Raw genomic sequence first — 288,358 nt, forward strand, 5'->3', positions numbered from 1 at the left:
ACATTCCCACCAACAGTGAAGGAGTGTCCCTTTCTCGCCACATCCACGCCATCATCGGTTGCTTTTGTTCTTTTGAATGTGGGCCAGTCTCTGAGGTGTGAGATGGTATCTCATTGTGGTTTTGATCTGCATCTCCCTGATGATTAATGATGTAGAGCATTTTCTCATGAGGTGCACACTCTTAACTCATAACCCAGCCTTTCTCACCTAATTCTGTGGAAAAAGTACTGGCCGCCTCAACCACAATCTGACAATAATCTACTGGCGTACTCCAATTCCAACAAAAGACCAGTACACAAGAAGCTATACAAGCCCAATATAAAAGAGCATCTCTTCCAACGCTTCACTAGATGCCTGTCATAAGCCACAGAATATTGCTTGAGAGGAAGGACAGATTCTAGAAAGGGAGAACGGTGACCACCATCAACTGACCTTATTCAGAATCATCCCCTGTGATAAGAGGGAACAGTGCTAGTGAAATCCAAGGTTTTACCTCTAGACAACCACAACAGCATGAAGAAACAGCGCAAATCTCTACTATGAGGAAAGGACGAAGAAAAGAGTCCCGAATCCTCAACAGGAGTTACTCACAAATATGTTCTCTCTGATAAAGAATTCCGACATGAAATGCTGAGGATGTTCAAGGAACTACTCAAAGAATCAATGGAGGAGACATCCAGAAAATTAAAGGAAGAAATGAAAGAAACAGTGGAACAGATAGTTGAGAAAATACAGGAAGAAATGAGAGCAGAAATAAAAAAAGCTACACAAAGAAGTGTTAAAAATAAAGGATTCGGTAAACCAAATTAAAAACTCAGTAGGTGCTTTTAGCAATAGGATGAATACAGCTGAAGACAGGATCAGTGAGCTTGAATATGAGCAACAGAAATCACATAGGGAAAAACAAGCCATGGGAAAAGACCTCAAAATAGCACTAAGGAGACTCAGAGACTTAGGGGATGATGCATAGAGGAACAACAATAGAATCATCAGAGTACCAGAAGGACAGGGAGGCAACCCCAATGAAAAATCAACAGCCTAAGAAATCATTGCTGAAAAGTTCCCAGAGTTAAAGAATGCAGACATCCAGATCCAAGGATCTTGTTGCTCTTTTAAGAGACCCTAATAAAAAACACTCCAGGGCATACCATAGAACGATGGATGCCGTGGATACACAATACTGCAAGCAGCAAGGTCAAAGAAGGAAATCACATACAAAGGAGCACCCCTTATATTTACAACAGACCTATCAGAGAAAACCCTCCAAGCCCGAAGACAATGGTGGGATATAGTGAAAAAAAAAAACTCAATGAAATGAACGCTTAAATAAGAATACTTTATTCAGCTAAATTCTCACTCAAACTCAATGGAACAATATACCACTTTATAGATAAACAACAGCTCAGGAACTTTATAGACTCAAAACCAAACCTAAAAGAAGGATTAAAGGGGCTCCTGTAAGATAAGAAAGAAAACACTTATAAGCGTAACCAACCCCTAAAAAAAGATGGCACAAAACCGCATGACAATAATCTCTCTCAATGTCAATGGTCTAAATGCACCAATCAAGAGATACAGAGTGACAAAATGGATCCAGAAACTGAAACCAGATTCTACTGTCTACAAGAAACTCATCTGAACAGTCAGAGCAAATACAGACTCAAATTAAAGATGGAAAAAGAATTCTGCAAGCAAACAACACCCTCAAAAAAGTTGGGGTTGCCATACTAGTATCCGACAACATAGATTGCAGGTTGAAAAAGATTAGAAGGGCCAGCGAAGGCCATTTTCTATTTATCAAGGGATACATAGAACAGGAAAAAATCATACTCATAAATACATATGCACCTAATAAGGGACCAGCTAAATACTTAAACAACTACTAACAGATTTTAAGGAGGACAACACAGTAGTAGTCGGAGACTTCAACATCACCTTATCACGTCCGGATAGATCAACAAGAACAAAACTCAGCAAGGAAACATTGGCTTTGAAGGAAGAAATAGAAGAGAGAGGATTAATAGACCTATACAGAACTTTACATCCCAAAAAGAAAGAATGCACATTCTTTTCAAGTGTATACGAAACATTTTCCAAAATAGACCAGGTGCTAGGCCACAAAACATACCTCAATAGAATCAGGAAGACAGAAGTAATATCAACAATCTTTTCAGACAATGATTTGCTGAAGATAGAAGCGAATCACACAAAGACATCAAAAAAAATCAAACATCTGTAAATTAAACAATTCAATGTTGAACAATGAAACAATGAGTGGATCAGGAAGGAAGTCTAAGATGAAATCAAAAGATACCTGGTAACAGATGAGAGTGAAGACATTAGATACCAGAACCTATGGGATGCAGCTAAAACCGCACTAGAGGAAAATTTATAGCGTTGCGAGCATTCCTAAGGAAAGAAGAAAGGGCCTACATAGATAACCTAACCACACAGCTCAAGATCTTAGAAAAAGACCAACAAAAGGAACCCAAAATTGGCTTAAGGAAATAATAAAACTTAGAGAAGAAATCAATGATATGGAAACTCAAAAAAATAATTTGAAAGATCAATAAAACCAAGATCTGGAACTTTGAGAAAATAAACAAGTTTGATAAACCACTAGTAAGACTCACAAAGAAAGAAAGAGAGAGAACCCTAATAAAACTAATCAGAAATGAAACAGGGGACATCACAACAGAAACCAATGAAATTCAAAAGATCATCAGAGACTATTTTGAGAGTCTGTATGCCATGAAACAAGAGAACTAGAAGAAATGAATGAATTCCTGGATTCCTATAATCTCCCAAGATTGAACCAAGAAGACTTGGGATACCAGAGTATACCCATTCATATCAAGGAAATTGAAACTGTAATCAAAACTCTTCCAAAAAACAAAAGCCCAGGCCCAGATGGATTTACCAGCGAATTCTTGCAAACATTTAAAGAAGACCTGTTGCCAGTTCTCCTCAAGCTTTTCCAGGAAATTGAAAAAACAGAAACTCTCTAAAACAGCTTCTATTTCTCCCTAATACTAAAAGCAAACAAAGACACCACCTACAAAGAAAACTATAGGCAAATATCCCTGATGAATATGGATGTGAAGATCCTCAACACAATATTAGCAAATAGAATCCAACAACTCATCAAAAAGATCATACAGCATGATCAAGTGCCATTCATCCTGGGGATGCAAGGATAATTTAACATTCAGAAATCAATCAACATAATTGGTCATATCAACAAAAGTAAAGATAAAAACCATATGATCATATCAATGGATGCAGAGAAAGTTTTTGACAAGATTCAGCATCCACTTGTCATGAAAACTCTCACCAAAATGGGTCTTGAAGGTACTTTCCTCAAGATAGTCAAAGCCATCTACGACAAACCCCAGGCAGGCATTATCCTCAATGGGGCAAAAATTAAGGGTCTTTCCTCTAAGATCAGAGACAAGACAAGGATGCACACTCTCACCACTTCTGTTCAATATATTACTGTAAGTACTTGCAATAGCAATTAGGTAAGGATAAGACATTAAGGGCATCCAGATAAGAAAGGAAGAAATCAAGCTCTCACTATTCGCAGATGATATGATACTATATCTCAAGAATCCTAATTCTCTACCAAGAAACTCCTAGAAACAATAGACTTGTACAGTAAAGTCGCAGGCTCTAAAATTAATGCCCGAAAATCCATGGCTTTTCTAAACGCAAATAATGAGACAGAGGAAAGTGACATGAAAAAAATAATCCCATTCACAATCGTGCCGCATAAAATCAAATACCTCAGAATCAGCCTAACTAAAGAGGTAAAGGACCTCTACAATGAAAACTACAAAATGCTACTCCATAGAATAAAATAGGACACGAGGAAATGGAAACATATCCCCTGCTCATGGATAGGAAGAATTAACATTGTCAAAATGGCAATACTCCCCAAAGCATTATACAGATTCAATGCAGTCCTTATAAGGATACCCATGAAATTCTTCAAAGAATGATCAAGCACTTCAGAAATTCATATGGAACAACAAACGCCACAAATATCTAAAGCAATTCTTGGGGAAAAGACGTGGGGAGGAATTACCTTCCCCAACCTCAAACTCTACTAAAAAGTGGTAATAATTAAAACAGCATGGTACTGGAACAAAGGCAGGGCCGCAGACCAATGGAATAGGATGGGATATTTGTACATCCAACCCCAAATATATGAACTTCTAATCTTTGATAAGGGAGCAAGATATGTGAAGTTGAAAAGGAATGCTTCTTCAACAAATTGTGCTGACATAACTGGAAAACCACATGCAAAAAAAATGAGCTTAGACCTCGACCTAACACCGTGCACAAAAGTCAGATCAAAATGGATTAAAGATCTCAACATCAGGCCAAAATCCATAAGGTACATTGAAGACAAGGTCGTCAAAACCCTTCACGATATTGAGGGTAATGGTATCTTCAAAGAGGACACTCCACTGAACAACCAAGTGGAAACAGAGATAAACAAATGGGACTGTCTTAAATTAAGAAGCTTCTGCACCTCAAAATATACAGTAACCAGAATACGAAGATAATCTACAGAAAAGAAAAGGATATTTACCCAATACCCATCTGATCGACAGCACAGCGGTAGGGCATTTGCCTTGCATGCAGCCAGCCCGGCCAAGGCAGGTTCAATTCCTTCACCCCTCTCGGAGAGCCCGGCAAGCTACTGAGAGTAACTCGCACACACGGAAAAGCCTGTCAAGCTCCCCGCGACGTATTCAATATGACAAACACAGTAACATATATATTCAATATGCCAAACACAGTAACAACAAGTCTCACAATGGAGAGGTTACTGAGCCCGCTTGAGCAAATCGATGAACAACGGGAGGACAGTGTTGTTGTTGACCCATCTTATGAGGGGTTGATATCAAGGATATAAAAAGCACTGGTTGAACTCCACAAGAAGAAAACATCCAACCGCATAAAAAAAATGGGTGACGAAATGAACAGAAACTTTCTCAGAGAAGAAATCCGAATGGCATAAAGGTACATGAGAAAATGCTCTACATTATTAATCATCAGGGAGATGCAGATCAAAAAAAATGAAATATCATCCCACACCACAGAGACTGACCCACAACCAAAAGAACAAAAGCAACCAGTGTTGGCTTGGATGTAGCGAGAAAGGGACTCTCCTTCACTGCTGGTGGGAATGCCTTTTGGATAACAGTATGAACGATTCTCAAAAAATTAGAAGTTGAGCTCCTATTTGATACAACAATATCACTACTGGGAATATATCCCTGAGAAGCAAAAAAGTATAGTCAAAATGACATCTGCACTTGTTTGTTCATTGTTGCACTGTTCACATTAGTCAAAATCTGGAAAAAGTCCGAGTGCCTGAGAATAGATGACTGGTTAAAGAAAATTTGGTGCATCTGCACAATGGAGTACTATGCAGCTGTTAGAGAAGATGAAGTCAAGAAATTTCATACAAGTGGTACTACCTGGAAAGTATCTTGAAATGAGTCAGAAAGAGAGGAACAGACATAGAAAGATTGCATTCATCTGGGGAATATAAAGTAACAAAATAGGAGACTAACACCCAAGAATGGCTGAGATAAGTACCAGGAGGTTCACCCCATGGCTTGGAGCTCAGCTGCACATACTAGGGGTAAAGGCAGCTCAGGTAGAGAAGGGAGCACCTGGGAGGGTGTTTGGAGGATCCTCCCAGGATGGGACATGAATGCGAAAGTAGACTATAGACCAAACATGACTGCCACTCAATGCCTCTTTTGCAAACCACAGCACTCAATAGGAGAGAACAAAAGGGAATGCCCTGTCACAGAGGTTGGGTGGGATGGGGGAGTTGGGGCAGTGGGAGGGCTCTGGGAATCATTGGTGGTGGAGAATGGGCACTGGTGATGAGATGGGTACCCAGTCATTGTATAACTGAAACCCGAGCACAGATTCTTGTAAGTCTACAACTGTATCTCATGGTATTTCACTAATAAAATTTAAAATAAATAAATAAATAAACATATCATTGCTGTCACACTTTTGCATTATCTTCTATTATATTTGAGGTGCTGTGTTATCACAGAAATTATTTTGCTAAATTGAGGAGTGTACAGTGGCTAAAGGATCACATATTGAATTTAGTAGACTTCCTGAATATCCATGGTGATATTCTAATTGCTGTTAGTCAAGCCTTTGTTAATACAAAGTTCAAAAACACTAAGTTTTTGACATTAAGGAAACTAGGACACATGCTTATAAAATGATGAATGCTCAGTAAGAAGAAAAAATGCATTTCATCCTTATTGTGCAGAATTCAGAAAATGATCAGAGCAGACTTTTTCTTAACATGAGCGTGGTGTGGTGATCTCAAGTTCAACAGTCCTAAATACAGTCATAAAGGTGGCCAAGTAGGTACATTATGCCTGATATTGAAATGTAGTAAGTTCTGGTAGGACAAGTAGCTGAAGGGAGCACCTTGATTTTTAAACTCGGAGTAGAAATTTTACTTTGAAAGCCATAGAGAGATAAATAAATAAATAAATAAATATGTAAGTAAATAGTTGCCCCCGCGCCTGGCTGTTCTTGCTGGGGTCCCTTGGAGGGGAGTGGGTTGAGTTTCCCTCCCCACCCCAACCAGGGCTCCTGCAGCCGAAGACCTCCAGAACCAGCCACCACCATGCTGAGACCACTCTCTGCACACATGAAGGTACCGGCAGAGGAACAAAGGCATGCGGGTCCCGAGGCTGAGATCTCCAAGCCTACTCGGATTGGGGCTGAGCATCCTCCATCCAGATCCTCCAAATTCCAGTAGGCGGGGCTCACACACACCAACTGGCCCCCTGGCGCCGTGTAATCCCATAAACAGCCAAGACCCAGAGACTATAAAACCCAGCTCCTGGGAGCACGCGGCCGCATTTGCACTGTGCATTTGCATTTGAGGCCGCGCAGAATCTTGTTATCTTATTCCTACTTTGGACAAACTGGCAGGATACCGAATGTAACCTGCCCACAAGGCAGAGTCTGGCAAACTTCCCGTGGCATACCCAATGTGACAAATACCAGTAACAATGATGGGTCTCATTCTCCTAACTCTGAAAGTGCCTTGAATATGGCACTTTTTTAAAAATCTCAGGGCTATGACGAAGGAGACGTTACTGGTGCCTGCTCGAGGCAATCGACGAATAACAGGATGGTCATGTCATGGCTTTGTTTTCATAATTCACAATGATTCTGCTTTATGAACATCTCATTTGAGGAGTCAAATATTTAAGCAGAATACATGTGTGTGTTTTGGCATATCGAATACACAGCGGATAGCTTGCCAGGCTATATGCCAAAACCAGTAACGAATACTGGTCTCATTCACCTGACCCTGAAGGCTTCACCGACATGGCAGCACTGAGAAGGATGAGAAAGGAGAGGCCGACAAAATCTCAAGGCCGACGTAGGCTGCCACAACGAAGGAAGACAAAAATGATCGTCTGTACTTTCACTGTATGTACGCTAGCATCAGATGCATCCATCAAGGACCTGATGGTACAAGCGCGAATGATCAAGTACGACATCATTGGTCTGACCGAGACAAGAAGGCACGAATCTCACCATGCCGTTTTCGACACTGAAGAAGAATTGTTCCTCGGAACATGTGATAAAAGAGGTGTTGGAGTCATCGGTGTCCTTGTCAACACAAACTTGGCCAAGAGCATTGATTCATTCGAATGCCTAACAACCCGAATCGGACGTTTACATTTGAATGGATGTGGCTCACTGCCTGCAGTTTCTATCTTCGTTGTCTACGCACCAACATCTCATTATGATGAAAGAGAAATCGAGAAGTTCTACATGGAGCTAGAGAAGTTCTATAAAGAAGACCACACCTTCTACAAGATCATTGTGGGTGATTTTAATGCCAAGATAGGACCGAGAAGATAAGCTGAAGAACTTCACATCGGGACCCATGGCCTAGAATGGAACGAACAGGGTGAGAGACTGTCAGAGTTCATCATGTCGACCAAGACCATCCATGGTAACTCACAGTTCCAGAAGGCAGAATCTAAACGATGGACATGGGAGTCTCCTGGTGGACGATTCCACAACGAAATAGACCACATCATATTCAATTGACGGTTTTGCCTGACTGATGTCGCTGTTGTCCCAAAATTTCGAACAGGATCGGACCAACGTCTTCTTTGTGCAAAATTCTACTTCACAGAGCGGGGAGAAAGGGCTGCAAAGTTCAAAAAGAGAACTCCCAGAATGACCACCAACTGGGAACTCTTTGGTACTATTGCGGCAACATGGGAAGATGCCATTGTTGACAACATTGACGAGGAATACGATCGATTGGTTCAGCACCTCCATGAATGTGCGAGGAACGCCGAGAGAGATAGCCACAAAAAATTGTCTATCTTCGAAAACTCTTGAGCTAATTCACCAGCGTGGTTTGGCGCATGCCTCAGGCAACCACAAGCTAACATCCGAGCTCGCAAAACAGTGCAGAGATGCGATCAAGGAAGACCTCAAAGAGAGAAGAGCAGAAGTACTGGTAGATGCGGCAGAAGCCGGGAAAAGTATTCGTAACGCCCACCTGTCCTTCGCCAACTATAAGACCAAGATGACTGCCCTCCAATGTCCTGATGGATCCATCACATCCTCCAGAACGGCAATGGAGAAGATTATCCATGACTTCTACTCAAACCTCTTCGATAGCCATGTCCACTTGCCGACATACCAAATTCCACAGGATGGATATGTCGTTCACAACGTTCTCCCTTCCGAAATCCAACACGCCATTTTGTCGGTAAAGAAACAAACAGCACCCGGCCCAGACAAGGTCAGACCTGAACACCTGAAGAACCTGCCATCAGTACTCATCAATACACTGGCTCGGCTCTTCACTCGCTACCTGTCTGAATGCAAGGTTCCGTCCCAATGGAAAACCAGCATGACCGTACTACTGTTCAAGAAGGGAGACATCCATGACATTGGCAACTATCACCCGATCTGCCTATTGTCTGTCATCTACAAGTTGTTCACTCGAGTCATACTAAATAGGATTGGCAGAACACTAGATGAAGGACAACCATGCGAGCAAGCAGGGTTCCGCAAATGATTCAGCACCATTGACCATATCACACAATAACCAAGCTCATTGAGGTTTCTTGGGAGTTCAAGATGCCGCTCTGTTTAATGTTCATTGATTTAAAGAAGGCCTTTGATTCTGTTGAGACGGAAGCAGTCATTGAAGCCCTAGTCAATCAGGGCATTCAAGCCCAATACATCAGGATCCTCCGTGAGCTGTATTGCGGATTCACTACCAGGATCTCACCATTCTACAAAGAAATGATCGGTGATGTCAAGAGAGGGGTGCGGCAGGGTGATACCATTTCACCGAAACTCTTCAGTGCCACCCTCGAGAACATCATGCGACGACTGGAATGGGAGTGAAAATAGATGGTCGGCAACTACACCACCTCCGCTTTGCTGATGACATTGTTTTAATAACACCAAACATCAGTCAAGCGGCACAAATGCTGGCCGACTTTGACCGTGAGTGTGGAAAGGTAGGACTACAGCTGAATCTTACGAAGACAATGTTTATGAGAAACAGCCTTGTTCCTGACGCCCCATTCACTCTCAATGGAACGACCATCTCCGAATGCAACAGCTATGTGTACCTAGGTCGAGAGGTCAACCTGACAAATGACCTGGCACCCAAGCTGCGCAGGAGGAAGAGAGCGACTTGGAACGCCTTCAAGAACGTCGAAGAAATAGCTAAGAGGACGAAGAACCTCCGGCTCCGGGCACATCTCTTTGATTCCACTGTTCTTCCTGCATTAACATATGCCTCAGAGACCTGGGCCCTACACAAACAAGATGAGAATGCTATTCAGGTCTCCCAAAGAAGAATAGAAAGAGCTATGCTTGAAATATCACGTTTCACTCAAATGAGAGAAAGAATCCGGAGTTCTGACATCCGTCGACGATCAAGAATCTGGGACGCTGTCTCATTTGCCAAGGTGTCGAAAATCAGATGGGCTGGTCACGTAATGAGATTTAAAGACGACCGCTGGACTAGAGCTGTTACTGACTGGATTCCATGGGATGTCAAAAGACCGCGTGGCCGCCCACCTTCCAGATGGTCAGACTTCTTCGTGAAGATCATGAACGATCGGTTTGAGGCCCTTCATGTTCCTGGAGCGAACAGATGCCATTGGGCTACACTAGCACGCAACAGGGACAAATGGAGACGGTACTGGCACCCGCTCGAGCAAATCGACGACTAACGGGAAGTTAAGTGATTAAGTGATTAAGATATGTGTGTGGTCTATCAATTCAGAATAGTAAATTTGGGATTTATGAATTTGGGATTTTTATTAAAAAAAAAAGGAGGCAAATCAGACAATGCAATGACCACAGGGAATGTCTATGAGCCCCTTTTTATTGTTGGGGAACAGGACCTTGCTGTTGTGATACTCAGAGCAAAGCTCTGATTGCATCCATTCAGTAAGCAGAGACAGGCCAGAGAAGGTTTTCATGTACACATGGGGTTGTTGTGAGTCTAGAGAGACTGCTTCAGAGGGTCAGAGAGTACAGCCGTGAATGCACTGAGGTGCTTGTTAAAAGGAACTTCTCTAATCCTCTCCAGAAGCAGCTCTTCTGGGAGAAATTCTCAGTGGCCTCTAAGAAATAAAGGTCAAAGTTTCTATCATAGGATTCTTAAAAAACAAACAATAAAAAAAATCTCAGCAAAAAAAAAGCATCAAATCAAGTTGAAAATATATTTTTATAAAACATTTCTGGATTCTTTTCAATATTTGTCCACACTTTCTTGATTCAAAATCTGGGAATACTGACTTAGGGGTAAAAAACAGATTCTCTAGGAGGAATCATGTTTGTAGAGTCTATAGCTTATATAATTTGGGGCAGGCAATAACTATAAATATGGTCAAAAAGTAATATAATATTTAAATTAGAAATTATAGAAAATTAATTTGTTAATCTGCTGTCCATGTGGAAAAGCTGACAAAAATTTTACAAAACCCCCCAAGCCATGAGCTTTATGATAACCTACATTATATAACTATATAGAATCATTTGTATTTTATCTGCATATGGTTGATATTTTCATACAATGATGTTTTTGTACTATTTTCCATAGCAAAATTAAAAAAGTAGATTACCTGTTTCTCTCCAGGGCTATTTTTTCCTTACTTGACACCTGGAAAAAGTCATAATTAGGTTCATAGCTCATTAATGAAAAAAAAAATGATAATAAGTAGGGAGGGGTAGATAAAGAATGAAAGTATTAAAATGCATACCTTGCCTGCAACTGACCAATGTTTAATCCCTAATAAGACATGGCCATTTAAGCATCTCTATGTATAGCACTGGAGACCCACAAGTACCTAAGGGGTGATCCAGACAATCTCTGATACTATAGGACTCAGAAATAACAGGATCTTTGCGTTGAATCACCAGCCTAATTGGCTGAGAATCACTGTCAGTGGCCCCCTGGAGCTGTCTGAGCATTACTTGTGAGCCCCCACCAAAATCTTTGGAAGTGAATATTATGTTTGAGGTCATTATAAGTAGTTTCCAGATTCTTTAATACGAGAGAATTATGATATTGGTGAAATTTTATTTTTCTGATTACATTCAGCATTAAAAATACAATACTTTATAGTTATATAAAAACTTAACCTATTTGTATATAGGATGCATACTGGATTGGTATATTATAGCTTTTCAGACTAACTTTGCCAATGTCTATAATTCAAGTGAAATCAGCATGAACTGAATAAGTGCGCACAAAAATTTGATTATACAGTCAATTTGACTACTGAACCCAGATAGAGGAACAGGTGAGATGTATAAACTAGATAAAAAGAAAATAAGTCTACAAGCACCAATAGATAATGAAACTAGAAACACACTATAGTAAAGAGGGCATGTCTGGAATAAGCATTAAATACTGACAAATGATTGGAGACAGAGAATACACTTCTGGTTTCTGGAAGCAGACACTCATTTATTTATCAAGACGTGTAGAAAAAGGCAATGGCAAACAATGTTAAAAGTATTAGTATTAGATGAAATTTAAATCCATTTTGATCAGTGATCTGTGAAATCTTGTGAGTAATAAATAAAGTAATCACAGAAAGAATGACAAACTAGGCAAAAAATGCCTCACCAAACCCTACAAAATCCCATTAAAATACCCTTTAACTAGAGGCATAAAGACCAACACCACTGATTCTGAAGTAAAGAATAATGGAGGAAGAATCAATGTAAAATGCAGATAAAGATCTTGGCCAATTATATAATGGATATGTTTCTGCTGGAAGATTATGGAAAGGGGAACAACAGTTCACATCATGCTGTTACCTCAACCCCTTGGCAATATTAAAGCTTACTTTTTTATTTCTTAATTAATTTTTGTTTGTTTCTGATACATCTGCTTCTCCTTCCTAGAGTTTACAAAGAGCTCACATTTAGTTAGCCCAATATAATCCAATTGGCAATAAACACAGGGATAAAATGATAGAGTTTCATATAGGAAGTGATCTATGTAAAAAAATAAAATAATACAAATACAATGAGTCATTGCAGCTACCTGAAGAAGCAATGTTCAAGGAATGTTAGAGAAGATGGAGTTGAGGAAGCTAACTGTCTTGTTTTGTGGCTAGAAGAGAAGGGACTCCCAAGAAGTGCACAGTAGATCCAAGGGCCAATTTTAATGATATTTGTTCAAACTGTGTGGGTCCAGTAATAAAGTACTTCTCAGTTATACAGAGAACCACAGAGCTTGCATTCTACAGTGCTGGGTGTCCATCAAAGCCATACTGGCAATGTTAGGTATTCAACTTGATAATTATCTATACAAGTCACTTGCTTCAGTTTTGTTATCTGTATCCTCTATATTCTAGTAAACCAAATCGGAGTTGGAATCTGAGTAAGAAGAAACTGATTCTTCCAAATTTATAGACTAGATGAGAATATCCTGATTGGGGAAATGATCAATTCAAGATTTTTGCAGCAAATAAGGGCAGAGATATGTAAGACTATAGAGGAGATTATCAACCCCGGAATTGAGTTAAATTCCTTGCTACCATTCATGTACTCCATTGGGTATTTTACTTTTAATATTCTTGGCTTATGGAAACCAAGATAGCCCTTATTACCTTAACTAAATTCCTGGTAAAGAGAATTGATTTCTTTTAATTACTATGCTAAAGTCTGATCAATCCTATAGTCAAACAGTCATTTTACTATTTTAAAACATATTGATCAGACTAACTTATTTCAGTAAAATAAAATTATAAAAGTTCTAAGAGATTAAGTGGGCAAGTATTCTATATATTACTTGATTTGTATGTTTCAATGAGATCCATCAATTCGTCAACTATTAAAATGATTGATAGAGAGAGGAACCACATGCAACACAGAATAATTTTTTTTGCTTTCTATTTGTAGAAAGTGCATTTTACAAAAGCATATACAAGGCATACCAATTTTAAAAGAGGCAATAGAAATAAAAGTTAAGTTTCAAAATTTTCTTTCCATATCTCAATTGATCCTTTTGTATACATTTTAAGGAAGCCTTGTCTTTCTTTGAAGACCACTGATCTATTGCACTCAGTTTGAGCACAGAGAAACTGAGCTTGGAGATGAGAAATGAGAAAGAAAGATTGATGATCCAATATAAGTGAGCTAAAATGCTGTAAAATAAACTCAGTTACAAGGTTTGCAGACTTTTAAACTCTCCCTGCTATTTGTTAAAATTATAATTTTTCATATGCTTTCATTTATTCTTTGCATTTCCTTTTTCTTATTCTCTGGAGATTCATGCTTTGCTTCAAATATCCTCTCAACAGCGAACAATCCAGTATCAGCAAACTTCTGTTACCAAATTCCAGTAAAGAGTAAATACCCTAAAGTCCATAGGCTCAACCTGAACTCAATCCGCTTCCCTCAAGGATTCCCAGAAGAGACACAGGCTCCCAGCCTACTTAGAAATGCAGCACTGCACTTCTCAATAGCATTTTATGACACATTTCTCAAATCAAATTTAAAAGCATAACTGAGTGGAATTAAATTAATGCTGTCTGGTAATGTCAGCAGAAGCACACTGCAACAGGCTGGCTTAAATCCTAAACCTTCTCTAGCTTTATGATACATATTCAGTCCATATTCGGTCTCTAATATTATTGAGAGAATCATGTACACCATGCTTCTGTGTGCGTGCGTGTGTGCATATGTGTGTGTGTGTGTGTGTGTGTGTGTGTGTGTGTGTGTTTGGGAAGGAGTGTGCTGGAGGTTATGGTGTATGGCTGAGCAATCTTTAAAGCATAAAAATAGTTACACTTAATGACACATGCCCCATGACCTTGGTATTTTTGAGTTAGCACTTGCATTTGCTTTCATGTTCTACAGAGCATGTTTATCTTCATTGTATCATTCGATCATCATAATCACCCAGTGGGGAAAGCACTTTTGGTTTCTAGTCTCCATTCTTTCTATTTATTGTTTTACTTGAACCCAAGTGCCCTGACTCCAAATTCAGTATTCTTTCCACTTCTTAAGTTTAATAATAGTGACAATACTTCCTGTCCGTTCAAGGTTCCCTTGACCTCTCTGTGGCTGAATCAAATATTCCATTTACAATTCTCATCTTAATTGACTCAACAGCGACATTTTACATAGTTATCAATTCCCCGTTGTTCAAACATGCTTTCTTCACTGAGTTTCACAATGCACACTCTTTGTTTTATTCCAAAATAACGGAGAACTTACTTTTCTTGGGACCTCTTTATTTTATCATTACTAAACAATAGACTTCTCAGAGATTTTTTTTTTATTTGAACTCATCCACTGGGAAATCATCTCCAGCCAATCCTCTAAAAAACTTTTCAACTGATTTTGTTACTTACATCCACACAAGATGTCTATCCTGAGCTTCAGGTTTATACCGCCAGTACACCACCAGTAATCTCCATGTGGACAGGTTTTTGTTTGTTTGTTTGTTTCTTAATTTTTTTACTTTTTTAGGTCACACCTGGATATACTCAGAGATTACACCTGGTTCTGTGTTCAGGAATTACTTCTGGCAGACCTCGGGGGATTGTACTATGGCTCTGGCCTGAACTATGTAGAAGTTTAACAGGCACATTATTATTATTATTATTATTATTATTATTATTTTGATTTTTTGGGGTCACGCCCGGCAATACACACCTGGTGATGCACATCTGGCTCTTCACTCAGAAATTACTCCTGGAAGTGCTGGGGAACGATATGGGATGCTGGGAATCAAACCCGGGTGGGTTGTGTGGAAGGAAAATGTCCTGCCCACTGTACTGTCGCTCTAGCCCCTTAACACGGACATTAGATATCAATAGCATCCCAAATTTGACCACATGAATCAGACCAGCTACCCACACCCTCACTCCTATTTATGAATTTAAAATCTGTCACTTCTCCTATTTAAGTCAAATCCTGTGCTCTCCCTGTGCGGTCTCTCTCTCTCTCTCTCTCTCTCTCTCTCTCTCTCTCTCTCTCTCTCTCTCTCTCCACGTAATCCATAGCTCATCTCTTCACAAGCCTGTAACACTGTCATCAAATAGCCCTAGAGCATGATCACGCCTCACCTATTCACTATGCCAACTTATCCTCAAGATTCTGTCATCTTTTGACACAGGAACAAAAAATGCCTTTCAAAGGGTGTATACTTTAATATAACTCCTTTTAAGTATGCCTCATTCAAAATAAGAGCCAAAGCCTTCTTTCTGACTTATAGGGTCTAATTGTGCTTTCGTCATGAGGATACTACCAAGTAGTGCTCAAAAAGCCCAGAGCCCTCCTGGTGATTGGTCAACTGTATTGTTTAAAGCAAGGAACCAATGAACCAGTGTTTGAACCCTGTGGTGCTGAATGCTAGAGATTTCCAGGGCTTTACCCAACTATACTCAGGGGACCATATGGTCCTGGGGGTTTAGCAGGTCAGGCATATGATAGACATGTGTTCTAACCACTATACACTCTCCAGGACCCATCACTATGCTTTTTCTTCAACTCTAACATATTAAACCCTCTCTAGTTCAATCTACTTCAGTAACCCAGATGACTCTGGGATGTGAGAACATACTAGGAACACTCATCTTAGAACTTTGAATGTGCTGTTTTGGTTTCTATTTTGTTTTGTTTTCATACATGGAGGATGCAGTAATTTTTGGTTGTCATTGTTGTTGCAATAGTGTTGTTACAGTATAGATCCCTTGCTTGCACTACGCTCTTTTTTAAATTCATTTTTTCATGGGGTTGGATAAATAGTACAGTGGGTAAGACATTGGCATTGCATGTTATTGACCTGGATTTGATCCCTGATACCACATAGAGTTCCCCCAAGCACTGTCAGGAGTGATCCTTGATTGCTGAGCCAGGATTTAACCTTGAGCACAGCTGCATGTGGCCTCGAAACTAACAAACACAAAACAAATTAAGTTTTCATAACCCCATTTTTAGCTGAATAGGCAAAAGCTAAACCCCTATCACCTGCTTCCCCTACCCATTTTTGACCATAGTGTCTCTAGAAAGTACACTAAGTGGATTTTTGATTGTGTGGATAAATATTTCACTCATATCATGAATTATATTTTGAAAGTTTTTTCACATACAGCATCATATATTGAAACAATCTGAGGAAGTAAATAGGTAGGCATTTTCCTTTTTAAAAATGTGAAGTTACTGACACTCAGTAAATCAAATAATTTGACCAAATTTACTCAAGTACTAGAAGCCATGATTAAGTTCTCAGTTCCCCCTTTCTTACACTGCTCCTCTTCCAATGGCTAATGATGTGTCAGTGGGTTTGGGGGCATAGATGACACTGAAGAGTAGGGTTATTCTGAGGGGAGGAGTTAGGCCATCTTCCTAATAGTGCTTTAGGGGCCATATGAGGTGTCATGAATTAAATTGGAGTTGGCCACATGCACCTCACTTCCCGTACTTTCTACCAAGCCCTAGGTATTTTATTTATATATTTATTTATTAACTTATGTTTTGTGGTTATAACTGGCAGTGTTCGGGGGCATCCACTCCTGATTTGATACTGGGGGATCATGCAGTGCCAGGATTTGAACACAGGCCTTCTGCATGCAAAGCATATGCTCTGCTTTAGTCCATGAGTCTTCTTTCTTGCATACTACAAGTAAGGTTTAGAATATAAATGATGGCCTTTGATTGATTCGACCTACTTTCTGGTTCTATCAATTCCTACACTGATTCAGTTATTGACGCTTCTATCTTATCTTCCCTTAAAGGATTATGTTTGCATCATCTTTCATTGTGGATCATGATGTATCCATGAAAAAACACATGTGAAAATTATAGTATCTAGAGCAATAGCACAGTGGGTAGGGCATTTGCCTTGCACACAGCCGACCTGGGTTCAATCCCCGGCATCCCATATGGTCCCCCAAGCACTGCCAGGAGTGATTCCTGATTGGAAAGCCAGGAATGACCCCTGAGCATCTCTGGGTGTAACCCAAAAAGAAAAAAAAAAGAAAAAAAAGGAAAAAGAAAATTATAGCATCAAGGAAATATTCAAGAACTGGTAATTATTGGCAAACAGCTGCTTATAATAGGGGATACATGAATTTAGAAATGAATAGACTGACATAAAGATATGATGAACATTTGACATTGGAAAATATACACGACTGAAGAGATCCATGGATATGGAAGCTTGGTGTTCCAATGCAGATTCTTTAAACAATAGCATGTATCAAGCAAAACTTACAACTTTTTGAACATGCAGCAGAGTTTAGGGGTTACTCTTGTTAGAACTCACAGAACCTTGATGCCAGATATTCTGCATGCAAAAGTGTAGTTTATGTTAAGTGATTTATCCAGTCTAAAACACAAAACTTAAAGCTAAGATGCAGAGATGAGAGACTGTGAATGCTGTGGAAATCCAAAATATCAGTGTTACTCATGAGTATCATGCAAAACATTCAGAGTTTGACATGACTTAAGCTTGCAGGTCCTGACAGCTCTACCAATATTGAATATATATAGTGCTAGTAATTACATATTATATATCATTTCTACATGAGTATGGCACAAGCAAATTTTTTTATGACGGTAACCATTTAGATAAATGAAAACTATTGTGTCTAAAAGAGGCCAGAAGACATGAAAAAAAGTGAACATGATAGGAGTTATAGGAAGGTTATTGGTTATATAATAATACATAACAAGACATCCAACAAATTAGCATCTTGAATATACAAACATCTATTATTTTTGTTGGGTAGTTGACATGACAGATGACTTTCAATAAATATTTATATTTGAGCAAGTCACAAATATTATGCCAATACTTGGAAAAGTGACTGTCTGTATTCATTTAAATAATAATATGCCAGACAGTTTAGAAATATTTACATATGTTTTCTAAATTTATCATCAAAACAAGTCTATGATTATATGTCACTCTTGTCTTAATACATTTATTAGTAAATTAAATGGCTATTTATAAACTTTCTACAATATGTCTGATTCTGTGAATGGAGAAGAAACTCGTGGATAAAATCTTGCCTTCATAGTATTTGTATCAAAATAAAGGAAAGATAGACAACAAAAACCTATGAACAAGTAGGTGGGCAATTGTTGTGTATTATTTGTTGGATTTCAGTAGCTTAATCAAGCAGCAAGGGAGAAAGAAACGCAAGCAAAGACACATTAAGCAATGCCCAGTACTGCACAGCCAATTTTGGGTGAAGCAAATATTCCATTTTTAGTTTGATCTCAAGATGTGCTAGTAATTACATATTATATCTTAAAATCAAGAATGTCCAGGCATTTTTAGATTTAACTTCTTTAGCTGTGAAGATGCTTCCAACACTGAGTCAGAAAAAGTCTTAGCTCAAATAGGGGAATGATTCACATACCAGAACGTCCTCAGCTTCCAGCCTGAGAATGTCAGAGACTGGCTTCCCTCTAGGAATAAGACAACTGCAAATTTAACTTTGCATCCAAATACTCCAACATTCAATAAAGAAAGCATCCATCTTCCTGACAGATAAATCTTTTCCAGAAACTGGTGTAGACCTGCCTTCACTCTCTGGACCATGATGACAGATTAAACACATTTCTGGTCAGGTAATGTGTATGCTGAGTATTTTGAATTAAACCTGGTTTACAATGAATTATCCTTCTCTTGTTAGGTGAGAGAGCATAACAATTTGAATAAAATCTGCCAGATGCAAAAGTGGGGAAGAGGCACCTGCCAACATTTGTTATGAATTTGTGTCTAGCCTTTTGTACAGTCTAGTAATCAATAGTAAATACATGGAAGAACATCCATCAGTAGATATAAATCTGATTTGGAGTAAGAAAAAAATAAAGAAAAAATAGGAAGGTACAGGGATAGAGAAGATGGTAGGAAAGAGGGGTTGGAGGGGAAGTAGGAGAATTAGGATCTTTTTATACACAAAGACAAAACAATACCAATGTTCTGTGAGAAGAGCGAAAGCACAGTTCCTCATCATTTCTTCCTGTTTGTGAGAGCTGTGTGACTTGGGTCAATCACATAGCCTCTCTGTGACTTGGGCCATGGACAATTACTCCAATCTCCAATGTTCATAAGTCACATTTCATTAACAGTACATTGAGAAACGTGCCTGTGTTCTGTAAAAAAAAAAAAAGAAACATGTGACACCCCAAATAGAAGTGGGTTAATTTTCCACTCCCCAACAGAGAGTGAATTGGAAACATTGTGTCTCCAACAGAAGACAACTGACTTAGTCAAGCAGATGATTCCAAGGGGGTTGCCCAGACACATGCAATAGTGCACCTGCCCCTGCAAATGCAACCACAATTGTTTCTCATCAAAAAAATATTACTGTTTACTGTTCTCTGAGCAATTATTGTTTGCCAAACACTAGATAAATAATTTATGAACATTGTTTCATTCAATTTCACAAAAACCCTGACTTAGTATTACTATAGAATAAATAACTTTCTATTTGAATTATCTGGGATGAATTTTTGAAATTTCCAGTTCATTTTGCATATGTGTTCTCTCTCTTCACCATTAAGAGGATGCCATTTCAGTGAATGACGATGGTCTTCAAGTTGTTTCTCCTCAATTTAAATACAGTACTTCAGTCATTTTCCTTGCACCAATGAACCATTCCATATTACTTTGAGCTGATCAGATCAAAATTGTTCAGGAAAATTTAGCACCAGCCAGTTCTTACATGCTGAGTTGGCTCTGGTTATTTCTTAAATGTTCTGCCTTTGCTCATACACTTCCAACACGAGTACTCAATGCCTATCAATCACTTGTAATATGACCCTCTCAGCAATTCCTCCCCAGAAACCTTGACTGAGGAATTTCATTGGCATTAGCAAGTGAGTACTTCACCATGGATTCTTCTTCAAAGCACTTCAACTCAGATGATGTGCATACCTTATATGAGACAGAAAAACAGGACTAGAAAGACAGTGATCTGGCAAGTTTCCATGAAAGGTGGTGGGCTTGTGTAGGGTAGATAGTGACAGGCCAAAAGCACTAGGTCTGAAGGTATTAAAAAAAAAAAGAAATAGAGACTTCCCATGACTTTGCCAATACCATACTGTGTGTCCTTGGCAATTCTTTCTAAACCTCCCAGCAGTCATCTTTTAAAAGTGGGGGACACATCTTAGATAATTTTGGAAAGTACCTGGCAGAGATGCTTGTGGCAGACATTAAGAATCAATCATGGTACTTTTTCCCGCTGAGGTATAAAGAGCCCTAGTGTTCTTCTCAGCACCCACGCTAGGCAACCTAAACAATCAGAGTTGGCAAATAGTTTAGAATATATCTATCATTTACTGATGAAATCATCCCAAGCATTTATTTTGCACTCAATGTTTTTAGAGAAAGGTAAGTACTGTCCAAAGAATCACAAAGTTAGGTTCAGAAGACACCACTTAAATTTTGATTTTGGTTTTGATAAGTATCATTTCTGTGACCTTACGTGAATCAAGTTATCTTTTCTGCCCCTTTTTCGTCATAGCTTTTCTTTAAGCCTAAAAAAACGGAAATAAAATATTAATACTGGAGGGGTCAAGTGGTCAAATGAGTGAACTTAAAGGCGATACGTGAGTACATACTTCAAATCTTTTAACATATTCTGGCACTTTTAGATATTGAATCCCCTATTAAAATAAACATTTTAAATGTGAAATCTAGTGAGGAAAATTTAAAGGGTGATAAAAGGCAAAGGAAAGTGAAGAAGGAGGGGAGGGTGATTCCTCTTTGGATATATCTTTATGTTTTACCTGTCACTGTTAACGTCTCGATCCTGACTTTATTGTCAGCAGCACACCCTAATCCAATGAACTCAACCAAATTAGACTTTGGATCTACCTCTAAGCTTTATAGATCTGACTCACAAAGCAATTTCTGAATGACCTTTAGGAATGACCAGTTTGTATCTGCATCTTTTCTTCTTTTTCTGCATTTTCTTTCTCTTTTGTATTTCACATCTCCACTTGCAAAAAAGTTGGTATTCCATCAATATCTTCACTAAAAGTGGTAGTTTGTCTTTGTTCATCTAAACACAGCCTTAATGGCGGCCACTCATGCTGCTGCAGATGATTTACTCATACCAAAAAATCTAGTGTGGCATTTCAGTTCCCATACCTACACACAAACATAAAGAAACAACGCAAATTCCCACAACCTGGGGACGAAGATGAAAAGAGTTCAGAAGTCTCAGTAGGTGCTACTCACCAAAAGGACCTCTCTGAGAAAGAATTCAGATATGAAGTCAAGAAGATGTTCAGTGAACTCAATGAAACAGTAAGACAGATATCCAGTAACATGACGGAAACAATTGAAAAATTACATGAAGAAATGAGAGCAGAAATGTAACGAATAAAAGATTCTGTAGATGAAATAAAAAAAGATCAGTCTGTGGCTTCAACAGTAGAATGAACACAACCGAGGAAAGAATCAGTGAGCTGGAAGATCAGCTGCACCAACCCAACAGACAACAACAGACAATGGCAAGAGACCTCAAAATAGCTCTAGAGTGAATCAGAGTCCTAGGAGATGATTCCAAGAGGAACAACATTAGAATCATTGGAGTAACAGAAGCTCAGGGAAAAAAATCCCAATGAAAAAGGTACGGTTAAACAAATCATTGCTGAAAAATTCCCAGAGCTGGACAATGCAGCCATTCAGATTCAAGGAGCCTGAAGGGTGCCAGCTAAAGGAATCCCTAACAAAAACACTCCAAGACATACCTTAGTTAGAATGATCGATGCCGCGGAGAGAGACACAATATGATAGCAGCAAGGTCAAAGAGGGAAATCACAGACAAAGGAGCACCCCTTAGATTCACAGCAGACCTATCAGAGGAAACCCTCCAAGCCCGAAGGCAGTGGTGGGATATAGTGAAAAAACTCACTGAAATGAATGCTTCACCAAGAATACTCTATCTGGCTAAACTGTCACTCAAACTCGAAGGAACGTTACACTATTTTCTAGATAAACAACAGCTTAGGTATTTCATAGACTCAAAACCAAACCTAAAAGAAGGGCTAAAGGAGCTACAGTAAGACAAAACAAACCCTACAAGCACAACAGATTCTTACAGAAAGATGACACATAACCCCATAACAATAATCTCTCTCAGCTTCAATGGTCTGAATTCACCAACTAAGAGACACAAAGTGGCAAAATGGATTCAGAGACACAAACGAAAATTCAGCTGCCTGCAAAAAACTCATATCAACAGTCAGAGGAAACACAGACTCAAAGTTAAAGAATAGAAAACAATGCTGCAAGCAACAGCTCCCTCAAAAAAGCTAGGGTGATCATACTAGTATCTGACAACATTATTTTCAGGTTGAAAAAGATTAGAAGGGACAGCAAAGGCCATTTTCTATGCATCAAGGGATACCTACAACAGGAAGAAACCACACTCTTAAATGTATATGCACCTAATGAGGGAACAGTTAAATACTTAAAACAACTGCTAAACAGATTTTAAAGAGGACATTGTTAGCAACACAATAGTAGCTGGAAATGTCAACATTGCCTTATCACCTCTGGATAGATCAACAAAAACAAAACTTAGCAAGAAAACATTGGCTTTGAAGGAAAAAATAGAAGAGAGAGGGCTTATAGACCTAAACAGGGCTTTACACCCCAAAAAGAAGAATACGCATTCTTCTCCAGTGCACATGGAATGTTTTCCAAATTAGACCATGTCCTAGGGCACAAAACATACCTCAATAGAATCAGGAATCTAGAAATAGTATCAACAATTTTTTCAGACCATGATGCACTGAGAATAGAAGTGAATCACACACAGACACAGAGAACCAAATCAAACAACTGGAAGTTAAACAACTCAATGTTGAACAATGAGTGGGTCAGGAAGGAAGTCAAGAAAGAAATCAAAAGGTACCTGGAAACAAATGAAAATGAAGATATGAGCTACCAGTACCTATGGGATGCATATAAAGCCAAGTTAAGGGGAAAATTTATAGCTCTGCAAGATTTCTCAGGAAGGAAGAAAGGGTCCACATAAACAATTTGACTTCACAGCTCAAGAGATCAGAAAAGGAAAACAAAAGGAGCCCAAATCAGGCAGATGGAAAAAGATCATAAAACTTACAGCATAAATCAATGACATGGAAACCAAAAAAAAAAAATCCAAAAGATCAATGAAACCAAGAACTGGTTGTTTGAGAAAACAAACAAGATTGATAAACCACTAGAAAGGCTCACAAAGAAAGAGAGAGAGAGAATCGTAAAAATCCAAATCAGAAATGAGAAGAAGAGTATCACAAAAGAAACCAAGAAATTTAAAAGATCATTAGAGACTAATTTGAAAGTCTGTATGCCACAAAATAAGAGAATCTAGAAGAGATGGATAAATTCCTGGAATTTCTATAATCTCCCAAGGCTGAATCAAGAAGATTTAGAGTGCCTGAATAGACGTATTAACATCAAGGAAATTGAAACTGTAATCAAAAGTCTTCCCCAAAACAAAAGCTCAGGTCAAGATGAATTCACTAGCTAATTTTTCCTAACATTTAAAGAGGATTTATTGCCAGTTCTTATCAAGCTTTTCCAGAAAATTGAAGAAACCGAAGCTCTCTCAAACAGTTTCTATGAAGCCCATATCTCTCTAATACCAAAAGGAAACAAAGACAACACAAGGAAAGAAAACTACAGAAATCCCTGATGAACACAGATGCAAAGATTCTCAACAAAATACTAGCAAATAGAATTCAAGAACTCATCAAAAAGATCATACACCATGACGAAATGGAATTCATCCTGGGGATGCAAGGACGGTCTAACATCGATCAACATAATCCATCATCTCAACAAAAGAAAAGATAAAAACCGTGTTATCATATCACTAGATGCAAAGAAAGCATTTGACAAGATCAGTGGTTGTGGAGAATGGCCACTAGTGGAGGGATGGATACTCGATCATTGTATAACTGAAACCCAACCACAAAAATTTGCAAGTCTACATCTGTACCTCATGGTAAAGGTAAGGTAAAGGTAAAGGCCCTCCCGTTGATCATCGATTTGCTCGAGTGGGCCCAGTAACGTCTCCATTGGAGACTTTGTTGTTACTGTTTTTGGCATATCGAATACTCTCCGTAGCTTGCCGTGCTCTCCGAGAGGAGCGGAGGAATCGAACTCGGGTCGGCCATGTTGGCCGCTTGTAAGGCGAATGCCCTACCCGCTGTGCTATCGCTCCAGCCCTGTATGGTGTTTCACTAATAAAAATTTAAAAAAAATTAAAATAAAAAAAAACTCAGCCTTAATTGTGCATGTTGGGAGGAGGGTCCTTTGAGCTTCAGAGTTGTTTTAAATTGCATTCCATGTACATCACTACCACCCACACAAGGTGTGTCCGGTTTTTTTGTAATATAAACTTCAGAAACAAAAGATAGTTGTCTATTAGAATAATTACAGCAGGGTTTTTAAATATCAGGAAACAAATATTAGTCAGTTTGTCATTATCAGATTTTTTTATAATTTAAAGTTTTCCTTCAGAGATCCTGAAAACAGGCAAAGCATAGACCTCACTGGAGTACAGTTAGAAAGATCTTAGTTCAGAAATCTCCCTGTGTTCATGGGCCGAAGCTCCATGCTCAGGATAAAGCAGAGAATTCACTTTATGAACAGCAAATTGATGTTCTTCCTCCTCCTTTATTCTATAGGATATTTTCTAGTCTTGGATAATTGACTATGTTGGAGAAATCTTATTCTGCATGCAAGTATTATCAGTTTTTTAAATTCTGTGAATCATTTTTAGGATATATCTTCAACTGAACAGAAAGTGGTATTATATCCGGGAGTAATATACAGGGTAAAAGACTGGTTTCCTCTTTAAAGACAATCTTGACTAAGTTTCAAGATACACTAAACTCATATTAATGAACTTCAATATTTTCCTGTCACTACTTCTACTAGAGCATCATTTATTCCAGTGTAACCAATAGCATAATAATTGCTCTATAAATCATAAATGCTTTTGAAACAGCTAGATATTATTTAACAATTTTGGATAACCAAATGTAAACATGGATGAGTTTAGCAGTAGGGACTAGAAAGAGCTAAATTATCTTGTAAATAGGATAAATGTGATTTGGAAATTCCTGAACCCATTAGGGAGAAATGGGTTTTGGAGATGTGAACAAATGGAATAACGGTTGGGATATTGTGAGACTATTTTTCAGGAGAAAATATAAATAAGACTCAGTTGAGCAACAAAAGAGATTTTTATAACAATATATATAATACTTCGTTTTATTTTATCTTACTGACATAAAATTTTCTTCCCAGTATTTTTTATAAAAATTTTTCATAGGTAAAATGGACATATGTTGCATGTGTGTTTTTTATGACTAAATGGATGTGTAACTAAGACAAAAGTTTAAGTTGACACAATTCAGAGGGTTCTCCAGGTACAAGGTACCACTAGTACAATGCAATGATGAGTACCATAAGGGAAGCCATGAGTACAAACAAGATATATAGATCCTTGCTTTAACTTGAAAAAATATCTTAAAAGTATTTTTGAAATTTTTTGCTTTTAAAGGGCACAAAATTTGGGACTAATACAGTTTATCTATATCTCAAAAATCAGGAAGCTCAGTGAACATTTGAATCTGACACTCCTAATAACACAGATCAAATGCCTTCTTCTCTATGGAGTCTTCTTCAAATATCATCTGAGAAAAATTAATTACTTCTCAAAGCTCTTGCAGAAGTTTGCATATACAGAAATTGTCATTATGAATATTGATGTTTGTGCTTGTCTTTTGCAGTAATCTGTTCCTCAATGCTATGCCGATTTGTTAATATTACTTCATAACTTATTCCCATGTTTTGTGCAATGAATTAAAGCTATTTATGGAAGTTTTCCTCTTTGCTTCCTAATAAAAAGTTCATAGCTCTGTTGACCCAAGACAAGTAAAATTAGTAAATATATTGTAAGACAACAAAGAATGGTATTGTGAAAATGCATGCAAAAATCTACAGTCTGAGAAAATATTAAAAAACACACAAAAAGTAGTGAACTCCAAGGACATATTTATAGAATTTACTGAGAGAAACTCAAGTTCTCCATAATTGCTCCGAATTCAAATACAAGCCTATTTCCCCTCTATTTATTTATTTAGTTAGTTAATATTTTTTGATGCTCAGGGGTTATATCTGATTCTGCACTTGGGAGTTAATACTGGTGGACTCAAAAGACAATATGGGATGCTGGACATCAGACCTGGGTTGACTGCACGCAAGGTAAACTTCTTGTCCACTGTAGTAGTAGTACTCCAACCCTATTTCTTTCCCCTTTTAAGACTTTTTTCCTCTTCTTGTTCCATCTTAGTAGAATTCCACAAAAATGTCAATGACTCCACACCCAGAAAGCTGGAGATATATGAGAAGACTCATTCCAGTGGTGATAAACTAACAATTCAGGGTCCCAAATTCATTACAGTGGGACAGTGTCTACTTGGGGACTCACTTTGGACCTTGAGGGTGGTTTTCCTCAATGACTCTTTTCAATAAATTATGGCCAGATCAAATTTACTCCAGGTCTTCTTTAGATACAATAGGTTTTATGGATTTGTGTGTGTGGAGTGGGGATGTGTGGGAGAGAAGAGAGAAGGGGAGGAACTCAAGACACATTATATATTAATACTTCCACGAAAAAAATGTTTATTTTTAAGTATCCAAATTAGTAGTTTTGGGGGAAAATACATTGATCCTTTAAATAAGTTTAAAACTCACTTTTCTTTTTTAAAATATGAGTTTAAATTGCTAAATTACTTCCCATTCCAATTCCCAACCCGTTGTGAATTTCCACATTGACCTCTGTAGTCATTGGACATTATGTTACCATTTTCCTTATCAGAAATAGTTTCTGGAATATTCTGTGACCCACCCTGTTCTCATTTGGCCATGGGAAGATGTTCAAATTGATTGTTCAAAATCAATTTAAGGGCCCATTAGTCATCCAGAAGCTAATTGCTCTTATTATCTTATTATTCATCATAATCCCAATAACACAGAATAATGTAAAATTGAAAAGGTAAATTCAATTTGCTATGCAGTCATCAGAAAAGATTGTAGTGATTTCTAAACACTGCCCTTGGGAAGGAATTTTAGTGTTCTTTGCTCTAGTTTGGCAAATAGATACTATAGCCTTTCAGTGTTCAAAGCCCAACATTTGTTGCTGAGGTGTGGACTATGAACTGGGTAGCATAGTGAGGATGCAAGGAATCAACAGCATATGCTCCTTGATTTGATGGAGTTTTGGGTTGAATAAAAGGTAATATATTTTATTATTTTTCAAAACCATGCATTCATAAGTATAAAACAATTTACCAACTATTGTGCATGCTATGGACAGAATAGTCTATTTTTTTCCAAATTTAGGAAGACTTCATGAATACAGGGCTTTAGATCAAAACATCGAAATAATTTAAGTCATTTTAAATCTCACTGCTCCATTGTTTTCATCAAGAAAAGAAAGAGATATTCCTCTTAAAAGACCCTGTAAGTAAAGGCACAGAAGTTGAGGTAGGTTAGGAGAATAGTGGCATTCCTCTTTGGTTTGGGTTGAAAAGGAGTAGGTTAATGAAAAAATGGGGGGTAGTAGGAACAATTTTTAGTAGGAGATGAGATAAAAATAGAATACTGCAATAGAGTTGATATGGGCCATAATGGCAAGATCAGAAACTTGAACATTATTCTGGCAGCAGGAAGAAAAGCACATAGAGTAAAATGGGCAAACATTAATGTTTTAATAATTTGTCTTTAGGGTAGAATTTTGGTGCTAATTAGGAAAGGTTATTTTAAGAGGAACCTACTGGAAGTACTGAAGTGGGATCATGCAAGGCTGAGACTCAAACTCAGAGCCTTACATATGCTGGGCATGTGTTCCACCAGTTGAACTATATTCTTAGTCTCAAATATTTGGACATGAAGAGTCTAGAAGCAAAAAGAGTAGCCACATTTTCAGAATTCATAAAAATATAGGTGAAATGAAGAAATAATTTTGACTGCTCAAATCTATGCTGCTGTGGATATTTTTATATTACTCTTCACTTGAATATCATAGAGTACTGAAAATTAGCAAGTTAAATCAAAATAAAGCAAGTAGCAAGAGATAATCTACAATTGACTGTCATTTTTAAAAAAAAACTCAAAAGTAAATAAACTAAACGACAAGTTTGGGAATAAGTATACAAGTAGTAAAATTTCCAAATTCTTTTAATTTAAAAAAGTATCCCCAAGGCTGAAATCACATCTGGGTAGGAGACAGAAAAAAATATCCTAATAGGATACATTCAGACACTCGAATGATATTGCAGATGCTATCTGGGTCTTAAGAAGGATAGAAACAGTGTTCATTTTTATTACCATATTTCACAATTTACATGAAAATTTCATTCCTCTATATGATGTAAATATTACATTAATAACAAATCTGCTTTCCTAAAAATGTTAATTTTAGGAAATGAATTTTTCCTAAGCAATAAACAAGTGATGGAGCAAACTATATTTCTTTTTATTGACCCTTTCTTATTTTAATATTCCAGGTTATGCTAGAGAAGTGTTTTTCCCTTCTGTTTTTATTTTTTTTAATCAGTATAAATTGGAGCCACAAAGAAGTACCTTGCCTCTAGCTTTTTAAATCAAGTCAGTTTGGTAGAATTGCACAGAGAGTGCATGATGGGCTGAAAGTATTCCCATATATCTCACTTATACATTCAGTCCATTTCTTCACAATTTAAATCTTTGGATATCTAGTCGTTGGTTCTAGACCCTGGTTTTTCCACTGGCTCATAATTATCACATCAATGACATTAAGGGCTTACAAGTGCCTGACAAACATATAATTTTTTTTTTTTATAATATAGCCTACTGAGGGCTGGAGTGATAGCACAGCGGTAGGGCGTTTGCCTTGCATGTAGCCAACATGTTCGACCCGAGTTCGATTTCTCCGCCCCTCTCAGAAAGTCCGGCAAGCTACCGAGAGTATCTCGCCCACACAGCAAAGCCTGGCAAGCTACCCATGGCGTATTCGATATGCCAAACACAGTAACAACAAAGTCCCATGATGGAGACGTTACTGGGCTCGCTCGAGAAAATTGATGAACAATGGGAGGACAGTGACAGTGATGGTCCATTGAATTATTATAAAATATTTTTATTCACCATGTGTTTTTCATAACTGTTAATGATAAGGTTTTATGCAGAAAACAACCCAGCACCATGCCCCTCACAACATTGCTCACTTAACTTACTCATGGTTCCAGTATTCCCCTCCAATACCCCCTACTCTCCCCTTGTTCAAAGCTTCTTATTGAAGACAGGTTATCAATTTCTGTTGTCTTTGAGCATTTGTTGTATCTCAACCATCTTTCTTTATATGCCACATATGAAAGAGAACATTCCATGTGTTTTTTCTCCTGTTTTTCTGAGTAACTTCACTCAGCATGACACTCTTTGGATCCTCTGCTCCACATATTATTCCTTGAGTGCCACCAGAATGATCACAAAGTAAGCCTTGATCACTGTCAGATGTGGTCTCAAAAAAAAAATGACAACAGTACCAGAAAAGGGTTTAAGATGATAAAAGGACTTGCTTAGGTAAGGCATATGGCAAGAAGCTGTCAGGGCTTGGTTTTAGAGACCATGTTTGCAACTACTTTGATAAAAGTCTATGTCTTCCTGAGTCGCTGCCTACAAACGGCCTCTCTGGCTCTTGATCAAGCTGTTTAACGGCCATGATCCCAGAGATGGAGAAACAAATCTTGAAACCCAGCGGCTTTTGGCAGAAATGCGTCTGGACCACGCAGTAGGTTTCTATTGCCCGGGCCACCACAGGGGGAAAAGGGTGTTCTCCCTCCGCCTGCTTCCTCTAGGTGGCTCAGTGGCTGCCATATTCCAGAAGCCATTGGAAAGTTAGGTTTGGGCCTGCAGTGACGAGACAGGCGAGGCCTCATGAGATGGGGGTGGAGCCGGCCCTTTCCTCTCCACCCCAACAAGATCATGAGTTGCCTTGAACGGCCTCTCTGGCTCCTGATCAGCTGCTTAATGGCCATGATTCCAGAGACTCAGGAACAAATCTCAGAACCCAGCAGGTTTTGACAAGAAATCCCTCCAAATTTAATTGTTAAAATTTTGGAATTTCAAAATCATGCGGCCATTACTGCAGTCATGAGACATCATATGCTATTCATAACCAGCAATAGAAAACATTGTCTACTGTTGCCTCTTTGGCAGATCTGAGTGTTGGAGTAAAATCCCAAATAGTAATGGTGGGTCTGGTATCGAAATGTTGAATGTAATCAAAGTATAGAGAGAATAATTTGGAAATCATCTACCCCACGGGTAGGGGGAGGGCGTGGGATGGAGGTATACTGGAGATTTTGGTAGTGGATAATGGGCAAGGTATGGGTGTTTCATTGTATGACCGAGACTGAAACCCAAAAGCTTTGTAACTGCTCTCACGGTGATTCAATAAATAAAATGATAAAAAATGGGAAAAAAGTAAGCTGGAGTTCATGCACAATTCAATCAGTCTAATCAGTGGCTGAATAAATAGCAGTACTCCTACATTAAAAAATAGTATATAATAAATGTTTTACTATAGTGAAAAAAAAAGTCTGTGTCTTATTTGCTTTCTCACATCCCCTTCCCTTGTATGTTGGTCCTGTGGATTTTGTCATTTTCAGGAAAAACCATGCACTAGCCCACTGACAAGTCTAGATTTCCATGGACTAAGAAGAATATTCAGATAACATCAGCCATCACATATATTGTAACTAACTAACCCCAAAACTTCAAGCACATTCCTAACACACTTAAGTTTTATATATTTTGTGTTTATATGTAATAGTAAATTGTGAAAGGAGCAAAAATAAAGTGAGAGTCATGATGTGGTAAGCAAAAAAGAATAGAAGGAAAGTAATCCACATAAGAGTGATGACATGAACCCCATAACATGTCTTTGTTGGAACAATATATATCAACTGATGAGTCAAATTATAAAGATTTCTGGAAAGAGAGGTTGGAAGATTCTAAATTTTAAGAAATCTGAGTTCTGTGAATTAGAAAATCTGTGATAACTATTTACGCTGAAAATATGACTTCATAAAGAAAATACAGGTAGAATAATAACAGATATAGATCATTGACTCAGTAAAGTCACCCGAAAACAATGGGTAATATATGATCCCAATAATCAAACAAACGCCTGAACCCAAAGTCAGGATGGCCTAGGTTGGAATTGTCATACTTATTCAATGTTAACCCCTCTGTATAAGTTTGAAATGAAATAATGCAGATCAAAGTTTGCTAGTGCTATTTTAACATTGTCAGGTATATAATAGGTTAAAGAAAAGAAATAAAGTGCAGATAAAACATGTCCTATCTAGAGTTTATGAAGGCAGGGACAAAGAGATCTTAAAACAAAGAGCCTCACCAAGAATACAGTTACTATGACAAAACCAACTGAAAAGGCATTTCTCGGATACAAATAAAACTTGATTTTGTGTTGTGGAAAGAGTTTATTTGTTCAATGTATTCCATTTGACCAATCTAGCAGAAATACCTTTCACGACTTGGTAGAGGAAACACTTTAATGTTTATGTGAGTAGAATTTATTTCCATTCAATTCTACTTATTACCTTTGGTTCAATTATTTTTAGGCAAATAACAGTCACTTACTGTTAGTATTTTTCTTAGTAACTGAATCCACATATAACATATTCCACCAGGATCAGAACTTCTGGAGAAACTGGACAGTATAAGAAATATTGGTCAGAGATAGAAAGTACCACATTCTGATCCCTCATATTCAATATTCTTAGTTAACTTTGGTTTCTTCCACTCAGAATTGGGAGGCCAAACAATCATAGTCAGAATTATAAGTCTATAGGTTGTGATAATTCCTGCAATCAGTTATTGCAATGTTCTAAGGGCAAATAAGAGGAAGGAATTGGATACAGTGGAGGTTTCCTTAGAAGCAGTCGTTTTTAGATTGGGAATAGATGAAAGAAGATTGTAAAGACATTTGTACCATTGAGAACTTTGGGAATTAAGTCAACACTTACACTTTAATTTTAAACTCCTCAAGCTAGAAAGTCAACATATGTCCTGATAAAAGCAATTAATATCAGAATACCCACGGTCCTCCCATTGTTCATCAATTTGCTTGAGCGGGCCCAATAACATCTCCATCATGAGACTTGTTGTTACTGTGTTTTGGCATATCAAATATAATATGCCAGGCTCTGCCGTGTGGGTGAGATACTCTCGGTAGCTTGCCGGGCTCTCCAAGAGGGATGGAGGAATCAAACTCAGGTCGGCCGTGTTGGCCGCTAGTAAGGCAAATGCCCTACTGCTGTGCTATCGCTCCAACTCATCAGAAAACCCAGTATTCTGAATACCTCTACTATAATTTATTAGCCTTATAAGCAGTGTTTGGGGGATTAGGGCCACTCCTTGCAATATTCAGCTTACTATACTGGATAATTGAATGTTAAAGCCAAAGAATATTATGCTACTTAGGTCTAGTGGTGAAGAGGATGATCAGGACTAGTCCTTGTGGTGCTTGATGCTTGGGGAAGGTTCACATGGTTCTGGGAATCCAACTGGGATTCAATGCATGAATCCTAACTCTTTACTATATTCTTAACACTTTTGATTACTGTTTGAGGTAAAATTAATTTACAAAAGTGTGAATATTTATATGTTTAAGGGGTAGACTGTTACTATATGACCAATGAAGTGTTAATAACTCTCTACTACAGTCTATAAAACCCTTCTGTTCTAATCATACCTCTCCCTTAGGTTTCCTCAGGGTTTTTTAGTTTTTGTTCTTCAAAAATAAATTTTTATATGAAAATTGTTATACTCACTGGGTTTATTAAGTCCTTACCGAAGGACTTACTACAATATTTGTTGCTAGTTGAGTCTTCTGTGGCATTGTTTTTGTTTGTTGAGTCCAATCAGCTTCTATGTTGCTTTCCAAATAATTTGGTCTCATACTTGAATTTTATTATTGAGGAATTTGGAGTTGGCCATGAAGTCTAGAAACTTCAGGATTTATGATCTGGCCCAATGAATTTACATGGCACTGGCTGTGGGATATGTGCATAGCTACCAGGCTACTAGATGCATGGGAATGCCACCCATCCGACTCCTAGAAGATCAAAGATTTCTCAGCCTGGGTATGGGGGTACCTGAAATTTTTCTCTGTTTGCAATGGAGTTGAGCCATTGGTATTGCTGCAGCGGTGGGGTATGGGTGTATTTGCCAGGGCTTTTTCAGAGTGAGGTTTCAGCTTACCCCCTTCAGAGGGTGCCCCAGAGTTTTCTCCTAGGGCATTGGTGCATCCATAAATTTTAGCCTCTTAACTTGCATCTCTTCTGAGATTTATTCATGAATCATTAGATCAGAGCCAGTAGGCGAGTCAACATGGTGGTAGCAATAGGATGTGGGCATGGCCGCTTAGGTTACCTCAGTTCTATTTTCAGACTCTATGTATTTATTTTGATTAAACATTGATTATTCTAATACTTTTGTCCTTTTTATTTTCTGAAGTGTGTGTGTGTGTGTGTGTGTGTGTGTGTGTGTGTGTGTGTGTGTGTGATACCAGAGATCAAACCAACACAGGTGTGTTTAGGTTCTTTATTTATTACCTGACAGACCATTGATTCCCTGATGTGTGCAGGAAGAATGAAGAAATCCAAAGTTATTTTGTTTGATTCAGAGATTTTTGCAAAGACATGTTTCATAAGTACAGATGTGTAAGTGCTCTTGGAATATGCAGCTACTCTTTCCTTTAAGCCATAAGTCATTCCTTTAATTATTGATCAGATGTCCGTCAATGCCAGAAAGATGCTTTTGGTGGTCAGGTGTCTGTTTCATCCTTATGTAATTGGCTCCTGAATTTTTTAATATATTGGCAGCCATGATCCTCCTGGTGGGCTAAGGCGATAGCACAGCAGTAGGGCATTTGCCTTGCGCTCAGCCGGCCCATCTGAGCTGGGTTCAATTCCTCTGCCCCTATCAGAGAGCCCAGCAAGCTACTGAGAGTATTTTGCCTGCACAGCAAAGCCTGGCAAGCTACCCATGATATATTCAATATGCCAAACACAGTAACAACAAGTCTCACGATGGAGACGTTACTGGGCCCACTTGAGCAAATCGATGAACAACAGGAGGACAGTGACAGTGATTCTCCAAGTAACTTACAGGAAATGGAAGGTAAGGACAAGTAAAATGGCACCTACAGAAAAGCAAACATTATTTTTTCACTTTTTATTTACCTTGTAGTTTAGTAAAATCCTTAATTAGCAAATCATGTGTTCTTAGGTAATAGTGCAAGATCACTGTCACTGTCACTGTCCTCCCATTGTTCATCGATTTGCTAGAGTGAGCCCAGTAACATCTCCATTTTGAGAGCTGTTGTTACTGTGTTTGGCATATTGAATACATCACGGGTAGCTCGCCAGGCTTTGCTGTGCGTAGTTTGCCGGGCAAGGCAAATGCCCTACCGCTGTGCTATTGCTCCAGCCCAGTGCAAGATCAGGTCAATGAATTGTAATGTTTTGCAATAACACTGCTTATGGCTTCGCATTTTTATGAAGAGTTAATAAAATAATATATATTCAAACACAATATAAACATTTTGGCATATAAAAAAGAATCAGTAGTGTAAAAGATGATAGTTTTGGGGTTTTGAGTATAAGAAACAAAGACCAAATCTAAAGCAGATCGTTGCATGTAAATGATATATTTCAAGATCAGTGAGTAGCTGGTCCAAATGACAAATAGATTTAAGAACCACAGGAAGTGGATTTCACCAAATCTGGAGAATAAGTTTCTTTAGATCTTAGAGCAAGACTCTCTGCTTATTTCTTTAGAACATGTGATTATTCCAGTATCTTTACCTGCTCCCTCATTTTGTATCTTAGACTTCTTCTTTACTTGTATCGTTTTGACCTGCTAGTTTTTGTTTATTCAACTCTGTAGCTTGATTGTGACCTCTCATCATGGGTAATTTTAATTTTAAATATACTTTATGCTCATTCTTTCATTCACATATTCAACAATATTAAGTTGTATTCATCATGTTACCATTTTTGCCATCCTGTATATTAAGTGATGGGACATTCATATAATCATTCACCATGAAGACATTGGTCATGAGATAAGAGTGAGACAAAAAATAATCTATTCAATAAGAAATGATTCATGTAAAGGAGAAAAATAAAGCAGGAACTATGTTTGAGAAACTTTTGGGGTAGGGATGAGTATTTACAACTTCTATGAGTGATCAAAGTTTGTTTCACTAAAAAGTTGAATTTAGATCAAAGCCCATGAGGAGGTGAAGAAGCTCATCCTACATATATCTGAGAAAAGAACATTACAGGAGAATATCTAGGCCATAGCATTGGAATAGGAAGTAACAAAAATGAGGGCAAGTGATTAAAGTGAAAAGGGGAGGCAATAGCCCTGAGGGAATATGGCTATAGAGAGTAGGCAGATGGCCTGGAATAAGGCTACGGGGTCTTGAAAATTCTATAAAAACTGGGTTGCTTTAAGTTGAACCAAACAGTTTTATTTTTAATCACCCTGAGATACACAGTTACAAATCTGCTTATGATTGGATTTCAGTCATACAATATTCCTGTACCCATCCTTCCACAGTGTATACTTACCATCACCAATGTCCCCAACTTCTCTCCTGCTACTCTCCACCCCTAACCTGCCTCTATGGAAGGCACTTTTCTTCTCTGTCTCTGTCTCTCCCTGCCACACACTGCTAGGGTACAGACTGAAATCTCCCTTTAATGACAAAGAGACTCCAGAGAGTGCAAACAACAAGCAGGGTTTATTGTAAGACTGGCTAGTCAGGGTCCAACCACCTACACAGACACGCAGGTCCAGAAGGTTAGGTAAAGACCCCGAGCTTATTCAAAGGAGATCTTATATAGGCCCTCCTCGGCCGTTACAGAAGAGTCCGTGCATTTCGTAGCCAATAGATTTGTAATAACCCATAGTTTCCTGACCAATCCATTTTAAAGTACATCACTCATTAGCCTATAGCTTAAAGATCAGCATTTGCTTCAGTGCTTAGGAACGTCCTGGTTTTTTAGGGCAGTCCTGAGTCTTGTGACATGGCTCTTGTGAGAGACATCTGGTTATCTGGTCTGACCCCACCCCCCCACCCCACTTCTCGTAACTTGCAAATCGGGACACCTGTATCTGAATTCCTTGCTCAGGGCCAGAAAAACCAGTTATTTTGCAATGTGGGTTCCTGTTAATCTAAGCTAGATTAATTCTGGTGGTTCATTTTGGACCTGTCCCTCACAACACACACACTTTTGGGCATTATGGTTTGTAATACATATATTGAGAAGTTATCATGTTTGTTCCTTTACCCACTTTCAGCACGTAGTTATTATCCAGAGATATTATTTCCAACTATTATTGTCATAGTGATTCCTTCTCTATCCCAACTTTCTTCTTCCTCAGCACCTGAGGCAGACTTTTGACTGAAAACTTTTGAAAAGAGGAGTTATATTCTAACTGCGATCTTGAAAATATATACAAATAAAGGGTGAAAGATAATATAATAATTTAAATATGAGACACTGATGACTAAGGTGAGCATAGTGGCAGAAGACATGTAAGAGCTCTGCAGATTTAGAATTTGTTTTGATAAAAAAACAAAAACAAAAAACAAAAAAAAGCACTGTAGCACTGTCCTCCCATTGTTCATTGATTTGTTCAAGGGGGCACCAGTAATGTCTCACAAAAAATTGTGAGACTTGTTGTAGCTGCATTTTGCATATCAAATACATCAGGCTTTTGCTCTGCAGGCTAGATATTCTCCGTAGCTTGCAGGGCTTTCCTAGAGGGGTGGAGGAATCGATCAATTGCCCTACCCACTGTGCCATCACTCCAGCCCTATTAAAACAACAAACAAACAAACAAACAACAAAAAACAATCAACTCTTGTGATGAACCAAGTCTGAATTAAGAGAAAAAAATGAAGATTAATCAGTTCTTTTTTAAAAAATTATTTTAGACACTATGATTTACAGTACTTTTACTGGTGATAATTCATGCACAAAATGTTCTAACACCACATTCTCCATTTGTGCCCACATTTCTCCACCATTATCAGTGTATCACCCACATCATATACCCTTTTCATCTGCCTGCCCACTTGGAAGTGGTAAGCTTCCTACTGAAGAGCATTTTTCAGTTTCTATTGCCTTTGCTGGATTTTATAGTCTCTGAGTCTTGGCCGTTGATGGGATTACACGGCGCCAGGGGGCCAGGTGGTGGGTGTGACCCCCGCCTACTGGAATTTGGACGATATAAAATCCAGCTCCCAGACGAGAACAGTGCAGTCATCTGCCCCCGCGCCTGGCTGTTCTTCGCCGGAGCCCCCTTGGAGGGGAGCGGGTTGAGCTTTCCTCCCTGCCCCCACCAGGGTTCCGGCAGCCGAAGACTTCCAGGACCAGCCACCACCATGCTGAGATCACTCTCCGCACACACGAAGGTACTGGCAGAGGGACAAATCCACGCGGGTTCCGGGGCCGAGATCTCCCAGCCTACTCAGATTGGAGTCGAGCATCCTCCATCCAGATCCTCCAAATTCCAGTAGGCGGGGGTCACACCCACCACCTGGCCCCCTGGCGCTGTGTAATCCCATCAACGGCCAAGACTCAGAGACTATATAATCCAACTCCTGGAACCACGCGCGGCCGCATTCGTGGCTGGGCCACATCTTATCAGGACATCTTTTTATGACATCTTATTATCTCATTCCTACTTTGAACAAACTTGCAGGCTATCAAATGTAGCCTGCCCACAGGGCAGAGTCTGGCAAACTCCCCGTGGCGTACCAAATATGCCAAATACCAGTAAAAATGATTGGTCTCATTCTCCTAAAGAGCTTTGAATATAATCTCAGGGCTAGGATGAAAGAGACGTTACTGGGGCCTGCTCGAGGCAATCGACGAATAACAGGATGATTGCCTTTGTATATTTGTCATTTCCTTCTTTTATTTCTTTATATCCACATATGAGAGAGATATTCTGTGTCTGTTCCTCATTTTTTGATTAACTTAACTGTAAAAACTAAGCACGTGGAAGGTTGTGTGTTGACGGGCTCTCTGAATGGCTCTGTCTCACTGCCTGCTTTCCATGCTCTTGAGCCGCTGTATGTGACCTGGATCAGGATGGCTGTTGGTGAAGAGCAGAGGAAAGAGAGGAGAGTAAGGCTGGTTGATCTTATTAGCAGTCAGACTGACTCCTCCCAGTCAGGTAGCCAAATCAACATAAGAAAGCCCTTCAGCTCACCTAAAAGGTATTCTAAAGCCCTTCCAAATTGCCCAAGGGCAAAATACCTCCTAAGGTGTTTTTCTCTTTTCCTCAGTCCAATAACTATCAACATATCAATACTAGCTATTTTTGCATGGACACTGCAAGCGATAACAGAAACATTGAGACTTGTAGCCCAGCTCTCCTGGGAACATTTTGCCAGACTCAGACTACAGAGCTCAGGGCAGATTAATCATTCCTAACCCTAGCAGGGTCCAAATCTAGTTATTACTTTTTGGATCATGACAGCATTTGTCCATGACCAAGCTCTTAACTTATAGTTAAGCATTATGGCACTTTGGCCAGGCCCATCTCGATGCCAGGGGGATCCTTCTTTTGGGGGCTCTAGGAAGTGAGGGCAACTGAGGCTTAAGTTGAGAAAGCAGATGCCCGGAAATGAAATATCACTAAGAGTTACATTACAAATGCATGCCTTCTTGTGTTCATACAAAAAGGACATTGCTCTGAATAAACTATGCAAAGGACTTAGGGAGAAAAGAAAAACAATATTTACAAGTCAACAGAGCACAAAGAATCACGAATCACTACCATCCTGTTATTCGTGGATTGACAGGCCCCAGTAAAGTCTCCTTCATCCTAGCCCTGAGATTTTTAGGAAAGTGTTATATTCAAGGCTCTTTAGGAGAATGAGACCCATCATCGTTACTGGTATTTGGCATATTGGGTACGCCACGGGGAGTTTGCCAGACTCTGCCATGTGGGCAGGTTACATTCAGTAGCCTGCCAGTTTGTCCAAAGTAGGAATGAGATAATAAGATGTCATAATAAGATGTCGCATGGCCACGAATGTGGCTGCGCAGTTCCGGGAGCTGATTTTTAGAGTCTCTGAGTCTTGGCCATTGATGGGATTACACAGCGCCAGGGGGCCAGTTGGTGGGTGTGACCCCTCTCCTATTGGAATTCGGAGGATCTGGGTGGAGGATACTCAGCCCCTATCAGAGTAGGCTTGGAGATCTCAGCCCTGGGCGGGACCCGCTTGCCTTTGTTCCTCTGCTGGTACCTTTAGGTGTGCGGAGAGTGGTCTCACCATGATGGTGGCTGGTTCTGGAGGTCTTCGGCTGCCGGAGCCCTGGTCAGGGTGGGGAGGAAAGCTCAACCCACTCCCCTCCAAGGGGTCCCAGCGAGGACAGCCAGGCGCGGGGGCAGGAGACTGCACTGTTCTCTTCCGGGAGCTGGAAAGGACTTAGGGAGAAAAGAAAAACAATACTTACAAGTCAACAGAGCACAAAGAAAGAAGTCACAAATAAACACAGAGGAATGGGAGTACTGTGATGGGAGAACTCAATAAACCTAAACTACCTGAGGCAATGCAGGAAAAGACAAAACAGTGTTATCCTACACTTACTAACTGTGATACTTTCTAGCCATCCATATAGCAGCAAACTGCATTATTTGATTTTTTATAGCTGAGTAGTATTCCACAGTGGTAGGGTGTTTGCCTTGCACGCAGCCAACATGGCCGACCCGAGTTCGATTCCTCCGCCCCTCTCGGAGAGCCCGGCAAGCGAGAGTATCTCGCCCGCACGGCAGAGCCTGGCAAGCTCCCCGTGATGTATTCGATATGCCAAACAGAGTAACAACAAAGTCTTCAATGGAGACGTTACTGGGCCTGCTCGAGCAAATCGATGATCAACGGGAGGGCCTTTACCTTTTACCTTATGTGTATATATATATACACACTTATACACCTATATATTACAGATATTTTAACCGTTTTATGTATCTTTCCAGCCCACAGCGGTAGGGCGTTCGCCTTACAAGCAGCCAACATGGCCGACCCAATTTCGATTCCTCCGCCCCTCTCGGAGAGCCCGGCAAGCTACCAAGAGTATTCGATATGCCAAACACAGTAACAACAATGTCTCCAATGGAGACGTTGCTGGGCCCACTCGAGCAAATCGACGATCAACAGGAGGGCCTATGTATCTGTCATCTTGAACTTACTGCATTTTGAAATTCACAGTAAAGACACAAATAAACTACCTTAAATTGGAAAAAAAAATGTTTAATACACCTAACCTGCCAAATAGCTTAGCTTAGCCTAGCATACTTTAAATGTGCTAAGAATACCTACATCAACCTATAGTTGGGCATAATAATTTAAAATAGACTATTTTATAATAAAGTGTCAACTATATTATATAATATATTGAATATTCTATGGTGCTGTGAAAAACACTGTGCCATAATTTGGAGTATGATTTCTACTGAATGCCTATTACTTTCACACCATTGTAAAACTGAAAACTTGTAAGTAGAAACCATTGTGCTGCAGGAGACCATATGGACAGATTCCCAAAGTGGCAGTCTACTTCTACAAATAGAATTTTCTACTAAACTATCTCACACACCACTGGCTTGCATTTGAATTAGTCATACAATCAAAAGTCCCTATGGGTGCCTAGCCTGAGATTTGGGTGTATAAATGGTTCTCTGAAGAAACTCAAGGCTGCCTGAGACGGTCCTTATAGAAAGGGTTTGAACAGGGAGTTATTTTCAAAGAAAAGATAAGAACAACTCCCTTTGAATGGAATATGCTGTGTCCAGTTATGGCTATGCATGGTTACTAACTTACCAATCTTTTCTGGTTCATTTTATGGATTGGAATCTGAAAATTGCCATGGTTATGTAGAGTATACTCAGTTTTATATGGCTTAAATAAACTTAGAGTCCAAACCCTTTACCAGCCCCAAATTATTTTTCAATATTCATATTAAATAAGGATATAACTTTCCTTCAGTTTACTTCCAAAATCACAAAATTCCTAAGTGAAAATTTATATTTCTTCCATATGCACAGACAAAATGCATAAGACAATGAAATATTTTTGAGTATGGTTATATGTCATCCTTCTAGATTTCAGACCTAAAGTTTAGAAATTGTGTCCTTGGAGCAGTCATTTTACTGATCTGATCTCTTAGTTTGGACAGTATTTGTCTGAGAGAGCTAGTGTTTTAAATAAACAAGATTATGCATCTAAATACTCATTATAATACTTCGATCCAAATTAAGTTCTAAAAGGCAATAAAATCATTTATTATAGCACAGCGGGTAGGGCGTTCGCCTTACAAGCGGCCAACATGGCCAACCCGAGTTCGATTCCTCCGCCCCTCTCGGAGAGCCCGGCAAGCTACCGAGAGTATTCGATATGCCAGACACAGTAACAACAAAGTCTCCAATGGAGACGTTACTGGGCCTGCTCGAGCAAATCGACGATCAACGGGAGGACCTTTACCTTTACCTTTTTATTGTTAACATTAGTTACCATATCTTGGGTGGGTAGATAATATCATAGCCTATGATATTTTTAAAATAAAAGTCACTTTTCATTGAGGATTTCTTGTCCTTTGCCCACTTTTGGCAGATTCATTAAAAGGATGGAGATTCCATTTACTAACTATAGCCCCCTGGGTTTTCTGAATAGAAAGACTGAAGTGAAGAAAATGTTCAATAACATGAAGAACATAGTCCGACTAGTAGAAATGACTTCAGCTGCAAGATCATCAGTCCTGTAAATTATTTACACTATTGTTGATCTAGAAACCACTGCTACAATTTTAAAATTAATTTAGTCTAATTGGCCCCACTTAATAAGATAACTTGTCAGTTATCACCATTCCCATAATCTCCTGCATTTCCGTCTCTTTTTAGTCTAAATTATCCTCTTCGAAGCTTCTTTTTAATGTATTGCAAAAAAAAAAAAATCCTTGGAGGTATAATTAACTTTTTCATTCAGAATCCTAATTTCCTCTCCAGCTCTGTTGCTGCAGTATTTAAACTGTTTATTATGCAAACTTGCAGAACTTAAACTATGAATTATGTACAAATCTCTGGATGTAAGCTCTGTCCTAATTATAGAATTTTAGTGCCTTTCTAGTTCAAGGTAAACTAAATGTGGGTGAAATGGATGTTGCAATTTACAAATGGGCTTTTATCAAAGACTAGACTTTCTCTGTGCCAGATATTCTTAATCTATAATTTCTTAACTCTTTTGAATCTAGTTTATTTTTGTTATTGCAAATGATGGAAATTTTGTTGATTTTGTACAACTCAAAAAAGCACTATGCATACATTCATTCACTTATTCTTTCATTCATTAAGTATTTATTTAGGAACAACTAAATATTAATTTAGCTAGGCATAGACTAGAAACAGTAAATAGAAGGTTCTTGGTCAAAGCTCTTTTTTTTTTTTTTAGTGGTTAATACTCCCAGTGGTGCTTCCAGGCCTAATGGTGCTGGGGGGAAACTAAAGATCCTGCTTATGCAAAGGACTCATCCCACTCCTTAGAGCTCTCTCCAGCTCTTGATCACATCTCTTAAAGGGTTGATACTTTAGCAGAAGATAGACACTTTTTTAAACATAATACAACTTGACAAATGCTACCATGAACAGAAACTAAATTGGGAGCTCAGAGAAAGAGAATCTAAATACATTGGTGATTTTAGAGATCAGAAAATATCTTAGTAAGGTTGATGTTAGTTAAATGAGAATAAGCTTATGAGAATAGAAGTCAAGTAATAAATAATGAGAGAAAGCACTTGTTTCTATCTGCCTCTCTCTCTCTGCATGTGTGGTGAAGATAGAGTAGGATGGAAGTGGGCAGAAGGCAAGAATGTATAAGGGAAAAGGTCAAGGATTGAAAAAAAATCAGAATAGCTACTGTAGAGTGTGAGAAAGGCAAGATGGGGACATACAATAAGCCATTTAGAGACAAATGCTTATATTCCTTACTGTCTTACCTGTTGAAACTCTGATTTAGCCAAAGCTATCTTTCCAGAGGCATGCAAAGAAATCACTAAACTGCATGTAGAATCAAATATCAGTAATTTCTATTGTCTTATGAGATAACAAACTCGCACAAAGCTTTTCATGTCCTTAGATAATGCTGAATACTTTGTGTTGAGGCAATGACATGACTAGAACAATGTATTAAATCATATGATTGGTATCACCTCCAGTTATTACATTATTATGTGATTACTTATGTATTTTTTTTAAAAAAAAAAACTCTTGTGAGGACCATTTCTGGTGGTATAGTTGAGTACTAACATGGCAGTGTTTGTGCATCCATACATGTAGTGCTAGAGATTAGACATAGGCTTGGGGGATAAAGAAAAATAGTACAGAGGATAAGGCTCTTGCTTTCCACACAGAAAACAGGGATTCAATCCCTGACATACTATATGGACCCTTGAGCCCCCCAGAAGTGATTCATGAATGCTGATCTAAAAGTAACCTCTATGCACCTCCAAGTATGACTCGCTCTCAAAATCTCAAAACAAAAAATGAACATAGGGTTTTAGAGCCAGAGTGATAGTACAGTGAATTGGATGCAAGGTTTGCATGTTGCTAACCAAGTTTGTTCTTTGACATCTTTTATGGTTCTCTGAGTCTGCCAGGAACGATCCCTGAACACAGCCAGGTGTGGCTCCAAAACAAACAAAGTTTCTTACATATTGAACATATGCTCTACCTTGATCTGTAGATCATGATGATGCTGATCCATGTGTTATTTCATGATTTCCAAAAACATAGTCCAAATGACATTAGTGGCACAGGAATCTTTAATGTATAAAAGTATACAAAAATCTTTTATGTATACAAGTACATGTATAGTCACACAGAAACAATCTATGAATATTCTTGAAAGTCCATAAAAGTGAAGGTAGAAAATTGAAAAGGAGAACTCCAGAAAAAAGAAACTAACTTCACTGGAAATCAGATAGTCTGCTTTTAAATTTTATTATTATGTGATCTGTACCATATGGCTTTTGGAATAGTGTGTTCTCTGTATGGACACCTAGTTTGCATCATTGGGAATCACACAAATAATTGAAACTAAGCACACAGGCAACTTCTACGATCATTATTTTATCCTTAATTTTCAGCATGTGTAGTCCAACTATAAAGGTATGTTCTTTTATTCTTAAATTTAAATTAAATCCCAGGGAAACAGGTCAAATTTTACAGGACAAGCCAAGCACATGTGAACTCTGAGCTCAATTTCCAATGCCACTTATGCCTGCCACCCCCAATGCCACTTATGCCTGCCACCCCACCACTGCTCTTCCAAAAGTACTCTTAGTGATCTTCGAAGACTGGGTGGTCCCAAATCAATACCACCTCCACCCAGTTATGCACCCAGCTCCAGGCCCACACTTTCTGACCAGAGGTGGCTGAGGGCTCCCCCAGAGCATTATTTTCAAGGTGGAGGGGAGTGAAAACCTTGAAATATAACTTGATATTAAAGAAAACATTTCTTGGCAACTTGCCTAATAACATTGAAGGCAATTAAAAACTAAAGTATTTTTTTAAATCACATTTTATTGCGCCAGCTGTGGAGTTTATTTGTTTGCTCAAGTTTGCTCAGTTGGAGTTAATATCTCTTTTCTTTATATCCCTATTGCACTTTCTCAGTCCCTTTGTTATAATATATATAACAGTCTAGCTAATATTACAATTGCTGTGTACAAGTCTGTCTCTTCCATTGAATTAGAACCCCTGAAAGGCAGATCTGCTCTTCTAATCTCTTTCACTCCTACTGTGCCTAGCTTTGTGCCCAGCATGTCATAAGGACTCAGTGAATATCCATTGGTTTGAATGAATTCAGATTTTTGCACATGACTCAATTTAAATTTTGGAAATTATTTCAATAGCTTTTCTGATAAAAGTTTTTTTATAACAGTAGCAGAAATCATCTCACATTTTGTAAAAGCTTTGGTGCTTAACTTACTTTTTCTTAGTTGTCAGATCTACGAAAATCATAGAAGTAAAATTTAAAAATGAAATCAAAGGCAATGAGCATAATTAGATTAATTTGCTGCTGCAGCAGAGTAGTAACACTAATAAAATAATAGAATATATTACTAAACATAGAGGTAAGCTGGATATGAATCTCTTCTAGTTACCTATTATTAAATTAAACAGGATTATAATATCTTCAAATGGTTCTATATGATAGAATATGAGCTAGATATCATTATGTAAAAAACACATACCTATAATATTAACACATTATTTATTAACTTAATTTACTTAATTTTATTTTAGATACTGTAATTTACAATAATTGTAATGACAGTATTTCAAGAAAGACATAATTTATCAACTTTGTTTCATCTGTTGAATGATCATGAATGAGCAAGTCAATGTATTATACCTGTCCCCTGATCAATAAATATGAATGGTAAGCTCTATATCATATGGTTACATATTAATTGGGATTGTATACTATAATCAGATTTTTAAAGAAGCGAATTCCTACTTTCATGAATAATAATTAGATGCATTTTAAGCATTGTCCTACTCATTCTAAAATTATAGAGTACAATGTAGTCTACATTTTATTTTTTTATCTCTAAGATATGGCTACTGAGAGTGAATTCTTTAAGAAATTTGTCTAAATACAATTATTTAATATAATGTCTAATAAGTGATAAGTATTTTGGTGAAATTAACTCTGTGTTAAAAAATATTTATGCCTTGACATTGCAGGATCACAATGGATAAAAGGGATTAGATAAATAAGGGATTGGAAAGAGAGTACAGAATTTATAGCACTTTCCTTGTATGCAGATGACCATCAACTCCTGGAACTGCAGATGATCCCCACAAGTACCACTAGGAATGATCTTTGAGCATAGATCTAAGATTTATCCCTGAGAACTTACAGGTGCAATTAAAAAAAAATCGTGCAATATTGAAGGCTCTCTTGTTCTTTTTTTGAATACATAACTTTCTAGCTTTCTCTTCACTATATCATATTTTCATAAATAAAACTGTTTTTTGTAATTTTTAGTAAAAACAATAGAAATAATGACCATAATTTGTGTTAGGAATATCAGAAGTGATGACCATTTTAAAGAACATAAAAGAGAAAGGTTAATGGCAAAAAAAGAGGAATGTTAATGACATTTATGCATGTATTAAATATTTCTCTTAAAATAACAGTGATAGCAATTGGGATGTGGTTCAGTGGTAAAGCACATGCCTTACACTTGCGAGACCTAAATTTTTTTCACAACACTGAGAATTAAGTAAAAGATAAAATAGATTTGAATCAATGTCTCATGACTAGCAAAGGTGCAATTGCATGCATTCTATTTCCAGAAATGTTCTGATATTCACCAGGCCCAAATATCTCTGAACCAAGACTTAAAATTATTCTAGAAAAACTGGTGTACTAGTTGTGTAGCTTTGCTGAGCAAACTTAAACAAGATGATATAAAGATCTGGAGAGCATTGTCAATTCTCAGCTTTAGTCATAATCCTAATGGAATGGAAATTGAAGAAAATAGGTTTTCCTTTAACTCACAAGAAAGCCTAGAGATTAATAGAAAAACTCTGCTGAGAAAGACATGACCTGGGATGGAAAAATGGCCACTTTTCTAATAATTAATATTAAAAATAGAAATAGAAATGAGAAAAGAGAGAGGAAGAGTAAAGCAAGTAAAAAATCTGAAAATCATGCATTTTTTCTTATATGAAACAAATTTCATATATGAAATCACTGTCACTGTCACTGTCCTCCCGTTGTTCATCGATTTGCTTGAGCGAGCCCAGTACTGTCTCCATTGTGACAACTATTACTGTGTTTGGCATATCGAATACGTCATGAATAGCTTTGCCATGTGGGCAAGATACTCTTGGTAGCCTGCCGGGCTCTCAGAGAGGGGTGAAGGAATCGAACTCAGATCAGCCATGTTGGCTGCTTGCAAGGCGTTAATACATCCTAACACATCCTAACACATCCTACCCGTTGTGCTATGGCTCCAGCCCATAAATGAAATAAAAGCTCACATATAAAATAATTATTATGAATTTTGCAATTATGTGGCAGATAAAATATGGGAACACAAATAGAACCTTGTGAGAAGACAAATGCACAATATTACATGAAATATTATGAGAAGAAATATTATTAAAACAAATAGTGGGAAAATATACAGTATTTTCCTAGTATTAGAAGAAAATTTGGAAAATATTCTTTGACTACCTTGCTGATGTCTCATTAGGTACATGTATGAATAGCAGTGTGAATCCTTCCTAATATATAGATCTTTGATCAATAAGAAGTGATCTTGCTCTCTCATCACCTTTTCCAGCCTGAAGTCTATGTCTTCTGAAACTAGTATGGCCACACTGGTCTTTTTGAGGGAGTTGCTTGAAGACTTGCTTTCCAAGCTTTGACTTTGAATATCTGTTTGCTCTGACTGTTCAAATGTGTTTCTTGCAGTTAACAGAGTCTTGGGTTCAATTTCTAATTCATTCTGCCACTATATGCCTCTTATTTGGTCCATTAGCTCATTGACATTAAGTGAGATTACCATCATGGAGTTTTGTGCCATCTTTCTGTAGGAGTTTGGCGTGCTTGTTGGGCTTTTCTCGTCTTATAGTAGAACTATTAAGTTCTTGTAACAATGGCTTTGAAGTTCCCGAGTTATTTATCTGTGAGGTTGTATATTGTTCCTTCATATCTGACTTAGAGTATGACTGGGTGAAGTATTTTTGATGAGCATTTATTTCATTAAGTTATTTCACTGCAACCTAAAACTGTCTTTGGATTCGGATATCTTAAGAGCTCTCTTTTGAATATAATTTTCTTCTTTGTCTTTGCTGTTTACAGTATTTTTTAAATTTTTTTATTAGTGAATCACCGTGGGGTGTTTTCAGTATTTTATCTTTACCTATGGTTTTCATCATTCTGATTAGGATGAGGTGAAGTACTCTGATCACAGTATTTTTATTTGGATTTCTACTAGCCGGTACTCTTCAGCTCTGGGAACTCTCAGCAATGAGGGCTTTGATTGTTGCTTCTTCATCAGGATTTTATTCCTGACCCTCTGGGACCTCAATCATTCTTATGTTATTCCTCTTCAATGCATCTAGAGCAGTATTGTGATCTGTTGGTTTATTTTCATTCTTTTTCCCAGCAATTAGCTGAAGATTTTCTTCAGTTCATCATGGAGCTCACAGATTCTTTCCATAGCAGCGGTTCCTGTGCTGTTGAGGCCTTCTAGTGAGTTTTTCATTTCACCTATCAAGATGTTCATATCTGTCATTTCTGCTTGTATTTTCCTCATTTATACTCCCATATCTTGTGGTTTTTTTGGTAGTGTGTGCCACTATTTTTTGAGCTCTGTATATATCCTCAGCAATCCCTCCTAAAGTTCCTTGTCTGAGAGGTTATATAGCTCATTATTATTTGTTGAATCTTGCAGGTGAACCTCTTCATTCACTAAGCTTGGTGGATTTCTGTCTTGCTTTACCACTGTGACCTTTGAAATCTGGAGTTATTTCTTGCATGTTGTAGTGTGGTTGGATGTCTACAGTTAGGATATCTTTGTATGTTTACAGTGAGTTATGGAGAGATGAATAAATGTGTGGTCATAAAGCTCATTGTAGGTAAGGTACAATCCTGACCTGAGGGCTAAATGCTGATACTGAATAAAATGCCTGGCCCTCAGTGTTTGAGCTTACTCAGTTTCTTAGGCCAGAGGATGTGCGGAGTCAAACTAGGGTGGCTAAGAGGCCCTCTCCTTCCATATCCACTTTCAGGGCAGGGTGTAATCCTCTATTCTTCTAATGTAAGTCTGTTATAGGGGAAACTAACAGACTCCAATAATTAATTATGAAATGGAATTTAAAAATTCCATAACCATTATTAATAAATGTAGTTAAATAAAAATATAATGACAATATATAATAAGGAAATATGAAGGAATTAAAAATAATGTTTATTCTCACTAATATTAAAGAATGTCATATATCTAAGCAAATTCCACAAAGCAGAATAGGTTTTTTAAACATATTTGAGAATACATTAAAATTATTTTTCTTTTTTTTTGGTGATATATACTCTTGTGCTTCTAATTGAAGACAAATGATAAAAATCAGTTGGCATGTGGCTGAATATCAAATAAATATTCAAAAAAATATATTGCCTATACTAGCAACAAAAAACGTAAAATAGTGGTTAACAACCATCCTTGTGCAAACTGATTCCAGTTTGAAGAAATTTTCTGTAACTTGTTAAAAATGTATTGCATTTTAACTGGTAGTGGTTTCCCACATAACAGTAGATAGGATATTGCAAATGTGTATATGTGAACAGATTAAAAGCCACTGACTTAAAAGACAAATAGAGGGTGCTAGGGAGATAGTACAGTAGGTAGGACACTTGCCTTAAATCTTATTGAAAAATTTAAACAGAAACCTGCCAAAGAAAGCAATATCTTGAATGGGAAGATTTAATAACATAAAAATTAAACTTGTCAGTGATGAAAAAAAATGAGCATGATTCCAATTATATTAATTGTAATGAATATTATGTAATCTAAAATTTTGATTTATATCTTTACATATTACATTATTGAGGAAAGAAGAAAATTCACTAACATCCTCATTAAAATTATATGAGGACCTCAATAAAGCCCTAGAAAAGTGCCAAAAATACAAGTGTGAATGTTGACTTGTCTTGCTTGCATATAAGCAAGTTACTAAAGTACCCTATTCAATTCAATAAGAACAAGTGGAATGAGTACAACATTAATAAGTCTCTGAGGAGGCTGATAATAGTTGAACTATTCTGCCACATTAATTTTGCTGTTCTTCCAATATGGTATTTTTATCTAATCCATTTTTTAAGTGTCTTTACATTTGCTGTTTTCTCTGCTTTAAATTTTCTATTGCTTGGTATACACAGATTGCTCAATAGCAAAATTCAGGTTTCAAATTTTATTACAGAAGAAATCTTTGAGCCCTTTGTTTTAAAGGTATCCTTCTCCTGCTATAATAACTTGCTTTACTTTATTGCCATTAAACATTGATTGAATAATTAATTGATTAATTGATATTTTTCTTTCTTCATGAGAATAGCACTTTAGGAAAATAGTGTACTGTTTGTTTTCTTCCATGCTATAGCTTCAGGACCTGGGAAATTACATGTGGCAGAAAGTATATATTCAGAATTAAAAAGGAGGTCACAATATTTAGATGAGAATTTAAAATGTAGCAAAAGAAACATTTCAGTGTGGGGGGAAAGGATGATTAAACTAAATAGAGCTGGCACAACTGGCTCCCCATCTGGAAGAAAATTAAGTTGGAGCCTGTCTCACATCATAGAAAAATAAATTCCAGATGGTTTAGAAGCTTAAATACAAAAATAAATGATTAAATAAATAAAACAAAAGTATCACAAGACATTCTGAGAACTGAAGTAAACTTAACCAAGAAAAGAAGAAGAGTTAATAAAAGGAAAGCATTTACTTTATAAAAATAAATATAGGTATTCCAAATTATGTAATATATAATTTGAATATTTAAAATTATATGTAATACATATTACATAGTAGGTAGGTAGCCAAGCAATGTGTTAGAGAAATATAAAAAGAATCACCAACCCAGTGACAGAAAAGAAATATAAAAACATTTCAAACTTAAAGAGAAACTAAAGGAAACAGCTAAAAACCATAAACTCGAATAAAAAGGAGTAAATGAAAACTGTGAATGTGGATTGCTACATGACTATTTTATTTAGAGAAAATTAGCAATATTTGTTAAGTTTTAATATATTGTTCTGTAAATATGTTACCTTAAAACTAAATATAATATTTTAGCTCCCTGTAACATATTCAATATACCAAACACGGTAACAACAAGTCTCACAATGGAGACGTTACTGGACCCACTCGAGCAAATCAATGAACAATGGGAGGACAGTGACAGTGACAGTGCTTCTTAACTTTTGTTAAAATATCAAAGAACCTCAGATCACTATTTCTCTTAACAGAAGACATAAACTTTCCAGGTTTATGGATTAGCTCAGTTCCATTTGGTAGAGACTCAGAAAGTAACCATTATTGAGAGTCCATTATGTTATAGTGAAAACTTCTAAGAATTCCTATTTATTTTTTCTTCTTTACAGGAACTTTGTAATGACATAATATTTCTATGTCTTAATGATGGTGTTTGCATGAATCCATACATCAGCTAAAGTTGCATAGAAGTATGTATTAAAATGTGCACTCACATAAATATGCATGTGAAGTTGGTTTCTGAAAACAGGATAAAGTCTGTGGGCTACACCACTGTTAGATTCTTGGTTTTTGTATTATGCTATAGTTATGTAAGATAGTTATCATCAAGAAAAAACACAACAAAACCCTACATTACACCACCATATATTACTATTATGCCTTCAGAGGCTCTTCAGTTACTTCACTTACTTCAACTTGTTATATTCTTGAGTATGTGTGTGTAGGGGGGCGGGGAGCTCTCTTCCAAGATTTATTTGTGAGTCTCTGAATCATGCCTTAATGAGTGTATATAGTGGCAGAGGCACTTTGTGGGCATGACTTCCAGGCTCCCAGAAGAACAGGGAGATTAGGGGAGGTTGCCCATTCCTGACTGTGAGAGCCTGGAGATTGTGGTCACAAGAACTGTATACCTGAGTTTTTCAGCAGATTCATTCTCGTGGATGAAGCTCGTCCTGAGCCTGTGGAAATAGGCTGGGAATAGGACAGTGATGGGGTTCTGGAGGATGGGTGGATGGGGGGACTCACCTGCACCTTTCTAGGGTGTCCCAATGAGACTCAGAACATAATATATATTTTAAAAAGAAGGAAAGGACCAGAAAGATAAGAAAGATAAGAAATGCAGGTGCTTGCTTCAAATGAGGCTAACCTGGGTTTGGTCCTCGGCACCACATATGGTCCCTACACAGCCATCGCCTAGAGTAATCCCCAAATGCAGAACAAGAAGTAAGTCCTCAGCACTGCCAAGTGTGTCCCACAAACAACGAACAAGGAAAATCTTTTACATGTGTGCAAACTGCCTGCTCATGTCTTTTTGAGCAAAGGAAACATATATATATATAGTAAACAATTTCCTTCGATTATTCTAATAAGTTAGAGTAGAAGAAGAAAGGTTAAATGACTTGCTATACACCTTTAGACTTGCCAGAACAATGACATATTTTCATATTACGCAAGTAATCATATTCTAAAAAAGTTAATTGACATAATAAAGTGAATGTTCTTTTGTTTCCATTGTTTAAAACTGTGATTACTAAGGTCCTATGGAGAATTGATGACTGTCTATATACTCTCAAGAGCATTTATACATTAATTAATAAAACAAATGTTTCTCTATACACTGTTGTAAACCAACTGCCAGGAGAAATCATCCTGTTACAGAGATCTAGTGTATATTTTGCCCACTTGAAGGATTTCAGTGTTAGTGAGGAGGTCAAGGTAAGAGAGCTAGGCAAACAATCAATATTAGAGGAGACATTTCAATTTCTCTCCCTCATGAAATACTTCAGAACAGAAATAATTTTACACAATTTTAAAGTTTATTTTGGAACACAATGGGCATTGCTCAAACCTTTCTCCTCTGGCACTGTGTTCAAGAGTCAGTGCGACCCAGGGATAATATGCTTTGCTGGGGATTGAACCTGGGCAGTTGTGTGCAAGCCAGTAGCCTTATCTACTATACTAGCTCTCTGACACAAGTTTCTCTTAATTTTTATTTTAGGTTTTACTCATCCTAGAAATAATATCTACTTATTGTTTCAAGAAAGTGGGAAGACAGAGCAGTAGGCAGAGTAAATCAAGAATATTTTGTGCTGTTTTTCCTCTCAGGCTTACATTGAATATAATAAAAGTACATTAAACTTTAAGAATAACATTTATCATGTTATATAATATAATCATACAACACATTTATTTTATGAAATGCTTTTGGCTACACTGAAGTCAAAGCATAAAAGAATTCACAGTTAACACAAACTATCTAAAAACTGTTTTTTCTAGTTGTTGAAAACATTTTAAATAGCATCTTCTATTTAAATATCATATATATGTTGGAGGACAGCTTCAGTGAGGCATAATTGATACACAAAAATGGAGTAATTTAAAGTATGCAAGTTCATGATTTTGAACAAAAGCAAGCATAAAACAATTACTATTACCGAAGTAATAATAGACATTAAATCAATAGAGTAATAAATATATCCATCACCTCCAAAACTTTAGAACTTATCTCTCCTATTTTTGTGGTAAGAATATTTACTTCACAAAATATAAGATTAATACCCACGAATAGCTGAGATCAGCACCAGGAGGATTACTCCATAGCTTAGTGGCCAGTCGGGCATTCTAGAGGAAAGGGCAGCTCAGATAAAGAAGGGAACACCAAATAAAGGGTGTTTGGAGGATCCTCCCAGGAGGGGAGATGCATGTCAAAAGTAGACTATGGACTGAACATGTTTGCCACTCAATGCCTCTTTTGCAGACCACAACACCCAAAAGGAGAGAGAGAACACAGGGGATTGCCCTGCCACAGAGGCAGGGGGGATGGGGGGATGGGGGTGGGGGGGATATTATCCATGGTGGTGGAAAATGGGCACTGGTGGAGGGATGGGTATCTGATCATTGTATAATCAAACCCAAGCACAAAAAATTGTAAATCTACAACTGTACCTCATGGTGTTTCACTAATAAAAAAATAAAAAACAAAAACAAACAAACAAACAAACAACAACAAAAAAGAATATTTACTTCAGCAGTCACAGATATAGTATATCAAATAAGACATTTATCTTTAACTTGGTTCACCTAACTTCAATTTCAGGCACCCTATATGGCCCCCTAGAAACTGCTAGGAGTGATCGCTGAGTACAGAGCCTGGGGTACCCCCTGGGTATACTAGATGTACCCCAAAAATAAAAGCAAAAATGTGCTTAATTAATGTCTTAAATTAAGATTTAAGTACACAAAATAGTATTGTTGCCTAAAGTAACTGTTTTGTAAAACAGATCTCCACAACTATTTCATCATGCATACATAGTTGAAATTTCATCCCCACTAAACATCTCCCCTAGATTTTCACACTGACCATTCTTCTCTATGTTTTTATGTGTTTGACCATTAAAAATGATTTCGTTTTATTTTGTCTTTATGAATGGGGCCATGCAGATTTGCCCTACTGTGATTGGTTTATTTTATTTCACATGGTTTTGACAAAACATTGCATTGCACAATTCCTCAGTTTCACCAATGCCTATTGCATGTCCCCCAGTACCAGGGAAGAAGTTGGTGTTACAGTCATAAAGCTGGTGGCCTACATCTTTTGTTGATCATTTCTCTGTGGAAAAATACACAATCTGTTCAGGAGTTTCATTATGAATAAGGTCGCTGTAAACATTTCACTACACAAAACTTTCTCTGAATATAAGATTATTATCTAAGGATATATTCCCAGAAGTAAAATTACTGGGTCAAAGGGAAAATAAAATATTTTGGACCTTTGATGCTTACTGTCAAACAAAATGAGATGAACACGTTTACAAGTCCATCTGAAAGGTTGCCAACTTTCAGGACGTAATCAATCATTGTGACCTTGATGCAAAATATATTCAATAAGAGTCTGGCAACAACAGAATTTTTTCTCCAATAGATACTTGCTCTATAGATGAGAATCCAGCAAGCTATCTTGTCAAACAAAGGAGGACATTTAATATTTATTTATTTGGAACTTACCTTATGTCAAAAATTTACATTTTCTCTTTCATTTATCATTCACATAAAGTCTCAACAAATCAATATGTGGCTGATAAACTTTTCTATGTATAAAAGGCTGCAGATAACATATTGCTTTTATTTGCATGATTTCATTTATGACTAACAAATCTTGTCAATCTATGAAAGTGTATTTGGTTTTTTTTTGTTGTTTTCCTTTCAGTTCTCATTGAATAAACTTGTGAACAATTTTTTAGAATCATTCTAAAATATAACTTTAAAATGTGATTTACATTTTAAAAAGGAGAGAAGTAAAGTAAAGCAATGAAATGTTTTTAGAGAATTCCGTGAAAGCATTTGAAGCTTTGGAAATTCATTTTCCCTCCTCCTCAACAATTTTCAACAAAAGCTCAATCTGTTACTTCTTCATGCTTCTGTCCCTTTAATTTTCAGGACCTTAACTTGCCTTCTCTTCTGATATACAAATGAAAGGGAAATACAGACAATGGAACTATGTGGATCTTAAATGCTTCCTTCTCTTATTCTCCTCCTACCTCCTCCTCACAACTACATATCTATCCCAGCAACACCATTCTTTCTGATGATGGAATTTCATTATTGAGTTAATACTGGCAGCTATTCAATAGGGACAAATGTGGAAAATAAAACAATTCTTTGATTTAAAAAGATGCATTCAAAGAACATAGATTTAAAAGACTAAGTGTAAGAAGAAAAAAGAAAATTGCATCTTAAGGATAAATAGCAGTCTACTTCTGTCCAGGACAGAAGCAGCCAATTGTAATAAAAATCATTCAATGAAATCATTAAAAATGCTTTCTCAAATGGTGAAAATAGTGACACTGGGTGTTGAGGCAATAAGGCTATTAAATAGAAGGAAATGAAAATCTGGTTAGTAGCCAGTTATTTGTGGCTATGGAGACAGAGGATATAGAATGATATAATTATTGATTTCTTCTTTGCATGAAATATACCCCTTTTCTGGATTTAAAGAATATCCATTAAAAAATCTTATTTGGCTTTACAAAAAAAAATCTGTGTGGTTAGCAAATAAGTTACTACCAAGTCTTTTGCAGATGACTGAATTCTGAGGTTTCCTTACCTAAAATGACTCAACTAGTATTAGAGTCTGAACTTATCTAGGTTTAGTAAATTGAAATTCCACCCCCCTTTCTTCTCAACCGGAAAATAAAAATTTAAAAAAAATTGAAAACAAAAACTGTGTACCGACCATAATCATGGACTATTTACCAGGATCTTTGCTGAATCTAGAGAAATGCTCTAGAAGTTTTGGAGAGAAAATGCAAGAGAAAAACGTTTCATTTTCAAAATTTTGAAATAAGGTAGATTTGACCAAACACAGACTGATAATTTAGGCACCCAACTTAAGCACAGTTCTAGATCAATGAGTCAACAGGAAGTTTATAAGTTCCCTACTAGACTGTCTTTTTTTCAGCTTATCTTCAGTTGAGGATTGGGCTAGGTAATGATTAAAGGAAATCACCCCTAGACCTGAGCAGAGTTTCCCCAGGGAAAACCTATGGTGGGTGTATAGTCACCAATACTCATTATCGTCAATTAATTGTCACCTTCTACATAAAAATTTTAAGAGTTGTGACTATGCTTATCTAACTTTACTTTCTCCTATATTAAGTTTAATAGAGCAGAGAAAGTTCATAGAAAAAATATGTCCAGACTTAAGCAAATATTTTTCTCATGTGTTTTTCTATATCCATGTGAAATAAGCTAATATAATTAGAAAACCTAGTAACTGGTTGAATCATTTAACCCTGATACATATATATGACTGTAACTGGGTGCCTTGGGAGGAGGAAAGGAGTAAATTTATATTTTTGTTTCTAATCAAATTCAAAATGGTGATAAATATTTGATGGTTATTAAACTTTGGTTTTAATCTAACTGTGACCAAGATCTCCTGTGGGGTTTCTTCAGAGAGGTTCTCTTCCCTCCATCTCCATGGTTCTTGGAGCACAGAGCAACATTGTCTTACCTCAGTACTTAGCACCAGTAAAGAAAATGATTCAGATAGACCAATTAGAAGAACCTCAATTCCTTGAAGCAAAAATTACAGAGTACCTCTACTGTGTTAAGTTCTTCATTAAATCTTATAGAACTTACATTTAATCAATATAGAACTTATACTATGTTTAAATTCTATACCGTTAGGTTCTTTACTGTTCTATACTGTGTTCTACATCACTTGTCTTTTGAATACATGGAAGTCAGACATTATTCTACTCTATTTACTGAGAAAGGTATGGGAATGGAGATGTAAAGAAAATATTTCCTTACATTTACTCAAGGTTAAACAATGAAAGTGTCTGAAAGAGAATTCTTTTTTTTTAATTTTTATTTTTTTTTACAGTTGTAGATTTACAATTTTTTGTGCTTGGGTTTCAATTATACAATGATCAGATACCCATCCCTCCACCAGTGCCCGTTTTTCACCACCATGGATAATATCCCTCCCACCCCCATCCCCCCATCCCCTCCTGCCTCTGTGGCAGGGCAATCCCCTGTGTTCTCTCTCTCCGTTTGGGTGTTGTGGTCTGTAAAAGAGGCATTGAGTGGCAAACATGTTCAGTCCATAGTCTACTTTCGACATGCATCTCCCCTCCTGGGAGGATCCTCCAAACATCCTCCATTTGGTGCTCCCCTCTCCATCCGAACTGCCCCCTCCCCCAGGATACCCGGCTGGCCTCTAAGTTATGGAGTAATCATCCTGGTGCTGATCTCAGCTATTCTTGGGTATTAATCTCATACTTTGTTACTTTATATCCCCCAGATGAATGCAATCTTTCTATGTCTATCCCTCTCTTTCTGACTCATTTCGCTTAGCATGATACTTTCCATATTGTACCACTTGTATGTAAATTTCATGACTTCATCTTTTCTAACAGCTACATAGTACTCCATTGTGTAGATGTACCAAAGTTTCTTTAACCAGTCATCTGTTCTTTGAAAGAGAATTCTTATTCTGTGTTATTTTCCTTTTTCAGCTCTTGAACTAGTGATTCCATTCAGTAAATAACAGTGTGGAGGAATTGGAATACTCATAGGGGGTCCCTACACAGTGTTTACATTTTTAATTAAAAACATAGAAGATACATATACACAATCAATATGCAATAATGAATATGTAATCCATCCTGGATTTTGTCTTTAATGATATAGTCATGTCATATTTTCAAGTAGCAATAGCACAGCAGGTAGGGTGTTTGCTTTACATGCAACCGACCTAAGTTCGATTCCTCCACCCTTCTTGGGGAGTCCAGAAAGCTACTGAGAGTATCCCACCCTCACAGCAAAGCCTGGCAAGCTCCCTGTGGCATATTCGATATGCCCAAAACAATAACAAGTCTCACAATGGAGACGTTACTGGTGCCTGCTTGAGCAAATCGATGAACAACGGGATGACAGTTGCTACATGCTATTTTTATTTTTAATGTAGAATGGTGCCTTTAAAGAGACTGGGGTGCACAAAAGTCACAACACAGTTCTATCTTCATATCATCTCTGTGGAGTTTTCTTTCTGTAGCAGTCCAAGTAGAAGTGTGGAGTGGGTTTGGGTTGGGTGAGCATCATTCACAAAGACTGGAATTGAAAGAATGTTCTGGACTAGATATATGATGACTACAAGGATCTTGCACTGACTGAGGAGAGGAGCTGTGGTGGCTGACTCATGCTGGCAATCTCCTTTCTCAAACTTCTGTTATCTCACTGGCCAGAAGAACACAGTGCAGGAACAGTATCTTCCCTGACTATCAGGGACATATGGGAGTTTCATAAATTTGCATGGAAAATGATGAGAAATGTCTCATATTCAGTTAGGCTTCTGCATGACAGTAGATGAACTTTTCTCTGATAAATAGTCAGGTGGCCTGAATGTATCACCAATAGTAACAAATGACATTTGTGTAATATTTTGATGTTGAAATGAAAGACTTTGGATTGTAATAAACCTTTGTCCAAATCCTAGCCTCATATGTCCAAATCCTAGCCTCATACTTTACCATCTGATTCACAGACTAGATTATATCTGCTTTATTAGAAGTGTCCATATTGTTTTACAAAGAGGTTGGACCAACTGATACTCTCAGAAGTACGGGATAAGGATTCCTTTTCCCCTACATCCCTGCCAATACTGGTTGTTTTTGTTCTCTGTGATGTATGCCAGTTCAGCTTATAATGAGTTGATTTCTCATTGTTGTTTTTATTTGTATTTCTCAGATGATAAGTGATGCAGAGCCTGTTTTCATGTACCTGTTGGCCATCTATATGTCTTATCTAAGGAAATTTCTATAAGAAGACATGAGGAAATGAAAACAAATAAACATATACCCTATTTGTGAATAGAAAAGATTAATATTGTCAAAATGACAGTATACCCAATGTTCTACACAGATTCATTACAGTTCCTATAAGAACACCTTTGACATTTTTAAAAAGGACATAGATAAAATATTGTTGAATTTTATTTGGAGTATTTCCTTATACTCTAATACCTCTAGTATCTCTTTCTAATACTGTAATACCCAATACCTCTTTCTAATACCTCTTTTCTCTCAAGTAGACAAACGAATTTGGTGGTGGGGATACATGGGAGTTTTCTCTTTGATTTTACACAACAAAGCAGTATAGTACTGGGATAAAGACAGACTCACAGAACAATGGAATAGAATGGAGAATCCAGGCCAGGGCTAGATCTTCAGGTATGTAGTCAGCTAATATTCAACAAAGAGAATATAAAGTAGATCAAGGAAATCTTCTTCAACAAATAGTATTGTAAAACCTGGTTGGAGGCTTTTACTGAAATCAACTCAGACTCCTTTCTTACACCATGCACAAATGTCAATTAAAAATGGATAACACACCATAACATCAAACCCGAATTTATAAATTTTATTGAGGAAAACATAGGCAGAACACTTTGTAACATTGAATTTTAGTGATATCTTCAGTAATGTGATGTCATTCGATAAGAAAATAGAAGCAAAGATAAACAAATTTGAATACATCAAACTGAGAAGGTTCTACACTGCAAAAGAAGTGATGACCAGAATAAAAAGACACCCCAAGACTGAGAAAAAATGTTTGCCCACCAATCATCTCATAAATAGTCAATAGCCAAAATATATTAAGCATTGGTAAAAGTTACCAATAAAAATGTCATCAATAACAGTGTAAGAGAAATGTTCCATTATCTGAGTCCCCTTTTGAAGTATACAGTTATAACTGAGTAGCTACCTGATCATCTGCAGTTTCCTATATACAAGTAGTACTACATGTAAAGTATCATGCTAAGTGAAATGAGTCAGAAAGAAAGGGACAGATGGTTCTGTCCCTAGATATAAATTAAATGCTTTAGACTTGAATTCTTTTTTGGGTAAGTAGAAACTTTTCAAGGAAAAGGAAAGAGAGGTAGAAGACTAGGAAGGACACATTTTGCTATTAGCTAATTATACTGTTGGAAAAAGGTTGACTTCTTTGAAGGAATTCTGAAAATCTGAGTGGAAATCATGATTTATGAAATATATTCACAAGAAAACTTGGATTGGAGCCTCTCTGTGTTAGCTTAGTTGATGTAACTCCTATATCACTTCAGAAACCATATCCCTAACTTACTCTGCCCTTTTACCCCCAGGTTTCATTTTGGCTAAGGTTTTTTTTTTTTTAATTTTTATTAGTGAAACACTATAGGGTACAGTTGTAGACTTACCACTATTTGTGTTTGGGTTTCAGATATACAATGATTGAGTACCAATCCCTCCACCAGTGCCCATTCCCCACCTCCAATGCTCCCAGCATCACTCAAACCCCACCCCACCCCCACCCCGTCCCACATGGCCCCTGTGGCAGGGCTTTCCCTTTTGTTCTCTCTCCTTTTGGATACTGTGGTTTGCAAATGAGGCATTGAGGGCAATCATGTTTGGTCTATAGTCTACATTCAGCATGCATCTCTAATCCTGGGAGGATGCTCCCAACACCCTTTACTTGGTGCTCCCCTCTCTATCTGAGCTGCTTTCTCCCCCAGCGTGTGCAGCTGGCCTCCAAGCCATGGAGTGAACCTTGTGGTACTTGTCTCAGCTATTCTTGGGTGTTAGTCTCCTAATTTGGTACTTTGGATTCCCCAGATGAATGCAATCTTTCCATATCTGTCCCTTTCTTTCTGAATCATTTCACTTAGCATGATACTTTTCCATGTAGTACTACTTGTATATAAATTTTATGACTTCATCTTTTCTAACAGCTGCATAGTACTCCATTGTGTAGATGTACCAAAGTTTCTTTAACCAGTCATCTGTTCTTGGGCACTTTTTTCCTGATTTTGGCTGTTGTGAATAGTGCAACAATTAACGAAGAAGTGCAGATGTCATTTCGACTGTACTTTTTTGCCTCTCCAGGATATACTACCAGGACGGTTATTGCTGGTCAAATGGAAGCTCGATTTCTAAGTTTTTAAGAATTGTTCATGCTGTTTTCCAAAAGAACTGAACTAGTCGGCATCCCCACCAGCAGTGAAGGAGAGTTTCTTTCTCGCCACATCTGTACCAACACCGGTTGCTTTTGTTCTTTTGGATGTGGGCCAGTCTTTGTGGTGTGAGATAATATCTATTGTTGTTTTGATCTGCATCTCCCTGATGATCAGTGATGTAGAGCATTCTCTCAAGTGCCTATTAGCTATTCAGATTTCTTCTTTGGGAAAGTTTCTGTTCATTTTATCACCCCATTTTTGATGGGGTTACATGTTTTCTTCTTGTAGAGTTTAACCAGTACTTTGTATATCCTTGAAATGAACCCTTTATCAGATGACTATTGGGTAAATATCCTTTCTCATTCTGTAGATTGTCTTTGTATTCTGGTCACTGTATCTTTTGAGGTGCAGAAGCTTCTTAATTTAAGATAGTCCCATTTGTTTATCTCTGTTTCCACTTGCTTGGTCAGTGGAGTGTCGTCTTTGAAGATACCTTTAGCCTCAATATCGTGTAGGGTTTTGCTGACTTGTCTTCAATATACCTTGTGGATTTTGGCATGATGTTGAGATCTTTAATCCATTTTGATCTGACTTTTGTGCACGGTGTTAGGTCGAGGTCTAAGCCCATTTTTTGCATGTGGTTGTCCAGTTATGCCATCACCATTTGTTGAAGAGACTTTTCTTGTCCCACTTCACATATCTTGCTCATTATTAAAGATTAGATGTTCATACATTTGGGGTTGTATGTAAGGATATTCCACCCCATTCCATTGGTCTGTGGCCCTGCCTTTGTTCCAGTACCATGCTGTATTAATTATTACGGCTTTGTAGTAGAGTTTGAGGTTGGGGAAAATAATGCCTCCCCATGTCTTTTTTCCAAGATTTGCTTTAGCTATTCGTGGCTGTTTTTTATTCCATATGAATTTCAGTACGGCAGAGCCTGGCAAGCTCCCCATGACATATTCGATATGCCAGACACAGTAATAACAAAGTCTCCAATGGAGACGTTACTGGGCCTGCTCGAGCAAATCGATGATCAACGGGAGGACCTTTACTTATTTTACCTTTACCTATGAATTTCAGAAGTGCTTGACCTATTTCTTTGAAGGATTTCATGGGTATCCTTATAGGGATCGCATTGAATCTGTATAATGCTTTAAGGAGTATAGCCATTTTGACAATGTTGATTCTTCCTATCCATGAGCAGGGGATATATTTCCATTTCCTCATGTCCTCTTTTATTTCATGGAGTAGCGTTTTGGAGTTTTCATTGTAGAGGTCCTTTACCTCTTTCCTTAGGCTGTTTCTGAGGTATACAATTTTCTGGGGCACAATTGTGAATGGGATTATTTATTTTTGTCACTTTCCTCTCTCATTATTTGCATATAGGAAGGCCATGGATTTTGGGGCATGATTTTATATCCTGTGACTTTACTGTACAAAACTATTGTTTCTAGGAGTTTCTTAGTAGAGGATTTAGGATTCTCGAGATAGATTATCATATCATATGCAAATAGTGAGAGCTTTATTTCTGCCTTTCCTATCTGGATACCTTTAATGTCTTTTTCTTGCCTAATCACTATTGCAAGTACTTACAGTACTATATTGAACAGAAGTGGTGATAGTGGGCATCTTGTCCCTGATCTTAGAGGAAAGGCCTTAGTTTTACCCCATTGAGGATAATGCTTGCCATGGGTTTGTCATAGATGGCTTTGACTATCTTGAGGAAAGTTCCTTCAAACCCATTTTGGTGAGAGTTTTCATCATAAATGGGTGCTGGATCTTGTCAAAAGCTTTTTCTGCGTCTATTGATATTATCATCTAGTTTTTGTCTTTACTTTTGCTTATATGATGGTTTATGTTGATTGATTTCCGAATGTTAAACCATCCTTGTATCCCCGGGATGAATTCCACTTGGTTGTGGTGTATGATCTTTTTGATGAGTTGTTGGATTCTATTTGCTAATATTTTGTTGAGGATCTTCACATTCATGTTCATCAGGATATTGGCCTATAATTTTCTTTCTTGATGGTGTCTTTGTGCTTTAGGTATTAGGGAGATATGTGCCTCATAGAAGTGTTTGGGAGAGTTCCTGTTTTTCAATTTCCTGGAAAATCTTGAGGAAAACTGGCAAGAAGTCTTCTTTGAATGTTTGTAAGAACTCACTAGTGAATCTGTCTGGGCCTGGGCTTTTGTTTTTGGGAAGACTTTTGATTACAGTTTCAATTTCCTTGATATGAATGCATCTATTCTCAAATCTTCCTGATTCAATATTGGGAGATTATAGGAATCCAGGAATTTATCCATTTCTTTTAGGTTCTCTTGTTTCGTGGCATACAGATTCTCAAAAGTAGTCTCTGATGATCTTTTGAATTTCATTGGTTTCTGTTGTGATGTCCCCTTTTTCATTTCTGATTTGGTTTATTAGGGTTCTCTCTCTTTCTTTGTGAGTCTTGCTAGTGGTTTATCAATCTTATTTATTTTCTCAAAGAAACAGCTCTTGGTTTCATTGACCTTTTGGATTGTTTTTTGGTTTCCATGTCATTAATTTCTGCTCTAAGTTTTATTATTTCTTTCCTTCGGCCAATTTTAGGTTCCTTTTGTGGTGTTTTTCTAAGATCTTGAGCTGTGTGGTTAAGTTATCTATGTAAGCCCTTTCTTCTTTCCTGAGGAATGCTTGCAATGCTATAAATTTTCCTCTTAGCACAGCTTTATCTGTGTCCTGTAGGTTCTGGTTACTCGTGGCTTCATTCTCATTTTATTCCAGGTATCCTTTTGGGATATAAAGCCCTGAATAGGTCTATAATCTCTCTCTCTTCTATTTCTTCCTTCAAAGCCAATGTTTCCTTGCTGAGTTTTGTTTTTGTTGATCTATCAAGAGGTGATAAGGTGATGTTGAAGTCTCCAACTACTATTGTGTTGCTAGCAATGTCTTCCTTAAAATTTGTTAGCAGTTGTTTTAAGTATTTGCTAGTCACTAATTAGGTGCATAAACATTTAAGAGTGTGATTTTTTCCTGTTGTACGTATCCCTTTATAAATAGTAAATGTCCCTTCTAATCTTTTTCAACCTTAAATTTATGTTGTCAAATACTAGTATGGCCATCCCAGCTTTTTTGAGGGTGCTGTTTGCTTGCAAGATTGTTTTCTATCCTTTAACTTTGATTTTGTGTTTGCTCTGATTGTTCAGATGAGTTTCTTTCAGACAGCAGAATGTTGGTTTCAGTTTCTGGATTTATTTTGCCACTCTGTGTCTCTTGATTGGTACATTTAGACCATTGAAATTGAGAGAGATTATTTTTTGGGGGGTTTGTGCCATCTTTCTGTAAGGGTTGGTTGTGTTTATAATGTTTTCCTTATTATCTTACAGGAGCCCTTTTATTCCTTCTTTTAGGTTTGGTTTTGATTTATGAAGTTCCTGAGCTGTTGTTTAATCTACAAAATGGTGTATAGTTCCATCAAGTTTGAGTGAGAGTTTAACTGGATAATGTATTCTTGGTGAGTGTTCATTTCATTGAGTTTTTTTCACTATATCCCACCATTGCCTTCGGGCTTGGAGGGTTTCCTCTGATAGGTCTGCTGTGAATCTAAGGGGTGCTCCTTTGTATGTGATTTCCTTCTTTGACCTTGCTGCTTGCAGTATTGTGTCTCTGTCCACAGCATTCATCATTCTGACTATTTTATGCATTGCATTATTTTTATTGGGGTCTCTTTTAGCTTTCATTCTGGCTCCTGGGAACTGGATGTCTGCATTCTTTAACTGTGGAAACTTTTCAGCAATAGTTTCTTCGACTGTGGCTTTTTCACTGGGGTTGCCTTCCTGTCCTTCTGGTACTCCAATGATTCTATATTGTTCATCTTGGCGTCATCCCCTAAGTCTTTGATTCTCCTTATAGCTATTTTGAGGTCTTTTCCCATTGCTTGTTTTTCCCTATATGATTTCTGTTGCTCATCTTCAAGCTCACTGATCCTGTCTTTGGCTGTATTTATCCTATTGCTAAGGGTACCTACTAAATTTTTAATTTCGTCTATTGAATCCTTTATTTGTGACACTTTTTTTTTCTTTTTGAGTCACACCCAGCCTTGCACAGGGGTTACTCCTGGTTTTGCACTCAGGAATTACTTCTGGCGGTGCTCAAGGGACCATATAGGACGCTGGGTATCGAACCTGGGTCAGCTGGGTGCAGGGCAAACACCCTATCACTCCAGCCCCTATTTGTGACACTTCTTTTTGTAGCTTTTTTAATTTCTGCTCTCATTTTTTCCTGTATTTTCTCGACTATTGTTTTACTGTTTCTTTCATTTCTTCCTTTAGTTTTCTGGGTATCTCCTCCATTGATGCTTTTAGTAGATCCTTGAAAATCCTCTTCATTTCATCTAAGAATTCTTTATCGGAGAGAGCATATTTGTGGATAACCCCGGTTAAGAGTTCGGGACTCTTTTCTTCCTCTTCTCCTTGTACTGGAGATTTGTGCTGTTTCTTCATGTTGTTTTGGTTGTCTAGTGGTAAAACCCTGGAATTTACTAGTACTGTTCCCTCTTATCGTGGGAAAGGATTCTGGATAAGGTTGGTCTATGGTGGTCACCCTTCTCCCTTTCTAGAGTCTGACCTTCCTCTCAGGCATTATTCTTTGGCTTATGACGGGGCATCTATTGATGTTTTGGAGGAGGTGGTCTTTAATATCAAGCTTGTACAGCTTCTTACGTACTGGTCTTTTGTTAGAATTGGAGTAGACCAGTCGATTATTGTTGTATTGTAGTTGAGGTGGCCAGAATTTTTTCCACAGAATTAGGTGATAAAGGCTGGGATGAAAGTCTAAGGTTTTTAAATAGCTTCTGAAATAACAAGAGAGCATTATATAGGCTGGCTTTATGTGTCCTGTATCTCTGTGAGGCATACACTTATTCATAACATATATTAAGTATTTTCTCTTATCAATCAGTTGATTATATATTTGATTATATTGTGCAACCTTTGAGTAACCAAGAAGGACAGAAATTATCCCTCTGTGTCTTGGAAGACCATGATTCTTTATGTATATTTAACTTATATATCAAAGCATTATAATGCATTATAAAATTATCTTAAAGTGTGCATTTTAAGTTTGCTCGAGCGGGCCCAATAACGTCTCCATTGGAGACTTTGTTGTTACTGTGTTTGGCATATCGAATACTCTCGGTAGCTTGCTGGGCTCTCCAAGAGGGGCGTAGGAATCAAACTCGGGTCGGACATGTTGGCCGCTTGTAAGGCGAACGCCCTACCACTGTTATCATCTGTGTCTACACTATATCAAGTACACCAAGAAAGTCCAATTTAGTTCCTCACCATACCACAAACCCTTTTCACTTTGCTTATGTATTCCCCACTTTTCTGTTTCTTATTTGGTACCCAGCATATTGCTTTTAGAATTCAAAAAATTTATTTTGTTTTTATCTGACTTATTTGTTTTTTGGTTTGTCTGTGTTAAGAAATTGAGTAAAATAACAGTATTTGTTCTCTTAGTCTGACCTATTTCATTAATAATATGAAACTCTTGATCTAGCCAGAGTTTGCCACTGTTGTAAATGACAGGTCTTTTTTTTTCTTTCTTTCCAATTTTTATATCAAGTATACCTTTATCCATTTATCTCTGAGTGGGTATTTAGTTTTTTACTAACGCATATGCATAAAGCTATAATAAAGCGGTACATACATTTTGATTAGTGTTTCTATATATTCAAACCAGATATGGAGAAAACTGGGTTATAAAGAATTTTATTTGATTTTTTTCTTTCCATAACGATTGCAATAATTTTCAAGTCTATTATGCTTTACCATTAACCAACAAGAGTTCTCTACTATCTAAATTCTCTGCAATATTTGTTGTTATTGTTGTCTATATTGTTTGGATTATAGATCTTCTCAAGGGTACTCAAATCATTGTTGCTTTGATTAAATTTTTTAAAAAATAAGAGTTGATGAGGGTCTGAGTGATAATATAGCAGGTAGAGCACTTGTCTTGCATACAGTTGACCCAGGTTTGATCCCTGATACTCCCTATGGTCCCCTGAGCACCGCCAGGGATAGTCCCTAAATTCAGAGCCAGGAATAACCCCTGAACATCACCAGATATGTCCCAAAATAAAGATTAAAAATAAGTGATGAATACATATTTCATGTGCATGTTAGCATGTTTATTTTTCAATGAACATTTACAGCTATCACTAAAAGCTTAAAAAATTAATGAGGTTAAAATATGATAGTTTTTGCTTAATGATGCATTCAAAGAAGGACAGGACTTTATTTTTCTACTTTTGTATTTCTTGGAATTTTTCTAAAACATTTTTAAAGATTAAAATTTCTTTATTTTAAAAAGAGAGTTCTTAAGAGCACTAAAGACTTTGGATAGCTATGATGCAGTAGATTGTCATTGTCAGATGCCTCCCAGGGTTATCTGTAACTACTGCACTGGATACTGTATGAAGTATCAACTATGAAAAAAAAAGTGACAGAGTAATCCAAATTGTATCGGTTTTAATGATCAAGGAAATTTAGGAAATTTTACCTCTTGTGGTCATAAGTAATGTTCTACAACTGTTTGCTAAATCTTAAAACTTTATATTGAGTTTCATCTGATTTGATAACTTACACTCTCCCACTGGTCTCAACACCATATCTTATCTCAGTCATAGAGCAGCTTTTGTGAGTAGGAAAGTCAAGCATTGTACACAATGCAAGAAGAGAGGACAGAACGAGGTGACATCAATTGCTCAGAACCAAATCATGGTCTAATATGAGTTGTTGAGCTTGGTTACTTAATTATCTCCCAGAATGGATGTACTCATAATGATAACACAAATAACAATAATACAGTCTTGATCTGTAATCATCCAAATATCAGAAGAGAAGAATAGCTGAATTTGATGCACTTTTTAGTAAGATGATGAGAGAGAGATGATTGTAGCTCAAAGAAAGATCCATTGACCAGTTTTTATTGACCAGTTTTGTCTAGCCAAGGGTCTGGGATTTATATCAATGTGTTTATTTCTTGATCCAATCAAAGTAAAAAATAGTCTCCAATGGAAATTTTGCCAAAACTATAAACCGTAATCACTATGTTTTGTTTATCTGTCTATTTTGCTTACTGAGTCCTACAAAATCTTATTGATAAGAAGGCAAAGATAGTGTTACACAAATTTTGATTATTTTCTTATATGTCTCTAGTCCCATGCAGCTTGAAAATTACTTGTTTTAGTTAACTTTTGCTTTCTCCTTAGTTTTGCAAAATTGTCTTCATATATTTGGAAAAATGCTTTTAAATGCAATATCACTGAATGTTCACAGTAATGATGTGAGGTAGACAAATTGGTTCTTATGTCCCCAGTTTACATATGTGCAAATTGAGAAAAGTCTAATATGATTCTTCAACTAAGTTTCAGTCCCAAGACTTTGGGCAGTTTTATTCACAAGACTTTCTCATTAATTTTCTCAAATGGGTCACAAATGCATGCCCACATTTTAAAAACAGGATATTTAACCATTCACAGTTTAATTCAGACAATATCAGAATAGAATCTTACACTAGGCAAAACAAATTGGGAGTTTCTTATGAAAGAAATAGAAATGGTCAAAGAATTTACCTTTCCCAAGGAGGACTAGGCAGTGTAATGGAAGATAATATAGGCAGCTACTCCAAAAGAAAAACATCATGAAAGAGTAGCAAATGCATATAGAAAGCATCAGGATGAAAGGGGAGAGAAAATGTATTTCCTATTAGAAGATTAGTAAAAAAAAATATAAAGCAAAAACATTGCCATTGCTTAAGGATAAGAAAAATGTTGGTGATAAAAGTGATAAATAATACAAACTAAAGGAAACAATGGACAAATTCATACAAATACTCAGTGTGTCTGCAGATTGACATATATAATACCCATTTGTAGACACAGTAGTTTCTCTTAGCTTTCCTAAAACTTTAGACCCTGCAAGCACTAGTAGTAATTTAATTCTCAATCTGTTGTTTTTACCACAAATGTGACCAGGTCCTAAAAAACATGACCTGACTTTACTTCAAGTTTCTTCTACCAAATTTCCAAATGTCTCCTTCCCTTTTTCTTAAAGGATATTTTCTGCCCTCAGCAGGGAGACAATGGTTCACATTTCCTTACAGCTAGTATCCACTTCCCATTTTAAACCATCTGTTCACATTAGGGAAGTAAAAACGAATCTGTACCTTACCTCTGTTTGTTCCTACTTATTCCTATTACCAAGATCCCACAGAGCAAATGGCCTTGTTATGTTGTAGCAATAGGCAATAAAAATACCTTGTGTTTGGCAGTTAAAGTACTTTCAACAACAAAAAAGCTGCTCGTAGTTTTAAAAATATTCATCATGTTTAACAATGACTCCTTTAAGAACTCAACCTGTAGATAATAACATTGGACAGGGAGGCGAGGAAAATTGGATTCTAGTGACAAGTCTAAAGTGTGATCTTTGCCAAGCCCTTTTCTGGGGGCATTGGGTATCCATGTGGAGGCCCTGGGCTTCAGCACTGTGTATAAATTGTACAAAGGAAGAAATGACAAGATCATCAATTAAAAAGGACAGATGACACTTCAGCTGTTCTTGGTAGGCCCAGAATAAGAGGCCAACAATTTCAAAAGAAAAATTACAGATGTGCCTTGACTCTTTTGGGGAAAAGTGCTAAGAATTTGGGGAACAAAGATTAAAGGATATCTTTAAGTACATTGTCATGATCAATGATAGTGAAAAAGAGTCATTTATGCAACAAATTATGTGCAAGATTCTTCCTTGTCTCTGTCTCTCTGTGTGTCTCCCTATCTCTGAGACTCTGTGTCTATTTTTTTTTTTTGCTTTTTTTGGGTCATACCCACCGATGCACAGGTGTTACTCCTGGCTCATGCACTCAGGAAGTACTCCTGGCGGTGCTCAGGGGACCATATGGGATGCTGGGAATCAAATCCTGTTCTGCCACATGCAAGGCAAATGCTCTACCACTGTGCTATTAATCCAACTCTCTTTTTATTTTAAATTTTATTTGCATAAAGTTATTCACAATAATTGATTCATTCAAAATTTCAACACCAATCTCATCACCACTACACCTTCTCACCACCATTATTTCAAAATTTCCCACCACCAACTCTCTCTTTCTCTGTCCTTTCTTATTTATCTATTATGAGGCAATTATAGCATGATTAATATTTCTAGCTGTTGAAGGCAGAGTCTTTACTAGAACCCCAAGATTTTACCATCATATGTTACACTTCCTTACGGCCCGGCATGAATGTTGTATTCTCTCTATGGAGCATTGTTAGTTTATTTTGGGGCACTCCCAAGAAGCGCTCCGGGAACTTGGAGCCAGTCTCTGTGATTCTTGGCCAACCAGGTCAGTGGATTCAACCTGAGAATCTGAGGATGTGATGTGCTCAGGCCTTGCTTAAGTGTAAATTTACAAGGTACTCTGAGGAAGCTTGTGTGCCTCTAGGGCTGAATCTCATGACCTTGTGGTGTCAGGGATCCAAGCGGGGTTTATCACATACAAAACAAGTACTGTAACCCATGTAATAACTCTCCCATCCCAGTGAAATGGTTTCTTTATCAAGTGAGTGGGACTTATAAATCCATTTATAAGGATATTATGTGGGTCTTACAGGGTTTTACAGAGCTAATATATATAGTACCTAATAAAAAGTTTATTAAAAGCTTCAGTGGAAAATTTTTGTTAAACATCTTTACCTTTCTACTTTTGGAGACAATCATTAGAGTTATTAAAAGCAGACTCAGATGGACTAGGCTTCAAATCATGATTGTGACATCTAGTTAACACCTTAATGCCAAAGGGAAACCACTTGTTTGTAATGTGTAGATGATTCTAGTGCAGCTAATGTGAGTGTAAAATAAGGCAATATTATAAAGCACTTTCTTGATGTTCATGGTAAATCTTCAATTAAATATCATTGTCATTAATTGCAAATGTCAATACATAATTGTCACTGATTATTCATTCATTATCTCATTCATACTCTATCAGTAATTCTTTTCTGCAAAATATAGACAGAGGACCAAATAAGTTCTAGACTCTGTGTTGTTTGCTAAAGTCATAATGACAAATATATTTTATTTCTCTAGTACGAACTTTTAGCTTAGAGACAAGATAGATGTCAATATAGATATAGATATAGATATGTGTAGATAGGAGAGAGTAATTTCTAAACCTGTATGAAATAATATATACAAGATGCTGTGGAATTTGAAAAAAAAACTTTTAATTTCACTGACAAATTATGTACAGAGATGTTTTTATCAAAGTGATTATATTCAAGTGATCCAAGAAATATGAATGGATAAGATAAGATCAAAGAAACAAAAAAAGTTTCGCAGCTTTTATGTATGTTTTAGGAAGGTGAATATTATAAAAATGACAAGACTAAAATTTAGTACCACATTAGAATCATCTGAGGAGTTCAAAAGCCATTTATGTTTGGGTATTTTTCATACCAATTAAAACAGAATTCCAGAAGGTGGGACCTGGATGTGGGTTTCTGGAGTTTCCCACGTTATTTTAGGATGTAGGCCAGTAGAAAACTGCTGGCATAAAGTATGGCAGCCTAATCAGTATGTGGATGTAAATCGTGCTGACATGAAATAAGCAGGGGTCAGGAAGGATGGACTTCAATAATAGGGCAATGAGAATGAACTTGGCTTGTATGCAAAGCCTAAGGATAGTAGATACACAGGCCAGGAAGATTGCTCCATAGCTGGAAGCATGCCTGAGCAAAGGGGAGAAGGCAACTGGAGTAGAGAAGGGATCACTAAGAAAATGATAGTTTGAGGAACTGGTAGGGATGGGAGATGTGTGCAGAAAGTAGATAAAGGACCAAACATGATAACCTCTCAGTGTCTGTTTTACAAACCATAATTCCCAAAAGTAGAGTATGGGGAATATTGTCTACCGTGGAGGCAGGGGGAGGGTGGGAAAGGGGGGTATATCCGGGATATTGGTGGTGGAGAATGTACACTGATGGAGGGATGGGTGTTTGATCATTGTGTGATTGTAACCCAAACATGAAAGCTTGTAACTATCTCACGGTGATTCAGTAAAATTCACTGTCACTGTTACTGTCCTCCCATTGTTCATCGATTTGCTCGAGTGGGCCCAGAAACATCTCCATTGTGACACTTGTTAGGGCTGGAGTGATAGCACAGCGGGTAGGGCGTTTGCCTTGCACGCGGCTGACCTGGCCTACCCAGGTTCGATTCCTCTGCCCCTCTTAGACAGGCCAGCAAGCTACCGAGAGTATCTTGCCTGCACAGCAAAGCCTGGTAAGCTACCCGTGATGTATTTGATATGCCAAACACAGTAACAAGTGTCAATAAAAAAAAATTTTAAAGCTTAAAATAATAAAAAAAAGAAGAGAAAAAAGAATGATCCATATTTGCATTTGAAAGCATCTCTACTTAAACAGTCAGCCCTGAATTTCAGGAGAAACAAATATGAAACACAAGTTTGTTTCATACAGTCTTCTAAAAGCATAGAATCTATCTATAGATTAGACTTGGAAAAGTCTAAATCCACTTTCTATTATGTGGATTTTAACATCATGAAGATTTCTGGGACTTTCTAAAGGCATCTAGAAAAAAGTTCTTGGAAGATGGCATTTAGAATTTGCACTTTCAGGAAGTTTTCCTAATAAGGTTGAGGACATCTGCCAAAGGACATGAGTAAAAGGATACTGACATGAAGTACATTCACAGTATACTGAGGCAAAAAATTCATGGCCACTGTGTGGTCAAGTCTACGGTAATAGGACGAGTTTTGGACTAAAGCCTGCAGGATCTCATAACCTTTCCCCCTTTGCCCCCCCCTTTTTTTTAGTCTCTGTGCATTTTATCTCCTTGCTCTTCAACAGTCTCAATGTGTATGATTCCCCCCTCCCTCATCTTCTATCAAAATCAACTCTCATGAAAATTTGTTTATTTTTTTTTCTTTTTTGGTCACACCCTGTGATGCTCAGGGGTTACTCCTGGATCTGAACTCAGGAAGTACACCTGGCGATACTTCAGGGACAATATGGGATGCTGGGAATCGAACACTGGTCGGCTGCCTGCAAGGCAAACGCTCTACCCTCTGTACTGTTGCTACAGCCCCCTGTCATAAAAATCTGAAATGTACCACATTTCTGAGACTAGAATATCAATGTCTGAATCTGGAGCAAACACTGATTGTGGAATGGAAGGTCTTGTCTGTTGTGGAGAGAGATGTTAAGACTCCACGAGTTGCGGGTGTGGGGACCCCCTCTGGCCGCGGGTGGGGGATGATCACTGGCCGCATAGCATCCCTGCACAAAAGGAGACCCGTCTCAGCACTGCCAGGCCAATCAAGGACAGAGCAGTTCATTAGGCAGTAGCAGAAGCAGTGAAGGCCCTACTGACATGGGCTTGCTTTGACGCTGTTCTTCTCCGGGGAGAGGAGAAAAAGGAATAAACTATCTTGGTTCTCCTGAAGAGATGCTGCTCAGAAAGGACCAGGCGGCCACCCAAAGTCTCTGGCGCCCAGCTTCTTTTAAGGAATCCGACTTCTATCAACAAGAAGAGAGCTGCGTTCGCGTGACTCAACAGTGACACCCAGTGACTCTCTGTGTCAATCCCAGGTGACTGTTCCCAGAGGATCTTTGTGGTAATACATTTCAGCATCTATTACCTAGCACGGAAACTGCGCAAGCAATCACATCAAATTCAGTCCCAACTAAACAAACATAATAATAAATCCCAGTTTGCATTAACATAATCATCTAACTGTTGAAGCATATTCTTCTCCCTTACTGGGCCATGTCTTATGTCAAACATAATATCACCATGCTGTTTTGTATCTGCCTGATTTGGAGTCACATGCAAAAGATTCTCATCTTTATATCATTTGTTCAGATATCCTGGTACCTTATTTCCTGTCATTTTGAAACACACACACAAACACACACATCAACACACACCTGAGATGCTAGATATTTAGAGTTAAATCATAAATTAAAGGTTTTAGGGTTGTAACAAACCCACATCATTTTAGAGTAGAAACATCTAGAGTAAAAAAACATATGGAGATTAGGGGGAGAGACAGAGATGTACAATTTGGAGTGTGACAAGGGGAAAGAGAACACAATAGCTGCAGAATTCAAACCATAGCTTGTGAATAAGAAAGGGAAAAAGTTAAGAAATAAAACTTTTTGGATTAGAGAGAACAGGAATATTTGCCCCTCTCACTGGATGTGGAGGAATAAAGAAATGAGATTTTACTGCTCTTATGCAGCCCCAGAGGGCAGAAAGGAAACTAATAAATAGGAGTCTTAAGTAAAGAAATTGCCTTCAGTTTAGCATACAGAAGCAGTCAATAACAATAGATTTTACTGGCTAATGACAGAATTTCAGGGAGCAGAGAATTTGATGTCATCAAAAACAGATATTTCTGTTATGATAATTCTGTCTGAAACACAGATAGGAGATGTGTTTTAGAAAGTTAAAAATTTGATGTTGTCCTGGATTTTATGGGGTTTTATTTGTGGAGGAGGGGTCCCATCTGCCTATGCTCAGGGCTTACTCCTGTGTCGAGAACCATATGAGGTGCCTGGGATCAGACCTGGGTCAGCCGAGTGTAAGCAAGTGTCTTACCTGCTATATAATCTCTCTGGCCTCTTGAAAGGATATTAAATGACCAGAATTAAAAATAGCATGGGACTGGGTGAAAAGAGTCAGAAAGAGAGGGACAGACATAGAATGACTGCACTCATTTGTGGAATATAAAATAACATGAGACTAACACCCAAGGACAGTAGAGACAAGGTAACAATTGCTCCATGGTATGGAAGCCTGCCTCATGTGCTGGGGGAAAAGGCAGCTGAGATAGAGAAGGGACCACTAAGTCAATAATGGTTGGAGGAATTATTCGGAATGGGAGTTGATGGGTCTCATTCTCCTGGTCCTGAAAGAGCCTCAAATGTGGCACTTTCTAAAATCTCAGGGCTAGGACAAAGGAGACGTCGAGGAAATCAATGAACAAAAGGATGACAGTGATACAGTGGGAGTTGTGTGCTGAATGTAGACTAAGGACCAAACATGGTGGCCTCTCAGTATCTATATAGCAAACCATGATGCCCCAAAGTATAGAGAGTGAGAAGGAAGGTGCCTGCCACAGAGGCAGGGCATGGGATGGGGTGAAGGTAGCGGGAAGGATACTGGGAACATTGGTGGAAAATTCGCACTGGTGGAGAGATGGGTGTTTGATCATTGTATGACTGAAACTCAAGCATGAATGCTTTGTAACTTTATCTCACCATGATCCAATAAAAAAAGAAAAATATCCTGCAAAAAAAGAAAAATATATATAATATAGCATGGAATGAAAAGCTATTGTGTTGGAAGTGTTCAATGAGCAATTGAAGAATATTCTCTTAGTTCAAAAAAATTCAGAATCAGTGGTATCAGGTGTAAAGTTATAAAGTGGTGGGAGTTGAGTATGAAGAGGAGAAGGGAGGATTAAAGTCCAGGAAGTGGGCCGGAGTGATAGTACAGTGAGTTGGCCATTGACTGACCTGGATTCGAACCCCAGCATCCCATATGGTCTACCAAGCACTCCTGAGTGCAGAGGCGGAGTCACCCCATGAGAATCTCTGTACATGGTCTAAAAGCTAATCAAAAAAGCTAAAAAAAGTAATAAAGTCACAGGAATTCCTGAAACATAGTCTGGACTCAAAACAGCTTGGCCCAAAAGGTGAGAGAAAGAGACAGAGACAGAGAAACAAAGTGACATTGACAGAGACAAAGACAGAGACAGAGACAGAGAGAAAGGAGCGAAGTGTCTGTCATAGAGATGGAGGGTGGGTGACGGGAAACTGGAGACACCAGTGGTGGCAAATGTATGCTGGTGAAGGAGCAGGTGTCAGGACATTATATGACTGAAATCCAATCACAAACAACACTGCCACTGTGTATTTCACTGCTATTCAATTAAAACAAATTTTTCAAAAAAAATTGATGTTGACATTTTTCTACATCAACAGATGTAGAAAAATAGTGGAACAAAATTATGGCTCTCTTTGAGGGAGGGATGCACATCCAATAGTGCTCAAAGTTTTTCCACAGCCTTGTGCTCAGGAGTTGGCTTCTTGTGGTGCTCAGGGGACCATGCAGTGCCAGGGATCAAACCCAGGCCTGCTGGATGCAAGCTATCTCTTTGGCCCACTGAAACAATTTTAATAAGCAAAAAGACAGTGACATGGGTGGTCAGGGTTCAGGTATATAACTGAAATTAGGGTAGAGGAGGCTGATTGAAATCCTTCAACTGTTACTTTCTTAAAGAAATTCTAACTAAATGTTTTCCTTTCTCATCAAAGTAGCTTTCTTCATTTCTAATTCTATGTAATGGGTAGATCCTTGCTCTCTTTACCTCTGTTCTTATGTCTGCTACCTTAAAATAGCAACAATGAATATCTTCCCTTATGTTGGCCTTATTTACTGTTTTCAAAACTGAGCTTTTCCTCATTGTTCTCTTCCAGGAAGATGACTGAACTGGACTGATTCCTATTGAAGTCAGCTATGACCAAGAAGAAGAACATCGTATTGTACAATTTACAGTACTAGGAAGTGATTACAGAAGATGAACTATGATTTCTTAATGTACTGAGTGATCTCCTGTCAAAAGAGACAGGATAGGGAAGTAGTGAATGGGCAAAGAGAAAAGCTCTGCAACTTGGCATTGCCTTTGAATGCTAGATTCCCTAATTCTCCATCATGTTGGCCATCTCTCTCAGTTTAATAATATTTATTATTCTTTACTGTGCATCATTCTATTCTGCCAGTGGATTATGAATAATAAAAAGAGAGAATGCAGAATGAAAACAGACAGAGGTTGTATGAAAAGGTTAGTATGGTGTTCTGATTCCATTGTAAATTGGTCTCCAATGAGAAAATAATAATAATAATAATAATAATGAAATCAATGATATGCTTAAGTCCTAAGTGTAGATAGTATTAATATCAAATATGTCTGAAACCATGAATGAGATCAACAACAGTTGAATTCTGTTGTAGGTGATTATGTAGTATCTCAAGGCTCAAAGTCAATTAAGTTGGAATTCAAGCCTACTCTTCCAATCAAGTATGAGATCAGAGTTGTATAACTCAATCCTATTCTTGGAGTTCCCAGTGAGATGGTTTTAATTCCTGGGAGTAGATTATACTTTAGGGGTATATCTGGATTTGGATCTCAGCTTAACTTCTGATTTCCTATGAGAATAGAGTCAAATTACTAGCCTGAGCATCAGTTTCCTCATTTGATAAATGGGAGATATGTACCAACCTGATGGATACATGTTGACATATAAAATACTTAAAATCAATGATTGCACAGTGTAGATGCTCTTTAACAATCATTATAAATTTTATGATTAACCTTCATAGCAAAGGGGTAGAAATAGTTGAGGAAGTCCACTCCTAAAATAAGCCTGAACATGTGTGGAAATGGAGGATATCCCAAATTTTAGATCGAGTTTCAATCTATTTCTTATTATCTATGATTTTAAAGAGGAAAAGTTTTGATATCAGTGTATGGACAAACTTGAGGAAGGCAAAGTCTTCCATTGACTACATTATCCTCTTCATATTCTCTCACTCTGTCATTTTTCTCTGGAACCAATTGTACTCTAGCGTTGCCTTACAATACCTGGACTTTCTCCACTGTGTACTCTTACTTTTTCTCTTAAGACTGTTTTTCATGTGGATCCTCTGTGGAAATCTGGTAAGTTGCTCTGCACAAACTGGGAAGAACTTTCTGGAGGAACCATTGACTGGTGAGGTAAAGGCTTTAACAACATGCTTCTGTTTTCCGAGTCTCCAATGATTCAGAGGCACATTCTACATAGTTCTTTACCAAGAGAACAGTGGTTACCCCAACAGTCCCATTCCACTAGCCCTCAAATTAATTGCATCTCTTTTCCCCAACTCCCAAGCTGTCCAGTCCTATGGTTTTCTCTTTTCCTTTCACTTTCTCAGCCTCTCCACTCACATCTTACTGGACCAAGCAATCAAAATTAGGAGCTATCTTTATAAATCCTATATCTCTGACATTACTTATGTGGGGCAAGGAATTATGCAAGTGACATCAGACTGAAAGCAGTAGGAAAAAAATCCAGTTTTGGCACAAAAGACTTCAGTGATCATCTAGTGGATTCTGACACTTTAAGGATAGGTATATAGAAGCTGAGTCAGGAACTTTTCCCATGTTAAATACTTAGGTTGCTTAGTCAAAGGAGATACTATAATGTGAAAGGAGAAAAACTGGGGGTTGCATAAGAGACACTAAAGAGATAGAAAGAAAAAGTTTTCTCGTGACAAGAGAGAAGGAAGAACAAGCCATTAAAACATCTTAGCACAGGGGGATGACATTATTGAATCTCCCCTGTCAGTAGAGCATAGCACAGTACCCAGTCTGATAAATATCAGGTTTTCTTGCTGACACTTGATAAATTTTCCAGCTAGCAGCAAAGTAACAAGCAGACAAGATTGGGGTGATGGTATTTTAGCTATTTTAACCCCCCAATGCAGGCCATGGTGAGGAGGGGATTAAGTGAGCATGTAATACAGAGTGAGGTAAAACTGACAGAATTTCTGTAACATTTTGGAGAGTTCATTATTTAGGTGTGCACCGATATTTAAATATTTTTCCTTTTGTATTATTTTGTCTATATATTAAAAATAGGGCTGCAAATAGGGTAACTCATTTGCTTTGCATGTAACTAACCCTGGTTCGATCTCTGGCACCACATACGGCTTCCTGAGCACCACCAGTCTTAGCACAGGACCAGGAGTAAGCTCTGAGCACATTCAGTTGTGGCCCAAAAACATTGAAATAAAACAAACAAAGTGATTGTGTTAGGGCAAAATGAAAGGGCTCAAAGTACTGAAACACAAGCCTAACATACCAGATCCTCAAGCTTGAGCCTTAGTACCACATGGTTCTCCAATAATTCCCTCAAAAATAGTTTTAGGTGTTTTCTTCCTAGTGTGTTTCTTCCAAGGCCCCTCTTTGAGTTTCTGAATATGCTTATGATTTTATTTACTCAATTATTTGAATAATTCCTAGTTCCATTGTTAGGGTGCGGATCGTGATCTCCCTTTAACGACAAAGAGACTCCAGAGACTGCAAACAGCAAGCAAGGTTTATTTTAAGACTGGCTAGCCAGGGTCAAGCCGCCTATACAGACACGCAGGTCAGTTAGGTGAGGCAACACCTCTAACTTCTTTAAAGGGGATCTTATATAGGCCTCCACTGGCCGTTACAGCAAAGCCCGCGCATTTCATAGCCAATAGATTTGTAACAATATATGCTTTCTTAACCAATCCAATTAAGGGTACATCACTTCTTAGCCTATAGTTTAAAGATCAACATTTTGCATCGGTGCTTAGGAACTGACAGGTTTTTAAGGCAGTCCTGGGTCTTGCAACATGGGTCTTGTGAGAGACATCCAGTTATCTGGTCTGACCCCCACCCTTCGAGTACCTGTATCTGAATTCCTTGCTCAGGGGTAGAAAAACCAGTTATTTTGCAGTGCAGGTTCCTATAAAGTGGATCTGAAAAAGCTTATCTAGACCTGTTCCTTGAAAAACAAGTTATTTTGCAATGCAGGTTCCTATTAAGCTAAGCTAAATTAATTCTGGTGGTAGTCCATTTTGGGCCTGTCCCTTACACCATGAACTATTTTGATCACATCAGTGCTGTTTCACACGTTTCCAATTCTCATCACTTCTAGAAAGACAAAAATGGAGAGAAAAAAAAAAAAGAAGAGACCTACTATATATCATGTATAAGTCACAGTGCTGTTTATTAGAACAAATCAGGTAAAAACAAGAGAGTCTTCATTTGAAAAGATTCAAGATTATTATGTGGAAAACTGTCTTCATACTTGACCCCTGTCTTCAGGCAGTGAATGTTTTACCTCGTTCAGGTAGACAGTTACCTGAATTGATTTTCATCCTGAGTTTTCTTCCAGGAAGAACATTGGTCAAGTGCTTCTCGGTGATAAAGTACTTTGCTTTGTTTTATGAAGAAAAAATAACTAGCATTGAAATTAAAACTCTGGTTAAAATAGTACAGAGTTTCCTTTTGCATCCTGTATTAGTTTTATATATTACCTCCACACAGCATTTGTGATATTTGTTGTAGTTCTGTCTGAATTTTAAATTATCTAACTAATGTTTTGTCATGACCTAATCCTGTGAACTTTCTATTTATTCCATACTTAAAACCTAGAGCACTTGTTTGGGGTTCTGTGTAATATTCTACTAATTCTCTAACCTAATCTGCATACTAAGGTAAAAGGTAAAGGCCCTCCCGTTGATCGTCGATTTACTCGAGCAGGCACAGTAACGTCTCCATTGGAGACTTTGTTGTTACTGTGTCTGGCATATCGAATACTCTCGGTAGCTTGCTGGGCTCTCCGAGAGGGGCGGAGGAATCGAACTCGGGTTGGCCATGTTTGCCACTTGTAAGGTGAACGCCCTACCGCTGTGCTATCACTCCAGCATATTATTAATATATTTCTTAATGGTTTATAAATATAAAATATTGATTATTAGTAGAGGAACGGTATATTATATTGGCCAATGTTTCTTTAAATAAGAGTCTCCGGATATTTTGAGATGGCTAAAATGCGTAGAGGAAACATTATCATATTCAAACCCCAGTTTCATTTTTTAACCTATTGTTAAATTAAGATCTGGGTGGTATTTTATTGAAGTAACAGAACAAAGAAATAAACAAAAGACTAGCCAATAACTTCACTCTTATGTTCTCCAAGCCTGAGAAGTACAAAGGGACTTGCCTTCAGTCTTATTCACTGTCACTGTCACTGTCTTCACCTTGTTCATCGATTTGCTGGAGCAGTCCCAGTAATGTCTCCATTTTGAGACTTGTTGTTACTGTGTTTAGCGTTTTAAATACGTCACGGGTAGCTTGCCAGGCTTTGCCGTGCAGGCGAGATACTCTCAGTAGCTTGCTGGGCTCACCAAGAGGGGCGGAATAATCGAACCCGGCTTGGCTGGGCTGGCTGCACGCAAGGCAAATGTCCTACCGGTGTGCTATCTCTCAGTCTTATTATTTACCAGTAAAAGTTAAGCTCACCTTTTTATCCTCTGATTTTTGGATACTTTTGATAATAATTTGCCACTGCTTGTAGCCAATTTGAAATTTACTGTGTCATTGGATAAATAATGAAAATACCTATTTTAACCTATTATTAGTATGTGTTTTTGCATCATCATATATTCTTTTTTGGTGATTAATATTTTAATTTGTATTTTAAGTTTTATTCTATACAGACACTCTATTAAAACAATATTATATATTTTTTAAAAAATTTTATTAGTGAAACACCATGAGGTACAGTTGTAGACTTAACAAATTTTTGTGCTTGGGTTTCAGTTATAATGATTGAGTACCGGTGCCCATTCCCCACCTCCAATGCTCCCAGCATCCCTCCCACCCCCCACCCCAAATATTCTTACTGGATGTAGTCTGAGAGATAGACAAGAAATAAATTCTACTCAGTTAACCTTTACCATGTAAAATGTTTCCTTATTTTTCCTTTATATATTTTAACAGTTCTCTCTCCTTTATTTTTCTAAGCTCTTACTCTGTATCTCTTGACAATTTTTTGAACCTCAAACTTGCTACTGCCAAGTGCCATCCTTGGATTAACTAAAATATTCCTATACCAGAATTGAATTGAGCAGCTTCTAATAGTGAGGCCATGTTACTTGCTAAGGAACCAGGGGACACTGAAGAACAAAGTCACTGAAAACTTAATCATGAAGAAAGTCTGTGAAATGATTGTGCAAACCATGAGAAAGGAAGCTGACATCCCATGGGAGCCAATATTTATGAATAACCCACTAGGTACTAAGCAGTAAGAGGGGTACTGATACTCAGATCTTTTTAGGAGGTAGGTGGTATCATAAGTCTTGTCTTACAGATAAGGAAAATAACCTCAGAAAAGTTAGATTGATATAGCAAATTTTGACAGGCTCCTGAGTGAATCCTTTTGGAAACTGTGTGAAAAATTAGTACCCTCACTCCTGATATTTTGAGATTACAGTTCTTTTATTTTACATCTTGAGTTGTTATCCTTCCAATGCGAAAATGTTTGGTTTCATGATGTCTTACATATGAAGTCATCCAGATCTCATGCTAGTTGTATGTTAGTTCTATCACACAGTCTTCGGGCTGGTCTAAACCACCAAGAGCACAGATTCACTCTCAGGAGAACAAACTGTGCTCTTGATGACCCACTGATTTGTTACTGATGTTCTATGGTCTATCACACACTGACCTGGTGGCTAGTGTCCTATGATTTATTGCCCTTTTCACTTTTGCTTCTTCTCTAGACTCACACCCATCTGTGAGAATTGCTGCTTTTTCTGCAATCCACCCGGGGCAGAGGAGGGGCATCAAAGAGGAAGTTATCTATTCAGTTCTTTCTTTTATCTCTTCCTCATCTCTGCCCAAAACTACTCTTCCTCTCTGAATCCCCCCCCCCCATTCAAATTTAAATGGGAGATTGAAAATAACCAATTGAATTAGCTCCACTACCTGGCATCCCTCTTTTCCCACCTGCATTTCCACTTTAACAGTGTGGCTAAATGGCTGACTTGGTTAGAATTTAAAATCTTCTGAACCCAAACCCAAACTTGGAGAAGGCAGATTCTGAGGAGGTTGGTTTCTTTGCAGCACAGAATTCACAGTGTGGGTGAAACTTCTGTCACTAAGGTCCAAAAAAAAAAAAAAAAAAAAAAAAAAAAAAAAAGAAAAGATGGCAATGGCAAGTTCTACAAGAAACTGCTGCACATTTTCTAGGGTCAAATTGTGCTAGAGTTCTCAAAACCAGTGAGAAGATAAAATTAGTACCCAAGGGGAATAGAAAAGTAAACTTAAAGTGTTTACTGCTCCTGGTCACCTAGCTAGGCAGGTCTATGATCAGGATCTGAAGCAAAATTGAAATTCAGTTCTCCAAGCACTGACTTGTCTGCTTAATCAAATTACACAGCCCCTGTTAACTACAGTCTTCATCATTACAGTCTGACAAATGATCACTCATTAACTCATGTCATTCCCCTCCCAATTTGTGTGTTGTTCACCTGTGCTTCCCTTGGAATATCCTGAGGATAAATAGAAGGATATCTGACCACCTGTTAAGGCGAGCTAATTAAGAGGATTCTTCAAAAGGTTTATTTTGGGTTTTTTGTTTCTTTTTTAAATTTAATTTTATTTTTTAAAGTTCACAATAATTTGCTTAGTTTAATATTCCAATACCAATCCCACCACCATTACACCATATTTCATGTTTCCACCCTGACCCACAAACCCTGTCCCCAAAGCAGGACCTAAATAATTTAATTTGTATTGCTCGTTATGAATAATCCACTAAAAATGATCCTAAAACATTTCCTAAAAGGGAAAAGTTGTGAAGATTGTTGTATTTCACCCTGGAGCCATTAAACTCTTGTATAAGAGATTGCTAACATGTCTTTAAAGGTTGAGCCTTGTATGCTTATATATATCTATCTATGACTATATATATATATATATGTGTGTGTGTGTATATATGAGATGGGTTGCCTTCTACTTTTCTACTTTACACCTCATCAAATATGGTATGCTATTTTGGTACATCAGTGGTCTAGATGTTGCACAGCCATGAATGCAGCCACATGCTCCAGAAATAGAGGTTAATTTAATTTTTCTTTTTTAGCTGGATGGTTACTTTGGGATCCAAAGGAATCCCTACAGCATATCATTTTGTGTTGCTCTCTTCTGAGAGATTTATTTGGGAGTCTCTAGGTCATGGCCATTAATGAACTTAAATGGCACCAGTGGCAGTTCCTGGACATAATTGCCAGACTACCAGAAACCCAGGGAGATGGGGGAAGGTTGCCCATTCCTTAGTCTGAGTGAGCCTGGAGATTTCAGTCACAAATCCTGCATAACTAGATTTTTCAGCAGTTTCACTCACGCACGAGCCTCATCTGAGCATGTGAAAAACAGTGGGAGCATGGCAGCGATTGAGTTCTGGAGGTATTCAGCTGCTGGGGCTCTGATGGAGCAGGGAGGGGGACTCAACCACCCACCTCTGGGTTGCCTGAGATAAGATAGTCTGGTGTAGGTTCCAGAGGTACCTTTGTGGCATTTCATTCTGTGTTGCTCTCTTCTGAGATATTTATTTGGGAGTCCTAAAAAGGTTTAGTTTAATAATTATCAATAAGAGGTGTTCTGGGAGGCAAGAAAACCTTCATGTCAGCATTACTACTCTAGAAGGGGTCGATCAACACAGACACTGCTATATGCTTTTCTAGCAATAAAAACTCTCCTTAAAGAGAATAAGAAGGAAGGAAGCTAACATGATTTGCTCATTTCTAGCAGGCAGAGGGCAGACTGCCATGAAAATCAGGCACACGATTGCAAATATAGCTATACTAAAGATCACTGGAAAAAAATAGAACATTTTGTTTTATTAGGTCCTCTATGCTAATTAAGTGCTCTGATAAGGAATACAACTCAAAAACTTAGAAAGGGGAGATCTGAGTAAATGGTCATGAAAGGATATATTTCTAGATTACCCTGTATTCTTCAGATTGAGAAAAGAAATGGTCTCCTTCTTGTCGAGAGTGAATTATCACTGATTATAGACCATACAAAAATATCATGAGAGACAGAGACAGCTACAATTAATGTTCCTTAAGATGTTTCTCATCTTCCCTCATAATTTTTCAGACAGAGATTACAGGAAGGCCCATATGGAATAAATAGTTTGTTGAACTGCAAAAGCAGGATCTAACTGAAAGGATGTGGAGGGATTATAGAAGTAAATCTTAATTCTGAAATACAAAACTGGGTTAAAGTTGAATCTGAGCTTATTGATATAAATACTTTCCCATGATTTTGAATTTAATATTATGAAAAAAGACTCTTAAACTCATCACACATCACCACAAGGATGGAACATTGGAGCTTAGACATGGTCACAGCTTATGGTAAGTAAAGAGGATGTGACTGTGCTACATATAAATAAGGATAAACTAACTGAAAATAGAAGAGTTACCAACTGAACACCAAGTAATCCCAATGAGGGCCCATGGATACTCTTCTTCAATAAAAATGTGTTAGCAACCTAAGGATAGTTAGTGCACATTGTGTTAAGAGCATTGAGAGCTCATTTTACTGTTTGTTCATATATTTTGGCTGACTGTACTCGGTTAAAATTCATTAGGTGATACTATCAAGGAATTAGGACTCACATTATCAATAGGTAATACAAACATGGTAGACATCAGTATTACCTAATGTAAACTAGTTTTACAGTAATTGAAGGAAAGGTGAAGTTAAAATGCAGAACTTTAACTGCCTTGCAATTGTAGAAATGGCTAATAAATCACAATGTCTTGTGCATTGATATCATCAGGAGGCTCACAAGTGTCTTTCTAATGATTATATAACAAAAAATAGCAACTTGGGGAGTTAGTCATGAGAATGCTACATCAATTGCTGAATCAAAATCATGTCTATGTACTAAATTTCCAGTCTGAGGTCAATAAAAGAAGGAAAGATACTATCTTCCTGATAAAAAAACCCAATAATATTCTGCAAATATATACAATAAATATTTCTTCATCTTTAAATCCAAAGTACTTGCAACCAATGTTATATTGAAACCAGTGAGCACTATCATCAAGATAAAATTGTGTGTTCTTATTTCCTAATTCTGAATTTAGTGATGTAATTTTGGTACTTTTAATTTGCCACAAGTGTGACTTTTTATACTGTGCAATTTGATAAATACTAGAAAGCATGTGTTTTTTGTTTTATTTTTCTCCCCTTACAAATTTGATTATTAAACATCTAACAGGAACTGTTACAATAAGTCATATAATAAAGTAATTTCATCTTGAAAAATAGGGTGTGTCTAGACTTTTATAGAGATTTTGGGTATAAATTATTAGTTGACATTAGTATCAAGGGATCTCAGAGATCTTCTGTTAAAATCAGAATAGACTGTAAATAGAGGTACAGTCAGATTACTTCATAATGGTTTCATTGGGTATGCAGACTCACCTATGGCATTGAAAAGGAAACATAAATACACAAGAATATTTTCTATAATGATGTTCATAGTAGCATTTTTCATAATAGTTGAATACTAAACACCATCCAAATCCGTTAACAGGTGTTTGGATATAAAGTGCATATTATTCATATGTAGTATTATTCAGAAATAAAAAATACTTTTGAGACAATGGTATGGATGAATCTCAAGAATGTTATGTTGAAAAAATGGAAATAAGACAGATACACAAAGATACATATCTTCATAGCTTCTAGTTTTATTCAAATGTTTTCAATCATTGGTGAATATAGATTATACTGAGAAAATTTAAACTGGGATGTACATGGGGTGGATCAAGGAAAATGAGCACGAAAAACTTTTTGAGGTGATGGCAATACTATGATCTGAGAGTTTTTATGCAGGGTACACATTTTCAAAAATTTACATAACTGTACACTAAATTTGTTGTGTATTTTGTTTAGATTTACCTCAAGTGATATTTTTAATGGCATAGTTAATATCTGTTCATTGAGTGCTTCCAAAGTGCCAGTCATTATTTCAAGTCTTTCTATAAGGCATGTCACTTCTTTCTCAGAACAGTATTAGTGCTACAGCTTTTAATTTTACAGTAGAAGCGGAGACACTAATAAATTAATCACAATGAAATAGCAAAAACACTGTAGAACTGGGAGTCATTTTCATGTAGTATTAAACCACTGCAAAGACTCTTATGGTTTATGTTGTAATTAAGCCCTCTCATGTTTTTTTTTTTTTTTTACAGCTTTAAATATTGACACCTGAGAAAGGTAAAGTTTGTGATCACTGCCTGCCATTTCTGAAAAGTTGCCATTACTTGGAATGGTAGCAAACAATGAAATATTCCTGTAAAGGGAAAGATATTACAAGTTTAAATGGTGACTGGAGGCACTGAATTGCATCCTTGAATTGTAGGCAGGGAGGCTGACTGTCAAGAAGCATCAAGGGGAGAAAGCAGCTCAGTGTGAGGCTGATCAGACTGCACCTAGAATACTGTAAACAGTTCTGGGCATCTCAACATGAGAGAGCTGTCAAGAAATTGGATGAGATTCAAAGAGCATCAGGGAGCCTGATTACAGGACTAGAGGGATTGATTTATGAGAAAAGATTAAAAGAACTAAATACTGTCTGCATCGATGGAGAATAACTAAGGAGGGACATGCTAACAACATAAATATTTGAAGGGCATACACACACAGAAGGTGAAAGATTGTTAATGTTGCCCCATGGAGGTATAAATAGAAATTAGAGTGTGCAACACAGAAATGAAAATATTGTCCCAATATTAGAAAATATGTCCTGACAATGAGGTCAATTAGACTTTGAAGGAGTTTCCCTGAGGACAAGTAGAAATACAGTTCAGGCCATTGACAATCAGTCCTGACACAGAATAACAATATTCTAAATACTCTTGGGTCTTGAAGCAGAAAATAAAGCGATTTTTATGTAGAAATGTCTTCCTACTTCTTTATGTAATTAGAGATAATAATGGTAAAGTGATTTGCAGTATGTCAAATACTTCTATATTTAATTCAGCAATTCTTTGTAAGAGATATTGCACTCTTATACAAGTCAGGAATGTTCAGTTTCAGAAAAGTTTTACAAATTGTTCAAATGTTAAGGTAACAATTCAACAGTCCATTCCAACACTTAGAATAAGGTTTCTATGAATTTACAAATATAAATGAGTAATCTGTTGGCCATTCTGAATATATGGCCACTTTATCTTTTGCCAGAGGAAAATTAGAACGTAGAAATATCTGACTTGTTCAACAGAATATCCGTTGGAAAAAAGAAAAAAATTATAGGCCACTGTTGGATTTATTTTTTATTGAATCACTGTGAGATACAGTTGCAAAGCTTTCATGTTTGAGTTTCAGTCATACAATGATCAAACACCAATCCCTCCACCAGTGCACATTTTCCACCACATATGTTCCCAGTACCCCCCTCCCCCCTTCATCCCAACGCTCCCTCTGTCTCTATGGCAGACAATTTTCCCCATACTCTCTCTACTTTGGGGCATTATGGTTTGCAATATAGATGCTGAGAGTCTATCACGTTTGTTCCTTTATCTACTTTTAGCACACCTGAATGATCCCTCCAACCACCATTGACTTAGTGATCCCTTCTTTATTCCAGTTGCCTTCTCCCCTGGCTCATGAGGCAGGCTCCCAACTATGGAGCAATATCCTGGCCCTTGTGTTTACTGTCCTTGGGTGTCACTGTTGGATTTAGAGTCAAAAAATATGTTTCGAAAGGAAGTATTAGCTCAAAAACTTATGAGGATTGAGCATTGCTTCATACACTCTTGCTTTGTGAAATTGTAAGTTCTCACAACTATGTCTACTTTAACCGATTAATTTATTTAAAATGTATTTACTTATCTATTACATAGCAGGTAGGGTGTTTGCCTTGCATGTGGCCAACCCGGGTTCGATTCCTCTGCCCCTCTCGTAGAGCCTGGCAAGCTACCAAGAGTATCCCGCTCACAAGGCAAAGCCTGGCAAGCTATTTGTGACATATCGATATGCCAAAAACAGTAACAACAAATCTCACAATGGAGACATTACTGGTGCCCATGTGAACAAATCGATGAACAATGGGAGGACAGTCCTACAGTGCTACATAAATATCAGATATAATATGTGCTTAGACCACTTCTTTGAGAAGATAATTGAGAACAAATCCAGGTAGGTCTCCCAAGAAACTTGTAATTTTGTTGAAATAAAAGCTAAAAGCTAATAGAGAAATGTAGAATTAAGGAAATGGTGGGTAATAAGGGACATAGTTATGAAAGACAAAATTTATTGATGAGATTGAAAAGTCAAAGATAAGAATAAAATATTTACAAACGATACATGATGAAATCTTGTTATAAAGGTACATATTACAGCATGAAAAAAATTTTAATTTAAAAAAATCTGAGCATGTAGGCTGAGGGGCAATGCATTTGCCTTGCTTAACAAAAATTAAGTTGAAGTCCTAAATTCTATTCCTGATTCTACAAAAGTAAAATAAATATTTAACTTATATCATGTCAAAGAAGTTGTGCAGATGAAAAATAATATTATCAAACATGTTTCACATCACATGTCATCAAGAAAATGTAAATTAAAATAATAATCAGATACCTATCTGCAGTAATAAGAGTAGCGAGTTTTGGAATCCTAACAATACCAACTGCTGGCAAGTGTGTGTAACAAAAAAAAATCTCTTTTATTGTTGATGAGAATGAAAAATTGTACAGACACTTTGGAAGATATTTCAAATATTTTTTACAAAACTAAACATACTCAACATATAACAGCAATTGTGCATATGCCTTGGAATTTGACCAAAATAATCCAAGGCCTATTTATTTACATCTTCATGCAGTTTTATTTATAATTGTCAAAACTTGGAAGCAGTTAAGATGTTTTTAGTAGGCAAATGGGAAAATAAATTTTGGACAATGGAACATTAGTCATATTACTAAGTGAAAGCAGTTGATCTAAAATCACTACATGATGAATAATTATAGACCTATAACTATATATAAATATACATATATATTTTGCTTGAAATGATAAAATTACAAAGCTAAAAAAACATTGCTAGGGTAGGCAGATGGGAGGAATATATGGGTTAAGTAGAGAAGGGTATTTGGTCAGTGAGAATATTCTATGGAACTCTTTTGATGGATGTATGCCACTATATGTTTGCTAAAATCATATAATGGAAAGTAGACTAACCACAGTCAACTTCAAAGTTAACTATGAACATTAGATGATTATAATATGTCAGTGTAGGCTTATCAATTGGAGTGAACATACTGCTCCTCTGTAGGATGTTGAGAATAGGGAAGAATCTGTGGAATGGAGATAGAAATATATGGAAATCTGTACCTTTCTTTAATTTTTTTTTCTGTTAAACTCCAGTTTCTTGAAAATAGTCTTACACATGCACACACACTCACACACACGGAGGAGGTGAATTAGTATGAGAATTATGATCAGTAGGTCAAAGTTTGGAGACACTTTAGAAAAGTGATACCTGAGCAGAAATTGAAACAAAGGTGTGGACAACATCAAATCTGGGAAAGAACACATGAGGCTGAGTGAAAGCAGAGCAATTACTGGTGGGGGAGGGGTTCATATGTCTGATAATTAGTAGTCAAAAGTTGCTAAGACTGAGTAGAATGAGGAAATAATATGGGTTGAGATAGAAAAATTCAGTTGAGGCTCGATTCTGAGTAATATTATTGGATTTGTAATCCTTTTTACTCTGGCTGAAGTTAGAAGATATTAGAGGGTTTTGAGCAGAGAGTTATAAGATCTACCTTACATTTTAAAGCCAGTCAAATAAGATAGAAAAAAAAACACTAGTTCACAGGCAACCATACTAATCCAGATGAGAGGCAATGATAGTTTGGGTTCATATAGCTGAAGTGGAGGTGGGGAGAGGTGATCTCATTTTGAAAGAATAATCAACAGAACGTGCCAATGAGTAGAGACATGAGATAAAGAGAGCCATAAGGTTAAATATATAGTATTGTCTCTCAATTTTATTCCTTTGTTTTCAATAACACAAATTCCTTAGGAACAATTATCAGTTACTTTCAGACATAAAAGGACTGCACTTGTTTGTGGAGTATAAGATTACATAACATGAGGCTGACACCCAAGGACAGTAGATACAAGGGCTAGGAAGATTGTTCCATAGCTGGAAGCCTGCCTCATGAGGGGAGAAGGCAGCTGGAATAGAGAAAGGATCACTAAGAAAATGATGGCTGGAGGAATCGTTTGGGATGGGAGATGTGTGCTGAAAGTAGATAATGGACCAAACATGATAACCTCTCAGTATCTGTATTGCAAACCATAATTTCCCAAAAGTAGAGAGAAAGTATAGGTAAGGTAAGGTAAGGCCCTCCCGTTGATCGTCGATTTGCTCGAGCGGGCCCAGTAACGTCTCCATTGGAGACTTTGTTGTTACTGTGTCTGGCATATCGAATACTCTCGGTAGCTTGCCGGGCTCTCCGAGAGGGGCGGAGGAATCGAACTCGGGTCGGCCATGTTGGCCGCTTGTAAGGCGAACGCCCTACCCGCTGTGCTATCGCTCCAGCACAGAGAGAAAGTATGGGTAATATTATCTGCCATGGAAGCAGTGGGAGGGTGGGAAAAGGGGGGTATATGGGGGAGATTGGTGGTGGGGAATGTGCACTGGTGGAGGGATGGGTGTTTGATCATTGTGTGATTGTAACCCAAACATGAAAGCTTGTAACTATCTCAGGGTAATTCAATAAAATTTAAAATAAAATAAAATAAAAAAACAAGTAGCAGTCACTTTAATTACAGTGCTAAGAAATGCTTGGAATATGGATAATTTGTGTATATGTATAAGTTTGTTGAAACCACTCATTTTATAACTTTTTAGTACTAAATAGCCTAAATAATTTCAAGCCTAAAGATCTTGCTTACATTACCTCATAAACGTGTCTGTTTCTTAATTTTATGTTTGTGAAGTCTATTAGTATTATTGGTTATATCAACAATTTTCAACTTTAGGTTATAAAGTCTTCAGAATGCTTGCTTATAGCACAGTTAATAAAAAAATCACTATATGGGATCAAGTCTGCATATAGTTGAATCTTTTGCTATATAGCTTTAACTAATATACTGGCCTCAACATTTACCTATAAAATGAGGTTTTTCTCAAAATAAGGTTTACAAATGGGGACAAGTGAACATAAACAAGTTACTGGTGATTAAGTATCTCCAGATTTATCCAAAATAATATCTAAACATAATTTTGATAACTAAGTCATAATTGGCTGCATATATAATATATCTCATAAATATTAAAACCATGTATTCATCTTATATTTATATTTGTATATTTAACTATATTAAATATTTATTTCAGAAAGTGATATACTTTCAGAAAGTTATTTTAGATATATTTCACTTGTATTTATATTTTCAGACACATTTCAGAAAGTGATTTCATGTTACACAGAATATTTTGCAAGACTATATATATATATACTAGTGCTTTAAGAAAGTCAATTATAGGACATGGGTCATTTAACTAGAATGTTTCTGTAAAAACAACAACAAAAATAAAATTAACACTTTAATTGAAATCTAACTATTCAAATTCTTCAGCTTTTGTATTTAAAGATTAAAATTTAACAAACATAAGGTTTAAAATATCTTCCAATTTTAAATATTGAAAGAGAAAAATATCTTTAATTTGATTTCATATTTCTATTGTTTTCTCTGAAACATTGCTAAGATAGAAGATCAGTGTGTAAATGAAGTCTGTATTGAAATCTCGCTTCTACCTGTGCAAATGAATTGCCACACATACTCATTCACACAGTCTCACACACACACACACACACACACACACACACACACATATACCATTTTAAAGTAGAGGTAAACTATACTGCAGATTAATCCAGATATAAAAAAGCAGACACATAATGATAAAGAATCAAAAGTAGGGTGTAACTTATAACAAAAAATATTCCATTTATTTAAGCATTTAAACCCAGTATTGATTTCCTTTTAACAAGTAAGATTGTTTAAATTTCATATACTAGAACAAAATATATATATATATATATGAGTAATAGGAGGATTTACTCAAAAAGGAGAAACAGTTAAAAATGTTCAAGGCCACTACCCATTGAAAATTAATTAGAAGTGAAGATAAAGCATTTCTATCATTATAATGGAAGTTAGTAGGAAATAGAATTCCAATTATGCAATTTTGATTCATAGATAACTATTTTTACCTTTCTGTTTTACTATCCAAAGACTGGGATCTCCTTCCACTACCTCCACTGCAAATTAACTTTGTTAAAGAAAGCAACTCAGTTGCTCAAAGCTTTTATTTTATCATCCATAAGAGACCTAAATCTCCCAGGTCATTGGAACTACTGTTTCTTTTTAAAAAAACAAACAAACAAAAAACCCACACACTTCTAACATCTATCACATAATGGAAACATAATTATTAAATTAAGTAATGAACAGATGAATGAGAGGTTTGGAATCATGTGGAGTAAAGAAAAGATTCCAAGTCATTACAGGATTTAAAAGAAATGAAATGCTTATCCTGATGTCCACAATTACCACATGAATGGCTTTAGGAAAGATAGTTAAGCTTTCAATTTCAGAGTCCAGTTTCTTTGTATGCAAAATTGGCATTACAGGGATATGCGAAAAGCCTTACCTTACCATCAAGAAAATATTAATGCAATCCTACTTAGTTAATGATGATCTCCGAAGTAGCATTTGAGTTTTGTTAATACTCCAACATGCCCTTCATTAATTTGCAGAGTTCAAGGACAAGTCTTGTAATTTTCAGCTTTCCAAGTTAGAAAAACTCACTAGACCATTTATCTCAGATAACAAAATCAAATTGAATTGAAACTAAGAAAACCAGGTTCTTTTTTTTTTTTTTTTTTTTTTTTTTTGCTTTTTGGGTCATACCCAGCGATGCAGGGGCCATGCTACTCTTCTCTGTATTTTTGTATTGTTCCAATTTTAGTAAACGTGCTGCCGAAACGATAGCACAGCTGGTAGGGCGTTTGCCTTGTTCCGGGCCAACCCAGGTTTGATTCCTCTGTCTCTCTCAGAGAGCCGGCAACTACCGAGAGTATCCCGCCTGCAGGGCAGAGCCTGGCAAGCTCCCCGGGGCATATTATATCCTATATGCCCAAAACAGTAGCAAGTCTCACAATAAAGACATTACATTGCTGGAGCAAATCCATGAACAACGGAAGGACAGTGCTACAATGCTACCCAGCAATGTACAGGGGTTTCTCCTGTCTCTGCACTCAGGAAATACTCCTGATGCTGTTCAAGGGACGAACTCACGCTGGCTGCATGCAAGGCAAACGTCCTACCCGATGCTCTATCACTCCAGCCCCTCCAATTTTCTTCTTGATGATTCCCTTTTTTTTAAAACTCATTCTATTGCAGATCAGATAAAAACAATCCAGAGTGGGGCAGAAAAACAAGACTCATCTGACTAAGCAGTACATATATTCAAATTCTTTAAAATATATTAAATAAAATATCTGCATATTAAAACATCTCCAGAGTTATTTGAGGGTTTGATTCAAATTCAATTTGTAACAGAAAGATTTTTAAGTTGCAGTTTATAAGTGAAGAAATTTGGTTTTACAGAATAAACATTTTAGTCCAAATTCTCCAAAAGATCAGCCTCAGAAAACATATGCTATATCCTCCTCTTGTGGGAACTGCATCTGTATTTTCCATGGTCTTTGTGAATTCCACCTATGGCATGGGTTGTGTTGAGCTCTGAATTTGTTTGGCAAGCCAGTAATGACACCTCACTAGGGTTCAGAGAGGACCCAAAATGGGCTGGCAATTCACAGAATATGTAAATAATGAGAAGTAGGTTTTTTTCTTTATTATAATTAGAAACAGAAAAATAGTTGCAAAGATAAGAAAATATGTTAATAGTCACAAAGGGAACTGACTCATCTGTTGTTGTTCTACCTGGAGAGAATAGAATCCATCAGCTCTTCAGGTCCAGCTGTGACCTACACATTGTCATGAATTCTTCATCAACACTGCTGCACTTTTTCTTTGGCCTCAAACATTTAGGTAAGACCATTTCTCCCAGAGATTTTGCATCCTGTCTCTCTCATTGGTCACCCTTCACTGATCCTACACTTAGTTTCCCTTCTGTGCCTTTATTGTTAATGTCCTAAAATATTTCACTGATTCTTTTAATAATCTTCTTGCTCTGAAACCCACAAAACACAAGTAACTGCAGGACGGAAATCATGCCATTATTTATTGTCGCTGATTGTAATCTCTAGAAATCTAATGTAATTATTATTAAATAAATAAGATCCTCACTTCTGAATTTTTAGACTAAATGGTGTGCTCCATTTTGTTTCTGTATTATTGCTTTTGTTGTATTATTTTATGATATGTCTATCCAAATGCCTGTCTTTGAAACTAAAATATCAACTTGGAATTTGATCTTTCTCTTATTCATCTTTTTATCTCTAGTGACTTTATTAGAGTAAAAGCTAGTTAAAATTTGAATGCAAGCATGAAGGGATTAAAATGGCATGCATGGCTTTATAGTCATTTTAACAGGGGAAAGGAGCACTATTTTGCAAAGTATACTTCATAGATTCTAATTTAAATAATATATAGAAAACTTGGGCTGAAGTGATAGCACAGCAGTAGTGTGTTTGCCTTGCACGCAGCCAGCCAGGCAGAGCCGAGTTCGATTCCTCCTCCCCTCTCAGAGAGCCCAGCAAGCTACGGAGAGTATCTTGCCCCAACAGCAGAGCCTGGCAGGCTACTCGTGATGTATTCAATGTGCCAAACACAGTAACAAGAAGTCTCAAAATGGAGATGTCACCGGGCGCGCTCAAGCAAATTGATGAACAATGGGAGGACAGTGCAGTGCTATAGAAAACTTGCAACACACACAATCCTCTTGGCTTCAATAAGATTGAAAATTAAAGGCTCTCCCTTAGAAAATTTTCAAAACAGAATTCAGAAAATCATCAAGCACATAGAACTTAAAGTTGTATTTATTGTTGGCTTTTGGATATGCATTTACCACAGAGACCTTTCCTACTCTTACGTTTCTATCGAATTCCTTTCTTGTGTCTCCCCTGTCTCCTTATGTGTAGATAAATTTCAAGTAATTAACAATCAAATTCATGACTCACTGGGCTCACTGGGCCAGACTGATATGTATTCTGAATCTTATTTCTATGTCTATAAGCAGAGCCCTTTTGTTTTTGGCTTTTTGGGTCACACCTGGCAATGCACAGGGGTTACTCCTGGCTCTGCACTCAGGAATTACCCCTGGCGGTGCTCAGGGGACCATATGAGATGCTGGGAATTGAACCAGGATTGGCCGCGTGCAAGGCAAACGCCCTACCCACTGTGCTATTGCTCCAGTCCCAAACAAAGCTCTTTTAGGGGCTATCATCAAGCGATTCCGTCGAACTAGATAGTAGAAACCTCAGAAGTTCAAAGTTCTGTCTTGTGGTAGCTGAATCATTTGTCACGTTCTTGAGAGTTGGATATAAACTTTTGATGGTGTACTTTATCTCCCTGATGGTTGGACGATTACAGAGGATGTTCAAAACAATTCAACTGAAGGACTGGGTATGTGACTTAGCATAGTCTTTGTATTTTCTGTAAATTCTAGAATCTTGTATTGGAGAACAGAGATATGAACTAGGTTTTGTAAATTTCTCAGTCTGAACAAAGCTGAAGAAATATCGTCACTTTTCAGCACTGACTCACAGTCCATAAAATGATGAGGATGGAAAAAAAATCACTGCACTGAGTAGCAACAAAATGAAATATTTCTGAATACCTTTCTCTGACAAGTTTGAAAAAGCAAAGGAAACAAAGGAATGGGGCTGCTGGCTGCAAAAGTATTGGATGATTGTATTGAGAGCAATTATTTTATGGAGATGGTGATAAAATTTAAATGGGGGCCATATGGGACATCCACATTTCTGTGAAATACTTTGGGACAAATTCGGGGTTTTAGAGATACTCTCAGAAGCTGGACAAAGGTGGCCAGGAAGACAAAGTCAGAACACAAATAAGGATAGAGGGGGGAGGGGTCCAAGAAGTCATTATTTGCAAAAGCTGAGATGATGATATTTTGGAATATCTGGGATGGCCTCTGAAATACCCAATTCCAGGACAAGGAGAAAAGTAAAAGAATAAATTTAGGAGTAAGAAATCAATGGGAGAGAAAAAGGAGGAAAAACAAAAGGAAGATTATAGATGGAGAGAAAATAATTTGAAAACATATAGTAGCAAAGAGAAGAGGCCATGACATTTTTTAATGCAGATTAAAACACACAGTTTTTAATTAATGATTTTTTTATTTTGTGGACATACCTGGGAATGCTTAGGATGTATTCTAATAAGTGCATGCTGACAACCATATTCAGAGAACAAACTAGTTTCACACTTGCAAGTCAGGCAATTTTTGCCACTGAACTGGTCTTAATCCCCAAGTTTAAAAATCTTATTTTGCCCAGAACATTTAAAAATTATTTATTTTTTAATCTAATCACAGTGTGATACACAGTTACAAAGTTTTTCATGATTAGGTTTCAGTCATATAATGCTCCATCTGTCCCTTTACCAGTGTATATTTCCCACCGCCAATGTCCCTAGTTTCCCTCCTGACCCTGCCTCTATGGCAGGCATTTTTCCTCTGTCTGTGTCTGTGTCTCTGTCTCTGTCTGTCTTTCTCTCTCTCCCTCCATCCCCCCTTTTTTCTTTTGGGCATATGGCTTGCAACCCAGACACTGAAAGGTTATCATGTACATCCCTTACAACCTTTTATAAGTATTTGAACAAATGATAAAGCTTCATTTGATACGTTGGGTATAGGACATTTTAGAGCTAAAGCACCATAGACATCTCATTTTTATTTGTGTATTAAACATATTTTGCACCATTTGATGGTACTCAAGGCTCACTCTTGGTTCTGTGCTCAGAAATAACTCTGAGTGCCGCTCAGAAGAACGCATGTGGTTTCAGGGATCAAACCAAGGCCTTCTGCATGCAAGAGAAGTGTCTTAATCCCTGCTTTATCTCACTTGGCCAAGCATAGTGCCTCAAATACACTCAAAGTGTAATTACCAATGATTCTACATTTTACAAGTGAGAAATGAAACTCAGTGAATTGGAAAGATCCAGGATCATATAGTGAGGGGGTGGCAGGTGGAATCCCAGTTCTCTCCATACTGTTTGGAGCTTCTTTCTCATGCCCTGCTGATTCTCAAGGCCTATCATCCTTTGAGGTATTATTAAATAACCTACGAATCTGGCTACTACCTGAACCTCTACCTTGTTAAGTCTTCAGGGATTAGCATGTTGAGATTGGATTTTTAAAGGAAGCCAATGGGGAAAAATTGCATTTAATTCACCTGGCTAAGACACAGTTATTCTATAATGTAAGAAAGCCTGGAGAATGAATATAGTATGATACTCTCCCTGACTACTAAGTCCCTCAGCTACACCATTCATTAAAAGCATTCTAATTTCTGCAAGACAAGTTGGTAGCAGTTCTTCTGAGCAGCACTCGGAGTTATTTCTGAGCACAGAACCAAGAGTGAGCCTTGAGTACCATCAAATGGTGCAAAATATGTTTAATACACAAATAAAAATGAGATGTCTATGTTGCTTTAGCTCTAAAATGTCATATACCCAACTTGTTATCTATCATTATCGACCTTTCTTTTGATAGACTCAGTGATAAGTGAGAAGTAGTAGAAGGAGAATGAAGTATTGCACTAACCAAACCCCTCTCCCAATTACACCTTTTATTCCACACTCACTTTTTTGTATAAAAATTCAACATATTGTCTTCTAAATTTGGTTTTGATCACTTAAATCACTTAACTTCCCGTTAGTCGTCGATTTGCTCGAGCGGGCGCCAGTAACGTCTCCATTTGTCCCTGTCACGTGCTACTGTAGCCCAATGGCATCTGTTCGCTCTGGGAACATGAAGAGCCTCAAACCGATCATTCATTTGGTTTTGATATTTGATCATAAATCTAATAAATTGATCATAAATTTAAATAAATATTCTCTAAGATCAGACAATAAAAGACAATTATATGTTCAATTTGCAGCCAAGTTATAGCTATTTTATAGGAACTGGATGCTTGGCAAGGTGCATTTGAGATGTAAGTTTATGATAATCAAGAAACTAATATCCACATGTTCAATAACTTCATGTGATGTCTTGCTTGTCTTCTGATACTTTTAGCACCTCTTTTGCTGTACACAAATTTGGCCACATATATAAGCCTAGAACCAGTTATTTTAGAAAGGTTCAGGAATAAGAGCTGTCATTTGGAAAACAAAAACATAATGTTGGTTTTACTGGGATCTGGTTCAAATAGGTCTTGCTTTTTTAAAAGGACTTCTGTTTAATATTGGTGATAGATTTCCACCCTCTCTTTAAGTTTAATTAATTCAGCTACATTAGTTTTCTTTTAGGTGCCTGAACCCCTGCTAATGTAGCATGGTTCTAATATTATATTCAGAGACTTTTTTTTTGCTTTTTGGGTCACACCTGGAGATGCACAGGGGTTACTCCTGGTTCTGCATTCAGGAATCACCCCTGGTGGTGCTCTGGGGACCATATGGGATGCTGGGAATCAAATCCTGGTCGGCTGCATGCAAGGCAAACTCCCTACCCTCTGTGCTATTGCTCCAGCCCCATTCAGAGACTTTGGATTCAAGTTTTGCATTGCTACTTGCTATTCTAGGGACAGAAAAGAAATTTTTACCTCTAAGCTCTTCTAAACTTGGTTGAGTTAATAAATTAACATCAGAGAGAATGTCAGGAGAAAAATAATAATGTTTGCTATATACAGAATAAGTGTCTATATGGCTGTACATTAGAGAGTAAATATTTATTCTCCAGCTGATGAGAGGGACAGGGATAGGAACATGAGGTGAGAAGAGAAAATTCACTGGGCAGGTAGAGGGAAACGTATTTCATCACATGCTTTGTAACTGGGTATCTGCACACTGGTGGATTTCTACAATTAGAAGGTGCTATCTGTCTATTACCATAAATTTGAGTAATTTTTATTCCTTCAGAGATTTAGCTAATGGTGACAGTTCTTCCTAAAACCTCCAGAGCTTTGATGACCTTAGGTAACATGTGTTGGGGGGAAAAAACTATTATGACTATCTTTGTGTGACTATATGAACATTTTGTGGAGGCTTGTCCTTCATTTTTTGATCATGGGCGTATAATCTCACCTTACCTAAACCCAAATTTTCCATTTTGATACACAGCATTGCTTATATTTTCCTTAGAGAAACCCAAAATAAATACTGCATATAAAGCACCTGGTATTCTAAATATAGTTTAAAAGGATAATTACTTATTTCGGTACTATTTCAGTACTATCCTGAGATTCAAATTGGATATTTGTTTATTCTTTTATTCATCTTGTTCCTAATTACCATATTCCACCTTTTCTTTGTTACACCTGTCTGTTTCATCCACGTACATCTCTTGGATACAAGACCCACAAAGTTTTTGGAAATAATTTTATTTATTCTGCATATTCCTTTGGATTTTCCTTTAACTTAGTTTCAGTAGGACAAGTCTGTGTCTGCTGACTGCACTGAATATGCTTAATTTTCCAATCTTACAACCTTCCAATCTGGTCTAAGAAGTGCTTGCTTCCTATTCTTAGTTTTGAGGTTGGATATGTACCACACAAACCATATGTTATTATCTGAGAATATAGAAGTTGGTTGTCTCATGAAATATACATTTTAAATATAATTTATAAATGTATTACTTTACATCTATCAACTATTTTCTGATTTATTTATAGATTTCTGCTTATTTGTTTAATATGGTGTCAGGGATAAAACAATATATTTTTTTAAATATAGCTATTAATTCAAAATCCTTAACAATTATTTTTTTAGAGATTATTTTACAATGATAACAGAAAACAGATATACAAATTACGTCAACCTTAGAAATAAACAACAGGAAAACTACAAGAGGTTGGAAGACCACGATTGAAGTTCTCACAGATGAAGTTTCAAATGAGGACTAGTTTCTTGCTTCATAGATAGAAATCTATTCACTGTAACTTTATAAGGTAGATGGTAGAGAGGAATATGTCTGGGGTCTTTTAAATGCCTATCAAAGGTTTCACCTTCAAATTACTATACCATTAAGTATTTGACTCAACATATGGATGATATGTAGTAAATAACACATAAATATTCAGTTTATGGCAATGTGGAAATAGTTAATCTCAGGATTGAAAGTCAAAGCATTATGTTTTGAAAACACTGCTTTCAAATATAATCTTAATAATATGCTCAAGGGAAAGTGATAAGAGGAAATTCCTTCTGTCTCATACCAAAGGAATTTGAGAAACGATATAATATAAAATATAATAATTAAACTGACTATAGTGTTTGAGAAATATATGAGAATTATATGAGATTATACTCTTTGAGAACTATATGAGAATGGAAAATATTAAACTCCAGAAAAAGTTAATATATATGTGCTATTTGAGTGTCAGGCATAAGAAGAGGAATCCAGAAAGTTCTTATTCAGAAACCCACAGTTTAATGAAGAAGCTAAAAAAATTAACTGAAATCAGATTTAATGTACAAGCATCACAGCAATATGGGGGACATTTAAGATTTAAAAGATGCCAAATGCCAATTCAGAAAGTCAAGGATCATCCAAGAAAGCCCTTAAAGTAGAAGATAGTCCCCAAACAAGAAATAATTTTAAGAATACAAGAAACTAATGCAAGCTTAAAATAAAATAACTAATATTTTGACAAATGTACTGTTGTTATCAGAGTTTTATTCAAATCATATAAAATCAACTTTTTAAGATAATGTTTTGTGATTTCAGGATAATTAAACCTGTGATGTGAGACAAAATTAAAAATGTTGTAGAGAGGGGGAAACAGGGTATTAAGAGAAAACTTATTTTGGAGGGTGCTCTAATCTTTTATTTTTTGATCATCTTTTTTAAATTAAATCACCATGAGATACACAGTTACAAAGTTTTTCATAATTGGGTTTTGGTCCTACAATGTTCCAACACTCATCCCTCCACCAGTGTACATATCCCACCACGAATGTCCTCAGTTTTTTCTCTTCCACAAAATATAAAACTCTCTCTCTAATTTTGCAAATTATGTCTTGGTGTTCCAATGAGTAATACTTGGAAGAATGCAGAGATGCCGGATGCTATTAAATGAATGAATCTGGTTTTCTCTTACTTTTGAAAGAACTAGCCATTTACAGTTCCCAGAGTAGATTCTTTTTTTTTTAAACTGTTTAAGACACCATCTTTATTTTATTTTTTTAAAATTTTTATTAGTGAAACACCATGAGGTACAGTTGTAGATTTACAAATTTTTGTGCTTGGGTTTCAGTTATACAAGAGTAGATTCTTAATTATCAAGTTGATACAGTAACCTTTATGTCCTTGATTATCACTTGATAATATATTTCAAGTATTAATCCAATACATTGAAGACTACCTGGATGCAAGAATGTAATCTGTCAGATGATAATATATTTCAAGTATTAATCCAATACATTGAAGACGACCTGGATGCAAGAATGTAATCTGTCAGAACCTATTATAAGAAAATGAATCCTTAAAAAATAATACAAACAGAGAACATCAAACTTAAAAGCTTCTGCACAATGATGGGGTTAGAGCGATAGCGCAGCGGGTAGGGCTTTTGCCTTGCACACAGCTGACCCGGGTTCAATTCCCAGTATCCCATATGGTCCCCTGAGCACCGCCAGGAGTAATTCCTGAGTGCAGAGTAAGGAGTAACCCCTGTGCATCATCGGGTGTTACCCAAAAGCAAAAAAAGAAAATAAATAATAGCACTTCTGCACAATGAAAGAAACTAGCATCAGAAATAAAAGATAATATCTCCCTACTGAATAGAATATTTACACATCATATCTCTAACAAGTGTCTAATGTCCAAAATATACAAAGAACTCATAAAACTCAATGATAACAACAACCTAATTAAAAATAGGTAGAAGATATGAATAGACACTTCTCTAAAGAAGACATAATGATGGCTAATAGGCACATGAAAATATATTCCTCATTTCTTGTTTTAAGGAAAATGCAAAGCAAAGAAACAATGAGTTATCATTTTACACATGTAAGCACAGACATTATCCAAAAGATAAATAATAACAGGTGTGGGAGAGAAGTGGAATGCAGGGAATATTGATATGCATTAGTTGGGAAGGCAAATCTGTGCATTCATTACTAAAAGCAGTAAGTAGATTGTTGAAAAAAAATCAAAGTGGAAGTTCCAATTACATATACATGTTTGTATGCAGTTATCCAACTTTTGGATATTTACCTGAAGAGTACAAAAGTACAAATATGAGGAGATATAAATGCACCCCTAAATTTATTGCAACATTGTTTTCAATAGCCAAGAAATATAAGCTATCTAAATGCCTACTGAACAACAGAGAGAATTTGCGATATATACATTGGAACAATATTAAAACACAAAATTCTTCCTTTGCAACAGTATGGATGAACCTAGATAATGTTATGCTTAGTTTAGTTAGCCAAAAGGACAAAGACAAACATGATTTTACTTATCTGTAGTATAGGAATATATATATATATATATATATATATAAAACAAAATGGGTGCATGGATTAAACAAAACAAAAACAAACATTTCTTATTTTTTACAAGATCACTTCACTTCACTTGACTTTCAGTTAATTGTAGATTTGCTCGAGCGGGCGCCAGTAACGTCTCCATTTGTCCCTGTCACCTGCTAGTGTAGCCCAATGGCATCTGTTCGCTCTAGGAATATGAAGAGCCTCAAGCCGATCGTTCATGATCTTGATGAAGAAGTCTGACCATCTGGTAGGTGGGCGGCCACACGGTCTTTTGACATCCCGTGGAATCCAGTCGGTAACAGCTCTAGTCCAGCGGTCGTCTTTAAATCTCATTACGTGACCAGCCCATCTGATTTTTGACACCTTGGCAAACGAGACAGTGTCCCTGATTCTTGATCATCGATGGATGTCTGAACTCCGGATTCTTTCTCTCATTTGGGTGAAATGCGATATTCCAAGCATAGCTCTTTCAATTCCTCTTTGGGAGACCCGAATAGCATTCTCATCCTGTTTACGTAGGGCCCAGGCATGAGGCATATGTTAATGCAGGAAGAACAGGGAAATCAAAGAGATGTGCCCGGAGCCAGAGGTTCTTCATCCTCTTAGCTATTTCTTCGACGCTCTTGAAGGCATTCCAAGACGCTCTCTTCCTCCTGCGCAGCTCAGGTGACAGGTCATTTGTCATGTTGACTTCTCGAACTAGGTACACATAGCTGTTGCATTCGGAGATGGTCGTTCCGTTGAGAGCGAATGGTGTGTCAGGAACTTGGCTGTTTCTCATAAACATTGTCTTCGTAAGATTCAGCTGTAGTCCTACCTTTCCACACTCACGGTCGAAGTCGGCCAGCATTTGTACCTCTTGGCTGATGTTTGGTGTTATTAAAACGATGTCATCAGCAAAGCGGAGGTGGTGTAGTTGCCGACCATCTATCTTCACTCCCATTCCTTCCCATTCCAGTCGTCGCATGATGTTCTCGAGGGTGGCACTGAAGAGTTTCGGTGAAATGGTATCACCCTGCCGAACCCCTCTCTTGACATCAATGATTACTTCTTTGTAGAATGGTGAGATCCTGGTAGTGAATCCTTAATACAGCTCTCGGAGGATCTTGATGTATTGAGCTTGAATGCCCTGATTGGCTAGAGCTTCAATGACCGCTTCTGTCTCAACAGAATCAAAGGCCTTCTTTAAATCAATGAATGTTAGACAGAGTGACATCTTGAACTCCCGAGAAACCTCAATGAGCTTGGTTATCGTGTGGATATGGTCGATGGTGCTGAATCCTTTGCGGAACCCGGCTTGCCCGCATGGTTGTCCTTCATCTAGTGTTCTGCCAATCCTATTTAGGATGACTAGAGTTAACAACTTGTAGATGACAGACACTAGGCAGATCGGGCGATAATTGCCAATGTCATGGATGTCTCTCTTCTTGAACAGTAGTACAGTCCTGCTGGTTTTCCATTGGGACGGAACCTTGCATTCAGACAGGTGGAGTGTGAAGAGCTGAGCCAGTATATTGATGAGTACTGACGGCAGGTTCTTCAGGTGTTCAGGTCTGACCTTGTCTGGGCCAGGTGCTCTTCGTTTCTTTACTGACGAAATGGTGTGTCGGATTTCGGAAGGGAGAACATTGGGAACGACATATATTCGTTATGCCAAAACTAATATTCGTGCATTTGATATGCCAAAACCAGTAATTACAATGGGTCTCATTTTTTACAAGAAATATTTTTTACAAGAAGAGAATGGATTCAGTTAAGTAAGAACAAATGGAGTAATTATAGGGTGAAGAATAGAATTAGACTTTTTTTTTTGCTTTTTGGTTCACACCCAGCATGCTCAGTGGTTACTCCTGGATCTGCACTCAGGAATTACTCCTGGAAATGCTTGGAGGACCACTGGGATGCTGGCGATTGAACCCTAATCAGCTGTGTGCAAGGCAAATGCCCTACCAGCTGTACTATTGCTCCAGCCCAGAATTAGATATTTGAGAGTTTATTTAATGTGCAATATGCACATGATGATGATCGATGATGCACACCTGAAACAATGACTGGCTACTTAAATAACTGGCTACTTAAAAAATGTTTTAAGGCATACTGAAACTTCCATTCTTACTACTATCCTTGAACTGTTCTTCCACCTTGACTAATAAATGAGATGATAGAGATCAGAACCTGTTGATCTTGTCATTCTTTCTTCTTCTTCTTCTTCTTCTTCTTCTTCTTCTTCTTCTTCTTCTTCTTCTTCTTCTTCTTCTTCTTCTTCTTCTTCTTCTTCTTCTTCTTCTTCCTTTTTAGGGCACACCCAGCGATGCACAAAGGTTACTCCTGCTGGCTCTTCACTCAGGAATTACTCCTGGAGGTGCTTGGGGGATCATATGGGGTGCTGGGAATTGAACTCCAGTAGGCCATATTCAAGGTAAATATCCTGCCTGCTGTGCTATCATTCCAGCCCCTGATCTTGTCTTTCTGGAATTATCAGTAAGGTCTGACATAGGAAGTCACTCCTCTGATTTTTTAATATTGATTCATATTTTACTTACTTCACAGTATTTTCTGTAAAACTCATCTATGATAATATCTGATTCATGATCACGATCACGATCATCCTGTTGTTCATCAATTTCCTCGAGCAGGCACCAGTAACGTCTCCTTTCTAGGCCTGAGATTTTAAAAGAGCCATTTCAATGCTCTTTCAGGATTAGGAGAAGGAGACCCATCATTGTTACTGGTATTTGCCATATTGAGTACAACACGGGAAGTTTGCTAGACTCTGCCGTGTGGGCAGGATACTTTTGGTAGCCTGCCAGGTTCTCCAAAGGAAAAATAAGACAATTAGATGTTGCGTGGCTGCAAATGTGGCCACGCGCTTCCGGGAGCCTTGTTTTATAGTCTCTGCGTCTTGACGGTTGATGGGACCAACCTGGCACTGTCGGCAGTTGGTGGGTGTGACGCCTAGCTACTGGAAGATGGAGGGTCTAGGTGGAGAAGGCCCAGTCCCAATCTGAGTAGGCTTGGAGACCTCAGCCCCGGGATCTGCATGCCTGGGTTCCTCTGCCAGTTCTTTCATGCATGAGGCTCATCCGGACGTGTGGACAGTGGCCCCAGCATGGCCGTGGCTGGTTCAGGAGGTCCTCAGCTGCTGGGGCTCTGCTCGGGGCCGGATGGCGGGGGAAGAGAAACTCAGAGTCTCCTGCCCCTGCGACTGGCTGTCTTCACCAAGGCCCGTTGGAGGAGGGAGGATTGAGTTTCTCTCCCCCTCCCCGTCCTGAGCAGAGCGCCAGCAGCTGAGGACCTCCAGAGGCAGCCACGACCATGCTGGGACCACTCTCTCAATATCTGATTACATCTTAATATTTCATTGCTTTGAGTAGCTCCAGTTTAACCATTAAGGAGTTGGATCATATTAGCTTTGATGAAACTGACTAGTGATTAAGAACATGGATTTTGAGAATGGTGGCTCAGGTCATACTTGGCTAAGCTCAGGGCTTGTTCCTGGTTCTGCTCTCAAGGAACCTGACTCTGGGGAACCGCATGTAGAGCTGGGGATAGAACCAGATTCGGACAAGTGCATGATACTCCTTCCTTCTTGACACACTTTCCTTAATGCTCTTTCAAGACATTCTACTCTCTCAGTTGTTTCCATGTCACTGATGACTTACTATTCATCGATCCTTTCTGAGAATACTGGGTTAGTTACACTTTATTTTTAATTCTTTTTGTTTATTTTGTGGCCACACCTGGCAAAACTCAGGGGTTCCTCTGAGTACTGCACTCAGGAATTACTCCTGGTGTTGCTTGGGGGATCAAACTCAGGTGTGCCATGTGTAAGCCAAGAGCCTTACCTGCAGTGCTTTCTTTCTAATCTTGCACTTTATTTTCCTGACCGTGTAATTCAATGCTCTTCCAGTTTTAGTATTATTAATCTTCCTATTTTCTACTGAGACCCTTGGTAACTTTAACTCCACAGCTTTGAATATCACCTAGATTTTATGACTTTCAACATTTCTCATTTAATCCTAAACATTAGATTTATGTACACCAAAACTTATTGGACATTTTCCCTTGCCTATTTAAGAGCCATTAGGAACATAAAAATTTTAAAATCGAACTCTTGTTCTATTTCTTCTCTACATCTAAAACATCTTACAGGTTTTTCTATTTCAGTTAACGATAACTCTAACTTCAATTTCTTAGACAAAAAAAAAAATCCTAGAGCCATTTTGAGCCTTTCTTTCGGAGAGCCCGGCAAGCTACCGAGAGTATTTGATATGCCAGACACAGTAACAACAAAGTCTCCAATGGAGACGTTACTGGGCCCGCTCGAGCAAATCGACGATCAACGGGAGGGCCTTTACCTTTACCTTTACCTTTCAAACAACAAGTCCAGTTTTCTAGCTAATTCTGTTATATTTGTTTTCTTTTGTTTTTGAACCACATGCTGCTGTATGCAGGGGTTGTTCTCCGTGTTGCTTGGGGAACACGTGGCATCAGGAATTGAATCTGGGCCTCTTGCATTTAAGCCTATACTCAGTCTATTGAGCTCTTTCTAAAATCTTCTAGTTGTATTGATTGTATAGTTGAAGGATTTCTAGATTTTTAACATTTTTCAGCACCACCACTGCTGCTATTATGATCTAAGTTACCATTATCAGTCACTGGAATATAGAGCCTCTGAATTTTTCTCACTCCCTCTTTTTATTTTATTTTTGTGGTGTGGTGACACACACCTTGTTGGGTCCAGGTCTTGCTTCTGACTCTGTACTCAGATATTGCTCTGGCATGCTCAGGGGACCACCAAGGGTGCTGGGGATTTAGTCCTATGTCTGCCAGGTGCAAAGAAGGAACTCAACCTGCTGTACTATCTCGCTGACCCTCTTTCCCCTCTTTATAACCTTACCACCCTTCTCTAAAGCCAATTCTAAATTTAGAATTCAAATTAACCATACTAAAATCTAATTTAGAAAATGACTTTCTTCTGCTCAAGTCCTCCTAATAATTGAATCCTTTTCACTAAGAGTGTAGTGTCCTACCTACGTAAACACTTAAAACCTGATAGTCAAGCTTCTCAACTCATTTTTATCCATGATAGTGTTTTTCTTAATTTTCATTAAAGATCCAGGGGCATATGCATCTTAACACCTTGGGTATGTTCTCTTTGCCCGGAGTACTATTCCTCTAGATTTTATACATTTGATATCTTGATTGTATTTGCCTGAATTTTGCCTTTACCTCTTCATGGTAAATAGTTTTACCACCATACTTTTGAATATAGAGAAGAAAAATAATGCTTTTATGCCTTTTTTTACTGAAAAAATATACCTATACAATAGAAAAGGAAGAAAGAAATTTGTGTTCAAGAGAGAACATGGGTTCTTCAGAGTGAATATATGAAGAGAATAGCTTTGGGAGGGTTACATATAATTTCTCCAAATTGTCTTGTCCTGGGAATCTCTACATACACAAAAGTTCTTTTTAATCTAAGTGCTTTGATTTATTCCTTATTCTCTGAACTTCCACCTTTTCTATTACATGTTTTCCACTGTACTTGCTGTTTTCTAGTGTTTTATATTCTTTAGTTTATTCTTTTTATTTTGTGACTTAGTAATAACATGTAAATTCTAAGTTTAATTTTTGTTTATTGTATTTTATTGATTAAAACTGAGCTTACAACAGATACTGATAGTACCTCAATAAATACTTGTTTAATTGAACAAATAATTGACCCTAAAGCTAGAGGTGGAGAGTATGCTAGAACCATAAATTAGCTAAAGATGCTTCTAAGGTATCTCTGAACCTTCAATAAATAAAATGGCTTACCTGGAATGGAAACATAGGCCTTCTAAAATACAGTATAAAGTATCATTTTGTGGAAAAAATTTCTTTATAAATTAATGAGTCTGGTGGTCTTTTTACCATAGCCCATTGGCAGTCATACTTTTATTTCACAGAATTCTGAGAAGTGGGGGAGACGGAATCTATTATTTCCAAAATGAATTTGACTATAAATTTCTACTGGGCAGGCAGTCTAAAGTATCTTGTTAGTTGTTTTATATAATTCTTTCTTTACTCTGCCATACATTTCCTTACCTTTGGTTATTTATAAGTTTTCACAATCTTCCTGATGCCCATTAAAGAATCTCTGGAAAGATCTCTGAGTAAAATGTGAAAACTATATTCCTAGTTACCTGGACCAGATTATTGATAATAACTATTATAATTTATTGGATAAATCAGGGATGGTTTACATGTAGATAACTTGTTGATTAAAAAAGGAGTTGGTTTATTAGGGACTTAACTCATATTTACCAAGAATATCTGATTTCCTAAAATATCATTTCATCACATTATACTACTTTCTTTTCTAATTCTTAGTGTAAGCTACATAAAACTTATTATTTTTACCATGTTTAAGTACCCAATAGTCTTTATATTATAAAGTTGAATATAACAGATACAGCACCATACTCACAAGGTTTACAGTCCAGTGAAAGTGAAACATTAATGAAATAATTACACATGCATATAACTAATTTGCAAACAGTGGTAGTGTATACATAACCATTAAAGCTTTTTATAAAAATATATAACTGGCTGAAAATAGAGTTAAATAGTGAAAAATATAAATATTATCTGAGAGATATGAGGAAATGTAAACAATTTCAGGGAGGGTATAGTGAAAACATATAAACATTATCCAGGAGGCTTGGAGATATATAAATCTTTTTTGATGGGTGATGGGAGGAGAAAGCTTGAATCATTGAGAAAATGAAATGAGTAATTTTGTAGAAGAGAACAAACATAACTACCTTTAAAAAAAATCATCTAATTGTTCAGTTTAAAAAAAAATGTTGTAGGGCCAGAGAGATAATACAGGGGATAAAAATGCTTTCTTTCTTTCTTTCTTCCTTTCTTTCTTCCTTTCTTTCTTTCTTTCTTTCTTTCTTTCTTTCTTTCTTCCTTCCTTCCTTCCTTCCTTCCTTCCTTCCTTTCTTTCTTTCTTTCTTTCTTTCTTTCTTTCTTTCTTTCTTTCCTTCTTTCTTTTTTTTCATACCCAACGATGCACAAGGGTTAATCCTGGCTTCACTCTCAGGAATTACTCCTGGCAGTGCTTGGGAGACCATATGGGATGCTGGGAATTGAACCTGTGTCGGCTGCGTGCAAAGCAAACACCCTACCCGCTGTGCTGTCACTCCAGCCCCCAATATGCATTCCTTGTATACAGCTGACACGTATTCTATCCCTAGCACTGCATGATATCCCAAATACTGCCAAAACTGACTTCTTATCAAAGAAGTAAATCCTAATACAGCCAGGTATGACCCCAAAATATAAACGAAGTAAAATAAAACATAAAGGTACCATGGCATATTTGTGCAATGGAATATTGTTCAGCTATGAGAATTGATAGAATTTTCTAGTTTGCTGCAATTTGGATGGGACTGAAGGGTGTCTTCCTAAGTGAAATGGGTCAGAAAGTGAAACTCATAAGCAGAGTATAATTTAACAAAGAAATGGATTAAATAACCTCAAATGAAACAAATCTTTAGACATGATCAATTTAACTGGAAAATGAAAGTAGAGATTGGGAGAAAGGAAGGAATCATGGGATAATGGTGGAAGGATCTTGAAACACTGAGTAGTAGTTCTGCAACTATAAAATAATGATTCCCATATTGTTGTAGACCATGAAAACCCAATTTAAATAGAAGTAATTCACTTTAATATGCATAAAATAGGAGGGCCAGTACAGCAGGTAAGGCACTTACCTTGCACATAGCCGACCCAGGTTTGATCCTTGGCACTCATGTATTTCCCTGAGTAATGCCAAGAGTGATACCTGTGTTCAGAGTCAGAAGTATGCCATGAACACTGCCAGATGTGGCTAAAAAAATAAGCAAACAGAAAATTAACAATAAATTGAAAAAGAAATAGAATATTCCAACAACAAGTAATATATATGTGGCAGGTCTCAAATATTTATAAATTATGGTTTGGGGGTTTGGGAAAATGTGTGATTATTGTTCTAAATTGTTGTTTTAGGAGCCTGTACCATATATGCACATATATGTATTCATATACTTATATAGTATTATTTTTCTTCTAAAGTAAAGCTCGAGCAGGCCCAGTAACATCTCCATTGGAGACTTTGTTGTTACTGTGTCTGGCATATCTAATACTCTCGGTAGCTTGCCAGGCTCTCCGAGAGGGGCGGAGGAATCGAACTCGGGTCGGCCATGTTGGCTGCATGCAAGGCAGACGCCCTACCCGTAAAGCAGTATGGTTTTAATATGGATAAGATTGTGACCAACTCATTCAATCATGAAAATGATAATTTCAATAGGTTAGGCTTTTTAGATCAAAGACTCATAAATAGGGTGAGCTGTTAGTAGCCAACATGAACCATTTTATCTAATATAAAAATTCTGCAGATAACTTATCAAATCTGTGCCTACCCTAGTGTTTTGTTAGCAGTTTCCATATTTGCACACATATTCTCTTATGTCTTTTTTACCTTTTAAGGAAATCATATTTAAACAAATCTCTCTGTCATTGTTTTCCAGAAAGCAAGCTACTGTTTTAGTTAGAAAAAAATGAGTTCAACCTTTGTTCAGTTTGTGGTTTCAGCAATAGTTCAAGTCCGGTCTTGATTTGCCTGAAACACTTATTTTTTTTCTTCAACAATATCAGTCTTGCATTGGTTTGTTCTTTAGAAGAAATAAAGTTTATAGTTTCAATTTCAGACACCCATATTAGAAGCTATTTCTCTTTTAAATAATAACAATTCAAGATGAAGATGGTCAGGCAGCAAAGTTTCATAAAGCTGAGAACGATAGGCTAGTACTGAAATTGATTCACATGCTTAATTATTCGTTGAGAGAAGGTTGTCTAGAGGCTTCACAGAAGAAGAGACTTTATTGATTTTTTATTATTCAAGGAAGGTAATAATTTTGATATGAAAAAAGAGAACTGATTCCTCTGTTAAACAATAATGACAAAATGTTTGTCAAGATAATGTTAGCAACTGAGAAAATGAAGGGTCCAGAGAGCCCCTCTTCTTTATTCCATGTCATCAATCTTGTGGTCTTCAAACCTGCAGGGAATGTCACAATAATGTAGGTTGCATTGAAGATGTTTTTGAAGTGGAGAAAAGATACAGCAATTCCTTTTGTATTTATGTCAGAATCACACTAATGCCTTTGACAGAAAGTACTGTAATAATAAGACCAGTAGCTCCAGATATGGGTCTATATGTTTAAGAAGTCTTGTGATCATTTAGCATAGGGTACATAATGACCATATGAGGTCCAAGGTAACTAGGTCAGACAGTACAAAAAGATTAATATATTTCATATGTTGGGAATGAACAAAAGTCAATGGAATTTACAGAGAGTTGAAGAGATAAAAGATGAAACAATAATGTAACTATCTGAAGTACTCAGAAGCAGTCACATGTAAAGAAAAGAACAGTTGCTGCTGAGTTGAATATAGAAGATCTAAGTTTTAGGATTATGCCCACTTCTATATAGCCACATATTTTTAATGACTTTATCTTTTTTTTAAATTTTCCATTTTTTTTTTTTTGCTTTTTGGGTCATTCATAAGGGTTACCTCTAGCTCATGCACTCAGGAATTACTCCTGTTGGTGCTTGGGGGGCCATATGGGATGTTGGGAATAGAACCCAGGTCGGCCGCATGCCAGGCAAATGCCCTACCCGCTGTGCTGTTGCACCAGCCCCACTTTATCTTTCTCTGAGATTTACTTTTTGCAACTTTACAGGAGAAATTTTTTAGCTGTTAAAATATTTCTCAATATTTTGGTTTTCTAAATATATTTAAGACAACATTAGTACTATTTTTGAGCTATGGACATAATTGAGTAGGAAAAATTTGAAGAAAGGAGAAGAGTTTAGATATATTAGTAGATTAAGAAGGAGGATTTGGAATGAGGCAGTACAAGGACAAAATAAGACTAGGTTAGGAATCATGGGAAAAAAATATTTTTTTCATCTAGATGTTATTCCAAGCCTGTGGTTATTCATGCTACAATGTAGAATTCCAGGATTATTGTAGAAGTATTTCTTTTAAACGTTATATTTTAGAAATAAGTTTATCAGTAATTAGTTGCATAGGAACTTAGACTGATTTGCATGTTGATGAGTTTAAAGTAAACGTACCAGCAGAATGGAAGTCTTTCTGCTTTTTTCCTCAGAAAATACAAGTAGCCCTCAAAAAATTAAACAGATTGGCAAATTGTATAGTCTGCATCCTCCCTATTTTTATGGAAAATAAAATATGGCACAATATTCCAAGTCTTGAGGTCATGAATTACCAGAAATATTATGCATTAATACACTTACTTTACACATGGATACATGAAATGCTAAGAAATTAAACTTGTGATAGATTTGAAATGTCAATGCAAATGCCATGAAATAAATACAAAAATAGTTAGGGTCTACCTCCAAAGTGTTTTTCCTTTCTAAATGGTCTAAAAATGCTCTAAGTCACTGGTTACTTTAGGCATGTAATGGGGAAGTCTTGAGTGAAAGACATATGGGCCTCATCCAAAAATGACTCACAGCCATAGAGAAATACTCAGGGAACAATTGTGGAGATAGATTTCTTAAATATTTTTCCTGAGCTGTCATTAACTTCCTGGTTGATGACAAAAAGGGATAATGAACAAACCACAAAAGACACCCTCTTAATAACATGGAACTGTGAGTTAATGAACTTCAGTGTAGAAATGGTAGTGGATTTACAAGAGAGGTTAAGAAGATAAGTGAACTGAAAGGAGTGGTTGATTAGACATGGGAAATGGGGTAGAGAGAAAAGTATGCAAGATTTGTGTACTTGGAAACTTTGAGCAGATAGCATTTAAAAATAAGAGGAACTTCATGGTGTGGGAAGAGATCCTTTCCTTTCCCATGAATTCTGTTTTTACTGAGCTGAGAACTAGTTCCAGCCACCTGGTAATGCATATGTCACTGCTTTTTATTTTTCTGAGTCAGTGTCGTATGCATCCATTCCAGACAACACGCCTGACTAGGCCTCTTTCACAGACGTAAAATGCAGTTTCCCTAAACCTCACTTTTCTTTATCTGTTTAATAAATCCAGCGGAGGAGATTGTACCTTGATAATTGGATTTGCTAGTGTCAGTGTAAGGTAGAATGAGCAGTTATTCTAGAAATGCCTTTGTAGGCAGTCACCGAAAAAATGTAGATTCTTAAGGTTTACTTAAATCCCTTGAGTTAAATAGTACTTTAATAATATGATTTCAGCCTCGGTAGGCCATGTAAGAATGCCACTGCTTCAAGTTTTGGTTTTCTGTTTAGTTTATGTGTTAACATCTTCTCTTAGGGTTTCTCATACTGCCGCCTATGACTATTGGTCTTTTAATCATTTGAGATTAGGCAACTATGGACACCTTTAGTCATTTCTCCAACGTTCAGAGGATGTTTGCAGACTCCAAGGATTATCTGACAGCTTTACCTTCCTTCCTGTTGCTTTAAATTCCTTTTGGTAAACATTGATGTATTACATAAAAAAAGTACCTGGTCTTGTTGTGCCTCATTATTCTGAATAACACCATCTCCAAGAATTAAAAAAAAAAGGAAAAAACTTCCATTATCATTAGACATTGATATCTCACCAAGACTTACAGTAGGCAATGGTTAAAAGGAAGAGAAAAGAAAATAAAGAAAATCATAATAATTCGGGCTCATGCGCTTTGGGAGAATGGAAACAGTTTAAATTATTAAACTGTCAAGTTGTCAGGACAGAAACAAACTAAAATCTGAAGCTAAATCCCTCTGTGGCCCTTGCTCAGGAAAAGAAGTGCACAGAAGGAAGAAAATGGGGGAAGGCTTACAAATTCAAATGCTTTCTCTTTTGAGTTTGTTTCTGTTGTCATTCCTTAAGAACTTGTTAGCTAGTTCCTCTCCCTGAAGCAAAGGTGTACTTACCTATACTAAAATCAGTCCTTTGGGAGAAGCACTAAACAAGAGTGGGATTGGATTCCAGAAGAGGAAAGAAAGAACTACATTACAGTGTATTTTTTTTTGTTGGTTGGTTTTTGTTTTGTTTTGTTTTGTTTTTGTCTATGGGCCACACCTGGTGGTGCACAGGGCATGCTCTAGGCTCTGTGCTCAGGCCAGATTACTCTTGGCAGGGCTCAGGGGACCATAATGTGGTGCCAGAATTGAAGCCAGTTGGCCATATATAAGGCAAATGTAGTACTGGCTGTACTTTCTCTCCTTTTTAGTGTAGAAAAATTTTAAGTGTTTCATGTTTGTGTGTTGTGGTAGAGGGGAGGGCATAGCATCTTCCTCTAAGAGTTAGAAAAAAATATTTAGTGTAAATGTATTATTAATATAAAGTCTCAAAATTATTTTCCAGATGTAGCTAGATTTTGACACCATTGGAAACTAATACCACTTGACTAACATATGGCTATACACCATTCTACTCTAAAAGCAACAACTAGAGATATGACAGAAAGATAGATAGATACATAGATAGATACATAGATAGATACATAGATAGATACATAGATAGATACATAGATAGATACATAGATACATAGATGCTAAAAAAATTGTACCTTATACAAGAACACTTTCAGGCTATAGGGCAGAAAATAATCACTACCTTCTTCCAATGCAAACTATCATAACTGCAGATTGTTATTTATAAGAACTATTTTATGTATTGGGGATTGAATGTATATTTGGAGCAATTTGTTTTTAAAAAATAGAAAGTTTTTTTTATCGATGTCAATATTTGAGAGAGAAAGGATGGGGGGAGAAGTATTTAATTTTCAGAGGGACATCACACATTACAATGAGGTTATTGTGCCATGTTTAACCCCTGCTATTAATTAATGATTCTTTTTTTGAACCTCTTTATTTATTACTTCTTGATATAATATTTCTTCTTTGCCTTATCAATTGGCATATCCAAAATGAATGCATAAATGTGAAATTATTTTCACATATGAGACATGAGCCACACTTGATGCTCATATGCCATATGACTAACAAAATAAAAATCAAACTATCATATATTTAACTCAACAAAGCAGGTATAGAAAGGAAGATATATACCCTGTATTTTAATTAATTGCTTATTTTTGTTTGTTTTCCCCCTCAAAACTTTTCTTCATGTAAACACACATGCGATGTGAACACATTTCTTGTTTTATGTGAACATCTATTCAACAAATAAATATTGCATCTTGAAGCTGGAAAACACATTATTGAGTTTATGTTTATGGCTCTAATTTTCTGTATTTCTCTCATAGTTCTCAAAGAAATAGATTTTTACCAGGATAATCAGATCATCCTCCTTTTATTCTTTGATTGCTTCTTGATGTTGCATTTCATCCCTGTATTATCATTTGTTCATGGTAATGTAATTACCTGTTTTGTATTAATGTCTAGATGTATTCAAGAAAATTTGATCAAGAAAAGGAAATTCAGTCTCAAATGCTTCTGTTTTTACATGAAAATAATTTTTCCAGTAAAATTGGTCCATTTTATTTTTATCTTTGCTCCAGATATTTTTAAATATAATTAACATAGAATATTGTTGTCTAACAGAATTATTTAATGTTTGTAGATATTGCAAAATCACAATCACAGTAGGGTTAGTTAACAATGAATGTGTATGTAGTGACAACTTCAAATTATTTTTTTACTGACATAATATGAGAGATACAGTGACAAAGTTGTTCCTGATTGAGTTTCAGTCATACAATGTTCCAACATCCATCCTCACTAGTGTACATTTCTCACCATCATTGCATCAATGTCCCCAGTATCCCTCATGCACCCTCTCCCCCAGTCTGATTGTATAGCATATACCTCTCTCTCTCTCTCTCTCTCTCTCTCTCTCTCTCCATTCTCTCTTTCACTCCCTTATCTTTTCTCCTTTTGGGAACTAAGGTTTTCAATACTGTTACTAAAATGATATCATGTGCATCACTTTTACCTTCAGAACCCAGTTCTTGTGAATACTTTTGAAGATCTTAGTAGTTTTCAAGTATACAATGCAGTATTGTTAATTATGATCACCTACCTGTGCAGTTGATCTCAGAACTTATAAAGTTTACATTCCCATTTTCTTCACATTCCCCAGTCTGCTTCATAACTACTACCCTACCCTAATCTACCCCCTCTGTCTTGTCTTTATATATATATTTAATATTCTACACATAAGGGATGTTATATAGCATTTGTCTCTCTTTGAATTGTTTCAGTTAACATGATTACCTTAAATACATCAATGTCACAAATTCTGATATATATATATATATATATGTCCTACTAACTGCTCACAAACTAACACCCACAAATTGCCCCCGGTGCCATATAATCTCATCAAGAGCCAAGATCCAGAGACTATAAAACAAAGCTACCAGAAGCATGTGGCCACATCTGCGGCCATGCAACCTCTTATAGTCTAGCCCACTAATGAACTTAAAGCAGCACACATGTGTTTGGTTTTAACATCTGTCTGTCTGACTGTCCTCCCGTTGTTCATCGATTTGCTCAAGCGGGCCCAGTAACGTCTCCATTGTGAGACTTCTTGTTACTGTTCTCTTATATACAGGCTTAACATCCATCCCTCTTGGAGAGCCCAGCAAGCTACCAAGAGTATCCTGCCTGCACGGCCGAGCCTAGCAAGCTACCCGTGGTGTATTTGATATGCCCAAAACAGTAACAATAACGCTGCCTCATTCCTCTGACCCTGAAAGTGCCTCCAATACGCAGTGTTGGGAAGAACGAGTAAGGAGAGGCTGCTTAAATTTCAGGACTAGGGCAAACGGAGACATTACTGGAGCCTGAACAAGCAAATTTATGAACAATAGGATGACAGTTATACAGTGATGCAGTGATGACCTACTAATACTATTAATCTACTAAATCTCATTTACATCATCTTTATTTATTCTTCTATCAGTGGATATTTATATTTTCCCATTTCTTAGCTATTATAATACATGAAATCAACCTAAAACTGAATGTTTTCCTCATAGTAATTTGATTTCCTTCAGATATACATAGAGAAGTAAAATTGCTACATAATATATATTTATATTTTAAAATATTTTCAAGTTCCTTTCTCTTTTCTACAATTGTTACATTAATTTTTATTCCAAGCAGTATTCTCACCATCACTTGTTAATTCTTATTTTTTATAATATATCTAAAAAGATGCCAAAGATTAGGGTAGCACTGTAGCATTGTCCTCCCATTGTTCATCAATTTGCTCGAGCGGGTACCAGTAATGTCTCCATTTTGAGACTTGTTGTTACTGTTTTTGGCATATTGAATATGCCATGGGGAGCTTGCCAGGCTCTGCCATGCAGGCAGGATACTCTTGGTAGCTTGCCAGGCTCTCCGAGAGGGACAAAGGAATCAGACCCAGGTCAGCCATGTGCAAGGCAAATAGCCTACCCATTGTGCTATCACATGAGATGATTCTGTACTGTGGTTTTGATTGGACATTTCCAAAACTGATAATTATGTTGAGCAGTTGGTTGCATAAAAAGGTATTTGAATACCTTCTTTGAAAATGCCTATTTATACTCCAGAACGCTCTTCATCTGATTATTTTTTGTATTTGTTGTTATCTTAATACTGTTTTGGATGAATTCCCACATATTTTGCATGTTAACCTCGTATGATACATACTTTCAGTGGATTGAGGAAAGAAATGACATGGAGAAAAATGAATTGTGAGGTATAAAAAATGAGGTATAAAACATTTAGCCTATAATTTGAAGCTAGAAATCTATCCTGCAACCACATATGCCTAGTATTATACTCATAGAAAGTCAAGGCATGACTAAATATAACAAGATTCAAATGAAAATTAAAAAAAAGTATAATTGTGAAATTTGCAATCTAAATGTTTTATCGTCAATTGAATCATTATACCTGACTTTTTTCCTTTTTATGTCTTGAGGAAGATCCAGGGCCTATCGTATTTATCTAGGATAGGAGAAAAAAAATTCGTGTACAAAGGAAATAACTGAATGCTTTCTGAGGTACATATTACTATCTGGGATTCTTTGTATATTCCCCCGATTATTGGTTATGCATGTCTTGGAGTGCTACTTTATTAATATTGTTTAAAAGAATCACAAATAGAGGGAAATTTTCTTTATGGGTTAGGTTAACTAGTAAGGAGAGCTGGGGGAAGAAGAGGAAGCTGAGTAATAACATGGGAGTTTATGGAAAGGGAAAGGAACAGAACCAAAAATGAGAAGACTTCAAAATAAAATTTCTTATACAAGCAGGAACCGGAACATATATTACTACAAACTAGAATATAGATAACTACTGGATAGGATTCCAGTAATTAAGGTAACTGAAATATATTTTAAAAGCGCCATTCCTTGACTACATAATGGCCAACAAAAATCAATGTTGTATAAATTAGAGTACGGATTGCAAAGTGGTTGTCTATTAGCTGAACCCAGATCACTGTTACTGTACACTACTCTAAAATTTGAGTACTGTGACTTTTCAAGTCAATCTTAATTGCTAGGTTTTCTTGAAGATTTGAACATATTGATGCCCATATTATAGTGGCAAAAAATTACCAGCATAAGAACATCTCTGGTTGGCTTGAGTTATTTATACAGCAGCAAGACAAGTGCTTTGCACGTGGACAACCTGGGTTCTATCCCCTCACAACATATCATCCCCTGAGCCCCACCAGGAGTGATTCCTGAGCAAAAAGAGAGAGAGAGAGGATGAGAGAGAGAGAGATAGAGAGAAGAAAATTGGAGAAATTACTAAGCACTGATGGGTATGCCCCCACCCCAAAAGCAAGAAAGCAAGAAAGCAGGAAGAAAGGAAGGAAAGGAGGGAGGGAAGGAGGGAAGGAGGCAGGGAGGGAGGGAGGGAGGAAGGAAGGAAGGAAGGAAGGAAGGAAGGAAGGAAGGAAGGAAGGAAGGAAGGAAGGAGGGAGGGAGGGAGGGAGGGAGGGAGGGAGGGAAGGAAGGAAGGAAGGAAAGAGAATATTCTGATCTTCTTTAAATGGGGCAAGGTCATTTTGTTAATAACATTATTCAACCTGAATACTTGTTGATGTATCTTACTTGTTCCTAAAAGATTTTGAAGTTGCAACTTAAAAACCTATTTTTAAAGAATGAGGAGGATATTCAAAGGCCTGTGAATTGTAAATTTCTATGAAAATCACAACCTGGTGCTGGAACAATAGTACACTGGGTAGGGTGTTTACTTTGCACACTGGTGACCTGGGTTCGATTCCCAGCATCCCATATGGTCCCTTGAGGACCTCCAGGAGTATTTCCTGAGTGCAAAGCCAGGAGTAACCCCTGAGCATTGCTGGGTATGACCCTAAAAAGAAAAACATCGCAACCTATGAAACATACATAGTGAATACATTAAATATATAATTAACTCATGAAATTTAGAGTTAAATAAGATTGAATTATTTTTTCAAAACTTAAGTATTGATATGCTTTAACAGAATTAAAGTCAAGGGTTATAGAACAAAGGAAAAGATAAAATTGTCTTTGGGAAATAAAAATATTCAGCTAATACTGAAAACTATTTGAATTATATATTAAAGAAATAATAGTTGGGGGTGTGTGCCTATGGGAGGGAACCTGGAAACATTGGTTATATTGTTACATTGGTGGTTATAATTGTTGGTGGAAGGTTACATTGGTGGTGGGACTGGTGCCACAATATTGTATATCTAAAATTCAATTATTAATAAATATGCAAATCACAGTGATTTAATAAAATGTGCGTACAAAGAAAGAAAAAGAAAAATGAAAATCACAAATCAGATATGTGAAAGATATTCCAGGAAGAAAGTCTTTTCTCTGAATATCTTTCTCTTGATATTTGCACAGTAATCATGTGCAAAATTTATAACATATGTAATAAAGTGCATGGCATAGATTAATATATTGGCATGGAAAAGCAGCATTTGAAGGAGTATAGGCATGAAACACAGCAGTCTATTGAATGTAACTGAAACATAGAAATAAATGGAAAGAAATATGGATGAATGAAATGCAGTGAAGGGAACAGAAATAGAGCAAAGAGAACAGGAGAGGAGATAGATGAGAAGCAAAGGATCACAAGGGGTCAAGGGGACCTAGGTCCTTTGGTAAAATTAAGGAATGATAGGGCTAAACTTTGAAACTATAGTATCAACAACACTGAAATTGTGAGAGCCATGCTTGAATAACTAAATTTAAAAGGTGCCTATCAAGACACCATATTGGGGCTGGGATGGAGGTGGAGGGTAGGAGAGGGAATCAGGGAACACTGGTGGAGGGAATTAACACTGTGGTTATGTAACATTATATCAAAAACCCAACTTTTTAATTCATGGTGCTTCAATACAATAATAAGCTTTAAACTAGATGCTGTTAGAAATGTAAATGTGTGTGAGAGAGACAGAGACAGAGAGTAGCAACAGAGAGAGAGCGAAAGAAAGAGAGAAGGGAGGGTGAGGAAGAGGAGGAAGGTAACAAGGAAAGGAGGGAGGAAAAGAATGGAGGCAAAGAAGAGAAGAAAATGAGGGAGGGAATAAATGAGGTGATAAACATTATGAGGGGATAAAAAAAGAAAAGACTGAAAATAAGTTAGTTATTTCTTTGAAAGGGACCTGCACATGCTTGATCTGTCTGCATCTGCTTCTATTTCCAAAAAAAAAAAAAAAAATCACTATTACTATCACTATCATCCCATTGGTCGTTGAATTACTAGAGTGGGTGCCAGTAATATCTCTTTTCCTCCCAGCCCTGAGATTTTAGCAGCCTCTTTTTAATCATCTTTTCCCAACGATTGCAGGCTCTTTCAGGTTCAGAGGAATGAGACCTATTGTCGTTACTGTAATTGGCATATCAAATATGCCATGGGGAGCTTGCCTGGCTCTGCCTGTGAAGGTGGTATAGTGTCAGTAGCTTGCCAGGCTCTCCAAGAGGCATAAATGGGTAGTAAGTGTTTTATAATGTGTTGCACAGCCGCAAAGTGGCCACATGGTCCAGAAAGTGGCCTGGAGCATGGTAGTGGCTGAACTGTGGAGTTGGGCTGCTGGGGCTAGGTCCCTTGTGGAAACTAAAATGTTTAAACATGGAAATTTATACAATAAACATACTTGGTAAAAGCAAAGAAAAATTCAAAAAGTAGTGAGAGAACTGTTGGATGCACACACATGTATATAAATATATACACATATATATTTTTTTCCTGGTAGGCTAAATCTTCAGCAGATATTGGGGATTCCTGAATCTCTGTAAAATGAGCAGTAAGTTTAAAGGCACAACTCTTCTCTGGGAGGTTACATGACTTGGGCATCAAGGGTACACCTAAAAAAAAAAAGCTTCTAGAAACATGAGCATACAAAATGTATCTCAAGGTAATTTTCCCAGTTTATTATGGGGGTTGATGCAAAGGAATAAAGTCAGTTTCAGGCCAATAATCCCCATTGCACTGCCACTGTGAGCTGTGTGAACCACTGAGCACATTTCAAGGAATAGCTGTCATATGTCACTAACCGATTCTCACTGCAGATGGGCTCGAGAGTACTCAGAATCTATTTTGGGGGAGACCACAAGCAGCAAAAGCCTGCCAGTACCACAGTAAGGAAATTTCAGCCATCCTTTAAATATGGGAAATTAAACCAAGTACAAGCACATTTGCCTCTTATTATGATTCACATTGCCTCTATTTCTTCTTCCTCTCTCCCCAGTTCACTCTCTTCTCGTATCCCTTTCTCGGACAACACTATCATTTTTCCTTCTCCTACATTTAAGGCAAACTTGACAACTTGTAGTTATTGATGCACCAGAAAAAAAAGAAATACTGTGTGTGTGTGTGTGTGTGTGTGTGTGTGTGTGTTTGCCTAGGTAGGTAATGATATAAGCTCCTCTCAGATGCAGTCATTCATATTTTCTCTATTCACCTCCTGGAATTGGCACACAAGGATAATTTGGAAACTTATTGTCTATTAAAACAATAGATTTGTTTTAGTTGTTAAGAGGACAAAGAACCTCCGGCTCCGGGTACATCTCTTCGACTCCACCATTCTTCCTGCACTAACATACACCTCAGAGACCTGGGCCATACGAAAATAGGATGGGAACGCTATTTGAGTATCCCAAAGAGGAATCGAAAGAGCCATGCTTGGAATATCACATTTCACTCAAGTGAGAGAAGGAATCCAGAGTTCCAACCTCTGTCGACAATCAAGAATCAGAAACGCTGTCTCGTTTGCCAAGGCATCAAAAATAAGATGGGCTGGACAAGTAATGCGATTAAGAGACGATCACTGGACTAGAACTGTTACCAACTGGATCCCACAGGACATCAAAAGGATGCGTGGCTGCCCACCTACAAGATGATCAGAGTTCTTCATCAAAACCTTCTATCTTCTTGTTTATTCATTTATTTATTTTTTAATTTTATTCAATTACTGTGAGACAGTTACAAGATTTCATGTTCAGGTTACAATCACACAGTGAGCAAACACCCATCCCTCCACCAGTGCACATTCCCCACCACCAATATTCTCGGTATACTCCCCCTACCCCCCTTTTCCTACCCTCCCCTGCCTCCATGGCAGACAATATTCCCCATCCTCTTTCTCTACTTTTGGGCATTATAGTTTGCAATACAGACACTGAGAGGTTATCACTTTTGGTCCTATTATCTACTTTCCGCACACATCTCCCATCCCGACCGGTTCCTTAAGCCATCATTTTCCTAGTGATCCCTTCTCTATTCCAGATGCCTTCTCCCCTTTGCTCATGAGGCAGGCTTCCAGCTATGGAGAAATCTTCCTGTCCCATGCATCTTCTATTCTTAGGAGTCAGCCTCATGTTATGTTGTTTTTTACTCCACAAATGAGTGCAGTCCCTCTATGTCTGTTCCTAGATACAGTGCAAGGTAGCAGGAAAGGTCCAAAGGTGACAATGCAAGGACTGAGTCACACAGTTGAGTTGGTGGGGAGGGGCTTTAAGGTCCTTGGAGGATGTGGGTACAAGGCTGATGTGTGTGGTATTGTATTTATGTGCCTGAGGAGTAACCGTTAACCACATTGTATGTAAACCACGGACCTCAAAAATAAAATCGAGATAAAAATATATATACACTATAAAAAAAACCTGAACAAACAGTTTGAGGCTCCTGGTGTTCCTGGAGCAAGCAGATGCCATTGGGATACACTAGCATGAGACAGGGATGAATGGAGACGTTACTGGCACCTGCTTGAGCAAATCGAAGATCAACGGGATAACATGTGATGCAAGAGATTGTCTAATGAAATCGGTATAATTTCTATAACTCTTGTTGGTGCAGTTAGCAAAGTGATGGTTCATCTCATCTTCTCAAATGAAGTTATTTTTATCTTTATCCCTTGAGTCTGTGAATTTTACCGTCTATAAAGGAACTCGCATAAATGATTATATTAAGGATCTTGAGATGGTGGGATAATCTTGAATTGTCTGAAGTATCCCAGATAATTACAAAGTTCCCTACAGGAAGGAAGAGTGAGGGAGGGGAAGAAGATAATAATAACAAATAGATTGAAATGAGAATGAAACGTCCAAAAATGTAGCAAATTCTGGGAACTAGCGAAGACAAGGAAGTAGATTCTGCCTCTTTATTCTCCAGAAGTAATGCAGCCTCCTTGATTCATTTTAGTCTGTCAACCTTCAAAGCAAATTATAAATCTGGCAAAGTTCTGATTTATAAGATTTATAAAACATTGACAAAACTTTACAATAAAAATCAAATAATTCCATCAAAAAATAAATGTTTCCTCAGAGAAGACATGAAGATGTAAGATAAGCATAAAAAAGTGTTCATCTGTAGGATAACAATTGATTTATCCTTTCTCCCTTGACACAAGGAGCTTACTTAGGTTTATCAGGTTATACCCATCACAGTGCTCATGAGTAACTCCCATTCCTTTGTTTATCTGTAACCACTTCTCTATGCTCTCTTCCCCAACCAGTTATTCAGCTTTCCCCCCTAATCAGACTTTGTTAATTTGTAAAGTCAGATCCTTCTAGGACACTGAACTTGTATTGTAATTTAATACTGCCTTTCTCCTCTCCTTATGTCTTATGAATAGTTTATTTTATTTTATTTTCAGTGGTAGGGCGTTTGCCTTGCATGCAGCCAATATGGCCGACCCGAGTTCAATTCCTCCGCCCCTCTCGGAGAGCCCGGCAAGCTACCGAGAGTGTCTTGCCCACACGGCAGAGTCTGGCAAGCGACCTGTGATGTATTCGATATGCCAAACACAGTAACAACAAAGTCTCCAATGGAGACGTTACTGGGCCCCCTCGAGCAAATTGATGAACAACGAAGCACAGTGACAGTTACATCTTTATTAGTGAAACACCATGAGGTACAGTTGTAGACTTACAAATTTTTGTGCTTGGGTTTCAGTTATACAATGATCCAGTACCCATCCCTCCACCAGTGCCCATTCTCCATTATTTACATTTTTTTAAATTTTTGTTAGTGAAACACCATGAGGTACAGTTGTAGATTTACAAATTTTTGTGCGTGGCTTTCTATTGTACAATGATCAAACACACATCCCTCCACCATTGCTCATTTTCCACTACCACGGGACCCAGTATCCCTCCCACCCCCCATCCCACCATCCCACCTTGCCTTTGTGGCAGGGTATTCCCTTTTGTTCTCTCTCTCCTATTGGGTGTTGTGGTTTGCAAAAGAGGCAATGGGTGGCAATCATGTTTGGTCTATAGTCTACATTCAGCATGCTTCTCCCATCCTGGGAGGATCCTCCCAACATTCTTTATTTGGTACTCCTCTCTCTATCTGAGCTCCCTTTTCTCCTAGAGTGTGTGGCTGGCCTCCAAGCCATGGAGCAAAACTCCTGGTACTAATCTCGTCCACTCTTGGGTGTTAGTCTCCTATTTTGTTACTTTAAGTTCCCCAGATGAATCCAATCTTTCTATGTCTATCCCTCTCTTTCTGACTCATTTCACTTAACATGATACTTTCCATGTAGTATTACTTGTATGTATATTTCATGACTTCATCTTTTCTAACAGCTACATAGTACTCCATTGTGTAGAGGTACCAAAGTTTCTTCAACCAGTCATCTGTTCTCGGGCACTCAGGTTTTTTCCAGATTCTGGCTATTGTAAAGAGTGCTGCAATGAACAAACAAGTGCAGATGTCATTTCGACTATATATTTTTTGCCTCTCTGGGATATATTTGCAGGAGTGGTATTGCTTGGTCAAATGGGAGCTCGACTTCTAATTTTTTGAGAATGTCCATACTGTTTTCTAGAAGGGTTGAACCAGTCAGCATTCCCATCAGCAGTGAAGGAAGGTCCCTTTCTCGCCACATCTGGGCCAGCACTGGTTACTTTTGTTTATTGGATGTGGGCCAGTCTCTGTGGTGTGAATTGATATCTCATTGTTGTTTTGATCTGCATCTCCCTGATGATTAGTGATGTAGAGCATTTTCTCATGTGCCTTTTAGTCATTCGGATTTCTTCTTTGCGAAAGTTTCTGTTCATTTCATTGCCCCATTTTTTGATGGGGTTGGGTGTTTTCTTCTTGTGGAGTTCAACCAGTACCTTGTATATCCTTGATATCAACCCCTTGTCGGATGTGTATTTCGAGACTATCCTTTCCCATTCTGTAGACTGTCTTTGTATTTTGGTCACTGTTTCTTTTGAGGTACAGAGGCTTCTTAGTTTAAGATAGTCCCATTTATCTGTCTCTGTTTTCGCTTGGTTGGCCAGTGGCGTGACGTCTTTGAAAATACCATTAGCTTCAATATCATGGAGGGTTTTGCCAACTTTGTCTTCAATGTACCTTATGGATTCCGGTCTGATGTTGAGGTCTTTAATCCATTTTGATCTTACTTTTGTACATTGTGTTAGGCAGAGATCTGAGCCCACTTTTTTGCATGTAGGTGTCCAGTTTTGCCAGCACAATTTGTTAAAGAGGCTTTCCCTGCTCCACTTCACTTTTCTTGCCCCTTTATCAAAGATTAGATGATCATATGCTTGAGGGGGATATGTCAGTATATTCAACCCTGTTCCATTGGTCTAGAGCTTTGCCTTTGTTCCAGTCACCATGCTGTTTTAATTATTACTCCTTTATAGTAGAGTTTGAAGTTAAGGAAGTTGATTCCTCCCATTGAATAGTTTATTTTAAAGCAACGCTTTTTTTGTTTGGCCCCGAGCAGAGCCCCAACAGCTGAGGACCTCCGGAGTGAGCCATGTCCATCTTGCCCGCACGGCAGAGCCTGGCAAGCTACCCGTGACGTATTCGATATGCCAAACACAGTAACAAGTCTCATGATGGACACGTTACTGAGCCCGCTCGAGCAAATTGATGAACAATGGGAGGACCGTGATTATTACCGTGATATCACATCAGTGAAAATGGCCTTACAAAGAATTGAAACAATCACTTGTTGGGGATGCATTAAAAAAACTCATTAATGCACTATTGTGGGACTGATGTTTGCTTAAACAATTATGAAAAATGTGAAAATTTCTCAAAAAATTAAAATAGAGCTCTTCTTACATGACCCAGAAATCCCCTTCCTAATATTTTTCAACAAGAATTCATAAAAATATTTGCACACCTATGTTCATCACAGTACTATTCACAATAGCTAAGACCTGGGATCAACCCATTTGCCCAACAACAGCAAATGGCTAATAAAATTGTGATATATGTACAAAATGGAAGACAACTTAGCTATGAAATATACTGCACTCTTGCCATTCACTGCAACCTGGATGTAATACTAAGTGAAGTTAGTCCGAAAAAAAGCACAAATACCAGATGATCTTGTTTATGTGGGGTATATGAAACAATGCAAAGGATTAGTCAACCCACAATTGAAACAAATTTTGAGATACTTCCCATAGAACAGTGACCTGAAAGATGCAAAGGGGAGAGGAGGCAGTGGTAGAGAATTATTGGCCCCGGTTTTGGAGATGGTAAAATAGCATTACAATTGTAAAATTATTATATGAAAACTATTAAAAACCACATTAACCCTGTCTTTGTATATGTACTATATGCAGATACATACAGACACACATTTTGTAGTAATTTGTTATAATAATATAAAACTTATGCAGTCCCAATGGCCAGAAGAATTCAGATTGGATACTGATGCAAATAAATAAATGATATAATCTTAAGTAAATATAGATACATGCTTTTGAAAGTGGGTAGTAAAAAAAAAAGAAAGTGGGTAGTGTTATTGCAAATATTATAGAGTCTCAACATAATACTTCATGATACTTTAATAATACTTTAATACTACCACTTCCTGGTCACAAAGGTGTATTTGGTCTCTCTCTATATTTTTAAAAACTTAATTTTCTGTTTTCTTCTCACTTTCTCATGCTTTCAAGTTCAATTTGCTTTTGTGTCCTCTTCCATTATCATTTTTGACTATACTTAGCTCAGAATCAAATAGTTTATTAAAGTCTTTGAAGAGTTGTATATCTTTTTTCCCCATGTAAAATAAATAATGTTGATAAATATGGTAGAACAAATGTAGCATCTCAACAAGAAATTACCAAAAAGATATTTTAAGATGCAATTATCTACAGTGCATCTGTTCAGACTCTGCCCCAATAATTTTTCTCTCTACATTTCAACTTTTCCTCTCCTGGCTCAATTTCAACAGACCTTTGTATAAGTTTCATTAGCGTGTAGGTTGGAGTTTCAGAAAAACCAATTAAAATTGTTTATATGCCAATATCGTTTTCCTAAAGATTTGGGGTTTCTTTGCTAATGTGAATATAGATCGGCTTATTGCAAAAGCCAGGATGCATTTTTCAAGGGGTTTACAATTGTTCCTACCCTCCCTTTCATGCACTATTTTTATCTTACCTTCTGTAAGCATATGGGATAGTCAAGGTAGGTTGGAAACAATATTCATCAAAGAATATAATAGAGGATTTGCAAGATGCAAAGAGCGCAGGATATCTGAGTTCCCAAGCAAGTGCTTAAATATGAGCTACTTCATGCAGAACTTACAACTTAATATTCATGAGGCATAGCAGTAAATATCTAATTGGTCAAATTATCAAAATGTGAGGGGTTTGTTTTAGGAGTTTTATCACCCCTTCTCACGCATTTGAAAAAGAAATGTATTGACAATTGTTTGGTTTTAATTGGTTATTAAAACACATAAAATAATCAAAGTGAAGTGATTTATCTGAGGTCACATAACTGATAGTGGCCAACAATGGTTCGAAGTTTTCACTCCATTTTGACACTGCTCACATCTTCATTATATAAACCCTTCATATAACTATCTTTCAATACTTTCCATTCTCTATTTTTGGAGTGGGTGCTAAGCTATCAGCTAGAAGCAGCCAGGCAAATGTCTTCAAGCCTAACTCCTAGCACTCTCAGTTGCATTGATTTTCCAGGAGATTTATGGTGTTGACCTGATCTCAATGAAGAAACTAAATTCAATTCGCTTAGGAATTACAAGCCTGCCTGATCAATAATCTATTTATCTCCTTCACTTTGCCATCTTTAGACACTCCAGACTTGTCATGGGAAATTGAAAGCATTTTAAAAATATAATTATGAAGCTCTCGTAAAGGTCTCCCACATTTCTGAAAATTTTCAATTGCCTTGGAGGAAATACAACCCTGGTTAGGGTAATAAAAATCACACTCTGGTGACAATCCAAGTATCTAGCCTGGACTCATTAATAGAAACATATGGTTAGGACACTATAACCCTTAATTTCAGTGTTTTACATACTGGCAATATTCTATCTGGGATATTTGAGTCAGTTTTGAAAGCCTGGTTTTAGAGCCTCCTACTTAACTGAATCAGAGCATATCCAAAGGAAACAACTACAGTGGGAAAGAAAGTAGCATATTTGGAAAAATGAGAACTATTTGAAGTTAGAAACTTTTTTGGGGGGTGGGGAGGTCACACCTGGCAATGTGCAGGGTTTACTCCTAGCTCATGCACTCAGGAATTCCTCCTGGCGGTGCTCTGGGCACTATAAGGGATGCTGGGAATCAAACCCGGGTTGGCTGCATGCAAGGCAAAGGCCCTACCCGCTGTGCTATTACTCCAGCTCATTAGATACTTTTATAGCATAAACAAATTACAGAAATTTGGAGAAAAACCTTAAATAATCACAAACTCATATATAGCAAATGAGATTTATAAATATTCGGAGAGCAAAAAGAATTTATTCATACAAGTTATTATAAAGGTTTTAGCTTGACATATTGCTGATGATTCTAACTCTCACAAAATGAAATACACTTTCATGAGGGTACACTCTAGGAGAAGTTTGAACCAAACAAAATATGTTTGTTTTCTCAGAAGTAGACTATGGATTCAAAGCAGGAAGCAGTTGAACTAAAGGAATCATGCTTGTTTTTGTTCCCATATTAAACTCGGGCACAGGCTTTGAACCTGTAGGGTCTACTGCTTTGTCCTCATCCACACAGGTACTTTCCTTGGCTTCCTTCATTCTGTCTCTTGAGTTTCTGGATACATACTACTTTTTTGAGACTAGTTTCTGTTCTTAAGAGCAGCAATGTTTGAGACCCCATTAGTTGGACTTTTATTTCTATTTTCTCTTAAGTTGCTCACAAGTGTATATATAATCATATCCTGCATTATTGAATCTTGCAGTAAAAATGTCTGTTTCCTCAAATAATGATCAAAAGTTTAGTATACTCTCATATATAGAAAATACATATTAAATATTATCATTGCTAGTCTGTTTATTCTATAAAGATTTTACCATCTTATTTCTTTTTGTAACAATTTATTTCCCATCATTATGACTTATGTATTTGTAAGAGTATCATATTTACTTGGGCTGGAGCAACAGCACAGTGGTAGGGCATTTGCCTTGCAAGCGACCAACATGGCCGACCCGAGTTCGATTCCTCTGCCCCTCTCAGAGAGCCTGGCAAGCTACTGAGAGTATCTCACCCACACGGCAAAGCCTGGCAAGCTACCCATGACGTATTCGATATGCCAAACACAGTAACAATTGTCACAATGGCGACATTACTGGGCCCGCTCGAGCAAACTGATGAACAACGGGAGGACAGTGACAGTGACAGTGACATATTTACTTATAAACCGATTACCTTAAAACCAAATGAATCTGTTAAACCTACTGTGTTTTTTATTTATGCCATGCCAAGGGCTCAATTCCACCATTTCACAAATATTCTCTGCAGAATTGCCAAAGTGCAAATAACGTCATGCTCAGACTGAGAACTCTAGTATCTTCTGTAGTTGGGGTGAACTACCCTCCCATACCTGCTGTCCCTGTGCTTCCAGAAGCCCCAGCAGTCCTGCCACCGCCACTCTCATGTTGACTCACCACTGGTCCTGCTCTATTGATTTCTAAATAAATCTCTATGGAGATGCCAGCCAAGCAGCTAAAATCCATAGAAACATTGCTCTCAACATCTGAAAAGGATGGGGTACCCTCACGATATGGGCAGGGCAAGTACTTGCCATACTGAAGCCCTGGCAGCAACACCCACAGCCTACTGTTGCAGCCATGCCAAAGGCTCAACTTCACCACTTCAAAAATATTCTCTGCAAAGACACCAAAATGCAAGTAATTTTAGGCATCCCAGTGCCTAGGCTGAAAACTCTGGTGTCTTCTCAGAATCCCAGTGTTCAGCCTTCCTCCATGCCCTGTACTTTCAGAAAGCTGGAAACCATATCTATCTCTCATACCTGACTTCATGTCAATTCATTGGGGCAGACCATAGATCCTGAAGTCTTTGGACTGTGTGCTGCATATGTTGACTGTATGACATACATGACTAATTCCTCAGTAGTAAAATTCCAGTAGGAGCATCCAAATTAGAAGGAGAAGTAATGAAGAAGCCAACTAAACTCAACAAACAGAAGCAATAAAACTGAAGGCTCAATTAGCAGCAAAATGCTTAGCTAATTCTTAGACAAGGACTTAAAAAATTGTGATGAGATAAAGCAATTTTCACCCAAAAATAAACTTTTTATACTTATTGATTTGAATATTGGAGCTTTGTTATCCCACCAATTTCAACTCTAGAATTGTAACAAAAGTTGTAGATTTTGTTTGTATTAAAATAAAATTTAATAATAATTATTTGTATTTACTGTTACTGTGTCTGGCATATCGAATACTCTCAGTAACTTGCCGGGCTCTCCGAGAGGGGCAGAGGAATCGAACTCGGGTCGGCCATGTTGGCCACTTGTAAGGCGAATGCCCTACCGCTGTGCTATCGCTCCACCCTTTACCTATTTGTATTTAATTATTTGTCTATTTATTTATTTGGAGGGTTTGGTCTCAATTAGCAGTAGTCAGGGGATACTCCCAGAAAGTTGCTCAAGGATTGTTCAGGTGCTCAGGGGATCATAAGGCCTAAGAACTCAGGCTTGTCAGACGGCAGAGCAAATGTAACAAAAAAAAATTTGTAACTAATTCTTTAGATATCTCCTCAACCCCTGCTCAAAACTATTTAAATGAGTAACAAGTCAAACGAAGTTTTCCTACTATATTGACCTTTTCATTTTTACAAACCCATTCTCGAAACTATCATTAGTTGAAAATTATCCAAAATCTATGATTTTCTATTTCTATTCATATTACTTTATCCATTATTCTATTCCAACCAGACAGCATAGTAACTGAATTTCAAGTTCTACCCGAGGAATATTCACACCTTTTAAAACATGGATAACTTCTGACTCCTTATATTTCTTACAAAATGCTCATCTGACCAACTGTGGGGGTAATTGTGGTGTGTGTAAGCTTTTGCACTTGTGTTTTCACTTCTTAACGAAGCCTAGACTATCGTTCTCACAGTTGAGCAAGCATTGTAATTACATGAATAACTTATTAAAATAGATTTCTGGGCCATGCCCCAAAATTTCTAGCTCAGCAGGTTTACATTGGGGAATGGAAATTTGCAATTCTAATGAGATTTCTGTGGATACTGAGGCTGTTGTTTTGGTACAGGACTTTGAGAATATAAACTGAGTAAAAATGCAATTTTCTGATAAGGACCCATGTTATCTATTGAGGATGTTATTAAGATTTTGATGTTACCTTGCAGGACTATTGGCATTCTGAGCTATGATGATGTATTTAGAGGCCTGACCTATACACTTCAGCAGTTTAAGAAGACCTCTTGTCTTACCTACTAATGACAAGATTTTCCATCCAGTTATGATAACCAAAATACTGTTATGCAATGAAGATATCTATTCTTTCCCCAATTGAGAATCACTGATTTAAAGAATGGAGAAATATCTTTTTGTTTTCCATAGATTTTATCCCAATTAAAGTGATATGCATGAAAATTAGTATCAACAATGAGATCCTCCTTTGTGTGTATTGATGGGAGTATGTGTCTTGCATGTAAGGCATGTGTTCTACCATGTCATAACTCTAAATTTTTTAGATATCATTTTTTAATTTTTTATAGAATCACTGTGAGAAACAGTTGCAATGCTTTCATGTTTGAGTTTCAGTCCTATAATGATTGTACACCCATCCGTCCATCAGTGCACCTCTTCCATTGCCAATGTCCCCAGTATCCCCCACTTCCCAACCTTTCCCCTGCCTCTATGGCAGACAATTTTCCCCATACTCTCTTTTTTGAGCATTATGGTTTGCAATATAGATATTGAGAGGCTATGACATTTGATACTTCGTCTACTTTCAGTGCATCTCCTATTCTGAACAATTTTGAGGTGCGAGTACCTCACTGTTTTGGGGGCACTCCTAGCAGCCCTCCAGTGACCAAAAGAAGCCAGGAATTAGACATGAACCACTGACAGACAAAGCAAGCAATCAGTCTTTTGGTGTCTTCCCTGCCACCAGATAATAATTTTAAAGTAAGTGTCCATGCTATATTCATCTCAATATGGGACTACTGTTGACTTTGGTTAAAGTACATGGGATATCTATGTCATTGTAACTCAGTTAGTATGTCTTGATATCTTGCCAAAACATCACTACATTCAAGGTATAGGCCCTCAGCCTATGATCAACCCATTTATGTAATCTTGCTAAACTTCAGTACTACCTGCCTGTCTGTGTTCTCCATGATTTCTGCCACTATATTAAGAACAAAATTGAAAATAGCGGAAGATATGCACATGAAAACATCATGGTTTAATTCACAGTAATTCTGCCCAGGTATAAATATGGTCTTAGATTTCTCTTACAATCCAATGACTTTCTACCTCCCCTTGGGAAATAATGTAAAACAGACAAAGAGATGATAAATGTTTCTGTCTCAGTTTCTGTTGTGCTATACATAGAATTGGCATTCTGTGTTTGTTGACTAAACAATTCAATAAATAAGAACAGATATGGATAAATCAAAGATATAGAGGAAACTTTGTATCATTTAGCTTCATGTCAAGTTTTAGATTGTGTCAGTTACAATTTTCTTCTCAAATTAAATTATTTATTTTTTCTCTGAGTCTATTGTCTGACTTTTCAAAAATATATCACATTTTGCTTAAATACTAATGAAATATTGAAAACTAATTCCCTGTAATTATTTCTTAAATTACTAATGTTATGCATTAACACCCTCTCATTTAACTTTACAAAAGTCCTGTAAATTTCATATCCACATCTGTTTCACTATTGGACAACCAAAGCTCAAAGAGGTGAGATGATTTTTCAGATGAGTTATACTGAAAATGTGTGGGTCAAGAATTTGTGATTCCTTGTCATTTTTTTCACCCTCTATCTCCTCTTACCCCACACAGTAGAGTTTTCTGTGTTCAGTCCCTCTGAACAATATACATTTCCCCACAAGGCTGGACTTCCTGCACTGTGAGAATATGTTATTGCATTGACTTCATCTTTGAGAAAAACAGCATTTGTGTGTCTTGCTGTAAGCCCAGTTACTTCTGGCTTGGATTGATTGTCCGCTTCTTACTAAACACCTCCTCTAGTGCTTCTCAGTCTTTTCAGATGATCAACCCTTTCAATGTAGTTTCCTTTTCTTTTTTTTTCTTTTGGTTCCCCTCTCCTACTAGTTGATCCCTAGCCTCATACTGTGTACCCCATTTATGCCATTTATGCAACGTATTACCCGTTGGAAGTAGGACCCTGGCTGGGAAATGCTACTCAAGACAATACAAGTATCATCAGTACCTCGAAACACACCAAAAGATATAAAACCAAAGACTCTACTTATCTGAATGTTTCAAAATGTAGGCCACAATCAACACTAGGAAAATCTGAGAATGGGCCTGGGAGATAGTAGAGGGGTTAAGACACTTGACTTGTGCACAGACAATCCCAGTTCAAACACTGTCGAGAATATCATCAGGCACCCAAGCACAGACAAGAGTCAGCCCAAGATACACAAAAAGAATATCTGGAGCTTATTTATTGAACATTCTTAATCCTTCACTTTCAAGTATCCTATGGGATAATGATCTCCAATAATCAGGAGAAGGCTAGAAAGTAGGCACAGACACTGTCAGATTTTATAGATAAGTATATTGACGTTCCATGGCAATACTCCCAATGAGCTTAAATCCATGTCTTTTAATACCAACTAATACTATTATTTCTATTACCATGTAGCAACAAATAGTAGGATCAGAAAATATTGACTTTTTTTCTTCCACCTCCCTATTGATTCAACAGTATACTCAGAATTACACAAAACTATACTCACAGTCAAAGATGATGAATACAATGAAGGATTCTAAATAACGTAATCATCTGGGCTCAGATCTCAGTTCCAATGTATTATCTATAAACTTTTCACAAAGTTTCTCTCCCCAAGCATCATTTTCTCATTTGAAATGAAATAATAATATTAATCTCTCATTAGATGATCATAGGAATGAAGTTACTTGCCCAATTCAATACACAGTAAATGTTCAGAATAGAACACTTATCCTAATAGTTATAACTATAATCCACAGATGCATAAAAAGAAATGAATACATATTTAAAACTAAAAATGGGGACTTCTACATATATTTCATTCTGAAAGATGAGAAGATAGTTGTTTGTTTATGAGTTTGAAAAAGAAACATTTTAGACCTCAACGGAGACTCTAGTACTGCTCTTCCCCCTCCTTTTAAATGGTATGCTTAATATGACTACTTGGTATTATAAAATATGACTTGCTTAATATTTTATTACAAAGTAGGAACTTAAGGCATTTGAATTCTGTTAGAATTTTAGGCATATGAATTCTAATTTTGCTTTACCTCTTGTTTAAGTGTGACCAGTAAAAGATTCTTTGGGTCTAAAAGGTTGAGAATTTCTCCAAAAATAAGGATATGTAATGTTTTTAATAAGGAGACACAAAACACTAAGACACTTGACTTTAACTGTAATTCTTTAATTTGAAACCCCACCCTGAAAATGACATTATATTCTAAGCAATCAATTTATACTAAAATAAGCATACTTATCTTAGGATGTTATTTTCAAAGCAACCAATAGTGGTGAGTATTCTTTTTGAAAGACAGAGAAAGTGACGTCCAAGTATAATAAAACAATCAGCCACGTGGACCAATTATATACGAAATAACATTAAGATTTTATCTCTCAAAACTCCATGCCTCTTCTTATTCATTATCTCTCTCACACTAGAGAGACTGCAAGAATTTTCCATAGCACTGTCTTTTCTGGGCCAAATAGAGTCTCATATTCCCCCCTCTCTATTGGGGTTCTTAGTTATGTCACATTTTAATATTGTAAAGGGGAAAAGAAACTCTAAAGAACTGACAACTAATCAGAGAGAGTGAGACTGGCCCCTTTCTTCCAACAACTTCATTTCTTTTTCTGTTTTTACATCTAATAATGTTTGCCACAGAGGCCCGTTCGTTAGGTTGTTGTTATGTGCAGTGACACATATGGGAAAAACTAACTCTGCTCTGGAAGAAACAATTGGAAAATATATAATAGCATATTTGGGACTTCACAGAAAGAGTGCAATTCATAATGCTCCATATGTTCCCAAATATGCTCCCTTGGACATGACCAGTGCTGGAATACTGGGGCAATATATGTCCCAGTTTAGATCAAATCGTTCATACATTATATTTTTGCTTTGAAACATAATATACCCTGAGTATGGGGCAAAATAAAACTTCCTAGAATGCAATTGCCATTGTTTATTCTGACACCTAACAGGTAACTATGTGGTTCCTTTAAATAAAATTCTAGGATTGGTCACTAATAAGACAAAGTCTGTAGACTTTAGTACTTTTGAAATGTATAGTTCTAAGTCACTCAAGTATTTGGCCTTCCATGACTATTTCCCCAGTGCCCAAGTTCTGAGTCTCTGTTCTTCCTGTCTCCCAAACACCATCCATATCTTTGCTATTACATCATTTGCTATTGAAAGTAAAAATGAGAAGGACTAATGATACATGCTATTAATTTAGGTTCTAGTTGGTTTAACAGGTATATAAATCTATAATTGTATATAAGGTATACAGAGGTGTAAACTTTTCCTGGAAAAACCTTCAGATTTTTTAGAATATTAAAAAAAAGTTACCACCAAAACATTAAGAAACTACTAACTAAAATAGGATCTAGCTCATACCAAGATGTTATTCTATAGCAAAGGTGATACTCTATGAATATACAGACTTCCCCATACATACTTTATAATTAAACATTTATTTTCATTTTTAAGTCGGCCACAATACCAGACAGTAGTTAGAAAGAAGAGAAATTTATTTAACCTCTTGTAGTTCTAGAAGTCAGAATTGTGATATCAAGAATCATCAGGCTTGGTTGATTTCCCTAGAAGATCTGAGAGTGAATGTATTCTATGCCTCTTTCCTAGTTTCTGATTACCACCTGCAGATTTTGGCACTCTGAGATATAAATGCACCCCTCCAACCTCTGCATTCATCTTCATTTTAATTCTCCCCTGCCTGTGTCTTCATTCCTCAAATCACCCTCTTTCTTTTCTGGTATAGAGTCATCGGACTTTAGTCCAACCTACTTTTTATCCTACAATCCTTAATTATGTCTGAAAGCACTATCACTGTCACTGTCACTATCTTCCTGTTGTTCATTGATTTGCTCAAGCGGGTGCAGTAACACATTGTGAGACTTGTTGTTACTGTGTTTGGCATATCAAATACATCATGGGTAGATTGACAGGCTTTGCCGGCTGGCAAGATACTCTCCGTAACTTGTCAGGCTCTCTGAGAGGGGCAGGGGAACCGAACTTGGGTCAGACGAGTTGGCCGCATTCAAGGCAAATGCCCTACCTACTGTGCTATTCCTCCAACCCCATATTTTTCTAAAAACCCATTTACTGATTCTGGGTTGATATATCATTTATTAGAGGAAGGTACATAATTCAACTCATTATACCCTTACTTGGAAGTATACCAGTGAGCTAAAATTCTAAGGGAGCATAGTATTAAATAAAATAACAATGGCTGCTAATCTTACAATGATATAGATGAAGAGCCTCTGAATATATTGGAGATAAATTCTTATTTTAGGTAGAATATTTATAATATTTTTTGAGTTTTTCTTTTGTACTATTTTCTTAATGTTTATTTATATTAATCTATTGACCTCTAAAAGATTCTATAAGATTATAACTTTAGTACAAGAAATTATATGTGCTTTTTGCTGTTGTTTAATACTGATTTTGTTATTTTATTGATATTTGGGATGCACACCATGGGGTTTGGGGATCACTCCTGACTCTGAGCATAGGGTTCATTCCTAGTAGTGGCCAGGGGACAATATCGGGTTCCAGAGATCAAACCCAGGTCAACTGTATGCAAGGTAAGTGATCTACACACTGTGCTATTGCTCTGACCCTATAATTGTTTTTAAGGTGCCTGTGTCCTGAGGAATCAGATTTTTTTTAACAACTATAGTAGTTTTCAAATTCAAATTGAATACTGTTTTTTTCGAAGTTTTCTAATTTATCTGAAAATGGCATAAAATAGTATAATTATGTGACAATTGACATTCATAGTCTTCTACTTCAGTCGTCTGCAACACAATTTATATTCTAGCTAATTAGGATGGTTTGAAATACTCTAAGCCTGATATTTTCCAATAACTGCACCTTATCACAGACTATTCTTTTTCAGTGCAATTATCCTCACCCAGTCCAATTCCCTGGATATATTTGTATTGTTGAAAAATTATTGATTTCCTATTTAACAGTCTTTTCTGTATTTTTACATTAAAAAAACTATCTGTTTTGGTTCAAGTAGACACTGTACTCATACAAATCAGGGTTGATGGAATCATTAATGGAAAAACAAATATGATTGTCCTATTATACTTTATAGTTATTAGTTTCATTTCTTTTTTAAAAAAAACATTTTTGGGAATTACTCCTGGCACAGTGCTTAGGAATCACTCTTGCCAGTGTTGAGGGACTACATGGAGTGTCAGGGATTCAAAGTTACATGCATGGTAAGTACCCTGTCCTCTGTACTACCTCACGACTCTGTATACATATGGATTGCACGTGGTTTAGTCAAAAAACCTTAAAAAGTGATTTGCTTGGGCAATTTCCTCAGTTTTTAAAAAAATAATTTCACTGCTATTAAAAAGAAACAAATGAAGAGAAAAAAATCTTCTTCTAACTTTGAAAATGGGTAATCAATAGGACTACTGAAACAGCCATAACAACAGACATCCATAAAAGACATCTTTTAAAGGGACATGTTCATTTGCTGAATGTAGAGAAAGGTAACAGTATTAGTCCTTGATAATTTTGATGAGTCAATGAATTCACTCTGCCACATACTATCTTGAAATCTTATGAAATAAAAAATAAGTTATTTTGAATTATGTAATTAATAACCACACACTCTTGATCAATAATATATCATTCGTGCATTTTATTTTTATCACATGTATTCTTTGCCCTCATTTTTATTGAGATACCTTGATTTAGTATAAATAATGATAGTTTTATGCATACATTATCCTGGCACCATAACCACCTCTAGAATTCCTACTTCCTCCAATGTTGCAAGAGCCTTGCTTGTCACTTCCAAGTAAGCTCAGTTCTATAGACTAACTCTTTTTTCTTAGTTTTTTTTTCTGGATACACTCAGTGGTTCTCAAGGCTCTGTGCTCAGGTATCACTTTTGACTAGTTTGGGGGGTCATATGCAGTGTTTAGTATCAGACCTGGATCAGCCACATGCAAGGCTAGCACCTGACCATTTTACTACCTTTCCATCCCTTCTATAGACCAACTCAAGTTTTGTTGCCTCTGATCATTTATTGCTCCCTCACACTATATATAGTTTTATATCCCATGTATGAGAGACATTATTCTGTATCTATCCCTGATTGAATTCACTCAGCATTATACAGTGTATTTCCATCCCCATGTTCTTAACTTGTTTTACAGATATTTGTAATAGTCCAGTTCTCATCCTATTTCTCCTTTGAATAGTTTTATACCCTTCCGATTTAGGAAGTAAAATCTAGTATTCTATATCTAACTTGTACCTAGATACTTCTGCACCCAAGCCTGTCATCTGAAGCATACATATTAAAAATTCTTTCTTCTCCATACATAAGTGCCCTTTATCAACCCCAGTTCTGTGGTGCTGGAGCTCAGCTCTGTAAACATTCCTCTGTTCAGTATGCTTTCCTTCCTAATGTTCCATTTGTCTCCATTTGTATATAATTATTATTTTATAGTTAATAATTCTTTAATGAGTTTTTTTTCAGATTGTCTCTTTACACAGCTCTAATCTATCCACTATGAAAGGAAGAGATTGGTACCTACTTCCTATCACTCTCCATGACATACTCCTTTATTCAAATATATCTGATGTCCATGGGCCCCACTAGTGACTTAAATGAAGCAGGGAAGAGAAGGATGGTCACTTTCTCCCTATCAGCCTCTGCAACCTGGGACCCAGGGTTACTGGGTTCTTGTCTCGCCTTGCAGAAAAGAATTCCAGGAGTAGACAAGCAGTGAAGTAAAACAAATTTATTTGGAGGTTCTGAAGGGAAGAAGGAAGAGAAAGTGAGTAACATGCTCAAGATTAGATGTGAAAGCATGAAAGTACACATCTCAAGAGGGGATATGCGGGCGACACTTGTGCTCAGGCACTGCATGTACTAGGCCATGTGAGCACAAGCAGCACAGGGGCTCGGGCACCCTTCCTTTGTTCAAGGTGGCTTTTATAGGGTTTCTCCAACCTAACCCATGTGGGGCTGATACCTAGGTCAAAGTCCATTGTTAAGGAGTTTACCAGGGGTGTTGGGAGTGGTGATGGTCTTTGAAATTCCTTTCCTGACCTTTTGTTTCTACAGGTGCTCCTCTGGGTCTGTTGCTGGTGATAGGCAAGGGTCTGATCAGACCTTACTTCCTGTTTTTTTCCTGTTTTCTGCAAGGTCAGCTTTTGCCATTGCCTTGAGAGGGGGCCTTCCCTGTCTGCCTGCCTGCCTACATCACATACAAATGTATAGGCACTGTGTTTGACACTGGTGACAAACAAGCAGATATAGACCTTTTCACTGAGTGAAGAAACCATTTCCTCATTAAATCAATATTTCATTTTACGTGTTATATTAGGCACTATCCTTTTTTTTAAAAACTTTTAAATCTTTTTTTGTCTATTATTTTTTTTATTTTTTTTTGTTTCTTTCTTTTTTTTTTTTTACAGTTGTAGATTTACAATTTTTTGTGCTTGGGTTTCGATTATACAATGATCAGATACCCATCCCTCCACCAGTGCCCATTTTCCACCACCATGGATAATATCCCCCCACCCCCATCCCCCCATCCCCCCCTGCCTCTGTGGCAGGGCATTCCCCTGTGTTCTCTCTCTCCTTTTGGGTGTTGTGGTCTGCAAAAGAGGCATTGAGTGGCAAACATGTTCAGTATTAGGCACTATTCTAAATACGATAGAAATATAAAGATAAGGAAGAGAGTGGAAGTCATTTATCAATATTGTGAAGTTTACAATAGACAATCAAAATATTTCAAAATAATATTTTTTAGAATACATGAAAATATTTCATGCATTTTCCATAAAAATAAAATTATGAAATCTTGCACTATAATAGATAATATTATTGGGGTATATATGAAGAAAGATCCCTTTTATAGACTAAATGATGACCCTCAAAATGTATATGTTGAAACTCTGATCCAATATATTTGGAGATAGGGCCTCAAAAGAGGTAACTGAAGTTAAATGAAGAAAAAGGGTGAGGCTCTAATGCACATATTATCTGTGTTCCTGTAAGACCCTTAACAAAAAGCCTCAAGGATGGACTATGCCCCGAGGTAAAATAGTTTAGAATGCAAATAGTTTAGAGTGCAATAAAATAAAATAGTTTAGAATGTAAAGGATTTGCAAATGTGCAACCCAGCAAAGAGTATGATAGCTGGGAAGAATAGAATAGAATAGAATATCTGCCAGCTTTAAATATGTGCCTGGCAAGTACAGAATAAGTGTTTAGGGTTTTTTAGATATAGGGATAATATGGGCAAAATTAGAATAGAAAACTGTCAGGTCTTTATGCTTTTAAAAGTGCCTGCTGAATAGCTATGTGAAAAACCCCAGCTTCTGATCTTCAAGTACTTATTGTATGCTGATGTCTTTGTAAACTTAAGCAATGTCAACCCCAGAGGTGGGAAAACAATAGATATTGCATTGAAAAGTAGCCAGCCTGTGAAACCACTGATAGCTTCCTAGGAGAACTAAAGCTTAGAGAAACTACTCCAAGAGACAGCTGATGGCCATTCACTTTATTGCCAAATACACACATTGTATAGAAGGTCTCAGCTTAAAAGGATGGTCCAGTAACATAAAGTTTGGCATTACTGACCTACTACCTTTCCAAACTGCTTTGCCCCAGCCCAATACCAATTAAGGCTAGAAGCTGCAGTTAGGAAGTACTTGCTAAGTGGAGGTACAATTCTTGGGGGCGGGAGGGGAAGGGGGTTGGGTGAGACTCAAGGCCAATACCTGGTGCTTGTAAAATGGGCCCAGACACTCCTTACTGGGTCACTATGCAGGGACAGGTCTTATCTGTTATGCAGGGACAGATCTTATCTTCTCTGATGCTCCACAGTAATAAGCGAAAGAAATTAAATGATTAGAATGTGGCAGTAGAGAGAGGCAGGTAAAAGGGTTGAAAATGTTTGATGCAGTTGTCTAGCATAAATGCATGCTGAGGGGCTGGAGGGATAGCACAAGCAGGTAGGGCATTTGCCTTGCATGCGGCAGACACGGGTTCAATTCCCAGCATCCCATATGGTCCCCTGAGCACCACCAGAAGTAATTTCTGAGTGCAGAGCCAGGAGTAACCCCTGTGCATTGCCACTTAAACCCAAAAAGCAAAAAAATAAATGCAAGCTGAATTTTGAAGAATTCTGTACGTATTTCATATATGTATCGGTGAAATATATATATATGCTTGATTTTCTGACAACCTCATTAACTATGAACTATAAAAAGGATTGATAACAGCATCCAGATTAAGACTACAGAAAGGTTTTGAAGATAGCTCAAGGAAAACATCCTCACGCTGCAGGAGACATAGGCAGGCTTCACTCTATTTTTTGTTGCTCTTTACTATTATTATTTTACAATCTCGTGGTTTTCTGCTGGAAAAGCATTGTGTAATACAACTGCCATTCCCTTCACAATTGTTACTGGTCCTGATTAAACAGCCTCCTGGCAGAAGAAAGTCCTTTCTGGGAAGGGCAGTGAGAGGTTTGACTTTTCCCAGAAAATCCTGGCAATCATCTGGCCTTGCTAATAGCAGATGATGAGTTAATTGTGCTCCATAATAAGACTTCATCCTAGAGGCAAAAATAAACACTGGTGGGGGTTGTATGAAAATAGCCAGGTGCTCTGTTCCAACCCTCCTGAGTAAGTAGAGACCTATAATTTGCTCTTTTTGCATGGGGTGAATGTGCTTGTCCAGGTTAGCCAGTTCAAGACATTGAGGAAACTATTTAAAAGCAAATATAAAAACCATGTTTTCTCTCCACATGGTTCAGGTGCACCTAGGCTAAAACCATTTCTTTCTTTTAGCATTATACTTTCTCCTCCTGGACTCTTGGTAACTGCAAGAGTTGGTAACTCTTGCAACACTTCACCAGAGCTCCATGGCCCAGCTCATGGACTCAAACCAATGTGCTGCATCTGCCCTCCACTGCTCCTTTTTAGCAAATAAAATCACTCCGCATGCTCTTACTCATATCCTAAACCCTTAACACCTTTATGGATCAGAGATAAAATCTATAGATTGCTCAGTTACTACCTTAATTTTTCAGATAACAAACAGATATCAAGGGAAGTGAAAAGTAGTTGATAAGAAAGTGCTCCCAGAATAGAGTCCTTTGTATTGAAAAATACTATATGAACTTATGAAGGGAATCTCTTGCAACTAATTCCTGTGGCCCAGGTTCCAGGGTTATATTACCTCTAGCTTTACTTTGACTTTTTTTTTTGCTTCAATAATGCCCTCAGTTCCTAAGATACTGTTCTTACCCTTACTGTAACTGTATTTGGAGATAGGGCCTGTAAAAAGCTAGTCAATATTAATTGGTATCAGAAAAGGTAAAGGTAAAGGTAAAGGCCCTCCCGTTGATCGTCGATTTGCTCGAGCGGGCCCAGTAACGTCTCCATTGGAGACTTTGTTGTTACTGTGTCTGGCATATCGAATACTCTCGGTAGCTTGCCGGGCTCTCCGAGAGGGGCGGAGGAATTGAACTCGGGTCGGCCATGTTGGCCGCTTGTAAGGCGAACGCCCTACCCGCTGTGCTATCGCTCCAGCCCAGAAAAGTTATCCTTAATTTGATGGGACTACTGCCCTTCTAGGACCAGGACATGTGCTCAGGAAGTTAATAGCGACCTTTAACATAGCTGCTCAGCAGAAAGACAAACATTTGCAAATTGAAGAGAGTTCTCTACTAAAGCTGACTCTGCAGCAGTTTGATCATGGACTTCTAGCCTTTGGAACTGTAAGAGTCAGTTCTTTAAGCCATTAGATTTCATTCTTTTGGAAACTTGTGTACTAGTATGAGTCCATAGGTGAGCATTTAAAACATCTGGTTTAAGGAACCCAATAAATTAAACATTATTATAATACCCTATTAATAAATAAACAAGGTGGTTATTTATTTTTTAAACATTTATATCTGATTTGATATGGTGCTTTCATCCTGTATGAGGGTCTCCCCAATTGAAAAAATTGTATTTTTGTATTTCTCCCAATTTCTGGATCTCAGGATTATGCTAGGTACTGGCCAGTAAACTAGAAGACTAGGGCTTGTCATGCCTCCTCAAATGAGTTCATGTTATTTTACAGTGCACACAGGTCATTCTCCAAAGTAGATCATAAAATATACCTCAAAAAATCAAAAAGATAAAAATCATATCCACTGTCCCTTCAGATCATGAAGTTTCAAACATGGAAACCAATCATTAACAGAAATGCAGTAAAAAGTAAATTCAAATACTCGGAAAGCATTTACTAATGAAAAAAAGTGTCAAGTAAGAAATCAGAGAAAAATCAAAAGATTCTTTGAACAAATAAGAAAGAAGGTATGTTATTGCAACATATGGAACATGTAACACAGCAAAAATGATGTCAAGAAAAAAACTCATAGCAAAGCAACCATTTATTAGGAACCAAGGAAGTCCCATATAAACCAAACTGCATGACATAAGCAGCTGGAAAAGACCAATAAAGAGGACCCAAAGCAAATAGAAGTGAGGACATAAGAAAACTTAGAGCGGAAATCTGTTAACTGGAAACAAAAAATATTTTAAATTAATGAAAAAAAAGAATGAGGTGAATGAGACCAGTTGTAATTACTGGCATATCGAGTACACAACATGTGGCTGCCCACCTACCAGATGGTCAGACTTCTTCATCAAGATCATGAACGATCGGTTTGAGGCTCTTCATGTTCCTAGAGCGAACAGATGCCATTGGGCTACACTAGCACGCGACAGGGACAAATGGAGATGTTAGTGGCACCCGCTCGAACAAATCAACGATTAACGGGAAGTTAAGTGATTAAGAGATTATTAAGTGAAACAAAGAAAGGATGAGGAGGGAGAGGCTGATAAAATCTCAAGGGGGAACTAGGCTACCAAAACGAAGAAGGACAAAAATGATTGCCTGTACTTTCTGTGAGGGACAGGCCCAAAATGGACCACCACCAGAATTAATTTAGCTTAGCTTAATAGAAACCTATATTGCAAAATAACTGGTTTTTCAAGGAATAGGTGTAGATAAGCTTTTTCAGATCCGCTTTACAGGAGCCTGCACTGCAAAATAACTGGGTTTTCTGCCCCTGAGCAAGGAATTCAGATACAGGTACTCGAAGGATGGGGGTCAGACCAGATAACCGGATGTCTCTCACAAGACCCATGTTGCAAGACCCAGGACTTCCCTAAAAACCTGTCAGTTCCTAAGCACTGACACAAAATGCTGATCTTTAAATGATAGGCTAAGAAGTGATGTACCCTTAATTGGATTGGTCAGGAAAGTATGGGTTATTACAAATCTATTGGCTATGAAATGCGTGCGCTCTGCTGTAACGGTCGGTGAAGGTCTATATAAGATCTCCTTTGAAGAAGTTTGGGGTCTTTACCCAACCTGCCAGACCTGCGTGTCTGTGTAGGCAGTGGGACCCTGGTTAGCCAGTCTTACAATAAACCCTGCTTGCTGTTTGCAGTCTCTGGAGTCTCTTTGTCGTTAAAGGGAGATTACAATCCATGCTCTAACACTTTCAATGCCTGTACTCTGGCATCAGATGCATCCATCGAGGACCTGATGGTGCAAGCACAATAGATCAAGTACGGCATCATTGGTCTGACAGAGATGAGAAGTCGTCAACCACATCACGCCATTTTCGACACTGAAGAAAAACTGTTCCTTGGAACAAGTGACAAAAGACGCAACTATAGTATCGGTTTCTTTGTCAACACGAACCTTTTGGCCATAAACATTGATTTATTTGAATGCCTAACAACCCACATCGGACAATTACACTTGAGTAGATGTGACTCACTGCCGGCAGTTTCTATCTTTGTTGTCTATGCACTAACATCCAATTATGATGAAGGAGAAATTGAGAAATTCTACATGGAGCTGGAGAAGTTCTATAAAGAAAATCACACCTTCTACCAGATCATTGTCAGTGATTTTAATGCCAAGATAGAACCGAGAAGATCAACCAAAGAACTCCACATTGGGGCCCATGGCCTAGTGTAAAAAACTCCGGTAGCAGCAAGGGGGTGTCCCTGACGGCTCTCCCCCTAGCCACCTGCGTTTGGGGTGGCTTGCAGCCCTGCGATTGCAACCCTGCCTCACATTCCTGTCTGCTTCTATCTCTCCCCATCATCTCTCTGCTTCATCTTGTAGCTTGGGCTCTCTTTCTCCACGTGCTTGGTCCTGTAATCTACATTCTTCTCTCTCTGTCCCCCTTGCTAGCTTTTCCACAGTCCATCCTGCTGCCCTGCTCTCTCTTCTCTTCAGCTCTCTTTTCTCTCCAACTCCCCAGCACTCTGGGCTGACACTGCACCCAGTTAGGTAGCAAAATCAACATAAGAAAGCCCTTCCTAAGGGCCCACGAAAAGGTATTCTAAAGCCCTTCCTGAGTGCCCCAGGCAAAACACCTCCTAAGGTGTTTTTCTCTTTTCCTCAGTCCAATAATTATCAACATATCAATACTAGTTATTTTTGTATGGACACAGTAAGAGATAACATTGAGACTTGTAAGGTAGCTCTCCTGGGAACATCTTGCCAGAGTCAGACTAAGAAGCTCAGGCCAGATTAATCTTTCCTAACCCTAGCAGGGTCCAAATCTAGTTATTACTTTTAGGATCATGACAGCAATTGTCCATCCAAGCTCTTAACTTACAGTTAAGCATTATGGCGCTTTGTCCAGGTCCATCTTGATGCCAGCTCTGGTTCCATCCAGTCCCTTGTCGGGACCCTGATTTGGGGGGTGGTAGGAAGAAAGGACAGCTGAGGCTTACATGAGAGAACAGATGCCCAGGAGGGAAATATCCCTGAGAGTCACATTACAAAAGCATGTCTTCTTGTGTCCATACAAAAAGGACATTGCTCTGAATAAACTATGCAACGGACTTAGGGAGAAGAGAAAAACAATATTTACAAGTTAACAGAGCACAAAGAAAGAAGTTACAAATAAACACAGAGGAATGGGAGTACTGTGATGGGAGCAACCCAATAAACCTAAACCACCTGAGACTATGCAGGAAGGACAAAACAGTGTTATCCTATAACCTAGAAGGGAACCAACAGGGTGAGAGACTATCTGAGCTCATCATGTTGACCAAGACCATCCATGGAACTCAAGTTCCAAAAGACTGAATCTAAACATTAGACATGGGAGTCTCCCGTTGGATGATGAAATTGACCACATGATATTCCATCGATGGTTTTGCCTGACTGATGTCACTGTTGTCCCAAAATTCCAAATGGGATCGGGCCACTGTCTCCTTTGTCTCCTTTGTGCAAAATTCTGCTTCACGGAGTGAGGAGAGAGGGCTGCAAAGTTTAAGAAGTTTAGTGAATAAATACAATTGACAAAACAGTATACTCTTATAAGGTGAATAAAAAGGGAGATTATCACAACAAATACCAAAATATTCAAAGAATAATAAGAAATAATTATGTAAATATTTATGACAAAACTGGATGACATAGAATAGATACATTTTTCACTCTTATCTTTCTTCCAATACTGAATCAAGGAAAAGAGAGATTACCTAAATAGTCCAATGACTATTTAGGAAATTGAAATGGCAATCATAAATGTTGTGAACCCCAAAACAAAAGCCCAGGCCCATATGGATTTACTAGTGAATATTCCAAACCTTTAAAGAAGACTTATCTATTAGTGCATATTCCAAACCTTTAAAGATCAATCCTTTTTAGACTCTTTCGGAAAGTTGAAAAAGACAGGGATTCTCCCAGTTTCTATGAAACAAACGTTGCACTGATACCAAAAGCAGAGACATCACATAAAAAGTAAAGGAACAGTCTATACCCTAATGAATATAGATGCAAATATTCTCAAAATATTAGTAAGTTAAATTCAACAATATGTCAAAAAGATTGTACACCACAACAAGATATTATTTATTCTGGGGATGCAAGAATGCTTTAATATGCCAATTCAATCAATGTAATATGCCAAGGAAAATTAAATTCACGTGACCATATCAATTGACACATTTGGCAAGGTACAACATACATTCATGATAAAATCTTTCAATAAAATAAGGATTCAAAGAAATTTCCTCAACAAAGTTAAAGTCATTTTTGGGCCTCTGTTTGATAGGCCTTAGTGAGTGGGAAGCTATTGCCAAGCCTTCTATGTGCCACAAATATCAATGTCAGCAGGGCCATGAAGTGCCTCATTCTACTCTACCAGAGCTTGTATCCTTTTTAGATATGTTACTTATTCACTATCGACCCCAGAGTTTGGTTAGACTCTGGCAGCTTGGCTTGAGATGTAAGTGATAATAACAGGGTGAAAGAGGGAAAAGGGAGTTTTTTGAAACTTTTTGAAAAATTACGGTATTTTTTTATATTGTTAGTTATTTCAGGTTAAATAAAGTAATTGTTGTAGCTCCATCTGGGTTTGATTCCTCCATCCCTCTCGGAGAGCCCAGCAAGCTACTGAGAGTATCCCGCCCACACAGCAGAGCCTGGCAAGCTACCCTTGGTGTATTTGATGTGCCAAAAACAGTAACAACAAGTCTCACAATGGAGATGTTACTGGGGCACGCTAGATCAAATCAATGAACAATGGGAGGAATGTGCTACAGTGTTACTACAACAGTAAACTCTGTACTCAGTGGTGAAAAGCCTGAAAAACTTTCCTCTAAGATTAGGCAGTGGACAAGGTTTCCCACTCACAATGTGATATAGTAGTGGTCAACAACTGCCATCCAACATAGTATTGGGAGATCTTGCATTATTACTGCCAGTTAGGCCAGAAAGAGACATAAAGGGCATTCATATTAGAAAATAAGTCAAACTTTCACATTTGCAGGTGATATAACACTATACTTAGAAAATCCTAAAGACTCTATAAAAAAAAAACTAGAAACAATAGACTGTTACTGTAAAGTGGCAGGCTGAAAAAATCAATGGGCAGAAACCCATGTCTTGGGCTGGCAAGATATTATGATGGGTAGGGCTCTTGTCTTGCATTCAGCCAATTGCATGCAGCAATTGTGCCTCTGAAAGTCAGATACCTGGGAATAAGCTTAACAAAGAGTGCCAAAGACTTATGCAAAGTGAGCTCTGAAATCACTGCTTCTAGGGCTTAGGAAAGAAGACAGCTTTGTAACAGAATGGGAGAGGAACACCCAAGAATATTTGAGATAAGTACCAGGAGGTCTGCTCCATGGCTTGGAAGCTGGCAGCAGATGCGGGGGGGGGGGGGGGGGGGGGCGGGGGGGGAGGAGCAGCTCAGATAGAGAAGGGAACACCAAGTAAAGGATGTTTGGGGGATTCGCTGGGGATGTGAGATGCGTGTTGAAAGTAGACTATAGACCTAATAAGATGGCCACTCAACACCTCTATTGCAAACCACAACACCCTAAAGGGAAGAGAGAGCAAAAGGGAATGTCCTGCCACAGAGGCAGGGTGGGGTGGGGAGGAAGGGGTGGGGGAATGGGAAGGCTACTGGGATCAATTGGTGGTAGAGAATGGACACTGGTGGAGGGATGGGTACTCCATCATTGTATAACTGAAACCCAAGCACGAAAGTTCGTAAGTCTACAACTGTACCTCATGGTGTTTCACTAATTAAAAACAAACAAACAAAAAGTATAATAACAACAACGAAAAAGATAACTTTGTTAGAGTTTTGTTTTGGGGGGGATGGGCAATGTCTTGTTTCAGGTGTGCAGGACCTTCATTCCAATGCTCTGCAAGGCTCCACAACTGAAAAGGGTCTTTGTGTGAAGAAAAGATCTAGTTAGCCTGTTTTTATTCTTTGTTATGCCTTTTTTTGGTTATTGTTATGTATCTTTGTGAATGTTTTATAGATACTGGATATTAGGTCTCTATTTAAGATATTGTATGTCAATATTATCATCCGTTCAGTAAAATTCCTTATTTTAGCCTATTTCTTTTGCCATCTAACAAGGTTTTAATTTGATGTAAGCCCATTTGTTTATTCATTTTTTGGATGTCTTTGCAAGATGAATCAAATAATTTAAAATCTCTCTGATTATCAGATCCGGAAAGTTATGCCTATGTTGTTAGGGCGCGGATTGTGATCTCCCTTTAACGACAAAGAGACTCCAGAGACTGCAAACAGCAAGCAAGGTTTATTGTAAGACTGGCTAGCCAGGGTCAAGCCGCCTACACGGACACGCAGGTCAGTTAGGTGAGGCAAAACCCCGAACCTCTTCAAAGGGGATCTTATATAGGCCTTCACTGGCCGTTACAGCAAAGCCCGCGCATTTCATAGCCAATAGATTTGTAACGACATATGCTTTCTTAACCAATCCAATTAAGGGTACATCACTTCTTAGCCTATAGTTTAAAGATCAGCATTTTGCGTCAGAGCTTAGGAACTGACAGGTTTTTAAGGCAGTCCTGGGTCTTGCAACATGGGTCTTGTGAGAGACATCCGGTTATCTGGTCTGACCCCCACCCTTCGAGTACCTGTATCTGAATTCCTTGCTCAGGGGCAGAAAAACCAGTTATTTTGCAGGGCAGGCTCCTATAAAGCGGATCTGAAAAAGCTTATCTAGACCTGTTCCTTGAAAAACAAGTTATTTTGCAATGCAGGTTCCTATTGAGCTAAGCTAAATTAATTCTGGTGGTAGTCCATGTTGGGCCTGTCCCTTACAATGTTTTCCTCAGTGTGTTTTATGGAGTTTACCTCCAAGGTGAGAAGCAGTAAGGAAGAAAAAGTATACATGTACATGGAGTGTTGTGTCTGGTGGTGAAGCAAGCAGGAGTCAGGAGTTGCTTAAAAGAATTTAAAAAGGTTTCTGCTCTAATAATGAAGATATTGCCAGAGATTATCACAAAGAAAATTAATTTAATAGGGTAATCTGGGGAAAATAAGCAAATCTGCTTGCTCACAGTTCTCTGTATTTCTTGGTCTCTGGTGGCATGAAACATGTTTGTTTACATTTTATTTTCACCATCTTCCATAAACTGTTTTCTACCCTTAGATCTCTTTTAACTCCCTATTGCCACTTGTATCTTGGATTGACATAGAAATACCAATTACCTGAATGGTAGGGAAATCACATGTCTTTGCAAGATTCCCATACTTAGGTAATAAAATTTGTTTCTTTCCTGTTAATCTATCTCATGCCAATTTAATTATTATACTAAGCAAAAGAGTCTAGAGGGGTAGAAAACAATTTGTTCTCCCTTCAGAGTCTAAGGAAGGACATTGATGAAAACCATTCACTTCACATTGAGATTTCACAGACAACAACTCTACAAAATCTGAACTTTGTTTGCAAACCACAACACCCAAAAGGAGAGAGAGAGAGAGAGAGAGAGAGAGAGAGAGAGAGAGAGAGAGAGAGAGAGTAAAAGGGAATACACCTGACACAGAGATGGGGGGGGGATGTGGGGAGTTGTGGGAGGAATACTGGAACATTGATGGTGGAGAATGGGGCTCTGGTGGAGGGATGGGATGGGCACTAGATTATCATGAACATAAGCACAAAAGTTTGTAAGTCTGTAACTGTACCTTATGGTGATTCACTAAACAAAATTTTAAAAATTGGCAGATAAAACTTTTACCTTTTAAAAAGTCCTTGAATCCCATCTATTTTAAACAATATTATGTTTTTAGGTACAGAGACATAGCTCATTGGGCTGAATGCATGTTTTACATGCAGGAAAACTTGGTCCAATCCTCAGCAATACGTGGTCCACTGAGCACCACCAGGAATGATCTACTGGTAGCAGAGTTATAGGACAGAGCCTGGAGTAGCTCCTAAGAACTACATGATACTGAGTCAAAACAAACTATAAAGTGGTCTTATTTTCCTATGCTGAAATTAAAACACAAAATACATAAATATCCTATTTATTGTAAAATTCATTTAAGTAACAAAGTTAAAACGTAGGACTCAATTCCATTAAATATTGATTTGAGCAAAGTAAATGTTGTATTCAAAATATTTTTTTATCTGAGAAATCGGCTAATAAATATTTTCTACATAATAAAATTGATGTAGGATTTAAATGAGGCAGGAAAAAACAAAAATGTTAGTTATTATTACTAACTCTATTTTATTACTTAATTTGTTATTATCTAAGCTTTCTAGTATTTGTTCTTGAATTCTAGTAATTCTAAAATTTGATATATAAAAACCTAAACAAAATCAGTTATAGGGCCAATGAAATGATATTGATATTCTAATAATCACAAAACAAGAAATGTTTGTAACAAAATATAATAGTATCATAGAAATTTAAAATGAAAGTACCAACTGTCATTATTTGTGAGGGTATTGATAAGTAAATACTTGAGGCAAATACAGAAAAAGTCTAGTATGGTGACAGATTAAACCTTCAAATTAGGTAGTTCTGTTATTACATCGCTGGAGCTATATAAATATAGGTGCTAAGCCTGTGAAGACTCTAAAGTTTTTATATTTTTATAAATTTTAGGTTCTCCCTAGAGAACTATTATTTCTTTCCTCATCAGGGTAACATTATAAGGAAATATCCAGAGCCTGATATATTCTGTCCTGGTCTCCTGGACCTTAGTTTTACTGTTCACAACCTTCTTCAACCACACCCTTTTGCTATCGTTTGAATTGTATATTTATAGTGTTATAAAGTAAAATTTTCTTGGTAACTTATTCTGTGATTAAATATGATTGGATTGAGTTGCAAGTGACACCTCTCTCCCATGGTTGAAGTTAGCATATTTAGAGCCACATATCACCAGAAAGAGTAAAAGGTTCATGCCACATCTTTAGGCTGTACTATATGTAAAAAACAACATAATATTTGGGTTTTTTTATTATTTATTTATTTATTTATTGAATCGCTGTGGGAAAAGTTACAAAGCTTTCAGGTTTAGGTCTCAGTCATGCAAATATCAATCACATTTCCCTTTACCAATACTTATTTTTCACCACGAAGAACCCCAATAAACCCCCACCCCATGTCTGTGGGGCAGATGAATTCTAGTTAACACTCTGTCTACTTTGACTAGCTTCATTGTTTCGATAAAAGTTGCACCATTATTATTTAGACTCCCCCCCACCCCATCCCAAATCAGCTATGCTGAAAAAGCACTGTGAAATGTTTTGCTTTCTACAGCTGGGTTCAAGAATTAAATGATGTCGTGCGGCCGCTATTGCGGCCGCGCGGTTTTGGATTTCTGCTATTTTACTTATTAACCCTGGAAGTATTTCTACTGAGAGTCAGATAATTAAGAGATTGGTTTCTGTGCTTCTGGGCCGTGGCCGTGCCAGAGAGCCACTCGTAGGGGGCAACTGGTGACCTCGGTAGGGCGTGAAGGACGGGCCGGAATGCCCCCCGTCCCATGAAGTATCCATCGCGCCCCCACACCCGGCTCAGACCTGCTCTCCACCAGGCTCCTATGTGGCCGCCATCTTTCTTTCCAGAGAGGAGAGGGCAGAAGGGAGCAACACCCTTTCCCGTCCGGGCAGGCAAGATAAAACAACATAATATTTGAACTTAAGAAAATATTGTGAAGGGCTGGAGTGATACCACGGCAGGTAGGGCATTTGCCTTGCGCACGTCCGACCTGGGTTTGATTCCCAGCATCCCATATGGTCCTCTGAGCACCGCCAGGAATAATTCCTGAGTGCATAAGCCAGGAGTAACCCCTGTGCATCACTGGGTGTGACCCAAAAAGAAAAAAAAGAAAGAAAATATTGTGAAATAATTTACAAAATGCTCCCTGTTGTGGCCTTATTTCATTGCCTTTGCATTATTTTCAAATTTTGCATGTTGTAGAGTACTGATCGCAATACAATTTTTATGGAAATGCATTGTAGATACCCGGACTACACTATATTAGTACCCTATGGATATCGAGAAGCTGTTCACAAATCTAACATGCTTTTTAGATGTTTCAGTGTGTGAAATTTTAAATTTCCATTTGGAGCAGGAAAAATATACTATTGGCTCCTGTATAAGTGAATAAGTTAAATAAAATAATCTTTTCATTTTAAATTTGAATTAAAATGTTACCCAAAAATCACAAGTATATTGCAGTGGGAAAAGGATATATGAATAGAAAAGAAGAGTTCCACTGCAAATCAGTCTGGTCAGCAAGATTTTAGAGTTAGTTTTAGAAAGGAAAAGAAAATAAGTAGGGGGAGAGTGTATTTATATTGAGAAGAGTTAAGGTGACATAATATTTTATATATATTAAGAAATTTTCTATTCAAATATATTGGTGCAATGTTGAGCATGCACAGTTAAGTAACATGCAAATAACATTCACAGTTATATCAGGCGTGTACATAAAACTGTAGGTAAACATACCACAAACATAATTTATAATATGGCAAAGGGAACATTGGTTAAGAGTGGTTCTATTGCACAGTCTCTACTGAGAAATTCTAATCAGTCAGGTGACAGGGGTTCTTATCAGTATAAATGTAAAGTTTTACCCTTTCTAATCAAAGGCAAAACAATGTGGCAGCTCACAGGAAGGGGTTGTCACATTATCCAAGCAAAAATCTCAGATCAGTTTGTTTTTGCAATATTAACCAGTCTCTTAGGTTTGATAAGAAAGAGACAGAAAGTAACACAAAGTTTTAATTATTTGATTATAATACGTATTTTTAAACCATTTTAAGGAATATGCATCTTTAAACAAGTTAATAGCTATGGTTCAAGAGCATATTGAACCATTTGTTATAGCATAACTTTAAGCAATCATGTATTATTATTCTTAATAGAATATATTATTATTTTAAAAAATGGTTCACTTTATTTATTTATTTATTTATTTATTTGCTTTTTGGGTCACACCCAGCAATGCACAGGGGTTACTCCTGGCTCTGCACTCAGTAATTACTCCTGGCAGTTCTCAGGGGACCATATGGGATGCTGGGAATTGAACCCGGGTCAGCCGCATGCAAGGCAAACACCCTACCCACTGTACTATAACTCCAGCCCCTAGAATATATTATTTTGGGACCAAAGCATACTGCAGCAGATAGGGTGTGTGTCTTGCATGCAGCATTCTGGATACCCCTTCAAGCATCATGAAGATCAATCTCTGAATGTAGAGCTAGGAGTCAGACCTGAGCATTCCAAAACCAAAATCAAAGCTAAAATAAAATATCCGTTATTCTTCTTTGACTGATGGTATGTTTCTAAAATCACTTAAACACTTAATCACTTAACTTCCCGTTAATCGTCGATTTGCTCGAGCGGGTGCCAGTAACGTCTCCATTTGTCCCTGTCGTGTGCTAGTGTGGCTCAATGGCGTCTGTTCGCTCTAGGAACATGAAGAGCCTCAAACCGATTGTTCATGATCTTAATGAAGAAGTCTGACCATCTGGTAGGTTGGCAGCCATGCGGACTTTTGACATCCCGTGGAATCCAGTCAGTAACAGCTCTAGTCCAGAGGCCATCTTTAAATCTCATTAAGTGACCAGCCCATCTGATTTTTGACACCTTGGCAAAGGAGACAGCGTCCCTGATTCTTGATCGTCGACGGATATCTGAACTCCGGATTCTTTCTCTCATTTGAGTGAAACGTGATATTCCAAGCATAGCTCTTTCAATTCTTCTTTGGGAGACCTGAATAGCGTTCTCATCCTGTTTGCGTAGGGCCCAGGTCTCTGAGGCATATGTTAATGCAGGAAGAACAGTGGAATCAAAGAGAAGTACCCGGAGCCAGAGGTTCTTCGTCCTCTTAGCTATTTCTTCGACGCTCTTGAAGGCATTCCAAGCCTCTCTCTTCCTCCTGCGCAGCTCGGGTGCCAGGTCATTTGTCACGTTGACTTCTCGACCTAGGTACACATAGCTGTTGCATTCAGAGATGGTCGTTCCGTTGAGAGCGAATGGGGCATCAGAAACAAGGCTGATTCTCATAAACATTGTCTTCGTAAGATTCAGCTGTAGTCCTACCTTTCCACACTCACGGTCAAAGTCGGCCAGCATTTGTGCCGCTTGGCTGATGTTTGGTGTTATTAAAACAATGTCATCAGCAAAGTGGAGGTGGTGTAGTTGCCGACCATCTATCTTCACTCCCATTCCTTCCCATTCCAGTCGTCGCATGATGTTCTCGAGGGTGGCACTGAAGAGTTTCGGTGAAATGGTATCACCCTGCCGAACCCCTTTCTTGACATCAATGATTACTTCTTTGTAGAATGGTGAGATCCTGGTAGTGAATCCTTAATACAGCTCTGGGAGGATTTTGATGTATTGAGCTTGAATGCCCTGATTGGCTAGAGCTTCAATGACCGCTTCTGTCTCAACAGAATCAAAGGCCTTCTTTCTAAAATCATAGCAGAAAAATGAAAATGCAAATGATTTGAAGCTACATATGTTGATACACATGCCAAGGGTTGGAATTATTATTCTGTAAGTAGTTAAGTGGAGTCAAAGCAAATATGATGACTCATAGTAATTTAGTGGTGGAGAGAGAAATCTAGCTAGGTTTGTTGTTATCTAGTCTAGCATTTTCACTGAATCACTATGTTTTCCCATAAACATCAGACCATTTTGGCCTGAAACAAGAGGAAACTGTAGCAAAGCGATTGTGCGTGCTATCAACAAGAAAATAAGCTCAATAAAGTGTTTATTAGGATCAGACCTGCAAGGCAACTAACTTTCTTTTGTAAATAATCCTCACAGCCTCAAATGCAGCTTCTTTCTCCATAGCTCTATCTAACTCAGGAATCCTGATGGAAAAGCCAATTCTGTCTTAAGGAATGATGATGTTGCATTCAGAATTCACACATGCAATTTTCAAGTGTTTTTTTTTTTTTTTAGTTCACCTTATCTTCAGTTTCTCTTCAATTTACCAGCTGAGACTTACTACATTTAATGAAACAACTGTGTCAAAGGAGTGAACTCTTCGAAAGAAACATTAAAATCACAATACCCAGACATCTTAAGTGTATTGAACCTTCACCAAAATCAGTCAGGTAAGTGAGCTCTCAGAGCACATTTCATGTAGTCATAAAACTATAAAACGTTTGGGAGACAAAAAGCCACAACACTAGTAAATGTTCAGAAATACAAGATATATTCTGAACAGGAATGCTGCTGCTACCACCACTGAAAAAAAGCCAGACCCTCTCCAGAAATTACTCCTGGGTAGCAAAGATGTCCCAAAAAAGACTGAAAAGATGAAAAGACTAACAAGACTTAAAGTCCTCCTAGATAAGTCTCAGGATAATCAACTTTCCAAAGCAACTGGAGAATTCTATTCTGGATTGGCCCACATCATATTTTGGATGCATCGTATATATTTTTTACCTTATGACACTCTAATAGAGTGTTCAGAAGTCTTCTGAGCCTTTTCTCTTTGTCCTTTATTTTTATGTATTATATTTTAGATGATGCTCCATGATTTATAATACTCTCCTTGATAGGGTTTCAAGCACATATCATTCCAACATAACACACTGTCTACTAGAGTTCTAGAGTGTCTTACCTTCCACCATTCACTGTCTCAGGCTATCCTCCCATCTACCTTTCTCCAACACCTCCACCTTGGTAAATTCAGCTCTGTAGACAAATTCTCAGAGCCTATTGCCTTTGGACATTTCAAACTTTTCTTTTGAATGCAATTTTCTTTTCAATTTAGGAGCTTTCTCTCTTCGCATTCTTTCTTGAATGTGTCTCTTCGGACCCTAATAAAACTCTTCTGATTCACTACTACTCTTCTCTTTAAAAGCTTGTCTGCAATCAAAGATAAGGACCTGTAACACTGAGTGAAGTTGGCCTCACTTCTTGTCCTATAAGCAGCATACATTTTCCTCATTTTCTGAACCTTGGTTTCCCCCAAATCTGGGTAGTATGGACCAGCTTCCAAGTGATATAAGTCAGGGGGACCTCATGTGAGGGCAAAACTGATGCCATGACAAGCTGCAGCTAACATTAAGTCTCAACTAAGCCTCAGTTTCTGTTTCAGCAGAACTTGCAGTTTCTGGTAGATTCTCAATTGAGTAATTCACCTAGTTAAGAAACTGGGCAGTTGGATCTGACCAGTCATGAGGGGCTTCTGCACTTTCTTAGAAAAACCCCAAACTGTTACTGGTACTTGCTGTCTAACTGCTGATCACTGTTGTAATAAGACAATGCTAAAAATAGATCAATATATAAATTGCTTCTTAACTGAACCTTATATAAACTGCTTGTGAATTGGACTCGGGGACCTTGTCAAGACTCCACTGTGTTGGATGAGACTTGGACCCTAGCTCGAGCTAGCAATAAAGTTCCTTTGCTTTTGCATTATCGTGTGTGGACTTTGTCTCTCTGCAAGTAGATATCTGAAACTCCACCACAACATTCATAAGAGGTTTGATGACTGTCTTAGTGAGTCTGTCAAATTTAGTGCCCACATGTTCCAGGATTCCTGTAGACTTTATCAGTTCTGACCTTTTCTGTCATTTACATCACTGACAATAAGTTTACCCTTCATTTCACACGTGTGTATGAAATGCTTTTCATTTCCTTTGGGTGTGAGTCAGATATGTCATACTATAGATACATACTGAGCTATACATGGAACACAAATTCCATTCCTAAGCTTGAAGATGTATTATTATGCAGGGTCACAACTAGAGTGTTGCATATCAAACAAAGAAAGCAGAATTATCTTGGAAACTTTTTCCTATTAAACTTTCCTTAATTTCATTTTAGAGCTTTGTTTCTTTAATATTAGTAGGCTTTCACCAGCACTGAAAGTCATGAAAGAAAAGGGACAAAGGCAGAGACAGTTAGGTAGAAAGAAAAGTGGGAGAATGGAGGAAGTAGAAGATTTTATATTATCAGTGAGCTGAACAGGAGTGTCTGGTTCATGATATCACACTAAGCTTCTATTTTCATTTTTAACTGAAAGGACTCTCAGAAACATTGTTTTGAAGATCTAATCTAGAACATGGTAAGACTATTTCTCACTGGAATGCACTGCATAGAGTGTCAAACAACTGAGTACCATCCAGAGAGAAATATTTACTGCCTCTGGGTATGGAAAGAGCCCAGAGCTGTATAGAACTCACCAAATGCTAAATGGATTACTAGACCTCCTTGTAGGCCTCTTTCCTGTCTGCTAATTTATCAACCTTGAATTACCCTTTACATTACATGACCATGTGCATAATGCAAAATGCTACATGGTATGAAAAATTGAGCTGCGTTTGGGGAACCTTTTTACTATGGAGTTAAAGGGCTGCCTTGTGTCTATTTCAGAGAAGTATTCAGGGGTCCCGGGCTGGAGCGATAGCACAGTGGTAGGGCATTTGCCTTGCACGCAGCCAACATGGCCGACCCGAGTTCGATTCCTCTGCCCCTCTCGGAGAGCCCGGCAAGCTACCGAGAGTATCTCGCCCGCACGGCAGAGCCTGGCAAGCTCCCCGTGACGTATTCGATATGCCAGACACAGTAACAACAAAAGTCTCCAATGGAGACGTTACTGGGCCCGCTCGAGTAAATCGATGATCAACGGGAGGGCCTTTTACTTTTATTCAGGGGTCCCAGAAGAGCACAATATAGGTATCAAATTGAGCGAGAAAATTCACGTCTTTTTCCATTTAATTCAATCCTGTACATTATCTATAGTCAAGATATTGGCAAGGTAACATGAGGTTAAGGGGACAAAATTTCCAAGGTAAAACTAAAGCATTCTCATCAGCTTCATCATCTTCAGATTTACAAAGCCCTTTTTTGCCCAATGTTATAGTGGAAGTAGAGGGAGAAGGGAAGGGTATCAAGTTATCTAATTAAATATAGTTGGTCACTTTAAATCTTACCTACATGAGTATAGCCGGCCCGATAAATGCAAATGGACAAAGGGCAATGGGAGCAAACTCTTAGAAGGGGGACATACCTTAGATCCCTCACCTGTGCCTGGATAGATGGCAGGGAAAGACATTCCTCTCAATGTACATGTGATCAGAAAACAAAGGAAGACAAAGGGACAAAGGACAGTCAGCATTAAGGGGTCACAAATTCCGGGGTTTCAGATTCCAGTTCCAATCTATACCCTAGCTTGAGAACAATGAAGCACAGGACCTGTGACATTATATGGAAAGAAAAAATTGGGATGGGGCATGATGTCACTTAATCACTTAATCACTTAACTTCCCGTTAGTTGTCAATTTGCTCGAGCGGGCGCCAGTAACGTCTCCATTTGTCCCTGTCACGTGCTAGTGTAGCCCAATGGCATCTGTTCGCTCTGGGAACATGAAGAGCCTCAAACCGATCATTCATGATCTTGATGAAGAAGTCTGACCATCTGGTAGGTGGGCGGCCACGCCGTCTTTTGACATCCCGTGGAATCCAGTCGGTAACAGCTCTAGTACAGCGGTCATCTTTAAATCTCATTACGTGACCAACCCATCTGATTTTTGACACCTTGGCAAATGAGACAGCGTCCCTGATTTTTGATCGTTGATGGATGTCGGAACTCTGGATTCTTTCTCTCATTTTAGTGAAACGTGATATTTCAAGCATAGCTCTTTCAATCTTCTTTGGGAGACCTGAATAAAGTTCTCATCCTGTTTGCGTAGGGCCCAGGTCTCTGAGGCATATGTTAATGCAGGAAGAACAGTGGAATCAAAGAGAAGTACCTGGAGCCGGAGGTCTTCGTCCTCTTAGCTATTTCTTCGCGCTCTTGAAGGTGTTCCAAGCTGCTCTCTTCCTCCTGCGCAGCTCGGGTGCCAGGTCATTTGTCATGTTGACTTCTCGACCTAGGTACACATAGCTATTGCATTTGGAGATGGTTGTTCCGTTGAGAAAGAATGGGGCATCAGGAACGAGGCTGTTTCTCATAAACATTGTCTTCGTAAGATTCAGCTGTAGTCCGACCTTTCCACACTCACGGTCAAAGTCGGCCAGCATTTGTGCCTCTTGGCTGATGTTTGGTGTTATTAAAACAATGTCATCAGCAAAGTGGAGGTGGTGTAGTTGCCGACCATCTATCTTCACTCCCATTCCTTCCCATTCCAGTCGTCGCATGGTGTTCTCGAGGGTGGCACTGAAGAATTTCGGTGAAATGGTATCACCCTGCTGAACCCCTCTCTTGACATCAATGATTACTTCTTTGTAGAATGGTGAGATCCTGGTAGTGAATCCACAATACATCTCACGGGGCATGATGTCATTCACTATAAAGAGAAACAGCAGACAGTGATACAGAATGCATGACACAGGTGGTAAAGAGAGAGAGGGATCTGGGTATCAGGGGAACTTAAAACTACCAACTTCAGCTCTAAAATAAACTCTAATATCATAAATATCTGGGGGAGGGGCTATGTGATAATTTTATACAAGGTTTTTCCCTTGGACCCACTGTGAAGCTAGTCCAGTTTCACTCTAATACCAATTCCCCTATTTTTGCTACATGCATGTTTAATGCAGGTATCTACCATTATCCCCTGCATCTTTTTTAGCTGCAACAACTCTACAAATGATCTTCCCCTAAAGCCTTTCCTTCCCATGCACACTTTTCACTCCCAAACCTAACTATCTTCCAAATATTAACAATTTTCTTGTGACCTTAGCGATAGGCACTATATTATTCCCATTTATGACTAAGTCATTTGAGTAGTTTTCCCAGGTTACTCGAGTTTCATCTAGGTCTGTCTGACCCAAATACCTTGATAAACACACCACTCACCAGAACTCTGTCATGGCATATCTCTTACTCACATAAGTCATAATCAACTTGCTCTCTTTTTCTGGTTTCAAATTTCTCAAATGTTACTGTGTCACAAATCTCCCAAGTGTCTTGTTAATGTATCATCACTGATTCAGGAGATTCAAGGATACACCCTGACAACTCACATTTGAAATAATGTCAGATACTGCAGGGCTGGAGTGATAGCACAGCAGTAGGGCATTTGCCTTGCAAGCCGCCAGCCTGGCAGAGCTGGGTTCGATTCCTCCTCCCCGCCAGGAGAGCCTGGCAAGCTACTGAGAGTATTTCACCCACCTGGCAAAGCCTGACAAGCTACTTGTGATGTATTCCAAACACAGTAACATGTATCACAATTGTGACTTTACTGGTCCCGCTTGAGCAAATCGAGCAAATTGATGAACAAAGGGAAGACGGTGCTGCAGATACTGCTGGTTTAGAAGAATCAATCCACTGTAATAGGACTCTGGACAAACTGCCCCATAATATCTGTAAACTTTATATGGCATCCACTATTTGATGGGAACAATTGGGTTTATTAATTAAATGTCTACTTAGATTATTACTTCTAAGTTATATATATAGATATTTCAGTATGATTATTTGACTATAAATTTATCGAAGTCAGAAAATGGAGTACTACATTTCATTTTGGTTTTGATAGTGGTCAGGGCTTCCACCTGGCTCTTTATGTAGGAATCACTCCTGGCAGTGCTCATAGTTTACTGTGGATGCTGGTGACAGAACCTGAGTCAGCTATGTGTAAGGCAAGTGCCCTGCACAATGCACTATCTCTCTAGTCCTCCACAATTTTGTGCCTTCAAAATACCTTATGTATGATTCCATTTTTGTTCATTTCTTTTTCTGTTGTGTCAAAAATTAATTTGCATACAATTTATTGCTTAATTATTGTACATTTGTCATTTGTCAGTATTTATATCGTTGACATGCAACTATTACTTCTATCTTAAGTAAGGTTACAATATTATTGACTATAGTTCCCATGCTGTATCCCACATCCCCATGATAATTAATTTTGTATCTGGAAGTTTTTACCTTTTTACACCTTTCCTGTATTTTACCTTACCCCATCTCTACATGTAGGAAATGTAAGAATTTCCTACATATTAGATACCCATGAAATTTTACTTACTTCATGAATAAAAATATGAAATTAGATAAGAAAGGAAGGAGTTGTGATGGACTGGAAATCAATGATATTTTAGAGATGGTCTTGAAGCTTAGCCTGGCCTCTATGAGCAATCCTGTGGAGAAACTACCTTATATCTTTCAATATCTGCTAAATGATGACTTTGTACAATATTAGGTTTAAATCTATTATCTATCAATAATATCAAATGTCTCTTAATGTCCTTTTCCTCTGGGAACAGGAAGGGTAGGAATGAAGTCGGGGCAGAGTGCATCATTGTGGTTCATCCTGTCTCTTTCATTCTCAAAAGAGGTAAAAAGGGCATTCTCCGCTCTGGGCATCAAGGCAGCAACAATTGCTGTGTTCTTTTTGGACTTAATCGGTCACAGCTGCCTGTAAACTGCAGCTGAGTGGTGGATGATGGGGGCTGTTCAGATGAGCCCCATCAGCCATCAATTTACTATCCTACAGCTATTCAAGATTGCACCTCATTTACTCAAAGAATGAACTGTTGCAAGACAAAATCTCTGCTGACGTGATTGAAGTAGGTCATATTTCCACTGTTACTCAAGCAGCGGGTGTTGTTGGGTTCCCGGGCACTACAAGGCTATAAGAGGGAGGGAGAAAGAGTGGATGATTCATAGTACTTGTTGCCTAGGGAAATTAGTCCAGGCTACCAGCAGGGCTTGATTGGAATAAAGAGTCTCTTGAAAAAGGCCAAATGAGGGTCAATGATTTATAGCCAAAGATTCCTAAATGTTATAACTAAATGCTATCATCATCTGCAAATTGAGGAAGCAATTGCCTTTTATTTTTCTCAAGACGCAGAGTAGTGCTGCAATATTTAGCACAGCTCTAACTACACAAAAAATGTATGTTAAATGGTTGAATGTATTAACTTGGCAAATATTTATTGAGCCCAAAGCTATGAGTTTTGTGTATAAATATTTTGCTTATTTATTTCTATTTAACAAATCATCCCAAAACTCATTGGCTTTACACAAACCATTTTTGGTATCTCTCACTATTGTAGTTTGAGTGAATTTAGCTGGATGGTTCTTCTGTCAACTGATCTGGTCATCTTAGGACTGGACATCTAAAAGGACTCACTCACAAGATACTGGCTAAAGACTAGCTGAGAGTTTAGCTAGAATGACCAATCTATACTTATTTAACCACAATATGGTTTCTATGTGAGTTGAGCATCTAACAGCATAGATTATGAATTCTGAAATTCCCACGTAGAAGTTGCCAATCCCTTTTAGCCTTAGCCTCACAAGTCCCAGAATATCACTCCTGCTCCATTCATTTAGTCTAAACCAATCAAAATGCCAGTCTAGATTAAGGAATAAGGAACTAAAATTTTATCTCTTACTAGAAACGATAACACATGCATAAAGTGAAAGGAAGGTAAACCATAAGATTTAATCAACTTCTTTTCATCACCAGATAAAATATTATAATCAGAGGCACAAAGTAATACATGAGTAAGAAATTTAAAAAATGACTATAGCAAGTTTGCCAAATCTATGGAGCAACTTTGTCTCTCATATATACCAATGAGAATACAAAATGGCACACTGAACACCAAAGAGTGTGATGTTATGACTTATAATAAATATGTATTTGCTTACATAGATGCTAAAAGCATGTTTCACTATTTCTCACCTTCATCCACAATTCTCAACTCACAAGTTTTACTTAGAATTTCCAAAGTGATCAGAGTATCAGAGTTTTAGTTTGTTACAGTAATGAAAGGCTGGAGTTATAGCATAGCGTGTAGGACGTTTGCCTTGAATGGTGCCGAACCGGCCAACCCGAGTTCGATTCCTTGCCTTTGATTCCTCTGCCCCGCTTGGAGAGCCCAGCAAGCTACTGAGAGAATCTCGCCCATACGGCAAAGCCTGGCAAGCTCCCTGTGACGTATTTGATATGCCAAACACAGTAACAAGTCTCACAACGTTACTGGGCCCGCTCGAGCAAATCCATGAATAATGGGAGGACAGTGACAGTTACAGTGACAGTAATGAGATGACTTGTGGACTCAACATAAAGATGGGCAATGGATGTGCCAGCCAACAAAATGAGGGAAGGTGAAAACTTTTGGTCTCAGCTCCTGACTCTAAGGTAAGAGATTTGAAGGTTAAATAAATCACCAAAGATTAATGACTAATTATGCCCATGTAACGAACTTCCATTAAACTTAAAAATTCATGGGGCTGGAGTGATAGCACAGCAGGTAGGGCGTTTGCCTTGCACACGGCCAAGCCAAGTTTGATTCCCATCATCCCATATGGTCCCCCAGCACCGCCAGGAGTGATTCCTGAGTACAGAGTGAGGAGTTACCCCTGTGCATCGCCGGGTGCGACAAAAAAAAAAAAAACCTTAAAAATTCAGTAATGCAGAGCACTTCAGAGTTGGTGAACATCTGGAGATTTGGGAAGAATAGGGTGCCCAAAGAAGGCCCAGAAGTTCCACTCTTTTCTCTACATTGCTATACCTTTCTTCTACAGTGCTGTTCCTGCTTTATATCCTGTGAACTGCTTTTACCAATTAAACTCAGAGAGGAGACATTAACAAAACGGGAAATGTCAGACAAGGATTTTAAGTAACATGGTTGATATTCTATTGACACTATGGTAGTGAGGAGAGTATGGTAACTTTGTTCTCTAAATCATGTAAATTTTTACGATCTCATAAACTATCAATAGGCACAAAAAGACCTCCTGATGTAAGGAAAATATGTTATACCTTGATTGCACTTGTGATCACAAGAAAGTTTCTCTTCTGTAAATACACCAACCAGGTACTTAATTATGAGTGTATCTTAATGTAAATTATAGTTCCATAAAATTTAACAAATTAAATAAATTAATAATTAAGACAGACAAGAGGTCCAGAGAACTTCTACATTTAGAGTAAGTATTCAGGTTGTTACAACATGCCAGTCAACTAAAAACTTATATTCGATAGACTGGGAACACCTGTAAAAGTGATTAGAGGCCGCCCCAAAAACCTACATCCCTCTCAGAGAGCCCAGCAAGCTACTGAGAGTACCTCGCTCCCATGGCAGAGCCTAGCAAGCTACCCGTGGCGTATTCTATATGCCAAAAACAGTAACAATAACGGGTCTCACTTTGTTCCTGGAGTGAGCAGACACCATTGGGCTACTCTAGCACGGGACAGGGACAACTGGAAACATTACTGACACCTGCTGGAGCAAATCAGTGATACAGTGATACAGTGATTCACATATACAGGTAATTCATATATGCAGTATACAGTAATTATTCAGATATACTGGACTTATGATGGGTAACTGAATGAGTGGATTCAACTTATAGCAGTGAACTCATTCTGTGGAAATTTAGACTTTCTTTAACTTGATAGTATTTCAGTTTAATTAACTTATTAGACACTTGGGTGATGTATCAAACATTGCTTGGAGGCAGAAGTGGGTGGAGTAAATCTTTACATGTTAAAATTGAGTTAGGCAGGTTCTTAAAAATTTATAGTAAAAAATATTATATCTAATTTATTGCAGCACAAAGCAAATCAGTACTTATATGGAATCAAAGCATGATAGAGTAATTTATAAAGGCAGGGCACAAAAAGACCTCCTGATGTAAGGAAAATATGCTATATCTTGATTGCATTTTGATTGCTAGAATATATCTCTTTAGTAAATACACCAACCAAGTACTTAATTATGAGTGTATTTTAATGTAAATTATAGTTCAATAAAATTTATTTTAAAGGTGAGGTAGTAGATTTTACATCTCTATCTTAGAACACAGAGTTGTTATCAATGTCCCTGATTGGTTTAGAGGAGATTGGCTTTTCTATCTCCTCACTCAATCTGTCCACATATCATTTGACTTCACAAAACCTATTTGACTCATTATTTCCATTAGCTGCCAGAGTTCCTATTATTTCCCCTTATTCATATTTACTGCATGTGATCCAAATAACTTTATTTCTCCAAAGACATATCTCAACATTATTCTAGGAATATTTTTTTAATCGTGCCCTTATGTATCAGATAAGGGAAGATATATGATGACATACAATGTGAATAAACTTGAATATTCAATAAAACTTTCCCTAAATTTCTTTTTCATTTCACCAGAAAAAGTATTTCTAGATATTTCCACAGGAAATATATCCTTTTAAAAATAAATTCTTTTGGAAATATGTTCCTGGATAATTCTTATACAGACTACAACTGCGCATATATTTCTACAATATATTTTATACTTTTCTACTAAATTATACTTATAAAGATTCTGCCATCATTCATGTCTCTTTTGTAAGCATCACACATTTTAGATAAATCCTTTGCATTATTTGTTCCCTTGCAAAACAGTTTTTCAAAGGTGTTATGAAATTCTTAAATCAACTTATTCTTTAGCTCAAATTTAAGGCAGTTTGATTTTTTTCCTTCCAATGACATAGATGGATAAGAAGCACCTCAAGCCTGCACGGCTTCACAGTACAGAAGTAAAGAGAGAAACAGAGCAATATGGCTTTATAAAATAGCAGCAATGTTCACAAAGTGCTGGAGAGCAAAGAAGAAATGCACAAGGTTGGAAAAAGTGTGATGCAGAGGATAATGAGGAAAGCTGGAAAGAGTTTCTAGAGAAGATGTCTAAATTGAAGTCGTGTTAGATTATTCATCATAGATGAGAAGAGAAAAGGAAGGGAATAATAGTGAAGCATGGGAAATTCAAAGCATAAAAAAATTGTTGAAGCAAGAAAACGAAAGTATTGATCATGCTTAAAAGCCAATATGTTAAGTTATAGTAAAAAAAAACCAACACTGATATATATATATATGGTAAAATAATCTGGAGATGGGACTGACTGGTTTCTTGTGTATAAATTATTCCAGTAGATGATCTTCTTCTCTATATGTTGTTTTACTCATTAGTGGAATTGTCTCATAAGAGCAACTGCTGTAATTTCATACCAAATCTTCATTGAGGAGGATGATAATTGGCTAAGCATTAGAATCACCTGTGAGTCTTTTACAATCAATCTTAAGTATTTAAATTTATAGTATGTACATATATTATATACATATACAAGCTCTCTAAATAACATATATATATCATAACATATATATCTTAAAATTTCAAAAGCTATTTTCATATTTATATTTTTATAGAAGCTTGCAAATTCGAAGCATGCTTATCTATTTACATGATATGTAAACATGCCATAAAACATGCTATAAACTATGATAACATGTTTTGTAAAATAGTCTCTAGGAAACTGGTACTCTATATATTGCAGTTGCACATTGGTACACTCATTGTGTATGTGTTGGGAGTGTGATAATATCTACCAAAATGTTATTTTCTTTGACTCAGTAATGTATACACTAGTTTCTTCATTGGATCATTGTTTATGATTTTAAAATATCAGAAATAACTTTAACTGGCATACTATAAAATGGTTGAATAAATTTTGCCACATCTATGGGTGTAGTGCTAACACATGCCACTGAAAAAAAGAATAAAGAAGTATCTATGGATTTAGATAAAAAGATTTACAGGTTTTATTATAATTTGCAAAAAGAAAAATGCAAAATAAAAGTATCTATAGAAGTTACCTTTTATGTAGAATAAAGCAAAAATAAGAAAATGTTTCTGCTCAGTTGTGCACAAAGAATTCTAAGGAGAACACAGAAACCAATCAGATCGGTTACCAAGGGTTGAGTGGGAGTTCGATGAACAGAGTGTGGGAGTAGTTTCACTTCTCTAACAACACCTTTGTGCAGTTTCACCTTTGGTACTAGATGAATGTATCTTGCAGTTAAAAAAAAAAGGAAAGAAAAAAAGTGGGGGAAAAAGATAAAAATACAATAAAAACATATGCCGTTTACTGAATTTTAAGTGATTCTCATAATAACTACTCTAAGGTAACAGTGTAGTGTACTAAGGTAACTAATATCATCATCATCATCATCATCATCATCATCATCGTCGTCGTCGTCGTTGTCTTTGTCATCGTTATTATTTAGTATCGATGTTTAAGATGGGGCTGGAGCCTTTATATTTATTTGACTATTAATTTATAAATATAGCCTTTATATTTCCTAGCATAAAAGGTAAAGGCCTAAAGGTAAAGGCCCTCCCGTTGATCGTCGATTTGCTCGAGCGGGCCCAGTAACGTCTCCATTGGAGACTTTGTTGTTACTGTGTCTGGCATATCGAGTACTCTCGGCAGCTTGCCAGGCTCTCCGAGAGGGGCAGAGAGGGGCGGAGGAATCGAACTCGGGTCGGCCATGTTGGCCGCGTGCAAGGCGAACGCCCTACCCGCTGTGCTATCGCTCCAGCCGCTTCCTAGCATAATATAATAATTTCATATGTGGCACAGCGGGTAGGGCATTTGCCTTGCACGCGGCTGACACAGCCGACTCCGAGTTCGATTCCTCCACCCCTCTTGGAGAGCCCGGCAAGCCACGGAGAGTATCTTGCCTGCACTAAAGCCTGGATATGCAACACAGTAACAAGTCTCACAATGTTACCTGGCCCGCTGGAGCAAATCGATGAACAATGGGAGGACAGTGACAGTGACAGTGACAGTGACAGATATTTAAGATGCTCAAATAACTTTTATCTTATTTTATTAAAAGTTTTTGAATCTGAGCCATTCCTGCCAGTGTTCAGGGTTTACTCTTGACTCTGCACTCCGAGATCAACCCTAGTGGTGGTGGACCACGTGCAATGCTAGGGATTAAATCTGTGCAGTATTTTAGTGCCAGAAGGCAAATGCCTTAACCCTTGTGCTATCTCTCTGATTCTGTGATTTTATCAGACATGATAGTAAGCCTAGGGGGAAAAAATAGCATATATTCCTATTACTTTCACACAAAAAAGAATATTTCTTAAAAGCTGCCTTTTCCATATTATTAATATGTCTTTATTTGGCCAGATAAACCCATGGTCATACAGGTGAGCTTGGTCCTCCTGACACCACTTAGGTACCCCCTTCCACAAATAGTAAAATTGAAAATGAACAAAGAAGCGAATATAGGTATTTTTCTCTATAAAGACAAAATGCTGGTAGGCATATGATAAAATGTTTCACATCTCTAAGAAATCAAAATCACATTGAGAGATCACCTCATCCCTGTTAAGATGGTTACTATCAAAATGGTAAGAGGGCATTTTGGCTAAAACTGAACACTTATACAACATGGATATGAATGTAAAATGTCACAGCCATTATGGAATGCATCATGGAAGTTTTTTTCAAAAATTAAAAATGCAAATGCCATGTGACCCAGTAATGCCATGTCTGGGTGTATATTTTGCAGAAATTGAAATCAGAATTTTCAATGTCAAGATGTATACCTATATTCATTACAGCATTATTCACAGTACCCCAAAAATAAAAACAGCCTAAGTGCATTATGATGAATGAATAGATGATAAATATAAATACACACATATGTGTGCACACATATGAGAATAATATTTGACTATAAAAGGGGAAAGTACAAGGGCTAAGGATATCCCAGACCAGGGGGATAGTATAATAGGGGTTAAGGATTTTTGCCATGCATGTGACTGACCCAAGTTCAACATTGGCACCATATAATCACCCAAGCACAGCTAGAAGACAACTGATCACAGAACCATGAGTAACCCCTGAATACCACCAGGTGTGACCCACCTGACTCCCAAATAATAAAAATAACCAAAAGGAAAATCCACTGTTCTGCAACAGCATGCATAAATTTGAAAGGCATTACACTAAGTGAAGTAAATTAGACAGATATAAACAGAAACTGTATTCACATCATTTAAATAGAGTTCTAAAAAGGAGTTGAATCATCAGACTCATGGAAAACTCCAAAGGCAATGGAGGGAGAAATAAGTAAAGGGGACTCTACAAGAGTAAGTATTGAGAACTAATGCATAGGTTGACTATGGTCATTAATACTGTAATGTATATTGGGAAATTGCTGAGTAGAATTCAAGCTTTCTTACTACATATATACTCTAATTACTAAACATTAACTATATTAGGTGAACAATGAATGATCTTGATTTTAGTAAACACTTTGAAATGCATATTGCTATTAAATCATTTAGTGTGTGTGTGTGTGTGTGTGTGTGTGTGTGTGTGTGTGAGCATGCATGCAAGTATAGACTATAACTCAATGCAGTTTTTTTAAGGGATGGGAAATTTGTCCCCAAAGCACTTTTACTTGTTTTGCATTCATTATTCTAAATAAGGAATGAGCCTTCAATTCTGATTTTAGCACAGATATCTTATGTAGAGTATGTTGCTTGATTTATCAAGGACTGAAACGTTTTTCATTTATTGAGTGCCAACCTATAGACTTAATAAAGGAATAATACAGAGAAATAGAAGATAATAAACTAGCTAGGTGTTGTTAAAAATAAAATTAAAATCACTCAAGAGAAAATTCTCAGCAATTCATAATCTTATGGGACTCTGAATTGATAATTTATTAAAGTATAAAATGTGTTTAGCTTTTAAATAAAAGTTATTTTTAGAAAAAAATGTTTAAAGTGCAATATAACACAAATTTGAGTATAGTATAAGTAAGAAACAATTTACAGAAATTTCAAACCATCTATTTGAAATGTCCATAGGCTGTCATTTCACTTCAATATAAAACAGTGATCCAAAAATTGGTTATGAGAAATATTTTGAGAGTGTGACTGCACTGTAGAAATTAGCTCATGCCTCATCAGTCTCTTCTAAATTTCTTTGTGGAAGCATCACATTATTGAACAAGAACCTCATATGATATTTTCTCAGTGTCATTAATTCTATAGTATAGTAATCTTTCTCTTATTCACAAGAGTTATATTCACAACTCCCAGTCTGACACTATGAATAGTTCCAAACCCTGTATACACTGTTTCCCTACATAAGCATACGTATAATAAAGATCAGTGTACAAGTTAATTATAGTAATAAATTAAGAACAGTATCTACCATCTAATGGTTAAAGAATAAATCTAATATATATAATCTAATATTATAATATGTAAATGAAATAAGGAAAGTATAACAATATCTGCTGTTCATATATATGCATATTTATGATACATTTAAGGGAATAAGTTAATTATAGTTAGAACTCGTCACTGTCTAATAATAAAACAGAGCAAGTATAACAATTTACTGGAACAAAAATTATATAAATATACTCTCCCAAAATATCTTATTGCATATGATATTTTCTAATTGTATGTGACTATAGTTTGCAGACACCTGAGGCTTAGCAGAATAAAACAGTATATAAAGACACTACAATGTATATTCTATGATATTACAATATGATTAGCTTTAGTGGGGGAATAAAGTTGCAACACATATAGCATCCCACTTCCTTTGAAATTTCACCATTTGTTCTAGAAACTTCCAAGTTTTTAGCTAAATTTCAAAGATAGAGAATAAAAGAATTCAGTAAATATAGGATTGCAAAATCAGTATATATAACTATGCATCCAGGTGAAAGAGCAAACACCCCAGCTCTACTCATGTTGCCACTAGGTACCCATTGCCTAGATCCTGTAGCAGTTACTTAACATATACTATCCTATTTAATCCTAACTTGGCTCTGTCTCTTGATATTTTCTGGTTTCCATGGCAACCAATTAGCAACTTCTGTCCTTAGCTATGCTGCTGTTGGTGCCTAGAGAGTTTCTGGTCCCCAAGCTCTAGTGTGAGATTCATCTAACTTGACCTTTGCTCTTAATGATTTGGAAGTTGGAGAAAAACTCAGATATGAAAATAAAATGGTATGAAACATTTTTGATAAGGATTATAAAAGTAGAAGATTCAATGTATAATAGAAACATTGGAAAAGCTTGAACTCTGTTAATTAGAGGAGAGATTATGAGGAATTAATCTTATCCAAAAGCATCCTTTCCACTGATAAACTCACAACTGCACTGTAGCACTGTCCTCCCATTGTTCATCGATTTACTCGAGCGGACCCAGTAATATCTCCATCTTGAGACTTGTTACTGTGTTTGGCATATCGAATATATCAGGGGTAGCTTGCCAGGCTTTGCTGTGCAGGTGAGATACTCTTGGTAGCTTGCCGGGCTCTCGGAGAGGGATGGAGGAATCAAACCCGGCTCAGCCGGGCCGGCTGCACGCAAGGCAAATGCCCTACCGCTGTGCTATTCCTCCACCCTAAACTCACAACATCCTTCAATATAAAACAGTGCAATACAGCAGATGTTTTAAGCGAGGGATCTCTAGTGATCTTTCCTCTCATTCCCAACTTCCTACTGTGTATTTGTCCTTCTTTTTGCCTCCACCTCCCCATGTCACCACATCTCACGATTCACAGTAACCACTGGCCATGCACCACATTTGTAGCACCAGTAAAAGCTGCATTTCTACCACTTTAATACGCTTTTCTAAGGAGACAATCTACATATCATTCTGGTTGGGACAAGGGTCCCCTTTTTAAGATACAGGTGAGAAAAATCTGGGGTCATTCCATTATCAAGTCATTGCTTTTGCAACTCAATTTCTTCTCAGTATATCTATTTCCCCTAAAGACAGAAAACTTGTTGGAGAAATACAGCAGGGGTCTGACTACTCTTCACTCCGCCATCTTACTTCTCCCCACCTTCCTTTCTGTTCCTTTTTCAAGCAGAATGTAATTTGTATAGTAGCTGAAATAAAAGCAGCTTAACAGATGAAATTCGTGGTCAAAGCCTGTGGACATCATTGAGGAGTTAATGAAATTTCTGTGCCTGGAACAGATTATTAGGCAACAGCTGAGATTGGAAAAAGATTAAGCTACTGAATTGCTGGCAGAACCAAAAGAAAGAATCTAAAGTCAGCATTCATCATGCCTCATAGAAGATGAACAATTCAGGAAATAGAATTGGGTGATTTGTTCTGAGCTCCGAAGCCATTGTGCCTTGTCCTTCCCTGACCTAAGTGGGTGACATTGTTTCTCTTGTTCAGTGCACTCCATCACTCCCCTTGCTCAAAATTCCTCTATAAGACCCTACAGCACATTCACGCCTATCTGGCATTCTAGTTTCTCCAGGACCCAAGAATCTCCTTCTACACCATATTTTATTGCTTCCCATACTTTTCCACTTAGCTTCATCTGGCAGTTTCATACAGAGTCGATATTTACTATGTTTCACTCTCTAAACTCTATTTCCATATCTTTGTTTATGCTTTTGCTTCATCTAGGAACAATCCTTCCACTCCTCGTACTACACTACAATGTAAATAATGAAGGGACTGGATTTGACTTAGTTATACATGGAATTGTATGAGTGTTTGGCTCTTTAAACTGCACTGTACATATTTCATTTGAAACACAGAAAAATCAAAATTATTTTCTTCCCGCAGGAAAATGTAGGCTTAGACAAATGATGAGAAAATATTAAAATGTTAGCCCAATATAGTCTTTTGGTGCCTTACTACTTTCCATTTATTGAGTGCTTATCAGATGCTAAATACAGAACTAAAGGATTTCTAGGTACTCTCACTTTTAGTTGTAACAAATGCACAACTTTATGCATGAGTACACACTCAGAAGTTTATATGAATAATTTGGTCACTAAAGAGTTAACACAAATGCAAAGTGGAGTCTATTAAGTCAAAGAATGTATCCATTCTACCACATCAGATTGAAAATGAATTTATCATTAATGTGAAACATAAAATAGAGATGACAATGAGACACAAAGCAAATAATCATATAGTTAAGTAATCCTGTGTGTTCTGAGTAAGAGTTCTGAACAGGTAAAATCTTGAGTAAGAGTTAGTGAGAATATGGATGTAGCATGGCGATTAGAATGGGGAAAGTGACCAATATGCTAAAATGTACCTCTGATGATCTTTGTTTGCTTGTGGACAAGTGTAAAGAGAGCTTCATTCAACCCTAGCTACTGAGAGTATTTTCAGAGATAGGGCATATTTTTGGAACCACTAGTTTCCCTGTAACAAAAGCCCACTGGCCTCAACTTTATTCAAGATGGGAATCCTCTCAAATCACTGAAAGACTGGTGATATTAAATTGAGGGCTGGAGTGATAGCACAGCGGTTAGGGCGTTTGCCTTGCATGCAGCCAACCTGGCCAACCTGAGTTCAATTTCTACGCACCTCTTGGAGATCCAGGCAAGGTACTGAGAGTATCTCACCTGCATGGCAGAGCCTGGCAAGCTATCCGTGACGTATTCGATATGCCAAACACAGTAACAACAAGTCTCACACTGTTACTGGGCCCGCTCAAGCAAATTGATGAACAACAGGAGGACAGTGACAGTGACAGTGACTATAATTTAAATCAACCACACTGTCACAAATTAGGACCCTCCAGACTCTGATTCCCACAGAACTTTGGCTCCTTTATTAAGAAAGAAGTAAGGCAGGATTAGAAGAGATTGAGAGGGAATGGCTTCTCTTCCTTTAATTCTAGCTATAGTGGAATAAGTCAATTGGCCTTCATTTGATTTTTTATTTAGCTTGTTTGTGCAGCAAAGTGCTCTGGATGCAGATTAACTTTCTCCATTCAATACTGCCTAATTGATTCACCTACCTTGAAGTAGAAGTTCACAGGGTCTTTGGTAAATAGATTGAAAAGCTTTCTTTGCTTTATCACTGCCTCTGTAATCTCAACCAGGACTTAGAATCCTAAGTATCCTCCCAGATAAAAATCTCCGGGATTGAGTTTAGGAAAATATATTCTCCTCCACTAAATGCATACTCAGTGTATTGGGTAATTTTAAAGATCATTTGAAAGCTTCTTTCAGAGATAAAACATGGAATCAGTGTATTGAACACATTATGGTTCAGACACTATTTGTAAAATCTCTCAATACCTTGCTTATTCATCAAGAAAATCTCATGAGACAGGTAATACAATGGAAACTCTAGAGAGATGAAAATCAAAATACTAAGAACTTAAGTAACTGACCTAAGATAGTATAGTTTGGAAAAGATTCCACTTAAACATAGACCTTGTTTTCCCTATTAATACTGTGTTTTCTTACCACAGTGCCTTCCTCCTGATCAACAGAGTCACAGTACATTTTGTCTCTAAAATGTCAAATCCAACATTTATTAAAATGATTATATGATCCACAAACCCAATGGCCCATTCTAAGCTTGGAAATAGTATCAACTTAAAAAAGAAAAGGGGAATTTCTCTAGGGTATCTGACAAAGTGGCACTGAAGTGTTCAATGGGGAATAGAAGTGACCTTTGATCAAAGAACAAAGCAGTTTCTCTCACAAGAAGCAATACTGGAACAATTAGTTGCAGTCCCTGGTCCCCTGGATCAGGCAGTAGCCTCAGGGTCTGTCTCCAGTACAAAGGCAAACACCGGGATCCTTTCCAAACTGACTGTGTAGTACCTATTTGATCACCAATAGATACACTCCCTGCAAAGAGAAAAAGAATCTTGTAGGCTTTGTTTTTGGTTGTTCTTGAGCTGCCTATTCTTGGGTTCATCTCCTATCTACTTTTGCTGCTATTTTTCTTCCATATTTGTAGGTATACTCAAAAGCACACACCAGACTGCTCCATATTGAGAGTTATACACATGGGGAATCTTCCCTTTATTTTGTCTGCCATTATCCATGATCAGGCACTATTAAATATTTCATGCATTATGCTGTGCAATGTAAAACATGACCTTTACTTTACTTTTCTACTTCACAGAGTAGTGAGACGTGAGGCTATGATGGCTATGATGGCTTATAATAACTATGATGAAATAGTGAATGTTGACATATGACCAAGGAGATCAATGTGGCATTTTACATGGTCTAAAGAAAGTAAATTGTCAATATATGTATAATTCATTTTGTGAATTGTTCATGTTTATTAAGAAAAAATTAATAACAATATGTTATAGCATGCATTACTCTTCCTAAGCTTTAATTTTTAACACTCTTATGACATTGTTGATGGAGTAGTGAATGGGTCCTATTAGGCTCTTATTCTATCATACCGAAGATGTTAAACAAGTATTCAAATACATAAAATGACATCCAATAGTAATTCAAGTTATGTACGAAATAAAGCAGGATAATGTGATATTAAATTTCTTAGGAGTGAAAGCAACATTGAATAATGTGGTTGCAGAAGATTACCTGCAGAACTGGTATTTGAGTTAAGATTTTAATAAGAAAAGGAAGACAGCAAAAGACTGAGGGCCACATAAGAAAAGTAATGAGACAAGATCTTGGCCCAAAAACACCTTCTATAATGATGCCATAAATCCCATTATTTTTCATTGACCCAGTGTGGCAGAGAAGAAAATGAAATTTTTAGACATCCTACTACAAAGGATATAGGAGACTGATGTTCACAGCTATTATCCCCATGAATCCACCATGCTTTCAATGGATTCCACCAATGACTGAGCACACTAAGGGGATTAAATAATAAGGATCAGTCTAGAAAATAAGAAATCAGTAAAATGGATGACTATGGCACAACAGTTTTATGTTTGGGTAGCCAGATCATTCCTGGACCTCGTCAACAGTGAGAAACTTCTCCTATTCTACTCTTCCTTTCATCTTCCCTCCCTCTGCCCCCCACAGCTTCTCTCCTTGTACAGGTCTAAAGCTTATCTTCTTTTCACTTTCCCCAAAATATCTTCTATGCCCTTTCTCTCTGAGACTCCTATTTATCAACAAATTGTAGTAAATGTGGCTATTTGTTAGACTTACAGGGATTTTGTTTTAGAAGAAGAAAACTAGAAAGGACAAATTAAGTGCTCAAGATCACAGAGTTTCTAAAAGTTGGAGTAAGTATAAATATATGTACAAATGAATAACATGTATTTAGGTAAAAGTAGTGAATACATCAAGGGCAGAGAATAATTGTATAGGTAATAGACTCATAAGTGAAACCCAGGACCAGGGAGCTCATAATTTGGAACCAGACAAAGATGTGAGGCTCAAAATAGAGCTAAAAATTCAACGGAAGAGTTCAGATCTCAAATAGACTTTATTAAGATCAAATTCCCTGAAAAGTTATTCTCTGAGTAATATAATGGAGGGTGGGTGAATAAAAGTGAAATAAATAAGGGTAGCATTGTTAACTGCTGACTTTTATGATACAAAAATCACAAATATAAACATGTGCTTATTTACAGAATAGAATAATAAAGGAAGAGATTTTATATGGAAAAGGGACAGAGAGAATGGAGCTTCAGTAGCTGATGAATTAAAGGGTTAATCACCAACTTTAAGGCAAAGGCTAGACAGACAGCCTTTTGTTATATATTCCATGGGCATAAAATTTTACTTACATTATGCCCTTTCCCACTGGAAGCTATGCATTCAGAATACATTTATTGATAGGTATAATTATACATGTCTGTTCTTGATGCTTAAACCCCTTACTATTAGAATACTAAAGTGAATGAGAATTTCCCCAGACTTACACAGGGTAACCATTATCCTGATGATTTCCTTGAAGCTTTGTTTCTGTCACTTTGGTCTCATAGATCCTCCTTGAAGCACTGACCTCTCTTAACCTGTTCAACCTCTTCTTATGATTTATAGAAGGACTGTATAAAAATGTTATATAATAGATAATAGTATACAACAAATCCATACCAAGGGATCTTTATTTGATGATATTTAATTCTGTTTGTCTATGACTGCAAAGACATATCATGAAGAGGAGCCAGTCTGATGGAATAGGGGACCAGAGAATCTTGTGCCAGGCTGACCTGATGTTCTCAGTGAGAATAAAGAGATACAGTAAAGCAAATCAAATCAACAAACAAGCAAACGAATCTCAAATGACTGGTCATGTATTAAAATATTTGTATGCTCAATCTAATAGAAGTTTAAGATCTACAGGATTCCTATAATAGCAAAAATGTGTCAAAGTATGACTGAATAAATGGTGTAATAACTGTAAATTGTTATGGGATCTGTGAGGTATATTGTCCAGATGTAGTTATTACTGTGTGATCCTTACTGTGTTATTTACTCAGGTTTTTGGTGTTCTTTTCTGTATTAAAGTGGGACAACAAAATTATAATATTTAATGAGTTTTGGAAACCACAAGGTTTTTCATTTTGGTCCATAGATTTTTCGTGAGTTTTACTCTAGAATATATTTTTTAAATTTTTTTTGTGATTTAAAAGAAAATTTATTAGTGAAAAAGCATGAGATACAGTTGTAGACTTGCAAATTTTTCTGCTTGGGTTTCAATTATACAATGCTCAAATACCCATCCCTCCACCAGTGCCCATTTCCCACCACCACGGATCCAAGCATACCCCCCCACCGCCCATCTCCCCCATCCCACCATGCCTCTGTGGCAGGGCATTCCCTTTTGTTCTCTTTCTCCTTTTGTGTGTTGTGGTTTGCAAAAGAGGCATCGAGTGGCAATCATGTTCAGTCTATAATCTACTTTCACCATGCTTCTCCCATCCTGGGAGGATCCTCCCAACACCCTTTATTTGGTGCTTGCTTGTCTATCTGAGCTGCCTTTTCCCCTAGCATGTGTGGCTGGCCTCCAAGCCATGGAGTAAAGCTCCTGGTACTAATTTTGGCTATTCTTCGGTGTTAGTCTTCTATTTTGTTACTTTATGTTCCCCAGATGAATGCAATCTTTCTATGTCTGTCCCTCTCTTTCTGACTCATTTTGATTAGCATGATACTTTCCATGTAGTACCACTTGAATGTAAATTTCATGACTTCATCTTTTCTAACAGCTACATAGTACTCCATTGTGTAGATGTACCAAAGTTTCTTCAACCAGTCATCTGTTCTCGGGCACTCAGGTTTTTTCCAGATTCTGGCTATTGTAAAGAGTGCTGCAATGAACAAACAAGTGCAGATGTCATTTCGACTATATATTTTTTGCCTCTCTGGGATATATTTTCAGGAGTAGTATTGCTTGGTCAAATGGGAGCTCAATTTCTAATTTTTGGAGAATCGTTCATACTGTTTTCCAAAAGGGCTGAAACAGTAGACATTCTCACCAGCAGTGAAGGAGGGTCCCTTTCTCGCCACATCTGCGCCATCATCGGTTGCTTTTGTTCTTTTGGATGTGGGACAGTTTCTGTGATGTGAGATGATATCTCAGTGTGGTTTTGATCTGCATCTCCCTGATGATTAATTATATAGAGCATTTTCTCATGTGCCTTTTTGCCATTCAATTTTCTTCTTTGAGAAAGTTTCTGTTCATTTCCTTGCCCAATTTTTTGATGGGGTTGTATGTTTTCTTCTTGCGGAGTTCAACCAGTACCTTGTATACCTTTGATAGCAACCCCTTGTCAGATGTGTATTTGGCAAATATCCTTTCCCATTCTGTAGACTGTCTTTGTATTTTGGTCATTGTTTCTTTTGAGGTGCAGAAGCTTCTTAGTTTAAGATAATCCCATTTGTCTATCTCTGTTTTCACTTTCTTGGCCAGTGGCATGACATCTTTAACGATACCATTAGCTTCAATATCATGGAGAGTTTTGCCAACTTTGTCTTCAATGTACCTTATGAATTCCGGTTTGATGTTGAGGTCTTTGATCCATTTTGAGCTTAATTTTGTAGATGGTGTTAGGCAGAGTTCTGAGCCCATTTTTTTGCATGTAGTTGTCCAGTTTTGCCAGCACAATTTGTTAGAGAGTGTTTCCTTACTCCACTTCACATTTCTTGCTCCTTTACTAAAGATTAGATGATCATATGTTTGAGGGGAGATGTCAGTATATTCAACCCTGTTCCATTGGTCTGCAGCTCTGCCTTTGAATCAGTACCAGGCCTTTTTAATTATTACTGCTTTGTAGTAGAGTTTGAAGTTATGGAGGTTGATTCCTCCCATTTTCTTTTTCCCAAGAATTACTTTAGCTATTCGTGGGGGATTATGGTTCCAATGAATTTCAGGAGTGTTTGCTCCATTTCTTGGAAGAATGTTGTGAGTATCATTATAGGGATCACATTGAATTTGTGCAATGCTTTGGGAAGTATTGCCATTTTGACAATGTTAATTCTCCCATGGCTGGAGTGATAGCACAGCGGTAGGGTGTTTGCCTTGCATGCAGCCAACATGGCCAACCCGAGTTTGATTCCTCTGCCCCTCTCGGAGAGCCCAGCAAGCTACCAAGAGTATCTCACCCGCACAGCAGAGTCTGGCAAGATACCCGTGATGTATTTGATATGCCAAACACAGTAACAACAAAGTCTCCAATGGAGACATTACTGGGCCTGCTCGAGCAAATGGATGAACAACAGGAGGACAGTGACAGTGACAGTAATTCTCCCGATCCATGAGCAGGGGATATCATTCTGTTTTCTTGTGTCCTCTTTTATTTCATGACGTAGTGTTTTGTAGTATTCTTTGTACAGGTCCTTTACTTCCTTAGTTAAGCTGATTTCTAGGTACTTGATTTTCTGGGGCACAATTTTGAATGGGATTGTTTTTTTCATGTCACTTTTTTCTCACTCACTGTTTGAGTATAGGAAAGCCATGGACTTTTGGGTATTGATTTTATAGCCTGCAACTTTACTATACAAGTCTATTGTTTCTAGGAGTTTCTTGGTAGAGGTTATAGGGTTCTCTAAGTATAGTATCATATCACCTGCAAATAGTGAGAGCTTGATTTCTTCCTTTCCTACCTGAATGCCCTTAATATTTTTTTCTTCCCTAACCGCTATTGCAAGTACTTCCAGTACTATATTGAACAGCAGTGGAGACAGTGGGCATCCTTGTCTCGTCCCTGATATTAGAGGCGAGGCTCTCAGTTTTTCCCCATGGAGGATGATGCTTGCTGTAGGCTTGTGGTAGATGGCTTTAACTATATTGAGGAAAGTTCCCTCTATACCCATTTTGGCAAGGGTTTTCATAATAAACGGGTGCTGGATCCTGTCAAATGCTTTCTCTGCATATATTGATATGATCATTTTTTTATCTTTTCTTTTGTTGATATGATGGATTATGTTGATCTATTTCTGAATGTTAAACCATCCTTGCATCCCTGGGATGAATCCTACTTGGTCATGGTGTATGATCTTTTGATGAGTCGTTGGATTCTATTTGCTAATAGTTTGTTGAGGATCTTTGCAGCTGTGTTCATCAGGGATATCGGCCTCTATCTGCTTTTGGTATCAGCGTGATATTTGCTTCATAGAAACTGTTTGGAAGTATTTTTGATATTTCAATTTCTGGGAAAAGCTTAAAGAGAATTGGGAGTGAGTCCTCTTTAAAGATTTGGGAGAATTCACTAGTGAATCCATCTGGGCTGGGACTTTTGTGCTTGGGGAGACTTTTTATTACCATTTCAATTTATTTGATAGTGATAGGTCTGTTCAGGTATTCCAGGTCTTCTTAGTCCAGCCTTAGGAGTCTATAGGAGTCTAGGAATTTATCCATTTCCTCGAGGTTTTTATATTCCGTGGCATAAAGCTTCTCGAAGTACTCCCTGAGGATCTTTTAAATTTCTGTAGTTTCTGTTATAATGACCCCCTTTTCATTTCTGATTCGGTTTATTAGGGTTTTCTCTCTCCCTTTCTTTGTGAGTTTTGCTAGAGGCTTATCAATCTTGTTTATTTTCTTGAAGAACCAGCTCTTGGTTTCATTGATCTTTTGGATTGTTTTTTGGGTTTCCATCTCGTTAATCTCTGCTCTGAGTTTTATTATTTCCTTCCTCCTGTTCAGGTTGTGCTCCTTTTGTTGGTTCTTCTCCAAGCTCTTAAGCTGTGAGGTTAGGTTATTTATGTGGGCTCGCTACTCCTTCCTGAGGAATGTTTGAAGAACTATAAACTTTCCTCTTAACACAGCTTTTGCTGTGTCCCATAAATTTTGGTAATTCGTGTCCTCATTTTTATTCGTTTCTAGCAATCTTTTGATTTCCTCTTTGATTTCCTTTCTAAGCCACTTGTTGTTCAATAGCACACTATTTCCAGGTGTTTGATTTAGTTTTCTGTTTTTGTGTGTGATTTACTGCTAATTTCAGTGCATTATGGTCTGAGAAGATTGTTGATACAATCTCTATCTTCTTAATTTTATGGAGGTATGTTTTGTGCTCAGCATGTGGTCTATCTTGGATAATGGTCCATGCACTCTTGAGAAGAATGTGTATTCACCTTTTTGAGGATGAAGTGTCTTGTATATATCTACTAAGTCCCTTTCTTCCATTGTTTCCCTCAGATGAAGTATGTCCTTGCTAAGCTTGATTTTGGTTGACCTATCAAGAGGTGATAAAGCAGTGTTGAAGTCTCCCATTAGTATTGTGTTGCAATGAATGTCTTTCTCCAAGTCTATGAGTATTTGTTTTAAGTACTTTGTTAGTCCCTCATTAGGTGCATATACATTTAGTATTGTAAGTTCTTCCTGTTGTACAGATCCCTTGATCAATAAGAAATGGCCTTCACTGTCTCTTGTGACCTTCTTCATTCTGAAATCAATGTGGTCTGATACTAGGATGACTACCCCAGCTTTTTTGTAGGAGCTGTTTGCCTCTAGGATTGTTTTCCAGTCTTTGACTCTGAGCCTATGTTTGCTTTGACTATTGAGATGTGTTTCTTGCAGGCAGCAGAATGTTGGGTTCAATTTTCTAATCCATCCTGCCACTCTGTGTCTTTTAATTGGTGCATTCAGCCCATTGACGTTGAGACATTATTGCTATGGGGTTTTGTCCCATTTTTCTGTTGAAATTTGGTGTATTTGAGGGGTCTGTTTTATCTTAAAGTAGCCCATTTAGTTGTTCTTTTAACCATGATTTTGAGTCTATGAAGTTCCTTAGCTGTTGTTTGTCTCTGAAACTGTGTGTTGCTCCTTCTGTTATGAATGTGGTGAGGCATTTATTTCATTGAGTTTTTTCACTATATCCCATCACTGGTTTTGGACCGTGAGGGTTTCATTAGACAAATGGGCTGTGAATCTTAAGGATGCTCCTTTATAGGAAATTTCTTTCTTTGATCTTGCTGCTTTCAGAAATTTCTCTCTATCTAAGGTTTTGGTCATTTTGGTCAGGATGTATCTTGGGGTATTTTTACTCGGATTTCTTCTAGCTGGTACCATTTGGGCCTCCTGAATGTGATCACATGTTTTCTTCAGCTCTGGAAATGTCGTAGCAATGATGTCTTTGACAGTTTCTTCATCAGGGTTTTCTTCCTGTCCCTCTAGGACTCCAATAATTCTTATGTTACCTCTCTTGGCTTCATCACAATCTTCTCTTGCCATCTGTTCCCAGATTGTGAGTCTCTCTTCCATTTTCTGCTCTTTTCTGGAGAGTCTCTGAACTTCATCTTCGAGCTCACTGATTCTGTCCTCAGCAGCTGTTTCTTTGCTGCTGCTGAGGCTTTCCACTGAGTTTTTCAATTCGCCTACCAGGTTTTTCAGGTCTGACATTTCTGTTTGCATTTCTTTTACTGTCATTGCTTTCCATTGTTTCTTTTAGCTCCCTAAGCATCCTCAGTAACTCCCTTCTAAATTTCTTGTCAGAGTGGTTGTCTAGCACTCCAATACTATTGGTGTATTCTGGGCTAGTCTCTTTTATAAGAAAGCTTGGTGGCCTTTTGCGTTGCTTTACCATTGTGACCAGTGTGGATTAGACCTTCACGTCCACTGTTACTATTCTGCTTGAGATGCAGAATTAATTGAGATGCGCTTAATGAATTATTTGCTAATGTGTTTCTGGTGGTTAAGGTAACCTAGTGAGGGTCCCATCTAAGAGGGTAACTTAAGGCTCCTATGGGATATGTAGTGGGAGAATAGGAGAATAACTCGCAGCTGCGTTAGCAGCCACGGCTCCAGAAAGGGGCCCTGGCACTGGGCTGGTACCTGTTTGAATGAGGAGAGAGTGTCTGGAGCGGTGTGCCTCAGTTCCCGTCCCACGCAGACCAAGGGTGAAAACTGGCTCTTCTCAGGGGATCTAGTTAGCTGTGCAGGCCTGGAAAGGGGCCCTGGCACCGGGTGGGTACCTGTTTGAATGAGAAGAGAGTGCCCGAAGCAGTTCAGCTTTGTTTCCACGCAGTGTGTCTCAGTTCCCGTCCTGCGCAGACCAACCGGTTAGTAGATTTAATCTGAGTTGTCTGCTCATCTCTGACTGTCATGCTCCATATAACTGGGAAAGAGTTTATGTAATGGGGGCAAGGTTGGCATTTAGGCTCTGTGTGGACCATTGATTAAATATTGCTAAGTAAGTCTCCATTTCTTGCAATATTTATATAACCATCTCAAAAACATAAGTAAAGTAAAATTTGATGTGATGACTATATTTATAGCAGTATCATGAGAAACTTCAGATTGTATTCTAGAACATTCTCTAGAACTTTATCACTTTATTCTTACTTCTAGATAGCAGTTCATGTATGAATTTTGGCTTCTGAGCAGACTAACCTTCTAATATGAACAATACCTTTTTCCATTGTCCCAAGGAACCAAGCTCAGATATGTAAATATAATAATGTAAACATAATTAATCTTTAATTCTCAAAACAGCTGCCTAAAATGGATATTGTTTTACTATTGCTACATTATCAATGGATGGACTGAGGCACAGAGAGGCTCTATGTAATATGACAAATTTTACGTGACTGACAAGCAGCATTACTTAAAAATCAAATTCAAAACTGAATAGTCTGGGGCTAGGAAGGACTAAGACCTGGAGTCCATGCCTGGCATGCACAGGATGCTGAACCCAAGGTCCTCCTGGCACCATATGTCCTCCTGAACTTGGCCTGGAAAACTGGGTTGCCATGTCTCCATATAAACAAAATGAAAACATGCTAGTGAGAAGCCTAAACTTTTCCTTCTTTTTTTTTTTTTTTTTTTTTTTTTTTATTTATTTATTGAATCACTGTGGGAAAGGTTACAAAGCTTTCAGGTTTATGTCTCAGTCATACAAATATCAAACACATTTCCCTTTACCAATACTTATTTTTTCCCATGAAGAACCCCAATAAAACCCCACCCCCCACCCCTCCCCGTCCCTGTGAGGCAGATGAATTCTAGTTAACACTCTATCCGCTTTGATTAGATTGTTTCAATAAAAGATTCACCACTATTATTTAGAGTTTCCCCCCCCCCCCCAAATCAGACATGCTGAAAAAGCATTGTGAAGTGATTTGCTTTCTACAGCTGGGTTCAAGAATTAAATGTTGGTTTTGGATTTCTGCTATTTTACCTATTGACCCTGGAAGTATTTCTACTGAAAGTCAGATAGTTAAGAAATTGGTTTCTGTGTTCTGGAGTCGTGGCCGTGCTGGAGAGCCGCTCGTGGGGGGCAACCGGTGGCCTCGGTAGGGCGTGAAGGGCGGAGCGAAACGCCCCCCTTCCCATGAGGTTTTAGTCGCCCCCACACTCCCGGCTCATACCTGCTGTCCACAAGGCTCCCATGTGGCTGCCATCTTTCTTTCCAGAGAGGAGAGGGCGAATGGGGCAGCACCCTTTCCCCTCCGGCAGACTTGATGGGCTGGATCAACGCATAGTCCGTTCACTTTTCTGCTCCAAGCTGCTGGGTTCTGCATTAAGTCCTTGTGCTTCTGGGGCCATGGCCGTGCTGGAGAGCCGCTCGCGGGGGGCGACTTGTGACCTCGGTAGGGCGTGAAGGACGGACCGGAACGCCCCCCGACCCATGAGGTTTTAGTCGCCCCCACTCCCCCGGCTCATACCTGCTGTCCACAAGGCTCCCATGTGGCCGCCATCTTTCTTTCCAGAGAGGAGAGGGCGAATGGGGCAACACCCTTTCCCCTCCGGCAGACTTGATAGCCTGGATCAATGCATAGTCCGTTCACTTTTCTGCTCCAAGCTGCTGGGTTCTGCATTAAGTCCTTGTGCTTCTGGGGCCGTGGCTGTGCTGGAGAGCCGCTTTGGGGGCAACTGGTGACCTCGGTAGGGCGTGAAGGACGGACCGGAACGCCCCCCTTCCCATGAGGTTTTAGTCGCCCCCACACCCCCGGCTCATACCTGCTGTCCACAAGGCTCCCATGTGGCCGCCATCTTTCTTTCCAGAGGGAGGAGGGCGGAAGGGAGCAACACCCTTTCCCCTCTGGGCAGAAATGATTGCCTGGATTAACGCATAGTCCTTTCACTTTTCTGCTCCAAGTTGCTGGGTTCTGCATTAAGCCCTTGTGCTTCTGGGGCTGGGCTGTGGCCGTGCTGGAGAGCCGCTCGTGGGGGGCAACTGGTGACCTCGGTAGGGCGTGAAGGACGGACCGGAACGCCCCCCTTCCCATGAGGTTTTAGTCGCCCCCACACTCCCGGCTCATACCTGCTGTCCACAAGGCTCCCATGTGGCCGCCATCTTTCTTTCCAGAGAGGAGAGGGCGAATGGGGCAACACCCTTTCCCCTCCGGCAGACTTGATGGCCTGGGTCAATGCATAGTCCGTTCACTTTTCTGCTCCAAGCTGCTGGGTTCTGCATTAAGTCCTTGTGCTTCTGGGGCCGTGGCTGTGCTGGAGAGCCGCTCGTGGGGGGTGACTGGTGACCTCGGTAGGGCGTGAAGGACGGACCGGAACGCCCCCCCTTCCCATGAGGTTTTAGTCGCCCCCACACCCCCGGCTCATACCTGCTGTCCACAAGGCTCCCATGTGGCCGCCATCTTTCTTTCCAGAGGGAGGAGGGCGGAAGGGAGCAACACCCTTTCCCCTCTGGGCAGAAATGATTGCCTGGATTAACGCATAGTCCTTTCACTTTTCTGCTCCAAGCTACTGGGTTCTGCATTAAGCCCTTGTGCTTCTGGGGCTGTGGCCGTGCTGGAGAGCCACTCGTGGGGGGCAACTGGTGACCTCGGTAGGGCGTGAAGGACGGACCGGAACGCCCCCCTTCCCATGAGGTTTTAGTCGCCCCCACACCCCCGGCTCATACCTGCTGTCCACAAGGCTCCCATGCGGCCGCCATCCTTCTTTCCAGAGAAGAGAGGGCGAATGGGGCAACACCCTTTCCCCTCCGGCAGACTTGATGGCCTGGATTAACGCATAGTCCTTTCACTTTTCTGCTCTAAGCTGCTGGGTTCTGCATTAAGTCCTTGTGTTTCTGGGGCTGTGGCCGTGCTCCAAACTTAACTCTGACTTTCAGGGAGAAAGATTGGGTGGTTTACTTCTCATTGATCACTTTGTATATAGAGAGATGTCGCGCGGCCGCGTAAGCGGCCGCGCGGTTTTGAGAAAAAGTCCTCGTTCCCGCATACTCGAGTTGTGTTTGTAGAGGCTTCTGGTCACCAGGGTTCCATCTGGGGGAGGCGAGATGCGGCGCCTACTCCATCTGGAACTTGCGGGTGAACTCGGCTCTTTTTGGAACCTGTTTTTTCTTTTTTCTTTTCCTCCGGGATCCCGCACCCTCCATGTGTTCTTTCTCTTATGCTTAAGGCTTCAAAGATGGCGCTGGGGGGCGGGCTGTGGGCGTGACTTCCGGAATCAGAGGTTACCTGGGAGGTGTAGTCCGGCAGATTTGAGAAAAAGTCCTCGTTCCCGCATACTCGAGCTGTGTTTGTAGAGGCTTCTGGTCACCAGGGTTCCATCTGGGGGAGGCGAGATGTGGCGCCTACTCCATCTGGAACTTGCGGGTGAACTCGGCTCTTTTTGGAACCTGTTTTTTCTTTTTTCTTTTCCTCCGGGATCCCGCACCCTCCATGTGTTCTTTCTCTTATCTAAACTTTTCCTTCTTAATTTTTTCCTAATGCCTTGTTTTCAAAAGTTACTGAATTTGTTCAAACATTTTGCTTTACTCATGTATTTCTATTTTCCTCAGGGTTAAGTATTTGCCCAGATTTAGGGGTGGGTGCGACAGTGTTGAGTATAGACAATATAAATAGTGTCTGGGAGCAGAGAGCACTCCATAAGTTCTTCAACCTCCTTATACCCCGAGCACATACTAAACAGACACCTAGTAACTGGAAGTAGTGAAAAGGCAAAGATCTATCTATCCAAGAAAAAACCCTGTATAAGAAAGTTTGATACAAGAATGAGTGGGGCACATATTTTGAGAAATAATGTCACAAGAGACACATACAGTGTTGAATAAATTTGTTTACCAGGGCAATGATGATATTAGGAGAATAGAAGATTGAACAAGTATCTGTGTTTGATTATTCAGTCTCCTGCATAAATAAATAAATGTTGCAAAGAAAGCATATTTGGTATCTCTTTGAAGTGTTAATAGAAACCTCAGCTAGTACTGTGTAGTTTATACTCCTAGATCTATACTTGGTGTAGCTCCTTGAAATGAGGTGCCAGGGATTGAACTAGGGTCAGTCATAAGCAAAGGGAGCACTTTAATCCCATACTATTAGCTACTCAACTCAGATTTTTAATCATTTTACTAAAAAAGTGATGATAATAAAGGGCTATGTTAAGGGAATATTTACTTGTTTTTATTTTGTGTTTAGTATCAGAAGTTGAACCCAGGGGTCTCATATATGCAAGAAGTTTTTTTTTTAAAAGAAGATGTAAAAGATAGACAAATAAAGTACTATAGAGAGAAAATGACTTACACAGTAGTATCATGACAATTGAGTCACTGCAGAGATGGGAAGGCTAGAAAAGGCCTCTAGAGAAAGATTCTGGATTGTTTCCAATCTCATTCCTTTTTCTAGTCATCAAATGATGGAGATTTGTTGAACATGACACCTGGCTGCTCTGCATTCTGGATTTGAATGGAGAGACAAAAGAGAGAGCTAATTGTTTTCCATGCATTCAAGTTTAATTTGGTGCACTTTTAATTAGGTCTCTTATGGGACTGAGAATCAGATTCTTATGCATAGGCAGCCTCTGACAGCAGGTGATTTCAGAGAGGAAAGGGATTATTATGGAAGCCACTCAGGTTAAGTTGGCATCAACCTAGCAGTTACAGGCAGTGCACTGGGAAATGTCAAATGATGTCAATGATGACCTGCTCAAGATCAAAAGTACTCAGCATGATGAAGTACATGGGGCTTAGCCAACATGTAAAAGACTATGAGGTTCAAAAGTGGCAGAAGTTACAGTTGAAATTATTACCCAGAAGAAGAACTAACATCTATTGAGCAAGTTTTATATGCCATAGGAATCATTGATTAAAATGTTCTTTCTTCTTACATTGGTGACTATCATTCATAATTTACATACTTTAACAATTGTGGAAATCAAGGCTGGTTAGTGCTAAGGACTATCTCTGAGATTTCATAGCTGGAGACTACAAAATTTAGGCATAAAACGCAATGCTATGTCACTTCTGGGTCTTTGGTTCATTCTTTGTTATCTCAGTTCCAAGTTGGAGATAGGGGTCTTCCAAGCAGTGTTCAGAAGGTCTCGACAAACTGACAAATGTTGCAATGTGAGGAACTGGGGAGTGCCAGGGGTAGGGGGGTTACCAAACCACTCCAGTGGTGCTGGAGGGTGGGTCACCAGGCCCATATCTGGTAATGCTGAGGGTCCTTCAGGACTGTACTTAGGGATGTTAAGGGGACCATGAGTTTCTGGGAGTTGAACAGGGGTTAATCACAAGGAATATGACTCAACATCAATGCAATTTATCTTGTCTGCCTAATATATTACTTTCTTTCTTTTATGATAATCATAAAGATGTGTTTTAAAGATACAAAGAAAGATTTATATGTGTGAACTTGTCTTGCAAAAATATCACCATTACAAATTTATGTACTTTTTCTGTAATAGTTTCACTTAGTTTTGACTTAAAATTTTCAATTAATTCCATAGTAGCCTCATAAGTTATACACTTCTCAAAGATCTAAGCAGCTGAGATATCTAGTCTGTTGATGGTTTTGTGGAACTGTAGGCAAAACCTTGTCAAATCTTTTTCCACCCAAAATAAAATTTAGTTCCCCAATATAAATGAATATGTACTTGTATTAAACAAAATAATATAGAAAAGTCTTAGATATAAGTTAATGGGTTTCAAATGCCCTACTCAGTGCCCATGAATGAAACTGGGTAAATATTTAAGATGTCATGAGACTGTGCTCATTATTTTTATTAAAACTAGCTATATACTCACATATGAATATTTTCCAATAGCCCTAGGTTTGATATATCAGTCAAGCAGAAAAATAAATGTTTAATTTTACTTTTAAGGAAACGCTGTTATAGTTTAGTAGGAGACAGTCACATTTGTTCAAATGCATGTTAAAACTTTCTCATTAACACATATTTCTTTATACCCTTTTCAGTGTGCTGAATGCTCTAGGAGAAAAAAAAAGAATACAATCTGAATGATTGCTCTCTTTCTCTCAAATGCAACATGAAATCTTACTACACTCATTTTTTTATCATTATGCACAGAATATTTGAAGATACCAAAAACTAACTCTCTTCCACTTTAATCTAGTTTTCTTATTGAAGCTAAAATTTTAAAAAGAAATAAATTAAGAAAAATGAAGCACTTCTGTTTTGGTAAAACTAAACAGATGCAGACTACAAAAAGCAAATAGAGAAGTGAATGAATTATTACCAAGAAAACACATTTGAAATCACTACCTAGGACAAAAATAAACATCTATCTCATAAAATTTTGCCTCTGGGTGTTTCTAGGTCAAAATTGTCTTTCAAACAAAGGCAACCATTATTCAAACAAAAGCAGAACAACCAACATTCAAGCTAATACATACAGTATTCCATTGTTTCTAACCTCATATAATTTTAGTTCTGTGAGTAATATTGTTTTCTGTTTTCCAGTAGTCTTAATTCTAAAGTTTTACCAGTCATTCTGGTTGTTGAGTTTTCCCACCAAGTTCTCTATATGCTCCTAAGAAAATATGTCCCTACTTTTTGCTTGTTGGTAGCAGTTATGTTGGAGAGTAAATTTTGATAGATAACAATTTTTGCTTACTTCTTCTACTTTGAATATAAAACATATTACTTCATTTTCTTTTGACATAAATATTGTTGAAAAATCTGAAGATGATTTTTCTTTCCCTTATAACTCACTTGCTACTTTTGCTTTTATGTTCAAAAGATTTTTTTTTCTTATTTGAATTCTAGCAATTAAGCAAAAATAAGTCAAGGGAAGGAAGATAAATGTATATGGTTTTATTCATATGAGTGATGTAAATAAACTAATCAAGGAAACAGTCAAAACAAACCAAACTCCTGCAGTTTGACTGTAGAACTGAAGTTACCAGAGTGAGATGAGAGAAATAAGCAGAAAAGATGAAGTGAGTCCATTGAGCTTGCTCTGACACTAGTACTCTCATGGATCTGGTATGAATGTAGATATTTTAAAATGTAGATATTTTAAAAAGTATAAACCTGTGCTCTGAAAATATACACTGCTCTTAACCAATGCTACATCAATGAACATTAGTTATGCTAGAAACTGTGCCATCTTAATATGATCTTCATGATCAATATTCTCTTTTACTGGTTTGTTTTCTTTGGTCATAGCTAACAGTTCTCAGGGCTTACTCCTAGCTCTGTGCTCAGAGATCCCTCCTGGAGATACTCAAGGGATAAAACTAAGGTTCTAGGAATCTAACTCACAAGTGTTCTACCTACTTGTACTATTGCTCTGACAAATATTCTTGTCTGTCACATACTGTTTTCATTATTTTATTTAAAATCTTTTCTTAAATTACAACTTTTGTTATTTACTTTTGTTCCTATGAATTTGGGGGGGTCATTATTGATAGGATAACAGGCCTTTTTGGCTTATCTCCAATGCCTCTCAATGTTTGTTAGATTTTTGTGTTTTTTATTTGGGGGGGGGAGTAATTTTACATTCTTCTTTTTCTTCTTTATAAATTACTCTTAATGACTGGAGAGATGGTACAAGGGTTATGTCACTTACTTTGCATGTGTCCAACTCTCGGTGGATTCTTGGCACTACATGGTTGAATAATGCTGGGTTTGACCCAGTACTCATAACACCCTCCAAAAAGACAGTATTGTCATATTTACTAATATTTGTATTTATTCTGCTTAAGAATTTATCACATAAGTTCTAACTTTTACTTGTCTTTGAGTTCTTTGTCACTATTATTTTTATTTTTTCATAAGATAGTTTATATTTGTCTTCTCTGTGTGCATATCTTCCAGAAATATTTCTTTTATTAGGAGAGGGTGCCATACTCAGCAGTGCTTAGAACTCACGCCTAGTTTTGTGCTCGGGGATCACTTCTGGTGGGTCTCCAGGGCAACAGTGATCAAAACCTTCAGTACAGATAGTTCAGATTGTACAGCTTTCCCATTATGCTATATCTCCAGCTTTAAAATATTTTATATTACAAAAAAAACATATATTTTTGCAGTCTAATAAAGGTAAAAGGTAAAGGCCCTCCCGTTGATCGTCGATTTGCTCGAGCGGGCCCAGTAACGTCTCCATTGGAGACTTTGTTGCTACTGTGTTTGGCTTATCTAATACTTTCATGCAATTCCATGTCTTTTTTAAATGTTTTTGTGTAAAATTTATTTTCCTGAACTTCTTTCCTCTTCTTCCTTACTATTTCTTAATATGCCTGCTTCTCTCTCCCATTTTCCTTCTTTTCCTTTCATACTTTTAGTTTTTCTCCCTTCCTTCCTTCCTCCCTCCCTCCCTAGGTCCCTTCCTCCCTCCTTCCTTCTTTAATTCTTGCCAGCTTGCTGCCGCCTATCTTCCCTTCCTCCTTCCTTCCTTCCCTCTTTGTTTTTCCCTTTCTTTCTTTCTTTCTTTCTTTCTTTCTTTCTTCCTTCCTTCCTTCCTTCCTTCCTTCCTTCCTTTCTTTCTTTCTTTCTTTCTTTCTTTCTTTCTTTCTTTCTTTCTTTCTTTCTTTCGTTCTTTCATTTCTTTTTTCTTCCTTACTTTCTTTTCTTTTTTCTTCTCTTTCTTTTTTGCTTGCTTTCTTTTCTTCTTCCTTTTTCTTTCTCTTTTTTTCTTGTCTCTTTACCTCCTTCACTTCCTCCCTCCCTTCCTCCCTCCCTCCCTTCCTTCCTTCCTTCCTTCCTTCCTTCCTTCCTTTCTTCCTTCCTTTTTTCCTTCTTTTTCTCTTCCATTTTTCTTGCTATCTTTCTTTTCTGCTCTTCTATTTCTATTTTCCTTCCTTCCTTACCTTTCTTTTTTCTCCTTCCTTCCTTCCTTCCTTCCTTCCTTCCTTCCTTCCTTCCTTCCTTCCTTCCTTCTTTCTTTCTTTTTTGCTTTCTTGCTTTCTTGCTTTTCTTCTTTATTTTTCTTTCTCTTTCTTATCTCAATTCCTCCCTCCCTCGCTCCATCCTTCACTCCTTCCCTCCTTCCTTCCTTCCTTCCCTTCTTTCCCTTCCTCCCTCCTTTCCTCCTTCCCTCCTTCTCTCCCTCCCTCCCTCTCTCCCTCCTTCCCTCCCACCCTCCCTATCTCCTTCCTCCCTCCCTCCCTCCCTCCCATCCTCCCTTCCTTCCTTCCTTCCTTCCTTCCTTCCTTCCTTCCTTCCCTCCTTCCTTCCTCCTTCCCTCCCTCCCATCCTTCCTTCCTTCCTTCCTTCCTTCCTTCCTTCCTTCCTTCTCTTTCTTTTCTTTGTCTCTTTCCTTTCTTCTCTTTCTTCTGTTTCTTTCTTTTCTGCTCTTTCTTTCTTGCCTGCTCACTGGCTTATCTGCTCTCTTCCTTGCTTCTTGCTTTTCTGCTCGCCTTTCCTCTCTCCCCCTCCCTCCCTCCCTCCCTCTTTCTTTCTTTCTTTCTTTCTTTCTTTCTTGCTTGCTTGCTTGCTTGCTTGCTCGCTTTCTTTCTCTTTCTTTTTCTTTCTCTTTCTCTCTCTCTTTCTTTCTTTCTTTCTTTCTTTCTTTCCTCCTTTCTTTCCTTCTTTCTTTTTTTTTCATTTGATCACTTGACATCCCATTACTCATCGATTTCCTCAAGTGGGCGCCAGTAACGTCTCCATTCATCCCAGTTGCATACTAGTGTAGCCCAATGGCGTCTGCTCATTCTAGGAACATGAAGAGCCTCAAACCAATCTTTTTTTTTTCATTTTTTATAATTTTATTTATTGAATGACTGTGAGAGCAGTTACAAAGCTTTTGGGTTTAAGTCTCGGTCATACAATGAAACACCCAGTACCTTCACCAGTGCCCATTCTCCACCACCAAAACCCCTATTCTCCATCCCACACCCTCGCTACCTGCAGGGCAGATGATTTCCACATTATTCTCTCTCTACTTTGATTACATTCAATATTTTGACACCAGATCTACCATTATTATTTGGTATTTTACCCCAATACTCAGATCTGCCAAAAAGGCAATACTAGATAATTTATTTTCTATTGTTTGTTATGAATAGCATATGATGTTGTGTGGCTGCAGTAGTGGCTGCACAATTTTGAAATTCTGAAATTTTAACAATTAAATCTGGAGGGATTTCTGCCAAAATCTGCTGGGTTCCAAGATATGCTACTGAGTCTCTTGGATCATGGATCTATCCCCATCTCATGAGGCCCCATGTGTCTTGTCACTGTGGGCCCAAACCTGACTTTCCAGTGTCCTCTGGAGGATGGTGGCCGCTGGACCGCCAGGGGGAACAGACCAAGGCAAAAATCTATTCCCACTTGGTGTCGCCCAGTGCTGGTAACCTACTGCAGGGACCAAATGCATTTCTACCAAAAGCCACTGGGTTCCGAGATTTGTTTCTTAGTCTCTGGGATCATGGCCATTAAGTAGCTTGTTCAGGAGCCAGAGGGGCTGTTCGTGGGCGGTGACTCAGGGTCTCGTTGGAGTAGGGAGGAAAAGCCCAGCTCCACCCTCATCCCGTGAGACTCCACGTATCTTGTCACTGCAGGCCTAAACCTAAGTGTCCAGTGGCCTCTGGAAGATGGTGGTCACCAAGCTGCCCAGGGGGAGTAGGCGAAGGACAGCACCCTTTCTCCCCTGGGGTGGCCCAGCAACAGTAACCTACGGCAGGGACTGGACACATTTCTGCCAAAAGCTGTTGGGTTTTGGGATTTGTTTCTGAGTCTCTGGGATCATGGCCATTAAGCAGTTTGATCAGGAAACAGAGGCCATGCCTCCAATTATATAGTTGAGCTGGAGGTGATTCGTTGGTGTGTCTCCCACATACCTAACTTTTGGCTGTTTACTTTCTTGGTAAACTTTGCCCCAAGTTTTTGGGGTCTGGCCAAAGGCACAGCAGTAATTTTGGGGTATCTGGAAGTCTGAAGGCACCATCAGGCTGCTGATGCACTTGCCTCACAGGTACAGATTGACTTTTCTTTCTTTCTTTCTTTCTTTCTTTCTTTCTTTCTTTCTTTCTTTCTTTCATTCTTTCTTTCTTTCTTTCTTGTTGTACATGAAGTTGCATGAAACTTTCAAAAGTTCTGATGACTTGTTCTCAAGTGTGCCAGAACTACTACTCCCTTTGCCAACTTTCACCTGAAATTTTTATTCTTATAAGTTCTGCAGTGTCAATGGCCAATAACATTTTGATTTTGCTCCCAGAAAAATTTTCCCTAAGTCATGGGATCCTGTTCTGAGAGGAAGACTGGTGAATAACTAAGTGTAAAATTATAGCCAGATTTGGGTGCTCCTTTTCATAGATATTTTGTCTTCTAGCCAAAATTCCACTCAGCTGACTTTCTCAAATGTTCTTCAATATTATATTGTTTCTATATTCTCTTTTGCGTTTTCCTATTTCCTGCCATTTGTGTATCTTGTACAGGTCCTGTGTTTGCTAACAATTGTACATAATATGTTGTTCCAAGAAATATCTTGTCATATCATTTATAGTAAGAAGAGTAAACTTTTTGATCTGGCTTATAAATTATTTCATATTTATCCACTATTTGCTCCTCCAAACTTATTTTTCACTCTTATTCCTTAATGTATTCCCAGACTTCCATCTCTAAACTCTTCATAGTCTGCTCATATGATTTTTTTCTGCTTCTCATCTATGTTTCAATATTATTATTAAAAAATTAAACTTAAGTTTCCAAGGAGTCTTCTTAGTTTTTATAACTGACTAGACACAACTAAATTACTGTCTGCCTTGTCATTTAAAACTTACCACTAGCTCATATTGTTGTCCTTATGAATCATTTATGTGTTAATCTAGGCATCAGCAAAATATAGCCTGAAAACCAAATATGGCTAGCCACCTGTTTTTGTAAATAAAGTTTGATTGGAATCCAGCCATTTATTTATACACATGACTATTTTTTACACTATAAAGATAGAGTGGAACAGTTGCACAGAGACCATATGGCTTGTAAAGCATAAAATATTTAGTGCTGGACATTAACAAAAAAATGTTTTCAGCCTTCTTGATGTTCATTGTTTGTTTTCTCCCCCTAGACTGTAAGATCTGTGGGAACTAAGTCCTTGTCTATATTTTACTATTTATTTTCATCACAAGTTCAGTAGCTAGCATATGGAAAGCAATCTCTAAATATTTGTGAATGAACAAGTCCTGATCTTGAATTGTCAGCATTACTTTTAGGCTATTGGGTAGCCATAATTTTTGTTTTGTAGACTCATGTGTTTTTTTTTAATGGATTATAAAAAGAAAACTTAATGATCTTTCTATTAAAATCACTACACAAATAGCCAGATAACAATATTTAAACAGTACTCAAATGGAAGTGATTCTGTGTAAGAGCTTCAGATTTATTATATTTCTTAATTATTAGATGTAAGACAAAATGATACAATTGAAAACTCTCCACCACGCACTGGTTATGTAGTTTGATGTATTTCCTTGTCTGTGTTTCTATTTATTATTCTGAAAAATAATGTGACTTTAATATTTACTTGATAATATTATCAGAGATATTAAATAACATGAATGCTAATCCTATTCTATGACACGTGCAGATGATGTAAAGAGGATGAATGACAGGGCAAAGTGCTGATGTTGATGACAAAAACTCTAGGTGAAAAATGGGAATGAAGAGGAAGTGGAAGTGGGAGGAAGGAAACACAAGAGAGCAAGGAGAAAGTGAGAATTTAATAATAAAGTTATTAGAAATAAAGAAGTAAAGTTGGAGAAATCAATTTATTGAGTTGTGCTATGTTCCAGACACAACTCTATGTGATTTTCAATGATTACAATATTTAATTCTCACAAAGCCTTTGAGGAAGGTACAATATATGCTCCTATTAGAGATCAAGAATCCATATATTTCCTTAGACTAACTTGTATTAAAAAGGACATATCCAGGACTAAATTCAGATCTGTGGGCCCCCAAAGTATTAAATCTTATTGATATAGCTCTTTTCTTATACATCTAAATGTATCTCTTAAAATATAGCCATTTTCTGTGTAAAATATTACCCACGTGAATCCTTGCCTTCAGGAGCCTTCCACCTCACCTTCCTTAAAATATTTAAATATGCCTACTTTCATACTTTGTCAACTTCAAATAGTAATCTGGTTACAATATCTTCCTTGTCTCTTTTCATAGAAAATCCCATTTGGTCTTTAGACCATAGCCAGCTGTCAAACAAAATCAGCTGAAGAGACTAAATTCCACTGAGGTGTTCACCATGAAAACTGTTTAATTGCTGCTAATTCTCTGCTTAGATATAGGCTCTCATAATTTTGGATTTTATAATGTAAGCCTGTTGGCATAGGAAGGGTGCCAGCCTGATAGCAAGGAACATCAATTTGATTGCTCTGTAATAAAAAGAATATTGACTTCTCAGAGCCAGAAATAGCTGTACCCATCCTATTCTGTTCTCCCCATCCTTGCTTTGTACTTGATAAAGTGAGGTAGTTTGCTTGTAGCTGTTTCAGTAGCTGTAGCAGCAGCAGCAGAAGTAGTAACAGTACTTCTAGTAATAGCAATAGAAATGGACACGTAGATACCAGAAAGCATAGCAAGTAAAATACTCCATGATCTAATTCTCTGTGCAAATAATTCTATGAGGAGGAAATATACCAAAACATTTTATTGATAGCAATCTGGGATCCGACACAGAAAAAATAACTTGCCTAAATTACACTGTTATCGAATCACTGTGTGTGGACCTGCTATTATGTTTTGTCAGCTCTGGAAGTTCTTTTAATCAAGATGATTTCAGAAGTGCTTTTTTTCTTTCTTTTTGGGTCACACCTGGTAATACACAGGGGTTACTCCTGGCTTTGCACTCAGAAATTACTCCTGGCGGTGCTTGAGGGATCGTATGGGATGCTGAGAAACAAAGATGGGTCGGCTGCGTGCAAGGCAAACGCCCTACCCGCTGTAGCATCGCTCCAGCCCGGATTTCAGAAGTTTATACTTAAAGAAACTCAGAACTAATCTGACTAGCAAATAATCTATTCGTTTTACAATGAAAGAACTTAAATCTCTGAAGGTTGAGTGCTTTGTCCCTGTTATTAGCACCATGATGTTTAATTCATGTTGTAGTTCAACACTTCTACAATATACATCAGAATGTCTAAACTATGATTAAATACCCCAGCATGGACTTTTACTCTTATCCACATGCATAGTCACATCTCTGCCAGTTTCTGTGTTCAAAACCCTGCCAGTTTCTATGCTGAAAATACCCTCACTACAGCCAATTTTAAGTTACCGAAATGGAATCATCTGAACCCACAGTTGTAAAACGATGTCCACGAAGAGTTTCTGCAAGGAAATACAAGCAGCTCAAAGTATCTTCTGCTTCTATGTTTACTCTCCATTCCACCTCACATTACATTGTTAGAATGGCTCTCTGGAAGTTTGTAAGCAAAGAAATACCCGAACTCTTCACCTAAATGAACAAATGCACTGTAGCACTGTTGTTCCACTGTTCATCGATTGGTTGGAGCAGGCACCAGTAACGTCTCTATTCATCCAAGCAATGAGATTTTAGCAGCCGCTCCTTACTCGTCTTTCCCAACGGCTATATTGGAGGCTCTTTAAGGGTCAAGGGAATGAGGCCCATTAATATTTCTGTTTTTGGCATATTGAATACGTCACGGGTAGCTTGCCAGGCTCAACTCTGCTGGTGGGATATCCTCGGTAGCTTGCCGGGCTCTCCGAGAGGGATGGAGGCTTTTATAGGTGTTCCAGTTTACCACATGCAGTTTGTGAGTGTAGCACACTCATACCCACAAATGAATACTTTTATAAATATATCTATGATATTTGGTTATAAGGGAGCCATTGTAAAGAGTTCCCCATGCTGTCAATATTGCAACTTTTAAATTCACAACAACGTGTCTATTTTTCTTATAAATTGAATATTGTCATCTCCTATGTTGGAATCCCTATACCCAGTGTACCTAGGAGATGGGTTTCTAATAAAATTATTAAAGATAAATGAGGGTAATGAGATGAGGTACTGATACTGTTATACTTATTTATTTATAAGTCTAAAACACCAGAATTTTCTCTCTCTCTTTTCTCTCTCCATTTCCTACCTTTCTCCAACACACTCCCCCCACACACGCACACTCCCATATTATTTCCTCTTTCTTCATGCATATGTATCAAGAAAAAGCCATAGAAAGAATGGACGCTGCTTACAAGATAGGAAAATACTGTCTCAGTAAAAATATATTTTTTAATTTCCCTTCCCTCCCCTCTCCTTCCCTCCCCTCCCCTCCCCTCCCCTTCCCTCCCCTCCCTTCCCTTCCCTCCCTTCCCTTCCTTTCCCTTCCCTTCCCTTCCCTTCCCTTCCCTTCCCTTCCCTTCCCTTCCCTTCCCTTCCCTTCCCTTCCCTTCCCTTCCCTTCCCTTCCCTCCCTATGAAAGGAAGGGAAGAGGAGGGGAGGGGAAAGGAGGGGAGGGGAGGGGAAGACAAGGGGACGAGAGAAATTATTTATATATAAATATATAACTACTGAAGCAAGTCTTTCCTTCCCTTCCCTCCCCTCCCATTCCTGACTTCAGTGCTCATGTATCTTAGTCTCTAATTGGGGTCTCACATTTCAGTTGTGATCCTCACATATACCTAGCTGCAATGAACTGGAGAGTTCACTCTCTGTTGCAGTGCCAGGGGTTCCTCAAACAGTAGACTCATGGGAGCATATGCTTTCCTTGTGGGTGGCTTTAGAGTTTTAACTTCATCTTAAATTTGCAAGCCAGTCATGTCACTGAGCCATTCCCCATATTCCCAAGGAACAGACTTTAAAAACACCTGATTATAGGCTTGTAGCCTCCAGAATCATGAGAAAATAAATATCTTATGTTTAAGTCACCCAGACTATGGTATTCTTTTATGGCAACTCAAGCAGGTAAATACAACATCTGACAACATCACTATGTGATCTTGAATGAGTTTTTATTTCCTCTGAGGTACACATCAAAGAAAGGATTAAAATATTTATAAAGTGCCTCCTTGATTTATTTAATTTCCATGATCTTGTGTTTCTAGGGTGCCACTTGCCTTTTCTGGATAGTCTTTTAGGAAGTATAGGCATGAATATAAACACCTGAAACTGCTTTGAATCCTAATAATTACATGCCAGAATAATATTTTTCAGTTATGGTATTAAGTGATATGTTTGTGAATGATGTGTGTGTGAGGGGAGGGGGTATTTCTAGAGGAATTGTAACATCTGTTCCCAGATGGAGGTGACTGGGAGTGGGATATTCTTCATTGTTCATTGACTTGTGTCCAGGCAATTGCATTAAAATTACCCGGGAAAATTTATGAAAATGAAGTCTGTGATTAACTCTATAATCTAAAAAATATATAAGATAAATTCCCATTACTATAAAGAAACAGATATTAGCAATAAGCACAAAGAGGTAATACATAAAAATTGACAACAGAGAGACATTGTTATAATTTGAGTTTCAACCAATTACTTCATGATATTAAACAAGTTATTTTATTCTCATGGTATAAATTTCTCTCACTTTAAATCAGTGGTCTAGGTAACATGGTCTTTAGGATCAAAAAGATGTACGCATCTTTTTGATGTGTCTCTAAACACACAGTGATTAATATTAGAATATTAGACACTTTATCAATTCAAGACAAAATATAGGTTAGTGGGGTATGTATTATTAGAAATGTTTCACGTGCAACAAATCCTCTTGGTAATGTTAGATATGGCCCCATATTAGTATATACCAGTCTGTCTTGTAGAATATAATATTAGGTAACGTATTTTATAACTTCCCTGAAACTTATAATGTACTCTTTTGTTTATCTGAGTGAAAAAAGATTGGTGACTTTCAATAAAATGATCCAGCACCTTAAAAATCTTATAGTATTTGATGACAGTATTTTTTAAATTTATAGATATTTTTACCATTTTATGTGTATTTTCATGGATTTACAAAATGTTTTGTAAAATGTAAATTTACAAAATTACAAAAATAAGATGTTTGTAAAAAATCATAAAATCCATTGATATCTTACTAACATCTAAAAAGCAGCCAATAGAATTTTATAAGTGTAATGAATAAAGTCATAGTTATTGATTTTAGTTAACTAAAGAACTAAATAATATCTATAATAATAAAGATATTTTGAAATAAAAGTATCCAAAATTGTTCCAGGTTTGTTATAAAACTCAAATAAGGAAATAAGATTTATCAAACTATACTATCCTGAATAAATAAAATTTGTGTGATGTGATCATACATGTTTTTTCTCTGAAAGTGTTCTCATTTTCCTTTTTACCTTGGAGCATTACCCTCGCTTAAGAATGGTCAGAATATTGTACCTAAAAATAGCTTACTCCTTTGATTACAATGCTGAATAACAGAATATTAGAAGTTCAACACCCAGGAAAAAAGAAAATTAAACAAAATTTCATCAAGATGCAATGGTTTAGAGCATCTAAGCTCTAAAGATGTAAATTTAAGTGTGAAATCTATCTGAGCTGGGAAGAGAATCAAAACATCCTAAGTAGAGGTCCTGAGGACTTTTATCTAAATTTTTTTTCCAGGTTGACACTTTGCCCTTATTGTGTGTGTGTGTGTGTGTGTGTGTGTGTGTGTGTGTGTGTGTGTTGATTTTCCAACTCTATAGTGTTTTAGTTTTTTAAAAAGATGTAGGCATCATAGTTAACAATATTGTAAATGGTAGGGCTTAAATCATAATGGAACCTGGCACTACACTCTCCATGAGAGCTCCTCTTGCCTCCACCAGAATCCCAATGTCCTTCCTCTCTCCTACCCTCGACTTCTCTTCTATGTAGTAAACTTCCTACTGAGGACAAATTCCCAATTTCCGTTGTCTTTAGGTATTTGTTATTTCTTCACTATGTTTCTTTATACCCCACATATGATAGAGATCATTCTATGTCTGTCCCTTTCCTTCTGACTAACTTCACTCAGAATGATACTCTCCAGATCAATACACATAGTAGCAAATTACCAGGTTTCATTATGTAAATGTACCAATATTTATTTACTGAGTATGTTTTTGGATACTTGAATTGTTTCCAGATTTTGCTTATTGTGACTCATGCTGCAATAAACATAAGAATGCAAATATCTTTTCTAAGTAGATATTTGGAAATATCTGTATCTGGATCCTTGGGGGAGATGTCAAGATGTGGAATTCCAGGGTCATGAGGAAGTTCAACTCCTAGTTCTCTAAAACGTGTCCCTAATGTTTCTCAAAAGGTAAGATCAGTTGGTCTTTCCTTTAGCAGGAGCTGAAGGTCCCTTTCTTACCCCACATCTATGCCAACTCTGGTTGTTTCCATTCTTTGTTCTGTGTGCCAATACACCCAGTGTAATATTATATCTAGTTTTGATTTGCATTTTCCTGGCAGTAAATAATGAAAGCAATTTTCCACATACCATTCAGTGGTAGCACTGTAGCACTGTTCATCGATTTGCTCAAGCGGGCACTAGTAATGTCTCCATTGTGAGACTTGTTACTGTTTTTGGCATGTTGAATACATCATGGGAAGCTTGCCAGGCTCTGCCATGTGGGCAAGATACTCTCGGTAGCATGCCGGGCTCTCTGAGAGGGATGGAGGAATTGAACCCATATTGGCCTCATGCAAGGCAAATGCCCTATCCGCTGTGCTATCACTCTAGCCCTATTCAGTGGTATTTGTGTCTTTTTGAGGAAATTTATGTTCATCGTTTACTACTATATTTTGATGGGGTTGTTTTTGTTTTGTTTTGTTTTTCTTGTAAAGTTATACCAGTGCTTTATATGTTTTTGATATTAACCCTTTAGCAGATGAATGGGAGGAGGTTTAATATTCTCTCCCTGTGGTTTTTTTTTTTTTAAATTTTACTGTTACTCCTTTTGCAGTACAGAAGCCTCTTTGATTGATACACACTTATTGGTTACCTTTGCTCCCATTTGCTTGATCAATGGCATCAAGCCATTGAAAATAGCTCTGGCTTCCATGTCGTGAAGTGTTCTACCTATGCTTTCCTCAATGTAGCTTATGGATTCAGTTCTGACATAAGCCATTTAATTAATTTTTATTTGTCTTTTTCATCTGGTGTTAAAGGTCTGAATTACTATTTTTTGCTTATGACTGATCAGTTTTGTCAGTACCCTTTAAAGAGGTTTCAAATTTTCTCTTTATACTTTTTAATCTTTTATCAAAGATTTAACTGCCTATGTACTTAAGGATCTGTCTCTCAATTCTAATCCATAGGTTTGTGAATCTCTCCTTATCCTAGTGCCACACTGTTTTGTTAAGAGCTCCTTGAAGTAAAGTTTTTTTAAAATTTTTTTTATTGAATCACTGTGATATAAAGTGACGAAGCTTTCATGTTTGAGTTTTAGTCATACAACTTAGTTTATACAGTATATATGTGCAGTCATATAGTTTAGTCATACAATGATAGAACCCCATCCTTCTATCAGTGTACATTTTCCATCACAAGTGTCTTCAGTATCCCCTTCCCCTACCGCTGTGGCAGACAACTTCTCTCTTACTCTCTTTCTACCTTTGGGCATTATGGTTTGCACTACAGATACTGAGAAGTCATCATGTTTGGTCCTTTATCTACTTTCAACACTCGTCTCTCATCCTGAGCAAGCCCATCAACCATCACTGACTTAGTGATACCTTCTCTATTCCAGCTGCCTTGATTGACAGAGAGGAAATAATACTTCTGAAAAATTTACCCAGAATTAGTATGTTTATCTTTTGCATACCTGGCCTCCCACCTACAAGATGGTCGTACTTCTTTGTCAAGACCCTGAACAAATGGTTTGATGCTCTTTGTGTTCCTTGTGTTCCTGGAGCGAACAGATGTCATTGGGCTACCTACACTAGCACGCGACAGGGACAAATGGAGATGTTACTGGCGTCTTCTTGAGCAAATCGATGAGCAAAGGGATGACAAGTGATACCAATGATCTTTTGCTTTATGTTCTAGTCAGGAAACTTATTGTTAAGTGGCCATATCATTTTTAGGAACAAGTAGAGATAGATTTTTTAGTAATAAGGAATAAATGTCATGTCTTTAGTTAAGTCTTTGGTTTGTATCTCTGTGCAAGTCTTTGATCACAGGGATCAACATACTCATTAAGTCAGGCTGTAATTTAATAAAAGAACTTAGATAAGCAATTTTCCTCAAACCAATTAATACCACGTAGAAAGTAACCCTTGAATTCTAATAGATCTTTGAGCCTAATTATGACCATCAGGTTTCATTGGCTTCATTGGCTGAAATATTTTGCAGCCTTAATGTTATCCAATGTGGAGTCATGAATTAAACAGTCATATTTTCATTGACAGATGCAAGACCCAGTTCTTCTGGAATGTGCTTTTTTGTCTTGAATGTGAGTGGCTTGAATTAGAAGTGATAACTTACAACAAAATCACTCTCATCATTTTTTTTAAGTATTGAGAATCCACTGATTTTATTAGATATCCTAGATTGAATCCTGAACAAAAAAACAGTATAAATTTAAATATGGGTGAAATATAAATACAGTTTACAGTTCAGTTAATAGAAAGACACCTCTCTCAATCTTATTTTATTTGTTAAAGATAAAACGCTAATGAATATTTTAAGATTAGGGAAATTTAAAATAAAGATATCAAAATCATCTATTAGCTTTTTAATAAATATAAAATTATTAAAAATAAGTTTATATTAAAATTCATGTTATTTTACTAAAATTAACAAAAAGCCTAAGAATAATCTATTCTTGAAAAAAATTCTTGGCGAAGGGGGCATGGTGCCACCAACAGGTCAATGTGTATCTGTGAGGCAAGTGCATCAGCAGCCTGATGGCACCGTCAGGCTTTCAGATACCTCCAAATTGCTGCTGTGCCTTTGGCCAGACCCCAAAAACTTGGGGCAATGTTTACCAAGAAAGTAAACGGCCAAAAGTTAGTTATGTAGGAGACACACCCACAAACCACCTCCAGTTCAGCTATATAAATGGAGGCATGCCCTCTGTGGTTCCTGATCCAACTGCTTAACAGCCATGATCCCAGAAACTCAGAAACAAATCTTGGAATCCAAAGGCTTTTGGCAGAAATGCATCCTGTTCCTGCAGTAGGTTACTGGCTCTGGGCCACTCCAAGTGGGAATAGGTTTTGTGCCTTGGCCTTTTCCCCTTGACAGCCTGGTGACCGCCATCCTCCAGAGGCCACTGGACAGTCAGGTTTGGGCCCGCAGTGACGAGACATGCAGGGCCTCACCAGATGGGGGTGGAACCAGCCTTTTCCTCCCCATCCCATCAAGACCCTGAGTCACTGCCTACAAATGGCCTCTCTGGCTCCTGATCAAGCTAATTAACTGCCATGATCCCAGAGACTCAGAAACAAATCTCGAAACTCAGTGGCTTTTGGCAGAAATGCATTTGGACCGCATACAAGGTGGCTGCCGCCTCAGAGCTTCTTGGAAAGCCAGGTATGAGCTGGACGGTGAAGTTGGCAACTGCAGTCTCATGGTAAGGTGGGCAGTACCGGCTTGTCCTTCACGCCCCACCGAGGTCATGAGTTGCCCTTCATGAGTGGCTCTCTGGCACAGCCATGGCTCCAGAGGCAAAAGGACTTAATCCAGAGCCCAGAAGCTTGCGGCAGAAAAGTGAATGGACCATGAGTTTAATTATGGCACCATGCCTCCCCGGGAGGGAAAGGGTGTTGCTCCCTTCCACCTTTTTTCTCCCCAAGGTGGCTACTGACTCAGAGCTTATTGGAAAGCCAGGTATGAGCCGGCGGTGATGGGGCAACTGCAGTCTCATAGGAAGGGGAGGCAGTACCGGCTTGTCCTTCACGCCCTACTGAGGTCACGAGTTGCCCCCCACGAGCAGTCTCTGGCACAGCCATGACACCAGATGCACAGAAACCAATCTCATAATTATCTGGCTCTTTGCAGAAATCCAAAATCGTGAGGCTGCTATTGCGGCCACGCAAGATTATATGATTCTTATAACCAGCTATAGAAAACAAAGTATTTCACAATGCCTTTTCAGCAATTCTGATTGTTGTGGGGGAAATTCTAAACAATGATGGTGCATCTTTTGTTGAAATGATGAATGTAATCAATGTAGAGAAGAGTTAAGTGGAAATCATCTGCCTCACAGGCATTGGGAGTGGTGGGAGGGAGGGTATATTGGGGTTCTTGGTGGTGAAAAATGAGTACTGATGAAGGGAGAGGTGTTTGATCATTGTGTCACCAAGACTTAAACCTGAAATCTTAGTAACTTTTCCCCACAGTGATTCAATAAATAAATATAAGAAGAAAAAATAATAAATAAAATTATGAAAAAAAAGTAAGATGGAGTTAATGCCCAATTCAATCAGCTAATCAGTGGCTGAATAAATAACAATATGCCTACCTAGCACGGCGGTAGGGCGTTCGCCTTACAAGCGGCCAACATGGCTGACCCGAGTTCGATTCCTCTGCCCCTCTTGGAGAGCCCGGCAAGCTACCGAGAGTATTCGATATGCCAGACACAGTAACAACAAAGTCTCCAATGGAGACGTTACTGGGCCCGCTCGAGCAATTCGACGATCAACGGGAGGGCCTTTATCTTTACCTTTACCTACATAAAAAAAATGCCCGGCAAGCTACCAGAGAAAGTCACCCACACAGCAAAGCCTGGCAAGCTACTCATGATGTAATCAATATGCCAAAAACAGTAACAACAAGTCTCACAATCAATGAACAATGGGAGGACAGTGACAGTTTCAGTGACAGTGTGAAGCAGAGATAAAATTCATAAACTAAAGAAGCATTCTCTTTAAATGCTATTATAAAATGCTACTTTTGATGAGTTATGTGGCCTAGGAGTTTTGCTTGTCTCTTCTGAGGACTATTACCATTGACTTAGCATTAGAGATATCAGAGAAGAATTTTTAAGTTCCAGATACACGACTCCTAAAATTTACTAAAATAGAATCCCTTGGAGTGTAATCCTGGTCTGTAAAATTTTATTTTAAACTTATACAAATAATTCTTTATACAACCAGAATTAAAATTATTGCAATGCAAGTTTTTTTAGAGGTAAAAGAAGGTTCAACTTGACCACAATAGTAATAGATATGTTCCTAAATTTAAGTCCATTTCAGGAGTAACTAGAAAAAGTGGAATGTAACTCACATTTATATTTTCCGAATATCTCCAAATCTCTAGGATTCTGTGGAAACATCTTTATTTAGTGTTCATATTAAAAGATTCATATTAAAAGACTATTTCTATTTCAGCATGACATTATCACTCTGACAGTATTTATTTGATTTGTTTGGAGGAGTGGTAGTCAGGAAATTCACAGTGAGCAAAAATACCAGCAGCATATTTAAGGACAAGTTTTGACCCTCACTATTAAGAACTGCCTTTTTTAATACCATGATGGAGAATCTGGATAATCACATTTGTATTGGAATGAAAGAAAAAACTTTTCTTGTAGGGTTAGAGAGATAGTAAGCAGGTAAGGCACTTTCCTCGCACCTGGTCTCTCCAGGTTCAATCCTCAGCATCCCATATGGTCCCCTGAGCACCACTGGGTGTATTTCATGATTGCAGAACCAGGAGTAATCCCTGAGCATTGGCAGATGTGGCCCAATCCCACAAATAAAACTTTTTTTTAATCTAGGTGAATAAAAATTATCAAACTGTATTTGCCATTCTTTCACATATTGCCATTATCCGGGCCTGAGAATGGATTTTCCCTGGCACTTAATTTTTCTTCGATTCTTCTTGTGTACTTCTTGTGATGGCTTTATTCATGCTAACTCCTAATTCTTCCCCCTTTTGAATCATACGGAAAACTTCCACCAATCCTTTAATGCTCTATTAGAATCCTATTTTGCTTAATAAGCATTTTCGTGGCACCATTCTTCTTTATTTTCTAAAATCCACTGTTAAATTGAGTATTATGTCTACACAATGGAATATTCTGCAACTATTAGGAAAAATGTAGTCATGAAATTTTCTTGTAAGTGGATGAACATGGAGAGTATCATGCTGAGTGAAATGAGTCAGAAGGAGAGGGACAAACATACACTGATTGCACTCATTTATGGGATATGATAAAATATAATATGAGACTAATATTCAAGGATAGTAGAAACAAGGGTCAGGAGTGTTGGTCCATGGTTGGATTCCTGCTTCATCTGTTTGGGGAAAAGGCAGTTGCCATAGAGAAGAGATCACTCTGACAAAGATCATTGGAAATGATCACTTCTGATCTAAGCACTGTATGCTGAAAGTAGGTAAAGGGACAAATATAGTAACCTCACAGTATCTGTATTGCAAACCATAATACCCAAAAGGAGCAAGTGAGCAAGTGAGAGAGAGAGAGAGAAAGAGAGAGAGAGAGAGAAAGAGAATGTTGTAGAGGCTTGGGGCAGTTAGAAGGGAAACTGGGGACTTTGGTGGAGGGAAAATATACTGGTGGAGGGATGGGTGTTGGGACACTATATTACCAAAGCCCTATCATGAACATCCTTGTAACTGTGTCTTTCATGGTGATTCAATTAAAAAAATAAAAATTAAAATATTTCTTTAAAAAAATTAATAGAAGATGTAAACCATAATGTAGCTGGTTATATACTGCAATAAAAAAATCACAAAATCATATTAAAAAAATAAAATGAAAGTAAATTTAGTACTATAAAATTAAGAAATTAGTTGCATAATTAATTTCATAATAATACCTGATTGTTTATTTGTGTTATATATTATCCAATGTTCCAAGAAGCAGTTAGATACAATGGCTAGGAGCAAAACATTGTAGTCATGATAAAGCCAGTCAAATACTATCTTCATCTTATATTTTTCCAATATTTAGCAGTATTAATGCTTATTTTGTCATACTATTGCTAAATACTAGTTTGTTAGTAAAAGTATCTACTGTACTATATGCAATGATTATTTTTCATCATATTTTATTCGCTTATATTTTTTTGAATTTAGGGCTGCATCAAAACATACTAGTACCTAATATCTGCAGTCAATTTTGTAGTTCATAAATTCTTTGACAAATAAAAAAATCTAAGCCCTAGTTTATAAATGAAAATAATTGATGGCATATTAAAGGTCTACTAATATAACCTGGTCCTTGTTGCACTGATGGCAGGGTTCCTTCAAAAATATCATATAAATATTGTTAAATGATTGACATAATTTATTCATCCACTAGTAAATGATTATGGTCTAAATTCCAAGCTCTCAATTAAGCAGGGCCCATGTAGTAATGAATGAAATATACCTAATCTACACATTTATGGGAATTACAGACAAGCAATTGGGTAAAACTTAAACATCTTTGAAGTCAATTGACTCATCTGTGCTACTGTTCAAATCTTTCTTGCAAACTCCAAGATTTAGGATAACTATAACAATGATGTCTAACCAGAGTCATTAGCACTTCTGATATGTGTGGTTGAAAGATCATTAAAACTAAGAACCAATACTGGTGGCAGTGCTGAAATGACCTTACCCTTTATCCATCCAATGTACATCCTGTCCTCATTAGCATATGTATGTCAGAAACTTCCAGGAGCAAAACACCATAACAAGATAGATTTCCACAATTCTATCATTAGTTCCATCATCTTCACAAGAGAGTGATTCTTTGGTGTATATAAAAAAAAGCAGTATTCATACATTCTTACTGGGTAGAAATGGGTAGAAATCCATCCCAACTTAGAATCGCCCTCACTCATCATTGGTGACTTGCAGTGAAATTGTTCTAAACTCACAACAAGGATGTCATAAACATCTTCCTTTACTATTCTAGTATGAGACTACTGCTTGAAAAGTATGTTAAAAAGTTTTGAGATGGAAACTTGATGCTGCCTTTCCTCAACTCTACATTTACTCCAAATTTAGGAAATATCTTCCTGCTGAATATTGTGTCTAATGTGGAGCCTTAGAGCAAGCTTTCATCTACCTTCCTGGTCCAAGCTTTGGTAATAGTGATATGGAAATATGTCAAGTTATCTACATTGCCACTTCTGCCCATCTGTCTTTCTCTTACTACTGTAAAGATATATCTATTACTGAAAACGGGCAAGTTGTGGAAATAATATCTACATTTAGAGAATGTATTCTATCTATAATCTAGTTTTGTTTTTCTGCTTTGATTTATTTTCTTGAGGCAAGATCAAAACACTTATCCTACCGTATTATTGGAAGATAAGAGCCAATAGCAATATTTATGATAATCTTGTGTGTATGTTACTATGTAAAATGAAATCTTGGGCAAATTGCTTGCTCTTTTAAAGTCTAAATAACCTCAAGAAGAGCATTATAGGATTCAACTAACATCGGATATTTATAAGATTACTTAACTAATGGCTGGAGCAATAGCACAGTGGGTAGGGCGTTTGCCTTGCATGCAGCCAACATGGCCGACCTGAGTTTGATTCCTCCGCCCCTCTCAGAGAGCCCAGCAAGCTACCAAGAGTATCTCGCCCACATGGCAAAGCCTGGCAAGCTACCTGTGATGCATTCAATATGCAAAACACAGTAACAACAAAGTCTCACGATGGAGACATTACTGGGCCCGCTCGAGAAAATCAATGAACAACGGGAGGACAGTGACAGTGACTTAACTCATAGTAGACATAGAGGAAACATGGTGAAAAAGTAGTTTAGAAATTATATTTTGATAATTTTGAAGTTGCTTTATGCAACACTAGTGGCTGATACCTGTGCCTGCTTCTCAATAATTTATGTGTTGTTGCTTTAATTAATTAAAGGACTTGAGCGTGTTTTACTCTGCAATTTGATTTTTATAAGTACTAATCTTAATTTGACTTTATGTGAAGCAACTAGTTTATGAATTAATGCCAAAGTTACCAATTAAAAATGAAAACACTTACATACAAAATAGCTCCAATGATTGTAGTAGAGAAACAGACTTGATTTTGATCTTTCAGTACTTGAAATCTTAGTTTTTTTTTTTAAATCCCTGTGTTATTTAAGTCCTACATTTACATGGCAGGCCTTATACTATTGTTTCCATCAATGTAGTGTTAAAACATTGATAGGAAAAAAATAATCCTGGTTCATAATAAACCAAAATAAATGATTTAAAGCATATATTTTATTATATATTGCTTAGTTAACATGGAAGCTAGTCAAGCTATCTATCTATCTACCTTACAACCATATTAAGTGAAGATTTCATTAAGTGAAGATTTACTGTAATTCCATATCTGTGCACATATATATGACCAATACTGTAAGTTGGCCCAGTTTGAATAGTAAGTTCAAAGATAAACTTGAGATATTAAGACAGGCACATTTCTTGAGCCATTTTCATTACCTTTTACTTTGATCATTTTGCTGGTACATGAATATCAAAGGTGGAAATTGAATATTCTGCCAAGGAAGAAAGAAAATATAATTTATGTTGGAATTAGGATATATTCTCAAAACCAAAATCAGCACCATACTAATTAATAGAATAATTAATCCATAAGTAAATTGTTTAGGGTGGGTTAAAAATAATACATTGGAACTATCACTGGATGCTAAGCAGTAATGAAACCTCTTTTTTTCTAACTGAGCAAATGGCAGAAGAGAACAGAACCCCAGGAGACCAACCAGTATTCCATTAACCTGCACACTTGGAAACTGGACATTTGTTTGAATCTCTCACAGTTTTGCTTCATGTCATCATGGAGCAAAACAATCTTCTTTTGTATACAGTTTTTGAATTTTCACCAATTTTTTTTCATAATAGTCACATGGACAAGTGAAGTTCAAATGACCAGAAATTCTTAGAAATTTATATTTATATAAATATAAACATATAGGCAAGACTCCTGGGCCAACCGCTTCTAGGAAATCCTAAAAGGTATTTTTTCATGCCACATCTCACATATTCTGGTTGCCAATCCCACATAAAATATATAACCACCATTAAAGTCATATAACTAGGGTGATTTATATGGCTGTCCTCGCCGGGGCCCCTTGGAGGGGAGCAGGTTGAGCTTTCCTCCCCGCCCTGACCAGGGCTCCGGCAGCTGAAGACCTTCAGGACCAGCCATCACCATGCTGAGACCACTCTCCGCACACCTGAAGGTACCAGCAGAGGAACAAAGGCAAGCGGGCCCCGGGGCTGAGATCTCCAAGCCTACTCGGATCGGCGCTGAGCATCCTCCACCCAAATCCTCCGAATTCCAGGAGGTGGGGGTTACACCCACCAACTGGCCCTCTGGCACCGTGTAATCCCATCAACGGCCAAGACTCAGAGACTATGAAACCCAGCTCCCGGAAGCTAATCTTATTATGACATCTTATTATCTCATTCCTACTTTGGACAAACTGGCAGGCTACCAAATGTAACCTGTCCACATGGCAGAGTCTGGCAAACTCCCCGTGGCGTACCCAATATGCCAAATATCAGTAACAATGATGGGTCTCATTCTCCTAAAGAGCCTTGAATATAGCACTTTCTTAAAAATCTCAGGGCTAGGATGAAGGAAACGTTACTGGGGCCTGCTCGAGGCAATTGACAAATAACAGGATGGTCGTGATTCGTGAACTAGGGTGATATGTATTTTTAGTTTGCCATACATTAGCAACAAGCTCCTAGAACTTCATATTGAATATAAATTAAATTAACCTGCTCCAGGGTGCTGTTTTATCCCACTATGACTGGAACAAAAATAACAGGCTTATCTACCTATCTTTTGCTGTCTAAACTTCATTCTTTTCTTTGCTATGTAACTTCAGGAAGAGAAAAACTCCATCTATTTTATTTACTTTTATCTCAGGACATATAAGGAAATATTTCTTGATTGAATTAAGAGTCAGAAACTTTACGAAGTCTGCTTCATGCATTGTGTAATTTTCATTGAAAAATGAAGCCACATAGGTAATTACACAAACTAAAGAAGTAAGTTTCCACCTTCAGTGAGCTGGTTTTCTGCTGCTGCTATTATAATTTAGCACAAGCATATGACCTAAAAAGGCATAGGTTTATTATCTCATAGTTCTGAAAATCAGGAGACAAAAATAAGTTCACTGGACTGAGTTCATAGTGTTAGCAGGAAATGATTTTTTTTGAAGGAGTCACAAAAATTATGTCTTACAGCTTTTCAGCATCCAAAGGCTACCCAGACTCATGTGCTAGGTCACAGCTCCATATTCTAAAACTAGCCACATTCCGTTATTTTTTCATACTGTCATCTCCACTTGTGAATTCAACTCTTCTAACTTCCTAGTAAGAATTTTACTAAAGAAATTTTAGAATTATTTTAAGATCGACTGCTTATCAATTTTTTTTTTATTATTAGTGAAACACCATGAGGTACAGTTGTAGATTTACAAATTTTTGTGCTTGGATCTCGGTCATACCACGATCAAATACCCATCCCTCCACCAGTGCCCATTTTCCACCACCAGGATAATATCCCACCCCCCCATCCCCCGATCCTCCCATCCCCCCCTGCCACTGTGGCAGGGCATTCCCTTTTGTTCTCTCTCTCCTTTTGGGTGTTGTGATCAGCAAAAGAGGCATTGAGTGGCGAACATGATCAGTCCAGTCTACTTTCAACCTGCATCTCCCCTCCTGGGAGGATCCTCCAAACACCCTCCACTTGGTGTTCCCTTTTCTATCTAAATTGTCCTTTCCCCTAGAATACCCGGCTGGCCGCTAAGTTATGGAGTAATTCTCCTGGTGTTGATCTCAGCTATTCTTGGGTGTTAATCTCATATTTTGTTACTTTATATCCCCCAGATGAATGCAATCTTTCTATGTCTATCCCTCTCTTTCTGACTCATTTCGCTTGACTGCTTATCAACTTTAACTTCAGCTGTAATCTTAGTTTCTCCAAGCATGCATATAACACACTAAAGTTTTTGATAATTAGAACATGGAAATATTTGAATAGTCAACAAAACTAACAAAAGCAAATCTCAAACTTTCAAACAAACAAGAAACAAATCATGAGAAATCTTGATGAAATCTATGTCCTCCTTAAGCCCTACTCCCAGTTTGTCCTATGGAAGTGAACCAATTCTTCAAGGGTTACCTTAAACACCACTTCATTATTCCATTTTTAAATGTCCTTGAAGACATCAATAGCAACGTCTTTCAATGACAATTATATTCAATTTATTATAATAAGTCACTACTTACCTTGTAAAATGGATAGATATACACACCTGAAGTATCTCTTCTCTTTGAAGGTATGTTTCTTAAACATAAAAATATTCTGAACCAATATTTATAAATGAGATCTCCAAGCCTGCTCGGATCGGGGCTGAGCATCCTCCACCCAGATCCTCCACCTACTAGTAGGCAGGGGTCACACCCACCAACTGGCCCCCTGGCGCCATGTAATCCCATCAACGGTCAAGCTCCAGAAACTATAAAATCCAGCTCCTGGAAGCGTGTGGCCGCATTCGCAGCTGTGCGACATCTTATTATCTCATTCTTACTTGGGACAAACCAGCAGGCTACCGAATGTAACCTGCCCACACGGCAGAGTCTGGCAAACTCCCCGTGGCGTACCCAATATGCCAAATACCAGTAACAATGATGGGTCTCATTCTCCTAAGCCTGAAAGAGCCTTGAGTATGGCACTTTTTAAAAATCTCAGGGCTAGGACAAAAGAGACATTACTGGGTCCTGCTCGAGGCAATCGACGAAAAACAGGATGGTCATGATCGTGATTAATAAATGTATCTATTAATTCATTTCTGAAATGGTCTAAGAAAAAATTCCCTTATAATATTTATGTTACTTTGGGAACACTTTCTTCTTTGGACTTCAGTTTCCTAACTTTCCTAACTTGTCAAGTTTCCTTGTGGAAAATCAAATACACTTCCCACAACCAATATACCCCATATCCCTCCTGCCACCTCCCTCCCCACTGTAAGCCTGTACACTGGTGGAAGGACGGGTTTCTGAACATTATATGACTGAAACCCAATAACAAAAGCTTTCTAACTGTATCTCAGGTATCTCAATTTAAAAAAAAAAGAAGAGTGCTGTTTCTATTGAGAGATTAATGAAAGAAGGGAAATTATTTGCTCAAAAGAATAGAGACATAGAGATATTGCTATTAGGAAATTACCTACATGCAACCTACCTTTCCCACTGTAATAACATTTTTTAAAACTTTTATACTTGCAAGAATTTAGAGAATAAAAAAGATAGAACTAAACTGATGAATCAAAAAAATATCAGATTCAATAAAAATTCTTGATACACTGACTCCCTTGAAGAGCATTTCTCCTTTCCACCAGTGTGTCATAAACTAAATGTCACTGTCACTGTCCTCCTATTGTCCATCAATTTTCTCAAGCAGGCCCAGTAAAGTCTCCATTGTGAGACTTTGTTGTTACGGTGTTTGGCATATCGATTACTTCACGGGTAGCTTGCTAGGCTTTGCAGTACGGACGAGATACTCTTGGTAGCTTGCCCGGCTTTTCAAGAGGGGCGGAGGAATCAAACTAGGATTGGCCATAGACTAAATGCATTAGTGAAAAGGGTGACTCTAAGGCAGAGTCTTCCTTTACCATTGCTCCTTAGTGGTGATGAGTTCTCTTTCACATTGATGGCCATGACCTAACTCCCAGACTTTCTCAATAAAAATATTTGCTGAACTAATGAATAATTCTAAATGGAATGATTGAAAGGTTTGTATTCTAGTGGTGTGCTTGTGCTTTCTTAACTATGGATTTTATCACAATTTTTCTTGGCTCATCTGGCTTAGTTCTTTTTTTCTGAAACATTTGCACTCATCTACAAACTAAAATGTAGCAAAATCTAAGGTCTTTGCTAAAGCTTTAGACTTTCAGTTTGCTTCCCTCCTTTTGCTTCCCTCCTTCTCTTACCCCCTCTCCTTACAGGCATCTATTTTTCACCCCTCAGGGTGATGCAGAAACAAAAAAGTAATGTAATTCCTAAAATGAATAATTGGTGTTTCTTCTAAGCTACCTACCCTATTCTACTTGTTCTCTTAATTTACTTGGTTTATACCAACTGATGACAGAGGCCCATTGTTTTGCTGAAACATTAACTTCACAAAGTCATTTTGCTCGCTCCCATCTGCAGCACTAAAATTAATGATTCCCTCTGCAACATCTGTTTAATTAACTATCGGCACCATAGAAGAGGCGTCCAAATACCCCAGCGACTAAATCAGGCTCAAATTAGGGAAATACAATGTTAAATTGTATCAGGGAGAAGCTGAGTTTATCCTTCCAAGCACTGGCATTCATTAGCCAGCAGCCATCTCATGCATCTTCATAATGAAGTAGTGTCAGTAGTGCTTGGTTGTAAAGTTCTCATTTAGGGGCGCACAGGTCCCTCCATTGATGGTCTCTATGAGGAATTAGAAAGAGGGACTTTGGAAACTCCAGAAGTAGCACATCTTTCCATCATCTTTGTTTCTGGAAAGAGCAGTGATTTTCAATTGGGCATGTGCAGACTGAAGGATTCTGGGAAACAGCAGTAATGTGGAGGAAGTGGCATCTGTGACTAATGTCCATTAAGAGTGTTCCATCTCCCTCAATTGTTTTATCTATATTTGCATAATCATTTGCATTGATATACATAAGCAGGAAACTTACCTGACCTCTTAAGAGATATTAGGAATTCTCTCTAGTTCATATTTTGATAGCACTTAGTTAATGATGATCAATCAAGACCCTGGTGTGTTTGTAGCATCTTTTGAGGCATCGGAGGAAGACAAATTAGACATAAATCCTGCTTATAAATAGTTTACATCAGGCAGAGGAGGATGTCATCCACATCAGAGGAAGCTTGCATATCATCATTTGTGCATATACACATAAGACCAACTAGAACTCTGTCAACTGCATCAGTTTTGGGTGAGAAGAGACCCAGCTTAATATAACTGCAGCTTTCATACAGTCTATGATCTAGTTTCTATAACACATATATAGCCAGGTTATAGTAAAGGTAGGTAGCCAATGTATAAATAACTTTGTCAAAGAACTATATGTCAACTATAACAATAATTTATAGTGGAGAGATCTTCTGTTTATTTGTAACACCAATTTGAAAAGGAAAAAATTGGGGAGAAGATGTTCCATTAACTGGTATTTTGAATGATTATTGGTTGGACATTATTGGATTATTGGATTATCGCTGGAGCGATAGCACAGCGGGTAGGGCGTTCGCCTTACAAGCGGCCAACATGGCCGACCCAAGTTCGATTCCTCCGCCCCTCTCGGAGAGCCTGGCAAGCTACCGAGAGTATTTGATATGCCAGACACAGTAACAACAAAGTCTCCAATGGAGACGTTACTGGGCCCGCTTGAGCAAATCGACGATCAACGGGAGGGCCTTTACCTTTACCTTTACCTATTGGTTGGACATATGGAACAATGAGAAGAAAGGAGAGTTTCAAGATAAAGAAAAAAAGGGAAACTGTTGCAGAGGTTGGGAAAGTGAAATTTCTAGTTTCATACCTATTAGGAATGCTTATAGAGAAAAGCCTTCCCATCCTCTTGCCTTCCTAGTCTCTGTCCTCACTGAGGTGACCTCAAATGGTGACAGTCAACTTGGTCATAAAGACAGAGACTCTTTTCATCTTATCCATGCCTGAGCTCATTATCTTTAAAATTTCTCACCGTGTACTAACTGACATTTGGGGCATTCGGTATGTGTTTATGACCGTCTTTCTGAGACATGCTTAGCTATAGTTCTTATATAAAATCCAGACTCAATCACAGTTGATCTAATTTGTGCTTAATACTCACTCGTAGGCCCTGGCCAGATAAACATCTCTTAAGCAATAGCATTCAAATATCGGTGCAATCCTATCGTGCTTAATTAACCAATACAACAACAAAAACTTTTCTCAATCTATATGAATTAATTCAGTGCACATTTACTTTACAAAGTACACACCAGAGGAAGACCTATTGAAAACAGGACTTGAAGTGTGAAAAGGAAAAGCAAATTCTTGGCCAACTAACCCAATGACATCCCAAGACAAGAGTGATGGTGAAGAAATAATTGAGATAATTAGGAACTAAAGGTCAGGCTTTAAAGTTCCCCGGAAATTACTAGCGCATTGCAAAGATTACCGCAGATGTAGCCATGACTTGGCCTTGACACTGGCAGGACATAAATCTGGTGACTGATTCAACAAATTTCCCACTTTGTAGAGCTTTTTTGTTGCTATGGTGACAAATATGGTGTGAAATTGCAAGTTTGCAAACTAAAAGCAAGTTCTGCAAAGCCCAGTGATGTGAGAGGAGCAGGAGAAATGGAACAAAAGTAGAAAAGGGTCCAAGAAATCATCATGTCTCCCACGAGGAGCATCCTCATGGCCTTTCCCTCCATGAATTTTGCTGATCTTCACTTCTAAGTGGCCATGTGAGATAGAATGCTAGATGCCAGATGTGCACATCTGTTGTTAAGTTACATGCACCAATAAATGATACCTTGTAAAGCTCCAAGTCTATTTTTAAAAGAGTTTCTGAAAGCAGGCAATGTCCAGCAAAGAGAAAATGTCTCACTGCATATCTGTCTATTGGATCAGTGATGTTGACTTGCACGGATCAAGCAGTATTTTGCTTTTCTCCTCTCTATTCATTCCCTTGCTCTGAAAATCATTGTGGCTCAATAACTCTAAGTGAAGCCCTGTTTTCTGCTTCCACTGCAACTACGTTGATCAAGAGGCCAGATATTTGGGTGGGGTAGACCTTGGGACTCTTAATATCAACAAACTTGGACTGCAATTCAAGTTCTACTGCTTATTCATCAGTATATATTTTAAAAGTTGAAATGATTGATATCTATAAGCCTCAGATTTTACCATAATTTTTTCCTTTTAAAAAAGATGGTTACAGGTGCTGGAGCAATAGCACAGTGGGGTAGGGCGTTTGCCTTGCACTCAGCTGACCTGGGTTCGATTCCCAGCATCCCATATATTCCCCCGAGCACTGCCAGGAGTGATTCTTGAGTACAAAGCCAGGAGTAACCCCTGAGCATCGCTGGGTGTGACAAAAAAAAAAACCAGAAAGTACCTGCCTCACAAGATAGTTGTAAGTATGAAAAGAGATAAGACGCAGAGATTTTTACTTTAGTGGTTGGCCTATGGAAAGCACATGATCAATTTTCATTATGGTAGTTCCTATCAGCAACGACATCTAGAATAATCCTGAAAGTGGTATGGAAGTCACTTCATCTTTAAATGAAAGTGAAAATTAGGAAAGTGAAAACTTCAGGGTAGAAAAAATAGTTCAAGGAACATAACTATGCCCTGGTATGTTCAAAACCCTGGGTTCTATCTTGAGTACTACAGGGTCTCTCCCTGACATGTCCAGGTATGGTCCCAGTGCCCCTGGGATGCTATAGCCCAAGCACTGCCAGTCTATACTAGGCTGAGCTCCAACAAGACTGGTCTTGTCTCTCACAACCCCTACCAATGCCAGTTGCTATCTCTCGAAAGATATACATTAAATAAATAGGAAGTTAAAACAGTATGTAAAAATACGTATTGTGATTCGTGGAAAAAAGAGGTAAATTTTTAAAAATGAAATAATATATATGTCTAACATATATGGTAATGGCTATTTCCAACCTCTGGGAGACTGATTCCCCCTAGTGGAAATGCTCTGGGAAGAGTGAATTAGTCATAGATAGTGAAAACAAGCCAAGGATGGTAAGTGAAACTTATTTCCAGCTAGGACAGTGATATGAGAAAAGATGGTAATTGAGGAAAGATATGAGCATTGAGGACACCCATGAGGTTTATCAGGCAAGAGAGCAGATGGAACACAATCTTGGTGAATCCAGTGGGCTTCCTTAAAAATGCATATAAGGCAGTCTATACTTGATGGCAGGGTAATATGCAGATCAATGGCACAGCAAGTTCAGGGCAGAGTTTAAAAAAATATTTCTGGAACTTGGCTATACAGAAGTCACAAAACAGAGATATGACCCTTCACCCCCTGCAAGAGTGACAGTTATGAGTCTAGTGCTAGAAGGTAAGCACTAGGTTAAGGGATAGCTTCAAGTTTTAGAGAGGTGGATAAAAAAATATGATGAACTATTAGCAAGATTCCAGAAGTGCTGAAAAGTCCATTTGATGCACATGATGAAATGATAGACATTGTTCTAATTTTATGTGACTGTCAAGTAGAGAAAAATAATAATAATAAAGCAACTTACAAGAAACAAAACAGCATGGGATAATTATACTGTTTTAATATTTATATATTCTGGCCAAGCATGTTGAGCTTCTCTTTCATGTGTATTGCACAATCATTGTTGAGGATTAGTTCAGTAAAGTGAAAATTCTTGGACTTAAGTTATGTAGGACTTCAAAATAAAAGAGGAGACAGGTTCATCTGACAAAGAAATCAGAAATGCTCTTAGGGCATGAAACCAGGAGTAAACAAATAAAAAGGCTAGCATTTCCTTGATCTCTCGCTTGGACTTGTAAGTGTCATCTGCAGTAACATATAATTATAATGCATTGTCAAATGATACTAGAATATGAAGACATAGTAAACAAAGATAATTTTCTCATTACTAAACTTTAGCTGTTTAATTTAAAATGTTATGAGTGTCTTGACCATCTCCATTTTATATGAACATAAGTTTTATATCAAAAAGATTTCTTGTAGCATTAAAATCAGTAGAAATTATAATAAAAATTAAAAATCATATACATATGATTAACAATCTTATTTAATAATAATCTTATTCAATAATCTTATTGTGCTGAGTATATAATAAGCGCAAGTGAGAAGCTGTGAAACAAGCATGTTCTTTATTAATTTTGCTTTTGGATGGGGCTGGAGCAATAGCACAGTGGTAGGGCGTTTGCCTTGCATGCGGACAACTTGGCCAACCCGGGTTTTATTTCTCCACCACTCTTGGAGAGCCCGGCAAGCTACCAAGAGTATCTCGCCCGCAAGGCAAAGCCTCGCAAGCTACCCGTGACATCTTCAGTATGCCAAAAACAGTAACAAGTCTCACAATGGAGAGTTACTGGACCCACTAGAGCAAATTGATAAACAATGGGAGGACAGTGCTAGAGTCCTACTTTTGGAAGAATACACTTTTAGGACACTCAGTGAGACTTTGTGATCATATAAATAAACTTACATAAAATATTAATTCTGAGGAAGGGTTGAGGATGTTCTTTTGCTATTTTCTTCTCTCCCCGCCATTGTTTCTTCATGGCATTTTTTTAATCTTGACTTGGGACTGTCAAGACGTGAACCTCGGGTAGGTAATAGAGAATCAGGAGAATCAAAGAAATGGCAAATAATTCTTGGGAAACCCATACCACAAATGTGTCTACTTGACTTTCTTGTTCCTACTTTTTCCACTGTTAAATGGTAGGGAAAGTGATAAGATGGATAGGTAAGAGAGTGTGACTTTCCTCTGTAATGCACAGAGAGATTTTATGGCACAGTTATTTCATTTACTAATTTTTAGTTATTTTTTTTCTGTTTGAATATTTTTTATTTGACACTCTTTGGGTCTCTTGTATCTGTACAGAAACCTCCTTCCAGAGATTGGGTACAATTCTGCATTCAGAATTCAGTTGCAGTGACTTGCTGGTTTTTTTTTTTGAGATTTTTATACATTTTATTTTCATAAAATACCTTGTTACAGATAATATTCAAACAAACAGCAAGCATCTTCCCACCACTATAAGAGGGAAGTGTGTGAAGCTTGTTGTATTTCATTCTGGAGCCATTTAAGCCTGTATACTAGAGAATACAAGCAAGTATGTTAAAATAAAAAGAATGTGTGCTACTCTAGGTACATCAGTGGGCTAGAGTGTAAGAGGTCTTGTGACCACTCCAAGAAAAACTGCATGGCTCTCTTCTGGGAGCTTTATTTTATGGTCTCTGGATCTTAGCCATTGATGAGATTACTTAGCGCTGGGGGCAGTTTGTGGGTGTGACTGCCAAATTACTGGAAATCTGGGGAGCTAGGTGGAGGGTCCCCATCCTAATCCAAGCAGGCTTGAAGATCTCAGCCATGGGTCCCGAATAACTGAGTTCCTCTGCTGGTTGTTTCATGGGTGAGGCTCATCTGAGTATGTGAAAAGAAGCCTTGAGCATGGCTTTGTCTGGGTTTTGGAGGTTTTCCTTTGTCGGGGTTCTGCTTGGAGCAGGGAGGGAAACTCAGCCCGCACCCCTCTAAGGTGCTCCAGTGAAGACAGCCTGGCACGGGGTCAGGAGATTCTGCCTAATTTTTGGTTATTTCATTTAGCTGATAACTTGTTCTTAAGAGACAAGTTTATGTTTATAATTTAGAAATAACACCTAACTTATCTTCCAGGACACTAATTTCTTTTGGTTCTCTCTTTTTCTTCTTCTTTTTCTTTTTTTTTCAAAGGTTTTGATTTTTTTTAAACTCAGGAACAAAATTCCTCTACTTGTTTTCTATCAAATTGGAAGGTTCATATTAGTCCCATGGAGAAAATCACAAAGCACTGACTATAATTTTGAGCTGGTGAAGATTGCTATTAGAATTCTATCTGGGTCATTCTATGTGGTTTGCATATAAGAGATTTTCTTTCATTTGTTTTTTATTCATTTATGTGCTTTTCCCCCTTTGACAATAAATTGGGTACTAGAGAGCATCTGTTCATTGTACAGGGGATGAAGGAGAGAAGAAAAAAGAATGCATCACTGAGAAGAGTCATGAGTCCTGAAACAAAACTAAATAAAATCTTGTTTAGCTCTGAAAATAAATAGACTAAACAGAATCTCTAGATTTGAATACTGCTCCAAACTATATAACTGAATACAATTGATAAACAAAGTTAAGAAATTGGCTATCATGTAAGCCCTAAAGTTGTTTAAAAATAAGTGCTTGAGACTTTATGTGTTTAAAATCTAGACCACAATTACCTTTGAGTCAACAGACAAGATTTTCTGAGAAAATGTGTAATGTACTTAAATCTTATTTAAATTATACTCACTTAATACTTGCTAATTAATAATGAATGGAAAATGAATGATTTTTGTCAGCCTACTCTTTAGACTTACTGAACATAAAGATACATTACAATCACTTCCTTATCTATATCTTAATTGAAGTTTGAATCATTTCAGTAGTTGAAACTCCCAAGAGGATAGATGGTCCAATGAGATTTATATACTCTGTGATCGACAAGACTTTGGGTGAAAGAGATAGAACATTTACTTTCTGATTGATCATAGCACAATCTTTGGTTAATTCAACCACAAGCTGGAGCATCACTAGGTATAACCACAGAGGTCCTTGATTTATTATCAGAATTTATTATCAGAATTTATTAATTAATTATTATTTATTATCAGAATAAAATTGAAGGAATTGAGTGTATTGTTTCCTGATACCCCTCTTCCCCCCGCCAAGGGATATTATTTAAAGATAAGACAACATTTTTTTTCAGGATTTTTAAAAAAAAATTTTATTAGTGAAACACCATGAGGTACAGTTGTAGAGTTACAAATTTTTGTGCTTGGGTTTCAATTATACAATGATCAAGTACCCATCCCTCCATCAGTGCCCATTTTCCACCACCACGAATCCCAGTATTCCTCCCACCCCCCATTCCCCCACGTCCCACCCTGCCTCTGTGGCAGGGCGTTCTCTTTTGTTCTCTCTCTCCTTTTGGGTGCTGTGGTTTGCAAAAGAGGTATTGAGTGGCAAAAATGTTCAGCCTATAGTCTACTTTCAGTATGCTTCTCCCATCTTGGGCAGATCCTTCTAACATTCTTTATTTGGTGCTCCCTTCTCTATCTGAGCTCCCTTTTCCCTAGCATGTGCAGCTGGCCTCCAAGGCATGGAGTAAACCTCCTGGTACTTATCTCGGCTATTCTTGGGTATTAGTCTCCTATTTTATTACTTTATGTTCCCCAGATGAATGCAATCTTTCTGTGTTAAGACATTTGTTGAGACTGGAACGATAGCACAGTGGGTAGGACATTTGCCTTGCATGTGGCTGACCCAGGTTTGATTCCCAGCATCCCATATGCTTCCCCGAGCATAGCCAGAAATAATTCTTTAGTGCATGAGCCAGGAGTAACCCCTGTGCATTGCCAGGTGTGACCCAAAAAGTAAAGAATTAAAAAGACAACATTTGTTAAATTTATAGTACACTGACTTATTGATTTATGCCACTTAATAAGTCAATGGGCTGGAGCTATAGAACAGCGGGTAGGGCATTTGCCTTGCACGTGGCCCCGGGGACCAGGTTCGATTCCTCTGCCTCTCTTGGAGAGCCCGGCAAGCTACTGAGAGTATCTTGCCCACATGGCAAAGCCTGGCAAGCTACCCATGATGTATTTGATAAGCCAAAAACAGTAACAACAAGTCTCACAATGAAGACGTTACTGGTGTCCACTCGAGCAAATAGATGGACAACAGGACAACACTGCTACAGTCCAATAAGTCAATAAGTTAATATTTACTACTACATTTTAAACATATATTTTCTATATTTTACATTGGAAATTATAAACAGAGAATTGTTCAGCGTTACTTCACCTATAAATAAAAATATCACATTTATGTTAATTCCAATACTTGGCTCTTATCTACTACTCCTTGCTATCTGAAGTGAGAAATTACTAAATAAATTATATTAATTATGTATTATAAAACTGTATATTTTGTCTTTAAAAGTTATTTAATTAAACATTAAACTTTCATAGTACCATCACAAGACAAGGAATCCAGAAACTATTAGGTTGTCAATACTCTCTGAACACACAATTTTCCTATAGATAAGAGTGTGTGATAGAAAAATTTCAAGATACATCCTTTGGTTTTCAAGAAATAAGTAGAATTAACAATGTAATTATGCAAGGGTCAAAAGAACAAATGCTGTATTAAAAATTCTTTATATAGGGGCTGGAGCAATCGCACAGTGTGTAGGGTGTTTGCCTTGTATGCGGCCGACCTGGATTCAATTCCCAGCATCCCATACGGTGCCCTGAGTACCTCCAGGAGTAATTCCTGAGTGAAGAGCCAGAAGTAACCCCTGTGCATCGCTGGGTGTGACCCAAAAATTAAAAAAACATTCTTCATATAATGTTTACTTTCCAAAACATAATTAATTTTAATAATCTATAATTTACTGACAAAAAGCCCTATCGTTAACTTAGTCATTAATATGTAATTTGCACATAGTATATGCTGTATTTTTACAACAGAATAAACTAAATAAAAGAAAATTTTAAGAAAATGGTAGGATAAAATATATTTATAGTACTGCATTAATCATTTGACATAACCTGTTCATAATAAAACCATTGTATAATTGGGTCCACACATCTGAAACCTATGTTATTTATGTATTTTAAAGAACAATAGAAATATTTTGTCTTCAAAAGGAACCCTGACCTAACTTTAAAGCTATTTTGTGAAAAACATGTTATAAAACAATATGTAGAACCCCAGCTTATTCACATCCTATTACTTGTCACCCGTGTCTGATTATTTGCCTATTTTATGCTTCCACATTTAGTGTTCTGCCATGATATGATATTCTTTAAGGTCTATGAATCTTATTGTTACTTCTTTCATATGTGATTTCACAGTTTATGCATGAATAGTTGTAACTACTTTTTATTCATTTTATTTATTTATGGGATCTGGGATTTGGGATACACACAGCACTACTCAGGAGCTAATTTTGACTCTGTTCAGAAGTGACCACTGATGATAGGATCATATGTGGTGAAGGGAATTACATGGGGTCAGGTACATAAATGCTGCACTCAATAAAACTTGATTGCAGAATGGAATTTTTAAAATCCAATTTTATTACAAACAAAAATATTCTGTTTTAAACTAAAATTATTTCAAAAATGGGTGCAATCTCGTAATCCAGACTTCAAATATTCCTGTAGATTTTCTGTGTTAGTTCATTTAGGTTTCTAGAACAAAATACCATTGAATCAATGGTTTTAACAGCATTTAACTTTTATGTATAGCAGTTCTAGGGTTTGAAAGTTCAAGATTAAGATGCTGGCAAATTCAGTCTTTGGGGAGATTTTACTACCTGGTTCATAGTTGGCTATCCTCTCTTTGTGACCTCAGATAAGGTAACTCTCTGGACCATCTTTGAAAAGGGCTCTAATCCAATTAAAAATATTCTATCCTTGTGATCTAATTATCTGATCATCTCCAAAAACATATCTCCAAGTACTATTCTGATGGGAGATTAGATTTTATCATGTGAAATTTTAGGAAGACAAAAACATCAGTCTATGAATCTGTAAGTCATAAGGTTTACTATCTTTTTAATTGTTTCAAATATACATGATCACTAAAATATACTTGAGATTTTCTATACCAGCATGACAGGTATACAATACACTGACCTCTATGCTTCCATTTTGCTTATCCACTGTGTTTATTGTTAATGAATCAAGGCTTATAAACATTATCACAGTTCTTGGGGGTCAAAAAATTTTACTACTTATGAATTATAAATAGTAGCACATGAATTGAAATGTACTTCACCTTTCAGTCTAGCAGGAAAAAATAAAACTGGTAACTCAAGTTGTACAGGGTCACAGTATTGGACCAGAAGGTCTTTGTCTTATGGAGCAGTTAGTATACTCATTAAAAATCAGGGGTCATCAGAGTATCATCTCTTTCGAAGAACTTTATAAAATATGGAAGAAGTCATGGTGAAGAATCTATAGGAACTGGGTGTCTGTCTGTAGTTTGATATTTACTATTAGTTTCATTTAAGTCATTGGGGACATTTTTCTTCCTTGTGGGAATTATAAACCTGGCACATACCAGGAGCATCATAAAATCTCTTCTTGTATCTTTAATCAATCATAACTAGTATATCTACCATACATTCTCCAACTTTAAAATAGAATAAAGTCACATAATAATCTTTCTCCCAGCAGCTACACTGCCTTTCAGTACAATGACCCACACTCTATGGCTGTATTAACAGATACGATCTATTCTTTAATGGAGCTCAGCCATGGGGATTAGCTACCTGTAATGCAGTTTGGGCTGTCAAGCACTCTACCAAACTGCTAACACATTACAAGTTATAGGCATCAATTCTTTCTAAGTGAAAAGGCATTTCACATTCAAAACACTTCAAACCTAATAACGGGAAATTATCATGATGGATCCCCTTCAGCTCCCGAAAGGTAAAGAGATGGAGAGAAAAAAGACAGGCACCCAATCAAAAAATTCATATCAATTCTTTTTGATCTACCTGGCACAGATTAAACCCGAATAGTGGATAAGCTGTCAAAAAGATTGCAGGAGCTCAGCTGTGGATCAGAAGAAGTGTTTCTGTTTGATGGAATGAGGCTAGTCCCAATAGAATAGGAATAAAATACAAATACAATGCCTGGGCTAGTCCAGTTTGCCTAGAATCTGTGTGGCCTGAGCTGTCCAGCCAGGCCAATTAACATATATTATATTTAATTTATTTTGTGTTTACTGTCAAATCAAATCACTGAAAACACTTAGAGAATGTGAGATGGAACATAATCTCGGATAATAACTCCAACTATGCAACAGGAGGAAAGGTGGAATGTTCTATCTTCCCTGTCCTATTTTATAATGGTTTTCCAAGGGTAGTTACACCTTCAATTGACTAGGGAATGAACTAAGAGACAGAGAAGCTGATGCACCTGGCATTTCTTACGTTCTACCCAAATCAAGGGAGAAAATGCTGTTATTACCATCTGACTCAATTAAATCCATTTATCCATTTAGGTACTGCCAAATTAATTTATTCAATTCCTTATACAATTTCGGTTATACATTTGTGGGCATACTTGCTAATACACTTTTAAGGACTTTGAGGAAAAGGGGTGAAATCAAAAACACACTTGAAAAAGGCAAAACAATTGCTTCCTAGTGTCACTGTCACAGAGATAAACTTTTCATTGTTGTCCATCATAAAAATATCCTCCAGTTAAAATTTTTCCTAGGATTTTCAGAAAGCTTTCAAGTGGTTATTAGAAAGATGTGCTAAAAATAATTATCTTGATGGGTGGGAACAATTGTTAATATTAAGTACAACTGAGTGGGAAGAAAGGCTGGTAAAGAATACTCCTACCAATACTATCCTAATTGCATTCCATTTTTAAGTTGCCTGAAATCTTTTATTGCCACCTCTGCTGACTTTAACATCCTAGAACTTGATGACTGTATAACCTTGAGCAGAGATTTAAAACATTTTTGCTGCAATTTTGGAATATTTATATAGAACATTTAGAAAAATGCCTTAACAAATACTGATTTAATGCCTTCCAGACCTTTTCCATGGAAATAAAATTATATCCAATTTAAAAAATCCACAGTTTCTCTTCATGGAGAGAAACTAACAAAAAAAAATCACACTGATGTCTAGTTTCTAATTTATGAAAATGCTACGAAGGAAAAAAGTGCATGTGAAAAACTAAATGTTTCTTTCCATTTTGGATATTTACTGAGGTAACATGATTTATAATACTGCTATATCTTTCATATGTATATTGCTCCAACACCACACAAAATGCCCACTACCCTTCATCAATGTCCCAAGGACCCCTTCCATTCAACTTCCTTTAAAACCCAAAATATTCAGAAAGAAGCAATTTGTGTTCATTTTCTTGTTTATGGGCAGCATCCAATAGTGCACAGGGCTAAATTCTGACTCTGTATCAGAATCACTCCTGGTGGGGCTCAGGGAATATATTAAGTGCCAGGGATCAAATCTGGGTCTGCCAAATAATAAACAAGTACCCATCTCTCCAGCTCAAAGATGCGTTTTGTTCTTTTTTTTTTTTTAAATTTTTGTTTTTCATCAGGTGTACAACTGATTATTCTCAGAGGTTACTCCTGACTCTGCACTCAGGAATTTCTCCTGGCAGTGCTCAGGGGAACATATGGTGTGGCGGAGATTGAACCCAGTTCGGCCACATGCAAAGCGGGTGCCCTACTCATTGTGCTATCTCTCTGGTCTCCAAAGAAGTAAGTTTTTAAAATATAACTTATTTTTATCTGTGATGGAGTATACTAGAGGAATAAATTCCTAGAGTAACTAACATAAGTGGGTATGAAACTCCTATAGACATTATCTAGGGAAAGAATCTTCATAAAAGTACACAAAGGGTCGAGATAGGTATGAAGGTGACATATGGCCTATTCCCTCTGATTTAAGTACCCTGATTATAATCTGTTTTTCTATTGGAAGGTATCCTCCCACCCCCGCCCCATCCTGCCTATTTCTATATGCAACATTAAATGTTAGCCATCAAAAGTGTAATTCCCACCTAGAAAAATCACCTTTCATTTTCCATTTTTTATAAAATGCTGGAATGTTGGAGAGTAACTTCCTTAAGAAAGATAAAAGCATGGTTAGTGATGAAAGATGAACAACAGGGTGATGTGAGGTGAGGAAATGAACCACGTTGGACATCTTACACCATGCTGGAGGTTTTGCTTTTTGTTTAAAGCACTGGAAAAAGTGGGAAAGATGGAAGAATTCTAAATGGAAAGAGTTATGGTGAGAAATATGGTCTGAAAAAAAATCACTCAGAGTACTGCAGATCTAATATTGGGCAAGGAAAATAAAAAGCAACAGAAAACAGTTTGTTTTTTCTGAAGTTTGTTTTTCTCTAGAAGTACAAAAATAATAATAATAATGTGGTCACTTCATTATTAGGTTTAGCAGTGTGGCTTAAGTATAAACATTGTAGAAAAAAATTATTCTCAGGATCAGTCTCAAAAAGACCAGGTCTAGAGTTTTATTTTATTTATTTTTCCAATATTTAAATAACCGGTTCCCAAAATATGCTCAGAGGAACTAAGGGCCCACTGCCTATGATTATCAGCCTACAAAGAGGTGTTGCTTGAGGCTGGAGCAATAGCACAGTGGGTAAGGCATTTGCCTTGAACTTGGCTGACCCCGGTTTGGTTCCCAGCATCCCATATGGTCCCACAAGCACCACCAGGAGTAATTCCTGAGTGTATGAGCCAGAGCCAGGAGTACCCCTGTGCATCGCTGGGTTTGACCCAAAAAGAAATATAAAAGAGGCGCTGCTTGATGCTAAGGACTAAGAATGGCAGGCATCCCAGGGACACATCTTGTGGTATTCAGGAGTCTGGGGCTACACCCACCAGTGGTACAGGAGCTGTGTGGTTTCGGAGTTTGAACTTCAGTCATGCAAAACACTGAGCACTGAGCTACTTCCCTAGTCCCAGATCTATGTTTTTCAGATGTTGAAAAGAATGAACAATTATTTACGGTAGAGTCTGAACATGGCATTATGCGATGATATGAAACATGTAGATTCTTGGTCTCATTTAGTTTCTTCGTTGTTGTTGCTATTATTCTTGTTAGGGGAACACATGTATGAGCTATGTAGTTCCTTTAGATCAAACCTAGGTCTTCACACATGCTTTGACATTTAACCCACATCCCCAGACATTAATACTTAAGTGAGTTCTATCAAGTATTCATTATAATCTCTAGTTTACAAAAGCCAAAAACACCAAGAGTGGGAAAATACCTGACAAAACACAGATAAGACTGAGCCTATGCTTTTGGAGAAAGAGGCCACTACAACTAAAACCAACCTTGTCCCAATCTCTTCACGCAAGTTAGTTCCATCAACCCAGCCACAGTGATCACCTATGATTCTTCACTCTTTAATCAGGTCTTTCTATCCTCTGAGTCTACAGCTTGACTTGGCTTTCTGGATTTCCACGGAGAAAGCCCCAGTTTCCATAGAAGAAGAGAGGACACAGACAGAAGAGATAAAATTTGCTTTTCATAGAATCTATTTTCTGAAAATCCCCATGATGATAAGTCTGTTTTTTGTTTAATTCATTGACTTTTTCCAGGAGTCCAAAATAGGGACAGCTTTTCATTCCTATCTAAAGGGGCTGAGAAAAATATGACTATTTAGTATCATTTGGAGAACCAGTCTAGGAATCTCTGTGAAAACTATCTAATTGGTCATACAACATTTAAGCATTGGTAACTGAAGGCAGAATTTATCCTTAATTATATTATCATATTAAACACGATAGTTTACTTGAGGTCCAATGGGACAAAGGGTGTGGGAATGAGGCAGAAGTTACTGGCCACATAAAAACCTCCAAAATATTGTTTGAATGGGAATTAGGAGCTGGATATAAGGTTGAGAGCATAGAAAAATTAAAAGAAATTAAATTATGTGTTTGGAATCCCTTGTTTTGTAGGAATAAGTAATAGGTACGGGTTTTATATTAAAATAACATAAGATACTCCTTTCTCTATCTCTGTTCTTCCAGAAGCCCAGCAAAATAAGCTTATTAACCATTCGTGAGCCATACTCATAAATAAATCTTGAAAGAGATCAACAAGTTGCAGAGATACTTTTCGACCCTGCTCTAGGTTCTGCATACCGGGCACCCACTGTCACCATCCAATTAAAAATTTAATTCCAACTTTATCACCCCATTCAATTTTATTTTTTAAATTTCTGGAGCGCATGCCATAAATGTGGCGGTGTGACATCTCAAAGTCTACACCACTAATAATCCAGTAATAAAAAAACACATTGGATGGGATGTAAAGTAATAGGCAACCAATCTTGATTAAAAAATATGAACTATTAAGAAAATTGTTAAATGATTAAGAAAATAAACAATTCAATAAATTATTAAGGAAATATAAACACACAAGGCTTAACCTATAACTTGCTGGTAATCTCTTCTATAATGACCTAATAGCTCCATGGTGAGATGCAACATTATTCACATACTTCTTTTGAGAAAATTTTTTGGGAAAATTTTAGCTAATTATAACAAGCACTAAAAACTAAATTATTCAGGGTCTGCTAGAGGAGCAGGCTTGAGGTAGCATTGGGAAAATTGGAAATAATGGCTGTAGAAAGGAGCAATGGTGATGGCTTTGGCATTAGCATATTAAATATAATAATTCACGAACAACTTTATAAAAATAAATCAATACATAAAATTTGAAAAATAATAAAATAAAGAGTTAAGATACTAGCAAGTTTATATTGTGTACAAATGGTAAAGTACAAGAAATATAATTTTTTAAAATGTCATAGGGTCTGTAAAGCATTCTGAAATAGCATGGCCCATAGAGCTTCAGAAGACATTAATCCACCTACCTTTCTCCCAAATTCAGAAATAATATATAGTTCCCAAATATGGACTGACAGGGTTAAGATCACAAGTTTGCATAGTTAAGACAATATTGGTGAACCTGTTTTGGACTTGAAGCCATTCTCAGGATCCCCTTAAAAAAGCGCCTTCTTGGTCATTTAAGCTCCTTAAAGGCCATGATACAGAGACACAAAAAAGAATCTTGGAACCAAGCATCTCACTGCAGAGGTTTCTCCAGACCCTAATTATCTAAAATTTTAGAATTCCAGTAGAGCACAGTCATTATACACTTAAGCTATTCATAACAAACAATACAAAAGAGTGTATAGGAGAAATTTTCTGCCATAGAGGAAGAGGAAGGGGTGGTATAGTGGGGGAGAAGGGATACTGGGGACATTGGTTGTGGAAGATGTGCACTGGTGAAGGGATGGCTGTTTAATCATTGTATGACTGAAACTCAAAAATGAAAGCTTTAAATTTTAACATTTTATATCTTACAACTATATAAAAAATAAGATTAAAGTAGTGTGTCAGTTCCTAAAATGTTAGTGCCCCAGGAGACAATCTTGCATGAAGTTAATGATGAATAAGAGTGCATTGCCCTACATTTGGGCAAAATCAGCTAATATAATGCTGCTTTATTATAAAGCATAGACTAGCTCATGCCATTATGAATATGATGCTGAAACTAACATAATGGTGGTATGTATTCTCACCATTACCATCCATGACTGGCCTAAAGTAGGTTCAAATCACTGAGTTAAAATGAATTGCTCAAAAAGGTAGTGCTTTAGGAAGTCATCAATTTCTCTGTCTTCTGAGATAGTTTCAGAACAACTGTGAGAAAATGGTTTACTCTCCTGAGGTCAAGGCTCAGAAACAGGTGCAATTCAATGCTATTAGTCAAAATCATGATGGTTTGGTACTGTATATTGCTAGCCTGCAAGGAGATTAAAATTCAAAGTATGATTTCTGCTGAACATATATCTCTGTATCATTGTAAAGTCAAATTATCATTAAGCCATTCATTTTAGTCAGGATGTATATACATATAGAGACATAGGTACAGACTAACACTAACTTAAAAATGGTTTCATATATATTTGCATAATACATATATACAAATATGTTTACATTTAAATATAAGTTTCATAATAATATTTCTCAGAATGAATCTGCAGAGGAATATTTTTAAAAGCCAGGAAATATCAAGAATATTAAACTAATAAAATATAGACAGCACAAAAATTGGGTAAAATATTTCAAACAAATATTCAGACAACTCAAATTTGGAAAGCTCCATAATAAACACAATAATTTTAAGTCAAAGAGTGGGAAAATTATAATAAATATTCTAATAGATGCAGAAAACATCAACAGCCATTATTGAGATAAAGAGGAAATTAATTCTGACTGTGGAGACTCAGGAAGACCTTAAGGAAAAAAAATTATTGATCTAAGCTGGGAAGGTTGGAAAGGATATTAGGAAGCAGATGGGAGATCATTCTGTAAAGCTCCAAGGTCCAAGTTCCATGCTGCATTTTGTCCAGGGGTCCAACTCCGCTTCATTTTAGTTCCAGTTTTATTTTGTTTTTGTTGAGGGGAGGGGTTCATGCCTGGCAGAGCTCCAGGGCTACTTCCAGCTCTCTGCTTGGTTCATCACTTGGTGCTGGGGATGAAATTAGGGTCAGTTGCATGTAAGAAAAAGTGACTTATTGTCTCTCTGGCCCAAATTTTTGTTTTCACTGGGAGATGGGACACACACAATAGTGCTCAGGGGCTACTCCTGATTCTGTCCTTGGGATCATCCATGGATAGGGGAATGCACAATGTTGAGGTGTCAACTTGGGCCATCCACACACAAGGCAAGCTCTGTACTCCGTTATAACCTCTGTACTACTCTCCTGAGACTCGGCTTTATTTTAGACAGTGATGTCTCTAAGCCATTCTTGAAGAGCTGACTGCACTTCTAATTCCCATAAAATATTATTTGTATTGCATTTTATGGTCACCTGGTTGGGGACAATAATTCCCCACCTTTCCTTTAACATAGCCTGATCGTCTTCTAAATTTGTTTACAATGTATTTATAGCTGAGAACCCAATTAAGAGTGTTCAGACCCCACACAAGTGTGATCAGTAGCACCTGGAAACAATAACAGTGTCCCTCTCCACACACCCACTTTCTTGTAAATTTGATAGCACAGAAGGAAAGTCACTTATGGATCCATTAAGTGGGGGCTGAAATGGGAGGGAGGAACAAGGTGCTCTCTATGGGTTGCATGAGATAAGCTGCATAAATCAGCACACCTTGCAGCTGAACATTTCTTTAAATAGCTGAACAGGAAAAGAACATGCTTCTTCTATTAATATCACCCACACTCCCTCCTGTTTTTACAAACCAGTGCACAACGTTGGGATGAGGAACAGGTAACTGTCCTCTGCTGGATGTGATGAAAATTCAGCCATGATGCTTGTGAGGTTCACTGCAGTGCTGAATTGGTCCCGGGGGCAGAACTGTCCCAGAGCATTCTGGAAATCTATTCTCCCCAATCTCCTGGCCTTGTCCAAATGTGTCCATATTTATAAGACTTGGCGTGTTTTAAAAAGCAGTATACAAGGTCACACCTGGATAAGGCACCTGTTCTCTAAATTTTAAGTTGTGTGTGTGTACGTATGAGTATGTGTGTGCAGATTCTACCTAAAAGTTGTACTTAATTATTTTTTATTATACAGGGAATCCAGTGTAAAATTCTTGCATAAAAAATCTTATTGTGAAAGCAAAGAAAATAATTTACATAGTTCAACTGAGGAAAGAGGGAGCCATCATCAATATTACACAGCAAAATTAAGTTTGGTATGAAGAGGAATATATCCAAAATGCCTTATGTAAAAATCATCAGACTGAACATGTTTCAGAATGCATTTACAATTTAGAAAATTAATTTGACATATCACCCATAGTTGGTTCTGACTCAGAATTAGTAAAAATTATAAATATTCTCCTTATGTGCAGCTAAAGTCTATAAATAAACTTATGTCAGTTCAGGTTAGGTTTTCTGGCCAAATGTATTTGGCAACAAACACTAGAAAATACATTTAATTTGTGAAGTGTTTGGATTTCTAAATTAAACATTGATACTTACATTATTACTATTCTCTAAATTGTTCCTGGACATGACAAATATATTATAAATAGCTTTCAGTGTGAAAAAAACATGTATCTAAAACATCATTGAATAGAAAAATTTCACTGATTTAATACATTTAATACATTTTCATTCAAATTATGTAGAAACGCAAAATATAGAAACCAAATGCCATTTCCTAGAACCTCAGAAACATCTAATAACTGACATATTCCCTTTATGGAGTTCATATTATACACACACCACACACATACACACACAAACACATGCACACACACAAAAACTCTTACATAAAATTATTCATTTTAAATAGGACAATGTATACCTTTCATGCAATCTAATTTCTCTCTACACACTATTTTGTAATTACTTCAGTATCATTAGCATAAAGCACTGTAGCACTGTCCTCCCATTGTTCATCAATTTGCTCAAGCAGGCACCAATAGTGTCTCACAAGAAATTGTGAGACTTGTTGTTGCTGTTTTTGACATATCAGATATGTCATGGGTAGCTTGCCAGGCTCTGCCGTGTGGGCAAGATACTCTCGGTAGCTTGCCGGGCTCTCCGAGAGAGGTGGACAAATCGAACAATGGTTGACTATGTGCAAGGAAAACGCCCTAACTGCTTGCTATCACCCCAGCCCATCATTACCATATATAAACATTATACTTATGGATGTTCTCAATACAAAAAACACAGTGAATGGATTTTCCTACGTAATTTGTCACTTCCTACCCTTCTTCTAGTCCTTCTGATAATGGTTCACTGTTTTTAAAAATATTCTGGGTGATATAAATAAAAAGAGAAATCAACGAAAACATCCTGGAAGTTAGAAAACATGGTTTATAGTGCAGAGATAGACAATGAACAAGATAAAAGTCAAGTTTAAATACAACAACTCGCAAATTTCTTCTCTGCAGAAATCTCCATTTCATTCCAGGAATCACCTATAACCAGAGAGAGAACTAAACCTTATTTACACAATGACTTTTTCCTGTAATACATACTTACTATAAAGGTTAATTTATATATTAGGTATAGTAAGAGATTGGCAGTAACTAATAAGATAAGATAATTAGGCCATCTTACAGCACACAGCAACAAAGAAGAAGACTGGCTGGATGGCCCCACAGCTCCCAGAGAATGCTCCAGATTCCAAACAGAGCCGATATCACCGGGAGGTCCCAGATGGGATAGGTGCTGCATCCCGCCTTCTCTAGATGGAACCCTGGTGACCATGAGCTTGCGGGTACCAGGACATTTTTTCCAAACCTTGTGGCCACTTACGTGGCCGCACAACATTTCCTTATATACAAAGTGATCAATGGAAAGTAAATCATCCAATATTTCTCCCTGAAAATCAGGCTTAACTCTTTTGCAAACCACAACACCCTAAAGGAGAGAGAGAACAGAGGGGAATGCCCTGCCACAGAGGCAGGGTGGGATTGGGGGGATGGGGGATGGAAGGGCTACTGGGACCCGTGGTGGTGGGAAATGGGCACTGATGGAGGTATGGGTATTCGAAATAAATAAATAAAAAACATAAAAACCATAATGCTGGGAAATGAACCCAGAGCCTTGGAAAAGCCACACCCCAGATATTTTCTTTTCATGAAAAGTATAAAAAATCATATAAAAAGATAAAAGGTAAAAAGGTAAAGGCCCTCCCGTTGATCGTCGATTTGCTCGAGCGGGCCCAGTAACGTCTCCATTGGAGACTTTGTTGTTACTGTGTCTGGCATATCGAATACTCTCGGTAGCTTGCCGGGCTCTCCGAGAGGGGCGGAGGAATCGAACTCGGGTCGGCCATGTTGGCTGCGTGCAAGGCAGGCGCCCTACCGCTGTGCTATAAGATAATTATTAAAATATACTGCAATATAAGTTATATGTATAGTTTTTCTAAATAAGTTATATAGTATTTGTAGACCATGATTTGTCACAGATAAAGGAAACTGCAAAATGTTAACTATTGATAAGGACACCTGCTGCATGGGGAGATATTAAGATGAAACTGACTCAGGTACAAAAAGGCATCAAGTGATAGAACTTGGCTACAAATTTATATTGGCTTGTCAGTGATGCACTTGGTAGGTGCATTTAGTCATCTGGCATAGATAAAGATAAATTAAGAGTGATACATAGAGTGATCCTGAGACAACCTAGTACAGATTTTTAAAATGTACCAGAATAGTCTACATAAGAGCAGTTCTTGCATGCTTTGGTAATAAAAAGGAAGTCAGAATGACTGGAGCAAAGTGAAAAGAAAAGAAGATACATTATCAGAGTTGAAATTCATAAGAACTACTTCTAATAGATCATAAGAAGTACTTTGTATTTTACTATATAAACTATTTTTTAACTTTCCCATTTTCATTTCTTCTGTTGATGTTTTTGCAATGACCACGTTCACGTACACACTTGGCAGTAACTCTCACATTTATTTATTTGAGGAGAGGTTGGTGGAAGCCACACATAGGATTCAGCGCTTACACTTAGCAACAGTGCTCACCATGGATTGGAGTCCTTTGGTTGTGGTCCTTGCACACATGTGTTTATGACCAGAAATCGCTTGGAGCATCAAGTATCTTAAACAACTGTTAAAGAAAAAATTCTACATAGGGCCTTTGGGCAGGACTGAGGAATGGACACAAAGCCTCATGCTAGCAAGACAGGCAGTTTAGTCTTTTTAGTCCCTGAATTTTGTTATAAACAAAAGGAAGAGATCACAGAAAATTTTAAGCAGATAAGAGAAAAATATTTTTTAAAAGGATCTGTCAGTGTGCCAGGCATAAAAAGATTTTGCATACTATCTTGAGGCTATTGCAGTTGCAAAGTGAGAAATGTCTTGAATGAGTGTGGTAACCAAGGGTGTGGTGATAACGAGGCCTGTTCAACATATGCTTTGTAGACCTCAATGACAGAACTTGAGAAGGACATAAATATAGTAAGAAAATGAAAGGTGACCAGGAAGTCAGGATATTTGACCTAGCATCACTGGAATAGCAGCTGTCACCAATTGAAAGTGGAAACATGGTGTGGGATTGGTTTAGATGGGCTAAGTATTAGGAATTTATTCTTGACCATGTTAACTTTGATGCAAATGATGCCACACCAAAGGAAAGATTTCAAATGAGCAGTTTGGACTGAACAGAAAGAGCGAATCTCCACATATTTGTTTAGAAATTATTGACTTCTAAATAGTTTTGAGCGTTAGAAGACTACATAAATGTCTTAAAGGTGGAGGTATAGAGGTTTTGTTAAACCAGGGGTTCATTTTGGGGAAAATATGTCATTTTATTTCTTGCACGAATAAAAAGGATTTTATATAGAGTGGAATTAATGTCCAACTGCATTCTTAGATCAAACTTAGTGTCTAATTGATTGATCAAAGAAATCTGTAAGTAAATTTTGTGTAATCAGAGTGAATTATGCATCTTTGATAGGCAAACTTTTTTTTTTCTGTAAATATAATGGGTAGTTTATGATGCTGCCTGGAGCATCAGTGAGTTTCTTTATAAGGAAATATTATTTAAAACATATTCCAAAGTCAGAAAGAATATATTTTAAGAGAAACATTGTATAAGGGCAAAGTACATTCAAAGCCAAGTGGAATATAATAAGAACAGATAATGAGATGAGGAAGGAATGTATAAAAGAGCAACACAACATGGGAAATGAAGTTAACTTTAGACCATTTCTCAAAAATTTGCATTAGTAAGAAAATTGTAATATAGTCTATAAGCACACTGCAAAGATATAGTAGAAGTATTTAAGGGAGACAAAGTGATTTGAATGAACCTGTATTTATAGAAAAATCTCTTCAGAAATCTGAAGTGTTCTCTTCAAAAGATTAGCACAGAATTCAGAGAAGGTTCAATTTGTCAGTTGTTACAATAATCCCTTTCACAATATAGAGTTTGGGCATGGGGAGTGGGGGTGAGGGGAGTCAGGGCTAATGTAAATAAAGAAAATTAATTGAGAGATTTTTGTACTAATCCCATGTCTGGACCTGACTTTTCATTAGCATTCATACTTCAACATCCTAGAGCAGAGCTTTCTGCTCAATCTCTGTGATTCAGTGCCCCTTATACCCAAAGCAGGGATCTTTCATTTCAGAGAAAGTTTTCTAGTTGGCAAGGTATCTCATTTAAAGATATAGCTATATGTTTGTTTAGAAAGACAAAACTTCACTTCTTTTCAACTAACTAGAGCTTTTGTGGAAGCAGGTAGTGCAAAGAAAACGATTTCAGAAGTAATTCTTATGAACCAATTGTCCAATCTCTCTATTTTACCATCTAGATGATTAGTCAATGTCTCAATTTCTAAAACTGAGAAACTGAGAGAACTCTCTCCTGTCTTCATATAACTCTGCTGCATGAACTGACCTACATATTTAAATATTCTTTGCAATGAGATTCACAAATATGTGATATTCCATTGGACTAAGATAAAAGAATACATGAGCCACCTCAAATTCCTTTTGGAATCACTCAAGGGATAACTTTAAGATGAATAAGTAAGTTATGAGTATTGGAGTGTTTTAGGGATATCTGAGTCATTAAAATATGCAAATAAATTGCTAGTGATATATGGCACTGAAGCTAAAATATCATTGGAAACATCTTGATATTTTTTTTTAAAAATTAAAGTTCTTCTGGGGTCAGAGAAATTCAGATGCTAGAATTTGTTACTAGAATATAAAATTCCCTGAATCCAATCTTTGGCATGAATGGTATCCTATACACCACTGGGTATAACGTTGAAATTTTCTCAGAATTTCAGAACCCTAGTAAATGAACAAATTGATCAAAATGATCTTTAATAAATTACGTTATTTCTCTTCCACAAAACTGTGGATTCGAAGGCATCTCTTTTTTGTTCAGATTGAATTCTAAACAATTCTGAACTAATGACTGCTGACTGTTTAATCAGTGTATTTTATATAGAAACATTTTTATCTTAGTTGACTTTCTTCTACAGACCTCTCCCTGTTCTGTTAATTTCTTAGAACTTCATCTTATTTTCTGAGTCAGAGACTGGTTGTGGGAAACAGAGATCCTCCACATCAATGGAAATGAACAGTCTGGATTTTAGAGAGATGTAAAGTAGATTAAATCCATAAGGGATGAGGAGGAAGCAATATAGAGCTTCACAGAGAAGTTTGGGCAGGGTTTTCTGTTTGATGCAGACCTGAGAAAGTCCAGTCTCCCTGAGGATTGGATGTCCATGACACTTTCCAAATTTTCTTAGATTTGGTATTGGTGATGGAAGCCAAGTCAAACAGGACAACTGCTGAAATTTAGAAGCAAAGAGCTGTTTCCATTTAGGTAGCTGGAGCATGGACTGACAGTAAGTAATGTCCTGGTAGCGTGCTTGCCTTACAAAATTTTTTCTCAGTCCCAGACAACAGTGAGATTATTTCACAGTGACACTTTGGTCTCTGAATGCATGGCAAACTATGAGGAGGACAGGAGAGAGGGATGTCTCATGAAGTCATATTGCTGATGTCACTCTCATATGTTATTACAATTTGATTAATAATTTTGATTGAACAGACCATCTGATTATTCCTAAATATATAAAAATAGTTTATGTGCCATTTTTTCTTTTAAAATATACATTATTTGAAATTAATTATTAAATTTTTCCACAGTGTGAAAGGTAATGTTGTAAATGTAGTAGATGCTAAGTAAACCATTCATACATTTTGTTCAAAAAGATTGGCAAAGATTTGCTGCTTATGAATGTGTTCACATCTCTGAATGTTCATGATCTTAGCAAAATATTTGAAACAGATAACCTCAAACAATTGAAGTTTCTCCGAAGCCATAACATTGAGTGAATTGGTGAAAGAAGTTTTTTTTTTAATTTTATTTTTGAGGTTCTTTGATTTACAATAATATTAATGTTAGCTTCATCCATACATTATTCCAACACCAAACTTCCAACGATGTCCCAATGACGGCTGCCATGTTTCTCTCCACAGGACAAGCTCTGTGGTATAAACCAGTTCTCCATTTCTGCTCCCTTTGTTCATTTGTTGCTCCTTTTACTATGAACTTTCATTTGATTTTTCAGAGACTGTTTTTTTTTTAATTGTCATCTATTTTGCTTGTTCTGGAGCCACACCAGGCAGTGTTCAGTTCTTACTTCTGCCTCTGCACTTCTGCCTCAGGGATCACACCTGGCATACTCAGAGGACCTTATTTGTTGCCAAGAATCAAACCTGGGTCAACTGTTTGCAACACACTGTACTATAACTCCAAAAAATGTTTCTAATAATATTTTTTGTTCAGAAAATTCTTTTTATTTTTAAATTTACAAATATTTGTTTATTCCCTTATTTCTGTTTTATTTCTGTTTGTGTTTAATATTTAAACTATCATGATCTTAGAGGATAGTGGATTCTAATTATATCTTCACAATTTTGGGGAATTATGCTTGCCTTGCACATGGCTGACCCAGGTTTGATTCCTTCGTTCTTCTCAGAGAGCTTAGCAAGCTACTGAGAGTATTCCACCCACATGAGAGAGCCTGAATGCTCCCCGTGGCATATTTGATATGTCAAAAATAGTAACAAGAAGTCTCACAATGGAGACGTTACTGGTGCCTACTCAAGCAAATCGATGAACGACAGGAGGACAGTGCTACAGTGTGGTGCTACGCTTTGTGATCCAGAGTGGTGTATGTTGGAGAATGTACCATGTGCACTGGAGTAGACTGTACATTCAATTTGGGGGGAATAAGGGCTCTACATTTTCCATTTGTTTCTTCAATTTCAGTGTTTCCTTGCTGATTTTTGTCTAGTTGTCTAGTTATCTATCCAGCTGTGATAGAAGAGTGTTAAAGTCTCTTACTCCCGTTGTATTGCTGTGAATCTTTTGCTTTGTGTATATTAGCACTTGCTTTAAATAGTAAGATTGTTGATCATTAGGTGCATATATATTTAGGGAGGGGTTCTTCTGAATGTATCAAACCCTTGATCAAAACTATTGATCAATTAAGCAGATCACCTCTGAACATAGGACATGTTCATTTGAGCTTTAGTGTTTTCAGTGTTCTTCAGGAACATAAACAAGCTTCAACAGAACTGGCACTTGGGAGAGACTGTTTTGGATAAAATCCTGTGCTATATTGATGGGAAGAACATTTTTAAATATTTTTTTGTCTTCAAAACGAGGAGAGTTTAGTGCAGAAATACAGCCTTGAAGCTCAAAACACTAAATGTTCTGTGTATTAGATGTTTCTAGCGACATATTTTTGCAGATATAGGAACAAAAGACTATTAAATCTGAGTAATTATGTAACCTCTAGAGGCCAATGCAACTCCGTCTAACAAGAACTTGTGGGGGTTAGTTAAGCCTTTGGACTTTTAGAACTTTCCATGAAAATGTTTTTTTTTTTTATGCTCAGAGCTTGCTAGATTTGAGGAAGTTAATATTCATCTCTGGGCCTTAGTGTCTTCACCTATATAATGTGTAAATTATGTCCATCTTATGTACCCACAAATGACTTAATGCTATCATAAAACAATATCAAGTAGCTATCATGTTTCTAGAATGTATTGAGAATGTAACAAAATGAACCTACTGGGTTTGTTTTAAATGGAAACTTTTTGCCTATCAGTTTATCTTAAATTTCCCTTTTTCGTGTGTTGCAAGACCTTTGCCCCTCAGGTATTGTGCTCAGATCAGAGAAGAAAATATCAGACAGATGCTATTCTCTCATATCACTGAACAAATACAGAAGTGAGAAGTTAAGAAAATAACCCAAGAAAACCTCTCCACAGGAGATTCCCAACTCAGTTTGTGGGTCTTGTGGATGTTCAGAACACATCTCAAAGTTTAAGTTGTGAGAATTAGGCTTTCTTGAATCAAAAAGAACTCAAAACTGTTTAGCATTCAGAAACCAGCTCCAGCTGTTTCCTCTTGGAACAACTTATTCACCTTCTCCTTCTGTTGTCCTGTTGGCCTTTGTCCCACTTTGATGCTATGTCTGTTAGTCTGGGTCATAGCTCCTCTGTATTCTGTACAATGCCCTAAACACTGCTGATATTCACTAAAAGTTGCAACAATTGAGCCTCAAGTCATTTGAAATCTCAAAATATTTGAACTTACTTAGTCAACTTTGTTTTGCCTTTATTATAGAAAAAGATGCTAAGAATGGTGCATAACCATTCATTGAGTTATAAATAAATGAGACTTGAATATGGCAAAACTAGCTCCCTAGTTTTGACACATCACAGTCATGTTTGCAAGATGTCTCAGATGTTTACTTTTCACTGTATTAAGTGCTATGATATTTTAGCTAGATAGAAATTAATAATATGCTTATTATAAATTATTACAAGCCTAATAATAAGTTTATCACCCTATCATCTACTACATGTACCGTATGGCAAATGTTCAGTACATAGTTGTCAACTCACAGTGGGGAAATTCCATCAGTTTTCATGTCTGTACAAATGGAAAATAATAGTAACTCTATCTCTTAGGATTATTCTGAATTTCCAACAGAAATTTACAAGGCATTCAAAAAGCTGTGCTGTGCTTTCAAGTGAAAAACACATCACAATACCACATAGGTTTTACTTTAAAATAGGATAGAGCAAATTGTTTGCTAATGTATAAGCTATGCAACCTATTCTGATGGGTATAAGCAAGAAAATGCCATGAAGCTTTAAAAATACAGAATTGTTCTAAATTGGTTAAACCATCTATCAGACGGTAAAAACCTAACTACACAAAGGATGTATAAAAATAGACTTCATATGTTCTTCAGTGGAAGAACAGAGCAGTCATTAGACCAGCTCTGCCCAGAAAAGTACATTCTCTAAGCCTAAAAATATCATCTGTCTGAGTCCAGTTGTTGGAGTATGCCTATTGTGGAGATGCATATATCAAGGTCTATTAAACTGAAGCAATTAAGGAGTTGCATCATATAAATTCACCTGCCTTGTTTCTATCCTGAGCTGATTGGGCATACTTTCTGCTAATTTATTTTCTTACTTATCTGGGCTGCAGGGAGAGGATGTACTACCCAGGCTGGCATGAAACACAATCTATGCTACATTTCTATTTCCCATTATAAATGAGTACATTTTTATTCTGGTTTTATCCATAAGTCATGTGTGAGCATTGTTTGTGTTAACCAGCATTCTTATGTCTGAAAAATGCTGAACCAACTTTTCACATTGAGACTTGTGTCTGTTTCAGGTGAGTTAGTCACTGAATTGGACATGTCAGCACCAGGCAACTGTCATCACAACTTTAGGAATTCCTTTATGTTCTTACTTTAATTCATAATACCTAATGGGTATTGGTTGTATCTTCCATATATGTCTCTACTTCATATATTCTTGTTCTAAAAATATCAAGGAGAAGTTTTATTCAATGAAGTTTTATTTACCCAAGATTGTAGAGTCAGAATTCTGTTCTAAAAAGGGAAGTCTGGGAACATAACCAGCTTTCAAGAGTTTACAAAGAGAAGAGAGATCTTTGAAAAGTGATGTATCTCCCTTTATTAAATTATAAGATATGAATAAAAAAGTTTGATTTTTTAGATGAAGGGGGAAGATGTGATTGAATGTCTTTCTTTCTAATGCCAGATTTTCTCCAATCTAAAATTAAAGTGAAAAAGATTGAACTTGGATATCAACCTGAGGATTTGCAACTCTACTTCTTTCCACATCTTATATTCCTCTCTATTTTCTTCTCAGCTATATATTTCTATTGAAGGCAGAAAAAATAAGTGATTCATTGTTTCAAGTGAGTCATGGTAGAAGACATGACTATTGACATAGAAAATCTAAGGAATCAAAAATATTGTTACCAGAATAGGTTGATTTTGCAAGGTTTTAGTATAATCAGTAACCCAAAATTTAATTTAATTTTTATGTACTAGCAGCAAAAAGTTAAAATAAAATAACTGTGTTTACAATAACATCATTTAAAGAGAAAATCAGAAAAAATTTTAGTAAGTTATATAAAACCTACACATGAGCATGTACAGAACAATGATAATAATAATTAAAGACCACCTAAATAAATGGGTAATGAGAACAAGCTCATAGATTAGAAGCACTATTTTTAAGATGCTCAAATGATTCTAGAATATAGTTTTGTAGACACAAACAAACTTATTATAGGATTTATATGGAAGCAGAAAGGATCAGAAACTGACAAAATAATCTTGAAAGGGAGTAAAGTTGGCAAACTTCCATTACCTGATTTCAAAACTTACTACAGTGCTATAATAAAAAAAAGAGCACTGCAGTAGAATAAAAATCAGCAAATGAGTCAGTGGACAGAATAAAGAAACCAAACATTGCTCACAAAAATAACATAAAAGTTCTGTGTAGGTCCCCAAATATATATTTTTAAGAAATTGTGCTGATATATAAATGTTTTGATAAAAACAAGAATATTTCAGCTCCTAATCCCACCATACACATTGCTTAACTCATAAAGAATCATGGATCTAAACCTTAGAGAAAAAACCTATAAAGTTTTCATAGAGAAACACTGAAACATATATTTACCACTTTGTAAGTGAGCAAATAATTTTAGGCAAGTTATGGAAAAAAATGATCTTAAACAAAGGCATGATGAATTAGATTTGCTATAATAAAACTTCTCTATATCACATGATACAACATATAAATGAATAGTAAGTTAAATAAAAAGTCAACAAATTTATAAAAAGATATTTTACAAAAGTAAACCTAAAAAGGGATCATATTGTAACAAAATGAATGTTCTCAGCATCACTAAAAATCATGAATTACAAATAAAAAACATAGTGAGATACTATTATACACCCTAGAAGCTTTGTATAACAGAATATACACAGGAACACTATGTGATCAAGTTATCCCCATTAAGTAAACTCAGCAATTTGATCTCTCTTGGTGCTGCTGCTATCATATTTTACTTATATCTCTCCCTCTCCTTTGACTTCCTCATCACTTTCCTTAGACCTTTAGCTGCCTAAAATGAGGTATAGAATTCTAACCCTATTCTGATAATGGAGGTCCATGGTCTGCCACTTTAAGAGCCCAGAGCGAGTCTTTTTTGCTCATTTTACAATGATGAATCACTTTCACCATTAACATTGACAGAATTATTGCCATGATTTTCCTAAGCTGGTCCTTTTCAATGGGTCACAGTGAGCTCTGTCCCAATTTGTTCCAATGTCTTGCCTTTAGGATAAAATTCTCTCTTACCACAAAAGACAATTTTCACATCCCCTACTCCCTGACATGTAGTCTAATTACTAACTGATCCTTTGGTATCTTTCAATTTACCTCACATAATGGTGTTTCCTAGGACTTTACTAAAAAATAAATGAATGAGCACTAATTGAAGCTTTTTAGGAACAAGAAATCATTATTTAGGTATAGGAAGATGCTATCTCTGTCCAATTGACTCCCATTTGCTTCTGACTCACTCATGAATTTTGCTTTTAAGGTTTACTGACCCTTGAAATCTCTTTGCAGCCTTCTTCCAGAATGCTTAACTTTTCTTGGATCACATATTGAAAAGCATCTGAGATAAAATCTAAGTGTCGCACTTCTCTCAATCTCCCTAAAATTTCTGAACAAATCTAGAAAGACATAATTTATACATAAAAAGTGTCATTGCATTATCACTTTGATAAAGGATGATGGATGAATCATTGACAAAGAAAAATACAAAATGAGTCACTCAGAAAGTGACTGTATATTTGTTGGTCTGTATATTGAAACATGCTTGAGGAAACTGATAGTTAAGAAAGGGTATCCTACCAGACATCTATTTTGGCTGCACTGTACTGTACTATACTGTCCTGTCCTGTACTGTCCTCCCCTTTTAACTTGTTGTTAAGTAACAAGTCTCACAATAGAGACGTTACTGGTGCCTGCTCGAGCAAATCAATGAACTATTTTGCCCACAAAACAGAAAATGGATTTCAAGATTATGCACAATACTTTCAGTCATCGCAATGCTAGTTTAGCTGAATCAAAGATCTTGGAGATCAAATCCAAGACTAAAATGATGTTCTTTGTACTCATCTATCAATCTATACTTCTGAACAAACTGAACTTAAACATATTTTGTTTGTTCCACCCATGAATTGCACCAGTATTCCTTATTGAGGAATAAATTGCCCTCCATCATTTCCCAATTGAATACTTCTAACCTTTATATATTTCTACTAATATTTTGCCTACTAATATTTTACATCAATTTCTTACAATGTATTTTTGTGGCATGTATACAGTGTCATTATCCCTACACTCTACAGTTTTTAGTACAGTACCTGTAACATTCACAATTAGTTTACAACATTTTTATATGACACATTTATTTGCTATTTTGAAAATTCTCTTCAGTAGAATTACCCAAACTAGGTGTGCCAATATGGAATATATTTTTTCTTTACAGAGATCACTAAAAGAAAATCATTTTTATTGGTTGCATTAGTTGAGGAAATATGGCTTAATAACCAAAGGATCAATGATCAAATAGTTCTCAGTAGTTGAGTAGGTTGAGTTGCACCATTTCTGCAAATATAATGTGCTGAAATGAGCTGACTATAATCTTTTGGGTTATCTACCTAATGCCTAAAGTCATTTTAGTTTCCCTTGAAAATGAGTTTGTGATTATGTTACAATGAGAATATGGGGAAAGAATGTGTAAATACTGCATGTTTCTTGGTAATTTTGGATGTATACAATCTAATTATGTTGGGAAAGTACATTAACTAACACATATTATTAAATTTCTGCTTCTACTTTCAGTATTGGTCTTTAGTTAAAACATTCGAAAGATCTCACTTTTCTTTTGAAAGTTCTCCAAAATTTAGTTCTATTACAAATAATAGTGATATTTCATTCTTGAATATACTGTGCCGTAAGCATTTGTTATATTTGAACCTCTTTCTGCTGCAACCGAGACCTTTACGTGCTCCTCCTAACATCTGAATTTTATTTTGTTTGAAGGCAGTAATATATGTGTAAAATATATTTCAGTTATAACATCTTCCTCCCATACTTTTATCTTGGCTATATCTCAGTTATCTTAAAAATGCAAGATACATGCCAATTTCTTTAAAAGCCATAGCTATACTTTAGAAACCTAAGAATACACTGCACCCACAACTACTTACTTCCTCATGATAATTGTTTGCATTATTCCACTTAATAGACATACTCATTCTCCCTCACAGAATATTAACGCTCTAAGAAACAGACCCTATGACTTGCCTATGTGAACCCCTGAGTAACACTAGGTGTGGTCCTGAAGAGCTCCAGATTGCCTTGGCATCTCTGACACCACAGGTTCAGATCAACATCACGTCCTTTTGTACTCAACCACTAAACCAGCTGGCCAAGGATTATCCATGGGACCCCTGGGTCCATGAGCACTGCTTGGAAGCCTCCCCTCAATAATTATGACTGGAATCAAAGTGAGAATAAAGTAAGAATGTATTCAATATGGTTCTATATATTCTAACCACTTCATAGTAAAACAAAAAGACCAATGATCTAGAGATTTAAGAGAAAAAATTTAAAGTTATGAGTCCAGAGAGATGGTATAATAGCACAGCCAGAGGGCATTTGCTTTGCATGCAGTCAGTACAGATTCAATCCCCAATACCCTATATGTTACACTGTACCTGCCAGGAGGAACTCAAGTACAGAGTCAGGAGTAAGTCCTAAGCACTGTCAGGTGACCCAAAAACAATCAATCAAAAAGACCCAAATAACCCTTACCCTTATTTTCAAATTATAATTGTTGAAAAACTCAAGTAATCTATAAAAACTTCTAGAATAAATAATCGAGTTCAGCATAGTCCTAGTGTGACATGCAAAAATAAATCATAATAAATCACATGTTATATCTAAGAATAATGATATATATTTCAAAATTTAAAACAATATTTGTAGCCATTCCAAAAGAAACACAATACTGAGGTTTAAATATGACCCAGTTGGTGAAAGTTTGGGAAACTACTTGTCCCATTTTAAATCATGTACACTTTCCTGGATCAATCCTATGTTGGAGAGAATTTAATTATATGATTATTTCATCCTTGGTCAGATAGCTACAGTGTGATTAGTAAAAATTGGTCACAGTAATGTCAACTTAAAAAACTATGTGTTATTAAAATTGATATAAATTCTTCAACATAAGACATGCTCTTTAATAAAAAGAAACCCAGAGATGTGACCTAATAAATAAGTTATATTTACTAAATTATCATTCCTAAAATCCCATCCTTACTATTATACCTGACTCTCATTTCTCTAGACCTTGAACTATCAGGCACGGGACTCAGAAATTATTTGGTAGAAGCTAAGCAGAAGGGGCCAACAGAGATTTGTACTGACTCTATGAGGCCATGAAATATTCCATTAAACAAATGTAGTTGGAAAGAAATTGGTTCCGTTGCTGAGTGTAACTGAAAGATTTAGAAAATAATTGGTTTATGTTTTATTTAGTATTTCTATCAGGTGGCTTATTTCTTATAGGTAACAGGAAAGCACTCTTGGTAATCTAAGCAAAATAGAATGACTGGGAAATATACCAAGGAATTTGTCACTCTAGTGGCTATCTGGATGTTGCATTTGAATTCAGGAATGAAACTTGCTGCAGATAGGTAGGCAGTAGAAATAAAGCAGTGATCTAGTATCAAGGAATAGCTCTAGAGAATTTTGTATTTGTAATTTGAGACTTCTGACCCCTTTTTACCAAGTTGGAATCATGAACTCAAATACAATAGGCTGCCTAGTAGACAAAAATAGGGTGTTGGTGGAGGTGTGGAGGCAGTAAAGGCATCTAACTTTGTGAGCTTTCTTCTATGCAGAAAATCATCTTAAAATATGCTCTTTTTGAAGAGAGAGAGAACAAGGGGGAATGACCTGCCACAGAGGCAGGGTGGGACGGGGGGATTGGAGGTAGGGAGGATGCTGGGACCCGTGGTGGTGGAGGATGGGCACTGGTGGAGGGATGGGTACTTGATCATTGTATAACTGAAATCCAAGCACAAAAATTTATAAGTCTATAACTGTACCTCATGGTGTTTCACTAATAAAAAAATAAAAAAAATATATGCTCTTTTTAACTCCACGTGAGCCACATGCACTGGCTTAAAACATACCCATTCATGAGCTCCCAATTGTGTACAAATCAGAAGAGTCAGCTGGATCATTAAGATTTCCCACTTAGGATTTCTTAAGGACAAATTTGATCAAGCTATTGTCAAGCAGGATTGTCTCGGGAGTTTGGAGATGGATTTGTTTGGAAGCACATTCCCTTCCCTGGCTGCCGGCTGCTCAAGTTGGAGAACTGAGGGCATATGCTGAAGTCAGAAAGGGATGACTCTCAGCTCCTGCAGACCCCTGTCCAGTGCTACTTTGCCTCTCCATTGCCAGCAGTGCTGCATCTCATTCTCAGCACATTTGCAGTTTCTTGGCGTGTTGACTAGCAGTTGAAGGTAGTCATGAAAATAGTCATGAAAAGAATCTACAATTTAATTAGGCCCATCTTTCTAATCTCGTCTCCTTTCCCCCATGATGATTCCAGAGTAAGGATTGAGCTCCTGACTTTTGATAATGCCTTAGATGCTGTCTAAACCACTCAGTCACTTCCTGGGATCTTTCTTGCTGGGATTCTCTCATCATTACTTTGGGACTTGTGGGCATTACTAGATTTGATGGTACAGCCTTTAAGGCATGAAACCAGCTTCCAGGCCCCTCTTTTTCCTTTTTAAATCAATAGGTTAGGGCTGGAGTGATAGCACAATGGGTAAGGCGTTTGCCTTGCATACGGCCGACTTGGGTTTGATTCCTCTGTCCCTCTTTGAGAGCCTGGAAAGCTACTGAGAATATTACATCTGCACGGGCAGAGCCTGAAAAGCTACCTGGGGTGCATCTAATATGCCAAAAACAATAACAACAAGACTCATAATGGAGCCCACTGGAGCAAATCGATGAACAATGGGAGAACAGTGCTATAGGTTAGTATCTTATTTACAATGATGCCTGGATTATCATAACATTTATATAAGAATAAATAGCATGATAGATGCTGTCCCATCTAGCCTTATACCATTATACTCTATGATAGTAACAAGACAAAGTTGTCTAGTGATACATTTCTTAGAAGTGCCAGTTGGTAAGAGTTAATACATTTCATCAAAATGATGATATAATTACAATAGCAGCACCCAGGAACTAGCTAAATGTCAGCTTTTTTTTTTACAGCCACTCTTCTTTCTTATAAAAATCTATTATTTTTTTAATGACAGTTTAGGCAACATTAGCTGTGTTAAAAGTTTTGATACTGCAAGACAGCATTACTATACCTCATCACTATCACATTGCCCATCACTTTCCACAGTGGTCTCCATGTTATCTCTGGTCAGATGCAACTTCTCCTCTCCACCCTCTGTTTGTTAATCTGTATTTTTTAACTAGTAGATTTTAATTTATTATTATTTTAATAGATATTTTTAGTGAATCACTGTGAGAAAGAACTTTATAAATCTATTCATCATTAGATTTCAATCATGCAGTGTTTGAACACCCATTCCTACACCAGTGTATATTTCCAGTACCTAATGTCCTAAGTTTCTCTTCCATCACCCCCCACCTCTCCTCCAGCTTACCTCGATGGCAGGCTCTTTTCTTCTCTCTCTCTCTCTCTCTCTCTCTCTCTCTCTCTCTCTCTCTCTCTCTCTCTCTCTCTCGCGCCACATCTTGGTTATTGACAACAGATATAGTTTTTCATATACACTTCTGCCACATTCTTCTAAATAACATAGACACAGTATTGGAGAGTAAATACTTCCAAAAATATCTGAAGTTCCATTTACTCTTGAGCAGCCAAAACAATAACAACAAAAGCAAAAGGCACTAAGACTTCTATGTTGCAAGTCTATTTTCAAAATGATGTTGTTGTTTCTGATGTATAGAAACATTGCATGCACTGCTTTAAAATAATAATAATAACAAATACACCATAATAACAAATTTGCATGCTCTTGAATTGCAAATATTTTTAACTTGTGAGAATTCCAATATATGATTAAAATAAGAGTCAAATAACCTGGATTCAATTAGCTATCTCAATAATTATGCACTTTAATCCTGAATAAATCACTAATTTTTAGAAGTATTTCTTGAAATATAAGATAATTAAACTAAAACTACCTCTAAGAACCTTTGCAACTCTATTATTGCTTTCTACTGTAAAGGTCTTATGTGTTAAGTCAAGGTCTTATGTGTTTTATCCACCAAATTAAATTATTATTATACATATAAAATTAGCTAATGAATAAAATGGTAAGGTATAATGAAATTAGAACACAGACAATAGCTGGTGTGGTTTTAATATATATTTTGAGGAAGCAGTTTTATACATTAAATCCAAAACTCTGAAACCATTGCTTTATATTTTTAAGAATAAGTGCGGTGTGTATCTAAAGCAAGATTCAGTTACATAACCTTTTCACTTTCTGAAAAATGTTCATTATATTATTTTTTATAATAGAGGTCATGAATATAATAGGTAAACTACTTGTGAAACCGATATTTCATAAAAAAAATCACAAAATGTAATATAGAGTTGCAGAACAATGTTACATAATCTGGTACCTATTTACCGGTTTATAGTTCACAATCATAAATTATATATAAATTTCAAGTTGTTAAAAGTGTGTTTGTTTTATATAAATTTTCAAGGTTGGTACTGCAAGTTGGAATATGCTTTTGCAAACTTTCTAGGAATCCATTAATGGCTCTCAGCAAGCATACCTTCTATGAAGTATCTCTTCCACCTTCCATTTTTAAAGGTATTTTCTTCATACCATTAGCAGAAACCCATGAAAACAAGTTGGTAAGAGAATACAAGAAGCTTACAGTGAATGAGCAAGTTCTTTGCAGTAAACTATGATGCCCTAGGAAGTAGATTCCCTGTAAATATTTCATAGTCTAAAAAATTCTCCCAGAGGTTAGCATAGAAGACCTCCCATAATCTCCTTGGGTAAACACAATCACCATGTAACATTTCTGTCATAAATCAAATTCATTCTACAGAAAACAAAGCCTAACAGATTGAAAATTTATTATCATCTGCTATATTGTGATTATGGCTTTTAAAATGATTCACTCCATGTGTAAACTTCACAAACATACCGTTGCAAAATAGATGACAGTTTGGTTGTATATAATTAAAAAAATATTTAACACAGAATATTACTTTTTTACTGCCCCCTGCCAAGAGAATATTTGGGATGCTTTTATTGGTTTAATGTAATAATAAAATAAGATTGCACCCAGTACAAAAGCCAGAAGGATACTTATATGGAAAAAGGTAGATTAATTGATTTCTTTGAGAACATAAACTACTGATTTTGTGAATTTAACTTTGGTAAAAAGGGTTGTTTGAGTAATCACATTTTGAAGTGTCCATTCTTTAAATAGAGTTTTATTGTTATAAGTTTCAATAGGTTTTTTGCAAGAAAATATTGTATATCTTTTCATTGAGCCTATTTAATCTCCAAGGCCACTCACATTAGTAGATGAGGTTGTAAAAATTTTGAGTAGAAGATTCTAGAAAAAGAAGCCTTCAGATAAAATAAATATTTGTAATTCACTCAAAAGCTCTGTCCTATGTGTTTATGAATAAAGAAGTCCAGAGAAGTTGTGGTTTGAAGTAAAGATTGTTAAATGATTTGTATCTTTCTTAGGAAACTGAAATCATAGATACAATTGTCTTCAATTAAGGTTTTCAGTAATTTTATAAGTAAATAGCAAGGAGTGTGGAAAGTACTCTAAATGGTGTTGTGGCAATAGAAAATCCTTTCTATGCTGTCATCAAGTAAATAGATGAGTATGTGAATGGAGTGTACAATGGGCGGTAAAGCAAATGAGGATTTATACCAGTGTTACTCAAGATCAAATGTGCTGTTGTGGAAGTACAGATTTGAGGAAGGGTAACACAGTGATTTAAAGCACTATCTATCTCTCTGGAGTCTGAGAAATAGTACAAGGGTTAAAAGACTTACCTTGCATGAGGCCAACCTTGACACCGCCTTTGGCCTCCAGCACCACCAGAAGTTATCCCTGAACAGAGTCAGGAGTAAGCCCTCAGTACCTCCAAGAAATGGCCTCAAAACCTAATTAATTAAATAGTAAAATCACCATCTCTGAAGTCAGCCTGCAGCGGGGTGGAGGAAGAGGTGGGTGATCATGGCTCTGAATTTAACCAAGGAACACTAGGCAAGACAGTTAACATCTTCATGATTTTCTTTTACTTGTGAAATAGCAAATATTGGTAACATCTGCTATGATTATATTTGTTATAATGATTATATGCTTATTTTAGTTGCTTGGAATAGTTTGACACATGCAAACTTCACATTAATATTAGCTATCATTATATAAAATTCTTGCGCAGGGCCATGCTAATCTTCTCTAGGGACTGGAGCAATAACACAGCGGTAGGGCATTTGCCTTAAAAGCGGCCAATATGGCCGACCCAAGTTCGATTCCTCCGCCCCTCTCGGAGAGCCCAACAAGCTACCGAGAGTATCTCACCCGCACAGCAGAGCCTGATAAGCTACCCGTGATGTATTCGATATGCCAAACACAGTAACAGAAGTCTCATGATGGAGACGTTACTGGGCCTGCTCGAGCAAATCGATGAACAGCGGGAGGACCGTGACCGTGATATAAAATTCTAGAAGTAACACTAGAGCCTGGATCTCATTCTCCCCAAATCTTTCCTATTCCTCTATCACATTAACTGTATCTGAAGATACTTACCATGTCCCGAATCATGCTCTGCAAAAATAAATGTATTTCTCTCCTTTAAAAGTGACACATTTAAACAGAGAAGAAATTTTTGAATATTACCAAATTGAATATTCAGCATTTCACCAAATTTCAAGAGCAAACATTTAAATATGGTTACAAAAACTAACATATCAAACACATAAAAATTGCCCATTCTACTTTAAATAAAATGAAAGACCCTACTTTAATTTTAATGACTTTCTATGTTAACTTTTAGATACTTCATAGAGTCACTGATAAGCCTTCCATGAACCATTCAGGAGAAACTGAGTAATGAGCCAGATAAATTCAGTTGTTCCATTAAGATAATTGATGCTCCAACTGCAAAAGTAAATTCTTTTTTTTTAATTTTTATTAGTGAAACACCATGATGTACAGTTGTAGACTTACAAATTTTTGTGCTTCGGATTTTCAGTTATACAATGATCCAGTACCCATCCCTCCACCAGTACCCATTCTCCATCATTTACATTTTTAAAAAAATTTTTGTTAGTGAAACACCGTGAGGTATAGTTGTAGATTTACGGAGCACCAAATAAAGCATGTTGGGAGAATCCTCCCAGGATGGGAGAAGCATGCTGAAAGTAGACTACAGACCAAATATGATTGCCACTCAATGCCTCTTTTGCAAAAGTAAATTCTTATGTAAGAGCAAGTACTACAAATACCAAGAGAAAGAAAAAAAATATGGTTTGTAATTTTACCCATTTTACCAAAATTTTCTTTTTGGATCTTTCTTTACTATGTTAAAAATAATGAATCCTATTAGAATATCAAAACATTCCTCTAATTAATTACTTGTAAGTTTCATATAAATACTACCCATTTATTTGGTTAAAATAAACACTGATTATATTGGATATTTGTGTGAAAAATTTACTCCTAAAACCTATTCATGTCTTTAACAGGATTATTGAATGAGGACCCTGTCTGGCTTGTATAGGTGTTCTTGCATTCTATTGCCAGGACCTAGTTCCTTCCCTAACAACCGTTCACATTAGCAAAGACCAATAGCAGAATTAGAACATTCCCTGTGGAGATCTATTCCCTCCTCCTTCTAGATATAAGCAGATCTGGCCATATATGAAGGTTTCCGATATAAGAGGAGTAGTCATATTTAAAATACCTATTCTCATGTGTCCATTGAGGCCAATACTCAATTAATAACTAACCCTCACACTTTAGAAAATTACATATTCATATGTGAGATTTCTTACTACACACCTAGGGTTTTTCTTTTGCTCCTGAGTGACTTAGGGTTTTTTTTTTTTTTTGGTATTTTTCTATTTTGGTTTTTTTTAATCTCTGAGGTGGTAAAGTCAAGAAACACAAAACAAGGTTGGCTGTGTATTTTCTGTGTCCTGGAATTTAATCTACTCACCTCTTCATCAGCGTGAGCAAAGTAAGTGCAATGATGGAGAGATATAAAGGACCACCACAGACAGATGGAGAATCAGATTGTAATGAACAAAACTACTTTTCATTGCGACTTACTGCAGCTCACTTGGCACATTACATTGCGCTTCCTGTCTGTGACAGCCTCATTTGCTAGAACAGTATTATGGCCTCTGAGACCTGCATAGAGTATCTGTCACCATCACCCAACTAGAGAGGCAGAGTCTGATTACACACACACACACACACACACACACACACACACACACACACACACACGCAGATTTTAATAACCCAGAGTGAAAGCTGTTCCAAACTATAAAATGTAAACTGTTACATCTCAACTGCTCTCACTCTTTCATTATTATTCACAGGGGACCAAATGATATCTAAGTGGAACTGGATGGATGTTCAGACAAGGAGAGAAACACTGGTAATAAATCCTTTCTCTTTTATATTCCACATGGCCCCTTAAGAATATTCTTTAGGCCAATGAATGTTCATTTGTATGCTTTCAAATGATGCATGTGGTTGAACACATTGATTCATTCAATAAATGTTGATATGAAGACTCTTTTCTGCCCACTCCTGTTTGTTTATAGAGAAATAAGAACTAGAGAGAAACCCCATCTTCATGGTACTTGCAATTCATAAAATACAAAAGTATTTACTCTACAGCAGATTATTTGGAGTTGGGGGACTAACCCATACCCAGTGATGTTCATGGGCTATTCTTGGGTCTGTGATTATGAGTGAACCCTGGTGATGCTCAAGACCCTATATGATGCCAGAAACTCCCCTGAGTGGATAGCATGCAAAGCAAATGCTTTACTTCCTGGAGAATCTCTCTAACTCCTACAGTAGTTTTCTTGTGCAAGTGTTTTATGAGTGTATATCAAAATTTTCTAGGTCTTCTGAAGTTTATAGAAATAAAAAGGACAGAGGTAACAGAAATTGTCTACCAAACTTTAAAACACATTTTATTTACACATATTTGAGAGCTGGAGTGATAGCACAGAGGGTAGGGCATTTGGCCTTGCACACGGTTGACCCGGGTTCAATTCCTCCGCCCCTCTTGGAGAGCCCTGCAAGCTACCAAGAGTATCCCGCCCACATGGCAAAGCCTGGCAAGCACCCCGTGGCATATTTGATATGCCAAAAACAGTAATAACAAGTCTCACAATTTGTTGTGAAACGTTACTGGTGCCCACTAGAGCAAATTGATGAACAATGGGAGGAAAGAGTGCTTTGGTCCACCAAGTTTAATTGTCTCATAAAACCCCACACATCTTTCTCTTAGCCTTTAGTGCACACAATTATATTTATTCCATCCAAAATTAGGATTCCAGAAATTTTTCTTTCTCATTAACCAAAACTCCTCCTGTGTCTAGAAAAGAATACAGCATAAAGTGTCCAATTACTAAGTATAAGTTATTTTTACTTTTCATGAAATGCAAAGCTTAGAAAATAAGTAATTTAATTTGACAAAAGTAAATTCAAATAATAATATCAACAACATCTTGAATATTTATAAAATTTCATGCATGACTCTTGGAAATAGTATATCTAAATAATTTTTTGAGGGTACACATTTATTCATATTTACTAGATTACATAACAGAAAGATTAATACTTAAAGATTACAAGAAACTTTTGGTTCTTGGTTACATAGTTACTTAGAAACAAAGTCAAAATTCAAATGGAGATTTCATTAATTTAAATTCCCAAGAACTCCGTCAACACACATATTATTCTAGAAACATACCAATTGTCATACTATAATGAGATAAAATTTCAAGAGAAACTGATTTAGGGCTTATGTTTTGAGGCTACAGTATTTTAGTGCAGAAGCAACCAACAATGGTGTAGAAAATTATATGAATAAAATAAAATACATCCAATCAAAAAATGAATTCAATACTATGTACCTGCCAATGACTATAGTAATTAAGTAATTAGATAATTAATAAATAACCCAAGGGTTGAAGTACTTCTATTTCATTTCAAGATCCTTAGACCAGGGCTAGAAAATAATGTCTGGGTCTCAGCAGTACAGATAATGAGTTGTTATCAAAATAAAGCATGAGGAAAATGAGCAGTCTTTGGAAGAGGTCAATGACTTGTCATAAAAAGAATGGTACTGTATATCCTGGAGTGGAGCAAACTGAGGCATTATGGTCATGACCATATAATAGCTGACAGACATCCTGGGTAGAGGTGCAGGCATGGTTAGATGCTAAGGAATAAAAAAATCAGAACTGAATTTCATCTTCAGAAAAAAGAATTTCATCTCAAACAGGGAAGAGTCACAAGAAAATAGAACTTGCTATCTTTAAAGAATTGTAATTTGATTTACCCTAAAAATATCTAAAAGACATTGACAGGGCACCAGTTAAGGACACTGTGAAATGTACTAACTATATATGCCTGTTTGTGTGCACATAACTCGGGCCGGACTATTCTGGTATCATGAATGACTGTCACTGTCACTGTCATGTCACTGTCCTGCTGTTGTTCATTGATTTGCTCAAGCGGGCCAGTAACGTCTCCATTGGAGACTTTGTTACTGTGTTTGGCGTATCAAATACATCACGGGTAGCTTGCCAGGCTCTGCCGTGCGGGCGAGATACTCTCGGTAGCTTATCAGGCTCTCCGAGAGGGGCAAAGGAATCGAACTCGAGTCAGCCATGTTGGCTGCATGAAAGGCAAACGCCCTGCCACTGTGCTATCACTCCAGCCCATCATGGATGACATGGTATACAAATTCACTAAAGCCATTGCTAGATTCTCCGGGCCCTTTGTCAGACATTTCTGAACTCCAAACTAATAGTCGCTTCCAGTGAATCTACATTGACACATAAATTTTAAATATGTCACTCTTCACAAATAGGTTATACCTGATATAAAACAAGGGTTCCAAAAGTCTGACTGCCCATCAGGGTAGTTATAAAGATTTTAAGGCTTTATAAAATTACAGATATCTGGGTTCCATTCTCTCTCTCCTGAACAAGAATATCTAAGTTCTGAATTTGGGAACAAAATGCCCCTAGCTTACCTGTAGCATGTCTAGCATAGATCAGCAAAGTATCATTTCGCAAATAGCACTGCACTGTAGCACTGTCCTCCCATTATTCATTGATTTTTTCGAGTGGGCACCAGTAATGTCTCCATTGTGAGAATTGTTGTTACTGTTTTTGGCATATCTAATACATCACGGGCAGCTTACCAGGCTTTGCCATGTGGCCAAGATACTCTCGGTTAGCTTGCCAGGCTCTCTGAAAGGGGCAGAGGAATCGAACCCGGGTTGGTTGTGTGCAAAACAAATGCCCTACCCGCTGTGTCTGTGCTTCAGATTTGTGATCCTTATAAAATCAAATGATCAAGAGCAAAAGTATGTGTATTTCCCCTTATAGTAATAGTTACCATTATAGTAATAATCTTATCTTTAATTCTGTGTACAAGTAACATTCATGTATATGATAGAAAATTCACTCTTCGCCTGGTTGAAATTTCATGTGCACATCATCCTAAAACTCAGAGTTTGGTGTGCATTAGTCTCATAACTTACATAGACTGGATGAATCACAGTACCTGTTAAAGAATAAAAGAGCAAACATTAGTAAAACTGATAATACGCCTTGTGGTGGTGACTCAACCAAAGCAAGCACATCTGTCACAGAGCAGCAGACTGCCAGCTTTGCACCAGGGGAAATGCAATTGAATAATAATGCAGCACACATAAAGTCGCTTCAATAATCCTCCCTGCCAAGTTTAAATCCCCTTAAGTTGGAAATGTGTGCAAATACTGGGCAAATGTATAGCCACAGAGTATAAAATGACCAAAGACTATGCACTCAGAATATGATATCTGAAATTCATAGACCCATCCAAAAAAAGTGACAGGCACTGTGGTCAGAATTATAGAAACAAATGCTTTCACCACAGACATATTCCCTATACTTTTGGTGCTTCAAAAAAGAAAAGGAAGAAAGAAACTCTGATATCAGGTAGACTCTTCTAAGACAAAATTAATCAATGAATCATATGTTCTCTAAGGGCTGGAGTGATGGCATAGTGGGTAGGGCGTTTGCCTTCCAAATGGCCAACCCAGCCGATGATATTCAATTCTTCAAGCTACGAGAGTATTTCGCTAGCGCAGCAGAACCTGGCAAGTTCCCAATGATGTATTCGATATGCCAAACACAGTAACAACAAGTCTCACCATGGAGATGTTACTGGACCCGCTTGAGCAAATTGTTGAACAATGGGAGGATGTGCTACAATGCTACACAATCTCTAAGATGAGAGTGAGAGGAATGGAAAGCCATAAAATATTTCAAAGTGAATATTGTATTGTGGTATTTAAAATGATTCCATGGAGTACATTATGGAGAAAGCAGAGGGGCTAGACTGAAGAAGTATACAGCTATTTGGATCTTAAGTACTGGCTATTTGGCCCATTCTTCTTGCTGAAGTTGATTGTCAACATCTTTAGCCTAATCCAATTTTGAGGACATCAAGTTGGTGCATGAAATTGACATGATGGGAACATTTATATCACAGAAATTAACAAATGTTAAAAAGGGCTTTGTTCTTGCTCAACCAATCATTTTCCACACCACATTTCATGTCAAACACATAGTTTGTGGCTACACACCATTAAAGTATCAATATAAAATCTTTATTCAGAGGATCTTCAAAATGAAGGGTGAACAGAAAAGACTTAAAAAAAATCTATAAAAATACCTATTGCTTGAAAAGTGTTTATCATTTGCAAGGTAATTTTATATTATCTTTGATTTACCTGTCTTATATTCCAAAATTAATATAACCACCATCACAATATTATAAACACAATAGAATTAAACTTAATGAAGGGAATAGACTTTTTTTAATTAATTAAGGATATAATTCTTGTAAACACGAAGCAGAAAGCAGACATGTATAAGGTGCTTACTACAGTTTAGCATTTTTGTTATTATTAATTATTTTTATATATAAATAATTCTGCAACTTAGAGATGGTAGGTGGCACTAATTGTATTTATTTGATGATGGATCAAGGACTCAGAGAATTTGAAGCAAAGAGATTTAGTGAGTGATTTAGTGTCATTTTCTAGATTGAAAATGACACAATACTGACATAAAATTAGAAATTAATTTTGTTCTTTGTTTCTGGTTCAAGCTACTAGATACCAGTGCAGTTATGGTGAAATAGCAGTAAACTGAAAAGACTTTTGCTATTTCTGAATAAACATATTGAACTATGGTTATTAGGCAAATATAAATCAAAATTATAAAGCTATATCACATTACCCCATTGAGGATACATAAGTTTGTTTTAACTGAAGCTATAGTCACTAATGTGATATGGAGATAAAGGAACACTCATTCACTGTTGGAGGAAATGTAAATTGGTTCAGCCTTTTTGGAAAATAGTATGACATTTTCTCAAAAAGTTAAAAATAGAAATGTCTGATGCAGCAACTTGACTCCTAGGTACCTACCCAAAGAAAATAAATTGATTGCAAATATATATAAGTAACTATGCTCATTAAAAGAAAATGAGTAGATAAAGAAACTGAAGCATTCATTTACAATGGAATACTTCTCAGCTGGAAGAAAAAATGAGGTCTTTCCTCTTACTGAAATCTGGATGAAATTAAGCAAAATTACACTAATGGAGGAAAAAACCGTACCAAATAATCTTATTCATGTGAGATGTAAAGAAATAAGCAAAATAACCACCAGTTAATCAAAACCTCTTTTAGAGGACTAAAAGGTCCAATGAATTCTGGTTGAAGAATATTCTTATAGTGTGCTAACATTATACCGCTAAAATGCATACACATTTGTACTCTTGTAAACCCAAGTTACCTCAACTGAAAACAAAACTTTGTGACTGACAGCCTCAATTAGTATATTAAAAATTGAATACAAAAAAAATAAGTAGTGTTCCTTGAAGATAATTCTGTGAACAGTGAACGTTGCCTTGTGAAGGAGAAATTGTAGAGAAGTAGTGATTTTAGGGTGCATCATCTGAACAGCTGATGTAGTGACTCCATGAGAAAAATGAACATAGCAAAATACTCCATCCAGATTGTATGGCAAGTACAAAAGTTCTGTGGTGGGAATGTACTTGAAATATTTGAAATAAATGCAAGGATATCATATTAGCTGAGATGAGACCAAAGAAACAAACTATATAACAGAGAACTTTTTAGTTGTTTAGTGACCTCCATCAAAGTATATGTATTATACATTAGCATGAAAGGTGGGAATATCAATTAATATTCTAAAATATTTCCTGACAATTTCAAAGAATCTTACCATTAGAATATGGTGATAGGTTCATTATCTGGAATACTTCAGTTTCTCCATATCTTAGTCTTAATCTTTTCGGTACATATGCAATTATTCAATTTTTCATTTTTTTATTCTGAACTTCAACCAGGTAGCAGACTTTTAACTAGTCCCTCAGCTATATTAATGACCAAAACAATAGGCCCCTTACTCCCAATACATTGACAATTTAACAGCAAGATAAAACCTATTCACAGGTGATGGAACATGGGCACAAGAGCTACATACCCAAAAAAATATTTAGAGAATATGTACTCTTCTATATCCCTACACTTCACATTGATAGGTACCCCAGTGCAGGTCTTTCTGAATAACAATTCTCTGATATACAAGGGTGATAAAGGCTGTGAATACAGAGCACCAATATTCTTTGCCAAGCCTAGAGAAATTAGCAATAAAGACAGAAAAATATTATTTTGTTGTTTTTAACTAAAGTCTATAACAGGAATAATATTACCTTTAATGAGGCTGGGGAACTTCCTCTGAGGAGTCTAGAGCCCTTTACCAATGTTATTCCATTAATTCTCCCTGTGTCTAGAACTTGGCACCTGAAGCACATTGCATTATGCAAAACCAAAGCACACTTTGCATAGAGAAAAGATAGTAAGATAGTACTTCAATGTTTCCCTTGTGCTGAACTTCAAATTACTGACATATCTTCCATTAAGATATGCATCCCATATCCCCATATTCATGCTCTTAAAATCATCCTAAAAGTCATAGACTTGTGGGGAGATAGAAGGAGCGGAGGAGGGAAGGAATTAGATAGATGTAGGCAAAAATGTACCTCAAAAGCATTATTAAGGATGAAGTTGTAGAAACCATCTAAAGTACTAGCCATTTGGAAAAGCTTCTAGGAAGTTTTATGCAATTGCATAGTGTTAAAGTGCTAGATGGAAGATTAAAGGAACCACTAGATATACTGTACCCCACCATGTGCCTACCCTGGTGCTAGATGTTTTATTTTATTTATTTATTTATTTATTTATTTTTAAATATAGGAGTACTGCTATTTATTCAGCCACTGATTACGCTGATTGAATTTTGCATGAACTCCACTAGATGTTTTTTAAAGGGAAAATGGGGTATGAATAAGTTTCAGTCAGCAATTAGTGATTGCATTCTATACGACAGTTAAATTACAATACAAAATTAGAGGAAGGGTTGAATGAATTGTTTAGTTTCTAAGTGCTTCTTGGAGCTCAAAGAAGGCAGAGATCAATGGGAACTGGAAGGATAATAAAAATCTTTATGATAAGCAATAGATTTTTAAGTGCACTTGGAAGACCAAGGAGTATTCAGAAAGGTGATTTTATAATATGGTTTAGAAAAGAAAGAAGTTGATGATAATCTTGAAGCATTTGGTGGGTGAGGAGAGGGAGGAGTGGATGGGTTAGCATCTGCCTGGTGTTGCTCAGGGATTTTTTCCAACTCCTTTCTCGGGGATTATCCCTGTCCGTACTGAGTGCACCTCCTCGTGCAATGCTGAAGATTGAACTGGAGTTAGTTTGATACAAGACAATCACCTTAGACATTGTACTATCTGACACCCTAGAAAATATATAACCTGAAATCTAGTGCAATGTGAAGAAAGCCCTTTTTCTCTTTTAACGTAGAGGTAGAGGAAAGATGAAACCCACATTGTATACTTTCTCGGAGCCCCCGACTCTTTTAATACTTTCAAGGATTTCTTTGGAAGCTATTGTGTCAGTGCTTAAATGATCCTGTGGACTGTCTATCTCCTTCCCACTACTTTTATTTTTTTTTTTTAGAATATGGGAGGCAGTTCAATGGGAGAGACCGTGGCTCAATCTCTATGACAAGAGAACAAGTTTTAAAATTACATTAAATTATTCTTCTCTGCTCCTCTTCTTATTCTCCTTTTTTGGGGGGGGGGGATTGGGACAACAAAGGTGGGCTCAGGGATTACTCTGGCTCTGCCATCAGGAATTTCTCTTGGCTGAGCTCATAGTATGGGATGTCTGGAATCAAATCAGGTCATCACCCTGCAAGGCTCACCCTGCAAGGAAAAGGCTTTTTACCCACCATACTATCACTCATGATACTATCACACAAAATATCACACATGACAAATGACCTGGCACCCGAGCTGCGCAGGAGGAAGAGAGTGGCTTGGAACGCCTTCAAGAACTTCGAAGAAATAACTAGAAGGACGAAGAACCTGCGGCTCCGGGCACATCTCTTTGATTCCACTGTTCTTCCTGCATTAACATATGCCTCAGAGACCTGGGCCCTACACAAACAAGATGAGAACGCTATTCAGGTTTCCCAAAGAAGAATAGAAAGAGCTATGCTTGGAATATCACGTTTCACTCAAATGAGAGAAAAAATCCGGAGTTCCGACATCCGTCGATGATCAAGAATCAGGGACGCTGTCTCATTTGCCAAGGTGTCAAAAATCAGATGGGCTGGTCACGTAATGAGATTTAAAGACAACTGCTGGACTAGAGCTGTTACCAACTGGATTCCACGGGATGTCAAAAGACCGCGTGGCCGCCCACCTACCAGATGGTCAGACTTCTTCGTCAAGATCATGAACAATCGGTTTGAGGCTCTTCATGTTCCCAAAGCGAACAGATTCCATTGGGCTACACTAGCAGGTGACAGGGACAAATGGAGACGTTACTGGCACCCGCTCGAGCAAATCGACGACTAACGGAAAGTTAAGTGATTAAGTGACTAAGTGATACTATCACTCAACCTCTCTCTGTTTTTCTTTATCTTATTTATTTTTTAAATTTTTTTATCTTTAAAATGCTTTATTTATTGAATTATCATGAGATACACAATACAAAGTCACCCATGATTGGGTTTCAGTCATATAATGTTCCAACACCCCTCCCTTCACCTCTTTATCTTGTTTTGATAGTCTGTACTTGTTCACACAATTAACCACTCCTTAAACCATTAGATTACTATTGTTTTATTATTTTTAATTATAATAATTATTTTATTATAATTACTATTATTTTATTATATTATTATTTATTAGAGTTTAGGTAACAGGGTTATAATAGTGTTTTAAGTTTATGGCAATTATGTACAGATTTTCCACACACAACCACCAAAGTGGCTCTACTTCTCAATCCCTGCCCCTATGTCCTAGAGTCTTCTTTTTTGCCCTCTCTTCCTTCCACTATTTGTTGATTGACATTTGTGGTTTTGTTGTGTGTACTGTTCCTTTACTACTACCAATATGCATTAACCGTTCATCTCTTGTGTTGCTTTCAGCCCACTCATTTTCCACCCACTTCTCCCCTCCTAACCTGATATTCTTAGGTCTGTAATCCAGTGCAGTGTAAATCTTTGAGAAGTCAAAGGTTTATTATCAATTGATATTGCTCATACCAAAAATTTATTTCTCTATATAACCACTGAACAGTAAGATCTTGTACTTGGTCTGCCTCTGGCTTCCTGGCTTACTTAGTTCAACAAGTAATCAATAACTCTATCCAAGTTGCCACAGACTGTGTGACTTAACTCTTTTTCCTTATGGCTACATAATATTCCATTTACATATAGCAAAACATCTTTATCTGTTCATCTGTTGTTCAACATTCTAGGTTGTTTCCATGTAACAGCTACAAGTTCTGTAATGAATGGAGGTGAATTTATCTTTTCAGTTTAATGTTTTTGTGTTGATGGAATTTATGACTAAAGGTAAGATATCTGCGTCCTATGGAAGATCTATTCTTAATTTTTTCAGAAATCTCCAAGTTGATTACCATAGATGCTATACCATATGACATTTCCACCAACAATGAATGAGAATTTTTATTTTGTCATATCCCTGTCACCTCATTGTCATTTTGATTTCTGTTTCTCTCATATTAAGTGACAATGAACAAATTTCCATATGCTTATAGCCCATCTGTACACGTACCTTTTCTATGGATACATGTTCATCTCCTTTCCCCATGTTTTGATGGTGTTGTGATTCTGGTTTTTTTGTTGTTGTTGTTGCTGAGCTTTGTATTTTATAAATTTTGGAAGTTAGATCTTTGTATAATGTACTATGTGCAAATATCTTCTAGTCCATCGAGTTTCCTTTTAATTTTAAGTGGAGTTTCCTTTGCATAATAAAAAGAACTTACATTCATATAGTCCTATTTGCCCATCTTAATTTCTGTCATCATCGTGGAATCATCATGTAAAAAACAACTTTGCATTACAGATCCTGGAGATTTTTGCCTGCAGTTTCCTCAATATATTTACAGTTTTTGGTCTAATCTCTACATCTTTGGCTCACTTTAATTTAATTTTTGTTATATATCCAATTCCATGTTTTTTCCAGTGGTCAACCAGTTTTCCCAACATAATTTTTGGACGGGTTTTTACTTCATGAACCTAGCTTCTTTTAGGAGTGTTTATCAATGAAGTCTCAGCTCTAATCCACTGGTCTGACAGCCTGTCCTTAGTCTAGTGCTATGCTGTTTGGATTACTATAGTTTTATTGTATCATTTATTTATTTGGGAGGGCCCAGTCCCAGATGTCAGGGCTTAGCCCTAGCTCTGTAGACAGGGATCACTCCAGGCAGTGCTCAGGGAACCATATGGGTTACAGAGAATAAAACCCAGATTAGTTGCTTGCAAGGTAAGCCACTGTCCATTTTACTATATCCATTATACTAGCTCTTTAGCCCTATATAGCATAATTTAAAGCCAACAAATGCAGTACATTCCATCTTTTTTTTATGAGGATGGCTTTGACTATTGAAGGTTTTGGGGGTTGTGATTTTTGCTTTTGTTTTGCTTCCATGGGCTGGACGGATAGCACAGCAGGTAGGGTGTTTGCCTTACACATGGTCGACCTGTTTTCGATTCTCTATCCTTCTTGGAGAGCCTGGCAAGCTAACGAGAGTATTCTGCCCACATGGCAGAGCCTGGCAAGCTCCTCATGACATATTCAATATGCCAAAAACAGTAACAAGTCTCACAATGGAAACGTTACTGGTGCCCACTCGAGCAAATCAATGAACAACAGGAGAACAGTGCTACAGTGCTTTGCTTCCATACAAATTTTAGTAATATTCATTCTGATTCCTTGAGGATTTTAATGGTTTCAGTTATTAACTCATGGCCTGTCTCTTGTTCCTCACCCAATGTCATTTCTATTCTTTTTTAATTAGCTTTGGTCCCCTCACCTTTCTAACACAAAAAAATTCAGAGAGATATTATCCTTTTTGTTTTCTGGTTCCCCAACCCCCGCCCTTGGAAGTTCAGGGTTAATGGGGGTTTGGAGACCATCAGGAAAAAGGAACTTAAAACTGAAATCAGAAGTCACTGCTGCTAAAATTACTAGCAAGCTCATTTTCCTTCCTCTCCACAGGACTCTCTATTGGTTTCTGGCTCAGTGATTCTTGGCCTAAGACCTCTTCTTACAGACTCGCCTGTCAGAAAGAGAGGGCATTTCCCTTCATCCCTCTGGGATTTTCTTGGGATTGCCCAGGAATCAAGCTAACATCAGACAGATTAGTGGGAGAAATTTATGTATATACCTATGGGGAAATCTACATAGATATCTATTCTAAAGTTATTAAGGGAAAGGAGGATATCTATCTGAGGGTGTGTAACCTGAACTAAAAAATAGGGTATAGAATAGAAGCAGGGGACTTTAATGAGAGAGGAGGGGGACTTGTATGATGAGGAAAGGGTAATTTAGATGAGGAAGACCAGATGCTCTTTAATTAGATGTTTGCCTGCCAAACATAAATAGAGTTCTCTGGTATAAAAGTTATTTCTGGTAAAAAAAAACCCTAATTTCAGGAAAAGCCCTCTGTAGTCATTCTTCTACGGAGTAAAGGGAATTATAAAAGTTTCTTATCAAATACAGGCCACATTGACTGAAGCTAAAGGTGATAAACCTGTCCAGGGGATACACTCTAAAATGTTTATTCGGGAGGTCTCTCCTAGGACACAAATCATCTCTCCTAAGCAGCCTGCTATCTGGTTACCTCGCAGGGTAGCTCAGGGTGATCACTGGTTGTGAGTCAATGACTTCATCTATAAAATTAAGCTAATGTTACCTAACACAAAAGAGGAGAAATTGATCTAAATTACCCACAACCCAAAGGAATTGTAACATTTCCCTAAGTTCTAGAATTCTATTACTGATTAACATTATGATTACCTCAACCAAATTACTGGGCTCCAATGTGTTTTTTTTTTTTTTGCTAGGAAACTAAGAGGAAGTGAGGCCTCTATTATTTTTATACTCTGAGGAATTGGTCTTTGGGTTTTAATTTCTCCAGACCAGGTAATATTATAAGCTTTCCTAAGAGCCAGGTAAGAATTTTCAGAAGAACACAGTTGTTATTAACCCTCAAAGAAAAGCAATTCTCCTTGGTAAGGAGTTCCAAAAAGTCATATCGTTACAGAGAACAAAATTTGAGATCCGCAATGCCCTTTATGAGCCTTAGAAATTTTCTGTTTCATTTTATAGACAAGAAAACTGAGGTTCACATATGTGACTTAGATAGCTTATAAAGCTAGAAATTGTATAAGCTGATATCTCCTATCCTCTTTCAGATTTGACTCTCACAAACCATTTTATTTCAGGATAAACTACTTTGGTACACTTGTTTTGCAACACCAGGAGAATTACTCCATAACTTAGAGACCAGCCGGGTATTCTAGGGGGAAAGGACAATTCAGATAGAAAGGGGAACACCAAGTGGAGGGTGTTTGGAGGATCCTCCCAGGAAGGGAGATGCAGGTTGAAAGTAGACTGGACTGAACATGTTCGCCACTCAATGCCTCTTTCGCTGATCACAACACCCAAAAGGAGAGAGAGAACAAAAGGGAATGCCCTGCCACAGTGGCAGGGGGGGATGGGGGAATGGGGGGATGGGGGGGTGGAGGGATATTATCCTGGTGGTGGAAAATGGGCACTGGTGGAGGGATGGGTATTTGATCGTGGTATGACCGAGATCCAAGCACAAAAATTTGTAAATCTACAACTCTACCTCATGGTATTTCACTAATAATAAAAAAAAAGGAAAAAAAAATTCAAAACACCAGTATGTATACATGTATACATATACACACAGAAAAAAGGTTTACATAGATGTTAGTACAAAAAAAGGATTTCCCTGTGCAGTTTTTGAAAACTGCATGAAAGATTTGCATACAGTACTTGCAAGATGAAATGCTACAGTTTATTGTATAATTAGAGTAGATTGATCTAGGTTTTTCCCTAAATGTCCAGGTCTCTCCATTACCTATTTACAGCAAAATTCATGCTAACTCTCATCTTGCCCTGTCCTTTATATGATCTCTTTTTCTCATTCAAGAAGTCCTCTTGCCTCTGGTGATCAAGAGCCATGTCCCATCCCTATGTTGCTCTCTCTACCCCTCATTAGTCTCTGGCTATGTGGTTGAGATCCCAGTGCTCTGTATTTATCAGTGGGTCCTCTCAACTGCACTCTCACAGTTTCTTTTGTCCTTCCTCGGCTTTCCTGGTCTCTGGCCATGGCCACATGCCCATGGGTGAGACTCCTGTGCTCAACACACTGTCTCTACCTGGGCTTCTGAGCCCTGCCTGAATCTGAGGTTTCCTGGTGTCCCAGCACTGCCTGTATTCTAGCTACACTGGGCCTATGAGGCCTGCCTATCCTTGGTTATCTGTCTGGGTGTGGGAGCTCTACTTGATCCTTCAGTCCTCTGGGCATGTGCAAAAAGAGATTCTGCAGAGATTGAGTACCTGAGAGAACAGGTTTGGAGAGTGAGTGGGGTCAGGGGCCTCATTTTATCTGCTGCCATCTCCCACCCTGAGCTATTCCATTATCTATTTATCTATGTTGATTGCTACCTCTCTGATGGTAATCTCACCTATTCCTTGAATGAGATTTATAGTGACCACTTAAATTCACCACTCTTCCACTCCTGTGCTATCGTATACAAAAATATATATGTAATATATTCACACAAAAATGTTACTATTAGTTTCTCTGGGAGTGGGACCCTACCCCCAAGTAAGCAGTAGGCTTACTTCGGCTCTGCATTCCACAATTAGGGCTTACTTCTGCCTTACTACTAGCTCTACACTTAGTGCTTCCTCCTGGATCTCCATTCAGAACTCCCTGCAGGGCTTGGGGTCTTTACATATTAAAGGTAAAGGTAAAGGCCCTCCCGTTGATGGTCGATTTGCTCGAGCGGGCCCAGTAACGTCTCCATTGGAGACTTTGTTGTTACTGTGTCTGGCATATCGAATACTCTCGGTAGCTTGCTGGGCTCTCCGAGAGGGGCGGAGGAGTCGAACTCGGGTCGGCCATGTTGGCCGCTTGTAAGGCGAACGCCCTACCCGCTGTGGTTTTCAATACAACTAATTCAATCCACTGTATACTCTCCGGGTGGCCAGAAGGGGCCTCAGTGGCTCTCCCCCTCACCACTCGGGTTTGGGGTGGTCTCAGGCTGCTCCCTCAGCCGGGGCGACCTGTGCCATGGGGGAGACAGAGGAGGAAACAAGGGCCAAGCCGGTTGATTAATCAGTTGCCGTTTATTCCATTCTCCCAATGCACCTGTTCCAGTCTCTCTGAGCCTCCCATTCTAGTTTCACTGCCCCTCATTCCTATCTCCTTCTGTCTCTCCTGCTCACCTCTCTGTGCTCCATCTCCCAGTCTGAGCTCTCTCTCTTCACGCGCCTGCTCCTGTACTCTACATTCTTCTCCCTCTGTCCCCCTTGCTAATCTCTCCACGCCTCATCTTGCTAACCTGCTCTCTATTTCATCTCCTCCAACTCTCTCATCTCTCCACCCCCAGTACTCTGGGCCAATGCTGCACCCAGTCTGGTAGCAAAATCAACATAAGAAAGTCTTTCCTTTGCTCATGGGTAAAATAACACTTAAGGTGTTTTTCTCCTTTCCTCAGTCCAATAACTTAACATTTTAATTAACGTCTTAATTCTACTTCTTAATATTGTTATTTTGTATGGACACAGTAAGAGATACATTGAGGCTTACAGGGGCAGCTCTCCTGGGAATATCTTGCCACAGACTCAGACTACAGTGCTCAGGCCAGATTAATCTTTCCTAACCCTAGCAGGGTCCGAAGCTAGTTATTACTGTTTGGATCATGACAGCATTTGCCCATGACCATGCTCTTAACTTATAGTTAAGCATTATGGCACTTTGGTCAGGCCCATCTCGATCCCAGAGTAGCATGCAGTCCATCCAGAGCCTCCTCAGGACCCTTCTTTTGAGGTGCTAGGAAGTAAGGGCAACTGAGTCTTAAGTCAAAAGAACAGATGCCCAGGAGGCAAATATCATTGAGAGTCAATTAACTCCCACTTTACAAAAGCATAGCATTTACTCTTCTTGTGCCCATACAAAAAGGACATTGCTCTGAATTGCAAAGGACTTAAGGAGAAGAGAAAAACAATATTTACAAGTTAACAGAGCACAAAGAAAGAAGTTACAAATGAACGGGAGCACTGTGATGGGAGTAACCCAATAATCCTAAACTTCATGCGGCAAGGCAGAAAGGACAAACCAATGTTATCCTACAGTCAACTTTATCATTTCTCAATATTTAGGCAGATATTTTCCTGACTAGAGTATCATGATCTTTGTTTACTTAGAGTATTTACTTTAGAAAACTTCTAAGTGTACTTTTTCTTAGCCCTTTTGAGATGTAAATCTTCTCCCAGTCTTTTAACATTTTATAATCCGGGGATGTCCTCCTTAAGGACCAGAGTTTTTTTTCTTTGAAACATGATGGCCAAGGTAGTACACTTAGGTCCTAGTCTCAGTGTGAGAGTAGGAACCTAACTTCAACAAAATCCATAAGGATATGGCCTCATCACCTTGACCAACCTTTCTGCAAAATTCTCCAGCAATTTTGCACTAACTTTTCCAAGGCTTAAACAAAAGAAAAAGATCCTGCCTTTTGTTTCAGCAACTTAAGCACAGTTCTGTACTGAAATCTTTTTCACATCCTACAGTAGCCTGAATAAAATCAGTATTGCTATTTTTAACAAATGTCTGGTACAATTTTACTTTGACACCACATGGTCCAGGACAAAGGGTTGCTCCAGCCCAGCTTCCTCTTTTGTTTGGGAAAGCACAAGCTAGTTAACTGGAAGCAGCCCAAATATTGCCGATTCATTTGCATTTAAATTGCCCAAATGGCATTTGGTAAGAGCTATTTGATGTCTAAGGAGGCTTTAGAGGCTTTTAAACTTCAAAACAAAAGGTCAGAATTGATCAGCAGGAAAACAACCTCAGGGTTAAATGGTCAGGTAAAGTTCCAAGCTCCCAACTAGGAAAGCAGGATGCAGCTTGAAGTCTGGAGGACATGAATTGTAGACTTGCTTCAGGAAGGACAATCAGGGCTGGGCTGGGTGAAGTTGTCTGGATGAATGGTTCTTTCATTCCAGGAGGCTATGGTACAGATTCTTGTACCTTTTCATCGGTTGGAGGAAAGAACAGGAAGCAAAAGATAAAGGATAAATGTAATCTTCCTAGAAAATTGTGTCTAAGTCTATTCATCTTTACCAAGCTCAAATAGATTATTTAGTCACTGCGGAAAAAATTAGTGTAATTAGTAGGCTTTTAAGAAGGTATAAAATGTAGACAGTAACTGTTTTCATAAGGTTAAATATAAAGAGTAACAATGAGAATAATAATGAGATGATGATGCATACCTGAGAACTTTATATGTGCTTGCTCTCAGATTACTTTTGAAGAATAAGAGTCCAGGACAAAGGACAAAGGGTTACCCAGTCCAGTTTCCTCTTTTTATTATATTATGAAGCATTGCTTTATTATTGCTACAAACAAATGCCAATTTTTAAGAAATGCAAGGTTAAGTAAGAAAGGTTGAATAACTTAGCAAAGGTCAAATAGCAAACAATAGCAGGACAAAGATACATAAAGGCATGCTGACTCCAGAGAGTTAATGACTTATAAAAAATATTACAAGGCTATTTTCTTTATAAGAATATCTCAAGAAACTGCAATAAAAATAGTAAACTTCAACTGTCCCTAATCAACATGACTTTCCATAGCAAACTCTATTTTTGATTTCTAACTTCCTCTCTAGTCTTTGGTCACATGAACGCTCTCCTTCTTTGTGTCCATACAACTAATCCACCCAATCTAGTTTTACATAAGTGTTTTTTAAGGAAGCAAATCGGACACAGTTTCCTGACCAAGGCATGCCTTATTTACTAATCAAACTAAGGCAGGCAAGTAGACAGTAGACAGGGAAGGGTCCCTATGGCAATGAAATTATTGGGATTCAAAGACCATCTACTAATCCCAACTCTCCCCCCTTGGCAATCATTTTAGCAATTCTCTTAATTACGTAGAAAGCCCTACATGGGAAAACTTGGAACAACCCTATAAAAATCAACTTGAACAAAAGAAGCTAGCACATATGCTGCCCAGCCCATGTGCTGTTTGTGTCCATATGTCATGGTTAAATGTACATGGTGCCCAAGCACATGTATCACTCATATCTTCCCTCTTGTCATAGGTACAGGGACTCTCTCAACCATTGGAGAAACCCATGTTCTCTCTTGAACGCATCACTCTCTTTCTCTTCATCCTTTTTCTTCCTTAAAAGAAATCTTTAAATAAAATCTATTTTTACCTCACTGCTCATCTTCTCCTAAAATTCTATCTGAGAGAAAGGCAGACTTGAAAGGCTTGAGTAAGGCCTGGCTGTCCTTTCTTGCAAAGAGCAGTTCTTGCTCCAGTCTGAATCCATAGCTTCCCAAGAAAATAGGTGGTGGGTATTAACTCCTGTGTCAGACAGAAGAAATGAATTTCAGGTGTGATTTGACAGCTACCTAGTGGGACTTGTGGGGCTCAAAGTCTTCACCATGCAGGACTCATTTCAGACTTTATCAGTCCTAGACAACCCAGCCTATCCCAGGGTGACAGAGGTAGATGGGGAGAAAATGGCCATATTTCACTCCATTCTCTACTTCTCATAAGGTTTCTTGGGTGCCTCCACTATCTTCCACTGTCTTCCCGTTGTTCATCGATTTGCTCGAGTGGGCCCAGCAACGTCTCCATTGTGAGACTTCTTGTTACTGTGTTTGGCATACTGAATACGTCACAGGTAGCTTGCCAGGCTTTGCCCTGCAGGCGAGATACTCTCAGTATTGCTGGGCTCTCCAAGAGGGGTGGAGGAATTGAACCTGGGTCGTTGGGTCAGCCGCATGCAAGGCAAATGCCCTACCACTGTGCTATTGCTCCAGCCCAGACAAAATACTAAATGAATAAAATGTTCACCACAGGAGTTCACTACATATGATATTATGGACAAAGGAGTAACATCGAAAGAAAATGGAGACAAGACATAACAGAATGGAAGAATTTCCAGTGGGACACAAATGTAAAATATTTACTTATGGTGAAAGAAAATACAGAAAATGGAACCTCAGAGATATTGAAATAGAGAGAAGAGGAGTAGTGTAAATGTGAACTATAATTGAACAGAGAAAGAATTAGAAGAGTTTGACTTCCATGGGAAAATAGGTAAAAGGTAAAGATAAAGTCCCTCCCGTTGTTCGTCGATTTGCTCGAGCGGGCCCAGTAACGTCTCCATTGGAGACTTTGTTGTTACTGTGTTTTGGCATATCGAATACGTCACGGGGAGCTTGCCAGGCTCTGCCGTGCAGGCAAGATACTCTCAGTAGCTTGCCGGACTCTCCGAGAGGAGCGGAGGAATCGAACTCGGGTCGGCCATGTTGGCTGCGTGCAAGGCAAACGCCCTACCACTGTGCAAAACTTAGCAACTACCACATCCTCTTTTTTTTTTTCTTTTTGGTTCACACCCGCAATGCTCAGGGCTGACTCCTGGCTCTGCCTCTGCACTCAGGAATCGCTTCTGGTGGTGCTCAGAGGACCATATGGGATGCTAGGAATTGAACTTGGGTCAGCCACATGCAAGGCAAATGCCCTACCCACTGTGCTATTGCTCCAGTCCCAACTACTACAACCTCTTATTTCCTTAAATAAACATCTTTATGCTTATATTAGGATCAATAACTGTAACACCCTGTCTGACACTACGGTATCAGTCACTTCATGTTTTCAAATTTTATCTTCCCTTGTTTTGTGAGTGCTTCAGAAGAAAATCTTGATCATAGATGTTTCCCTCACTGAGTCTAGAGTGAGTAGTATTTTTTTAATTTATATTAATAATATTTTGAGCCACAATCTTCCAGGAGCCACTTCTGATGGTACTTGGGGACCATGCAGTGGTGTATGAGCAAATCTGGGCCACCCAAATCCAAAATATGCACACTAGCCTTTTGAGACCTAGCCATATTTGTACTTTTCTGCTAACTGCTTTTTCCATTTGACTTTCTTTTGAATTCTTTCTTTCAAAAAAGTCAAGAATATTGATTTTAGAGGCATGACTAACAGTCTCAGTCTTGAATGGGATTTCTTACAAAAAAAATTTCAAACATAGTACTGTCAAACAAAACATATTAATGAAATTACAATCCCTGAAAGGCAGAAAAGGCTAAAATTGATAGGTTCTAGTTTAACGTGGCAGATGATTTAACCTAAACTTTTTAGAAGCATAGCATAATTTTTGTTAATTTCCATTTCCCTGTATTATTTTATTTATTTTGTCTTGCTTTGTGGAATAACATTCTAAAACAAGATTTATTATTCATCTAGTTCAGATTTTTCATTTAACCATGAAGAAATTTTGGTTTAAAAACAGAAAATAAAGAAATTAAGCAAGGTCACGCAGATCATTAGCAGCAGAACAGGGCAATTAAATAGGGATAGGGTATCTTAAGAAGGGAATTAAATGTCATGAAACCATTTGTTGTGTATTTTAGGAACAACTATGTTTCTCTCAATAAAATCTATGAATCAAATATTGTAAAAATAACTATTCTGAGTTTTCCAGAAGAGATCTAGAAGTACAAGTAAGTTGTATTTAGACATCATTGCTGGAATTGACTCAAAAGTATTAACAGAAGAGAAAATCTGGGAAGAAATAAACTAAAATAAAATAAATAATCCTTCTTTGGTTTCGTTAGTCCATTGATCAGAAAAGATACATTTTCTAGAAATACTGTGACATGACTAAAAGCAATATAGATGCATTTTTTTAAAAAGCATTGTGACTGATGCTGCAGTTAATTCCAAATGCTTTTTCTATATCACACCTCAGACTGCAGAAGCACCTTGGCCATCTCATATAAGCTCTACTACAAATTGACCTCTATATGACATTGCTTATGACTTCCCATTACAGAAAACAAAGGTGACTGACTAGGTGGCTCTTTGAAAAAGGATTGCAACAACCAAAAGAAAATAGAAGGGGGTTGTAGGAAGCGAATAGTCATAACATTGACTTGCAATTGCAGTGGTTTGCTGAATACCCTTCAAATCTAACTTTGAGCTAAAGTCTCTTTTTTTTGATAGTGTTATGCTAAGTAAAAAGATGGAGATAAAACCATCCTTTCTGATTTGCTTAGAGAACAGATTAATCTCTTTAGCAAATCGAGTAAATGATTATAATAACAAAATATTTATTATAGCAATATTTTATTATAGACACACATACGGGTGCAGACACACACACACATGCACACACATATAGTAGTACTGTCCTCCTGTTGTTCATCGATTTTCTTGAGCAGGCTCCAGTAATGTCTCCATTGTGAGACTTGTTATTGTTTTTGGCATATCAAGTACATCACAGGTATCTTGCCAGGCTTCGTTGTGCAGGCGGGATACTCTCAGTAGCTTGCTGGGCTCTCTGAGAGGGACAGAGGAATCGAACCTGGGACAGCCATGTGCAAGGAAAATGCCCTATCTGCTGTGCTATCAGTCCAGCCCACTATGTATATATATGTATATGTACATATATATGTACATGTACATATATATATACATACACACATACACACACATATATATAAACCCTGCAAAGCAAAAAATCAGAGATTTACAAAAGAAAATGGGAAAAATGGAAATTGATCATATAAGATGCCAAGTTTTGGATATTACTTGCTGTTTATTTTGTTTATATTAATATATTTTATTAAGTATGAACATCACCTGGCCCAGACAAGGTCAGACCTGAACACCTGAAGAACCTGCCGTCAGTACTCATCAATACAATGGCTAGGCTCTTCACATGCTACCTGTCTAAATGCAAGGTTCCGTCCCAGTGGAAAACCAGCAGGACTGTACTACTGTACAAGAAGGGAGACATCCACGACATTGGCAACTATCACCCAATCTGCCTACTGTCTATCATCTACAAGCTGTTTACTTGAGTCATCCTGAATAGGATTGGCAGAACACTAGATGAAGCACAACCATGTGAGCAAGTCGGGTTCCAAAAAGGATTCAGCATGATCAACCATATCCACACGATAACTAAGCTCACTGAGGTTTCCCAGGAGTTCAAGATGCCGCTCTGTCTAACGTTCATTGATTTAAAGAAGGCCTCTTATTCTGTTGAGACTGAAGCGATCATCGAAGCCCTAGCCAAACAAGGCGTTTAAACTCAATACATCAGGATCCTCCATGAGTGTATTATGGATTTACTACCAGGATCTCACTATTCTACAAGGAAGTGATCATCGATGTCAAGAGACAGGTTTGGCAGGGTGATACCATTTCACTCAAACTCTTCAGTGCCACCCTCAAGAACATCATGTGATGACTGGAATGGGAAGGAATGAGAGTGAAGATAAACTACACCACCTCCGCTTTGCTGATGACATGGTTATAATAACACCAAATATTAGCCAAGCGGCATAAATGCTGGCTGACTTCAACCATGAGTGTGGAAAGGTCAGACTACAGCTGAATATCATGAAGACAATGTTTATGAGAAATGGTCTTGTTCCTGACATTCCATTTGCTCTCAATGGAACGAACATCTCCTCATGCAACAGTTATGTGTACCTAGGTCAAGAAGTCAACATGACGAATGACCAGGTACCTGAGTTGCGTGGGAGGAAGAGAGCAGCTTGGAATGCCTTCAAAAGCGTTGAAGAAATAGCTAAGAGGACGAAGAACCTCCGACTCTAGGCATATCTCTTTGATTCCACTATTCTTCCTGCAATAACATATGCCTCAGAGACCTGGGCCCTATGAAAACAGGATGAAAATGCTATTCGGGTCTCCCAAAAAGAAATCGAAAGAGCAATGCTTGGAGTTTCACGTTTCACTCAAATGAGAGAAAGAATCTAGGGGTCTGACCTCCATGAATGATCCAAGAATCAGATTTGGAGATGACCGCTGAACTAGAGCCATTAACGACTGGATTCCATGGGATGTCAAAAGATGGTGTGCCAACCCACCTATGAGATGGTCAGACTTCTTAATCAAGACCCTGAATGATCGGTTTGAGGCTGTTCGTGTTCCTAGAATGAGCAGACGCCATTAGGCTACATTAGCACATGACAGGGACAAATGGAGACATTACTGGGGCCCGCTCGAGCAAATTGATGAGTAACAGGATGTCAAGTGATCAAGTGATTATGTATGAAAAATTTTTATATAAAGCAGGTAGCTTCTGTATCTAAGTGCATAGGCAAAGGGCACTCAAGCCACACACAATGTTTTTATAATTTATTTTCATAAAGTATTTCACAATAGTTCATTGCAAATATTCAAACACCGATCCCACCACTGAGCACCTTCCCAGGTGCTCAGAGGGAAGGGGATTGGAGCCATAGCGCAATGGGTAGGGCATTTGCCTTGCACGTGGCCGACCTGGGTTTGATTCCCATCATCTCAGATGGTCCCCCAAGCACCGCCAGGAGTAATTTCTGAGTGCAGAGCCATGAGTAACCCCTTTGCATTGCCGTGTGTAACTAAAAAAGGAAAAAAAAAACAATAAGAGGGAAGGTTGTTGTATTTCATTTTGGAACCATTTAAGCCTGTATTTAAGAGAATACAAGCAAGTACCTTAAAACCAAACAAATGTGTGTAACTTTTGGCACATAAGTAGGCTAGAGTATAAGAGGTCCAGGAAAACTCTGTGGTGCTCTCTTCCAGGAGCTTTGGTTTATAGTATCTGGATATTGGACATTGATGAAATTATATGGCCCTGGGGGCAGTTTGTGGGTGTGACTGCCAAGCTACTGGAAAACTGGGGAGGTGGGGGAGGAGCCCCAGTTCTGATCAGAGTGGGCTTTGAGGTCTCAGTCACAGGGCCCATATACCTGTGATTTTCTGCTGTATTCCATTTGGGTGATGCTTGTTCAAGCGTTTGGAGGGTATCCTTGAGCATGGCAGCAGTTGGGTTTTGGAGGTTTTCAACTGCCGAGGTTCTACTTGGGGTGGGGAGGGAAAGTCAACCAGCCCCGCTCCGAGGTGCCCTTGTGAAGAATCCTGGAACAGGGTCAGGAAATTCTGCTGCCACAAACTATTTAGGTGAAAGAAAAGTATTAAACTATCTTAGCAATAGTAATGAAGATGTAATTAGAAGAAGATACATTTGCATTTTAAAGGCAGATTTTATTGTCTCCTTGTACAGAAAAAAATGGATACTTCCAACGAAGTTAAAAGAAGGTAAACCATTTGCATAAACTTTCATGGTTAGTACCCAAAAGAGGTAGAATCCCCAATAACACCAGTCCACAAAGCACAGAGCATGCTACCTCCTGACATTAATACATCTTTTAGTGCCTGTTGGCCTTAGCTGATCATTTCTCTCTGTCTGAAATACATTTCCCATACCACATTGTGTCCAGCTGTTGAGTCTTGGTTGAAAGTCCATCTTCTACATAGAGCTCTTACCATTATGTTCCCATTAGTAATCATTTTACCTTTGAATCCTCACAATTTAATATCTACATTTCTTACTATTGCCTGTTTCTACCCAGTAGCAGAGCTAATTATATAAACTTCTATTTCTCCTGAGACTTAAAAATGCTTTTTTTGCTATAGAGACCTTCATTTATAATAAACTGCACCTTATGCAGAGCAGAAATTGTATAGCATATACACAAGTGGAATATGAATACATAATTTATAGAGTGTATAAAGATCATTGACCTTAGTGTCAGAGGTACTTAAACTCAAGATCTACCACTCTATCTGGAAGCAAGCAAATTAATTAATGTTCATGAGTCCAGTTTTCCTGATTCCTTCAATGAAGAAAATAAACAAAAACGTCTTTTCAACATTGTGTAAGACTTAGTTAATTTAAAGGATAAGAATTAATGTTTGGGTCTTATAAAAAAGGAACGTCAAAATTTACAAAAAATATTAAAAATCCGGGTACTCTCATAATATGACACAAAAATTTTGTGGTTGTTGTCTTCTCTATACATTTGCAGGTACATCCATGTTCCAACATGGAATAGGAAATTTAAGTTTATATTCAACTACTTTCATTTGAGCTAAGGGGGGAAAAATTACACACATCAATTTTGACTGTGTTTCATTGACAACAACTTTGTTTCCACCTCCATACCCAGCAGTGCAGATAAATGGAGTCTGAGAGTTATGTATGCACCTTGAATTATTGGAAACATGGTGAGCATTGAATGACAAATGATTAGTTTCTCTCATAAAATGTAAATAAAAATAAGATGGCATTGTAAGAACCAATAATCATTAAGGTGCAGAAACTCATTACAGATCTCACAGATGGGTTTTAGGTAGACAGGGGATGTGGCAAACCTTTTAGTATAGTTCAATGTGTTTAATGAGCTTAAATGGTTTGAAGAAATGATCAGACTATTTGGATATGTTAATTTGAGATATCCATGAACAGATCTAAGTTAAACTCTCAGTGAAGAATTACAGCTGTATCTTATAGAATATAAATAAGGCAGATGCTGCTACAGTTTTCAATAGTCTCGTATCTTTAATCATTTTCAGGAGACAAGAAACTCCCAATGTTACCTGATGCCAAACTTAAGTGACTGATACAGCTACTATGCATGCGTTATTTATTGCTGGTGAAGACACTTTTAAAACACTGAAGTTATACAACAAGAACCTACTTAATAAAGAGCAGTAAGATATGCTAATATGTCTATATTGTGAGGTACAAAATTTTCTCCTCTGGCTAGGGGCAGTGAGGTTGGTGTGATTCCTTAGTGATAGCCTTATATACAGCATTGTGAGACCTAGTAGAAGAAATATTGTGTTTAATATGATGGGGACATGAATTTTTTCAGTAAATCTTAGAGATTTATGAGAATGACAGAAAAATGATTTTTCTCTTTTTTTCGCTTCTCTTTACAGTGGTAACAATTACTTGCAATTTCTTATTTATTTCAAATGAAGGTGAGATTTTTTTAATTCTCTGATAAATTTTAATTATGTATTAAATAAATCAAAATATTTTTAGGAAAACAGTTATAAAGTGGATGAAGGAGCTCACCAACAAATTAATATTTAATTACTAAACATTGCTGGAGGCAGCTAAATACATTGCTGCCTCTGAACATGACCATGGGGCCCAGAGTTGAGTGTGAACTATCAGACTGGGCATTCAGAAAGAAGTGTCTTGGGACTTATTCCCACAAAGAACAAATGGTGGGAGTGAATTCTGATTGTATTGATTTACTGCACTGCACTGCACTGATCTCCCGTTGTTCATCTATTTGCTCGAGCGGGACCAGTAATGTCTCCATTGTGAGACTTCTTGTTACTGTGTTTGGCATATGAACACGTCACAGGTAGCTTGTCAGGCTGGGAAAATACTCTCCACAGCTTGCCAGGCTCTCTGAGAGGGCAGAGGAATCGAACCCGGGTTGGCCAGGCTGCCAACGTGCAAGGTAAATGCCCTACCACTGTGCTATCGCTCTAGCTCTTGAGTTACAGGAGAATCAAATCTACTTTTATAGCTTGGTGTCAAGGTTATACTCTTAACTAATAAGTCAGTTATAACTAAATTTATTTCATGGATAAATTTTGCAGTAGTTTAAGAATTTTCTCTCTTTTCCAGGGCTGAGAGAAGACACTTAGCCTTAGTGACTCTGAGTGCCTTCATTCTATAAGATGTATGTAGAGGAGATAAGATAAGTAGCAGAGCTGGGAATTCACTCAAGACCTTCAACTAAATATTATGGGTCAATTGTTTTGAGTTTATTACCTGGATATTCTTTAGAAAGGATTACAAAATTACCAATAGACTACCTATCACTGATAATTCAAGTCTGCATTGTCATCATGTATAGGAAAGGAGGCTGAAAGAAGATTCCCAGATCATAATTCCAGGAATTTGATTCATTGGTCTAATTAGGTCCCCAAAGATCTCTTTTAAAAATTATTCCAGATAATATTGACAATTAATATAGAATATATACTTCAGTTGGAGCCTATCTTATTATATATTATATAATATATATTATATTATTATATTATTCTCACATTAGCGGCTGGAGCGATAGCACAGCGGGTAGGGCGTTCGCCTTACAAGCGGCCAACATGGCCGACCCGAGTTCGATTCCTCCGCCCCTCTCGGAGAGCCCGGCAAGCTACCGAGAGTATTCGATATGCCAGACACAGTAACAACAAAGTCTCCAATGGAGACGTTACTGGGCCCGCTCGAGCAAATCGACGATCAACGGGAGGGCCTTTACCTTTACCTTTACCTTATTCTCACATTATATTATCACTGGATTATTTTTTCTTACTATTTTTACCTGGACAACTTGTTCCAAATGAACAACTATAACATTTTTAGCACGGCACTGTTTTATTTTTTAATCAATAAGTCAGTTTAACATACTTTAAGAAAACAAGAACTGTTACTCGTCCCATTTTACTAAAATCCAGGTTCGGAGATCTTAAAACTCAAATAAGTGTTCAATGTTACTGAGAGCATAGGCGATATAAAAGTTGAAAATGCATCTTTTTCTTTTAAAGGAAAGGAAGGGATTTAGTTGTGTAGGAATTCCAGAAGCACAGAGCTGTAGAGAGCAATGACTAAAGTAGGATAGTCAATAGCTCATGCCTCAGTTTCTCCGTTGTCAAATTAGAAAAGTTATTGACTTTAAATAAAGTTAAAAGACTTCAGGGAAACATGATTTCCAGGTGTAAAATATGATTAGCAAGACAAGAAGCATAACAAATTGATCAAGCTGCTGGTTAGGCACCCAGAGTGCTCACAAAACATCATCTTACTGCACTAAATGCCAATCAATGAGGATTAAGTAGATTGAATTTTCCTTGGAGAAACGTGAGTTTTTAAAAGGAAAGGGAAAATGTCTTGGATTAATAGCTAGTAAGGGTTTCTTTCCTGACACAATACTAAGGAAATCATTCATTTGATAAACTTTCTATTAGCAGAGAAAGCATATAGTTCAGAATCATGGAAGCATTGAGTATGAAATCTGGAAAGAACTTATTATGCAAAATGTCATGATTGCTAAAGAAAAATCTACAGTGTATCCTAGACATATGAAGGCAAAATTAATCATATTATTGCCATAAAATTTTTATTTTATGGAAGTAAAACTCAGAGATATAAAAAATTCATATAAATATGTATGTGTAATATATAATTATGATATATAATTTTGGGCTGGAGAGATAGCACAGTGGTAGGTTATTCGCCTTGTGCGCAGCTGACTCGGCCAAGTTGAGTTTGATTCCTCTGCCCCTCTTGGAGAGCCCGGCAAGCTACCAAGAGTATCTCACCTGCACGGCAAAGCCTGACAAGCTAACTGTGATGTATTCAATATGCGAGACACAGTAACAGGTCTCACAATGGAGACATTACTGGACCTGTTCGAGCAAAACAATGAACAATGGGAGGATAGTGACAGTGACAGTGATATATAATTTTACATATGCCAATATGTATAATTTTTCTGTGCCTTCATAATTCAGAGGCAAATTTTAATAATGTAATTAATAATTGAGGTTAAGCTGATAATGATTTTAAAGATTTATTTAAAATTCAAATCA

This window comes from Sorex fumeus, unplaced genomic scaffold, assembly GCF_029834395.1.
Source record: "Sorex fumeus unplaced genomic scaffold, SorFum_2.1 ptg000129l, whole genome shotgun sequence".
In the NCBI taxonomy this organism is placed as follows: domain Eukaryota; kingdom Metazoa; phylum Chordata; class Mammalia; order Eulipotyphla; family Soricidae; genus Sorex; species Sorex fumeus.